At 42.1% G+C, this 239,740-nt stretch overlaps 6 protein-coding genes and 2 long non-coding RNA genes across 10 annotated transcripts; 7 read left to right on the forward strand and 1 right to left on the reverse strand.

Moving 5' to 3' along the window:
* Positions 1 to 2,049: 2,049 nt before the first annotated feature.
* Positions 2,050 to 84,544, forward strand: grik3 (glutamate ionotropic receptor kainate type subunit 3). Of its 2 annotated transcripts, none has more exons than XM_088307718.1 (16): positions 2,050 to 2,797; positions 39,822 to 39,995; positions 41,083 to 41,340; positions 41,484 to 41,665; positions 46,469 to 46,522; positions 51,530 to 51,700; positions 52,965 to 53,108; positions 57,882 to 57,989; positions 59,619 to 59,732; positions 63,760 to 63,963; positions 66,909 to 67,132; positions 70,374 to 70,492; positions 75,390 to 75,607; positions 78,115 to 78,340; positions 79,270 to 79,520; positions 80,536 to 84,544. In XM_088307718.1, the coding sequence occupies exons 1-16, from the start codon at positions 2,698 to 2,700 to the stop codon at positions 80,899 to 80,901; spliced, it is 2,913 nt and encodes a 970-aa protein (XP_088163844.1). In that variant the 5' UTR covers positions 2,050 to 2,697; the 3' UTR covers positions 80,902 to 84,544. The 2 variants fall into 2 exon arrangements, with proteins under 2 accessions (XP_088163844.1, XP_088163845.1); XM_088307719.1 differs by lacking the exon at positions 2,050 to 2,797 and adding an exon at positions 30,229 to 30,368.
* LOC148328612 (uncharacterized) lies at positions 35,094 to 111,728 on the reverse strand. The gene is made up of 3 exons (XR_015845705.1): positions 111,208 to 111,728; positions 55,329 to 55,437; positions 35,094 to 35,182 (listed from the first exon to the last, which is right to left on the reverse strand). It is a non-coding gene; the product is annotated as an uncharacterized LOC148328612 (long non-coding RNA).
* Positions 110,987 to 189,819, forward strand: LOC148328613 (uncharacterized). Its single transcript, XR_015845704.1, has 4 exons — positions 110,987 to 111,585; positions 172,817 to 172,861; positions 172,975 to 173,089; positions 189,769 to 189,819. It is a non-coding gene; the product is annotated as an uncharacterized LOC148328613 (long non-coding RNA).
* On the forward strand, positions 189,818 to 200,388 carry csf3r (colony stimulating factor 3 receptor). Its single transcript, XM_088307721.1, has 17 exons — positions 189,818 to 189,879; positions 192,626 to 192,687; positions 192,922 to 192,993; positions 193,423 to 193,707; positions 193,769 to 193,901; positions 193,977 to 194,143; positions 194,689 to 194,849; positions 194,981 to 195,128; positions 195,621 to 195,703; positions 195,790 to 195,997; positions 196,067 to 196,255; positions 196,635 to 196,736; positions 197,668 to 197,814; positions 197,895 to 198,035; positions 199,068 to 199,164; positions 199,234 to 199,312; positions 199,431 to 200,388. The coding sequence occupies exons 3-17, from the start codon at positions 192,933 to 192,935 to the stop codon at positions 199,875 to 199,877; spliced, it is 2,448 nt and encodes an 815-aa protein (XP_088163847.1). The 5' UTR covers positions 189,818 to 189,879; positions 192,626 to 192,687; positions 192,922 to 192,932; the 3' UTR covers positions 199,878 to 200,388.
* A 188-nt stretch (positions 200,389 to 200,576) lies between these two features.
* On the forward strand, positions 200,577 to 203,652 carry mrps15 (mitochondrial ribosomal protein S15). Of its 2 annotated transcripts, none has more exons than XM_088307005.1 (9): positions 200,577 to 200,836; positions 201,537 to 201,605; positions 201,692 to 201,767; positions 202,012 to 202,060; positions 202,182 to 202,266; positions 202,402 to 202,460; positions 202,699 to 202,890; positions 203,195 to 203,279; positions 203,367 to 203,652. In XM_088307005.1, the coding sequence occupies exons 1-9, from the start codon at positions 200,716 to 200,718 to the stop codon at positions 203,381 to 203,383; spliced, it is 753 nt and encodes a 250-aa protein (XP_088163131.1). In that variant the 5' UTR covers positions 200,577 to 200,715; the 3' UTR covers positions 203,384 to 203,652. The 2 variants fall into 2 exon arrangements, with proteins under 2 accessions (XP_088163131.1, XP_088163132.1); XM_088307006.1 differs by having other exon boundaries at positions 200,597 to 200,836; positions 201,664 to 201,767.
* A 2,201-nt stretch (positions 203,653 to 205,853) lies between these two features.
* On the forward strand, positions 205,854 to 207,336 carry ponzr11 (plac8 onzin related protein 11). Its single transcript, XM_088307053.1, has 3 exons — positions 205,854 to 205,991; positions 206,067 to 206,203; positions 206,977 to 207,336. The coding sequence occupies exons 1-3, from the start codon at positions 205,880 to 205,882 to the stop codon at positions 207,079 to 207,081; spliced, it is 354 nt and encodes a 117-aa protein (XP_088163179.1). The 5' UTR covers positions 205,854 to 205,879; the 3' UTR covers positions 207,082 to 207,336.
* A 166-nt stretch (positions 207,337 to 207,502) lies between these two features.
* On the forward strand, positions 207,503 to 212,530 carry oscp1b (organic solute carrier partner 1b). The gene is made up of 10 exons (XM_088306731.1): positions 207,503 to 207,735; positions 208,401 to 208,555; positions 208,655 to 208,822; positions 208,897 to 208,977; positions 209,255 to 209,358; positions 210,371 to 210,499; positions 210,627 to 210,696; positions 211,159 to 211,298; positions 211,377 to 211,440; positions 211,621 to 212,530. Exons 1-10 carry the CDS (start codon positions 207,624 to 207,626, stop codon positions 211,747 to 211,749), a joined length of 1,152 nt encoding a protein of 383 aa, XP_088162857.1. The 5' UTR covers positions 207,503 to 207,623; the 3' UTR covers positions 211,750 to 212,530.
* A 1,688-nt stretch (positions 212,531 to 214,218) lies between these two features.
* stk40 (serine/threonine kinase 40) lies at positions 214,219 to 232,156 on the forward strand. The gene is made up of 11 exons (XM_088307506.1): positions 214,219 to 214,444; positions 220,584 to 220,719; positions 221,401 to 221,486; positions 222,153 to 222,296; positions 223,238 to 223,462; positions 223,554 to 223,606; positions 226,274 to 226,389; positions 228,233 to 228,377; positions 228,531 to 228,650; positions 229,211 to 229,295; positions 229,377 to 232,156. Exons 2-11 carry the CDS (start codon positions 220,593 to 220,595, stop codon positions 229,590 to 229,592), a joined length of 1,317 nt encoding a protein of 438 aa, XP_088163632.1. The 5' UTR covers positions 214,219 to 214,444; positions 220,584 to 220,592; the 3' UTR covers positions 229,593 to 232,156.
* Positions 232,157 to 239,740: the final 7,584 nt, after the last annotated feature.

The following is a 239,740-nucleotide window of genomic DNA, read 5'->3' on the forward strand; positions in this document are numbered from 1 at the left end:
TTATTAACACATTGTTCCACAATATTACTGACTTAAAATGAGGCGTCAATATAAAAAAAGTGAAACCTTTACAATTAAAAATGAATTAAGAAAAACATTTCTAATTAAACAAGTTTTAGATCTCAAGCAAATGCTCATAATAATCATCATTTTCATGGAATCAAACATTTTTTCACATTTCATAAAAAATGGCATTTTACAAATAAATATACAATACACGGTTGATATAAAATATATGCCACACATTCTCATTTTTTGCTTATTAGCAATTTTATAATATTTGAATTTGAATAAAGTGTGTCAGAACAGCTTTGCTATTTTAATCTGATGATTTTAGCACGATCACTTTATTTATTATCAAACTAAAACGGCCCAACTTTTACTTTTTGAATTAGTCTTTAAATATTTTACTACCTTGCATGCGTTGACCTTCAATCCCCGACCCCGCCCTCGCGTTTCCGTCCATTTTTTTGTATGCGTCTTTTCAATCTTTTCATCATCATCATCGTCCGATATCAAACTTTCACTTCAACTGTGTGCGTCTTGTGTGAGAGAGCGTAGTCCGCCATCCCGCAGACATCGCCCCCCCCAAGAGAATGTCTGCTCCGCTCCAGCTGTGTACATTTTTGCGTCTGAAAGAGCAGCCAGTCAATGAATCTCGATAATGCGAGAGCCGGGCCACAAAACTCACCATGATAGTCCTTACATTGTGCCAAGCGGCAATAAATCTCTTCTGGGTGGGGGGGTGGGGGGGGGCATCAATATGCAACGGCAGTCACTCTGGCTTGTTCCCGCTTGCATGATGCACTTTTTGTCACCCCCCCCGTGCGCCCCTCCACCTTCCAAACAGGAATGAAGGCAATGAGGCGCAACGCTAACTCATCAAAGACGTTCTGCTAAGCGCCGAGATCGAATCGCGCCATTCTTATGTCAGACTGCGTGTCATAATCATCGGTTAAGAGGTCGTGGGTTCGATTCCGCCAGAGTTTGAATGTTCTCCCCGTGCCTGCGCGGGTTTTCTCCGGGTATTCCGGTTTCCTCCCACATTCCAAAAACATGCGTGCTAGGCTTATTGGACACTCGAAATTGTCCCTGGGTGTGAGTGTGAGCGCGGAAGGTTGTTCGTCTCTGTGGGCCCTGCGATTGGCTGGCGACCAGTTCAGGGTGTGACCCCGCCTGCTGCCCGAAGATAGCTGGGATAGGCTCCAGCGCCCCCCGCGACCCTCGTGAGGAGAAGCGGTAAAAGATAATGGATGGATGATTAGACCGAACAGACGCTAACAACAATAGCATGTTGTTTCTGTAGAGTATTGCGAATGACTCGTGTGAAAATTGTGTCGATTACGGCCGCCATTCCGTCTCCCTTGGAAGCAATTTATCGTACGTAACATCTTCATATCGACTAACATTTAACACATCTGAACGACAGCGGTCGAGAAACAGTCTAAAATCACCTTTAAGGCCATTTCCACTTTTCACAGCTAGATGGCGATGGCGAGCTTCACAACATGAAAGACCAGTCTGGCTGCAATCGAAGAGTTCTTAAAAAGAAAAAAGAAAAATAGAAGCCCAGTATGTAAATCATACATGACTTAAATTGTGTGAAAAATTATTAATCTTACGGCAACTTAGTTTGTATTATTTATGTACGTTTCATCCTGCCCCCTGGTGGCCAAGGTGCACACACCACAAGGAGGAGCACAACGGCCATTGAACTACACAGCAACAATTGTTTTCTATTTTTTTTAACAACACAATGCCGTCATATTTTTATTCATCCAACATTTTTTTGCCTGAGTTTTGGTGGGCTGAATCGGATTTGCGGTTTTTCAACTTCTTCCAACGGGGACAACATGCAAATAGTTGAGTACTTTAATTTTGAATAGTTCGTTTATTTAAAAAAAAAAAGAACAACGACGAGCAGCAACCAGTAGTGACACCCCTCCCTCACTCGCCACTTTACGCGAACATGACGCGCACCCACGGCTGAGTGGACTTCCCCGCGTCTCTCTCTCTCTTTCTCTCTCTCTCTCTGCGCCACTCGTCCTTCGCGCGCGCCATACCCACGCACGCGCACACGCTCGCCGGACCACCTGCAGCCAGCCTCACGGACGCGCATTGAAGGTCCGCGCGCGCAAACCCAAGCGAAGAGGAGGCGCTTTTTTTTTTTTTTTGCGTGTGTGTTTGCACGCGCGCGTGTGTGTGTGCGTGCGTGTCCACGTCCACCTGCGCGTCGCGCGGAACACCCGTTCAGACCTTGAGGAGCGCTGGACCTGGCTGGATCACTTACGCTCGCCCGGATACGCCGCTTTTGTGTCCGCGTGAGTGTGTGCGCGCGCGTGTGCGCGTGTGGTTAAGTTCCGCAAAGGGGCGCGAGTTCGCGCAAAGCAAGCAGGTCACAATTGTCGAAGTGGACGCGGACGCTGTGCACCACTTGGTGGAGTCGAGTCGGGATTTTGGGTTTCTTCTTCCTCATTCGAACCTTTTGGACAAGGGGGGAAAATAACAAAAAAAAAAAAAACACGCGCACACACACACGTCAAGATGCTGCAACAGCGAGTATGAGAGGAGACTTTGGTCACGATGCCACTTCGGTCCTGATGCGCAATCCTTAAGTGCTCCTTTTTTTGGGGGGGGGAGGATTTTTTTTTCCACACTTAAAAAAGAGGAAAAAGTGGATCGGGTGACGTTACAAGCATGCGGCACACTTGGCGCTTTGGGACTACTTTGGAATACTGGACGTGGTTGCTCATGTGGATTCAATACTCGTGCGGGATGCCGCACGTCATCCGGATCGGTGAGTTGGGCTTTTTTTTAATCATGTGCCATCTAATGGGAAGAATATTCAGTCGCATGTTGGTTCGAAAGCAACAGGATGTCCTTGCATCACTTAAGTGCCGCAATGTGAGAAGCATGCGGAAGTGTACACCCCCCCCCCTAATCACAAGAGTTCAGGTGCGGGAATGAAATCCCATTAAACGAAGCGCACATCTGGCCAACTCCAAACCTCCAACACGCGCGTCCCTAAAATCACTCAACGAGGCACACAGAGTGGCCATTGGTGTGAGAGCAGGCTTGTTTTCGGAGTTTCCCTCCGGTGCTAAAATCGCGGTTGATGTTTTTTTTGGGGGGGGGCAAGTGACAAATTGCATTTCCATCGCGAGAGTGAAAGCGTCACAATGCTTCTTTGTCGGTAATCGTGTCCCAGATGTCATTTTGTGCATCAACAAGCTGCATATGCATAAGAGGCATAATCAAGATTTGTTGTTTTTTTTAAAGGCGGGATTTTGTACTAGAAATGTTGGAAACATTACAAATTTTATGCAAAATATACTGAGTGAGTGATTGGATCCTTTGGTGAATCGTGACGCGAACAATTTCTCCATTTCGGATGGAGTCACAAATGTAAAATTGTGTGTCAATTCACGTCCGACTTTGATTTGAGTTTTGGTCAAATATGGATCAAAAAGTTGCGTCCGATTAAGCCACACTGGTCCATTTTTTTTTGTACCGTCTGTGAATATTTGATGAAAATGATCCAATACGGGGGGAAAAAAAAGTCCCAGTGAGCATCCTGTCGCTGTCACGCAGCACAAACACTTGCGAGATGATTGACTGCCGATCTCTGCAGAGAGCCTCGACTTCTCTGACATTGTCGTGTCTCGGCATCCCTTCAAGCTCAAATTTTTTTTTTTTTTTTTTGGGAGGGGGGGGGGGGGTGAAAAAAATGACTTGACAGGCGAGTTGTATTTCTTTGAAAAACAAAAGAACAATGTCAAGGTGCTGAGACGAATGTACCTTGAAGTGCCACAGTCACACGATTGCTTTTTATAGACTGCCATCATTGCGTCAGTGGAGTGTGTGTGTGTGTGTGTGTGTGTGTGTGTGTGAGACTGTGAGAAGGTTGCGGAATGTGCTCAATGTCAAATTTAGGTGTGAAAAAAAAAAAAAAGAACAGCAAAACAAAATGGATTCAGAGCGCACGGCTCGGCAACTCGCCGTGCTTCAAAACGTTTTTTTTTTTTTTTCCCATCCAGTCCCGACATTTTGTCGACAGAAACGATGCTCAAGATTCCGCCAAAGTGACGGTTGCGGAATATTGCGCTGAACCTGAAATTGCTTCCAACATTTCGTTTCTGTCGCACTAAAGCAGCAGAATATCAGAAAACGGCGTTTCCACGTTCCAATTAAAGTGGCGCCACCTGGAGCCAGCAGAGGGCGCTCTTCTGAGCCCGTGCACTCCTCCACCCCGGCGCCACCTCACCAAAGTGCCATCTGGGTAATGGTGGGCATCCAAGGTGGACTTGTCGCCATTGATTCCGACGCTTTTTACAGTACATTGATGGAAATGGAGGCCAGATGGCGGTTTGGTCTCGAAAAGGCCGAGTGGATTTCCCGGGGAGGAGAGCGAAAAGCTCACTCTTTTTGTTTGTCCTCTTTTACATGCTGCGCTTTTTTTTTTTTTTTGGTCGTTGTTCCTCCCCACACAGTTGTTTGTGCAATGCAACAAGCGGGATAAAAAAAAAAAAAAAAAGGTCCGAATTATGAAGCCTATTAAAGTGGTAGGCGGACGGTTTCCATTCATTTGCACCTCGTTCGCCGAGCGGCGCGATTTTGATCTGCGTCGATGAAAGCCGTTCATCACTTTGTTGTCACTCAAGACCAGGATTTATTGAAGGATCAATTTGCGTTATCAGCGCCGTACTGTAAAGCGCTTCATCAGTGTCGCTCGTTTCGTCATTTGCGCGGCGGGAACACGGCTCGTCTGTTTCGTGACTTGGCGTTTTTTTGCTAACGCGCACGTGCACGTGCACGTTGGCTTGACACGGCAGGTCAACGTGCTTGATTACAATTTAGTGACTACGACTTTATTACCTTTTGTAGATTTTCAACTTATAATGGGAGATTGATTTCCGTTTTGTAAAAATTAACATTGTTCAAGAATTTTTTTTTAAATCAGTGACGTAAGTAAACTTTTTTGGATTCCAAATCTGCCCTCGTTTGTTTTTTTTTTCCCAACACATCAGATTTTCATAATAATAATAATAATAATATATGTAAAATAGAAATATATTTAGTAATATTTATGAAATAATTAATAAATTCCAATGCATGGTCAAATGGAAACGTTCGTAATCTTAAAAAAAATTATATTGCAATTGTGATTTCAAATGCAATTATGCAATTTCAAGGTCTTCTTCAGATGTCGTTTTTAACAAATTCAAGCAATAAATGAATCTGTATTAAAATCAACAATATCAGATTTATTATTTGTAAATATTCCAAACTGGATCTATTCACCACTTACAACAACGCTTTGTGCAATTGTCAAGTCAAATCTAAAATGAAATTTACAATTTTGACATGAAGCCTTTTCGGGTGGTGGCTAATCGAATTCGATCAGTTTCAAAGGTTTTGTTTTTTTTTCAAGAAATTCTGTGTCGTTACTTTGTATTTTTGAAGTATGAAAGCAAACAGAATATTGAACATTTGACATTTTCTTAGGCCATATATTTTGTTCCATATTTTGTTAAGATTTAACCCGACGAGCGCTAAAAAGATGATGGAAGACTAACTTGAGATGGTTTTTGTTAATGTTGAACCCTCATGTCAAAAATTTCCTTGACATTTCAAATCTAAATTCCAAATCATGGGGGCATCACTCCTGCTAGCCAGAAGCTGAGCAGCACTGTTTTTGTTTCCCGAGTAGGTGTGGAGCTAGCTAGACTCGAGCATGAGGCACCAAAAAGTCCTGTGCCGTACCTAACACGTTCCATGTGTGGCAAAACTAAAACCTGAGAACAAATCAACGCACTGCTCCACGTTTCTAATTCCTTCCGCTAACTTGGCGAAGGAATCGCATCTCTTTGTGACACTCCAGCTGGTTCATTAAGGCGAACGCACTCCTCTCATCCAATCTAACAAACACGACGGGACCACCGTAGGCGCCCCTCTCGGCTTTTTAGGAATTTAACAAACGCCATAACTCCTCCCCCAAAAACAAACGACCCGTCTCGCCGGGGTTACTTGATCGCCGATTCAATCTCATTTTCCGTCTATTCATTACCTGGAGAAACCATAGATTGATTTTCAAGATGTCGGTCGGCGTCTGCTGTAATCATCTGTTGGCCAGCGCAAAATATAGCGCCGCATCCTTCTGACGTTTTATATCAGAAGAAACAGCGAGGCTTTTTTTTTTTTTTTTTTCCTACAATTAATCTAAGTCACAACGCCCAAGTTTCCGATCGCTTAAGCTAACGAGACTTAAGTGAAAGCGCAGGTGCTTCGCGGCTCGCTCACTCACACATAATGATGATTAGCCAATAATCCGAGCCACTGGGGGCTAATAGACAGGATCTAACCCAGCACTAAAATAATCCCAGGACGCAGCGGGGCCCTATCCGGCCCCCAGCTAGCATAGCCTAGCCGCTAGCTGGCGCACCAGATGGTGTTTTCATATCATAGCGCAAAGTGGCGGGCAAAACGGCTGCTGCGAGCATATGCCTCGTGAATTCCTCGCCACGCTGATTGGAAACGGTGCGACTTTGACTATTTTTCTTCATCACGAGAGTTGTGATGGAAGGATGAGTTGTGATATTGCCGTCGGTGTTCAGAAGAAGGGGCAAAGTGCGATTGTTAATCCTCCCCAATAGGAAATAAAATGATTAAAAGTCATTTCAGTAAGATGTAAAAATGGATATTGGCTAGCATGATGCAGTCGCACGGTCAAGATGAAATGAACTTATTAAGTCATTTTATTTTCAATTCTAAAACTGCAGAAAATGTTCACACCGTGCGTCGGCCTAGCGCAGTTAAGCTAGCATCAAAGGATTAATTCTGCCGAGATGAGAGTTGCCATCAGAGTTTAAGTTTCATGCCTAGCGGGCTAGCGAGCTAATCGTAATTAGCTTGTTTGGTTGATAAGAATGCTAGCATAAAATTGCTTGTGAGAATTTACTTATTTTGTGTTTAAACTGATGACTTTTTAACACTGGAACATTCCAATGAGGGGAAAAAAATTGTTTGGGAATCCAAACAAACTTTGTGTAATTTCAACTCTGTCACACAAGACATAAAAGACAAAAGTGGGCTATTCAAAAAGGTTCTTTCGAAAAAAAAACGGTCATTTGTGGTTGTTGTTTGTCGCTATTGCATTTTGGTCGTCGCCTGGCAGCAAATTGCAGTGATAGTGGTGGAAAAATCTCTCCTTGATTACTTCCTCCAGTCAGACGTGTGCGCAGCTGCCTTTGCTAGCTTTTCTATACGACGAAAAACAACTTTCACTTCTTCATGGCTCGTCAATGTTAGCCATTTTTCTCCCGCGACTGTTTCGACAATTTAATGCAATACATCCAATTTGTGGATATTATGTGCCCTTGTCGTTTGGACTCGAGCATGTCGGCCGCCTCAAAAACGAATCCAAAGACATTCGGAAAAGATTGTTGCTATGTTATGGTTGCTAAGGGAGAGGCTTGACGATTGTCGACGATTATGGGAAAATTAAATTGATCAATATATTAAATATGAGCATGTCCCTAACTCACAGGTGTCAAACTCAAGGCCCGGGGGTCCAGATCTGGCCCGGCACAGCATTTTATGTGGCCCGCGAAGGCAAATCATGCACGATTCTTGCTAAAAATTTTAAAATATGGCGAGCATTTTTTCTTGGTTACCAATTCCACTTTTAAGATTATAGTTAAACAAACAACATTTTCCTGGATTCTAATTTTAAAAAAAAATTCATCCATGGGTTCGGTATCATAATGGCCCGAAACCAAAACTATGATGTGGACCGCGAGAAAAAAGAGTTTGACACTCCTGTCCTAACTCCAGAAAGCAACAGTTTACGGAAAAAAAGTACTTCAAATGATTTTGGAAGAGTCATCTGGGCAATCTCGCCGTCATATGATTTTTATTTGAATTTTTGTTCACGGGAAGGCTTGAAAGCATCCAACTCTTCCCAAAACACGAAAGCTACAACGATGACGCCTAGCAACTCGTAGTTAGCCTGTTAATTAGCTCCAACCTTTTGATCTCAATTTGAAAACCCACCACGTCGCGTCGCCGCCGCCGCCTTTTGTGCGTTGCCTTCAAGCCCAGATAAAACCCGGCTTCACTTCCACCCGCCCTTCAAACACTCCCAATTCCTCCGAAGCAGCAGCGGCCCGAGCTGCGAATTTCCCTCCCCTCCCCTCCCACCTCCACGTTAGCGTTAGCGCCGTCCTCATCTATTCCCAGATGTTGCGCGTGAACTCCGATGTCTCGGCGCAAGGCAGCCGCAATTTGACAGCGGAGGTATCGCCTCCTAAGTCCTATTTAACTCTGGGCCGAGGACAAAAGAACAAAAGCGGCCTCTGTTTCCATCCCGCCCTTTTAATCAAGCCCTCTTTGTCGGAGGTGCGGCGCAAATGTCAGGTTGTGTGAATCCCGTGAAAATCGCATGTCTGCAGGGAGCCGCCTGTGTGCGGGAGTGGATGTTTGGGAGCTAAGTGGGGGGGGGGGGGGGGTGCGTGCATGACAAGGGGGATGTATAAGGGAAGCTGGCATAGAATCCCCGGAGGGTCGAGCCAGAGCGGGAGTTACTAATCAACTGTGAGAGAGTCGGCTCGAGAAGACTCGCCCTCTGTTTTCCCGCCCTGCGAGAGACAAAGAAAAGGAGCGGATAAGACAAGCCTCTTCAGGCCAGAAAAAGTCCAAAACCACAAACGGCACAGAGGGCAACCCAGATCTTTTTTCCTCCACGTTCACCCTGCCGCATTTTCTCGGCTCCGTTTTTCATCCCGACGGGAGCGAACGCGCCCGCAAGAAAGCTGCGGCCTCTCGGCTGACGGATAACCGCGGAGGTGAGAAGTCAATGTCAATTTGGAGCCAGAAGCTTCCACTCAATCCCAATTTCGGCCGCCGCCTCGCTTTGTGGAGGTCTTTGAGGGCTACCCACAGAAAATCCAGGGCGTCTGCTCGCGCTTAAAGCCACAGTGTTCCCGACGGAGCGCACGCACTTGGGAACGGCGGGGTCATAAGTAACCCAAATTGGGTTGAAATAGATAACCCAAAAGGGACCAAGCCAATGCTGGGTTATATGTGGGGATGGAAGAGTACCGATAATCGGTATTGGTGCAACACGGGCGTTATTTTAAGATATGATGTGGTGATAGTTGAGGCAAAAAATAAAAAATAAGTAAGTCCTCCTCAGCACTAGATGAAATTTGATACTTTAGCAAATCATCGTCAGAAATCAAGTCAGAATTAAGTGCTACAGGTATCGGTACACACCAAGTCTGTATCGTCTGAAAAAAAAGGAGGTATCCAACATCGCTAGTTATTTGTGCTCTTGAAAAACAAAAAAAACAAAAAAACGACCTAACTGGATTGTTTCCTACAAAACATTTTCGGGTTGTTTGGTGGCTTATTTATTTCACCTCACATTTTGAATTAAAAATGAATAACCCCCAAATATGGGCTGGGTCCCTTTATGACCCAATTTGGGTTATTTTTTACCTTGCTTTGTGTTATTTGTTTAACCCAAAAAGTTGGGTCAGATAAATTAAAAAAAACAAAATGTGGCTTTCATTTGACCCAACTTTTTGGGTTGAATATTGAAAACAAAATTGTTGGGTCGGCCCCTTTATGACCCAATTTTGGGTTGTTTTTGACCCAACGGTTTTACGTCACGACATTTTTATTTAAGGAAACTGCACAACGTTGCCCCGTCAGTGATGGCCACATCGAGCCGCTCGCATGATGCTGCATGTCTGGCACAGATTTGACACCAGATGCCCGTCCTCAAGCAGCCCACACATTTTCCACGGGCGGCCCATATCCCCTCGGAACCGCTCGCTACCGAGCCACCACCAAAATATCACGGAAAATAATTCGACTTTTAGAAAATGATTTCTTTGTTGTGAGGATTAAGATTTCAAAGTTGAGTTTTGTCTCGGGTTGAGTTTTCCATCCCGGTTAGGCTTTCAAATCATTCCCTTCACCCGACCGCGAATGTTTCAAACTTTTGTCGACGATTCAAGTGAATGTACGGCAAGTGAAAGTTGCCCAGGTGCGTCGCGACAAAAGAATTCCACTTTTGACTTCTGACGCGTCCCTTTTAAGCTCTCCTCGCGACTGCCGCTCATCCATTAAAGCCAAAGTGGCTGAGTTTTCCCGCGGAACAAGCGTCAATCCAGCTAATTGCTTTTCATTAAGAGCGCTGGCAAAGAATTTGCATGCGGCCGAATCGTCTGCAATCAGCGAGTATTATCCGCGGTGATGAAAAGGATCAATTGAAGCGACGGCGCCGTAATTGGATGCAAATTTAACGAGACATCTGCGGTATGTTAAGCGGGCGCGCAATGCTCGGCGCTAACGCAAACAATGCACGTGTGGCGCCGGCGCCTCGCCAATCAATGCGTCTTCAAAATGTTACAATATCGTTTAGAGGAGATCAGGAAGAAAAGCTCATTTCGGAGGCTTTCAGGACGGAGGTTCATTTCTACGAGAGGAATCTTTTTTTTTTCTTTTTATTTGAAATGTGCTGACTTGATGATCGGTGCATTGGTGAGTTAATGCGCCGTTAATGTCCCGCGTCGCCTCCTTGCATGCTGACCGCGTAAACCACGAGGCTAATTCCATCAAATGCATTTTTTTTTTTCACGCCTATAAAGAGGAAAATGCGTTACATTTTAGCCGTCGGGTGCAAGTAGCGGAGCAATTGGCGCGAGAGCTGCGTTTAGTCCGAATTTGGTGAAACTATTTTCGCAAATCGAAAATCGGACGAGTAAGCGAGCGCCACGGACGACTCGAGTTGGATTTTTTTGGGTTGACAGTAAGCGTTCATTGCCTCCATTAAATAGACGGTTCAATAAAATCCAAATTTGGTGTAATTAGACTAATTGGCATGAAAAAGAAATATTTTGCTGCGTGAATAAGAGAAGAAGAGGATAGGTTGGAATTGAAATGAGCAAATGCCAAACCAAAAATATTTGGCACTTTGGGAATATTTTCTCAAATGTTTGGGAAGTTGTTTACTCGCAGTTATTTTATTTTATAATTTTATGTTATATAAATATAAATTTTATTCAGTTGATTCTGAGGTTTGTCCGAGAAGCATTGAGAGTTTTAATTACTGTTTAAAGCCAAAAGTTGTGACTTCTTTGTTTTTTTTGTTGTTTTTTTCAAGAAGAAAATAATGTTAATATTAATTAATATTAATTATTAATTACATAAAAATAATTAATTAATTAAAAGACCAAATTATACCACATTTGGCGACAATCTAAGTTTTACAGATAATTCAGCTCTACCACTAAAGTTAAATTATTAATGAATACAATCAAATCAGAATTTGCTTCAGTTTTTGTGATCCCCCCCCTCCAAAAAAAAATTGAAAACGTAGGTCGTTATTATAGGAGGGTGATCATATTTCATTTGTCTAAATATGATGAAATTTTTTTGGGGTGGGGAAATTCTATTTTTGTAACAAAAAAAAATCAATATAATTTACGATTTTTTTTTCTTTTTTTTTTTTGTCAAATGACTTTGCACCGCGTAGCAGAAAGGTCTCACAAGGGTCCTGCATGGCCTTTTGTAGCATCTGCAACTCCTTCTGCTGCTAGCATTAAAAATCAAATATAAAGGACCCAAATGGCATTAAAAGAAAGATGCTTTTTTGTTCTCTATCGGGGGGGGGGGCTGAGGGGGTGCAATCAGTGTTTGCTGAGCGGACCCCGTCTCAAGCGCGGCGACATCAGAGACCCTCCGTTGTTTTCTATTCCTCGTTGGAGAGGACACGATGAGATGATGCTGGCTGGCGTGTGTGCTTTTGCAAGAGGAGCCCATTAGTGAGGGGCAGACTCTCCAGTCGCCGTCGTCGCACAGCGTGAGGGGGCGGCAGCCAGCGTGGCAGGCAGCGGCCATGGGGGGAAAAAAAAATAATCTAAAGCAGCGGTTCTCACACTTTTTTTTTTATATATATATTTTTTTTTTAACCACCTCAAAAAAAAAAAAAAATACATGGCTCTGCAAGTGCCACAGCATGACCAACATTAAAATTCAGGAGCAAAAGTGTTCATCCAACACTGGACTCAGGTTATATTCCTAAAAAAAAAAATAATAATAAAACTAAAAATAAAAATTATTTTATTGTTGTTTCATTCTGCAGAGTTGGAACATTAACACTGCGCGGAACTTAAACGATTTAATAAAAATGGCGGACACATAAAAGTGAACGTAAAAAAAATGTGAATAATGTGAAAAAAAATCCTGACTGTCAAAAGCATTTGTACGTGAAAAGTTAAACACATCTGAATTGTACGTAAAAAAATGTGAGCAACTGTGACATCATTGACAGTTTGAAGCGTTCATTCTGTGATTCTTTTGCAGACCACTAGGGGGAGACATTTCAACATGTATCGATTCGAGGACAGATTCAGTTCATGTACGAAAGCGCTCGCAGTTTTTAAATGAAAACCAACTTTCGTTTTTTTTTTTGCATCAGTCTAAGTCAGCTCCTTTCTCATCATCTAATTTTCGTTTTCAAGAGTCTTGCGTTTTATTCCTCCTCCTCCTGAGCGCGCTAAGCACTCCATTGTCCGCGTGACCTTTCCGAGACGGCACCCCTTCTGTCTTCCCGACAACGGCGAATTACAAGACGTCCGTCTTCATTTACAAGCCGAGGTTTGTAAGATCTGCCGGCAGCAGCTTAATGCAACGCCGACCCAACGCGGCCGTTCCTCCGCATCGCATTTTTTCCCGCCCCTGTCGTCGCACCTCATTTGATTGCACTCAACGGCAACCCGACTTCTGCCCAGCAGTATCCCCCCCCCCCCCGGCCATCTTTGCAACTTGATTTTGAGAGCGCAAGGTGGGTGCCGGGCGGGCTAAACGCGACATGGAAATGGGCTGGTGATTGCCTTCGTACTCCGGTGAGGTGATGAAGGGCGCGAGCGGTTGATTAGCCGTGCAACCCCGATGTTCCGGATCGGCACTTTGGCTCATCAGACCCGCATTCAGGCTGCAGGAGTTTCGGAGGGGATCGCAGTGATTGCGATGTGCGGCATAATTGCGTCTCGTGCTGCAGCTGAGTGTCCAACGTGTGCGACTAATCGCAGCTTGGCTCGCTTTTGTTTGTCATTTATATGAAGGTCTTCAACTACCGCAGTTGACTGCAATTAATGTCATGTTCGAGTCGACAATCTGTGACCGTTCGTTATCGTAATCACGAGGTTGTCGATCGACCGCCGCTCGTCTTCTTTTCATCGTCGGTGGAGATTGAATATTTTTACTGAACATTTAAGTTTTATTTTGAGAAATGCTGATCTCTGGGATGCACTACGGGAAAAGAATTACGTCCACAAGCGAGTAAAACTAAGAAAAAAAATATGATTGGAGATCTTAAAAAATAAAAAAAAAAATCTTAAAAAAAAATCTAAATAAAAAAGTTTACAAGATGTTTAGGTAGAGAACACTGTCAACCGCACAAAATGTGCAACGTCCCTTCAGATTTTCTTCAGCTGAAACAAACTCAAAATCGTGACTGTATTTTTTTTTCTTTATCTATGAATGGGGTCTCCTTCTGTATTGCATTCATTCTTGCCGTATATTTTTTTTTTCTAGATTTTGAACCATGTGGCTACTACAACGGTGCGGCTTTTCGGTGGATTTTTCTTTCACCACTAGGGGCGCTTTAGGGTTCAGAAAATAGGCTAAATAAATCTCGATTTTTTTTTTTGGGGTCTGTTCTGTTTTAATGAGCAAAGTTGTTGCCGTGTTAAAAGGCACGGTTTTGACAACCTTTCTGTGCATTCAGAGTACAAAATCGTTCTGTACATGCAGTAAACAACTCATTTTTTTTTCCAACATAAAAAACTGCGACTTGTTTTTTTTTTTTTTTTTAATAAGTTGCTGCGGCGTGTATGCAGGTGAGCCTTATAGTTCGGAAATGAGAGTAAAACAGCAATTGAAAAATGTGATTTGTTTTCAAGTGTTGCCAAATGCCACTCACTGCTGCCCCTAGAGGCAGTTAATAGCAAGTGGCAGTTTACAATCGGGATTTATGGTATTGTAACGTAACTGTACTCAGATTACTTCACTGATCAGTCGTTAGTGTAAAAAATAAATAAATAAAAATGTAAACATGAGAACATCGCGTTACTTTGTACGCCGGTCGCTCCACTTCTTCTCATTCAACCAAATCGTCCCAAAAAGGCCGACAGTGTTCAATCTGGGCTCCTTCGAAGTCATTTCACAGCAGCTCGATGCTTCAAATGCAGCCAGCCAGCACCTTAGCGATTTGTACAGTCACTTGCTTCCTGTTTGTCTGCAATTTCATTGAACATTTTATTTTATTTTTTATTTTTTTTGCTTTTATCTCCACTTCTAAAGGAAGACGACGACAGCTGCGGCTGCCCGCAGGCTTCCTCGCGTGGACTTTTTAACTCACTAAATAGTCGTTGTTGTCAAGCCGGCTATAAAAAAAAAAAAAACACACAAAAATCACTCTGGAAGGTTCTTTTCTTTCTGTCTGTCGCGCTGAAACATGATCTACGATGTTGCGATCTACGACATCGCTCCGATTTCTTTTGACCGAAATGAAGCCTATCCGCCCCTCTCTGGTGCGACCGCTCCTGAAGGGAAACAGATTTCATCGGCGGCCCGAGCTGCGAGGGTGCTGGGTTATTTATTTATTTTTTTATTTATTTTTTGTGTCGCAAACAAAATCGACATAAGTCAGGTCTTTGTGTGGGATGAGATCAGTCAAGTAAAGTGTCGTCAAAAAAAAAAAAGACTTTTTCTGCTTCTGCTTGGAAAGATAATGACGCTACAGTTAGCGATGCAAACATCTTGAGGAGTCACGTTCTCCATTTGATGTTTGTCACCCCTTCCTCTCATCAGCGTCTTTTTTTTTTTTTTTCCAACATCTGACGAGCGCCTTCTAATTGGCACCCGAAGATGTCACGAGCCACATTTTTTTTCTTTTTTTTTTTTTGAAAGTTTAGGCTCCACTAATGATTTTAGCGTGAATATTGTGACAGCAGAGTGCCTTTTTTACTCCGGCTGAGCAAACTGCAGCATTTTTTTTTTAGACTGAGGTTCATTATTAGGATTAGGCTTGGAAGAAAGAACAAAACAAAAAAAAAAATGACGAGTGTGTCAAGGCAACGGCTTTCATTAAAAGTGTTCCCGCTGGTGGATAAAATGCTTGGACTTGGCTGAGGAAATTGCTAATTAGGCAAGTAATGCATGTTAGGAGGGTCAGCATTTCCAAATGGACATTTCCAAAGAGACGTAGCTCTTGATTAACAACTAATTAATACGAGGGCACATTGGCGAAAAAAAAAAAAAAAAAAAAGATACAAAAATAAAGATTTTTTTTTCCCATGAGGGAAATTTATGGTATATTTTTGAGTGAAAAAGGAAATATGCAAAGGGAAATATGTCATTTTGGTGGAGGGGAGGGGGGGTTGTCATGTATGAAAGTCAAATTTAGTGTTTTGTGGCAAAAGTGTGAAATTTGAAGTCATTTTTGGAAGGTTGTAAAATTCACATTTTAGAGAAAAATTAATTTTTTGGGGTGGAAAAAAAAAGTTCATTTTGGGGGTTAAAGACAAAAAAAGTGCTTTTTTAGGGTTTTTTAAGTGTTTACCCAGCGAGATTTTAGGGGGGAAAAAATCCTATTTTGTGAGGAAGAATCTCATTTTTCTGGATTGAGGTCAAAAGAATTTTATTACTGTTAATATTTTCACTCGCGTTCCAAAAAAATATTTTGTTAGAATGCGTCATTTGTGAAAGTGCAATAGAAATTCAATTGAGTTGAGTCATAGTTTGCTGGCGATTCTTTGTTTCACTTTATAAAAACGTCTTTAAAAAAAAAAAAAAATCCCACATTTAATCTACAATATATTCATTTTGGGGGGTTAATTTGAGAGAAAAGTCATCCTCTGGCGTAAAATGTATTCTGGGCGAAAAAATGTCTTTCAAATATATTTGTGGCAAAAAAATTTAAATTTGTGTTTACAAAACGAAAATGTTTGGAGAGTGAGACCTGGGAAGTCATTTGGGCGCACAAAAGTCATATTTTGGGGGTAAAAGTAATTTTAAGGGAAATTCACATTTGGGTGGGTAAAAAAAAAAAAAAAAAGTGATTTGGTCGTGGACTCATACTTTTTTGTGGAAAAAATATTACTATGGAGTTGCATACAAGGTTGGAAAATATATTTTGGATGTCGTTCAATAAAGTACGAAAAAGTCACGAAAGCGCTCACAACATGCAAGAGTTATGCCTAAAGAAATAAAAAAAAAAAAAGTCGGCCATTTGTGTCTAATTAGACCGTAAAAAAACGCATCGTTAAACATGCTTGTAAAAGTGCTTATTAATGTACGCAACTAATCATGAAATGATTTCATTTCGACATGAAAGCAATCAGAACGACAACTCGTACTAGCAACACATTCGAAAAAAAAAAAAAAGGAGCCGAATTAAGCATGGGCGACTCGTTTCAAGTGAGGGATTTAAATAATAGAATGAAGAGCCACACACACAAAAAAATAAAATAAAAAAAGATGCATGTTGAAATGAGCATCTAAAGGTTTATGTTCCCTGCATTATTAATCGCATTATGACAGCACTTTTAATGTTCCCGCTGACTTTTTCCTCCAGGGGGGCCGATTGCAGATAAAAAGGCAATTTGGAAAATGTTCAACTTTCATTCATGAAACAAACGATAACAAATTCTGCAAAAAATTATCTCTTGTTTGCATACATGCTAGTTATTTGGCAAAAGCGCTAAATGGCAGCTTTCGGCAATTTCCGATTTTTCCAGCCGCGTTTCCCACGACAAGACGTCGTAATTACCAAGCGCACGAATCTTATCGTCACACTGAGAAGCAAAATTCCCTCCCCCTCGCCAGCGCAAACTTGCGCCCACTTGCTGTGCACGTGGTTTTAAAAGGCAAACAGAATTATGTTGCTAACCAAAACAGCAGCACCAAATTGAGCACATTGCAGACGAGTTGCATGTGGCGACGGCGCCGTTGCCGCTAGATTTTTACCGCTCAAACGTGACCTGCCGGTTGCCATGCTCGCCGACGGCGATAATTAACAATGACAATTGAACTCGGTGAAGCGGAGACCTCCGCCAAGGCTGAATAATGTCAAGATAGTGTTGGATTTCTCCCCCCGACTGCTTTTTTTTTTCATTCCGACTCACTCCTCTTTCTGGCATTTTCCTTCCACGCACAAACAAGAGCGAGTAAACAGTGGACAGATTTGAGCGCTACCCTCGTAATGGAGCAATCACCCATCGGGATTGAGCGGAAGGACGGCACACTGCTTGCTGCATACCAACCCTCAGATTTAGCAGAATCAAAAAGAATCCCAAAACAAGGCATCAAATTTTAATCACGAGCATCCGTTGGGCTCCAAAGTTGGTTTGAGCATTTCAATGCCAACTCCCCTCAACGTCTCGCATGAGGGAACGCGGGCACGGAAAGGCTCTCTGTGAGGTGCAGGGTCATCAGATTGTGCTTTGGATTTAACAAGTCGGCAGAACTTTGCTGGACGGAGAAAGAAAATGTCCGGTCTGCGGGTGTTGTTGCAGAGCAGCGCCCGTCGCGATCAACCGGTGGTGGGCGGTCAAGGCCATGAAGGCCGTCTCTGCTGGTTCAAGAAATCATGATCATAATCTTCACGTTGATGTCGTATTATATCCTAGTGTTGGATTTTTAGGTGAGAGTTTTTATCCAATCAGAATTCAGCTCGCTTGTGTTGCTAGGCAGATGTCATAACACGAGTCGCACGCACGATTCGTCCGAGGGCTTCAGATACAATCGCGCGGGCGTCGCTTCTGTGTCTCAAGGGGGCTTTTACAGTTGATAGACAGTTGCAATAGCCAATCAGAACCCGAGAAGATGACCCGCCCACATCTGGCAACCGACAGCGTACCCAAAATAATTCATAATTCACAGTTCCAACCGAGCAGCGTTTTATTTACATGGATCGTGCGGGGGGGGAATTTATCCACCAAATCTGAATTTTTGTTTTCTTTTACGGCTTCAAAGCGTAAGACGACAAAATTATACACGCCAGTCATGCTTCCTACAGTGTTACCATGGCAACCGAGGCTAGCTGAGTGTCTTACATCGCAGATAAAGGGCGGGAAAAAACTGCTAAAAGTACAGGCACACGCACACACAAATTCCGCACAACGAAGACCAGTTTATTTATAAAAAATGATTTTCGCAATTTATTCAAAGGTGAAAGACGGCTTTTCTTCAGCGGCTGGATGGACGTATATATATTTATAGACAGCGCACACACACCGTGTGCACGCGTGTGCGTTTACTGTATCGAGTTAATCCAGAAGCGGAGCGAGTCTAAGAAAGAAGCAATTGTCTCTCAGGGGCCGAATTTTGTTTTCAAATCAGTCGATTGAGCGTCGGCGGCGTCTCCGACGTGAAGCGATGAGGTTGTTAACCAAGCGACGGATTTCCATGCCAGTTTTCAGCGGGGAAATACACATGAATGGGAATCGCACGGTTTCACAGCTTGTGGCGGGCACTGTACGAGGAAAAAGAAAAAAAAAATCCAAATTGTTGGGTTTGATGGTATGTCGGCGAGAGAAAAAGCAATGAATACAAAAGAGGTGACGCGGTGGCACAATTGAAATCAGCCACGGATTCAATTTGTCGACGGCACGCTCGCGGGAAAGGCGGAAAAACGGCTTCCCGCGCGGAATGGCGCTAATTTGCATTCGTGCAACGCCGACGCGAACGGCCGATTTCGACCCCGTTGTTCCTCGATACATTTAAGTGCTTAATGCGTCAAATCACTTATTTTGATTCCTCGAAAATCGCGATTTGCTCGTAATTATGCGTCGAGCAGAAGCTCGCAAGATTGAACGATGCCTTTTTTTTTTTTTATCCTCCCAACCATCTCGACACTTTTCATTTTCATGATGTCTGCGCAACCTTGTGCCTTTTCCTCTTCTGAATACGAAAAGCGTCGTCTAAATGGCCTTCCTAATGACTCTCAGCAGGACCGCTCCCTGCCATCTTTTATGAAGCAGGAAGAAAGGCACGCATCATTATACGGCGCCCATCTGAAATCCACCGGCGGCGTGATGCTCGACAAAAAGAAAAAAAAAAAGCCCTCCCGGCAAATCGGGCGTAATGGGACACATTAGCGCGTCGTTAGCCTGTTAGCGTGCCTGGAGGTCAGACGCCGACTGCCAAATTCCCGCTGCTGTTCAAAAAGGAAAAGCTGGCTCAAGATAAGAAGACGCATGCAGACATTTCCATACGCTTTTTTTTTTAGCACTTTGGGGAGTTAAAACGCGGTTTGTGTTGAAAGAGCCACCCATCGGAAACCTTGTTGGAAAAGTCCACTTCGGGAAAGGATGTCGCGTTCCAAAGCGCCCGCGCCGTCCTCATTGATCACTCGGTGACAAGCTCCGAGACAGATGGAATGACGGCGCGGTGAAACTCGGAGTGACAGGCAGGGGGAGGGATATCGTCTGTTCCTCAATGTCAAAAAAAGCCCAAAACGATCCATCAAGCTAAAGTAGGCGACCGAAATGTGACGCAGGAGATTCAAACGGGCTCGGGTCGGAAAATCCAAACGGCCAGATGACAGACGGACAGACGGTCGGCCACAATTGAGCGACGTCCTTGAATGAAATGTTATTATCCTCTCGTCTTCATTTGCATCTTATTGTCAAACAGAAACGCTCGTCCTAATTCTGTAATTACTTAAGAGGAAAAAAATTTTTGTTGTAGGACATCAAACGGGAAAAAAGGAGCGGTTGTCCTGATTGAGTGACAGAAAAAGTCAGCAGGATCCTTTAGACATCTCGTCACGAATCTGAGGAAAGCCGTCGGACGTTAAACCAGATGACACAAAATCAAGGATGAAACGATTAATCGAATGAAAATCGAATCGAAGTTTTTGTCGCAGCATATTCTCGCATAATTTTGGGAGCAAAGCGGGTTTAAAGGACGAAATTAAAACAGAAGATAAAGCGAAATGTGTCAAATGCAAAACCCAATTAACGGACCACAATTGCGCATCTACCATCACCCGTACAAATTAGCGACGTTAGCTAATTTTTAACATAGCCTATCACCGCTTAGAACGAATTATGTCACATCGCGTGATCAAAGGTAAAAATCTTACACCGATTTATTCAACAAACAGTGACAAAATAAACTCATAAGAACATTAATAAATGACATTAACTGCTACGGCTACAAGCAACGTCCAGACACTTCACATGAAGACTGGCTAGCAATTAGCCGCTAACCCGACCTTACAACAGCCAACTCTCCACTCTCATTCGCCGGCCGACTCCCACGTCACTCACCATTTTTTTTTAAGTAATTAAAAAGATGACAAAAGGGTACCTGAGGTCAAATCAGACGATTGTTTTTCCCGGTCTCAAGGTCACTGCCATCGGAATTGTTTAATGGATATTAGTTCGTTGTTCGAACAAGGAGCTTGAATGAAATGACAGAAAATGGCACCCAATGTCAAATCGGTCCATCCTTGTCAGTGGCAACCTAGGTTGTTATTCAATTGTCATAAAATGCTCATGGCTTTATTACGGTGCTAAAGGGAAAAAAAATGATGAGCAATGATAAAGTGAAGGGGATACAGAGAATTGGATCGTATCACGCTTGGAACTTTCGATTCAGCGCTGGTCTTTGAGGAAAAGAAGCCTTTAGATTCTGAATGAAATGATACAAAACGTTATCCGGGGATATCACTCTTAAAACACTTTTTTTTTGTATTAATATATGAACCATATAAAATGTACTTATGACCAAGCAGATTTGGATTCCTGTAAATGTGCTGCATGTACAACACTAACTTTTCATTGTGAAACTTTTGTAAAGAACTCAAGTAAAAAAAAAAACAGTTCACAGGCTTCTCTGGATCTTTAAAATGTTATAAATAGAAGAAAAACGATTTATGTGCCGAACAGTGCAGAACGTTTAAAAGTTCCTTATATTTTGAAAGTACCCTGAACGCACCATGTTGCTTCCGTAGCATGTAGCGTACGTGATTCTAACCTCAACAAGCATCCTGTAAATTGTTTAATGACACCAGAGAATGAGATTACTGCGAAACTAAACACAATAAAGAGATTTACATACATTGTGAGTAAAAATAGAAAACATGCTGTGTTTTCAAAACGCCGCTTGCTGCTAATGCTAAAGTCAATGTAATATCCCATTGAAATGCTAACGAGGAATTAGCATCGAAGCGAGTGAGTTCATCTGCAACTTTCTTGTGTGTACGACATTCATGCACTGCACCACACTGCCCCCAAGAGGCCAAAACGTGCAATAACAGCCAGTATTCGTTTTCTTTTTTCCCCCAAATTGCTATTATGTTAGCAGATTCTTATTTTACGATCTTCTTCCTTGTCATTTAAGTTGGAGTTCAAGTTGGGTTTTCAAGGATTCAAGGAATTTCTATTTCTCAAAATTCCAGGATGTAAAGATTCAAGGACTTTTTTAGTTTGTTCGCATCAACATAACATTTCCACATATGAAAATACATCTTTGCTCAAAATAAAATCCCAGAGGTCCTCGATTAGCTTGGTAAATCTTAAGATTTGTGAAAATAACAAAATTAAATTAATATGATAAAAGACATAATACAGCTTGAATCCCACATGATATTTACAAGGTCATTTTGTACTCAACAAAAAGAACACAACGTTCAAGAATAAAGTGTTCAAAGAGCAGGGAAGAATAGGCACATGGTTATGATGAGAGCCTTGAGTAGTTGAATAAATACTGTCTTTTTTTAAAATCAATTAATCATTTTCTTATTTGCGATTTCAATCTCAATATAAATATAAAAAATATATTATTTTTTCCATTATCACCCGCAATTGATTGATAGCTGATATTTTTGGTGCACATTTTTTTTTTTGTCTTGTGCTGTGCTGATTATTTTCATAATTCAATAATTATTGAAAAACCAACCTGACAAATTGGAAATGCTTGGGAATATTTATTTAAATGTATTTTTTTTTTTTTTTTTTAAATCACACGAGTTGCGTGTGAAGGCGAACGTTCATTTCCAAAAAAGTGTGACTTCTAATGTACCGGATGACTTGACAGGAAAATGGACACATTGACCACTGGCAAAGATGATGTAGATAAGGGAGGGAGAGCGATCAATACTTGTGGTCAGGGAAGAGGTTAATATGGAGAAGTAGAATAAAAAAAAAAAAAAGTATTGAGGTCACCCAACGGAATGTGTCAGTCAGCATCATCTCATTTGACTCACCTTCAAAACAATTTTCGCCCATCCGACGCAACGCAAGGCCGCATTATGGACGAGGCGTTTACGGAAAAATGAATTGCTCCCGAGGGGGGGGGGGGGCTAAGTCGGAGACGCGACAATTGGCACAAACTGCCGAGAGACGCTTCCGTGCATCCATCAGCGCGCAATCTATTCACGGCTAAAAAGGTGCGGCAGGCTAACAAGTGCAAGGTCTCGTCAGCAAATAACGGCAAAGTCGTCTCTGAGAAATGGCCGTCGATTAACGCCACTTACGGCCCTAATGTTGAGCAAAGAGATCCTAATGAAGATTCGCCAAGGTTGGAATCACATCTCCGGAAGTCAAGTGGCGCATTTTAAGATTCCGGACCAATGCTAAAAGCTCACGCCACACCCCGCCGACCGGGCGCCGTCAAGGTCGTTTGAAAGGTGTAATCAACTCGACGACGAGCGGCTGGAAAAACGGAGAGTCGCTTAAAAGCAGTGACGAGGGCGGGGGGGGGGTGGATTTATGCGTGGCGGTACGGCAGGTGATTATGCTAATTAGTTACCTCTGTCTGCGAGGAGGCGTGCTAATCAGGCCAAATTAGCCGGCGTGGCGTTTGTTTGGGATGAGAACGCGCTCGAACGGAGCCTTCCCTCGTCACGATGTCTGATCAAATGAAATTGGACACGGTGAACCAGACAATTTGACGATTGCCTGCTTTTTCATCTCGATGTCACGCATCGCCCGGGCCAAATATCGGGTCGATATTTGGCATTTTGCCGATAATCGGCATTGGTCTTTTTTAATAACTTTCAAGGCCGATCCAATCTCAATCTCAATCTCAATCTCAATCTCTCTCTCTCTCTCTCTCTGTCTCTCTCTCTCTCTCTCTCTCTCTCTCTCTCGGAAGGGTGAGCGTTAAGCTTAAGTTGATCGCTTTCAAAACATGGGAACAATTCATAGTGAAAAATGAAAAACTGTCTTGGCCAAGCATTCAATGTAGAAGAATTTGGGCTTATTCTCTGGAGTTGAAATGTATTCTTATTATTCTGTTAAAGAAAAAAAAACACATATTTTTGGCGTAACGATCTCCACGGCGTTTAGGAATCCGCGCGTTATACCAGTAAACAGTAGCAAAGTGGTCGTGGAGCAAAAAACAGTAAGCGGGACTTGAAATCATGCAAATAGCTCCGAGCAGCGGCACGCCAAGCTTAGTAGCAACAGCGCGGCGGTGAGCAATGTTGATTAGACACGGTTTATTCATAGGCCTCAGCGAGCCGATGTTGCCGGGGCGGTCGGGGCCAATTGGGTCAAGGCATTTGCCCAATTAAAGGATCATCGCGCGTCTTTATTTTATTGGTTCTAATTCCACACGGTGAAGACGGTTGTCATAGCACCAAAGAGGGGCCTGAGCCACATTGTCGGCAAGTACGAGAGCAGAGAGGCTGGAAGAGGCCCCTTGACTGTCACGCAAGTCTTTGCCAATGGGTCGACTCAAGCGTGATCTGCGTGGAGCGGGATTATGCGGCTTGAAAATGCACACATTTGCGCTGCGGATTATTCAAAGTGGCGATCGTAAGAATGCTAATCCAACTTTCCTGGTGGACTGTATGCGAACGGCGTTCGGGAAACAATGGCGTTGTCGGGAGTTAAGACGATTAATGATAACTAGAGCTGCCGTAATGAGTCACAGAGTGTTGTTTGGGTAGTGTTGCTTTTCAAGTACTTTATTTATCTTCTTTAATAACGGCTTTTTATATTCATTATATCTGTAAATGTATATTTAGCCAACAACCAACAAAAGTGGATAATCACTCTTAATTCTGGCTTGGTTTAAAAAGATCGATATCTGGATTTGAATCGATTTTCCTTTTTCAAAGCCCGATATCGTGAGATCTTGTCATCATACCAAAACAAAATGGCGGACGCAGTGAAGTCAGGGCCAACAAGCATGAAGGCAGATGTATTTCGCGTTAAATAAAACGTACATTAATGGAACCGCATTGGCTTCGATTCAAAATCGAAGTGAATCGTGAATAGAATCGAATCGGGCCCTTGTGTATCGAGTCAAATCGATTTTGGAAAATTGGAATCGATACACAGCCGTGGTATTAATAATTTAAATAGTCAAGAAAAAAAAAGTTTGTACAGTGGGTCTAAAAAGTTTACACCCCCCTGTTTAAATGCAAGGTTTATGTGATATAAAAATTTCAAACCAGTTTCCACGATCGTGACCACGTGGTCAACTCAATAATTATTATTTTTTAAATCTTTCTGAGGTCTTTCATGAGATCCCAAAAAAAAAACTAGCACTTGAAATGATTTGCGCGTGATTATTTCTGAACACAGGAGAGGGTGTGCACACAACCACGGTTGTTTTGCCAACCTTTATGAAAATCAATCAATTTGAGTTTTTGTGGATTTTTGTCTTTTTAATGACGTTTTCACTTTTTATAGCGCACGCCATTTTATATCCGCCACGCGTTCAGGATGTTATTTGTGGCTTCACTCATCTCGGAAAAATGTGTTCATATTTCAACATGTTGCTCTCCGGGTCGCCAATATATTGTTGGCGAATTTATTTCTCCGAAAACTTTCAGCCTGGTTCAAAGAATTATAGCCGGGATGCAAAGGCTTTTGCTCTTCATTCGTTTCCATTTTTTTTTTTTTTATTTCCCTCGTGCAAAAAAGGCGTTCAAAAATCATTCATTTCACCATTGGCTATCCACAAACTTCCTTGAAGAAAAACTGGCACCGCTCCAGAATTCCATCAGTGCAACTTGTAGTCGCAACGTCTTCGTTTTTACTGTCGTGACCTCTTGCACACAAAAAGTCCGAAAAGCGGGAAAAAAAAAAGTTGATTTAACAACAAATTTCTCAGCCTTTGCTTTTGCACCATCGTTGTTGCAAGCGGAACGATCACTGTCGCGACACGCTGCACATGGTTGGCCACAAACATGGCATGATATTTATCTTTTATTCTATTCACCGCATTTTCCAGACCATAAGTTTCTACTTTTTTTCCTCGATTTTAAACCGTGCGGCTACTACAACGGTGCGGCTTTTCTGTGGATTTTTCTTTCACCACTAGGGGCGCTCTAGAGTTCAGAAAATACGCTAAATAAATCAAAAATGAAAGCCGATTGACTTTGACAGAACGGACGCCCGCACGATTATATCTGAAAGCCTCGGACGAATCGTGCGTGTTGGTATTATGAAATCTGCCTGGCAACACAAGCTAGCTGAATTCGGATTGGATAAAAACTCTCACCTAAAAATACAACACTAGGATATAATATGACATCAATGTGAAGAATATGCTCAGGATTTCTTGATTGTTCGGCCAGCGGAGAAGGCCTTGACCGCCCACCACTGCTTAAAACACGGCCGACATGTTGCGATACGCTCCACAAACGTAGTAAACCACTCCATTAAAAAATGTTAAATGTGGCAAAGAACAACTCCAGCATCATGGCAGATGGGTGTCAACACATCATAAACATGGCGGACATGTGGTTAAAAAAAACAAAACTAAAACAGACAAAATGTTCCTTTCCTGCTGTGAAACCCTCCAGAGCGCCCCCACCAGGACCCTCCCACACCTGCCGCAAGACTCCCCGCTTCCTTCACTCGCCTCACCCTCTTCCCGTTTCCCACCAGCAGCCGGGCAGCCGGTAATTAATTGCCGCATTTTAAGCGGAAGGCAAAACGTTGGCGTCCTGGGAACGACGCACATGCCACCAGCATGCTCTCTGGATTCGGGGGATTAGGCTAATTAGCCCCCGGAAGAGCGGTCCAACAGATGGAAAGAGGGGATGGTGGCACCCCTTGGTTGGGGGGGGGGGGGGGCACTCTTTTCTCCACAAGCTTACGGGAGAGGGAGAAAAAAAACAAAAAAACATGCGGTAAACAAATCGAAATGAGAAACTCGGAGAGCAAACAGATTGCCAAACGATTTTGCCTCAGGATAATCCATCTGATTTGTCTTTTTTTTTTTTTTTTTTTTTTTGCTGCCCCCGGTTTTGGCTTCAATTCTTACACATACAATTTATTTCGCTAACGCGGAGCTTGAGTAAACGCACTGCGACTGTTTATGCGCACAAAGTTCCCCCGGAAAAAAAAAAAAAAAAAGGGGCACCCAGCAGCTCTTGCAGCCTCCCTCCACCTTCAGTTGACGGAGAAAAAAAAAAAAAGTGTGGACTTGTCGCAGGTCAGCGGTGCCGAAAGGAGATTAACTCGACGGGGCCACTCTGGGCCAATATGATGCGCGAGGGATTGATGGCACGAGGATAACGGCCAAACATTCCACTCGATATTAGACGCGAGGCAGGAGGTTCGCTTTTCGGGTTTGACACTTTTTTTTTTTAATGACATTCTTATGTGGCGGCTCCAGTTTCTCGAGTTTTCTTTTCATGGCACGTCGGCAGCTTTCCAAGGACCACATGACGGATGCATGACGACGCACGACGACGCACGCCACAAATATGGCCGCCGTGACGAAAAACACTCCACAAACTTGCAACATGTTGCTTCGATATTTAAAAAAAAAAAAAATGGCCGACGCAAAAGTAAGAGGCGCTTTTATTTTGCTGCTCTTAGTGAGAACTTTTTATTTTATTATATACATTTCATATTAAAATACATTTTAACATTAACAGGAAATATTGTGTTGCCATTTTTTTTTTTTTTTACATATTAATTCCTTAATTTATATATTTTTTACCACTACAAGGTATTAGTACAACTCTATACAATGTGGATAATTTTTTTTTTCTTTTTTTTTTTTCCCAGCCGGACCCTTGTATGATATTTGCTCTAGATTTAGATGTTTATTTTTTTCAAATAAATTCCGTGTTATTCACGGGAAGAACAATCCACAAGTATGGCGGCCAAGCGACAACGGCATGCTGCAACAAACAACGACACGCGTCACAAATCTAGCGGACGGCATGCAAAACAAATTGGGCGTGCTGACTGAGTTTTTATTTTTCAAAATTTTGACACAATTTTAACACTTTTTTTTCACCCAATGAATATCGAGTTGAAATATCGGATATCGGCCTCCGTGAATCGGTCTCGGAAAAAAACGCATCTGGGTTTCTCACTAATTCCGAGTTGTAGTCATCCGTCAGCATCGTCACTTGACAACATTAAAGCGTGCGGACGCTTTAATGAGGGCGGGGGGGCAAGTGACAGTTAGCCGTGGAGAGTTGAGCGCGCTGCCGCAGTGTTTGTCTTAGGATGGCATCTGACAGACCGCAACATGCGGCCCTCCAGTCATGAGTAGTCTTGACTGGCAAAGTAAGCGTGGGGGGGTTGAGGGGGGGGGGGGGTCAGTATAACAGCTTTTGACAGTTAAACGTTAGACTCAAACGGACAGAGGTGGCCTGGAAGCGTCATTCGACCCTGCTAATTTGCATTTAACCTTTATTTGATTTTGGAACGTAAAAAATTTATTCGGAATCTGTGATTGGCAGAGCTCTGGTCACGTGACTTGACTTGAGTTGAACGTAAGGCAAACCGACACCACAAAGCAACGCAAGTGGACCATCGCAGGCTCCACATACAATATACCGGAGTGTATTTTTTTTAAAAAAAAAAGAAATTTTAATCGAAGCGCAAAAACATGGTGCGATTGTCAAGGAAGATGTCAAGATCCCGTTTGAGGACTTTTTTTATAAACAGACAACGATGGCAAACTTCGAGAAACGGCATCCAAATATTTTCATCCACTTGTAGATTTCGTGCAAGGTGCGCTCGCTGAAAGAAGGAATAATTACGTCCAAATTAGCCGGTAAGCAATCATTTAATTCTCCCTGTCACGTCGAATAAGGATTAATTTGCAGGCAAAATATTGCACAATGAATTATTGAATAACTCATTTCCCAAGCCAAATTAATCTTGAGGAGCGATGGTGTGCTTGGAACCTGCGATAAGGAGGAACATATTTCACGAGTCGTTGGTGGCGCTCCACGCCGTCGCGACGGATGGACTCGATCGCTTCAGAGACAAGCTGTGATGTCAAACTAAATTAAAATACAATTTGAATAATAAACAGCCTTTCTATTGACTTTTTTTGCGGGCGTGCGCCAGAGAGACGGGGGGGGTGCGCTACCTCTGTTATGCTCTGGCATGGCGCTAAAAAACTTTGCGACGAACTATTGAGGGTGTGGAAGGGGGTTCACCAACTCAATCTTTCAGAAAGACTTGAGATGTTCAAGATTTATTCGACTTCAGATTTTTTTTTTTTTTCTTAAGTATCGGTTTTTGGTAACAGCATCCTTTAAAAGTACTCGGTCATCCCGTAGAAAGACAATTAAGGGTGCGTGCAGGGGACAGGCAATGCATCAGCTCTGAACAGAATACTGAAAGGGGGGCGTGGCTTAACTCTGGGATAGACTTGTGAGGGTGCGTTGGTGCGCCAACTGTATCGATGTAAAGTTGCTAAATACTATTGAGTGTGTGACACGGCCCGACAGGGTGCAACAATCTGGATTTATAATTAGGGGATACGTAACTGAGAGGGGGTGCGCCAAAATGATTATGCTGAAGGGGGGTGCGTGGCAAACTATTGATGTTGTGTACAGATGAACGGGGGGGGGGGGCAAATCAGCTAGAATGATCATGAAGGTGAGTGGCTTAACTCTGGGAAAAACTTATGAGGGTGCGTTGGTGCGCCAACTGTACAGATGTAAAGTTGCTAAATATTTTTTAGTTTTATATTTCGGGGATATGTAACTGAGAGGGGGTGCGCCAAAATTATTATGCTAAAGGGGGCGCGTGGCAAATTATTGAGGCTGTGTTCAGGTGAACGGGGGGGGGGGGGGACGGCAGATCAGCCAGGATGATAAAGAAGGTGCGAGGCTTAAAACGTTTCAGACAGACGACGGCGGTGTGTGAGCGGAAGAGGGGGTGCGCCAACACAGCCGGGATACTGAAGGGTTTTGCTTGAGCAACTTGGGAAAGACTAGTCGTCGGCCAGCCGGGGTGATCAGATATCTCTAACGTTCAAGCATCCTGAAAATAAGCAAACAATCTTTTTTTTTTGGGGGGATGATTTTTCTATGTTGTAAATTTTACACATATACTAAAGGACAAAATATAAATTCCTACCTTGACTACATTGCTGTAAGCATGAAAGGACTGAAAAAAAAAAGTAAATGAAATAATTGATAATTAAGGTTAACTTTAGGGATCTTGAACGGGAGGAACAACTTTTGAAGGCATGTGCGAGGACGAGGGTGTCCGCTACAATGTTGAAAACGTTGCATGGCTCGAAAAGTTCGGGAAGGACGTGGTTTGCGCCAGTGCTTTCAGGATGAAGCTGGTGTGTGTGTGTGTGTGTGTGTGTCTTAAAAAGTACGTGCAAGCATTTACTTTCAAGTGAAATGCTGGAAAAAGTGAGCCTTGAGACTGAATTTCTCGGGGTATTAATTGGATTAACTGCGACAGAGGTGAAAAGTGGCCAGCTACGAAGCGTATCTCATCTCTGAATTCCTTCTAATCATCTTAAAGGCCTCGCATGTTGCCATCAAACTGCATTTTCGATCAACTGGCCACACTCAGACGGAGACTAAAGAAAAAAAATGTGCATTTTAAAAACAGAACCTTGATTTGACACACGGGCCACCCGGGCACTGCCGACCTGACGGGAAAAACACGGCGTGTGAAGGCATTTTTTTTTTAAGCACTTTATGAGTGAAATAAAAAAAAAAGTACACTTTGAAGAAAATGTGTTGGCCAGCTGGTGGGTGTGGATAATGAAGTCATCAGCTGTGGGCTTTTGCCGCGTTATTGTTCCATTCAGCAAATTGTTCCCCAACAGACTCCCGTTGTCGTGTTTTGGCAGCGGGAACACATTTTACTTCCTCCCGTCGGGCCCCGAGTGATGAAATTGCCACTCCATCAACATAAAATCCGCTCGCACGTTGCCTCGACTGTAGATTCTCGTAAACCTTGAGCGAGGGCATTTTCAGTCCTTTCGAGAGAGAAGACACTTTTTTTTTCGACTGGAAAAATTCTCATCGGCTTTGAGTTAAGTGAAGTGCGGCAATCCAGATATGACTGCCGAAGAGGAAAGTAGTCATCGGTGTCAAGGAGGTCTGTTGAAGTGATCCATCGAGACAGAGTCGAGGATCTTGGCGTGTTCGGGAGGAGGGACGTTTAGCCTGGGTCGTTACTTATTTCTGGTGCCTTCTTTTAGAATAAAAACACCTTTAAACCATTTTAAGGGTCACGTCAAGCAGAAATGATTACTTTGGGATCATAGTTTGTCGTACTTAAAGAATCAAACCAGTGGACAGGAAGTAATTGAAAAAAAATAAGTGAGTATTAATCACGTTTTTTCGCGACGGCGAAATGTGATGCAGAAAAAAAACAAAACAACAAAATAAACGACGTATTTTGTTGTTTTTTTGGGGGGGTGATATTTTTAGGAACGCACCAAGGTACAGAAAGCAGCTTGTACTAATTGCAGCATGGTTTTTTTTTTGTTTTTTTTTTCCGAATGCCTTCCAAACCAAAGTCAAATCGGTTCGGCGAGAAATCTTCGATTGAATCGAAAATCAGTCAAAGTCAATCGAGAATCGAATCGATTTTGGAAATGTGACTCAATACTCAGCCCTAGTGGATTGTAACCAACATTACACCTCTTAATGAAATCATTTTCAACCCTCGGAAGAATAGCCGCTCTTGAAATATTCATTCTTGATACGTAAACTTCGAGCGAGGAAGTTGAGCGCTAATGAACAAATAAAATGCATTTTTCGTATTTCACGTTGACCGTCTTTATGCACGAGAAACCACCCGGAAGCGTCGCGACGGCAAAATGCTCGAAAATTCACGCGAGCTTCGACGATTCCACGGCGAGTACACGATGCCATTTTTTAAAATTTTTTTTTGCTCGAGCGACTTTTTTTAAACGCCACTGATTTTTCCCGCCGTCTGCGAACGTCCATCTTTACTACCTTTAACGTCCAATTGCGTCGAGCGGGTGCAAGTTAATGTTCCTCGGCTGGCTGCTCCTTCCCTTCCAAGCGCTGCCGGCACTCTTGCTAATCCTCGTGAGTGCGCCGCACCGCGTCCCCGCCGCCGCCCCACCTCCGGGAGGCCCCCCCTCCAGGGGAATAATTCCCCCCCCCCCTCGTGCCACCAGAAAGTCGGAGGAAGAGATTGAGCGCCTTTGGCTTCAATTGGAACGCGCTAGGATTTTTTTTTTTTCCGTTTGAGCGCCTCCTGTCCCAGAAACTAGCCGGAGGTGTCCCGCATGGTCTGTCCGCCCGCCCCCCCCCCCCCTCATTTGTCTACGTTAATATGGTGTGTGGGGTCCATTGGAATAATAAGTAGGGCAGCTTTATATTTAGCAGCCCCTGCAATGACTTTGAAGAAGGGGAAAAAAAAAAAAAAAAGGTCGGTCCGCATCAGGCAATTTCTGTCCTTGTCCGTCCACCTTTATTTGTTTTGATACAAGAGAATTATGGGATGTTTGCAAGCAATGACATGCCTTTCATGGTAACCACCAGCGAGCACGTTCGAAATCCACTCAGCACTCAACGACCCCGAATGAGACCTTTGCACAACACAAATAAACCACGCTTGCAGACCTCCACCAAGGCCAAACTGGACTAACCGAGCTTTGTGAAAAAAAATACGCTGGCCCGCTCTGCCAACCAAATCCAGTTGGTTAAAGTCCCTCGTTGCTGCATCAAAGCAAGTTGAAATGGAAATGAAACGATGGCATCCGCAGATTTGTATGGAGCCTCCTCGGCAAAATTTTGTGGCTTGGCAAAAAGTTTTGATTAAAAGCCAACTATGAACGCAACAGTCATCAAAATTTAGGTGCTTAACACTTTGCGCATAGCCTGGAGGCGGGGTTTAAAAATAAAAATAAAAAAACGATATATCGATTTGAATCAATTCCGATATCGATTCATAAAAGCATATATCGATACTTTTGATAACGACTTTTTCCCCATAAATTGGCAGTGAATGAGGTCGCGTTCTTGACATTCAATCTTGAGGTGACACGAGAGAACGAATAGATTTGTCGAGAAAAACTCTAAATAGCGGATGTGGCGACGGTATCGATTTACGAAAAAACACAACAAATATCGACATCTGGGGTTTACAGTCACGTCCAACCCGACCCAAACGTGTCCGGCGTGCCTTCACTTGAACAAAAGTCTTTCTATTCTGTTACGGATGCAGGAAATCAATACCAATTACACGCCACGCTTTTTAAAAAAATTTATTTATTTTTTATTCAGTTAACCTAAGCTTGCGATTTCCACTTTGGAGCCCATACATCCAAAGTGCAGCGCTTCCACCCCGGGGATGAGTCTATCGGGCTTGTGACAGTAAAATTAAAAGGTCTTCCAAAGTGCGTGGGCCGAAAATTAAACCCCGCAGCCCCTCCCGAGTGACCCATCACCGAGAACGCCGACATAAAACTCGGGCTGAAAGCCTTGAGGTGGAAAGGCTATTACGCGGAGCCGCAGTTGAGTTCTCAGCCGAGGCATTCAAATGAATAAGCGGTGGACTTTGCTGTGTTGCGAACACACTTTTATGGCGGCGGCGGCGGCGGCGGCCACCTCGGGCCCGCTGAGATGACTCCATTTGACCTGGCCGCCAGATATTTGCTCGGCGGCTTCCACGTGCGAGCAAACTCCAAAGCGGATGTGTTTGACTTTGTTTTGAACTTTGAGGAAGGGCGAGGGTTTGCGGTCGGTGGCAGCTTCAAAAGAATAATCGTACGTTCATGAATAATATGGAGAGGAATTCTCTCGTCTTTTTAAATATGAAATAAAAGCTTCGCCGGCTCCGTAATCAAACCTTTCGCTCGGGTTGCGCCGTCTTTGTTTATCCTGAGCAGTTGCTTGGATTTGCACAGATTTCATCTCGTCGAGACGTCACAGCTGCCACCGTTTTCGAATGTTCGGAAGGCACTCGAGTGAATGCCGCGGCACTTTGAATCCGTGTTTCCCGGCTCATTTTAATGGAAAGGAATCATATTGCAATTTTTTTTTTTTTATCCGTGCACAAAACAGTCAAAAGCACATTTTTTCATAACAAGAATTTGAAAATGTGCAACTCTTGCATCATGAATTAAAAAAAAATTAATAAAAAAATCCATCCTGTTCAAAAATTAACAAAAGAAATGCAGCCGATCCAAATATACCAGCAACGTCCCATTGAAAATGTCGAATGAAAAGAGCCACTCTCCCTCTTTAAAAAAAAAAAAAAAAGGAAAAGAAAGAAAAGATCCTATTCAACCAAATAAATAAAAAGCATGCCCCCCCCTCAAGCTTTTTTACAAAACCTTTTCAGGCACGAAGCTCTTCGTATTGCTTTGTACTTGCGTTAAATGTGGGGGTTGGGTCTGAATTTGGGCTGCACGATTAATCGAAATCTAATCGACATCGAGGTTTGACGTAGTGCGATTATCTAATTGTTTTTTTTTCTCTCTCCTTCAACCTTTGGCGTTTGATTGACAGACGAATTAGCCAACCAGAATTGTCGATGCTCGGGTTTTCGTGGCGCTAGCCAATCAGTGTTGTTGGCGAAGACGTGACAGTCTTCGCTCGGGCGTCTACAGACAAAAACTACGCGTGAACGTCGGGTTTTTTCCGGTGATTGTCGATTTTTGGAAGTAGATTTTTTTTATTATGCTGATTTCTTTTTGCTGTCAATTTTTTTGATGAGTTTTAAATATTATTCATAAATTATGAAACCTCTGCCGTTAGATTCCCGTCACGCACGTACGCCGGAAGGGCACATAAAATACAATATAATTCAACTTTTTTTTTACATTTCGGAACAGCTGGAGCTGTCACAAAGCGCTTTCCAAATGGCGTAATATTAATTAGCGGGAAATTAGTACACAAATTAAAATTATAATTACAATAATAATTATAACAATAATGATTATAATAATTATAATCATAATAATTATAACAATAATATTAATAACAACAATAATAATAATAGTAATAATAATGTAAATAATAATAATAATGATGTAATAACAACAATAATAATAATAGTAATAATAATGTAAATAATAATAATAATGATGATTATTATTATTCAAATAAAATATATCAAATGTGGTGGATGGATGAAAACTATTTTTTATGATCTTTGCAAATATCAATGCAATTCTCCAATTGCCCATTGGTGTCCCTAATATAGTGTCCAGTGAGCGTCTCTACTGTACGCTCATTAAAATGGCAGACGGGAGAAGAGTTTTTCCATTCGTAACACGCCCGACACCTCTTCTCACGACCGGGGTGCCCTGCACGTTTTCCGAGCAGCGTCTCGAGTCCTGACCGATTATCCTGCGTGAATGTTTGGGAACGATAATGACATCCAAACACCTGAGTAAAATCGCAAGAGTGGGCGGAGACAGGAGAGGGAGCGGGCGGTACTCGGGTACTCGGGAGGGGGCTTGGCGGCTGAGCGATAGCCGCGATAAATTGCAGAAGCAGAAGCGCTTGAGCATAAAATTAGATTTTACAAACGTGTTGTTACCTGACAGGACTCTGACAGAGGAGCTCCGGCGACGTTATAGGCCGTCGCAATGAGCGCCACTAATCGTATCAAATAAATAAGAGCGCCTCTCCGCCCGTGATGCAAAGGCGACGTGGAACATAATTAAAATGGCTCGGCCCCGTGTTCCAATTTATATGATAATAAACGACCCTGCGTAAAAGCGGCCAGCATTCACGGTGCGCTTTTCCCACCTGATGTATCGCTTCGGACCATAAAAGAACATGCGCTTTAATAAGTTTCTTTCATTCCCAACGGTGATGGCTTCAAAGCCGATTTCAACTTGCGTCATCTATTAGCCTGCCGCTATCTCACCTTCCTGATGTGATCGTTTTCTCTCCGCCGGTGTTCATGGCCACTCTTCAGAACTGGAAAGAAACATTAAAAATAGAGTTGAGAGTTTTTGAGATATTTTCTTTTCTTTTTTTTTTTTAACTCATTTAATTCCAGCCATTTTCACTAGAGGAAAGCCCTCAATCCCAGCGTTTTTTTGGGGATTTGGACTGATTTTGAAAGGCCAACAGAATATTCTGTTCTAATGCAGTACAAACACGGAGCTAAAAAAAAGGCTAAGACGTATAAATACGTCTTTGGGAGGCAGGGACTACGTTTTTGAAAAGGTATATGTATGTTTTATGGATTAAAAAATGGCATATCTGTTTACTAGATTAAATGCTATATTGTTAATCATATTAATATTATTCTTAAAACCTAAAGGGCTTAAGAAAAAAAAAAAAAAAAAAAGATGGCCGATACCGTGCGTCCGATACTGCTCACCACAAAATCCGCACCGTCGTTTAATAATGATGGCGGCGGGTCGTTTGCGTGGACGATTATTTCCCTCAGTCGGCAGTGACAACACAAAGTTAAACACGCCATTAGCGGAAGAATGACGACGATAAAGAAGAAGACAAATGGAAGCAAGCCACAGGCGTTAACGACACATTCTTTACTTCCAATAACGACGTTGGTTTTTTTTTGGGTTTTTTTGACGCCCCAAGGTGGGCGAACGCGTCTCATGTTTAATTCATGGCTTGGAGTCGACGTACTCGGGGAAAGCCAGCAGGTCTTACAACAAATAATGAGCGTCATAATCTGTGGCAAAACATGCAAAGCCGCAGTTTAAGCTTTGAAAGTGATGAATATCACCTTGTATTACTTGTCAGCACACAAAGGAAACTTTTTTTTAATGTTTTTTTTTTTTATTTTTTAGGGCTTTACATAAAAATGGAAGGTCATTTTTATTTCTCAGTTTTTTTTTGGTTTTTTTTACATACTACAGCTGTTTTACTCAAAACACAATCCAAGGATATTTAACAAATTTATGAACTCTGTTGTAAGAGGCTATATATTTTTTATTCTGGAATATTATTTAAAAATTATCTAGATATTATTCTATGGAGCTACAATGTGAGGGAAGGCAATATCATAAGCAGTAAATCGTTCCTCACAAAAAAAAAAAAAAATTCTTCTTGCCTAATTACAGAAGGCACTTTTGAGGTCATTTGACTTAATTAACGACAGCGCAATATTAATTTGCAATCGAATAACGTTCGTATCATCATTTCAGCGCGCTCCATTTTCATGGCAGCTTTTTGAGTGCAGTTCATTTATTTGTAAAGGGGATTTGAACAGGCGTTGCTAAGACGTCGTTGGATTCGGTGAATAAATAAATACACTGTTGGTGAGTTTTTTTCGACATCGGAGCCGTCGCTCGTTTCATTATTTTTTTACGCTTAAACAAGCTGGATGCTAACACTCATCGCAAAAGGTAGGACTTCTGTCGTCGTGGTCTAGCCTCTCATGCTATGGATACTGGAACACAAACGGAGCGGCAACACACTTAGAGGAACAATATAACAATACTTGCGCCGTCTTTATCCTATTTGAAAAAAAAAAAATGGCCGCTTATTGAGCATTTGTGGCACAACGCACACGAAGACTCCATAACGCTTGACTGATTTCAAACTTATTTTACATTTGGAAATAAACGGTTTGCCGATTATTTGATAAGATGTCCATGCTGCAAATACTCGCTAACTTTGTAAAGAGAAAAGAATGAAAACCCACCAAGAAAAGAGCCACAATCTTGCTAATGCTAATAGTGATAGCATTAGCACGCTAACACGGTGGCTTTAAAGCTACATATCAGACAGACACGTGTTAGCATGTCGCTAAGAGCGAAAGCTCGTGGCCAGAATCGTTTGAGTTGATTAACAAGCTAGCAGTGTTTTTTTTTTTTTAATTTCCTTTCACGATAGCGATCGTTAATTCAGGCGAACAAAGTGACTCAGGCGAGGCTGTCGAGATTGTTATTGTGCAGTTACCAATAATTATGGACGACTGCATTCTTCCTGAAATCAGCAGTAAACATGAGGCCGGTGAGCGCTTTGTCTTTGTTTGTGCCGCTTTTTGTGAAAGGGAACATTGTCTGACTTGGGGGGGGGGGGGGGGGCGAAAAGCTTCGCCGGGGGAGTGTGGGAAACTCGAAACACACACAAAAAAAAAAAAACAAGCCTAATGAGGTCGTTTGCTCCAACAAGTTCAATGCATCCTGCACTCAGTGAGCGACTGTACGGAACCGACAATGGAACCGTGAGTAACTATGTTTTCTAAGAACGAGGCGACGTGCCCCCCCCCCTCCCCATTTTCTATTCATTTTTCAATCTGACCTTCGGCGGAAAAAACACTGGACATCCCTGACGTAAACACTGCTGGGAAAGAAAATTCTCATGAATGGCCTTTTGTGCATTTTGTTGAAGCCGATGTGACGAAAATGATTGGAAATGGACTGCAGGAGTTGCAAGCCTCTTTTTGTGTGTTTTTTTTTACTTCTTGTCAAATAGAAAAACACCCGTGGCGGACAGTTCATTTCATTTTAAATGAATAAAAAATAAATAAATAAATTTAAAAAAAAAATAAAATATATATATATATATATATATATAGTTTTTATCCAATCAGAATTCAGCTAGCTTGTGTTGCCAGGCAGATTTCATGGTATGCAGCAATAAAGTGTCTTTTGCGTGGAGGAAAATCTCCATCCGATATTTTTTCCTGTTCCCACCTACTTAAGTAAAATTACAGGATACAAAAGTTGTCGCGGTAAACATTATGAAAGGAAATCAGCAGGCAGCATGAAAGCGAAAAGCAAAAACACCCCGAGGCGTGGTTGCGTTTGGCACGCTGTCATTCTCTCTGTGAAGTCAGTCATCGCATGTTTAAAAATAAGCGTTTGTTCCATCGCTACCCGGCGCCGTCGAGAGCGAGCCGACTTAAGCTGGCTCGCAGGCACAACAGCGGCGCGCGTGCACGTGCACGTGCGCGTGTGCGTGCGCGTGTCTTCACTCAACACGTGGACCGGTTTGTCTCGTTGTTTATTTGCGACGCTATCTCGGGGCGGAAATGTCACTTTTTGACGTCGGGAGTCCCTTGAAGGCCGGCACACATCACTTCCTGTGTAGAAGAGAGTTTGGACCACGGTATACTGGCGTTGGCATTTTAGATTTAGTCTTAGTTTTAGTTATTTGGACAAAAATGCGCGATACTTTTTGTCACTCCTGTTGGTGATAGTTTTAGTCTAATTTTAGTAGACGAAAAAAACAAATATATATATTAGTACAAAGAGAGACACTCGCACACCGTTCTGATGGCCAACTCCCTAAAAGCGAATTAACCCGAGCGTCTTCCTTTTTGCGAGGAGCTGATCAAATTTGTTCAAGTGCTTCTGAGAAATGCGCATTCTGCCCTCTTTAACAGTCCAATTAGTGTATACTCCGGCAATTACCTAAAGTACTCGAATGAGATTTTGCCTCTCGTGCAAAATGGAAAGGATTCATTACTTTTAACGCGAAGCGTTCCAACGGGCCGCGTCAAGCTAGCTTAGTCGCGATGCTAAACGCAGCTCCGAAATATAAAGAAAAGCAGCAATCCACCATATTGTGCGGTATAAAAACAGATCGTAATATTACCGTCATTAAATAGAACGTAAACAAAGTGTTTTGTCCACCAGGTGGCAGTCAAATACATACGGTACATTCAAAATTTGACGATCAAACAAATGTTGCAATAAGATTACGCGTTCGAATAGGAGATGTTTTTTTCAAATGTTGATTGTTGAAGAATTGTTTTGTACTACAAAAATGCACCAAATCTAAGAGTTTTGTCATATTTTTCATGAACAAAAATACTATAAAAGAGCACCAATCATTTTTCAAATGTTATCATTTTCTTTGCCCAATTACGTTTTTCAGAAACTATTTTAAAAAGCATCAAATGATCTTGAAAATTTCAGTTTTTCTTAAAAATGTATCAAACAAAAAAAAATTACCCAAATGTATCTCCATATTTTCAAGTTCAAAAATCATGAAAAGCACAAATTGACCGAAAAGTTGATTTTGTTAAAAACCAAAATATATTATTTAAACAAATTATTGCCATTTTTTATTATTTATACTGGGAAGGGAGAAAACCTCGGAATGTTCCGAACTGTTCTCCATTCCTTCGGGAGGAGTCGTACCAAAACGCGGATGTTGCACGTCGCGAGTAGCTGACATCAGGCCGTGCTTCTTTCCGCAGCAAATTCGTTCAAAGCGAGTCAACAACACAACAACAAATATACATCAATCCTCATCCATCACATAACGGGCGATAGACGTCATTAGTTTGCCAAGAATTCGTCCGTCATGAATGCACTGCGGCGCATTTTCGATGATTCCAATATCGAATGCAGAAAGAAACGTGCACGTCGACGGGTTACTTTTCCTCTTTTTGTGTCGAAATAAAAGCTCCCGTTAATGAGAGAGGCGAGCCGCTAAGATGTTTTGCCCTCCTGATGGAGCACAACACGGCCCTTCAATCCATTACGGCGTCACACTTCAAAGATTGCGAGCGTATTTATCTGGACATTTTCACTCCATTTAGTCACACGAGGCCCGCCGTCTTTTTTTGAACATGATCAATGCTAATGTGTGGCATTTCTTTTTTTTTCAACGCGCTTTCATCCAGGCGGCATTTTCGAGCAAACCGACGGACCCGTCTCGCTGGTCAGCGCCGAGGAGCTGGCCTTCAAATTCGCCGTCAACAACATCAACAGAAACAGGACCTTACTGCCCAACACCACGTTGACCTACGACATACAGAGGATTAATATCTACGACAGCTTCGAGGCCTCGAGGAAAGGTCGGTCGGCGAGAGGAAATTTGGTTTGGTTCTGGATAAAGTGAGAAAAAAAAAAAAATGAAATATGTGAAAAATATCTGAATTTGAACAGAAAATATTCAAATGGAAATTGGAAACTTTGACACACGCACATAAATAGCTACGAAGAAAACTTTCAAAATGACCATAACAACTATTGCAATATTTGACCCAAAAATGCAAAAAAAATGGGGGGAAAAATTTGAAAATAATTGCAACGTAATGACAAAACCAAGTTTGACGAAATAAAAAGACAAAAACCTAAATTTGTCAAGACAAAAGTATAAAGTGGACATTTTGACCCCCCCCAACATATATTGACCAAAAAACACATTTTAATAAAATCCATGCCTAAGACTATGACAATATAAAAATAAATTCACCCCCTCAAAAAATGTTAAAAAAATATATAAGCACATCCAGAAACGCAACTTTCAAAATATGCCACAAAAGTCAAAATTCAATACCATAAATTTGACAAAACAATCGGCGACCATGCCCCCCCCAAAAAAATTATAAGAAGGTTGAAAACCTTCATTACAAAAAGCTATGAATTTTTGACAAAGCAAAAGAAAATTTGCCACCCAAAAAAACAAACTTCGAATTTAACCAGATAACAAAAAATGCCCCCCCCAAAAAATCACAATTTTAAAAATAAACCACAAAAATCTGAATTTAATTTTCCAACAATCAAAATTAAGAAAATAAATCAAGACTTGTACAACAAACATTTGACTAAAACCTCCAAATTTGACAAAAAAAAAAAACACCAAAATAATAAAAATGTTGACAAAAAGTGATCAAATGTGAAAACAAGAAATTATGCGATGACATTTTTAGAAAACTAGCAAAAAACCCACACACAAATTTCACCAGAAAAGAAAAAAATTGCCTTTGTCAAAAATTACAAGCAACTCTCAAAATGCCACCCCGCCCCCCCCTCCCCCCCAAAAAACAAATTAAAAAATAAATAAATCAAGATTTCCACCCACCCAAGTGACAACATTATATTCTACTGCCTTCCAAGTGTAAAAAGAATCTAACAAAGTGTTGTGTCTCTCTCCGGCAGCCTGCGACCAGCTGTCTCTGGGCGTGGTGGCCATATTCGGGCCGTCGCACAGCTCGTCGTCCAACGCCGTGCAGTCCATCTGCAACGCGCTGGAGGTGCCGCACGTGCAGGTGCGCTGGAAGCATCACCCCATGGACAACAGGGACACCTTCTACGCCAACTTGTACCCGGATTACTCGTCACTGAGCTACGCCATCCTGGACCTGGTGCAGTTCCTCAAATGGAAAACAGCCACCGTGGTCTATGATGACAGCACAGGTGAGGGCCAACCACGCACTTTTGGTACTCCAGATCCAATTTTTCTTTTTTTTTTAAATATAGACTTGTATATCTTGATGCCGATACTAGTCACTGATACTCAAAGGCCAAATCAAATCTGACGGTCACGGCGTGTGTTTCAGGCCTGATAAGACTACAGGAGCTTATCATGGCGCCGTCCAGATACAACATCCGGCTGAAGATCCGCCAGCTGCCCGTGGACACGCAGGACACCCGGCCCCTCCTCAAGGAGATGAAGAGGAGCCGCGAGTTCCGCATCATTTTCGACTGCAGCCATCACATGGCGGCGCAGATCCTCAAGCAGGTTGGCCGCAACGTCTGACCTCGTCCAGATCGAAATTGCAAACAAGATCGGTACCGTTTACGCCTTATTTTTGCCCAAATAGTTTTGTTAGTTTTTTTTTTTTTGAAGCAAGTACGGGAATTTCTGCTGAAGTACAGCATGTGAGTAGTTTGGCCACTTGTGCCGTTCGGTGTCGGAGGTTTGGCGTCGCCCATCATGACAGCTTTTGCCGTCACTTGACATTTTTCCCTCCCGCCGACGCGACCTCTGCTCCATAGCTCGAGCAAAACAAGCCGAGTGCGCCGCCCTGGCCTGTCCCTCCTCTTCATTTCCTTCAGCGATCTTGACGGACAGCAAAGCGATTGGCGCCGCAACGTTCAGAAGGTGAAATAAGACAACCATCGTGGCTTAAGATCAAGCTCGACCGCATCCGGCCGTCCAATTTTGGCAGAGAAGCCAAAGCACTCGAACCTTTAATATCAAGTCACGTTGACGTGTTTTATGATTTCTGTCGTACGATACGACCTTGCTAGAGATTCACATCACCAACACCACTAAAAAAAAAAAAGAAATCCCACAAACTCACAACTCGGAACACTTGTATGTCAAATCATCGGTCCCCATTGAAAGCAATTGAAATGTCATTAATCTGTTCCAGCCAGACAAAAGTTATTTTATTTATTTATATATATATATATATATATATATATATAATAAAATATAATATTAAAATATATTATATAATATATAAATATATATAATATAAATAAATATATATATATCTGTATATCTATATATATATTAAAACTAAGCAACTTAAATGGTATCACATTTCCAATGAAGCTTGATACGTACGAGAGCCGTTATTTGAAGCCAAGCCAAGTCCAAACGAAGTGTATCGGAAGTGGAGGCATGAATGAACGCAATCATGTAGCGAGTCTGTAGACATCCTCTTCCCCTCCTCCATTAAGTTTACTGTCACTTTGTGTTAATGTCTCACAAAACGCATCGTCTCCTCCCCAAGTTATTGGGATGAAAGTTGACGTAAATCCGCTTCTGGCCTTTCAAGAAAAAAAAAAAAGGAAGCGAGAGGAGGTTTTCAGGCACATTTCTCCTTCATGGCAAAACTGTCCGCGTGCCACCATCTTTGAAACGGACGGGAAGGGGAGAGTGGTTTTGAAGTTTTGCCCGTCACTGATGTTTAAATCCAAACTGGTTACAGCATTTTGATGATTTGAAATGTGATGAAAGGTTTTTGGAAGCAACGTGGAGAGCTCAAAAGGACTCGTGAGAAGAAAGTCCTTCAGACATATTTAGTGTCTCAACAAAACGAGTCGCGTCATTTCACGAGAAAAGGTTCAAAATTGCGCATATTTCAAAAAATGAAAAGAATTTTAGAAGAGACAAAAATCTGTGCGAGGGAAAAATATTTTATATTTTCTAAGTGAAGAAGAAAAAAATGAATTGAGTTGTAACTTTATGAGAATAAGTAGCAATGTTACGAGATTTGCGTGTGTGTGCGTGTGTGTGTTTGGGGGGGGGACTAAATACATTACACAAAAAATACACAAAATTGATTCTTAATATTATGATAATTTAGTTTCAAGGACAAGGTAATATTAAAAAAAGTATTTGCAGGCAAATACTAAAGTATTGGAATAATATTTTCTTTTTTACTTTGTAAATTTGGGCAGAAATGTCAAAATATTTTTAAATATAATTTTTGTTATATGATATGAGATAAGATTTTTACGAGAATAGTGTTACAGTATTAAGAGAAAAAAAGTTGTATGTGTGAAATAAGTTGCAATAAAAACATTTTTCAGGGAAAAAAATATTGCACTAAATTAAAATTGAAAGTTGTAATTTTACTTTACATTTAAGTTGTGTTAAGTTGAAGTAAGAAAATAAAAAATATATAATTTATAGTATGGCACAGGTCATTTATTGTTGTAATTTATAAGAACAGATTTGGAATATTCAAAAAAAAAAATTCAATTTAAGTTTTTTTTTTTTTTAGTTTAATTATAATTCTCGAACATACTCATTTTGCTTTTATAAAATTAAAACCAATGTATTTTTTGGACAATATTTTCAATGAGAAATATGCTACAATGCAGGGCATTTGTTTTTTTTTTTTTGGTTTTTTGGTTTGCAACTCATGACACGAACGGAAACTTCAGATACGCATAAAGCCTCGCTTGATGAAAGCCAAAGTGAAATGAATTTTCCTGCACTTCCATGTTGTCAACTGCAGCCAAATTTAAAGGTCGCCCTTATCTAAGACAACGAGTGCAACGCGGGACACTCGGTCCGTGTGTAATGGAACTTTGACAGCCACAACAGATGTGGGGGTGTGTGTGAGACAAAGTATTTCTGTTTCCATTATGTTGTAAACAGGCTTTCAACATCACAACACGAGCAGTACACACACACACACACACACGCTGTTTTTTTTTTTTTTGTCATGCCACAATGCCATCAAGTTGTCTGCACGCACTCACAACATGCATCTGTCAGCTCGCGTTCCGTCTGCCGCTTGGACAGGAGAAAATGGGAAAAGTGCGTCCACGGTCGTTTAAAAGCAAACAAAAACAAATACAACAAGATTACTGCCCTTTGTTGTCAAAAGCGGGCGACACGCCCACCGCCTCAAAGGGAAGTCAAATCAAAACTTCTCTTGACGATATGTTCGATGCAAAATATGTTTTTTTGATTACTATTGCATTTGTGGAATCTGAATTAAGCGGGAAAATACACACATTTTGTCACTATCGACTGAAAACGTGGCCACTGGCTCAACTTGTGAATGTCACATGACCAAACGCGGAAAACAGGCGAGCTCTGAAGCAGAGTCCTTGAGGCACGGTGATGTCATTTTCAGTCGACAGGAAGTGGCAGTAAAAGGCAAAATGGCCGCCCATTGGATGGCTTACAACTTTTGTTAGCTAGCTAGCAACGTTAGCATTAGCCATCCGTCTTTGCTCCGTGCTTCTGATTACGGCTAATTTGGGGGAATTCCCTCGCGTTAGCTTGAGAAAATGCACAAGATGGCCGCGTTGAACCAAAATGGCTGACTTCCTGTTCAATTTAAGGACGAGTTCATATTTTTTTATGAGACACGTCTCCTCAATTTTATGTTGATTGGTGAGACTGGTGCTAATTTGTTCAAACGTTTCAAGCGCCGCAGGCAAAAATGTTGACAATTTAGCTTTTTTTTGGGCGATCTGACACCAAACTGCCCACATTAAACAGTTGAGAGAGTTGACCCTTAAACGACTGCTTCAAAGCAAAACGGTGAGCTCCCTTTGGGTCACATTGAGACTTTTTGTGTCACGGTCATTTAAAAAAGGCGAATCGCTTGTCAGAATAATAATTTAAATTCATTGCTTCCGTTACGTCGTGGATATTGCAAAGAATCCACAAGACGTCTGAAAAAGCTCAAAGTTTGGGTTCATTCTGCTCGGTCGCAGCAGAAAGAAAGACGAAGGCGAGTCTTTGCCTTCATGTTGACTTTCCTTAAAGCGCGTAACCTTGACTTTTTCTTGAACAGCAGATGGAACAATTAAATGTGACGCACAGCCGCCATGGGACGGCGCCGTCTTTGAACGTCACTGGCGTAAAAACAAGTGGCAGTGATGGAGGAGTGCGGGCAAGGGGGGTGAAGAAATTTACTTTTGATTAAACATGAAACGTAACCTTGCTGTTATGCTTTGCGTTGGATCATGTTTACGGGAGATCTCATTTTGCTGGCGTATGATCTCAAGACACTTTTTTTTAAATAAAAAAAACACGCCGAAAAATATATGAGAAAAATGATTGCACTTTTCCAGAAATGGAGGAAAATTTATTTACCCTAAAATTGTACTTTTCCAGCGTACCATTTTTTTTTAGTCATATGTTATATTTTGCAGTTTCACACAAACTCTGCCACCTGAAAAATATTCCTTAATAAATTCTTTACAATTAGAGTGAGTTACATTTTATTGGAATAGCAGGTAGGGCTGCTCGATTATGATTAAAAAAAAAATTGCGATTATTTCAGTAATAATTGAAATCACGATTATTTAAACGATTATTTTTGGGGAGAACTAAACAATAAAATGTTTAAATGTTAACAATATTGAGACAAATCACATTTTTTAAAACATTATTATTATCGAAGTTCCTTTTGGAGTGGATTGTTTAGAAAACTAGTTATTTTAAAGTAAAAAAAAAAGTTGCAACTATGTTGGAATTGACTTGCTCTGCACTCTAAATTGCCGTGGAACTTTTGTAACATTTAAATAAACAATTTCAATCAAACGCCCACATTTTCAACTCAAGTATACTCATTGAAGTACATTAGAAATTGTAAAATGAGTCCACTTTGAACAAAGTTACATTAATTAATTAATTACGATTATGACAAAATCGTCGTGTAATAATTGTAATCGTAATTGAATTTCGATCAATTGCCGAGCCCGAATACCGGTTTAATTTTAGCGCTCTTCTAATCACAGTCGCAGATTTACAAATCAGTGCTCATGTCAGAGTTTTCGCCCGAGTACAAGCTAGCTGCGCTAGCTGCTATGCTAACCGGTGAAGAACACATTTAGCTTCATAACAAAACTCTTTTTTTCTGATAATGTGAGTGACAAGTTTGCATTTGTTTGAACGACGCACTCATTTTATGACTGAGAATTTGTACTCGGATTCGGACGACCAGCGCAATTATCTTGTATGATGTCACAGCTGCTGAGTCATAACGACCTCTTGGCGTGTTTAGTTTTTTTTTTTTTTTTTTTTAACAATTGACCATTTCTCTCCGTTCTCGTCCTCCAGGCGCAGACGATGGGCATGATGACGGAGTACTACCACTACATCTTCACCACTCTGGTAATGCAGCGCTCTCATTAATGCAAATTGTTCTCATCTTTTTTTGATGAATAGCGGCTAATTGCGCGCGGGCTTCGGCACGCGCTCTGTTACCGAGCTATTTTACTTTGACGACCTGCAAGGCATAATAGAGCGGCGTGAACACTCCTCTTTTATGTGCCAAGTCGAGGCGCGTTCTTTTGAGGTGGCACCATAAAACACATCAGCGGAAATTAAATGTGGCTTGCCGAGCTTGAAAAAGACAACATTGCGCTCTCCCGCGAGCCTTTATGGGCCAAATAATCCAGTAAATGTCTTGTGTAAAACAAAAGAATGCGCGCTAATGCCAGAGAGCAACAACGTAATGACAGCTTTGTGAAAAAAGGAACAAACGGTAAATTCAAACAATTTAGTTGTCATTTTCTGTTAAGAATGAATTGAAATTGTCGTCGTCGGCAAGTTATGGATGAATATTAACGTTACTGTTGGCCAACAAAAAGCATGCATATTTTTATTTTATAAACGACGCATGTATCTCAAGATTGTGATTAAAAAAAAATATTTTTAAATGTGATTTTTATTTTTAATAAAACGTACGCGTCTCCAAATGTTGGATTTTTTTTTTCTTGAACCAAAAAGCACCAAATTGAAATAATAAATAAATAATTTTAAAAATGTATCTTAGATTTTTCTTTTAACATTTGTCATACAATAAAGGACATCACTTCATATCGTCATTATTATTATTATTATTTATTTATTTTTTTTATTTTTTTTACAAAAATCACATCACAAATTTGATCATGTTTTGTTTTTTTTATTTGGTGATTTAAACATTTTTAGCCAGTCATACATCTCCATTTTATTTTATATTTGGAGATGCATGCTCTTTGTTTGACTCGGGCGGGTGGGGTGTCAAAAGGTTATTAGTGTAAACGAAAATTAAATGGCTACTGCTTTTAAAAAAAAATGACAAAAAAAACAACAACTGAAACTACATCTTCGGCTTATAAAGCTGACTATAAAGCAAACGTCCTTCATTTTCAGGGTTCATTTTAAATACATTTATTTCAATATCGCTGTCAGGCCAAACAGTAGTTTGAGAATTTTAGTGGACTTGAATTTATTAGATAACATTTAGTGACTCCCCCCCCCCCCCCCCCGTCCCAATCTTGCACGATTACAAATAGTCTACAAATTTATATTAAAACAAAAAATAAAAAGTAACACCAAAAACTAATAAAAAATTGCCGGAAACAAAGCATTAAAAACATAAATACAAACACAAACACAAAAAGACAAAAATGACGTACTAAAAAAAAAAAACTATCATGCAAAAAAAACCAAAACTAAACCACGTACTCTTCAATTTGAATTAATCGCCTATTTCGAAAATCTCAACACACGGAATCCATCCATTGTGCTCTTAAAATCAATACCACTCCGGCAACGACCTCTGTCCTCCAATTTCCACAACAAAAGTCAATTTAGCTTTAAACGTCACTTTTATCTCCGCGGCGTCCCCTTTTCCACATCTCCCTCGACGACGAGCGCGACCCCAGCAGGAAGCGATTGCTGCCCCTCGCCGCCATGTTGGTGAGAAACACGTTGACTGCAAATGAATAGCAGCATGTTCGAAGCTGTTGCTTGCGCCTTTTGTTACCGTCTCGTTCTCACACACACACACGCACGCACGCCCACACACACGCACGCACGCACACACACACACCCACACGCACACGCCCGCACACACACGGCCACAGTCTCTGCGGAGCCGGCCAGTCATTGGCGATAACGCGTTATGACACGGAGGCCCGGCCCTGATGTGTGTCATCTTTCATGCTCTCCAGCATGGCCGATATCATTGTTTTGACATGCCTCATGTCTTTGGAGCATCGCTACAGCTTTCATGGGCGGGAAACTCCTGTTTTAAAAAAAAAAAAAAAATGTTCCGCTTTTTGTTGCTCATCTTTAATTCACGAGTATCAACTGCAGGAACTGAGTCTTTGATCAGGTGAAGCTTCGACACCGTTTCACACTCCAGAATGTCGACGTACACGCTTAAAACTGCAGGTTGAAGTAGCGAATTCAGTGCTGGGTCCAAAACTAAACAAAATAATGCTGGTTATTTCTACTCGGCACATTGGATCGAGGATTTGACCCGTTTTGTTGGGTCAAGATTTTGATCTAACACGGGGTAAAAACCAAATGTGGGTAAAAGTAAACCCACAGCTACCAAGTGAGCGGGTTATGAAAGCAACCCAGCATTTTTTTTTTTTTTTTGGAGCGTTAAAACTTAAAAGTGTGAGAGGTGACGCCATTTATTTCCGCAACGTACCTGTCAAATGTTTGTGTTACGGGAAGGAGGGAAAATACAGTCCGGCCTGAAGCGACCCAACAGGGGTGCCACCACATCCCATTCTTCAGTTGCACCATAATAGGATTGAAGGAAGGGTTGTGCATTAAGTGCCCCAAAAAAAAAAGAATAAAAAAGGCAAATATTTTCATGCGGACTGAAGCAAAGGCTGATATATACGGACGTAAATTTGGTGTAAAAGTGAAAGGAAATGTAAGAAATTTGTTGCAAAATAATGTGTGAAATAATACTCAATCTGTAACCACCCAAAAATTATTTGTAAAAAAAAAAAAAAAAGATAAAAAATAAAAATTAATTTTGTAGCTGTAGAAATGATAACTTGTAAAAAAAAATAAAGAAAAATAAATTGTAGTGGAAATGAAGCCAAATTTATGATGTACTTGTGGGGAAATAATACCTGAATGAATGTCAACTTGTGGTGGAACACGTCGCCACTAGGAGTCACAAGTTTTTTTTTTGTTTTCTTTTTGTAGTACAGATACAAAATCATTTTCAAACACCTGCTTTTTGCTCCTACTGCAAATTTCTTAGATTTCCTTGCGACAAGTACAAGTTACTTTTTCACCAAATTTCCCTCCATAGATATATTCCCTTCTGAAATGGCTCGCACAATTTCCTTAAACGTAAAACCACGGTGGTTCGGTAAGTCCGTCAAAGGAAGAAACGTGAGACTCGCTGGCGAAAATGCCACTTGCCAAGACCGACCCGTTTGTGAGCTGTCCCTAATGAAGTGTCCACAGACTTGTCGGATGGCATGGATTGTCGCGCGCGACGTCGCCGGTTGAAAGGCACGGCTGCTGCCAATGTGAACTTATAATTGGAACAAGACGCTTTTTGTGACACCCTCAAAAGGCTCTAATAGAAGCGACGATGTCACAAGAAATGTATTGTACGTCTGCCAACATTTGTGTCCCACTTAGTTTGTATTCTTAGCTTCAAACGCTCGGAGAGCGACCCGATCTACTTTAGCGAGCGTTTCCGAATGTCACGCGGAACAATAGTGATCTACTTTGATCCGTGCTCATAAAAAAGTCGGTGCCGTACTGCGACGCCGGGAGATGGAGAGAGGAGGAGAAATAATTTAACGGCTGGTGGCGTTTTTTTTTTTTTTTTAGCCCGGCACTAACCCAACAGGGTGCTAATGAAATATCCATGTAGATCCAAATGTCTTTTTTTTTTCTTCCCGAGCCCCCCCCGGCCCATTACGCCGCGACATGTGTCAACATGTGACTTCGCACTTTGCCTACAATGGCTTCCCCCGAAACGACGCCATCTTAAATTGAATTGCTTTTGCCTGCCAAGGGAACGAGAGGAATGAATTATTAATGATACAACATTTTGGAGTGCGTTTTTTTTTTTTTTTAAATCGCAAACATGCAAACATACACAGCAACATTTTTGTTTTTCCACTCATTAGAAGGTTAATGTGATGATTTTTTTTTTTTCCACAAGCAAAGAATCTTTTTTTTATTTTTTTTTATATAATCTATTTATCATGCAAACACCTTCAAATGTGATCCTGTGCGTTGACGGCATTTTCTTCAGATTCAGGAACAGAAATGACGGTGGCTCTGCTTAGCAAAAAGTGAGCACACGAAGGCAGATCACTTTTTTGAGTACGGTTTTACAAACACGCAGCGCGCTGAAGCGACGACGATCAATACAGTAATCCTGTCGCACGAGGATGTGCGGAATTTGGAGTAAACATTTGCGAGATGCCGCTATAATATTTTGAGGTCTTCAATCCTGTTCCTCGAGGGTCGCTGTCCTGTCTGTTTCGAACCTCTTCCTGCTGCTTCAAGTGGTCACGATGTAGCTTCTGCAGACCTGGCTGATTATCTGATCATTTGAATCAGGTGTGTTGGGATGAATCAGATGGAAGACGGGGAACAGGATTGAGGAACTCTGGTTGAGGGAATTGATGGCAAGGGGTGAAGAAGCTATTTGAACATCTGCTGGTTTTGGTGTACGGAGTTTGATAGCGCCTACACGAAGGGGTGAGGGAGCGGGAAGAGGTGGTGACCAGGATGAGGAGGGTCCTAGAGGATTTGGCCTCCCCTCATTTGGGTTCTTACAAGTCGGGTGGAACTAACAGTTTTTTTTTTCAGCAGTCTGATCAATGCTGTCCTATTTCTGCCGTGTGGGGCAGCGGCGCCCCCCGGAGGTGCCAAGGAAATCCCATCAAGAACATGATTGCGAGATGCCATTTCTTAAAAATGGCAGCCAAGGCCTTAAAAGGGCGTCTTTGAATTCTGCCAATCCGAACACGCCATCGAATCTGAGCGATTGCGTTGAAATGAGAAATGACGCCATCTTAAATTGAATTCCTTTTTTGCTCGCCAAGGAAATTGCAATAATGAACCCACGATGCAACATTTCGGTCCCTTTGAGTTTTCCTCTAATCTGACTGTAGAAAAAAATTGTTCCAGGTAGAGAAACCTTTTTATAATGCATTTATCGGGCTAAAATATCCAGGCCCGGCATTGAAAAACGACTCCTTTGGTTTTATTTTGATCTTAAAATAGCATCTCTCTAATCATTTTTCTTTTTCATGTGAGGAGAAAAAGCAGGCGCTTGAAAGCTCGACGCTAAGCATGGCGGCATAAAAATCCGACTCTCCTTTTTTTTTTTTTTTACCCGTCTCTCCAAAGGATCTGATGGCCATCGATTTGGAGCCGTATCGTTTTTGTGGCGTCAACATGACCGGCTTCCGCATCCTCAACGTGGACAACCCGCTGGTCTCCTCCATTGTGGACAAGTGGTCCACAGAACGGCAGATATCACCCAAACCTGACTCGGGCCTCCTGGAGGGCATCATGACGGTATGTTTTAGTACTTCGACAGCGTCTGCCGATAAAATAAACTACGGTGAGAGCGTCTGGTATCAAATAAATTATTTGTTAGCAGCTTTGTGGTACATAAAACTGGGTTTTAAGGTCTCTCCACGCCAATCCGATGTTGGACATCGGAAAATCCGGCAACGGGAACAAGTACCGATGGGAACGGAAAAATTAAATTCTTAGGAATTGTTTGTTTGTTATAGTCAGTCGCGGTCCAAGTGCATCGAACTGAAAACTGTTGAGTCTCGCCACGGCCATGGCGACCTTCCCGCATTGTAAACAGTTGGCAAACAGGGGGGGAATTTCTTGCATGGGACACTGCTGCCCTCCGGTGGCAGTTTGGCTCATTACTACTCCTCAAGTTCTTGCGATTTAAAGGATAGTCTCATCAGAACCACATTCGACCCCACCCAATGAAAAACACGACATAACACGTCGATGGCATGGAATGTTTTGACTTCAAAATAATCTGACTTCCGGGGCAGCTGTGGACATTTAAAAATAATATTGCACGTCGTCCCTGAATAGGATCTGCCGATGTCCAAAGGCGCTTAAGTTTGAAATGAAATAGAAGTCGTGCGAGGGGGATGAAAATTGCCCGCTTCTTGAAAACGAGAATGGCGTGATTATCCGTTTTATCGCTAATTAAAATGCTGAACATAGCCTGACCATATCCTTCATAAACACCAGTGCACTTGAAGGGATTACTGATTTTTTTTTTTTTTTTGTGTTCGCCATGCAGACCTTGAGTGTAAAGCAAACAAATCCATATTCGGAGCATTTTGTTTTATTAGATTCAACGTTATCGTTTGGAAAAACACACGGCGCTCGTTTTTCTTATCTAATTTTGTAAAGTTGAGCATTTTGGAATTGCTGAGTCGGAGAAACTTGGCAAAGGAGATGATTAAAAACGAGCACAGCACATATTTTCTAAACTCTGGCGCGTGCGGGGGTCCACGTCAGTCCCCTCCACGGGGTGCGGAATATTTAAAGTATACTAGTGCGCAATATATGATGCACAATAAGATTTTTTTTTCAACATGGGTGAAGTGAATGGAGAAAAACTCTGCAATTTTTAGTCAAAGTTAGCGATAATTTAAACTGCAACTATAACACTATAAGTGGCAAAAACTTGAACTTCCACTAACGACCCAGGCTAAATTTAGCTGCACCATAAACGGACATCTTAATTGATTTTTTTTATTGGCAGGCATCAGTTGAAACAATGTTCACCCCATTATTCCAGACAGATGCGGCGCTGACCTACGACGCCGTCCACATCGTGTCCGTCTCGTACCAGCACGCGCCGCAGATGACCGTCAACTCGCTGCAGTGCCACCGCCACAAGCCCTGGCGCTTCGGCAGCCGCTTCATGAGCTTCATCAAAGAGGTAAAACCGTCGCAAGCTTTTTGCTGTTGAGATTCCAGCCGAGTGGCGAGGGAGGAGTGGCGTGGACTCGCATGTTTACCCGGCAAATCAATCACGAGCGCCAACAAAGAGACTTGATGGACACATTAAAGCGATGTTGTTGTCTGCTGCATAAAACTCCCCTCATACGGTATTTTATCTCGCGGATATTGCAACCTTTTCAAAGGACAATTTGTGAAACTTGCCTCGAGTTTATCAAACATGAGAGAGTGTGTTGTTGTTTGCCAAATAAAACATGAAGAGGCTGGCTGGAGATACTAATATTTATACCTGATATCATAACAAGATGCAGGGAATGACACTTTTGCTTTTCTCGTGCACACGCCATTTTGTTGAGCGATTGCCATGCTTTGGCGTTTTTAAGAACAGGTCTGCGACCAATTATTTTTTGTGCAGGGTTTGAACGATTCGTGATTCCGAGCAAAATGTGATGAAAGTCGAGTGAAAGTCAGAATCGAGCAGCGCGAATGGACTCGAGTCAGACCCGAGCAGCGCGGGTCAGACTCCAGTCAGACCAGGTCACACGAGTCGGGCCTGAGCGACACAAGCCACGCACGAGTCAAACCCGAGTCAGAACCGAATCACAGCAGTCAGACCCAAGCCAGACCGAACCACGCGAGTCAGACCATGAGCCACCCGAGCCAGACTCGAATCAGACTGAGCCACACCAATCAGACCTGAATCAGACCCGAGCCACTTCAGTCAGACTTGAGTCAGATTTGAGTCAGACCCAAACCACACGAGTCAAACCCGAGCCACTTCAGTCAGACTTGAGTCAGACCCGAGCCACTTCAGTCAGACTTGAGTCAGACCCGAGCCACACGAGCCAGACCTGAATCAGACCCGAGACACTTCAGTCAGACTTGAGTCAGACCCGAGCCACACGAGTCAGACCTGAATCAGACCCGAGCCACTTCAGTCAGACTTGAGTCAGACCAGAGCCACTTCAGTCAGATTTGAGTCAGACTTGAGTCAGATTTGAGTCAGACCCAAACCACACGAGTCAAACCCGAGCCACTTCAGTCAGACTTGAGTCAGACCCGAGCCACACGAGTCAGACCTGAATCAGACCCGAGCCACTTCAGTCAGACTTGAGTCAGATTTGAGTCAGACTCGAGTCAGACCCAAACCACACGAGTCAAACCCGAGCCACTTCAGTCAGACTTCAGTCAGACCCGAACCACACAAGTCAGACTCAAACCTCACGAACTGACTCGGGTCAGACTCGAGTCATGCAAGTTCAGCCCCTCCGACTGGATGTCCTCGTTTTAGTCCTTGTTCCAATCACATAACACAAAGTAATTCATTGTGTGCCACTTGTAACCCCGAAACTTTGTTTGCCGAGGCCGTCGTGAACGTCTTCCAAGCATATCAAACGGGTGACGTCAACCACTGACGGGCGCTCTTTGGTCAAGCAGATTTGTCATGGTAACATTTAAGCTCGTTAAGTAGCACAACTTCATTTCTAGCCCAGTGACCCGTGTGAATGGTCGCCAACCTCTTTTTCACGCCCTCGCAACCCGTCCACAGCCCGCAGTCCGCTTTTTCTTCAAAGTCAGCTGGGATCGGCTTCGGCTCCCAAACGATCTTGCGGTAGAAAATCGACGCTTGGATTCCGCTCCGAAAAATGTTTGTCAGCCACCGCGACAACGCCTTGAAATCCGTCTCAGTTAATCCCGTCCTTCGGGCGTCGTATTGTCAAACGTGCCTGCCGAACGTATTCCAGACGCACGATTGAGGTTTAGCTCGAGGTCACCGTGATGATAGCGGCACCCGTTCTCCGGCCGGGTATGATGTAACGCTTGGAAATAGGCCAGAAATAAGAGCCGGACTTAGTCCAAAGTATTAATGTGGGCAAATGAGGAGTCGGGATCACTCAAAGCACTCGCGTCTCTTCTGAGGTTCTCATTAGCATCCCTCAGAGGGGATCAGCTTCCATTTTAGCGCCAGGAACTCCCGGCGCACTTCTTTTTAAATCGCAATGAAGTGGAAGAATTTCCATTATTTGTTGTGGAAAAAAAAAATGGTGCGTTTTAGGTTTCTCACGTTCACTCTGGAGGTGTTCGGGACAATCGGGATTGTATTTACAGTGTGTCGCACAAAGACCGGCACGGAAGTGACAAGTTTGCGAGCCGCTATGGAGTCTCATCATGTTTTTTTTTTTGTCTTCTCTCATCTCACCTTCTGCTGAAGCGGCCTCGCTTGATCAATCTGCAGAGACAGCCAGCACATTGCGACGATCACAGTGGGCGATTCGCTTGTTGTGATTCGCTCCTCGAGATCACACAGGCTGGGTAAACAGAGTGGGATGTGTTGTTACGGTTAAAAAAAAAAAAGGAATATATGTTTTTAATAGCGACAAGCGCCAAAAGAGGTTATGTTCTCATTTGTTTTGCAAAAAAAAATGCTAAAACAAGCATTTTGCGAGAATGTTGGTGAGAGTGTGCCAAGGAAGGATGGAAGACACGTTTGGTGCGGATCCCAAAAAACGGCAAAATTGAAGTGTGGAATCCAAATGGGACCGATTCAGCCTCGGTTTGCGCCCGACCGAGTGCCATTTGCGTCTCGGCGCTAATTGTCAGGATTTTGCTCGTTTTTCTTTGTGTTGGTGCAAGATCAGACGCGTTTTATTTTTGGCAGCAAGTCATCCACTATTTTGTTGGCCAACATGCAGGAGGTGTTCCGTTTTGGAAACATCATTCTGATATCGTTTAAGGAATATTGTTTAATTTGGGGCTATGAAAATTGGGAGGCACGTGTAGCACCCCAAGAGTTCGGATTTTGATCCATCCGTTGTTCCGCAAGGTTTCATTTCGGGCCCACTGTTGTTTTGAAATCTCAGATTTTTATTTTATGCTCAGCACTTAGCATGCAACTACGGGTGTTTTTTTAAGTGCTCTATAAATAAAGTTGAGCACTCTAAGGCTGCCTTCCTCAACTAAAAAAATGGAATTAGGATAAGAATTCCTCCGTGTCGAGTTTACATGTTCGATCGTTGCTTGTGATTCATTTTCTTTGGGGACTCTGGCTTCCTCCCACGCCGCCAAAACATGCTTCTTAGGTTATGACTTGAAATTGTCCGCAAGCGTGAACGCTCGTTTGTCTCGATGGACTCTGTGATTGACTGGCAAGTCCAGAATCCCAAGACCGGAGCGACGGCAAGTGACTCTTAATTGCCGAATCGGTCAGCCTAAGCGATTGCAGTCAAAACGTAAAGATCGGATATACACCGTTGATGCAAGTCTGACGTCATAAAATGATGGATTTTCACCGCGGAATCGTAAACCAAAAATAAATAAATAAAAAAAAATGGGTATTCAATCAGACCTCTTCAGATCGGAATCAGGCCTCGTTCAAATGTGGCTAAAAATAGCAACGAATGCTAATTGGCTCTACCACGCCAATGACATCAAGCGAATCGAAAGGTTTGGATTATCTTAAAGATGGAATCGGCTCACGTGTTTGAATTCAAAGGACGGTGGCCTTGCGTCCTTCTTTGGAAACGATCGAAAGACTTTTCGGTCCGTCCTCCGCACGCCGCCGCAAACGTCACCTTCAAAATACTCGGGATTGTCTTTTTACGGTCTTCTAAACGGGAAGCAACGGCGACTGCCTCTGGTTATCAAGACGAAAGCTAATGAAATATTATTACATTGTTGTCCTTACGCCGGGCTCGCGTTTGAGGACAACACTGCGCCGTTCGCTTGTAAAAACACGTCCTCGGGTCTGATTTACGCTCGCTACAAAGTCAGACTTGTCGTCAAGGTCGAAATGGACCTTTGGATCGGGCGAAGTTTTCGAGGCCTGATGGGCTCCGATCGGAGGGTAGGAGCTCACAAAAATCACTTTTGAAGCATTCTGGCAGTTGCTTGTGATTTAAGTTGTCGGAAAAAAAAAGAAAAAAAGATGATTAAAATGCAACATCTGCAGGAGCGTGCGCCGCGACAAACAGCGGGCGCTCACGTCTTTTCAGGTTGCGATTATCCGAGGGGGGAAGTTGTCATAGAGGCCAGTTATGCATTTTCCCTCCTCGAGGGGGAATCAAGCAAAAGACGGTCGTTAATTAACTCAGCGGTCGTCTGGTGTTGGCGGTGGCGGATGTGAATAGTAATTAACAAAAAAAGACGGAAATGCAGCCTGAACGCTTTCCGCGTTTGGGTGAGAAACAAACGCGGCATGTGCTGATTGCACGCTTTGTTGCTACTTTCCGCCCTTAAATGTGCAATATTAAAACGAGGTTGTCAGTGGTAGCAATTTATTATGCGTATGTGTTTGTAAGATTACAAGACCTCATGAGGTGATACAAACCGGAACGGGGAATAAAAATTTGAGTTTATGTGATAAATTGTGATATTTTTTTGTCTCTTTGTTAGCATACGGTTGAAAGCTTCACCTCAAACCCTGACGCAGGTTTAATCTGAAACCCCGATTTACAACCTTAATCCGGAATGGAAACCCAAATTCGATATCCTAAACCTTGATCGAAATCCTTACCCAGGATACTGGATTGAAAACCTTACCCTACGAAAAACATGTGAAACCATATCTCATGCTTGAATCCCTGCTTTAAAACCTTACCCCTTGTTAACTCATTCACTACCAGCAGAGTTAAAAAAAAAACTGGATCTTTGACGTCTTTATCCGTCAATGGCAGTAAATGAGTTGAAAAAAAAAAACCCTCACATATGCTTGATTTGAATATGCTTCTAAGTGTCTATCAATGTTGTTTTTCAGTCCCACTGGGACGGACTGACCGGGAGACTCTCGTTCAACAAGACAACGGGATTGCGCACAGACTTTGACCTGGACATCATAAGTCTGAAGGAGGACGGACTGGAAAAAGTAAGGGACACCATGGTTCTTATAATTCTCCATCATCTCTCGTTTTATTTACATTTTGAATTTTTGCCATTTTGATTTCTGTAATGAAATTGTGGCAGGTATTCGTCATTCAAGTTAGTTGCCAATAGCAACAATGTCATGTCAACCAGTTACAATTTAAAGCCATCAGAAATGGGACATTTCGCACGTAAAATTGAAATCCATTAACGATACCGGACGAGAAGTTTTACTCGGCAAAATAATTGTTGATATCGCCATTTAGAGTTCATCCGCAGATAAATCACATCACGGATCTCTGACAACGAGAGTGCGGACATCAACGATGTCATTTTGATGCTGAAAGTCATTTAAACTGAGTCTAGTTTTGGAATTTTTATCTTTCAAGATTTTGACGCAGTTTTTCACCTTTTTTCAACAAATAAATATCGGTTTCAAATATCGGTTTATTGGCCTCCATAATCGGTATCGGTCCTGAAAAAAAGCATCATGAGTATCATGACACTTTGGTTCTGTTTTCATTTGAAAATGATGCGACTAGTCTCCTTTATTATTATTATTATTTTTTTTTTTTACAAAATATGAAGAAAAAAAAAAAAGCGCGTTTTCCCCGTTGGCGTGCAACAAATAACGCCAATCTGCCGAGTGTAATTCACCTCCCTAACAAGGAACCAAATTGTCGCTTCGTCGAAATGCGAGTGGATCATAAAGCAAATTGGATTCGGGCACGCGTTAGGGTGTTAATCGTCGTCTCTCTTAATGATAATTTGAGGTGATGCCCAAAATGCAGTTTGGTGCTAATGGACTGTATAAACACAAAATAAATGGAACCCACCCCCCCCAAAAAAAAGAAAATGTGTGTGTGGCTCGGGTGTGTGTGTGTGTGTGTGTGCGTTGAAGTAAAAGGTTGTTAATAGTCGACGTCTTCAAAGCACCCTCCGGACTGTAACAGCCTCTCACTACTCGAAGGGCTTTTATAAATTATGAATATATCAAATCGGGATAAGTCCCATTATGACTCGCTCAAGTCGTCCCTAAAGGCTCCAGATGATATAATAGCCGAAGCTTTTCATCTTGTAACCCTTCTGTTGGAGGACGGCGGCACGGGGGAGGTGGGGGGACGACGTCGGCTTTGAACCGATTCTTGTCGGCGTGAGGTCATCTGAATGGAAGCACGTGCCGTCATTATTTGATGGCGCATTAGCATCTCCGCCGGCGCGTTTTCAGATTCCCCTTCCATCTTACACATGCCGCAGAATCGGCTTTAGCCTGTTAGGGTGTGGACTTTTCTCGGCTAATCCCTTGTAATTGAATATTAGCCCGAGTTTGAGCCGGCGCCGGAATTGCGATCAGGTTCTTAGCGGCGGCGCCTCGTCATTTTCATTCAGGACCGGATTGTCGGGAACGGAGGGTGCAAGATAAATGTTGCTCGCGAGTTCTTGTCGCTCATCGCGCAAAAAAATGACTTGATTGCAATGGAGCGCAATTAGAAATCGTTTCCGTAAAGCCATTTGCATTTCTGCCCTCTTGACGACGTTCGCCATCGGTCGGGAGAATAACTTTTCACCGTTTTTGTTTGCTGAACTAGAAAGCGAGCGCTTCGTCCCGCTCACGGCTTTTCGTCTCTTGCAGGTCGGCAAGTGGAGTGCGTCCGGAGGTCTCAACATCACAGAAGTGCCCAAGCGAAAGGGGGTGAACATCACCGATTCGCTGGCCAACCGCTCGCTCGTCATCACCACCATCCTCGTAAGTCGAAAAACGTTTCATTTTTCTCTTCTTGGTCGTGTGCGCCGCCCTTTCATTTTGTAAAACGACACTCAGAGTGGGCGTTGCCTAAACTCAATAATTTCTATGACATCAAGTTCTGCTGTATAAACTAACTAAATGCTATTCTAATAAATCACAAAGCTGAAAATCGATATGATACGATATTTATTGCGATCTCAACACGCGACGAGACGCAGCCGCTAATATACGCCACGGTGGCCGAGTGACTATGTCAAGATTCCGGAAGTGACATCAGGATTTCCGGCTGGTCCAATCAGAGGACGGACAACCAAATTCACATGCAGTGCAGTGTTTAACCAGAAGATGGCTCCACTGAGCCGGCTTTTGCTACAAATTCAAGATTTCAACAAACAGGACATGAAGGCAGCATTAGTAGTCACCCGTTTATAGTTTATCAATAAAAAAAGAAATGAAAAAAATTGTGATTACCCCTTTAAGTGTGAATATTTTCCATTGTGTACATATTTCCACACTGTACTTTACTGGATTTTTAAAGTCATAAATATTCAATTGAAGACAAACTAGTGCTAGCTTCATTAGCTTAGCGCCGCTAACAAATATCATTGACGTATATTACAGAAAACTCAACCAACAGATTCACATTTTTTTGGGTGTGGCACATTTTACCGTCTTTACAGAAGCAACACATCTTAAGAAACCAATTGACAATCTGGATTTATTAAATATTAATAATCGACTATAATGTTAGACGAGATACTGCGAGCCTTGTCATTTTTTTTTTTTAAAGACTAAATTAACTAAGACTAAAATTAATGAACCATTAGTTAAAAACGACCAAATTATTTTGTTTAAAAAAAAAAAAAAAAGATTTGAAACGACTAAACTGAGATTCAAGCCAAAATAATGCATTTGAGTCGTTCATTTTGTTTGGACCGCGACAAGCAGCGAGAGTTAGCGGGTCTCCGTGTCATCTTTTTACGAATCCATAATATCGTGTTCTTGCGGAAAAGAACACGATGATCCTTCACCCGCCTTGGAGGTGCATGTTCATCTGCCCATCTTTTGTTGTGCTTTTTGGATGTTCGGGCCCAAATGGAGCTGCTGACACAGATGTTCCCGGTCACCCTCTTTAGGACGCCACTTAGCACGCTAAACACTGTCATCACGCTCCGCCCGAACACTGTAATCGCAACAAGCGGCAGGGTCAAGGCGCAATGGAATTAGCAACTATCAGCTGCCACGCGCAGGCCAATTGGCTTTTAAATGGATCAAAGTTGATTTATGATGATGCCGATGCGCCTCCCAAAAAGTGCTTTTTTTTTTTTTTTTAAACCAACAAGTCATGACTACAAGGTCGTAAAATCATCTCCTTTCCATTTGCAAAAAGCTTTAATATCAATCTTTCCCTCTTTGCATAATGACTCACAAAAAGGGTTCACATTTTATGATGTTGTCATTAAATGTATGCTTAGAATGTGTGTGGCGGGAAAAAAAAAAAGAGTGTTAGGCTGCACTCAAAAGATACAAAAAAAGTACAAATATGGGAAAAAGGTAATCTGTCACGAGAATATTTTTTATGAGAACGCACTCAAAACGGCACAAGGAAAAAAGTTGCATAAATGTATCATAAGAATTATTTTCATTGTTTTAGGGATTTTTTTTTTCGGCCACATTTCTTTGGATAAAGAAAAAGATATGAAGCAGAAAAGGTTTTGCTCTTGAATAATAATATTCTGTGTAAAAAAAAAAAAGTCAGAAGAAGAAATCCGAAACTTGCACGAATAATGAACGAGAATTTTTTTATTTTTTTTTTGCAGAATCAATATATTTATAAATAAAGTTGTATTTTATTGAGCAGCATTGGAATTGAAAAAGCATCAAATTAGGATGAAGACGATGCTTGGAAATTTGTTGTAAATCGCTCAAAATTGTTTTTCCAATTACGTTGTTGTGTCCAATCTTTTTCTTTAATATTCCAAAAAAAAAAGAAAGAAAAAGTCAACTTTGAAAAGTCATTGTAATAGTACACACAATTAAAAAAAAAAGGAATACACTCAAATGAAAAAAGTACAAAATTCCGACAAAAAAAATAAAAAATAAACAGGTCGAAGTTGGTTCATAATGAAGCGAATGTGTCCCCCTCCGCCCCCCCCCCTTTCCCAAAAAGTACATTTTCAATACTTCCAACAAGTCATTAGTTCAAGGTTATAAAACAATCTACTTTCAATTTAGGGGAGGAAAATCTTCGACTTTAATATCAATCTCCCCATCTTTGCATAATGACATTGCCGCAAACCGGCGCCGCTGATGCGTGAACGAGACGTCTGACAGCTTTATAGCGATAACTTTGTCGAGGAGATTAGGCAACTTAATGCGTTTTCTCCCCTTACATTAATTGTTTGCACTCCATTGCCTGTAATGTCTCCGCACGGGCCCGCCTCCCTCCTCTCGGCCGCGCTGCGACGGCTGCAGCGACGGCGACAAACTCTTTGATTGGACTCCAAACCGTGGGGGAATAACAAGAATCGGAAGGCTCCGAAACAGATGGTAATGACTTCCCTCAACGTGCAAAAAACTTTTTTTGATCAACTTAATTGGACAGCTTGAGCGAAGTTTACGACGAAAAGTGCCCACCGCCCGTTCTTTAAATGCATCGTCATCAAGTAGTCGGAAATTGTTTTAGAGCGCGGCCCTAATTGCAAATGCCCAAGCTGCTCTAGACTTCTATGGCTGGCGACAAAAAAAAAAACAAAAAAAAAAACCTTCTACTATCCCAGGGGTGTCAAACATGCGGCCCGTGGGCCGGATCAGGCCCGCAAGCTGGTTTAATCCGGCCAACGAGAATGGATTTGGTAAAGTATAAAAATTAGTACGGCCCAACGGAATAAACAGCCACCCCAAAATTCACTAAATGTTAGTTAGTACTGTAAATTTAATCCAATGGACTTTTACCGTAAACTCATCTACAAGCAATGCTCGGGTGAGTCGAGCAAGTTGAACAAGGGATTGGCCTTTGATGTCATTATTTAAAATGCAAACATAAGTCAGGATGTTATAGGGAAAAAAAGTAGGACGACATAAATGTGTTAAATATGACACATTCAACTACTGGAAACACCTGAACACCATGCAAATTGCGATAAACTGCGTAATATTTGTTTGAAGATCATCATTTTTACTGGTCCGGCCCACTCTGTCATAAATTTTCCTCCGTGTGGCCCCTGAGCTAAAATGAGATTGACGGCCATGTACTAGTCAGTAAGTTGCTGTAGTATTTTTTTTTTCCAAATGGGATGAAGACTATACACCTGCGAGTATTGTTATATTGTCTGTCTACATGCGTTGTTCCACCATTTGTGTTCAAACATCCATTTGCCTTTTTAAAAGTGAACGAGGATGACTCGCTTCTGAGCACGGTGTGTAAATTATTTACTTGAAGTCCCGCACAGTTTTAATGTCACAATTGAAGACAATCCGCTCCCTTTTGCAACTCCACCACACGCATTCGCAAAGAACTAAATCATGTCGTGTCATCACGTCCCTCCCCTTCGGCCCCCCGTCGTCGGCATGTTCCATGTAATTGCCGCGTCGCGTTCCTAATCAAGCTGTTCTTTCATAGCCCGATTTATGAGCAGCCAAGCAGGATATTACAGGCTAGTAAAGAGTGTTAGCTACCTGACCATAAAATGAACTAGCTATATAGACCGAGGCATAGCGGTGTGACAGAAGGCTTAGCGAGAAGTAAAAAAAAAAAAAGAAAGAAAGAAAAAAATCTCGTATGAAGAACACCGGTGGTGGATTTGCAATTCAAACAACTTGTATTCACGTTAGCTTTGAACGTCTTCTTTTGCTAATCCATCACCATTAAAAACGCCTGGACTCTTTTTTTTTTCGTATTCTAATAGCCGACTTTATTCTGCTGTCGCTAATGCAACAGATCCTTTGATGTCAACTCGCCAATCGCCATGGATTTTTTTTTTTTTTTTTTTTGGTCCTCTGATGTGTTTGGGGGTCCTTTTTGCAGGACGAGCCATACGTCATGCTTAAGAAGTCTGACAAGGCGCTCGTCGGCAACGACCGCTTCGAAGGCTTCTGCATCGACTTGCTGAAGGAGCTCTCCACCATGCTGGGATTCTCGTACGAGATCCGCCTGGTTCCCGACGGGAAGTACGGCTCCCAGGACGACAAGGGCCAGTGGAACGGCATGATCCGGGAACTCATTGAACATGTAAGCGGAACACCAAAAAAAAAAAAAAAATCAATAAAAATTCTGCTGGGGTGAAACGATTTTAACGTTTGTTTTTGAGAGTCCAAGTATGCCGAAATCGCCGTTTACTGCATGGCTCACTTTCCAGCCCACCCCGAAGATGTCATTATTGTTTAAATACATTTTGAAGTTTAATTTTTATCATTTATTTTGCACAATCAGTGAGTTTAGAAAAAAAAAAAAAAATCGAGATCGGTTAGAAGATGGACCATTCTGTGAAATGCATTTAACCAACTTGTTTATTTGCTGAGCGGAAAACAGAACCCGTCCTTCGAATAGCCCAAATGTGCGTATAATTGATGCCCAATGAAATGCACTGAGGCGAAAATAAGAAAACCTAAAAACTGTTGATCCGCTCCTCTAAAATTCTCATCACTTTCATTTGAACCCCAAAAAAATGAATAAAATTCATTTTTATCAGCAGTAAATTCAAGATGAACAAACAGCTTGTGAAACGCGTTTCCTCCATTTCTGTTCCGAACGTGATATTTGGAATGACATGAGAGCATCCATCATCTCGCTTCTGCAAAAAAAAAAGAAAAAAAAAAGCCGCCCATCCAAAGTGAAGGTGGCAAATCTTAACTGGCATTTCCTAAGTGTCTCCATCCAGGTTCCGTTTTTTTTTCATTTATTTTTTTGCCGCCGAGAAGCCCCGCCGGGTCAGTGCTGTACTCAGCTGAAAACTTGTAATAGCTTAAATGGCATTTAGTGCGGAGAATGGTGTGACAGGAGTCAATGGCTGAAAGGTTGGAGGAAAGGTGGGCTTACGCTGCAGCACTTTTCCTCCATGCGAGATTTTTTTTTTACACTCCCACGTTGATAACAATAACCTTGAGGGGGAACAAATGGATTACGAAAATGCCCGTAAATGTTGGCAAGGAGTGAAGTGGCCTGACATCATTTAACGGCGCACACGTTCTTTGCGTTTGTGCGTTTTTATGAATGAATAAATAAATATGTCCATATACAAAGAACTAAGCGGGAAAGACCTTTTAAATGAGATCATGAACACAAAGATAAGACATCATTGACATTATACATCATTTTGTCACCCTACAAAAAAATAATGACTCGAGTCATTTTGTCACTGATTTCAGAAAGCATGAAAAACTGAACCCAATACTGATTTATTTTTATACATATATATATATATATATATAAACTAATTTGCAACCAGCCCAGGCAAAATAAATGTATTTTTTGGGCGTCTATATCCGTCAATGGCAGTGAATGAGTTAATAAATTCATTTCAGCACATAGTTGATTTTTCCGCAGTGGTTGCAAGCATTCCTGAGACGTTCCGGGCAAAAAATATTTCTATTTCTGTCAAAAATTTGACAATTAATATTTCATTCCCTCACCCAATGACAACCGATAAAAGAATCGAGAAGGAATCGGATCAATAAGCAATAGATGGCTCATGGAATGGGACCGACTAAATTCTTAGCAATTCCCATCCCTAATTTGAGGTTGATTGAAGATTCTAATCCATCAACTTTCCAACAAAGTCAGATTGAACTGAACTTAAAAACTCCACGACTTGAGAGCCATTTGACTTTGGAGGTGAACAATTTGCCCTCAAAGCACACGTTGCTAAGCTTTGCTCGACATTTTTTCACATTTTGGCTCACGAGGTCACGCCGTTGCCGCCGGCGTCTCCATGCGTCACTTTGATCCTCATTGGAGGCGGCGGCAAGACGGGCTGACCTGCTGCCGGAGGGCGGCGGGTTCAAGCGCCGGACTGGCAAACACGAGTGTCCGGGCCAAGCCGAAGCCGCCCTTCACTAAATTACTGCCGCACCTCCACTCTGACACTCATTACGCTCCGTCATTAGCCCCGTGCGGCGCGCGGCCTCGTCGTCGTGTAGAAACAAATGTCACGCGTTGTGCATTCTTGTGCCAGTAAGACTCATCGGATGAATTAAACGTTAAGTGTACAGGCGGCGGATTAAAAATGCATGAATCACTGTAACTCCTTGATGGTGGAAGGGGGGAGGAGCTCCGCGGGGACAACACCGCTAAGCTCGCCATCTGCAATCTCGAATAACGCCAAGCCATGTGGCACGCGGCGGGACAGCATCAGGTTTTTTGGCTCGCGCTGGAGCCGAACAAGGACGTGGCGTCCGCGTGTGTTAGTCCATCGCCGTTGGGACGTCTGGACAGGGTCCGGTTCGCGGTCGGGTCGGATCCAAACTGCATTTTGGCAGATGGAGCCGGACGCCGTGAACAAATGGGAGTAGTTTAAGAGAGACAGCAGAAGCTCTGCAGGACCACGTTGCCGCCGGTCAAGCTTCTTGGTGTCGCCATGACGATGGCACACGCAAAAAATACAATACAAATACAAAAATTATACAAATTTGCCCGCAGTTGTACGAGACGAAATCCATACACGTTCAATTGGGCGACACGTTGACAGTGAATTGAAGATCTAAAAGTAGTGAATACACGCACAATGCGCAAATTAATTCAAGGGGACATACGGAATAATGTACATGACAAAAATTACTTTTTAATAGTTGGTTGAAAAATGTTTGCAGCGACCAACCCAACTTGCTCATTTCAACATTATCGATTTTTTTCCCTTTAAAAATTACCAAAAAATTCCCTTCAAAATAATTGGTTGAAAATCTCTACTTCCTGCTCACATTTTTGTACTTTTCTACTTATTACAGATTTTTTTTCCCCCCTTTAAAAATGCTGCTTATTATAAATTCATGCTTTACAGTGCACTGAAATAAATCCCACTGGATGTCCTGCAAAGTAAAAGTTGCTGTTCAACCATATAATCCGATTCCAGAAACTTAAAAGAGAAAAAAAAAAAAATGGCAACATAAAAAAAAAAAAGTGATTCGATTTTTGGGCGCGCAGATTGGAAACACAATTATTTTTTTTTTTGGGTGTTCCAGAGGGCCGACTTGGCGGTGGCTCCCCTCACCATCACCTACATGCGCGACAAAGTGGTGGACTTCACCAAGCCCTTCATGAGCATGGGCATCAGCATCCTGTACCGCAAGCCCAACACCACCAACAACGGCTTCTTCTCCTTCCTCAACCCCATGACGCCCGACATTTGGATCTACATCCTGCTGGCCTACCTGGGCGTCAGCTGCGTCCTTTTTGTCATTGCCAGGCAAGTGAGAAAGTCCCGAGCACGCTCGCTTCCCTCCCCTTCAAAACATCTCCATGAGGTCTTTTGGGGGGGGAGGGGCAGACAAAGCCATTTACTGCGTTATCGCTGCAGGCTGTGAAATCGAGTCCATTGGCCGGCCTCACATGCTGCGCTTGCCGCAGTGTGCGCTTTGGCGCCGGGGGGCGGTTAGACGCGCACGGCCCAGCGGTGGTCGGAGGAGCCGAGGAAAGAAAGCATCCTTAGAATTGGCAGCTTGCAGTGGGTGGGGGAAAAAAAAAAAAAAGGTTAAGAACTCAAGCTGGATGATTAAACGCACCACCTGATGATGAAATGAGCTCAATGACGACTATTTATAGCCATTGTCGGATTCAACTTTTCCGAGACAATCTCATTTGTGAATGTGATTTTTTTTTTCTGCAAAGTGAGGCTCATAAAAAAAATAAATAAATAAATAAAGCAGGCCATGCCATGAAGATGCTCAAGTGCAAACAGCTGCAGTCCCCAGCCGCTCTTTTTGTCGGCAATTGTGGAGGGGGGGGGGGGGGGGTGAGCGAGCACAGGGAGGAGTAAAAAAAAAAAAAAAGAAATAATCGCAAATTGTCATATCAGGTGGCTGGCCTAGATAGCTAAAAAGGTTGTCAAAGTGCATCGTGGGAGTCCATAAGAGGCCACGAGTGCACTTCGGCGACTTATTTATGAACTCTAAGGGGGATTCATCGAATGCAAGACAACACAAAACGGATCCTCGGCTGGCAAGTGATGAGCATCTGCATCACTGACGGTTTTGTGGTAAGAGGGGGGGAGAAAAAAAAAAAAAAAAAACAGCCAAGAATACGGCTTATGGACATATTGTTTGTTGTTCTCGTAACCATGGCAACCAAAGCAGTTCTTTGGAGCGTGTGCAAAGTATCTGCAATTTCCCGTGCTCTTTTGAGTCTTTGAATACAAAAATAGGTCAGAACTTTTATAATTCTAGTGCGCACCAAATGTTCCAAATTTTAATGTCTAGTAACGGTTTTGCCCAACCAAACCTGTCCAATACCAATCTGGCATTTTCAAATTGAACATTTGGTACATGAAATCTGGAAAATGCTCTTTCTCAGCGCTAAGATGAGGACGGTGGTACTTGTTTTTTTTTTTAAATGGATCACAGCATTTCGTACCCTCTAAAAGGCGGCGAGAGGGACATTAAACGACCCGACAGCAATACGTCAGGAACGCAAGAGGGAACTTGAATACAAGCCCATTTTATTGGGTCCTTATGAATAAATACGTCAAGAAACACAGTTGCAGAAGATAGGAAACGGGTCGCTCCGAAAATAGCCTCAAAAAATAAATAAATAAATAAATAATTTTCCACAAAAAGGGGGAAAATTAACATGTAAAACCCTCCAAAAATTAAAAAAATTGAAAAATAAATAAATAAATAAATAAGACCCAATTTATTTATTTATTTTCATTCCTTTTTAGTAAATTTGGTATCAACATTTTGTACCGGGCGCCAAAGCACACGTATCGATCCAGCAACAGCGCCATCATTGTTTTTCCTCGCCAACTCTTTTTGATAATTCAGCTCTCATTTTGTGCGAGATAGCGGCGCTATTCAATGCCATTCATTTAAAAAAAAAAAAAGAAGAAAAATAATGTGGCGATGCACAAAGCCCAATTTTCAAAGTCCTTATTTTAGGACCAACACAAAATAGATTTTCTTTTGTTCTTTTTTTATTTCATATCTTGGTTGCACTTTTTGTTCCAGCCAACTTTGCAACAACAAAAACGTTTTCGTACTCCGAAGGCCTTTGCATATGCGCAGGCTGGCTCACTAAGTGACCATCGGTGTCTGCGTGATTAAACGTTTTTTGCTGACATATTGGGCTGCGGGGCGTGTCATTAGATTGACATGCGGGTAACGGACTTTCTCACTCAGCGCCAGCTCTCCAACTGAGAATTGACGTGATCTGCTTGAGCGTTCGGCGTACCCGCCTTCATGCCGCGAAGCATGAGACGTATTATTTATCATAAGGACAAAGAGGGCATCCGCTACATTTTCAAGCCACGTCGAGCCATTCTTCAGATTTACCCAAACAACTTTCAAAAAGGGTCAAAAGCGCCACATTCGAAATGTTTTATCTCCGCGACTGTGGCGGAAAATGAGTCATGGAATAAAAAAATAAAAAAAAGATATATGTGAGCATTTTACATTGTTATTAAGAACAAGAAAACATTTTGTGATTCCGTTGCAGTGACAAAGTCCATTCTTTATTCTGAATGGAACACAAGAACTGTGTGAATTTTTTCTATCTTTATGGAAGTGGTGTAACGAGGATGATTTTTGTGAGCATTAGCGTAGCGTCATTTATTATTAGCCGCGGAAGTCGAAGGAGGAGCAGAATTATTCAGTAGTAATTATTTCATTCATTAAATTGTAGAACAATTTTAATCAAATGTAAGATTAACAGGCATTTGTACTACAAAGTACATTTATATTACGTCGTTAAATTTAATGAATTTTTACTTATTTCATTTTTTTTTTTTTTTCATTTAAACCTTTGCCGAAAAACATACCGCAGTTAAAAAAAAAAAAAAAAAAAAAAAATCTAATTTGAGCGGTTAGCTAGCGCTTTATCGACATCGACGATTTTGTCCAAAGCCTCATCCTCACTTTGATTTTTTCAAAACATACGCGAGTGTCAACTATCAAAATGTTTTCCAGTTGAGTTTAAATTAACTTACTTTAACCTCCTTTGTGCTTTCCTTTTGAACCAATTCCAAATTGTCGTCGCAGATGCTAGCTTGCGCGAAGCTAGCGACAAAGGCATTGATGCACTGTTTGTTGCATTGTTGCAACCTCCCGAAACTCCGTGGTTTCTTTTTGCAAAGGCTCGTGAGGGCGAAGGGAGAAAGTTCGCGTTCCTGTTTTGGGTGGTGACGCGTTCTGTTGCAGAATATAGTGCAGGTGTACCTAATGAAGTGACTCGCAAGTTTTTAAAAAAGTGGAGCGCCTTCCAAAAGTGATATGCTGCCAGTTTGCAAATGCAGCCGCTTTCACCTACTTTGACAGACTTCCCGTCGCAACAGATTCGTTACTCTTGTGTTGAAACTCGACATGACTCAACTACAAAACAGACCGTGATGTCTCAGAACACAACTCGAGGAGGAGTGATGTTTAAAAAAAAAAAAGAATGGGAACTAGTGTTCATTTTTTATTTATTTTTTTTAAATCCTACTGTTCCGACTTCAGGTTCAGCCCGTACGAATGGTACGACGCCCACCCCTGCAACCCGGGATCAGACGTGGTGGAGAACAACTTCACGCTGCTGAACAGCTTCTGGTTCGGAGTGGGCTCCTTGATGCAGCAAGGTACGGCATGGCGCGCAAAAAAAACAATCCCATCACGGCACGCTGCCGTCCCGCCCACTGGTAGCTTCCACTTCTGACGAGCCGCTCGCCGTTTTTCTCCCCGCGAAATGTTCACCCGTCAGGAACGAGCGGCGCGGCGCTCTATCTTACGTGACATAGCAGGGTGCTTGTCACCCACCTGCCGTTTCCAAAAAAAACAAAAAAACAGAAGGAAGCTTGTCAGACGTTGTCAGCCGAGGCTACATATTGTTGCTGCGTTTATTTCCCGCCACGAAGCCCGTCGATGACCCTGAGAGATCGTCTTCAGAGTGCCGGGGTTGAGAGAGGAGAGAAAAAAAAAAAAGAAAAAAAAAGGGGACGTTGAGGGACACGTTTGACAAATGCCGGCTGTCGGCCATGTTGCAACTGTGTTGGATTCAGAGAGGCTCAATTGCACTTAGAGTGACCCGTTGTACAATAAACGAATTTCTTGTCGTTCAAATATTTGTCAATGATCTGCTCGTCAGCCAGCTGGATAACAACCGTGATTATTTGAATCAGGTGTGGTAAAGCAGCGAGACAAAAAAAACCCAAAAAAAACATCGAGGACCGGCGCAGAGTGCGGTCTCGTGAACTCGCCAAGTACGGTCCTCCTGAGAATGGACACGAGAGCTCTCTGCTCAGTCCGATATAAACGATTACCGCATCTACCTTCCGTGACATTTTTAGTGGGTGGTGTGTCACGCAACTTTTTAAAATTCAAATATCTGCCCAGGTTCAATAAAGGGCAAGAAACAACAGTGAGGATACGTGGCGATAACTGGTTGTGGAATGAGCCCAAGATTATTTCGGTTACGGTAAGAAAATGGAGGGCTTGTGAAATCCGGACGCAAAAAAAAAAAAACGTCCAAGGAATGTTCAATCTCAGCGTAACGAGACAAATCAAGGAGGCTTTAGTTAGACCGGGCACTGGCGCTTTTCCCCGTCGGCAGTAAACGCATTCTGCTATTCATTAGGCATGTCTAGTCGGCGGTGGTGAAATGGCACGTGAGGGCGGGGTGGGGGTGGGGGGGTGTTCTTCCAATTTGCTGGCGCAGACTCCGGGAGAGCTTTGGAAGCACCGGCGAGGAGAATCGCGGCCAAATGAGCTAGTTAGACGCCGCTATTATTGAAGTGAGCATGTCGAAAGTCAGCACTACGATGTGCAGAGGAGGCGAAATGCCATGAATCTCGGACGGATAGTCCAGTCGTGACGAATGAGAGGTCGAGTTGACCTTTTCACCGGGACGTCGCACGTCCTTGCAGTAGCGCCGTTAGCAACGCTAGCTAACAAATTCTTTCATGTCATTTGTCCTAAAGAAGTGACGGAAATGGAACGCCAACCGTAAGTTCTGTTTCAACGAGTTAGCTAATTAATTGTGCAAAGATAACTTTGATTTTTAGTCACTAAAAAAAAATCAAATAAAATTCTGCCGGTCGCTTGTCGACGTCTCCTAAACAAGATTTTTCTTCACCACGCTCGTCTGCCAGCTTCGGTGACAGCGGCGGAGACGGAAGGCAGCCATTTCTCTTGACGCGTTTAAAATGCAAATGACGATGTTTAAGTGAAGGGAGAAGTTTAAAAAAGAAAAGTAGCAGCTTGTCTGTGGGAGTGAGGTGTAAGCGACAACACAAAGAACACAGAAGACGGCGAGGTGGCAAAGCAACAAAGCGCTCAAAATGCGGTCGGCGCTCGACAACAAACATACGTGTGATCATTTCCTGCTACCTTGACTCCGCCTTGGAAAATGCACTTCAAATTACGCTCCTTTTGCTCGTTATTTAAAGTAAATTCTTTGAAATTAAGATTCACAAAAAGTACCGAAAAGCAGCTCACGCGGACGGACTGTGCGAAAAAGTGACGTTCCCACCATTAAATTACGGTTAGCATTATTTTATTTTTTTATCATTAGCATTCCAAGACCACAGATGGCGCCTTCTTGGTGTCCTTTCAAACGGCGTCAACAACACTTGGGCGGAACAACAACGACCCAAATCGAGCGGTTTCCTTTTCTCAAACGAATTTTACACCTTTCTGAGAAAATCCACACTAATGACTGAGCTAATATCTCTTTTGGTTGCTATGCTAGCTTAATTTTCTCGCTAGCAAAACAGCGTGGCTAACAAATTTTTAACGCCACTGCAGTCTAGTTTCTAAACTAGACTCACCATTTAGATGTGGTGGATTACGACCTTTCCAAGACAATCCCTGCAATTTAATTAGCTAAAATTTGAAAATAATCAACGCTCAGCAGAAGAGTTGTGCGTTTCTCTTTTATTAACAAACTGCGTGCACATATTTAAAGGTTTGTGTTGGCCATTTTTTTTCTCGATTGTAGCTTTGGGTAAAGTGGTCCCACATTTCAGAAAATTAGCCTAGCTTAGCATAAACACAGATCACGCCTACAGTATTTTTTTTTAATAAAGACCAAGGATATAAAATTAGGTAAAGTTTATACATTCGCTTGATTTTCCTCTCCGCCATATATAGCTACCGTCACAATCTTTCAAAGACAATCCACATGGGTGACTCAACTAATCTCAGAAAAAATGTTTCCTAGCATAAACATTGAGCACTTCTCCTTTCTTGGAAGCAGGCGTTTGGTACCATCGCTTTGTTTTGTCAAATCGACGTTCCATCCCTGAACGTGTAGCAGTCCTCGCATATTGGACCTTCAACAGTTTCCTTCTTGTAAGAACAAACATTTTGACGTCTTTATAACCCTGCCAGCACATGACTGATCTACTTTTTTTGCATTTGTTCGAGAGTTCCGAGGCGCCTCTACACACGCTGTATACCTCAGACCCCCCAAAACCCCCCCGGGTGCTGACGGCAGCTTTTTATGGCATGGAATTTAATCCCGTCGCTTCTGGCGCTTTTCAGCACAAGTGCGTAAAAGCACGCCGCTCGTCCCTCCCTGCAGTCACAGTGAATTAAGGGATGGCACCGTCCCTCCCTTGTTTGTAAACACATCGATGCCTCCGTCAAGCCACAAAGGACGAATGCAATCAAATTTGGTGGGAGAGGTTAAAGAGCGCCGCACTCGCCCAATCCCCCCCACCTTCCTTCTCCAGCCCGCCTTCCTCCCTCTTACACGGGCTTGTTACTCTTCAGAATTGCTGTCATAAATCTTCTCGGGAAAGTAACACAGTGTGCACGGACCGCAAGGGTATTTTAAAGGTTGTCAGAGATGAGATATAAAGTAACTTTAGCATCAGTCAGTGGGCCATTGGTGAAGCTGAATTGCTCCGCGGAGGAGATGTCGGGCTTTACGGTCTACATGCTCGGGTCTTGGAAATGACTTGATAGATACAGTCCGGGAAGACAACTCACGCAAGGACGTAGAATCACACCTGAAGATATCTTATGTCATATGCAGATCATGTTTACACACATTAGTCCAAAAATAAATGACATGGAATTTACTGGAGAATATGAAAAGGGTTTTGAATATATTTGCGTATTTACTTGAAATATTCTTGTCCTCATTGGGGTCCCGGGTGACCTTAAAGGACGGTTCGCCCGTCATTCACAGAGTACATAAGACAAATAGTCGCAACAGATACGCCTCCGTCATCACTCCAATGCAACGTTTTGCATTAAGCGCAGAGACCGGCGCTAAAGTTAGCGTCGCGGTTCGTACGACGAGCAAGGCTGGTCTGTCTGAGTAAAAGCACAAGAAATTAAGTCTATTCAACTAAAATGAGATTAATTGCGCTTAATTAATGACATGTTCTTAAGAGCGTGGATGTTCGCTTCAGAGCTGGGCACTTGGCCCTTTTTTGTCGGTCAGTCCCTCGTCCCGTGGCCGCGACCTAGTTACCGTACTGACCTCGAGCCTCCGGCCTTATTCATAAAAATTGTCGGCCCCCCGGGGTGGTTAGAGCGGGTGGTTTAGGTCATCGGTGTCAAACTCTGGCCCGTGGGCCAAATTTGGCCCGCACTGTCATTATATTTGGTCCGTGATGCAATACCAAATGACGACTAAAACATTTTACATTCTATATGATAATAATCATTTTAAAAACTGAAAATGACGAATTTCTGAATTAATATTGTGATCAAAAAATTAAATGCTGGTCCGACGTTGTTCAAGTTTTACTTTTCGGCCCACTTTATATTTGAGTTTGACACCTCTGCTTTAGGTGGTCAAATCTTGGCTGCTTTTTCGTCTGATTTTGCTCACGACAACTTCAGTAGTGATTCACTTGCCTTCTTTAGTCGGATGTTCTGCGTTCAAATCTAAACTTGGGCTTTCCAATGTGGAGTTTGGTTGCTTGTTTTCCCCATCACACCCTCTCTCACCCCTCCCCCCCCACTCCCAAAAAAACGACCTTTTTGCATCATTGCAGACTCTAACTTGCCCGTCGGTTTGCTGATTGCGATTGTCTAGCGACTAAGTCAGCTGAGAAAGACTCCGGCTCACCTGGGAGACGGGAAAAGCAGGATAGAAATTTAATGAAGGAATGAATGGATATTAAAGAGCCATTGTTATAAGTCATAACACTCATTAAAAAAAAAAAAAAAAAAAAAAAAAAAAAAATCACAAAATGATTGAAGGTGAGAGACGCGTGAGCGTAGACGAAAGTCGACGCACCGGTCGACGAGGTGATCCACATTTATGACTGCCGTTTAATTTGACAGGATTCCCAGGAACTACATAAAGGCTTTTATTTCTCGCGTAAATCTCCGGATGCAATCCACTTTTAAAACCTTGACCCGCTTGTTCTGCCAAACGTTTCCCTGAGATTCTTTTTACCTGGAACGCCGCGCAATCCTTCCCGCCGGCTCATTAACAAAACACGGCGGCAATTGTCCTTGATCGGCCGAGTCGTTTTCGAGATTAAAAGGCTCGAACGGCGTCCGGCTTGTGCACAGGCTCCGAGCTGATGCCCAAGGCCTTGTCGACCAGGATCATCGGCGGCATCTGGTGGTTCTTCACGCTCATCATCATATCGTCCTACACGGCCAACCTGGCCGCGTTTCTCATCGTGGAGAGGATGGACTCGCCGATGGACTCGGCCGACGACATTGCCAAGCAGACGCGGATCGAGTACGGCGTCGTCCGCGACGGCGCTACGATGACTTTCTTCAAGGTACGTGATGTGATTAATTGTGGCTGTTATCAATCATTTCGTAGAGTATAAGTATTTTTTTTTTTTTATAATTGTTTTTTTTTTTTAACTGTTGCTTAGACACAAATGTGGATGTCGCACTGCGCTCCAAATGCCATTTTTAACATTAACAAACTTATTCTTCATGACTTTATTTTGGTGCCGATTCAAATATTATTGCGATTGTATGGTGACATAAATCCGATATCCTGGAAAGAATAAAGTTGTGGACTATTGCGAACAATATTACAAAAATAAAGTAATATTGTTTCCAGAAGAAATGATTTTTTTTCAGAATATCATATTTTTTAAATAATAAAAAATATTTTCTAGAATAAAATGCATAATAAAAGAATAAGGTTGTATTTTTTAAATGGACTGATTAAAATGGGGCCATCTTAATTTTTTACGTTCAAATATTCTGATGAGCTTGGGAATTTTTTTTTTCTTTGTTCTTGAAAAGATTTTTTTTTTTCTTGGGAAAAAAAGCTTAAGCTTACATGACATTAAACAATTTTTTCTCCCAAAATACGAATTTGTTATCATGACTTTTTTTTTTTCCCTTCTCCAAAATTTTTAATACCTCCGTCATTCCGGGGGAATTCCCTGTACGCAAAAAGTTTGACCACACTGCTGGCAGAAAGGATTTGATTACGTTTGCAAAATTGTGTCTTCATGGAAATTGGGTTAAAAAAAACAAAAAAAAGTTGTATCCGTGAGTTTTATGCCAACTCTGTGATCCTTGCAGATGCTGCTTTTTCCAAAGTTATTTATTTATTTTGTAATATTCTTCATTTTTTTAGTTGATACCAGTTGCATAGTAAATAAAATAAATAAAAAACATCGTGTATACGTTTCACAAAACAAACGACTCAAAGGCGACTGAATCGTACACTTGGAAAAAAAAACGGCGCGTTGTAATCACTCAACTTGATTTTGTCAAAATCATCTGGCAATGTTTTCTCCCCATTTTTCATCGGAGTCCTTTGTCCATCATTTGAAGTTTTACAGTGGATTTTCTCAAAAATCCCCAGCGATTGTTGCTGGCTCATCGCCCCACATGAAAGCAAGAACGCCGTTAGTTTTGAAAGGTTGCGTCGGAATAAACCGTCATTAATCCTTGTCACCTGTCTGTCAGCTCTCCCGTTTGCCAACCATTTCTTGGAGCGTTCAGGGACGACTGCCAGCGTCGCATTAAGTCGCTTGCTCTCTGCCAACTTTGTCTTTTCTCACGTCTCGGACGAACACGTACGATTAAAAACTCATTCAACTTTGCGCCTCGGCCGCCACTTGGCATCGCTCGCCGTATCTCCAAACTGTCACTTTTCCGTCCAAATATCAACATTGTCGCTTTAAGCAAACAGGACGGCGCCCATCGCTGGCAATTTGAAATGATTCTCTGTCGTTAAGACGGCAATTATGCCGGATTAGACACGGCATAAATGTGACCCTGGTATAAAACGGCATGAAATACTACGGGACGGCAGCCTGGCAGGATGCGAGACTAATGGAGCGGCGGCTTCTTCCTGCTCGAGTAGCACTTATGAGGATAAACGTGTGCGGTGCTTCAGCGCAATGTCCTCTATAATCCTGTGACAAAGCCAATAGAATCGTGTTCATTGGTGGCTGCAACGGATAAGGAACGCACTCTGCGGTGGTCGGAAAATACACTCCATGCAATTTTAGGCTTCGGGCAAAAGGCAGGCATGGTCATGGTTTTGGATTTTGGCCGATTCATTCAATTTAAGAGCAGAATTGTTATTTTTATAATTTTTTGAATGCTTTAGTTTTTTTTTTTTTAGTTTTAGCATTAGTTTTAGTTTTTTGGGGCGTATTTGCGGGGTGCAATTTTAAAATAATTATGTAATAAACTCCAATTCCCAAATGAGTGATTTGTAACGGAATATCGAAACAAAATAGAATTTTGCTTTATAAATAAATGTGAAATGCAGTTTCAGTTCAGTTAATTTCATTAAAAAAAATTGTGTTCAATTTTAGTTTGTAATTTTGTTATTTGTCCTTAACGATAATAACTGGTCACATATTGTACAGCGACATATAGAGGTAGGCAACCCCTTTATTTTCATATACCCATCGTTACCAAGAGGGACGTGAACTCAAACACTGAACATAAAACCGAAATCAGGCAGGCGAACCACTACGCTAGCGTTGAATCCAGCGAGGGGAACACGTGACATCAACTGTTGTTGTCAATGCAGAATTTTCGATCCATCCCTTAGCATTTTCGTGGCAAAACAAACACACCGGCGAGTTAATACTCGCTGCACACAATGGGCAAGGAGAGCGCCACTGCTAACTAGTGGAGTGGAGGTACAATTACACTTTATTGGAGTACGGTGGAAAAAGGGTCACACACGCCCCCCTCAGCATCACACCATGCCCCACAATTTGAGAAGCACTGGTCCACATTAAACACGACAATGTATCATTTTCTACAACGGGTCTGACGTCATTTCCGCTCCTGGCAGAAATCGAAAGTTTCCACTTTTGAGAAGATGTGGGCCTTCATGAGCAGCAAGCCAAGCACGTCGCTGGTCAAGTCCATCGAGGACGGCGTCCAGCGGGTGCTCAAGTCCGACTACGCCCTTATTATGGAGTCCACCACCATCGATTACATCACCAGGCACAACTGCAACCTGACGCAGGTGGGGGGCCTCATCGACAGCAAAGGCTACGGAATCGGCACCCCCCTCGGTAAGACACAAAAATGACCGGAGGATATTGTAGCTGTCTGGTGACAACCGTGAATGTAAATACTGCTACTCATAATAAAATACATGAACTCCTTCACTCCCATTGACGGAAATAGACGTCAAAAAGTACATTGATTTTACCTGGGCTGGCAACGAATGAGTTAATAACTCATTCACTCCCATTGACGGCGAAATACGTCAATGGGAGTGAATGACGTTCTCTGGTCGTGAATGAGTTAATCGGTCGCTCGTGGTGATGAGGGAGCTGAGCTGAGCTGGAATGCTCTTCCTACTCTGACTTACTCACTCAATGAAAGAATAAGATCCCGGATACAAGCGGTCGAAAGTGAGAAGCTCCGTCACCCGGGAGGGAATCAGAGTCGAGCCGTTGCCTCTCCGTATTGAGAGGAGCCAGATGAGGTGGCTCGGGCATCTTGTTAGGACGCCTCTCTGGTGAGGTTTTCGGAGCAGGAGGCCCAGAGGATGACCCAGGACACGCTGAAGAGACTAGAGTGGAGTATCTCGGGATCCTGCAGGAGGAGCGGGACAAAGTGGCTGGGGGAGAGGGAAGTCTAGAATTCCCTGCCCCCAGATAAGCGGTGGGCCGCAAAAAAAAAAATGGGAATTTACATGTCAAGATGCTAATTGTCTCGGTCGCGTTATGCTAATATAAAACACGCAAGCTAGCGAAATGTAACTAAGTTACTTTTTTAAGGTAACTGTGGCCACACTGGTTGCGGCCGTAAGAAGCTCAACATAAATAAACCAAGATGTTGTGGATGAAATATGAGGATGATGGACAGTTGCTTCGCGGCACCAGAGACTTATTTTTTTTTTTTTTTTTTGTGCACGAAGCTCATTATCTCGCAATCCAATCCAGCTGGCGCTCCTTGCAAAGAATTCAACGCGGCCTTGCGTGTTGCTTTGCAGGCTCGCCGTACAGGGACAAAATCTCCATCGCCATCCTCAACATCATGGAGGACGGCCGCCTCCACATGCTGAAGGAGAAGTGGTGGAGCGGCAACAGCTGCTCGGACGACGAGCGGCGAGAGACGGGCCCCATGGGAATCCACAACCTGGGCGGCATTTTCATCGTGCTGGCGTCCGGCCTGGTGCTGTCCGTCTTCGTGGCCATCGCCGAGTTCGTCTACAAACTGAGGAAGACGGCGGAGCGCGACCAGGTATGTGTCCCTTGTCAAGCCCGCCCACAAAGAAGCCGGCTCCAGTTCAGCGGCGCCTCTTTTTGAAAAAAATTTTTCCGAGGACGCGCGCGCATCGCCGAAAGCGGCGCGCTCGTCACGGCATTTAGTTCAAACATGATCTAAAAGGATTTGCATGCCGCCGGCTAATCTAATTCCTCCTTGGCCACAATATTTACTTCTTTTAATAGGCGTGAATGCAAATTGGAGCAAAGAGAATTAATCCATTACTCGATGCCGCAGATGACCCCTTCCTTTGTTGCGAGACGCTCACACGAGTTGAAGCCGAGCGAGCGGCGCACGCTCGAGTACACAACTCGTTCGCAGCGGCACTAATGACTTGTGGTGTCGCTTGACACGTCCTCGCACGCGCGCGCCGCCAACGCCATTGCACTTCTTTTATACGCATTAGCCGCCTGCTCCATATTTATGCGCCGCGTGCGGGCTTGCTAAGACACACACAAACGCATCTCGGGGGAAGTCACAAGAAGTATTCCGTTGGGATTTGAAAAGCATCAGTCTGCTTTTGGTGGATTTTGTTCGGGTCGTCTTTGAAGGAACGACATGGACATTTGGACTTCATATTGGGGGCAGACTGACGATCGGCCGGGCCAATTATTGGTATTTGTCTTTTTTTTGTTTTAAATCTGAAATCTACAGAAAAGAGGATTAGGTTGGAAGGATTCTGACATTCTAGCTAAATAATGCGTATTTCGTTTGTGGATCGCTGCAGCAATAAAAAAATAAAAATCAAATCGAATCGCGACGCTCGACACGATATTGTATGCAGCAAGTATACAAATGCAAGATGCATGATCCAGAGTCAGACCGCCTCCTCCGCCTCCTCCTCCTCCCACACAACATGAATGTGACATTTGACTGCATTTTGTGGACACCGTGTGCTGTCAGAACAAATTAAAGCTAAGGCCTTTACCCGCCCGGCCCTTCCCTCTCTCCCCATCTCCCCCTCGCGCTCCTCCTCCCTTTTTGCCCAGAGGTCTTTGTGCAGCGCCATGGTGGACGAGATCAGACTGTCGTTCACCTGCGACAGGCGGGTGAAACACAAGCCGCCGCCGCCGGCCGCGGCCAAGACGGATGCGGTGATCAACATGCACGTCTACAACGACCGCCGTCTCCCCGGAAAGGACAACCTGAGCTGCAGCGCTGGGATGACCCCCGTATTCCCGTGAGCCTTCGCTCGCCGCAGGGCAAGAGCCTCCTGAGCAACGTGTCGGGGGCGCTGCCCGAGAACAGAGACAACGGCATCGACGGGATCCTCCGCTTCACCGTCAACCACAGCGACGTAGGGACGCTGACCAAACACGGACAACTCAAAATGGCGGCGTCGGCCACGCAGGTATGACAACGCGGAACTGACCAACCCCCCCAATAAAAAAAAAAAAAAATTCATCCTGAAGAAAGTATCTTTTCAATCTGGTTCCTTGGAGAAGAAGTCATCGGGCCGACGTTGACGAGCGCAACGCCAAAACACGCGACACAACAGCTGAAAGACTGGACTGGAAAACAAAAAAAAAAAAAGGCAATAAATACCAGACGTACTATCAATGATGGTTGTTGTAACGTTACCTCAAGCAGACTGTGTTGAGTAACGAACCACAGGATGTTCCTCCTCACCCGCAGTTTAAAGTTTTTCATGACGACATTAAACCAGTGCTTCTCAAATAGTGTGTGGGGGGGGGTGATGTGATTCTGAGGGGGGCACGTGTGACCCTGGGGAACATGCTTTTTTTCCCCCCCGCTGTACTACAATAAAGTGTAATTGCACATCCAGTCCACTAGTTGGCAGTGGCGGTGCAGCGAGTACTCGACGGTGTCTGTTTGTTTTGCAACAAAAATGAGATTATTTATAATTGCGGCAGGGGTAGGGGTGAGAATTGTTTTCTTCTCGCTAGGGGGGTGTAACAGAAAATAATTGAGAAGCACTGCATTAGACGCAAGCAATTAAATCACCGCTGCGAGGTAAAACCACCTTAGCGGCGGCGGCAGGCAGGCGGGGATTTCCATGTTTTAGGCCTCACGCGAGCATGACTTCGTACACGAGTGGACTGTTCATCAGTTTAAAAAAAACTAACGAAAAAAAACCACATAGCGTTTCTTGCCAAAGATGTGACCTTTCAATAGACGACCGGCGCGCAATCGCGAGTTGGATGTCAAGGGATCGGGAACCCGCAGCTCATGCCGGCCAGAAACGGATCAAACGCAAAATTGAACCAAGACCGGAAACGTTTACATTTACACTGCAGCTCCAAGTGACCAATTTCAAGTTCATGCCCGCATCAGATCATTTTTATTATTTTGGACTATTTGTGACAGGCTTTGCTTATGGTTTACACTTAGCAACATGGAAAGTGGCGGGCATCTTTGTGGAATTTCCTAATTTATAGAAAGAAAAAAAAAGAATGAGCACTTCAAATGTCAAAAACTCGTACATGACCAATTTTAGTGTTCACGCAGCATGTCGTGAATAATTTGTGCAAGTATTTGCATTTGATAAAAAATGAAATTGAGTCACTAGACTCCTGCAGTGTAAATCCAGTTTAAAAATTCCTGTTGATTTTTTTTAGCTAAATTTTCAATGGGATGAAAATCTGCAAATCTGTTACGGACAGGTGAAGAATATTTGATGCTAAATTTTAAAAGTAGAGGTCTTTGTGTCATCTATCAAACCGCGGGCAATTTGTACAACACACGACCAAGTGACGTAAATATCAACTACCGTATTTTTCGGACTATACGGCACACGGGATAAGATGCAGTCGCAATGAGCAGGTAAATAACTTTGGACATTTCCACATATAAGGCGCACCCGGTTATAAGGCACATTACGGGAAACAAACCAGTACAGCAAATAAGTCAAACTTCATTTCACTTCCATTTGCCATCCGTACATAAGACGAACATAAGGCTCACTGTCGATTTTTTGGAAAAAGGATTTTCCGCCTTATAGTCCGAAAAATCCAGTAATCAATCATGCAGAACGGATCGTTTGATAGCAGACAAGGCAAAATGGAGTCCACGACTCGGTTGCAACCAGTTGAGGAGCTGCTGATTTGCTGTCACGTAGTTTGAATAATTGTAATAAATAAAAAAAGGCATCTCGGGCATATATAAAACAATCACATGAAAAACAGTACGTAGAGAGATAAGTGAGCGTGCCTACGGATTCTTAAGTATAGTTCAGAACTTCGAAACCTCGTATACGGGCGCCGTCCGAAACCAACGACCCCGTATACCGTTTTGTATCAAACTCGAAAGTTCCAGTCATCTCATCCAATCCATCCCGGCGTGTGTTCAAGTGGACCTAAGGACCGGGTGTTCTGCAAGTGTCGCCTGAACACGCGGGCGAACCTCTGTGAGGTTTGCAAAAAATACATGGATATGAAAATAAAAACATTTGAAAATTCTATCTTATGAGTGTGTAAACCTTAGCGTTGGTCGAGTTAGAGACCCGTTGTATAATTGTTTATCCGATCCCTTCTGCAAAGTAGAGTGTGTAGATAAGATGAGCAGGAAACAAATGTATTTTGCTAAAATTTATAATTGTTATAAAGGAACTCACAGTCAAAAGTGTCATAGATAATATTTATTTCAATAGAGAGCTCACGTCAAACCAACTTCCTCACTTTGTCCCACATCCACCGATGGTTATTATTTCAAAGAAATGCATTCTATTACGGTGATCGTATGGTTGGCCATCAGTCACATGGGGAAATTAGTCGATTTTTTTTTTTATTAGGCTGATGCCGATTCTGATATTTGGCAGAATCAATTTCCAATAACCGATTAATCGGCAAATTAATTATAAACATCTCATGAATGAAATTACTTGTTGTTTTTTTTTTTTATCCATTGAAGCGTAAAAATGTTAAGATATGATTTACAGGCAGAACATCTGACTGTTTTCCAATACTTTGTCATTTTGCGTTTAGTTAACTTTATAACAGAATTTTTTTTTTAATTTTTTTTTTAAATCAACAACTGTTGTTTTTTTTGGACAATTTTTCTTTGGAGCGTGATATTTGAACACCATTATCTTTTTCTATGTTGTAATACATTAATGTGTTGGCCACTTTTGCGGAGTTCATATCAGTCAATCGAATCGGCCAGACGATTAATCGGTGAGGACAAATCAATCGACTGATATATTTCCACTTGGTAAAATGTGAGCGTCCCTCTGAGGGAAGTGCGCATTACCCTGGACAACACAAATTACATTGCAGGTGATCAAAAGACTGTCAGAATAATTACCTCCACCAAGGAATAATTGTTTTACAATTTTGTTTTGTTTCAAAAAAATATATATATATATTTTTTTTTTTTTTTTTAAATAAAGATTCTGCGCCTAGCCTGAAGTCCTCTAGTGCCCCTACCCCCAAGAGAAGCCAACTTCACATTAAAAAAAAAAATAAATAAAAAACTATATGTGGACAAAATCCTGCCATATGATGCTGATGCTTAAATTGATTCCTTGGTGGAGGCAATTCATCATTTATTTGATTTATGTTTTTATTTATTTGAATGAGTTTCAATAATAATGTCATGCTACACAATACACAATATTTTTTTTTTGTGGCAGGGTTATGTGGGCTTACAGTCACAATGCCTTTCCTCTAAGTTGTGCTGCTTCTAACATTTGTCAGGAAAATAAATAAATAAAAATCGGAAGAAGAAAAAAAAAAAATGTCTCGAACATGTTGGTGCCAACCAGGGTTTTCTTTGTGGACATTGAGAATTTCTATGAATATAGTTTTTGTAAGGTTTTGTACAAATCAAATGAAACAAAAAGGATTTACTAGAAGGTGTATGTGTTAAGAAAAGATTCGAAGAAGAACCAACATGCGAGTTAAAGGCGGGGACTTTCAGCGACATAACATCAAAATAAAGAAGTGACTGAAATAATTTCTTTTTAACACACTGTGAATTATTCGATTGTACAGTTTACTGTATGGGTTATATGAAGTTTTAAATAAAAAAGAAATAACCAATTGTTTCTTTTTGTGGAAATTTTGTGTGTGTGTGTATGTGGGGGGGGGGGGTCAGCTGGGGTTAGCCGGGATCATATTCTAAAAATCAGGAAAATCCCCAGCTGTGCGGTGCGGTGTTAAGCAGCAGCAGCAGGCACATAATGAGCAATGATTTATTATCTCTTCACTCTCAATGAATCCCGTCGGACAGAGCGAGGCCAGCGGGAGTGCATCATCGCTGTGGACAAAAAAAAAAAAAGAAAAAAAGAAGCACGAGGCACGCTCGGCGCGGGAATAGCAAACGAGCGTTGGTGGGGAGAATCACAAAGCATCACCAGAAAGGAATCAAATTCGACCACGAGCGACTTTGCTTTTGTCATTATTTCACCTTTTGCGAAAATGAGTCAAAACATACAAAAAGGAAAATTTTAGAAAATGGCATCAGATTTGACCAAATGTCACCGATTCGAACTTGACGGCCTTAAAATATTTTTCATACATTTTTATGTCAAGTGTGAACAATCATGTGGGCAAATCTGACTTCATGTCTACCGATTTATTTATTTTTACAGCGCGACGGCTAAGCGGTTGGAGCATGTCCGCCTCGCTCCGATGAGCAGCTCATTGTTGTCCTACTCGGCCCGCTCGTGTTCGGAGCAACGCTCGTTTTGATGACCTTGACAGGGCCGTTGGGTGGTGATGTTGTAACGCTGCGCTTGCGGGTGACGTGCTGGAGCCTGAAGGCTGCGCTTCACTAGCTGCACCGGAGGGATTGGGGCGGGGGATGGGGGGGGGGCGTTTGGTTGTTATACTTAATGGCTAGATGGATGCTTTCCACACTTCTCCTAAAGCTGGAGAGACAACTCGCAGGTTTGGTTTGCCTCTTGATAAAAGTCAACATGCAGCTATAAAATCTTTTTTTTTCATTTTTAATTGTTTTGGCTAATACATTTAAATTCATTGACAAATTTTAAGAAAATGTATTTTGATACGTAAAATTTCCATTTAACACAATGGGAAAAAAAGACCTCTTTTTGATGCAGATGATTTGCCAATAAACTGATGCAATATAGCGCCAACGACTGGCAAGGAGTACCTGGCCCGCGAAAAGCAAAAATCCAGGAATTTTTTATGCCTAGTCAATTCCATTAAGTGCTCTACTTTATATATGTTTTTACATATTTATTTTTTGTATAGATTTTTTTGGTGACTCATGTACTAATGTTTTGGTCCTTCTGTCCATTTTAAAAATCAAATCATGTAATCATAGCTCATGAGCACACCGACGTGGGAAATTCAAGCCCGGCTAAAGATTTCCCATCATGAGTTGTTATTGAGCATTCGGGAATGACATTCGTTGGAATTTGAAGTGGCTAAAATATAATTTCCAATTCACAGCATACAACACATTTGGTACACATTTTGTTGACTTTAAAAAAAAAAAATTTTTTTTTCCTTTTTTAAATCAAATGTGCGCCGACGCATCCCCCGCAGGAAATGTTCGCCTTCCACCGTATTTGGACACGGGCGCTCAGCTCATGTTGGCGTGCACATGATCCGACAATTACGCATTGTTGACCTTTGCAAACAAACCGCGCACAGGACCGAACGCGTGACACTTGAGAATCGTGACTCCAAAGCATGCGAGGAACCCATCTCCATGTCACGAGAGCGCCGTCGCGCAGGTGAAAAGCAAAAAGTAAGCTTTGTGCCCTGGCTGTCGTTTGCGCAAGGGCATCGCTTTCAAACGAAGATCCAACCTTCCGGCACGCTGAAGCGCAATCATCCCTTTAGGTTCAAGAAGCTTAACGCTATATTGCGCTCACGGCCTGATGCGGTCGCTGACACTTGGGCTGACAAATCCCGGCTCTTGCTGCAGCATGTTGATGAGCCGCCGCGAGAGTCCAACAATGCACGATTCTGCCGGTTGATGCTATTTTTTTTAGTTTCCCAGCTAAAAGTGTCCACGTTGGAACCGATTCCCGCCAACGGGGTAGTTTTCGATAATAGCTTGGGAAATGCCGGAAAACATCAAAAGTGCATGCCCTACCACTTCAAAACCCGAGCGTCGTCACCACCTTCCAGAGACAACGCTTACGCAGCACAAACTCTGGGCCGCACCAGGACTGAAGATTGGGTTGCAATCTTTTACGCTAGGCTAACGTCATACAGCCAATTAGCGCGCTACCAAGCTAGGTAAACCCCCTAGGACACTAAGGCCAAGGACATACCAGGACAAACCGCCGGGCGTCCAGGAACCAGCCACCATCCGGAATTTGAATTTGAGCACCACTTGGCCAGGTTTCTCCCTGAGTCCAGATAGCACAGGACAGCGGTGCAGCTCCTGTACCACATCACTCACACTGGGGTTGGAGAAACAGGACCACCAAATACCCGCCACCAACTCCGCTTACTCCTGGAGATTACCAACAAAACCATCAGCACTACGTACCTCCCCAAGGAATGAAGGGCCATGCCTGCAATATGTGCCAAGACACAAAGCGAGGAACCGGAGCTACCCCAGGAAACATCTGCGCCACCATTGGCAATACCTCCAATTGTCCTGCATTTACTTCTCCGCATGAAACCGAAACCTTTCAGTGAAGAGATTCTACTCCAGGGCAGCTCGGAAGCCGGCCTCATACGGATGAGGTTTAGGTTTGAAATCTTGGCGCTAGCTTCTAAAGTGTAGATCAGGGGTCGACAATCCTGTTCCTCCAGGGCCGGTGTCCTGCCTGTTTTCCATTTGTCCTTGCGGCAAAACCACCAGATTCAGATCATCAGACAGGTCTGCAGAGGCTAGATAATGATCCGGACCATTTTGAATCAGGTGTGTTGCAGCAGGACGAGATGGAAAAGGGACAGGACACCAGTCCTCGAGGAACAGGATTGATGACCCCCGGTGTAGAGCTTGCCCATATGGCTTTAAAACCACATCAATTCAAAACTCATGTCTTGTGATAAGACAGTTGACCTCCTGCTGGAGTCATAAACGGAACCGTCAGTTTATTGTCATCGTCCATCGCTCGCAAATCGGCGCTAACACAAATACAGCGCAGCGCCATTTTTCTGTCCACTTTTGTTAAGAGTTTGGTCAGGGCCAAGGTCCGCACTTAAGTGGTTTTCTGATGACCGAGTGAAATCCAAAGTGCTTTTCATCTCCTAAAAAGGGAACCTCTCGTTGACCTTGGTGAAAATGTTTTGAACTCAAAAGGAGTTGTGGCCTGGTTCCAACGCTTATCACGTTGATGCGGCGATGTGATATATGATCAAGAGAGTTTGTCTTGAAAAGCACGCTAATGATATGCGCTTCCTGGCTTGTTTGAGCAGCTCTTTGTGGGATAGCTTCTTTGTGCGCGAGGGAACTTTCGGTTGCATTGGGGAATGGAAAAGGTTGACGTCAACCTCGTCTTTTTGTCGTCGGTCCAGATCGAAGCACTTTTGGATCGTACTTCCGATCTCGGTTCAGTTGGCGTTCGCACGTTCGCAGCACCTCAAGTTAGCATCCAAAAACTATTTGGAGAACTTTTTGGCGACATGTTACAGAGGGGTCAGTCTGTCAGTTTCACCCGAATTAGACGAAGCAAGAGAATGGATGGGGTGTTCCCAAAGTTTTTAATTGAGGTAAACGACAATAGTAATAGACCGATTATCGGCCGGGCCGATTATCTGGGCCAGAATCTGGCATTATTGTCTATTCTCCATAATCTAAACAAATTTGTCATTTTGTAAATCCCTAAAGTTGTTTAATAAACGTGTTTCAAGGCATTTAAACGAAATCCACTAAAATGTTGACACCATTTTATCCCTTTTTTCAACCAATGAATATCGGCTTCAAATATCGATTATCGGCCTCCATAACTACTACTACCAAATCGACCCTGAAAAAAAATCATATCGTTCCATCGCTAAACAACAATATTCTGAAAATATTGGCTAAAAATGGCTTTAAGTTTCTTTTATCTGGGCAAGGTGTGAACATTCATCATCCACAATAAACAAAAGCCGCACATTATTTAAACACTCGTTTACCTCGACTGACCTCCGGCGCAAAAATCTGCAACACCGCTGCTCAAATGTTAACGAGCGCAAATGTACGCCTCCTGTTCCGCATCGATCGTTTGCCAGCATTCACGAGGACGGCCGACTTGAAGTTGCTCGTAATGATGCCGCATGGCCGCTCAATAAGGCTTTGTGTGCGCGCGTCTAATGGCGCTACGTTTCCGCACGGTGCAAGCATGCTCCTATTTTGCATTGGTTGCTAAGCAACGGCGGCAGGATAGCCTGGTGGCTTTTCCTGCTGGTTTGGACGTTTTCTAGGTTGCAGTTTGGCAATAAAGATTTGTCATTTTTACGACGGAAAGCTCTTGTGTTACTTTTAATATGGAGGAGGAGAAAGGTCGTAAAGAAGGTGATGAGTGCGTCCGATCGTCATGGCGCGGGCACGATCTCTGGGAGTTTAGGCTCGTCCGGAAGATACAATACGTCTTTATTTATATGGCGCTTTCACAACGGCGGCCGCTATCGCACAGCGCTTTACAGAACGTATAAAAATATTAACGAGAATACAAGAGAAGGCGACATCAAACTTTTGACACTAAAACAACGAGTCCTGCGTACGCCTTCTTGGTTGAAGCGGTTCTAGATAATCAAGTTTTTTTTTTTTTTTCTTAAATCCACCCCTCGTATCAACGCTCCCCTCTCTTCATCCCAACTGTCACTTCACGTCTCTTGATGGATGTTTTATGTCGTGCCATCTGTAGAGTAGGGCGCTACCTCGATTTGAGTAAGCGACGGTTGGATTGAAAGATTTCTGGAAATCTTGACCGTGAGCAAGCGTCACTTGGCACGGGTTGACGGTTTGGAGCGTCGCATACGAGGAAGTGGTTCAAAAGGCAGGGCACTTGTTGGGGCTGGGGGGGCTGCATCCTAATGAGGTCATCAATAACCGCCGACCGCTGCCACGAGAAATAGAGCTCATCTGTTGAGCCGCGGTCTGCCGGTGGCTTCGCCTCTGACCGGAAAATAATGATGCAATTGTGCCTTAATGGTGCAAACTGCTGTGGGTGCGCACGCGGGAGCGAAACACTGTCGGGTTTCCCAATAGGAAACGAGACAAAATTGCCAAGAATTTAGCGTGTATTTGAGTTGTGATTAGTCAAAGTGCGGTGAAGTAATCAAGTACAAATACTCTAAATGTACTTTAATAGATTTTCTTTCAGCATCCGGTCTTTACTTCCGCGTATACCTTTCTGACCACTGTTGGAAAACTTTATCCTTGAACACGAAGCCGGCGACGATGTGAATAAAACGAGCGATAAGCCGGCTTTCTCTTTGTACCGCAGCCAAGACGGCCGAAACGCAGCGAGTATGCGAGGAAAGCTGGCCGAAGGATTATCGGGAGGTCGCAAGTGAGGCGACCGCTCCAAAAGGGGTTCCTTCCAGGACCGGGTCGAGCAGATGCTGCTGGAGCGTGGCCACGTCATCACACAGAGAGGAAAATGGAACCTTTTCCGGAAAAAAATATTTAGTTATTTTTTGGGGGCAGGGGGTGGTTTGATTAAATCAGTTTTTCCGGCAAGTTTTTCAAAGAACTTCCAAGTTGAGACGTTGCGTGCCAGATGAGACGGAAGCGAAAGGAACAGGCCGTCTGACCTCTCCTCGTCCTCACTGTTACTTCGCCAATACTTAACATCATATTGCCGCTATTTATGGCGCGCCATTAAATAAGGCAATATCTCACCATCGATTTTGCGGCCGCTCCGTCTCCCCTTTGGCAATTTCTTCCCTCGACATGTTGGATTTGATAACTCAAGACACATTGATTTTTCCATAAGGAAAAAAATTGTCTGCGCACGGGCATAAACCAAAAAATATTGACCCTGTCCACATGTTGACTTCGTTTAATGATGAATATTTGAAAGGTATTTTAGTTGGACCGGATTTTGTCATTCACATTCATGCATTACATAAATGACGACAGACAAATGCCGAATATAACCACACGTATAGGAATATTGTTTTCCCTTTCCCACTTGAATCGACAAAACTCCTATAGGCGGAACAATTTATTGGTCACTGGTTAGCATGCTAACATGCTAATGGGTACATTCAACTATAGGACAAGATTAGCAGCCGTTAAATATTTTAATCATCAGTTAACAACAATCTATAAAGTTGCTTAACAAATCAAAGAACAACTTCTGCAACATTTACGACAGTGATAACGATACACCAATACCGCACGATAATCGATACTATGTGTGTGAAAAAAAAAAACAGAACACAGCAGCTCACGTTGAATATCAGAAATGTTCAAAAGTGGAACCGAAAAATAGAAGATCAACCAACCAAGACGGAGTTTCTTTTTTTTTTTCGTTATTGTTGTTGAGGGAACACGAAATATTCCCCCGATCCGATTGCGATCTTGCTTCTTGAGCCGTGGAGGGAAAAGTGACAGAGACTAATGGGTTTGTGCGGCTGCTGTGATTAAGAAGCCGTGCTAAACCTGAGATAATGGGCCTGATATCCGCTGGGAGCCGCTTGATGCTGGCTGATGGCAATCAGGAGAAAAGCAAGCGTCACCTCTGCCACACGTCGGGGTACGACTGATGAAAGACACTCGTCTCTGCCGTTTCAACCGCCAATCGTTAAAAATCAACAGGCTCTGCAAACTTTGAAGACGAAAACGGGCACATTTTGAGAGAATTCAGCAGTGGAGGAAATTTACGCCCCATTTTCATGGAAAATACATACTGGAGGTTTAGTGGCATTTCTCAGATTTTTTTTTTTTTTATGTGTGTTTGATTAGGTTTTTGTTTCCTAATGCATTTTACAGAGCCACGAAGGTGACATGGAAGTAAAAAAATAGAATTAAATAGATAAAAAAACACTACATTCCCTCGCAGTTTGTGAGATAATGCAAAGTTTTTTTTTTGTTTTTTTTTTTAAATGCGCATTTATGTCCTTCTGGGTCATCTCAACAGTACGGCGGGGGCGGCAAGAATTTAGAACGCTTCTTGCGATCAAGGGACGTCCTCTTTTATTTAGCACTCGCTTCAGATGTCAGTTTAATTTTTCTAAGTTTTTTTTTTTTTTTTTTTTGTATTTCAAGTGAATTTCAAAGTAATTCAAATAAACTGAAGATGGCCCGAAAGTATATAAACTCGCATTTAGAAAAACATGAAAACATTTGCAAAAAAAAATAAAAAATTGTAAACTGTTATCTCGCAAAATTTGCGAGGGAATTCAATTTTTAGTTTTTTTTAAACTCCCTCCCTCCGTAGCATTTCAACGGGAGTCAATTATAAGCCTGGTTCCCCCCTCCCCACCACCACCCCCCAAAAAGCGATGGTCCACTGTCAGATTAAAATACATTTTGATATTGTATATTAAAACATTGTTGTTAGAAGAGATTGTATTTTTCATTTATTGATTTATTTTTAGGAACACCTTTTTTTTTTTTTTCAGTTTTCTACACCGTGAAGAAAGAGATCATGATGAAACAAAACAAGACGTGTTGCTGCAGTTTGAAAGCGAGAGAAGCAACGTGAAGTTTCTCCGAGTAAACATAAGCAACGGTGCATTAAATAATTGACGGCGGTCCCGGGCATCCTCCGGCCTGGCCTCACTCTCCTTTTAATTTGAATCAATGTTCTGCGGCCTAATGAGAACACGCGTTCTTACACGCTTGTCCACCTGCCAGATGAGGATGTACCAAATGTGATCAGAGCCTCATTAGCCAAGAGGCGGGACCGCGAGCACTCCAACGCCGTGGCGTAGCGGCCAACCCCCCCCTCCGCGCAGCGCTCACCGAGATGAGCCAGGATGTCACGTGACCAAAGCTGCAAAAGCCGCGAGTGGGCCTCCGGAGGGGCATCTGCGGAAACGCCACACCGGTCAATTCATTCCGAGACGTCGTTACGACTTCGACGGGTCCGACGGGAACGCGTTTACTGCGGAATAACATGCCGGTGTTTTGCAGACAGCATATGTGGCGAGGCCTCCCTTGGGGGCGATGCCTCCAGCTGTCGGCGTGGCTGTCAGTGATAGGCTGAAGCGAGCCGACAGCGACGCGTCGTATCTAGCGAGACGGATCGGGACGAGATAGCACGCTGTCGATAAATGCCAGGCTGATCGGCCTCCGTGTTAGCGTTGACGGAAGCGAACTCGGGATTGGAATATAATCCCACAATATCTGTTGGATGTCAAATGGACAGGAAAATGTAATGAGGTTTTCCTTTTCATGGAAAATCCTCTGCAAGAACATCAAAGTTGGATATCGCAAATCAGTATCACGCATCTGTTGTGGATGCTCGTTTCGGGGATCAAATTCCCGAGTAGGAGTGTGCCGTCCTCGTGACACATGCCTATGTGCGGCTAGATAGCCAGCGGACTAATGATATAATATTTAATGTCTATTCAAGACATGACAAGGAGGAAAGTACAAACGCTGGAATTCAACCAAATATAGTCGACTTCTCGTTCAACTTCAGGTAATGGTCCTTGAAAGTTTCTGGTGCATCTTCTTATCATTGATAATTATGTCAAAAAAAAAAAAATAAATCTCACGATAGTGACCGCCATTCTGAGAGATCTGATTGCAATACGTCATCATATGACATATGGATCGAATACACAAAATTCCTCCCGTCGCCGTGTCAGCCATTGCAGATGAGCGCCGTGGCGACTGACCTCCTACTTCGCCGCGATGTGTCACACGCGCGCTCGTGTTAACCCACCTCTCATTTCCGCCCATTCAACGGCGATTTGTATGCGTCGGCTGTTTAATAATCTCCTGATTAGACTCAATATTGCCACTGTCACCGCCGTTATTGGTGTCATACGTTACATTATACTGGCGGCTCGTCGGCACGGCAAATGTTTGAACGGGGCTGACCTCAATTTCCAGGGAACACTTCACTTGGATTGGGATGTGTGTTCCGAGGAGAATGTTTCGACTGGACCAAGATTTCCCGTCATTGAACCAAGGCACATATTTTAAATTAGAATGTTAAAAAAAAGTGCATACAGGTTAATTGTGTTTTTATTATCGATCTAGCGATTTTGAAAGTGTGGCACCGGCGCCCTCAAGTGGAATGCGAAACAATTGCACAATTAAATGTTGACACTGCACATAATGTTGCAAAAATCCATTAGATTCATCAATACATTAGAATTTAATTTTATACAACTGTTTGATTTCAAACATTTATTATCAGTCAAATTGACATTTTAATTGAATCGTTGTGTAATCGGTAAATGTCGGCAATTTCCCCCATGCCACCCACCTTGAGCGATGATCACCTGGAAAATGTCTAATTTTCTCAAGGCGGTAAACACAGGCGTGGGACTCGAGTCGCATGACATAATTTGAGTCAGATTTCAAGTGGATGGGACGCAAAAAAGATTTTAGGTGAGGCTACGAAAAAAATGCAGACATCTCGATATTTTCGTGACCGTGTGACACAGTGCCCTCTTAACGTCACTTGCCCAACCGGGTCGTCTTCAGACTCTGAAGAAAGCGAAGACAAGCTGTCAGCCAGTATTGGTCGCTTTTTTTTTATTGTTTTTTTTTTCCAGAGGAGAAAGGAAATTGAGCCAGAAGAAATTACTTTCAGGTGGTGGTGTTTGAATGATCAAGAGGACTTGTTAAGAAGACGGCAGTTGCACGTCGAAACTAGTAAAAAAAAAAGCGTTTCCGTTTGTCTGAGCATATAAAAAAAATCAACTATTTATGGTTATTTTCTTGTTTATTACGACATTAAATTTTGGAAAAATCGACTCCCATACACTTTAAAAGCTTCTACACACCAATCCGCTGTCGGACGTCGTGGTCAACTGTCGCGTCGGTCAAGAAGTCAGCACGTCGGACCAGAAAATGACCGAAGAACACGCCGCAAAAGCCGACAGAGACGCCAAAGACTCCGGACCTTCTGCGCGTGCGTGAGATGTAGTACCCCTCCTTGCCATAGGCGGCGATAGTCACCGCGTCGCCTTTGACAGTGATACAATTCGATTCAACACAACTTTATTTATAGTGCGCATTTCGTCAAATAACGGCGGTCTTTCGTCAATGAGAGTAATTACTTCGTCTTCGCGCTCTTCTGTCCAGACAGCCGTTATGTCCACCGAAGCCATGTGAAAATGAGCGAAGTTGATTAATTTCTTGAGAAACAGTTTCAATTTTTGCCGGGTTTTTTTCCCGCCTCCGTCACTTTCTCTTCTAGGCAACAGCCAATCACAATGCTCATATAACCCGCCAGCCTGAACCGATTGGACGTTGAATCGGCCGAACACGCCCACCAGACGCCACAACAACGGTCCTGACTTTACGATGCTCGCTCCACTAAACAGACAGCGTGGACCGACTTTGTAGAGGTCTTAAGTCACCAGTAGATTTGGGACCAGCTTGGTTCAAACCTAGAAAGACTCAACTCTACGTAAACCCAAACGGCATGACATGAAAAGTCTTACCTGTTTACATTTGAAAATAGTCCGTTTCAAAAATTATAAGCCATAAGAGCATCCATTTCCTTTTAATGCCCATCTTTATGCCAAGAGGGTAGTAAACTTACATAATCAGAAGTAAAGGAGCTCATAAAAACAGGCAGAAATAACCGTGCCAATATCGAACAGCACTTGAGAGAAGCCAGCCGTTTGTCTATGACACTCAAAGCAAAACTAGCTTTTAGCCACACGAGTCCTCCATATCCCCGATAAGTGCTCTCGGGGCCTCGCCTTCCCGCATGCTCGATCGTGGCATCTATTTATCTGCCGATGGCGTCTTAATTGAACGGGGCGCTTTGTAGTGTATTTAACTCCCGCGCTCAGACGACGTGAACATTTGCTTTTTGGGCGTAAATACGAGCAGACAGCAACACTTTGTCAAAGGTGACGTACGCGGTGGAGGATTGTGCAATCGTTTGCAGCAGTCACCAAAAACTAAAAAAAAAAAACAAGAAAACAAAGCAAATCCGAGCGGCAGCCGGTGCTTAATGGACGTCGTCACCGTATCAGTCAATGCTGGGCCCCCCCCCCCCCGCTCGGCAAGATTGAAGACGCCATATGTTCTCTTTCTCTTTAGATGTGCCAACCGTTTTGTTTTGTGTTGTTTTTTTGGGCGCAACTCATTTTTGACACCTTTAATGTTAAATCACTGCTTCCAGCCATGTTGTGAATATTATATAAAGTATACAGTTGTGCTTAGAAGGTGACAAACTCTGGCATAAATTGTGAAATATTGGCAATATTTTGAATGATATAATTGGCCATTTAAGCATAGTGCTTTGTTGTCCGTACACACGCGTGTTGAAATGCCTGTTAAGGGCTTTCCACAAAGCTAATTGTTTGATTGCATTTAGTGCTTGTGTATAAATGGCACATGTGTCGATGAGTTTTGAAGCTTGAGGGCTGCACTGACTTTGCCGGATACTGAGCTCGAGCAAAATTAAAGGAGTGGTCATAAAACCAGGCTGATTTAAATTGGGGGATTTTAATTATAGTCAGTTTGTGTTTTAGTTTTGAGTCGTGTTTTTAAATTTGGTTAGTTTTAATCCGTTTTCAGGGCGGCTATTTATTAGTTTTAGTTTTTTCAAAAACATTTAGTTTTAGTTTTCTTTTTTTAAAGAAATTGATGCAAGATTTTAAGAAAAACAATTATTGGGAAGTGCAAATTCAATAAAAATATTGTTTTAAAATATTTTGATCATGCAGAGAAGTTTAATAGCACACAGACTTTGAATTACAATAACTGCAGTGCAAAATGCAGCTTCTAAAGATGCATGCACGTCGTCGTTACATAAAGCGAGGATGCCTTGTTTGCTAATTCAGTAGCAGACTTCTAAAGTGGATTTGTGCTTGAATTCTTCCAGCAAAGTATTTTTCAAAATCATTTTTATTTTGTTCCGTTAACAAAAATGCTAATACTAGCTGAACTTTGTTCAAACTCGGACAAAATTCGTGGAAAAGGAGTGCTTGTCTTCATACCAAGCCAACAAAGTACAAAAAGTCTACAAGTTCGGGTTGATTTCTGCATCCGATCTTGGGTGATGCTTTCAAACTGCTTCAATCATCGCCAATCATACGCGGCACATTTCTGCATCGCTGCTAAACTTGCAATGATTGTCCCTTGTCGAGCCTCAGCGGTTCCCTCTCGGCCATTTTTTAGCACCGGTAATTTCCTCGGCGGCGGGTTTGGTCAGGGATGAAGACTTCTATTAAGCGGAATGTCGTGCACGGAAGGAACTGCGCAGCCGTAAAGCACCATCTTGTCCGTCTCCCAGGTGAGCTGTACCATGAAGAGCACAAGGCCTCAAGTCCTCCCAGCAGATTTTGCACCAAAAGTTTTGCAGCCTGCGGAGGAAGCCAACGACTTCCGTTGGGCGGAGGGGGGCTTCAATTTAAGCACCACTTCCTCAGTCTTCCAAAATTTGAAAAAAAAATAAATATACTCAGGAGTAATTAGCAGACTCTTTTTTAAAATCATTCATACTATTACTTCAATGGGAGAAAATGTTGGAAATGTGAATGGGGTAAAAAATTATTTAAAAAAAAACTAAATATTTTGTATATTTTTTTTAATCATTTGGAATAGGCTAGAAAATGCAGGAATGTTGATTAAAAAAATGGGGAAATTTGGGGTGAAATTGTAGCAAAGGGGAACATTTTTAGTTTATGATGGAAATGAAAAGTGGCTGAGGGGAAATTATGGTACAGTAATTGGGAAACAATTGCAAAAAAAAATGTGAACATAGTCAAAGATGCAGAAGAAAAATTGCATGAATTAAGAAATGGGTGAAAATTGGAGTAAATGGGGGGAAATACAAGTCAAGAATGGAAAATTGTTGAGGGAAAATGTCATAGTGGTCGAAAAAAGCAGGAAAAAAATGGAAAAGCAACTGTAAAAAATTTGAAGACATGGTAATAATGGGAAATAATTGTAGTAAAATGCTAAATAATAACAAATGGTGGTCATAAGCAGCAGTAAAAAGAGAAAGTAGTCATAGATTTTATTCTCAAAAGACAAAATTTGGTCCCAGTAAAGAGAACCAAATTTGAGAGTAAAATATCCAGAGGTAAAATTGACTCTTAGAATTTCACGCTGAATATTTTATTCTTTGTTGGGATCAAATTTAGTCTTTTGAGGGTAAAATGTTCTCCGTAGTAGTCGTGACATGGCATCTGATTGGTCAGAGATTGCACATTCCCAGCTACAAATTTCAGGTTGAACTGAAAATATTTGCAATAAGAGACAAAGTGAATTTCCCTTTTAATCCGCCCAAACAACTTCAATAATTCTTTTGCTTCATCTCAACAAATTCATGAGATCGGGTTGCATCGAGTAAAAGCTAAAATATCGGATATGAGACGTATTTATTTTTTAACAATTTCACTCCATTTCTTTTTTCAGCATAACTGGACTATCTTGTTTATATAAGTGTGCCTAAGTGTCTTGCTTTTTTTTTTTTTTGGACCTAATCGCATTAGTATTAAACCCCATTTGCTCTTGAGGTGAAGTCTCAGAATCATGCGAATGTATATTACATTACAGAGGCGAGGCATCATATTGATTTTCACTCCGACTCCCTCGCGATAAATGCAAAGCCGTATTCATGTCAATATAGCGAACTAAACCACATGAATGTTCTTCATTGGGAAAAAAAAAATGAGCCGCACGGAGATGCAAAAGCCATTCCGCCCACGTAACGGCGTCGGCTGCCATCATTTGCTGGATAACCTCTCGTGCCGCACTCACAGTTAGAACATCCCCGCTACGAATTGTAAACAACGCTGATTAAAGGCCGTTATCTCGCCTGCCGTTTGACACCCGGATCGCTGAGCCCGAGCTTAAAGAAGACGAGAGATGTCGGCCAATAAATCTCGGTCGTTCATCGAGGTGTTTACATTTTGATTCTCAGCTATCTGCTTTTGCGAAAGATGTCAAACTTGATGTCAAAATCCCCCCCCGTCTGACTCCTGCTGGGATTTGGCGGATTGACTGTCAACACAACCCCTCAGGCACCATCCGTTGCATGATTCAACGCAGGTTTATATTCCTTCTAAAAAATGATTTCATCGTCCTGTCAAGTTGAAAATGAACACATTCCAAAAATCTTTCAAATTTACAGCAAATTAAATTTTCTTCATGAAATATTTTCGTACCGTAAAACATAGACTAACTTAAAACATACGGTAGCACGCAGGTGCGCTAAAACATGCGCTAGCATACTTGCTAGCGCATGTTTTTACAAAGGCAAGCGAGAGCAAAAAAAAAATGAGTCCACTTGTACTTTTTGGAGAAAATTTAAGACTTTTAAGTACGCCGTATGGTTGTGAGAATACGATACTCTGAGAATTTGATGACAAACGGCTAAAACCGGAGCGCTAACAGAGACTGAGCTGCGCTGTGTTTGTATACAGCGTAGACGTGTACTCCCAACTTGAGTCCGATATCTGCTTCTGCGAAATTTCTAAATAAATATTTCAACTTCCAAAAACTTTGTCTTGGCTGTAATCCATTTGATCTTTTTACTGCTGTGACATAAATCATTCAAATCCCAGATACATTTCCGCCTTCAAAATGGAATGTTCCAACACTGAGACCGCGAGAGCGTGAAAGAGAAACCTCGACTCACTCGATGGCCTGTAATAAATTGAGCTACCGTCCCGTTTAATTTCAGCGTATTCCGACGATATTGTACACGGGTTGCTTGTCACGTTGTTTTAAACTCGCCGTCGAACACCCTCTCCCTTCCGCCGCCCGGCATGTGTTCGCTCCGGAGATGCCGCCGTCGTATTAATCAATCCAAAACTCCAGCGGCATTGATTCACTACCAGGAAACGACTTCAATTCATCACCGGCTCCAAGGACCGAGGACCCCCCACGGACCGCCGACACTCACGCATTGAGATGTCCTCGTAAAGCTGCTGGAGTGTGAGCTTGTTCAACTGCCTTCCGTAATGGAAAACCAGAGAACGCCACGCAAGCGCCGGAGTTGAACATCACAGCTGAATAGAAATACAAGTATTGATTGTTGCGTTCTCCCACCGGTGGAATCCGTTAGCACGGCCACGGGAGGGAAACGCGCGGTGACCCGCGGCTGTTTTTTTTTTGCGCCGCGGGTCAACACGGGAGTCAGGATGAAAGGAGAACCTCGAGAGACGGGACCGTGTGGTTGGGCGACGCTTCTCCTGATGCATTTCTACCCTGGGATTTGTCAGCTTGTCAACATTTTTGGGCCTTGACATTATTTGGCGGATAGAATCGGAGAAACGTCTACTTTCATCAGCTCCGTTTGACTTAATGGAGAATATTTGCTTCTTTGCGTTGGCGATGATGCTGCGACGGTTGTCGAGATGCTCAGGACCGTTCGGACCGGGGCTTGCTGTCTTTGCTACGACGTCACAAAATTCGAACAAGCGAGTGTGCCGCAATTTGCATCAATCGGTAAATCATAGTCATAGGTCGACGGTCTTTAAGCTCTAAACTCATCTTGGCAGTATATAAATAAATATACATATATAAGCAGAGAGATTTTTTTTTTTAATTGCATCCGTTAAAATTTGAAAATTGCTTTTCCCCATTTTGCAAAGTCAACTGGAATGCGCTTAATTGTTCAGCCCTCCAATTGACAAAAGTGAGACGTGACACTCGGCTGGTGAGGCGAGCTGAGCGTTAAGTCAGAGCTTCTCAAATAGTGGGGCGCGCCCCCCTCAGAATCGCACTGGGGAACATGCTTTTTTTTTTTTTGCCATACTACAATAAAGTGTAATTGCACCTCCACTCCACTAGTTGGCAGTGGCGCTCTCCATGCCCATTGTGCGTAGCAAGTATTAACTCTACATTGTCGTTTTGTTTTGCCACAAAAATGCTATTATTTATAGTTGCGGCGGAGAGTGGGCGGTGGGGGGGGCGCAAATTATTTTCTTCAAACTAAAAAAAGTGTACACCAGACCTTTTTGTCAGCTGACATGATGATGGAGGCAGTCCAGATGGGACCTTCCAAAGCTGTGAGTCTCCTTGGCCACATGCGAGTAACTTAACTATCTTACTCAAAATGGTCAATTTTGAGGTAACTCCCGCCTTAGCATTCCTAAAATGAAATATAATAAAATACTACTTCCAGCGTCTGTGGACCCTTAATTGCTCCTGGGGGCCCCCTAGTGGTCACAGAGCCCTAAGCCGTGTGTAATTTGCTCTCACGCTTTTGGCTGACGACATCGGGCTCACCAAAAGAGAAAGTCAAGTGTCGGGTACGAGAGAGCCAAAGTCAACAGCGTTGTTTGGAGTCGATGTTCCAGGCAAACAAAACACTCACAACCGAGATAAGCGACAAGGATGGAGTGCACGATAATCCCGACCTTTTGTGTCGGGGGTCCGCGGCCGGATTGGCCGCAGTATGTCAACAACGTGTCCGCTTTCGCGCCGCTGTATTGCTTGTCGCGGGCGTCTTCGACCATCTGTTTACTTGGCATGCTCGCATGGAAGACGACTTCTCACTTGAGAGTACTTTAAATGGCTCGTACGGGAAGTGGCGACAACAGCTGTTAGCGGATGACACGGTTCTGTCATCGTCAAAAAAAAAAAAAAAGCGCACTCCGAGATATCTTCATTTTTTTGTGTTTAGATATAGAATTAGATAGCAATTCCGTGCCATTAACAAATTAATTAAACAAGTTTCCGCGTTTACACAACGTACGGCTTCCTCTCTTCAAATATCTTCTTCGAAATAAGAACATCTTGATAGGCATGTTTACTCACGTTCTAGATGGAGCTTATTAGGTGCAATTAAGTGCTTACTTGATCAGGGGGGTATAAAAAAAAAAAAATGAAAAAAAAGATTATGTGAAGTCACATTTAAAAGCGAAAGGAGATTATCAAAAACTGGCAGGCCGGCACGCCGCCTTTGGAGTCGGACCTGCTCTGATCTAATATCTGCGAGCTGGTTATTTGTTAGAACAAGCGTCGATTTATGGGCTTAAGGATGCACTGAGATAAAGCGGAAATGACCGCAAGAATTTGGGAGGTGCAACTTGAGATGGAATAATAAATGTCGGAAAGTCCACTTATCTTAACGCTAACGCATATTGGGAAATGCCATAGAAAGGCTAAGGAACGGCCTCAGGGTCGCGGTGTTATAACGCAACAAATATTTGAACACAAACGGTGGAGCAACACAGATAATACAACAATGCTCACAAGCATATATTCTTTATCCTCTAAGAAGAATGACTCATTTTACTGTGGCAGGGAGCAGCACAATCTCTATTGAGATGAAGCAAAAAAAAAAATGTTTTATTCATTACGTTCATTACTGTATGCTTTTATGAAGTACAATATTATAGAAAGCTAATTTTCTCATATAAAAATCTAATTGAAATGTTCAGTGTGTTCTGAGTTCCAAGTGTGGCCATGGAATGCATTAAACTCTTATCTCAAGGCACAACGGTGTACATGAATATACTTAAATAATAATAATAATGCTGACTAAAATATGACAAGTCAACAACAATAATACAAAAAAAGGAATGAATCAATAAATAAAATATAACCATAAAAAAGGAAAGATAGGAACGCGATGCATCAGTTTCAATTTTGGCTGCAATATTATTAATGCAACAAGAATGGATTTGCATCATTTCCTAGTCCGACGACATTACTGTACATTTCAATTGTCTTTCTCCATGTGCCGGGAGAACAAGAACACATTTGCCAGATATCCATTTCCAGCGGCATCAGCATAGCCCCCCCCCACACACACACACACACACTTTGACACAATGCAATGTTTGCACGCTCGCGCTAACACAAACACACACGCACTAGTGAGTAAACCACACCAGGCCGTAAAAACTCTCTGCATGCGGAGGGGAAATAATTCAGCTCGTATTTGAATACGTGTACATCAGCGCAAAGCTGTCGTGTTGGTGCGATTACAAACACGCAGCCAATCCACATCGAGGCCGAAAGCGTTTACTGAGGCTCACACTTCGGACTGGCCTCCCGCTAAATTCTGCTGTTAGTGCATTTTTTTTCTCTTTCACAGAGGACAACAAACCCCGGAGAATTTTGAGCCCATCTCAGCAAATGTGAAACTCGACATCAGCGGGGTAATGAAGTGGCTGAAATAGGAGTGCAGTACAGACGCGATGATGCTTTTATGATGCGTTATCTTGCGCGGGATGCTTTTTTTTTTTTTATTTTGTCTCATAATTTTCATGCGTTTCATTAAGTCGTGACACAACGTGTTTAACGCTGCCGCCGATGTTTCTCGCTCCGGTGGACGTGAAAGGCAGCGTGTGACACACTTGAACAAATGCCACTGAACCAAGACGTGGAGGACAATTTATTTTTTGTGGGTGTGACGGCCCATCGGTCTCGCTCATGTGACTTCATTCAAGCGAGTAAATGTTTATTTTGGGCGGATATTTAGTGCTGCCTTGATTTGTGCATCATCTGAGTTATAAAAGTTTAGAAATTTTTATTATATATATATTGATTTTGTTCTGAATTTTGTTTTTGTTCATCTTTAATGCTTCAAATTTGTTTTAGCGTGTTTTTTTTTTTTTTTTAATACAGGGTATTTTGTGTGCAAGATTAAAAAAAAGCGTCAGTTAAAGAGTTTTGCAATAAAAACTCAATAAAAGACATCATTTAAAAAAAGGGAAAAAAACAATGTCCATTAAAGAATTAATTTATGAAAAAATAATAAAAATAAAAAAGTGGGTCAGAATAATCAGCGCCATGACCCGGATACATAAAAGGGCTAGTCTGGACAGTAGTGATTCCTTCAAGTACCACAAGAGGGAGCCTCCTTTGAGAATCACGATTGTAGAAAATTCGTGACAGAAACACTTCCATGTTAGAAAAAAAAATGTATCACATTTTGATTTTCATTCTGAAACATCGAATTTTGACTAGTAAATGGGCAGTCAACTATTAAAAAAAAAAAGAAAATAGAAAATAAGCACGCTTTACAGTCCCTAAATCAATAAATATGTCATTTAAAAGCCTATTATGGTCTTCCACGTGGCTGCGTGGCAGGATTACGCAGCATTAAGTGTGCAGCGCTGCAGGGATACATGTCACGTTAGGTTAGGCGCGAATGGCAAGTGCGTGGCTCGAGGTTGTCAGGCCCTGGCAAACATTTCATGAATTCTTTGCATGCGCGGCTGTGGCAGAAGCAGGAGGGTAAAACTCAAGAGAGCACGCTGCCCTTCCAACTAAGCCCCCCCCCACCCCACTATCCTCCATGAACCCCCCCCAAGGCCCACCCACTGTCACTGTCACTCAGGATGCAACGCCGGTGCTCCGCTTTGACGTTGGCGCTCTTTTAAGCAGACTTCTCGGAAAATGGAGCATCACAGGCAATATCGTGATTGGCTGATTGCAGTAGAAAATGTATAGTATAATTTGGAAGGATGATTTCCTCATCTTATATGATAGTACATGAGAGTATTTTATAATACTTGCATAAATAACTAATGATTAAAAAATATTCTAAAATTGTAAATCAATACAATAGATCGTTGTTCATTTCTTATTAAATAATAATAGTTGAAGTAATAATGGAAAAAAACTGTCAATTCAGTGCGTTACATCAAACAATTCAGTTAAAGCCATTCATAATTTTAAATACAATTTTGGAAACGCATTTAAAAGAAAGTAGCCAACTGAAAATTATATTTAAAAAAAAAAAAATAAATAAATAAATCAGAATTTTGCATGAACAAATTGCCCACTGACTATCGTGGGGGGTGAAAAAAAATAAACAAAATTCTTTTTGGACATATTTTCTCATTCGTTTGTGTGACTTTCATAGAAACCTGCTCAAATTAAAAAAGAAAAACAAACAGAAAAAAGGAGGCGGGTGCCATCATCAGATTCCACCACGATCAAGCATCTCGCCTACTGGTTGCCGTGGCGACCGAGGAGTCCTACCAAGCGGAACAACAATGTCACTCTAAATTACCAAAAAGAGGCTGATTAAGAATCAAGGTGCTCGCGCGAGAGGAAGCAGCAGAGAGGCTGTCGGAACCCTGTTGGGCCGGGTGGGCGGTCCTCAATCAAATCCTCTGATTGCCCCCCCCCCTTCCCATACCTCCTCACTTTTGAGCTCAGTCATGTTTGCAGATAAAATTCAAATTCAGGTGCAAACAAAATACATTTTGAGGTTTTCGACCAACAAAAACATTTCTCTGCGGGGCTCAAGAAAACAGGAAAATGGATGATGGGAGATGGATTTTTCCTTTTTCTTGTTTTCCGGAAAACATCCAACAAAACAGAATCGTATTTTCGCACACTGGGCTTCAATTGATCGTCTTTATTTTGGTCCTTCTGGTGTGGCAAGATTGGCCACATGGGGGCAGTATATTAGACATACGGATTCACATTGAGACAGCTGAGACAAACCTTCAGCAGGACTAGCCTTTCTTCACAGAGGATAAAGAATACATGCCTGAGTAATAATGAAAGAAACGCTACGATCTATAGCCTTTCCCAAATGTTAGCATTAGTATGAAGCTAGTGGATTGAAAGGCATAGTTATGCGCTTGTTGTATTTTTTTTTTTATTTTACGACAACTTTGGAATTTGGAACAGATTAGTCAGACTCTCAGAGTGTTCCAAAACCGACGTGACGTCCAGTCAGCTCGGCTCTTTTAAGATCGTTCGAAGACCCGTCTATCCTTTTGCGGCCAGTGATGAGCGTCGACAACTAGTGGGGCTCTTTCACGAACCCTGCCGTCCCCTTTATGGGCGCCCACCTAACGACACCTGACACCTGACACGGAGCATGAGGTTCCAGCGGCGGACTGCGAGCGTCGCGGTGCTCAGCGGCGTCCTCGAGGGCCCTCCGACTGAAGAACTCGACATAATCCCGGCGAGATGAGGTGTCGTGGCCGACTAGCACTTGTCCGAGACAAAAGCCTCCGGAGCTTCTGTGTCACATCCGCCCACCTGATGTCCGGCTGAGTAGAAATGGCAGAGGGAGTGTGGTGACACTGCACATGTCAGTCAGAGTCTCGGTCAGCGACTAAGACGCTGCAACTTTTTCTGAGTTATGCTAGGTTCAGACCCAACAGCTAACGGCTAACTCATTGGGGTTGCTTCGAGCGGAGAAGAAGTGATGCCAAATAACCAAATGATACACATTTCTAAAAAATACAGCAGATGATGGACGGTCATCCAAAGATTCATTGCATAGTCACAACGCAGTCGGATAGGGTAAATATTCGTGATAGACCGATATGCTTTTTTCAGTGCCGATACCGATACCGATTAGTAGTTGTCATGGAGGCCGATAACCGATATGTGAAGCCAATATTCATTTGTTGTAAAAAAGGGTTAAAATGGTGTCAAAATTTTGAAAACTAAAAACTCGACTTAAATGTCTTTTGGCACATGTTTATTAAACAACTGATTATCAACATTTGAAAGCTTTTTTGGATAGTAAAGATTTTTAGAAAATAGACAAGTTAGTTTTAAAAGTCTAACAAAAAGTGCACGGAGCTTCCAGGCTCAGCTGCATGTCTTATAGTTCAATGAAAACAAACATCCCTTTAAAGTTTACTAGGGCAAATAGTTTTCTATTCGTGAGTAGTAGACTGATTTATAAAAATTTTGGCAAAGTCTGTTTCCTTTCCTTCCTTCCGTAGTGCGTGAGACTCGAGGTGAAAAAGCAAACAGGCAGCTGACTGCTGATTGGCTGCTAAAGGAACCAATCAGATAGTGCTGTGGACGGGACAATCTGCTTCTGCAGGCAGGGCCACGAGCACAGCAGAGAGAGAGAGAGAGAGCGAGAGAGAGCGAGAGAATTTTACTGCAGCGAGCCAAAATGATCCAGCATTTAATTTATCAGCCTTGAAAGTTTTAAAAAAAGGCCGATGCCGATAATCTGCAAAATGCCAAATATCAGCCCCCAATAATCGGTCTGGCCGATAATCGGTTTACTGCGATTAAATCTTGTGCTACAACAAAAACTCAAGTATTCCAGAACATTCATTTTTTCCCCTCAGTGAATGTCATGAAATGAAAGATCCAAACAAATAAAACAGATGAAGCCCAAACGAAGACTGTCGGATGAAGCCACTTTATACGAGTCCCATTCATCATTTCATGCGCGGCGCGGAGAGGTTAAAGTGACCTGACGATATCACTGCGTGACGCTCTCATGACTCCCGCCGCCAGTCGCACCATGTCACTGAAACCGATGGAGAAAGAAAGAGACGGGTGACTTTGTTCTTCAGCTTGTGATTGGCGACAGGCGGCAGTGAGATAAAGTGAATTGAGTGATGATAAAAGTGAGTGTTTTCTTTTTATTATTATTAATATTATTCACAGGTTTGGGAATGGACAAGGTCACTTTGCTCTTGAGCGCAATGGGAATTCCTGCTCTGCACTTGTACTACGAATGTTCAGAATTATGCGCACACTGCGATGATTGATCTGCCTGTTTTTGTTTTTTTTTTCTTAATGAGCTGCATAGGAATAACATTGAAGCTGGAAATTGAAATTAATTGACCCCAAACAAAATGGTGGTGGGCGGTAAAGGCCTTCCCTGCTGGCCCAACATAATCAAGAAATCATGAGTATATTCTTCCCATTGATGTCTCATTATATCCTAGTGTTGAGAGTTTTTATCCAATCAGAATTCAGCTAGCTCGTGTTACCAGGCAGATTTCACAATACCAGTAGCACGCACTATTCGTCCGAGGCCTTCAGACACAATCGTGCGGGCGTCTGTTCTGTGTCTCACGGGGGCTTTTACCGTTGATAGACAGTTGCGATAGCCAATCAGATCACGAGTTGGTTGGTGATGCTCTTGTGATTGGATACTCACTCGTGAGGGGGCAGCGCTATGCGGAGTCAACACACCCGGAAGTCGTCACTGGCGACCATTCGAAAATCTTAAATTTATTTTTGCTTTTTTGAACCACAATGGCCAAAGGAGGAAAAAGTGTGGATTTAATTGCAGATACACTTGCGAGGCCATTTTCAAGACTTTAAGAGAAGCTCGGTCGTCCAACACTCACCTAGTACAATGTTTTTCGGTATATTATTTGTCCAGCCGTGGCGTCATAAATGATGTTATTATTCGAGTCGGACTAAGTCGAACTTCACCGAAGGCCTTCGTTTGAAATGCACGGCCCGCCACCGAGTCCACAGGAATAACACGCCATCCACTTTTTCGCCAAACAAAATCCAAAGCTATTCATTTTTTAGCAGTCTCCGTTTTTGTTGTCTCTATCCATCCATGTCCAGAACTTTTTCGACATTGCAAGTCATCCTTCTGCAAGCTAATTGGTTCTGGCCGCCGCCCCCCCTTCCCACATTCACCTTGCAGCTGCGCACGTCGTCACTTTATGAGGTAGCCCATAAATTGTGTGTCCGTATGCGAGTTTGCGTCAGCAGGGTTGCCTTTTTTTTTCCGAGGTGTGCTCGCGCTGTCCACCTGCTCCGTCCGTGTGGCGGTCCATTCATCTGAGCCACTTTAGGCAGGCGAGCTGCGGGGAACCATGAAGCTAATGCATCCTCATCAAGGCCACGCTCGCCAAGCCAAAAACATTGTTTGTTAATTATGGTAACTTTTGACCGGCCTGCTCATTTATCATTACTTCCTGCTGTAAAGACCATAAGGTCTGAAGTTAGATAGTGTACGATACACCAACCTTCTCCGTCTGTTATTCAAAGACAAAAGTCTGTAGTGTCCCAAGTCGTTAGTTCTAAAAAGATATTAAATATATTAATATTGCCGTAGGAGCAATATCAGCCGCACCAAAGTTTTATTCAAGAGGAGACTGAGGGCAGCCAGAAAATGAAGCACTGCAGCCAAGTGTGGGGGTTTGAGCTAAGCGACAGCATAGCTAGCATTAGCATTTGTGTTTATTTTGGACAGTTGAAGTTCTGCTCCATCAAATTCTACAATAACAAAAAGTTTTATTTCAGGGGAGACTGTGGGCAGGCGAAAAAACGGAGCGCGGCAGCCAAGTGGACATCGTAGAGTCGAATACAGCCATATCCATATCTACGGCACAGCTAAGCTAATGTTAGCGTGTGTGTTCATCCACATATTTTACAATGAAAAATCTGCTTGACCATTTCGACAAGAGGAGATTGAGGGCACTGCAACCAAATGGAGACTGTGGACTATAATCTGGCGCTAAGGCACAACTAAGCTAATGTTAGCATGTGTATTTAGCCTAAATTTTTACAAAGGCAGCTCTTTACAATCAAATGACCATAAAAGGAGACTTTGGGGTATAACAACTTAGCATCTGAAGCTAAAGTACAACTCATCTTACATTAGCATGTGTGTGTTTCCCCTCCCCTGCAACAAAGTGGAGAAGAAGGCATAAAGCATCCGCAGCTCAGCCGCAACAACGCTAAGGTTAGCATACGTCAGTTCTCGCAATGTCTTTGAGCGGATACATTGCTACTATTTAGCATCTAAAGCTAAGGCACGACGCAGCCAACATTAGCATGCGTGTGTGTCCTCAAATGTTATAATGATGAATCAAAGTTTGACTCAAGAAGAGACTGAGGGCATCCAGGAATCTGCAACAAAGTGACGACGACATAAAGCATCCGCAGCTCAGCCGCAACAGCGCTAAAGTTAGCATCTGTCACTTCTCGCAATGTCTTTGAGCGCATACATTATCAAATGAATAATGAATGAATAAAAATGATGTATAGTGTGATTATTTTGGTGATTGTAGGCAAAATAAATTGACACATATAATGCTGACACACAACATTAATCTGCTCTCTGTTCTGCAGAGACAAAAGGCGACACGACGGGAGGCGGGGAGTTAAGCTACACAATATCCTGACAAGTTTCTTAGTCAACGAGAGTGTTCCGAATAAATTAACATAAACATTTCCCTCGAGGACCGTTCTAATCAGAGTATACTATCATTTTCGGCTCCTGCTTAATGAATCATAGGAATTATAGTTGTATTATAAATGGAAAGTATTTGCAGGGCTATTAGTTTGTTTCTTTAGGGGTCTAATGGAAGACATGCTTCATTTGGGGTCGGGGGGGGGGGGGCGCGGGGGGTTTGTCTGGTGGGCCCCGCCGCGTCCCCGCAGCAACACGAAAATGAATTACATTATTTCCAACAGCTGCCATTTTGCGATGATCTTATCAGCAGCGCAGCAACGACATAATGTGGCGGAGGAAGTTATTATTCCCCGCCAGCCACCCCCCCCCCCTCATAATAAGATTCATCGTTCCGAGCAGGTCGCCCGCCCGTTCGCCCGCCCGCTTTCTCCTCCCGCTATTTTCTTCGCACATTCCTTGGTAATTACAAAAGATGGATTCCATCAGTAGATACATTCCTCGGTCGAGATTTATATTCAACAAGAGTTGCCCTTTAACTTTCATTTGAACGTCCGTGCTTTGTGCTTCATGAACTCCCTCCGCCCTGCCGGCGAGTCAATGGGGTTGGTTTGGAAGTGAGGCCGACTTGAAAATAACCGCCTCATTCAGCGTGCTGATTAAATTTAGGGGCGCATCTAAAAGAGGTGTCTAGGGAGATTTGGGGACAAACATTATTCACGCCTCCGGGGCTTACTCGCACTTATAACGGCACCGTCATTCAGGCTGATGGAGAAGAAAACAAGATGCCTTCAAGAGCAACTTTACCGCTGGGCATCGCGGCGTCCGAATCAGGGTTGCACTGCAGACCCCACTTTGGCTTTCTGGCTTGTTTGTGGAAACGTCTCCACTTCTCAGCAGTCAAATCGACTGGGAAATTTTTTGAGGGAAACTCCCCCCCCCCCAAAAGAAATACAGTGGGGCCTTGACTTTCAAGTCCAATTCGTTGCATTGAAATGAATGGCAATGCTAAACCAAGAGAAATATTTGGAATGTAAAAGAAAAAAAAAAATAGCGCTCAACAAAGAGCAAAAAAATAATAATTCAACAGAACGTAAAGAAGTCAAAATGAACTCTCTCATTTCGTTTGCGGATCAAAGCAGCCACTTGTGACAAGTGTGCGAGGTCATTACGCCCTGATTAGTTTAATAAAACATGAGGAATTCAAATGAACATCTTCCCAAAAGTGGCACGTCACCCATGCGTGTAGCACTAAAAGCGCTGATTAAAGTTGGCCCGTTTGGCATTTGAATAATGAACAAACACGGCACAGAAATGTCAGCCATTAACCTTTTAGCCCATCGCCCCTTATTCTAAAGCCTTTGCCGATTTCTTATTTTCCACTTCATTAGCCCAACAAACACCATTCCAATAAGAGTCTTGGGCCAGGTATGTCATGGAAATTCAAATCTGACTATTTTTGCTCTAAGGCTCCCCCTGCTGTCGTGGAGTGCAATTGATTTTCAACGCGCTGTGGACAATGATAGACACAAAAACAGTGGACCAAAAGTTTAAAAAAAGGGGTGAAATAACTAAATAACCAGAGCCTAGGGTTGAGGATTCGAGTCAGCATGTTGGGTCAACATGCCACACGGGATATAGGAGAAATGGACGTCTATCATTTCCTGGTCACTTCCGGGTTGCCACACGAGTTCGTTGGAGACAACGAACGGACTTTATTCTTCCCATCAAACACGTAATACACGTGTATTCCGCTTTATTCTATTTTTTATATTTCTTTATCTGATCTTAACGACGAACAGAAAAAAAGTCGCTGGAAAAAAAGTAAATAAAACAATCTCTTACCTGAGAGAGGATATCTGTCGTCTGTCCGACGAGAGAAAAAAAAAAGTCCATCAGCTCCTGCTTCACGGCCAGTCTCCCCGAACTATCTGCTGTCATCATGGATGGGCACTCCAGCGGGATCATGACAACCACGAAGTTGACTGAGGCTCCCCTGACGGACACGATGAGATAGGATCCAGCAACCTGCCCGGGGCCATCCTGCTCAACACCGCTACGTGGTAGTACGTGGGTCAAGAAGGGCTGCGAACCATCCACCCGCACCTGGCCCGACAAATCCATCCCGGCAGGTGATTCTTCCGTTCTCATTACGGCGCCCTCGCGTTTGCTGTTGGACCCCCGTCGCTCACAGCATGACCTCTGCCTTGAATTCCGGAGTGGGTAAGTCCACCCGTGGTCCGGTAGGCCGCTTACGCGCAAGACTGCTCAACAATGTAATGTCCCGGTACACGAGTGGGCCACTTCGTCGACGCCGTCCTCAGTCGTCACGCGCCCTCTGAACCGCCATTTTGCACCACCGGGGACAGAAAACTCAAAACTTGTAAGCTGTCAGTCTGGAGAGCAATATTGTTTCTTATATTGACAATTTTAACTTATTCTGGAATCGTCTCTTTTTTTTACCAGCCAGTAGGTTTTTCAACCAAACTTTGGGGGGCCTGTGTGGGCTCAAGTTTGGTTTTCACGGACATACAACAGCAAGATCCCGCATGTGGTGCGATGAGAATATTTGTTGCGACATACCATTTTAACGCGCTTGCTAAGAATAACACACTAAAAGGCCGACAAATTACGCTCTTGGGTAGACAACAGAAGGCTTGAAGGCAAACCGTCAGATCTAGTGCAAGCGTTCAACATATGGTCGCTGCGAGAAAAATAAACAAAATATTTTTGAAGAAAAAAAAAAAATAAGCCTGCGACGCTCCAACGTGGCGAAGTGTAAACTCTCACTGAACAACGAGGAAAAAAAAAAAAGGCTGCCATCTGCGGGATATATAATCGCATCAATGATGATGAAATTAGTCGCTCTCGTTCAAGGTTCATCCTCTCGTGTTATTAGTCTTCCTCCAGCAAAAATCAGAGCAAGAATCAAAGAGCAAGTTGGCGGGGGAAAGTTTGAGCAACTACTGCGACTACGGTTCTGAGGGGCATGTTTTATGTCAAAAATAATTGGGATATTGCCCTGCAAAATGCTGCGCCCATTGTGTGGTTAGAAAGCAGTGAAGCCGACTGCTCTGTGGCTTCTTCTGAGACAGGCGGTGAGAAAACTGCCCCCAAACCACACTGACTTTTGCGAGACGGTGAAAAAAACCTCAATGTGCCTCGTTCATTTGAAATGTATTCTGTTATTCCAAACCTCATCATAGAAAGCAGACCCTGTTTCTCGCGCTTTGCAGTTGTGTTCATCACTTGGCTGTGAGACAATTCAGTGGGGGTGCAGCAATCGAATCATTTGGTATTCGGATAAGCGACTGAAAATTCAAATCGAATACTGGGGTATACCGATAAAAAATATTATTTGTTAAAGATACAGAAGACCAAAAAAAATTTCCTTTTCAAAATAAGCAGCCAACAGCTTTTCCTTTTTAGTAGCGTTAGACCGATTATTGTCCGGGCCGATGATCGGTGCCAATATTCGGCATTTCGCCGATTATCGCCATCGGCCTGTTTGTAAATTTAAAGGCGGATAATGTAAAAGCTGGCATCAGAACACAAAGCAATGGGATTGTCGTCTCAAACGACATGCTGAGATGTAGCTTGTGATCAATAACGTCGCGGATGAGCTGCAGTAGATGTGCATGCTAAGAGCGCCAGAGCTATATTTACCGACTCGTGTTTGACTTTAGAGCGCCGTAATCCGATTGATGTTTGCACTCAAAGGTGAGTCACACTAGCATCTACCCCCCCCCAGCATGCACAAATTGACTGAAAGGAAATCTAGGTTGCTGTTTCATTTTCCATGGTTGTGGAATCGTGAACCTCAAATTGGCGCAATGAACTGAGGCGGGTATTTTAAAGCAGGGGAGATTTTGAACGTAGGAATAATTCGTTTGGAGAAATGTGGTCAGAGATTTGAAAGTGTAAAGATTGCTTGGCGTTAAATAAAACATGGGCGGATTTGACCTCTTCTACTTTGAACGACGTTGAAAATCAGTACGATTGTTGCTTCGACAACGAAATACCTGACGGAGCGCCGAATTGAAATCATATGCGGATATTTCAGATATCATTCTAAATCCATTATGTTCCTGCTTTGACCCCCAAAAAAATAAAAAAGGTCAGTCGAAAGCTTTTGGTGCTTGTGCGCTAAATAAATAAAAACGTGCTGGTCTGACCTCTGACATCATTTAAAATAATTTTGGCTAACCTTTTGACCAAGAACAAAAACCCCACAAGTCAATAATCGGCTGCTCAAGAATCGAATAGAAATACGACTTAATTTGGACATCATTCAAACTATTCCGTTACTCTCTGTTCTTCGTTTTTTTTTTTTTTAAAGCTCTGTCATGATTAAGAGGTCAACTTGTAAACTGTTTCATTACAACCCAAACCAGCTCGAGTTCTGAACAGAACGACTTGATCGGATCTTGATTTATTTATTTTCTCAAACATACATAAAATACACGTTATCACTGATTCTTCTTTTTTATTGCATAGTGTGTTTGAGTTCTATCTTGCTACGGCAAAAGAAACTTGCTAATCGCGGGTCGTACTCGACACTGCAAGGAAAGCCGGAGGTGATTTCTATTTTCATTTCAATCATTTTTCTAATTTTGATGGCGCCGGTCCTTTGAGGATTTAATTGCTATGAATATTAATGCGGATTAGCGGCTGCGGCTTTGCTTAAAAAGCAGCAGTTCTGGCTGTTGTTCTTAGATAAAGAAAATAGTTAATGAAGCGACGGAGGGAGGGGGCGGCCGTATGTTTTATTATGGGGAAAATGAAAGTGTCAAATGAACGAGGGGGGGGGGACTTTGTGCCGTTACTGCAGGGCAGCTCTGGGAAACAACAGATAAAACTCACATTCTGACAGATAGGCCTGCTGGTTCGATGTCTTCATTGTTGGCGACAAAGAAGTTAATTGTTTTGAGAAAATGTGGCGGAGAACTAAAAACACACAGCTGCATTTATTTGTTTCTTTTTTTTATGACTCATCACTTAACAGCTGCATCGAAGTATTTGCAGGCTTCAGTCATAATTTTTTCCATTCTTTATTTTTTTTCTCTAAAACTTTTTTCCCTCCATATTTTTTGTAAGATTTGGTTTATTTAAATTTATTGTTTGAGGGGAAGTTCCCCGAATAAATTGATTCATTTCATTCTTTTAAAATATTTTTTTCCAGTTAGGTTCCCACATATTTTTTTTTTTCTTGGTAAAGTAGTAATTTTTTTTGTAAAATTGTATTTGTTTTCCTCAAAGAGAGTTTATTTCTGGTTAAAAGTCAAATTATTTTTTTTCTCATGAAATTATTCTTGTAAGATTTATATTTTTTTCTGGCAAAAATATGAGGTTGTTTTAAAATTGTTGACTACGTTTTTAGAAAAAAAAAAAAAAACGTTTTTTCCCTCCTGAAGTGACCAACTTTGGATAACGACATAAATAGTTATAATATTAAAAATTCATTTTTCCAAAATTCAGGTAAAATTGTGACTTTCTTCAAATATAAAAATGTTATTTTCTGGAAATTATAACTTTACTAGTCAGTTCTGCAAAATAAAATTTTTTCTAATTAAAATCATCACTTTGTCTCGCCTTTTTTCTTGCACTATACAATTTTTTTTTCATAAAATAACACCATTGTCCTTATATTTCAATTCGATCCATATTGTCATTTTTTGTTGCGTTAAATTTGTGTGTGTTGACCTCTGTAGGAATGAACGCGTGATATATTTTTGTGAAACTTGACAACGTACCTTTTCATTCCCTCAGTCGGCGTTTATAATTTTTTATGATATTGGACTCAAAGGACATTAAACATAACCAAGCAAACGTCTTTCACTTTTCCTTTAACTGCCCGAATAGAGCGAGCGGCTCGGGTTTATCCTCGCGCGGACTCCAATTGAGGTGTGGAGGTCAAACGATCGTCTGCGTCCGTAGCTCCATCGTTGGCGTGATGAAGTCTCCAATACACACACGGAGAAGAAGTCCTCTAACATTATAAAAGATGATCGACTCGGCTCTTCTCCGGCCGGCCGTTGTTTCACGACGTGCGCTCGTAAATGATCCCCAACCAATAAAAACCATCATTACCGCAAAGAACATTGGGCGCCGAATTCTTTTAGAGGAGGACTTTATCGAAAACGCGGCGGAGCGGAACGGCGAGAAAGAGGGATGCATGTGAAGTCGGGTCTGCGGCCTTAATGGAAACTATTACAAGAGGAGCCGTAAATGTCAAATCAAAGTTGGGTGACTTACTCACAGAGCATTTGCGCTCGCTTTAAACTCCACAAAACTCCTCATTTTGTTTGCGGTGACGAACTGCACACGATAGATCCATATTGCAAAATCTTTCAACAAACCAACAAAACTTTTTTTCAAAAACCTGACCAGTCACTATGATAATATCGTATCAAAAAGTTTGTAAGTACTCTTTCCAATCACAACACTGTCAATAAATGGACAAACTTGTTTCTTTGTTGAAATTAACAAAGTGTCGACAATCGTGACTGATTATCGGGGGCCGATATTTGGCATTATGACGATTTTCGACATCTGCCATTTTTTTAACTTTCGAGGCCGATAAATTAAAAGATGGATTATTTTGGCTTGCTTATACTTGGCTATACTTTTCTCTCTCTCTCTCTCTCTCTCTCTTTATCTCTCCTTCCACCCTTCTGGTGCTGGTGGCCCTGCCTGCAGAAGCAGATTGGCCTGCCCACAGCACCATTTGATTGGTTCTTTGTAGCAGCCAATCAGCACTAAGCTGCCTGTTTGCTTTTTTCCCCTCCAATCACAAGGCAACAGGCTTTGCCGAAATTGGAATAAATGTCAAGTCACAACAAATAGAAAACTATTTGCCGTAGTAAACTTTAAAGAGATGTTTGTTTTCATTGGACTATAAGAAATGCAGATGAGCCTGGGAGACCATTGCAGTCTTTGTTGGACTTTTAAAACTAAGTTGTCTTTTTTCTAAGATCTAAAAAAGCTTTGACATGTCGGAAATCACTTTTTTTTTTGGTTTATTTTTTTAATAAACTTTTGCTTAAAGTCATTTAAACTAAGTCCAGTTTCTGAGTTTTTATTTGTCAAAAAATTTGACATCATTTTACCCCTTTTTTTTTCAACCAATGAATATCGACTTGAGATATCGATTATCGGCCTCCATCACGACTCATAATCGGTATCGGCCCTGAAAAAAATTACCGGTTGAGAACCTAAAAAAAAAAAAGTGTTTTCAAACCCGAAATTTCTCTACATTCATCGCAACGGCTTCAAGATGTCGTGACTAAAAAGTAAAGTTGTATTTTCACCGAACCTGCGGCTCGAGTCTTCTTTCTTTTCAAATATCCCACAATTGCTAATAGAACGCTCGTTCTATTACTGTTGCATTGTTATAGCGCAAATGACTCCATGATTGCCACCCCGAGTGCACAACAGGGGATGAACGTTCATCTCCGGGCTGTTTTTAAATTTTTTTCCCCTTTGTGTCAGCATCTCTGCACACTACACAGAGAAGCCGCCAACTGTTCCCCAGATGCTGAGTCAGTGCGAGCTCCTAATTGGACGCTAGCTCATCCTCCCCGCAAACGGCCGGCGTCGGTGCTTCAAGTGTTGCCGTGTGGCTTTGTTGACGAGCTTATCAGTGGAAGCGTTCCTTTCAAACGCGGCTCTCATCTGTGACTTTTTGGGTTTATTTGTAGTACGCCACTTTTGAAATCAGCAGATATCCGCGTGAAGTCCCGGGAAGAAGTGTGTGGAAAGTTGCAGGTTTCAAGCTAACGGCAGCGCAGTCTTTTGTTGCACTGCGACAAAGCAATTTCCTCAATCTGTGGACTCATCATTGCGCTCATTCAGGCGCCGCTTTTAAGCAGCGGCGCAACACGTCGGAGGCTGATATTTCTTATCGAAATAAATCAATAGTTGCAATTGTCAAATTTCTCACCTGCCCGGCGACAAATGAAGAGCGATCACAATACGGAGCCGAGTTGTTGTTTGGCCGAGCAAAATTGAAAGGTTCCATTAATTTGCGGGCGCCTCGTCGGGTCTGAATGATAATGACATTTTGGGGAGGCTTTCTCATGTGAAAGTCTCAGCTCTGTCTCTGCTGAAATTGAATTTGCTTCATTTCCTTTTTAGACATCCGATTCTTTTGTTGCCGAATCTTGACTTTCACTCATGAACGGTGTGTGTGTGTGTGTGTGTGTGGCCTGACACGTTTTGTGGAAACTTTAAATGGAATTGGACCCCTTCAAAGTGGACTGAGATGCATGTGGCCATGTCTGCAGTCGATGCAATTCATATCTTTTCGCGTGTCAAAGGAAAGTGCTTAGCGTGGCATCTGTAAAGCTGAATTCTAATGAGAACGTGCTTTGCGAAAGCCAATAGCGAAGAAAGTGTTCTCAAAACTAAAGTGTAGATATCAGCTTTACCGATACCACGTCAGGCACGTACGCTTTAAACTCCACGCGGTACAGATTCCCTCTCGCTTCAACTCCAACATAAAACGTCAGCTTTACAGATGCCACGTCAGTTCTGCAAGAGGTGCGTTCAGTCGAAGCTTTGTGGCGCCAGATTTTTGTTTTGAATCCAAAAATAAATGCGGGCTCAATTTATTTGCGCAAGCGGACTTCCCACTTGAAAGTTTAGTACGAGTCGGGCTCGCCGATTGTATTTTTGCAGAGCCCGGCATTTGCCATCTGATTAGTACTGTCAATAACCATCTCGGCGCGCATCCGAGATGATCCCGCCAAGTCTTTAGTAGCACTTTGTTTTACATCTCTCCGAGGAGGCCCACGATCCATACTTGGAAAGAAGTACAGGCTCGCAGCTTCTTGTGGATATACAGTCAATTGATTCCGAGCTATACTGCTCATTGACTTACTGTTTAAGGCACGGATGGGAAAAGAACGGCTTTGCCCCTTTAATCTGGACCAACAGGAACTCATTTCGTTGCTTTTGCCATTTTTATTTATTGACCGTCATATTTTCAACTGATTTATTTCAATAAATATTTTTTCAGTTGATTCATGGAAAATAATATACAAAAAAAATCTCCATATATTTAGTAGAATAAATGATTTGATATTTTATTAAGTAACTGCTTCTGCGAGAGATTTTAAAATGAACATTTATTATTTGCAAATCTATTAGTAAGTACACACTTTCCAAATTCATGTTTGATCAAATAATTGACTATTAGAAATTATATAAACTCTCATAAATGCATACATTTATGAAAATAATTAAAAATATAGTTGGCGTTACCAAAATATTAGAAAAATGGTTGACTAAGTATGAATAAAAAAAATAATTTGCAATTTCATTAGAAATTGGATGAAAAATGAATGAAAAATTGATGCATTAAGAATAATGTTGAATGATACTGAATAATAACTACGTGGAATGGGAATGAACGGGGAATATTTTGTGACGTTTTGGCATGTGGCAAATCGTTCCCATGGCGAATTAATTATGCAGATTTCTTTTCAATTTGAAATGGCAACAATTCAGTGAATGTGTTTTGTTGAATGTGTCATTGAGAATGAAAATCTAAAATTGTTCTCAAGGTGACTCTAATGAGCTGAATGCTTTGAATTTAGAATTTTTGTTTGAAAATGTTAACATTTTGCAAAAACTGCGAATTCTTGGAATGAGATAAATAATAGTCTGCAAGGCATGATTTTTTTGGGAATATTTTATTTTATTTATCATCCCTCCATCCATTATCTGATCCACTTCTCCTCACGAGGGTCGCGGGTGTGCTGCAGCCTAGCCTAGCTATTTTACACCCTGGACAGGTCGCCAGCCAATTGCTCATTTATCATTTTTTTTATTCATTCCGTTTATCTTGATTATTCTTTCCCAAAGATGAATTAGACCGCTAGCTTTAGCCTCTAGTTGCTAGCTAACTAGCTGTCAACCAGCTGGCTGCTAAAGGTACAGTCTTGTACGTTTTACGAAGTTCTACACTCCCACTCCAAACACTTATTTGGAAGACGGACTACACAATCAAGGGCGCAGCCCTAAAGTATGGAATCAGCAGGAGGTTTGAGAGCGCTTCACCCACGCGCTGAAAGAATTGAGTCTTTTCTTTTCGGGACTCCCTCAGAACTCTGACGGACCACCTGCTGTCAAATGTGATTTAGCGCAGGGGGAAATATTTCCTCCCCAGGACCCCTGGCTTCAGTTTAGAAGGCCGGCCTACGTTTTGTGAAACGAAGTAGGCTGCCAATCTAAACGGGTTGTCATTTGCCCATGCGGCGTAGCTATTGATTTACTGCTGTTGGGTTCTTGGAGGGGGGGCTGTCAGCTCAAGAAAAAAAAAAATAACTACAAAAGAAAATCTGAAAGAGAAAATGTCCCCGAGCCAAACCTCCAGGAGACTCCACCGCTCAATATTGACACCAACAGGAGTGAGATAAAGGACTAACCGTAATAAAATGACCATGTAGCGATTTTTCTATTAGGATTTTGTGAATAATCTGTCAAATGATGGGAAACTAAATATTTAACATGTTAGCATTTGAGCAATTATCTTTGAAGAAAACCGCTTATGAATTATCTGTAACGAGTTAGGAAATATGCTTTTTTTTTTTATGTTTCAGGCCATATTTCTCATTAACTGGGTTTACATGGAGCCATGCGTTCCAATTTTAAAGGGTCCCAATCGCCAAATCCTCTCTATAAACACCTCATTCGGAATAAAAAGGCTGAATTCAAATGTTATTTTATTCAGATTGATAGGAGTGGTATATTCCTTTTGCTATTCCGAACGAGCGTCATCCAAGTAGTTCAATCGGAATTGCCAAACTTCGTCCGGTCTGCGCATGCGCCGTTTTGACGTAAATGCGTAGTGACGTGGGCGTCGACGCACTTTAAAATGGCCGCTTCTTAGCAGAGCTCGTCTGCGACACGAGAACTTGTTTTACAGTACTGATAACTCGTTTTTAATAATGGTGCTGCGTTAATAAAAGTGTTAAAACAATCGCGAATACCGTGCTAAATAGATGCAGGGACTCCATCTTGATCACGTGATGATTACGTCGATCTCCGCGTGTCACACGGCGGATCTGAAATTCTCGTCACATATAAACAGATGGCCAGAGATCTTCATTCGGAATGATTTCAATCAGAATGACAAAAAAAAGTCTCCATGTAAACCCAGCTCGTCCCCCCCCCTTAACTTCTCTTGGACTCGTAACAGTTCAGTGAATTGTGTTGCTCTATATTCACGAACATGTGCAATGAAAATAAATTTGATTCCATGCCATATATTATTTGGCCTCATCAGCTATACATTAAGACAACTAAATTAACTCAATACAAATTCAAATTAAGGTGCATCAACTGGACTTAATGGCATTTTGTACAAATCTTAGATTTTCGTGTGAGGGAAGACTTGTTAGGAAATTAGAGATGCTTTTTTTTCCCTTTCTTTCTTGTATTTCTCTGTCACTTTGGTAATAACCGGCTTTATTACTGAAAATCATGCTGGATTCCTTTGCATTATTTATTTATTTATTTTTTAATATATCAATAAATTGCAGTTCATTATGACTCGCAACAGAAGCCTGACTAACATTTCTTGATCGGTGCTAATTAATCAACGCAAGGGATTTAATAACCGGCTTCTTAATTCATTAGGCGTCTGCACAAAATCATTTGTAGCAGTCTCATTTTCTAAATAATCTATAACGCGTTAAATCTTTTTCTTTTTTTTTTTTTTTGCATCGTATCGTATTGTAAAACCGAAAATAGAATGCGGCCCGCCGAGACGCGACGAAGGTGCATCACGTTCATTCATTTACTCGCCTCCAATTAGTGCCAAGGCGGCGGCATCATCATCAATTCATGCGCTAATTGTCCTGCGAGGCTCACGTACATGTACTCGCCATCTGTGCACATCTTCCGACTCGGGAGCCGCGGTTCTATTTAAAAGCTACAGTCAAAGTGCTAACAGTGTCTTTAAAACACGACAGGTCGTTATTGACGAAAAAGTAAACAAACTTGAATGAGTGTCCTCTTAAAAGCAATGAGGTAAAGCCTTTTATTTGATTTTTTTTTTTAAAGGAATTCTATCAGATGGATAAATATCCTTTGTTACTTTGAAAATTTTATCTCAGACTGAATTTCTTTCCTTTAAAAATCTGTAGAGGGGGAAAAGACTGTCAGTTCTCGAAGCTATCGTCTGAATGAAAGTTTGTCTTCTGTTTTGAATGAGAAAAGTCCCTCTTGGGATTTTTTTTTTTCAATTTTGTTTAAATTGTGTTTATGTGACAAACTTTGAGAATTGTCTGTTAGCTATAATATTTTTGAAAATATTTTTTAATACAAAATATTATATCTGATTTTTTTTTCTATTGCATGTCTTTTCCAGGATGTCACATTCCAGTCGAATCACAGGCCGGCCAATCCCTTCGCTATGAAACGATCTTTTCATGTCTTTCATTCGCATCCATCCCGGGTCAGTCGACCCCATTTCAGGTTGTCCCCTCTTCAATCTTTACGGAAAATGTCCTCCCTTGCAAAAAAAAAGAAAAGCTCTCTCAAAAGAGAATAAATCCCTTGAATGTGTTGATTTGTGACAAAGAGGATTAAGGATAATAATGACGAGGATTTTCTCGGACTTGTATCGTCGTTCCGAACCTTCACTTTCCGACTCAATGGGAAGCGAAAGGTGCAATGGAGATAGTGTGCTATTGTTCACGTTCGTTTGTTGGTTGGTCCGTCTTGCAGGGTGACGCAAAATTGACACAAACTGCAGGATGCCCCTGAAATGCGAACAGTAGAGTTCGATTCTTGTAATTTTGTCATCATTCTCCGAGAACCAAAAACGAGCCTGCAAACTAAAATTAGCCATACTTGAATTTGTATGTTTTTTAATCTTTTTTACCCTTCCATGAAAAATGATCCAACCAGTTGCGTAGTAAAATACTAATACTAAATATAAATAAGGCCTTTTAGGATTTTTGTTTTCAAGTCTTACTTTGTGTTTTCGCCATTTATGCTTTATGATACAAACATTTGCGTTGAGTTTTTGGAAGGCGGACATAAATGACCTTAAATGCCAACCCACCCCCTACTGATTTTATTTTTTTGTACAGTTCATAATGATTATTAATAACTATCGTTGTACTAACTTTCATTTGTATTGTGTGTGATTCCACTATCGACCACTAGTGGGTGGCATACTTATTTAGTTTGAGATGTAAATTTGAAGGCGTTTTGTACAGCCCAGTTTTTGTAGAAAATTACATCATCCTGCTTTTTATGCCTACAGAAAAATTTATTTTACATCTTTGGTCTTGATTGTTTGTGAGATGATAATTTTGTTCGTTTCGAAAGAAAAATAGGATTTGTTTACTGTAAATCGGTATCTGTACAATGTACAATAATTTTGTCTTTTCTATTGTTCTTGCGATATACTTGTGTTTAAATGTGTTTGTATTATTTTAAGTGTGTTCAGAGGCCTTGAAAAAATAGGTGCCATATTTGCTATAAAAAGGGGGAGAGGGGTTACTTTAATGTCATTCCCATTCATTTCAATGGCAGAGATTTTTTGGGTTTCTCAGGCAGCTATTGCATACTGTATATATTGTGTATTTGTTTTTATGTAAACTTGTGTTGTAATAGCAACATAATATGTTGCCCCCATTTCCTGCCTTGTTCCCATCAGAATGCCCGCTGCTGATTCTGGAAACATTGCCGTTGAACAAGCAAACAAAACCACAGTCTAATTTTTGTTCAAACTTGGGAGAGGTCTCTAATCTAATCCACTCTCCGGCAGATAACAGTGGGCTATGAGCGCGTGATGCATTATTAAGTACTTTAAAAGATGCGGCCTGTGAGTTTGAACTCGTGGAACGTTAGCGAGAGGCGACGGCTGATAAAAGCCGACATTAAAAAATCCTCCTCCCGCTCGGATTCCGGTGACAAGCATTAGAGCAATAAGCAGCAACGTCTAAAGGATAATTCTCGCATTAGGACTTGATTCATTCACTGTCCCTATTCATAGCTTCGGGCCATAAACGAGGCTATCACTGGTCCGTATTACGTTCGCCCCGGCGGAAAGCCTTTCTGCGGCACACGCGGCATACATCACCAAAGAAAAAGAAGCCCTGATTATCATTATCCTTTGCATCCAATCACGGAGATTGGTTGCCTAATACAGATGGTGTGCTATTAACCTCGGGACTCGCATGAATCATTTCCAAAGTGTTGGACTTATTAAAAAAAAAAATAAAGAAGCAACAATAGAACAGGAACGACATCAAGTGACCGAGGGGCTTGTCTTGGATCGATTTGCTCGCGGTGAACGTGCGGCCCAGAGACAACGAACGGCCGAGCCGCAGACGCACTCAAAGGCAATTATGGGCGCGAACTTAAGGGTGGCAGAGGCTAATCCTTTTACCAGCCTCCCTCTGGGTCCTGACGCAGGGATATTGACTCCCGCTACTCTCGCCTGGCCCCAAAATTACCTATTGATTTGGCCTTTTGACAGTTGTTTGTTGGAAACTTAATCACAGCGACCCGCGTTGCCATATGGAATACAGTCTTGTTCAGTGCTATTTGCACGTTACGTTGTTTCCAGATAAAAAAACGCTGAACGTAGACGGTTAACTTTTATCGTCATCTTAACGAAACAAAAAGCATACCATTTGTCATGATCGGTATTCATTACATTTATTTTGGGTGTTATGTCACAATCAAGCACTAGAGGGCGGCATACTTATTTATTTGTAAATTTATATAATGCAATACAATACTTTATTTGTGTAGCGCATGTCACAGTGGCTTTTTAAAATTTTTAATTTATTTATTTATTTATATTATATAAAAGAACAAAAAGAAAACAGTACAGAAGTACTGCAATCCTGCTTTTTATGCCAACATCAAGGTTAATTTTATAATGTAGATCTTTGGGCACCATGAATATTGTGAGACGACAACACTGCTTCAGTTTTTCCTGACCTACTCGGCGTGTAAAATAACCAAGACAACTTCTGTTGTGAAATGGCACCACCACAAGCTCTCCTTTCATGGCATTTCGAGCACAAAAGAGAGAAATCTCCACAGGGGCAGGCTAGACCAAATGTTGGTATCTTTGCAGATGCTTGGGGTACTTAAAAATGGGCATTTTGCACCGTTGTGGGTGTGAACGCAGCCGACTTGAACCGCCGCCATTTGAAGCTCATTCCCTTTAAAGTTGGCGCGTGACTGACGCATGGTCCTTAAAGCGCCGCAGGACGAAAGTGATTTGCTGGAGTCCATGGTGGAGGTCAAAGCACAAAAAGTACTGCAAGAAGACGTCCACGGGCGGAATTTAGCAATCACAGAGTGGGCACACAGTGGGTAGCCGTTCAATCTGACGTCCTGTGCTCCGATCAAATCCCTAAATCCCGTCCTGACATTCTGGATTTTCTCTGGAGACTAACACCGTTGTCATTGCTGGCCATTTCTGAAAAAAAAAACCCTCAAACGTGCCCATCTCTAATGGTAGAAACTGCTGCCTACTCAAAGTTTGTAACTTGGCATGTCATGTTCAAGTATTCCGGCTCGGCGCCAAAATAACTTTGACTTTTTGACTTTTGTTGGCGCGGCAGCAGCTGCCAGGCACAGCGGCTCCAATTCCCTCCCAAATAGGAAAGAATCGAACGGGAGCGTCTGCAATAACTCGCAATGGGGCAGGTGCGCACTGCTGGAATATTCATGTTTCCAACTTTATCAACTTTGTTGTACAAAACTGGAAAAGTCGAACGAAAACTCGCACGAGGTCATGTTTGGGTTTTTCAATGAGCTGTCGGAACCACAGCGGCGGCGTCTGCTTTGCAAGACGACTCGATGACGCTTGTGTAATTGACATCGTCAAAAATAGGCCTTTGATTGGAGTGACGCAGGTCTTCCCGATCATCAAACGTGATTATTAAGTGCAATCAGCGCCCCCCCTTGCTCATCAATGACATTAGCATCCAAGCGTGGCACTGACGAACACCTCCCACCTGCTCGAGGGCGCGCGTCGACTGCGCCGGGGAATAATTTTTATTGATCAACCCATCGGGTGGATCCTCTCCTTCAAAAAGTACGCAAAGTCCTTGACTGCTGCTTCGCGAAGAAGGAAGGCGTGAGAGATCTGTCATAAAGATTACCTCCACCGATTAAAGCTTTTTTTTTTTTTTTAAATCGACCATAAAATGTCAATAATTCCTTCTGAGAAGACACCTTCGTTTCTTTAAAAAAAATAAAATAAAATCTTAGGGAAAACCAAATATGAATACATAATTTGGAGAATCGCTCACTGAGCATAGTTTGTTTGATAAAGTGGGCCAACAAAGTTTAATAGTAATATTTTGTTTTCTTATATATATATATGTATATGTATTATATATATATTATATATATAATATATATATATATATATATGAGTTATTCCTCTTCGATTAAATACTATTTGAAAAAATACAGTGGACAACTGATATTCATGACGGAGCCTGATTGTGAATAATTGTCACTGCCATGAAAAAACAAACAAACCATCAAATAACGTCAAATGCAAATTGGGGGGCATTATCGGCGAATAACCCCAAAAATTACGCCAATTGGTGAATTTGTTCTGCAATGCTATCGTTATGTGACTAAAGCGAATAAGTGGCACATGCTTAATTTGGGCCTATTCTAACTTCTTAAATTCAGTTAAAAAGGTTCTGATCACTCCCCGGAGGACTCGTTTCTTTCTATATACAGACGGGGGGTGCGCGTGGTGTAATGAAAAGCCAGTTCGGAGATGATATCTGTCCATTTCCAACCGTGGAGATTACAGCCATGACAGGTGTTGTGGCGAAAGGGCTTAAAGCACCTGCAGCGAGATGGCAGAGAGGATAAAATAAAGAACCTGCCCGGCAGCTGACAGCGCAAGGAACATTATTTTTTATCGCTTTTTGGGTTGAGGCTAAAACTGACAGAGATTAAGAGGGATTGCGTTCTCCATTTAATCACAATAACAATTTAGCTTTAGCTTTATCTTTGTTGTCCACTCGTAAGTTTAAATTCTGCCAGTGTTTTTTTATTTTTTTATTTCCCCGCATAGCGTTAAATGGGCCGTTTGCCTCAGTTGACCTCGCAAACCCGCAAAAATAGGAAAAAAAAAAATACGGCTCAAAGGCCATTTTTACGCCATTCGCTATTTAAGGCTGGGAGAGGAAAGTTGGAAAAATCGACCACAAGATTAGGTCGACACTCAATTTTTGCCTCAAAGCTCCGCCGGCGCCATGTTACACCATCGGCACAGACACAATTTACTTGAGGGGTGCTCATGCACTCCCAAAAATGGTCCTGGACACACCAATGCTTACCGTTAGGCAAACAGGCAGGTGACCGGTGCCCTGAGATTTGAAGTGACGTGAACGTCCTGTGCTCAAGACTGCCGTGCGACGTCATGATTTTTTTTTTTTTCTTCGTAGACACCAAAAAAAAAAAAAAAAAATCCCTTCACCATGCTGCTCTTTGCATGCAATGTGTCTTTGGTCCTAGCTTTAAAGAAAAAAAAAGACTTATCAGTGTTCTGCAGGTCCTCCACCTTTACTGGAGCAACTCTCTTTGGGGTGTGGGAGGGGGGGAGGCAAAAACCGGACACCAAAAGGAAAATCAACATTGGATGCGAAGCGCCAGATAATATGCAAGTTGAAAATAGAGCGGCGCTGTAATTCTTTGATTGTGTGAATGACATCCGTATCTGCATCAGCAGCGTGTGGGATGTTTCATGCGGTGGGGGTATTAAGGGGCCACCCGCCATGCGAGCTCATTGTCATTCATGACGCTCGGCGGAGCTTGCACATACGCGACAGAAGGCTGGCATCCAGCGCGCCGCCCGCGTCTTGCCAGTCGCTCAACTGAACATTTGTATCATTAACCGAAATGGCGTGCCGGCTAATTGCGTTGCTGTCATGTGTCGGCTGCCTTTGCAACGATGCACATTTGGGGCTGAAATGGGAATTTGGTCACACGCGTGTGGAGGGAATGGATGAAGAAGAATGAAGGGCTTTGTTGTTGTGCGATACAAGAGGCGCATTGCCGCTGGATGCTTCCCAAAACAATTGAATGAGATGCTGTGCAAAAAAAAAAAAAAAAAAATGCAATGGAATTAAAGTCGTAACTGAGTTGAATCTTTACCCAAAATTGAATTTACTGGGATATAATCAATTTTCAAGATGTCAATTAATAAATTGCAATGCCACTAATCCATCATAGCACACACACAAAAATAAAAAAAATCATAAATATTTAGAATTTTAAACCAGATTTTATTTAATCGAATAAGTACTGATGCTTGTTAAAAATAGTTTAAAATATTTCATAAACCTTAATTTTTGGTATTCGTTAACTTACTGTTAATATTTATTATAACATCTTAATCTCAATTTCTAAGATTAAATTGCCAGTTGTCAATTTTCAAATGGATATTTAAAAAACAATGTGCAAATGTTTTTTTTCTCTAAAATGTTTTTCAACATTTTTATAAATAGTAAATATGATCTAAAATCTTAATTATTCACACTTTTTAAACTTGGTTACATTTTATTTAAAGAATATAATGACTCTTCTTAAGTATTTCTTATTCACTGTTAATATAAAATGAAATTGAAAACACTAAAGAGTGGCATTTCAATGTAACCATGTGGGGAAAAAAAAAATACTTTCCTAAATATTGTCATTCAGTTTGTTTTGAGAATTCTATTCTTATGCTGCCCTGTAAAATAGCAAAAATAGAGCAAAGTAAACCAGTAAAAAAAATTATATAAACACTCAGAGGGAGAATGCTTTATTTAAATATGTCAAAATAAAAACTGGATTTTTTTGTTTGCATTAACTGAAGCAGCAAACGAAGGCGAACCACTTCCCAACTGCACTGATGTGACAATTATAACGCAAGGTATAATGGAACATCAGAACGCCCGGCGGTGTTTTTGCCTGAATCAAAAAGATAATATGGGTCGCTGTTGGTGCGTTCTAAATCCTACGCCTCTCGGGGCGCAAATTACCAAGCGCACTCCCACAACGCCGAGACGTTCTACTTCAACATGAAAACAATATTGAGTTGGTGTCTTAAAAGTTCTCAAAGTACGTGCCGTTTGCGGAGATAGTCGTCGCATGGTGGGATTCAATATAGTGAAGTGTTAGTTGAGCAAATCAGGTCCTCATTAGGGCAAAATGTTGGTGTGTGTGTGCGCACAATTGAGATCTTGCTTTCATCATCATCAAGTCAAAGTACATTATGTTCTCGAAGATAAAGTTTTTGGGAACTTGGATTGCCTTCTGTGCTTTTAATACATCCTATTTGGACCGTACGTTAATGGTTTGCTCCCGTGATGGTTCGCCGGCACCCTCTAGTGCAGGTGTGGGCAAACTACGGCCCGTGGGCCACATGCGGCCCGTGAAATGTTTTAATCCGGCCCAACGAACTTGAAAAAAAAATAAATGAATAAACCTTGGTAATGTTTTATTTTCTAAATACTGTGGTGCATCAAAGACAGATATTTTGTTGTCATGCTTTTGTTCATTTTCATTTATTTCATTTTTTTCATCTGCTCCTGGTCCGGCCCCTCTGTCAAATTTTAGAACCCATTGTGGCCCGCCAATCAGAAAGTTTGCCCACCCCGGCTCAATACCTTCGTACTGAAGTCTTTGTACTTTGTTACCTCCCACCACTGGCAAGAAGTCCAGCTTGCCTCAATTATTTTTTATTTGTTTCCCTTTTGTGACTTTTTCGGTGTAATATGAGCCGTGTGACAACATTGCGATCAGGCGGACACCTTCTTTGTGCCATACGGTTAATTTATCAGAGCAGCTCATGCCTGCCTATAAGACCCCCCCCGGCCCCCCTTCGCCCCCCTCCCACTCAACAAAGGCTCAACGGATGGATCGCCGAAGCTTAATTTAACACCGCAAACAATGGCGAACGGCGACAAATAATGGCGGCCGTCGCGCGAGCTTATCGGCCTGTGCGCGGATTACAAGGGAAATGAATCATTAACACTATTGCCACTCCAATGCGACTAAAGCATGACTGGCAGTTTGGGGGCTTTTGGGGAAGGGCACGAGGGAAGGGGCGGAGCTGGGAAGTGGGGCCTGATGGGCGGCGGTATCGATGCCGCCGTATCCGATAAGAGCTTTTCAAACACTGTGAGCGAAAGAAATAAAGGTCGGACGCACTTCCAAGGGTACGTTTTAAGGAAAAATTACTTTTTAATTGGTTGTACAATAATCCACCATTATTCAGTGATGCTCCACCAATTTTTGAAAATGATTTCTTATGTTTAGTTGAAACCGTAAATATGACAAACTATGACGTCATAACATTTTAATATCATTTTAGACAATCCTTAAAAACAAAAACTAACTTGTTCCTTTTCTGAGCTTATTTTATTCTTTTACCTTTACAAGATTCTAGCATGGCGGCGTAAAAACTGACAGGTTTATGATTCTGCGAAAACTGGTGATAGACGGGCCGATATTTGGCATTTTGCCGATAATCGGTATTGGCCTTTTTTTTTTTCTTTTTTTTTTTAAATCACGAAAGTTGTTTAATAAACGTACTTAAAAGCATTTAAACAAAGTCAAGTCCTGGAGTTTTTATTTTTCAAAATTTTGACACCATTTCCCCCTTTTTTTCTGCCAATGAATATCGGCTTGATGTATCGATTATCGGCCTCCATGACTACTAATAATCGGTATCGGCCCTGGGAAAAAAAATCATATCGGTGTATCGCTAGCCGAAACTAGTGCAAATATGGTGGCTCCACAGACAGTTCTTGGGACTGTTTCCAGCTCTGTTCTGCAATTGCGAAAACATTGCATGTCTCCTTTTAAAATGTTTGCTTCATGAACTGCCTCTGAAAACTCCTTGCAGTTTACTTTTGGATTTTCGAAATGAACACAACGACGTGACGACATTGCACCCCGCGACCCGTGTTGCCCTCTCCTAGTATGACATCAGGTCGATTTTAATGGCTTCATGGAAAATACTGCAAATGCACGCCGGTGAAGGGAGGGGATTGCGGGTCACGGAGGGATTTGTTAAGTTATTACGGCGTCTGGAGCAAGGCCCTTATCGGCACCTGCCACGTCTTTGGCGGACCCGGTGGGATTGCGTTGACCCTGGTGGAAGTAATGGATATTAGAAAATCTTCCCTGTGTGAAGGTGGAAGGCAAGGGGAGGAGGGAGAGATGGGCGGCGGAGCACGGCGAAAGCAGCGAGGCGGGAGAAATGGATAGAAGCTCAAGGACACAAAGCTACATTGAGGCGCCACTCGATGCTGGGCAAAGATCCCGAGCACGGCGAAAAATAGAAGAGGCCGGAGTCTGACCTCGTGTGTAATTCTACATTATCAGACTGTAGGGTGCGCAATTTTAGGTTGTTTCATTCAAATTTGAAACACTGCATACAAAAGTTGCCCGAGTATTCTGTGGAGTCACATGGACATTTTGGGAAGAAAATAACTAAAAAAAAATATCAGTCGCCAACAGCAGTTTCGCCAATTCATGTGAAATTTCTAGAAATTAATATCTGCTTCAAATATTGGTTTTCGGCCTCCATGACTACTAATAATCGGTATCGACCCTGAAAAAATCTATTTATGGTTAAGCATCAGGTGGGTCCAAACACGTCACCCCTTGAACATTAATAATTGGATGTTGGTGACAGGAACATAAAATGTTTCTTTTCAAATTAAGAGGAAATTAATTGGAAAATGAAAGACTTTGGTGGACTCCTCCCCATTTTTGTTCATTGGAAATTCTAACTTGGCCCCAGTCGCCACAAATATTCCTGTACGTAGAATGTATACTTCCATTTGATGTCAATGTTGCACAAAAAAATCCTGTAAGAGGACGCAGAAAGTCTAAAAGACTCGTGCCTGGAATTGAAGTCGAAGTCAACCCTTCTGCTTTGAACGAGCTATTTTGAGTCTGTTGTCCTGCACCAGCTGTGTCCACCCAAGCGACGGTCCAGACTTAATGAAGATGGAACGTTTTGGCATCTTCAATTCATGCGCTCGCAGAAGGTGCTGACTTTTTATTTTTTGGACAAATGCTTTATTACCACCCGTCGGCCTTCACAAGGTCAAAGCCACAAACATCCCAGCTCATTTTCTCACGAATGCACTTCGGTCATCTGCCCGCGCTCTTTTCTTTTTTCCTACATTCCCACGCAGAACAAATCAAAAGCAAACCTAATTGTTGCACAGGGTGTCGCTCCCCCCCCCCGTGAAGAGTTGCGAGTTTTTTAGGTTTCGTGCTGATGGTGAAGGCAAACTCGCCGTGACATCCCAGCGTAAGAAACGTCCGGGATGGAAGCAAGTCTTGGCTAAAATAGAGCGAGGAGATGCGAATTTCTTGATGGAGATGTTGCTCCTGTCATCACGCATCCCCGCCTGTGAGGTTCGGACATGAGATACTACAGCAACCAATCCACGTCGCCACACCTCGCGTGTTACAACAGCCATGCTAGCATCGCAACGATCACTTTGTGACGTCACGCCGCAGTTGAGGCTCGGGTACAAGGTGGGAAGCTCGACGTTTTGTGGATAACGGAGAGAATAACAATTAGCCAACAGTAAATAGATAAGTTTGATAAAGTTCCCGCAGAATAAGCCTTATCGCTCGCTCTCAATTTGAAACAGACGTGGAAGAAATAGGCCACTTGCCACTTTGAGTTTTAATTAAAAATCCTTGGCTGCGTGTTGAATAAAGAAATTGGTCACGGTTAATTTTGGGCATGTTTTAACAATTATTTTAAGAATATCAGCTTTTTTTTTTTTAGTTCAAATTTAATTTTGAGTATTTTGTAAAAAAAAAAAAAACATAAATAAAATAATTGGCATTTTATTTAAAAGATGCATGTATATATTTGTCCAGAATTATCTCTATTCAAAATAATGTCATTTAGAATGACAATGATTTTTTTTTTTGATAAAACTGGATGAAAACTTTAGCTTAAATTTTATCAACTATTTTTTTGCACATAATTTTTGGCACATAAAGATTAAAAAGAATGAAACTTAATTATCTTTTTTTTTGTAAAAAAAAATAAATAAAAAAAATGTAAATGCAAAAAGGTATTTAACAATAAAAACGTCAATGAAGTAAATATTTCTTTCTTTCTTTAAAAAAAAAACGTGTTTTTTATTTCCAAATAGCTTTAATGAAACTTAAATATTGTTGGAATTTAATAAAATGACTGAAATTTGTATTTTTTTTAATTCTCTTTCCTTATAACTATTTTAATTGCGCATATATCATCCACACAATAATTTACGAAAAGGACTGTGGCTTATTATTCGGATTTGCAAATAAATAAAATCTATGACAAACGCAATATGTACTTATTTTATCAACATTATGCCGCTTTTTAAAACGCATAATAAATAAATACCACAGAACATATTCACAATGAATTATGGAGAGACCCTGTTGGTGTATTTTCTTTTCTTTCCCCTTTTTTTTTTTTTTTCTTTTAACCCGTGTGTTTGCACTCATCGTGAAGGTTTCACGGGTGAGTGTGCAAGTGAGATGGAGACAGAGAGGGAAACGACACGACCTGGCGTCTATTCATCAGCGCGGGAGCCCCGGCTCGCGTCGGGCCCGAGCAGATAAGGCCGCCTGCTGTCACACCGCTGGAAGTAATGACCGAGGGAGCTCTCCCTCTCTTGTCGGATCGCGCCTCGTCCCAGGCGCCGCGAGAAACAGAGAGGTGCTGTCAGGTCGCTGAGTGATAATGGCTTGAGTGAGGACCAAATATTGACTCGGGCCATCTAGTGCTTATCTCGGAAAGTTAGTCGCGGCATTGGAAAACAAGTACAAATGTTCACTTGAACGCGGCTGCCGTTAGTGGAACAGAACAGGGTTGATCTATTACACGCTGTCGAACGTTAAAAAGTATCGACGTTGGTATCGGGACCGAAACGAAAATGTTGACACTCCCATTCAAATTTTTGGGGTCAGTTAAAAATGTCAGCAATTTTTGTTCCAAAATACATTAACATTAAATCTGAAATATAGTCCAGAAATTGTTAGTGGTTTAAGAAAGAAAGAATGAAAGGTAGAAACCGTCAAACTGTATTTTCTTGGAAAAACAAGAAATTGTCTGATTGGCGCACACATTTTAAACTGTCCCAATTTCACCCCAACTCATCCCATGAGTCCATTAAGAAAAAAAAAATAATTCTTGTGACACAAAGCAACAAGCAACTAACCACAAGCCGTCAACGAGAGCCGAATCTTCTCCCATTCAAGCAAACACAACGAACACAATAGCCGCAAAAAATGAGCGACAATCACACGCGAGAGAATTTCAACAACCTGAGCCAACATCGTGGAAAAAAAAACCCACTCAAGCAACATATAAGAGCGCGATGGCAGCATAGAAAGCCGTTTTATTTGACAATGAGGCCAAGAAAAGCGTCAAGCACAATGGGAGCTGCAAACAATGATGGCAGCAACGACTCGGCGGCCATTCAAAATCCCTTCGCTAGACGACAGCCAAGACTTGACTCAACTATTGTTCGTGCCTTTCTCAGCCGAGGCGACTTGCGAATGTGTGTCATCGGTAAGGCCTCAAACGCAGACAGATTCAATGTCCTGGTCCAGGAAGTGTTGTACTAAAAAAAAAATGTGTCAGAGAAAGCAAAAGCAATCACACTTTACAGTTTGTGATTTAAAAAAATAAATAAATACATCCTGTTCTTTTTTGTCAGATTTATTAACACTGTGCACTCCTATGGAGACCTAAGGCGAGAGAAAACCTACCTCGGTTAGCTAGCATTGAGGATTCCCGAGCAACAAAGTTGTTCGACCGAAAGTTTATCACCACTTTCGATTTTCAGTTGGAAAAAATAGTAAAACTATTTATGATATTATAACATTTGTTTTAGTAACACTCCATTTTGAATGTCATGCTACCAATACAGCAGTTGTGGCTAACGTTGTCTTGTTTACAGTGCGCTTGCTAGCAAAATATTATGGCACTGGAATTTTCTTACAACTTCTTCATATACTTTTTGTGTCCTCTGCAACCATCTCCGCACTTTTATAATGAGGTTTGTGGCTTTGGTCAAAGTGTAGTGACGTGCCGCTACATTCCAATCTTGCTAGCAGTTTTAACTCCAAATATAGCGCCTTTAGTGACTGTTAAAAAAAACAAATTCAGATTAAGTACAAAAATAATTGCCTGTTATTTATCAGAGTTTGATAACTTGGCTCAACCTGCAGTCTGAGAAGAAATAAAATAATTAGCAATAGCGCAGGCTTTTATGCTATCAAACCAAAAAATCTTACCTGTAGGTGTTTTTTTTCCCAGATTAAATAAATATCATTTTTTTAATTAATGGAATTTAGGCGGGCAACGTAACTAAATTTGCCATGAATCATCACGTCAAACTGTTCTCTTAAATAATATGTTGCTCTCTGAATCTGATGGGTTTTTTTTTTTTTTAAATCTTTATATGAAACAATCAAATCAAAATCAATTCAAACAAAATATCGGTCGCGATTGCCTTTACATCACCTTACTGACGCAATTTCTTGTTATTTGTTGAAGTTGAAAAAAAGAATCTGTCCTGTTATGGCAAAGGGACAAATATCTTCAAATGTAGGGATTAAAAGTAAACAAATTGCCGTAAAAATAAATACCTGAAAAAATCTACTTAGGAACAAAAGAATGACGTTTTCAAATTCAGTATATTCATTTTTGTGTTGCATATTAAATGTCAAGCTTGTCAAAATTGACCCGAGTAATCTGGAAAGCCACCGAGAACTTGTGTTTAAATTGTGACAAATTTGCGTCATATGTCTTCTTTGATCAGTTTTATCAAGAGGTCCCCGAAAATCAGAAAGCGCCGACTTATTGGACAGCGTCTTCAAAGCCATTTTTTTCTGGTCTTTGTCTCACGTTTATCTCGGTACGATATGAACAAACAGCTCCAACAGGAGCACATCGCTTGTGCATTCTAAGCCGTCCAGGTCGAATTCCCTCGCCAGCGATCGTATCACTTCCAGATTGAATTGGCTTCCCGTTTATAATGCGCGCCTGGAGGAGGGGCGGAGGGGGGCACGGACCCCGAGCCAAATCACATCAAGTCCTTTAGCGTCTTGTGTTCTCGGGGAAAACAGAATATCACATCTCGTCCAACAAACAAATCTTCCGAAGCCATCAAGCCCACCCCAAAAATAATAACAGTGAACAAACTGCAGCGCTAACGTCAATTTAAAAAAAAAATAATGCTTAGTCCCGTCAGTGTAGTTTTGCACACTGGAATGAATCGTCTCCCATCTGTCCCGAATTGTTTGGATTGATGAGCTTGGCTGTAATAGACTCCAATGTTCATTTGTTTAGTCTTGCAAAGTGCTTATTGTGTTTGTGCAGCTCTCAGGCGAGCCGCCACGCTAATCCACGCCGCCTGGCAGACGAGCACCTCGGGACCTGTTTTTTGTGCGAGTGTTCGTATGATCATCGTAAGATTTAATGAAGTGCGCTGACCATCAGCACACACTTTCCATCGCGCCGTAATTAATCGACATCGCCTTCGCTCGCTCACTTTGCCGGAGTAGTTTTAGCGTTGCGTGTGTCTATTGGCCAAATGGGATTTTCTTGTCAGGGAAAGATTTGAATGGACGCCACGCTTGAATTTTGATGCATTGGAGGGGGTGGTGCTTGATGTTAAAAAAAGTAAATAAAAATTATAGACACAAGGACGGTGAAATTCACAACCCTAAACTTATTATGTAAACAAAATGCCAAAGACTGAAATGGATTCCATGAATGAATATTACATGTTGGAAAAAAAACTGTTAAAAAAAAATAATGAAGTGAAAGAGGTACATGAAAATGGTTACGGCGCGGGCCAAATGAGATTCAAGCCCATTTCATATCCCGCACGTTTGCGCGGACAAAATCAATAAAAAAAAATTACACATTAATAGCTTTTCAACCAGGGGAAAAAGAATAACAGCACTCATTAATTCAAACTGACATGTCGCTGAGGGGTGTCGTTCCTTTTCATTCACCGATAACCTCCCGCTAGAAATGTTGCGCGGCGACAAAGAAACACAAGGCAAGTCGTAGCAAATCCTCCGAGCACAAATCCTGGAATTCAGCCAAAATTCCAAATTTCAAGCCAAAATGGCAGATTTTCCACTTTCAGGTATTCCGAGTCGATACGTAAAACCGGTATCGGACGATCATTTTTCAAACATTCTGAAAAATTGTCGAGATTATTCTCACAAAAATGTTTTGCAATTTTGTGTCATTCATCTTTCTTGGGTACCGGCTTCCGATTTGGGGTTCGTTTCCGTGAATTTGCCCAAAATGGCTGCCACAAATCAAACTAGTCGTCTAGGTGAGTAGTCGTCAGATACTTGCACTTGAATCAAGCCGCATGAGATTCCGATGTCAGTCCACAAGGACGTCCAATGTTCCGTTGACCTCTGCGCAACCAATATCCCAAATGCACCCTTTAATCTCAGCGTGAAGAAATAGGGGGTTCGGGAAGCAATCCCCCTCATTATCTGCGTGGAGAGCGCTGCTGAGCAAGCAGGCAAGGTTGCCGGCGCGGCGGGGTGACAGGTCGCTGGCGCGGCGGGCCGATAGGCTCTCTTCCGCCTGCTTGCACCTTGCAGTCGACCTTGTCAAAGTCAAGTGCTGAGTGGCTCCCAGCAAGGGCAGCGCTCAGGGTCGCCGAGTCGCTACGTGAAGCTTACCGCTAATTGCCCAAACTTGGCTGCCACTTCCAGCTGCCAATTCTCACTCCAGCTTTTATTTTATTTATTTTTTTGCAGTGTTGTTGGCTTCAACCCAGGATCATCCAAATTTTGTCAGAATCATTTTTTATCCTCACCAAAAGACCCTGAGCTCGAAGCTAAACGTTAACGTTTGAATACCGTTTGACCCATTTCAACATTTGACTGCAACAGAAATTAGTTGTCCCTAAAATTTGATGACTTTTTCGAAAATAAACCAAAAAGACACAAAAATATTAACATTTTAATTGTTTTGTACATATGCTACAAATATAGAGGCTGTCTTTTTGATCGTATCACTCATTTACTGCTTTTCTGCAAAGCTAACACATTGCTAGCTACAGCCTCATTCAAAAATATATTTTTGGTGTTAGTTTGGCTCGCTGTAACCTAATTGGTTTGAATATTTCTAACAGCCGTGTCTCCCAGTTTCTTTTAAACAATAAATTAAGTTTGAGAGTTGGGAGACTCATTTACAGCGTTTCAGCAATGCTAACTGATAGCTAGCTGTTGTTGAAGGGTTATCCTCAATTACATTTTTGCGGAAAAGCTAAATGCTCAATATGGTATTTTTTTTTTTATATATATATTTTTAGTCGTCAAGCTATGCTCTTGCTATCAAACAGGGACTATGAATTTATTTAAATGTTTTTGATAACTTCTCATACCAAAATGTTTTTGCATGGTTTGCTAGCAAACATGTTTTTGCTAGTTGTGGCTACCCTGAGTCTTGATTTAGCGATCAAAGAATATTCTCGATTCACAGTTTTTGAGAAAGTTAAATGATGGCTAACTGTAGCATTTACATCGTTTAAATGTAGACTTTTTTTAGACATACATATTTATGAAATTATTTTTATTTCTTAATTTATATTTGCACTTCATGTTAGTGTACGCCTCCTAATCAAGCAGGTTTGAAAGGATATTCCCAAACTATTCGTTAGTGGACAAAGCTAACTGCTAGCTAGCTGTCGTCATTTGAAAATGTAAATTTTAAACATTTATGCTACTCTTTTGCCAACAGTTTATTTAAACGATAACACTTAAGGTACCTTGTTTAATTTTTTAAAAAGTCTCATACCGTTTCGTAAAAATGTTTTCAGTGTGCAATCAGTCTCTAGATTGTTTGTGACATCAAAAGTCATTCCTTCATTACATTCTGGTCATTTCTCATCTTATCCACATTTTAAATTCCATTTGTTTTTTTGTTCCCTTCCTGCATTTTACCAAAACATTATACATGCAGAATTCCGTGCGGTGCTCAGGCCCCATAAACCTCTCTGACGGATCGCATGCCGAATCATCGCTGTCGTGAGTCACGTACAGGAGAAACAAAAGTGGGTGCTTGGATGCCGTGCGGGTTTTCAGGTTTATTTTCGTTTTGGTCCTATCTAAGGCTCAAATATTGGCATTTTAATCTTCATGCAAAACATTTTTTTTTTTTTTTTTTTTCCAGAAAAACCCAATGAAGTTAAATCAGTTTTTTTTTTATGTGTTAAAGAAATCCCAAGCAATGTGATATTAAAATTCAACAGAAGCAGAGCCCACTGCGCTGTCTGGCTGTCATTCTTGCACATAAATAGACAACATTGGTGATTTAATGCGACTTTCTGTTCAAAGTGGGGGCCCCCCCACGGGGTTGGGTTGGGGCGCCTTTCCTCAGTGTAAAAACTCCGGCTGGAGGAGGGCGCTCGGAGACGTTCGATGTTGTTTATCGGAGGGTGTTTTCCAACTCCCAGCGTGCGCAGCAGGACTTCGCTTGCTGCCATTGTGAGTGCGTTCCTTTAATGTCGGTAAATCTGCAAAAGAAAAACATCTTAAAAAGCCTCCTCTACCCGTGCTGATGACTTCTTTTTCTATTTATTTCCACCCTATTAGATTTCCATATTCATCTGCTTGAAGCTTCACAACTTTGTGACTAGAAAGTATCGGTTTAAAAGAGCTCAAAGCTAAACTGTTTTTCAAGCGCGTTTAGCCTCAAGGGCTGCACGCTACCAAAATGCCAATTTAATTTTGTCATATTTTTGCGCGATGGTTTTTAAATGAATTTTTTTTTAGTATACCTGAAAGTCTGAATTGAGAGTCACACACCTTTAGTGTCGTATCACGTTGCGCTACAACATGCTGAAATCTCGATAAGCGTAAGAAGAGCAGAGCGCTGCTATTAGCTAAACGTGCTAATGAAAATAGCTTAAAATGCGTTTACTTCAAATCTAAAAAAAATATGACCCAAAAATGTATTTCTTCCACATTTTGGGGAAAGCGGTAGAATTGAGTGGCCTATGTTTGAAACATTTCTTTACGTTACGATTGTAGAGCAGGAAGCTAGCCTGGAAGAGACGTGTTGATGCACCGAGTTGTTCTTATTTGATAGGTCGCACAAGGCACTGCTTGTTTTCGTGGAGTCCAACTGGCAACACAAGCTAGCTGATCTCTGATTGGATCAAAACTCTTGCCAAAAAATACTAAATAATATGACATGAATGTGAATAATAATTTTATATCAGAAATATGATCATGATTTCTTGATTATGTAATGCTAGCAAAGAGTTATCAATGCTCGCAACAAAGTTCCAAATACAAACTTGTACCCTTTTTTTTTTCTTTTTCCTTTATCCAAATCTCAAAGTTTTGCCTTCTGAAGTCTTTTTCCCGGCGCTATCTCGCTTAATACTTTCATTCCCCGCTAACCCGAAAAAATCCGAGTTGACATTTGAAACCGTCGAAGGGAGCTTTGAAAATATTTAGCAAAGTAATTCTTTGAGAATAACGGGGATTCGAATATATGTGCGCGCGTGTGCGCGTGTAGTCCCCATCCTCCCCCCCCACACTCTCTACCGCCGTTTGAAAGTCGCAATAAGATGTGACAGTCGATCAAACCTCGGTGAGGGTTTTTGATGCCACCCATCTATGGCGCAGTTATCTGCTTGGCATTTTGCTGCCGATGTAACAGAGAATCAATTATGAGTCGACAAATATGTGAACGATTTACTTGTCTAAGGACGCTCCCCTGACGGTCTGATGATATGACAACACTGAATAAGGCTGAAAATCGGAACCCACTTGCAAGGTGACGCCATACATGCCAAGAGAGTAAATACAGAATTTAAAAAAAAATGGTTGTAAAAATTATTACAACACAATAGCCGCAGGGCAAATTGTGCATCTTGTCGCCGTTGTGTTTTGCTCTCAACAAGGACACAAAGCAGCACAGCACCCCCCCTGGTAAAGGCGCTCCCCTCCGCTCGCGTCCACGCTGGTGGTGACAAATGGGAAAGGACACGCATTAGGCCCTCCACGAAGTTCACGCGGCTTCCGAGACGCTTAATGGATTCACCTCCGTGCCATCATCACCTTCGATTAGGAGCGGGACAGAATCAATAGTTCGCCAAATGCAGCGGAATCGTTCATCATAAGAGGCCTCTGCGCCCGTGTGAATCTCATCTATAGTCCACTAGCTTGGCCGGCTCCTTCCACAATTTGGAGCCAGACCAAAATAGACAGCATGACATTGGTGTGGCTTTTAGGGAGTCCGCTGTTAAATAAGCGCACTGAGTTTTTGGGATTGTTTTTCTTTAGACCGTCCAATCGAAGATGGCCTGTAAATAGTTACATTTATTGTGAAAATTAATTATAGTTTAATAGCGTCTGAAGATTCATCAAAGAATTGTATCCGAACCAAGAGAGGTTGGCGGTAAGGGTGCGTTAGTTTGCTGCCTAAACGGGATGTGGCATCCAAAGAGTAATCTATGGTAGCAATTGCCGGCATCACGATCACATTATTTTGCAGTTATGATTTAAAGGAATGGAAGTCGTGCTTTCAATACTGGGCTAGGCCCAACGAGCTTGCCGCCTAAACGGTTTGTGGCATCAGAAAGTGGACAACAATTGTAGACGTTGGAAGTATGTTAGCCGAAACTCGGTAAGATCCAAAACAGGGTGACTTTAATTTGTTTCCAACTGGTTGGCCGCCTGAACGGGTTGCATCAAAAAAGTGAGGTCAAAGCTTGTAGTCAATGAAGTGATGTTAGATAGTTTCGATATCTTGAACCAAAGGAGGAAAACAAAGGCTTCCAATTGTATAGTTTGAGTCCAACTCGTTTGCAGCCTAGATGGGCTGTGGTATCCCAAGATATTCTAACAGTTGCAGTAAATGAAATATTCGGAATATCATTAAGCAATGGACTCATATTACAGTCACTTCTGTGCAACGCCCAAAAGAGGGTGGCTGGAGCAAACGATTTCCCTGCCTTGACGGGCTGTGGCATCTGAACAATAATCGAAAAATTGCAGTCAATGATAAATTGCATAGTCGCCACCTCTTGAGGAAATTGAGGCCTATTACATTCCAAACTTCTTTCAGCTTTTGCCAGCTAAACGGGCTGCTGCATCAAAAAAAAAAGAATCCGGCCCAATTGTGCTTTTGTGTTGATTTGGGTGCAGTGCAGTCATCTGTGCAGAATGCAATACAAAACATGTACTGTGTAGCTGTATTATTTGATGAGAATGATGTCACCCCATAAATCAGCAGCACTGTGTGTTTTAAATATAACTCTTGTCATATTTCTGATGGATGACTGAGTATGGCATCAAGCGGCTGTCAAATGAAGTGAAAGAGTATGCTCTAATTCTTACACTGGAGGGAGCGGCGTGATGTGCCTTCACGTTCGGCCTTTATTCTGCCAGCGTTCTTGGGAGAGGCCGGGCACTGGCTGCTCAGACGTGATTAATTGCCGCAATAAAGCTCATTATGAAGATTAAGTAGGAGTTACAGGAGCATTATTGATCACTGTCCTTTAAATAACCTCAAAGTTGCTTGTTTGTGCATGATGGTAGGGCGCCGGTCAATGCAGAGGGCAACACGGGAGCAATGAAATGTGGCTGCGAGACGTTTTGGGTATGACATAAAATCGCTCCCGTTTGGCCATTTGCGGCGTGTTTGCGACATAAATCGGCAATGTCTCATCATTGTTGTTGGACGATGGCACAAAAGATTCTAAAAGTTAAGTGACACTCCCACGATGATCCTTCTTTTCGATTCACGTCAAGCTACATTTCTCTTGTCGGGCAGAACAATTACCGCCTAAATAGGTTGTGGCTTTTAGTGATATAAACATTGAGATTGGTCTTTGAAGAAATGAAAGAATGCTAGGCCAAAGTAGGGCGCGGCCTTAATGGGTTGCGACAATTTGACCTCACACGTTTTGTATAGTTGGTATGTCTTAACACAAAAAAATTCAATTTTTGTCAACAGTAACAGCTACTTAATTAGACTAAACAGGCACCGTTGGTCTGTAAGCAACCGAGACATATTGGATTTTATTAGTTCTCTTAAAATCTTACCGAGGTTGCAATTAAATTAGGTCCAACTTGCATGCCGCCTAAATGGGCTGTGGCATTCAAAAATGTACCTCACAACCTATGAAGGGGCTTGCGTTGCGCTGTCGCTATATCTCAAAGAAATTGAGGTACTTCTGAAGTCGCTTATTTAGTCTAAATTCCGCCTAAATGGGCTGCGGCATTGGGAAAACGCTCTACAGTATTTTACGAATGAGATTATGTTCTATAGTCTTTGTGTTGAAGAAGTGGCCTTACTGGATTCCGTACTCGGCAACATCTAACACGTGAACTAACTTGTGTGCTGCCTCAACGGGCAGCGTCGTGAAAGATTTATCTGTTAATTATATCAGTGATCACTAAGCCTTTTTGATGTCACGCAATGCTAATATTCCACAGAACAAAATGTGAATAGTCAAACACGACTTGCTATTCTCTCTGCATCTTTTGTCAGCTAAATCCCTTCTTGTAAAACGTCTTATCCCCAACGCCGTATGTTCACAAAAGTATCTCAAAGGAACACTTTTGTATTTTTTGACCCCAAAATTAATTTCCTCCACCACAAACCGACTACATTCGACAACGGGCATGATTCTGCTCTTGAATGCTGCGTGAGGCTGAGGAAACATTCAAGTGAGCTGTTATATGCAAGGTGGTTTTGAAGGTCACCACTTGGTTGAGGCTTAAACACTCATTAATGCCGGGGGGGGGGGCGGGGATTTGTGGAAAATTCCAAGCTTTTTGCAGTCAGACTCGTGGAAGTCGCACACCTGGTTGCTTGCCTCTCTATTACAAGTCAAACTACTCCTCCGTTTATTTGTCAAGAGTCTGGCCAAGGACGAGTGCGGCCAGCTTTGAGCAGATGACGTTCGAGGAGGTGTTGTGTTGGATAATGTGGTCGAACTATCCAGTTGACTGTAATATCATTGTACTTGTCCAATTTTATTTGAATAAATGAAATGAAGCTTTTGGACTACAATCCTTTAAATGATGTTGCCTTGTTGGGGAGGCCATGGAACACTCCAATGCAAAGCAACATCTGGCTAATGTTTGCCGCCTAAATGGGCAGCAGCTTGTAAATTAGTGAGATTATTCCACATTGATGTAAAAATTTGTTTTCAAAACTAGGCAGTGCCATAGTCCTTTTTATCCAATGACTTTGCTGCCTAAACGGGGTGCGGAATCCACAGCTTATTTTGCATTGTCACTTTCTTAAATAATTTTTGTTTTCAGTACTAGGCTATATCCCCCAAAGCAATACAACCATTTTAATACCAGCTAATTTTTTTCCCGCCTTAACGGGCTGCGACATCCACATTTTTTTTTTCTCAAAATTGTGTCACTGATATTATGGTGCATAGTCACAATATCTTCAAGGTTATTTGTTGTCAATAATAGGCAACATCCAGTCGACGGCTCAAACCATTTCGGCACAATTTATGACTTTCCTGCTTAAACAGGCTGTGGCATTCGAAGAATTTGTATCCAAAACCAATCGAAGCATTTTACACTTCAATACGCAACATACATCCGAGGCCACCAGTCGTTGAGTCCCACAAGTCAGCCGCCACACAAATGAAACGTAAAACCGATGAAATACCGTCCATGCCAATGACACCGATTGGCGCGAAGGTTCTCCTGGCAGTTAACATTTTGTTGTAAATGTGATGAAGGAGCGACCGGAAAGAGATGAAACATGACGGATGAAATGAAACAATCCAGGAGATGGTATGTGTCAACTTGTCACTTGGCTCTGCTCTTCGCCGCTGGCCTCACGATCCCCACGTCAGGCCTAAGGCGCAACCCCGTCATTTGGAGTTCAGTTTTCCCGAGCTGCAATAAAAGGACCTCTCGCTATCGGGCTAATAATGCCACGTTGGGTTCTGGCACGGGGAGACGGCGAGGCGGTTGTTGTTGGGAGCATGTCGGAAAGATAAGGGACTAGCAAGGTGCATGTTTGCATACCTTATCGGGCCATTCCAGAAGAGCATTTAGCCTCCTCCTCAACGTCGCCCAATTTGGATGTGATGCAGGTTTGCCAGAATGGAGAGAGTGCGAGAATGTTAAAAACGTCGAGTGCATATTCAATCATGCGGTGGGAAATAAAGTGTTGTTTTTGTTTAGAAATTGTCCTGTACTGGATTTATATATTGGACTTTTATGCACTCATTTTTTTTAAGATAGTTTGCTGCCTAAACAGGCTGCGGTTTCCAAAGATTGACTTGACAATTGTAGTCAGTCATATTATATTTCCGAGTTGCTATTTCATGAAGCTACTTCATTCAAAAGTGGACGACTTTGTCGACCAGCAGTCGACCTATTTTGTTGCCTAAATGGGTTGCGGCATCCGAAGATGAAGTTAGTCAGTTCGATTATGTTTCATAGTTGCAATATCTTGGAGCAATGGAAAATCCAGCTGATTGTGGCTGTCGCTCAGGCCTAACCAGTTTGCTGCCCGAAAGGGTAGCGGAATCCATCGACTGTATGTTTCACCGTTGCTCCGTCTTGAAATTACTAAACCATATTGGACTGCAACACCAGACGAGATCCTCCAGAATATCACAAGTCAGTAAGATTCAACTCATATCTGCATAAACGGGGCTGTATTATTTTCAACCGTGATCTATAACATTTGTATCAAACGACGCCGCATTGTTGCTACATCGTCAAGCGGTTAACGCAAACTGGATTTCATCCCTACGAAACATCCGGCGGACTTTACCATCTAACTCTTGATGCATCAGGGACGAGATTAGTCGGGGTGGAAGCGCATGCGGTACTGTATGTGTTTCCTGCGATAAGTTAAGAGCAACTTATTTCTGTGGCGCTCGGACTCACTCTGTCTAATCTACAGGTGAGCGAGCAGGAGCTGCTGCGGCGGACGTTTGCGGCAGATAAGCGCATTCATTGATGTGGGACACGTTGGCATCATTTCAGTCCCACTTCTATTAAAGCGTATTGATCTCTGATCTGCGCTTGCTCTCCAAGTCCCAAATAAGGCAGACGCTCTGCCTCCCCACAGCAACATCAGGCCCCGCCCCCTCCGCGCTCACCCCTTCCTCCCCTCACCATCAGAGCAAACTTCTTCGAGGTTTTGGTAATTAAACTCCCCTCTGTGCTTATTAAATCAACGTTTGATCACCCCCGTGGCTGCAAATTGGGGAGTGGGCGGCAAATTGAGCCCCCCGGATGGAGATTAAACATTCAGTAGTACAAAAAAAAAAAAAAGGATACACCAAGGAATTTCATTCAAGTTTTGCTATTCCAACAAAACACATGCTTGACCGATAAGAAAAAAAAACAATGATTGTGTACTCAACGTAAAAAGTGTCCGTCATTTTGGAACACTCGCAAACGCTACACCAAAAGTGCGTCTTGCGTGAAATTAAAACAATGGGGCCGTGCACACTTGAACAACTATTAAATGGAGGGTGGGGGGGGGGCGGGAAGGTAATTGCCGCATGAGAAGCGCTTTGTCATCAGGAGACAACCACAACACGAGAGCAGTCGCCGACGTGGCGGAATAATAGAATATTCCGAGATGATTTCAAGGGAAACAACAAATCACGACATGTTGGGGAATGCAGTTATGGGAAACGAGAGGTGGCAAAGTACTCGCTGTGTACTTAAGTAGAAGTACATATACGTGCTCATGCGTGTGTGTGCGCTGATTTAATTGTAACACACCAGATAAAATGCCAGAGAAAGCTACAAAGCTATTTTACACTGCCCCCTTGTGGCCATTGCGGTATTATGCAAATTTTATCTCGGTGCTATGTGAATGTTCAAACTGTGCATCATTTTTCAGTATTTTTTGTCTACTATGCTCCTGTATTTTAATTGTGGTCATTATGGTGTTACTTGGAGCGCTCCGAATTTTTTAGGTGGTACTTCGTGTAAAAATATTTCCAAACACCATTTTAAGACGATTTCTCCATCAAATGTTTCTCCTTTGTGTCTCCCTTTCCCGCTAAAATCCCCCAAAAAGGAAGCCGATGATGCGTGAATGCGACAGAGTCCGCATGCGTGGATTTACACAATTTGCTGCTTCCGTTTTATCTGCTTATCGTTTTTTTTTTATTATTATTATTTTTTTTTTTTATGATTTGTGGTATTTGAACATTGCAGAAGTGTGCGCTTGTCTTGTCATGCTATGGTTGAGCACTGCCGCCGAAGGATTGTCTGTAATCGGATTCCCGTCATGCAGGCGGCCCGAGAAGAAGGAAGGCAGGCAAGACTTGATCCTGCTTTTCTTTTGCCTCTGCAGATTGAAATGCAATCGGGTGACATTTCAAGTTCATTCTTGACATTAAGCTTTTTGGGGACGTTGCGGAATCAACGCAATCGTAAGACGCTCGCCCTCGCCACGTCGTCAATTACTCGCACCAATGTGACATAGAAGGCAAATTTATTTCGGACAAACCGGGAAACGATTAGCATTCATCTCGCTTTTATCGCATACAAAGCTCAAAAATGCCTCGTCTCTCCGGCCAACTCTCTGACGTGGACTTGAGCGCCACTTTCATCCTCAAGGCCGTTTTAAGTATCCGCAACCGTTTGGCTTTCCAGGGCCGCCGTCGGCTTGTGACTTATCCATCGCTTGCACTCGGCAGCTGCATGTCGAGAAGCTCTTGCAGATTTGCGCCGACACCGGTAGAAGGCTCTCATTGAAGTCCACATTTAAATTGTTAGCTTTGCTTCTGCATACTGAATTTGTTCAAATAAGCGCCTCGCTGGCGGCTGGCGTTCATTTCAAGCAAGGTAACTCGGTGAAAGAAGGACATTATTTGTGTAAATATTTGTGGAAGGGCGATTTTCGCAGTCATATCAAAGTCACAGCAGACAAATTCAAGTTTGCGCTTGCTGCTCGGCTGATGCAATATTTCGTTTGTTTTATTAATTAATTCATTCATTTCAAAACTAGGCAGTGCCATAGTCCTTTTTATCCAATGACTTTGCCGCCTAATAATTATTAATTAAAAATTTCTGCATGCATTTTGCAGTTATACTTTTTTAACGTGAAGTTTATTCGCGGGGTTTGCACTCGTTGCACGGCTTTGAGACTATGCTGATGTGTGTTTTGCTTCTGAAATTCCGTGGTCGACCACCAGGGTGTGCATCAGTTTCCATGTATACATTTGGCAGGTCTACAGGTTAATATGAAACCAATTCATGCTTCACGGCTGTGAGACCATGCTGATGTGTATGTTTTGTATTTTATTGAGTTATCCGCCACCAGGAAAAAATTGTATACAATTGCTGTGTCTGTCATGTGATGTATGCTAATTCATTGTGAATCCTTAATTTTTGGTCTTTGTAGTTGCTGCACGGCTGTGAGACCATGTTGATGTGCATTTTATTTCTTTTAAACTTTTGGTGAACTTTTCCTGCAGGTGACGAATCCATTTTTTGTACATTTAGCGAGTCTACTTTGTGATTTAACCAGTTTAATGTAAGCACTTGCAGCATGGCTGTGAGACGATGCCAAAGTGTCTTTAGCTGCAAATGTGCAGTCTTCAAAAATTTGGAGTTTCTTGCAGCGTGCGAGTGAAAACAAAAAAAAAAAAAAAGTGATTTTAGTGGCTGGCCGGGCAAACTGAGGTGTGCTGTCACCGCCATCGGCACATTCCTTGTCAGACTAACCAAATTATGAGTGAAATAATTGGAAAGTAACTCATTTAAAAGCTGTTAGGATGAAATTACGGGCAAAACTTGTCAAGTGACACATAATTATTCGCGATGAAAGATGAGGCGTAAGTGTCAGAAAGTCGTATCGCCGTGGCGCACGGGTGGCCTAATGGGGGGCAAAGCCACTCCAACTGACATAATCTCCGCCGTAAACACTTATCTCGCATCCGCCATTGATTGGCACGTCGCGCGCTCATCAATCATCAGTCATAGTCTCACAGCCTCGCCGCATGTTGATAATTATGACGTCCCAGTCAGGAGTGTTGATTAGAGGGAGGCGAGGACTTGATGATGGCGGGCGGCGAAGTGTGACGGAACCCGCTGATGTTTCTATTATGGCTTGCTCCATTACCTGTTTGTACAGCAATGCTCTCAGGATGCCGACTGAAAGACAATCGTTTTTGCAGACAGATGAGATTTAATAAAACTGAAAATATTTGTCTGAAACTCAAGCGTAATTGGGATTTCAATTTCCGCATAATAGACGCGCCCGTCCGAGGAAAGCAAAGCAAACAAGCTCAGGTGTGACAATTTGAGTTTTGCGCTTACCGCAAGGCCGTGAGACCGTGCTGATGTGCATTTTGTATATCGTTCCATTTATTTAGTCAAACCGGCAGAAATGTACGATATATTTTTACCAAGTCTATAATATCATTTGAACAATGTTGATGTGAAATTGTGGAATTTGCACTTACTGCACAGCCGTGAGAACGTGCTGATGCGCATTTTTTCGTATTTTTGATGAAGTGATTTGTCCTAAAGGCCAAAATGAAATAGTTCTACATCGGAAAATCGTTTTGGATTTTAAGGATGTCAGTGCATGGGACATTACCAAATCGAATCATTACGTTTGAAAATGTATCAAAATGCGTATGGAATAACCTTTCATTGGAGAAATATAAATCCCGCATTTACAAGTTCATTAACATGTAAAAGGCGACGAGAAACTCATAGCATGAAACCCTCTGGAAGTGAGCTTTACCATATCGATTCCACAGAGTTAATACGAATCGTTCCATTTTAAAAGAAATCGTTCTTGAATCGTTTCGAGATGCAATATTGGAAGCCGTGCGCACCCATTCATATTTCTGTGCAGACTGGTTTCATTTTGTGGAGCCTGCCCAGAGTTCAAAGCAAACATGGTGACGCAGCATTTAGCTGTTATGCTGCAGGCAAACCAAAGTGAAAATGATTTGAAGACCAGGTTCAAATTGCCCTCACATCATACCTGTGATTGAGCTCGTTTCAAAAAAATTATTTTTAGTAATCTTCCTTTCCTTGTTTAATGTCTGCCGCTTTCTGTTGTCTCTGCTATTTTTTTTTCTTTTCGATAGTCTATCCCTTTTCTCAAAGTGCACTTATGTGGCAAATATTAAAAATAAATGACGGGCCATTCAGAGGTAAGTGCTTCCATAAGCGCAATTGATGACACCGTAGAGTATCGTGAAGAGTGCCGACCTCACCGTGAGGGTTCTAGCTACTTAATGATGCCACGTGGCGCCCCTTCATTCTTTTCTAGGAATTTTTTTTGGGGGAAAAAGATAATCAGGTGCCTCCAGCCAATACTATCTTTTCCAGGTGTGCCTCGTTGTCTTGTCAATTTTATTCTGCTTTCACTCTGTGTTGGATCATCAAAGTCCCATCGGGTGTTCACTACCAATAATAAATTGGTTTATATGTTCTAGAGCTCGGTAGGCAAAGATCCAAATTTAATTATCGCAATTTCTTCACTCTGGAATAATACAATTTAATTTGAAAAGCAATTTTTTTTTTAATTTATGAACGTCTCAATGACCCACAAGAAACTATTTTCAAAATAATCATCTTATTAAAGTTTGCTCTTGTTTTGGCTCCGAATGGTCGAGATGGGATTTGGTCGCTGCTCAGTGCAGGGGTGCATCTAGTCACGTGGAATACAGGGCCGAGGCCACCCCAAAATCTTGAAAATCATATCGTTGTCGTTTATGCAGCCCTTTTGGTTTAAATAACTAGAAAATTGCTTGCTTGATTAACTAGCGTGTGTTTAATAAATTCAAATAAAAAAAAAATTGAAAGGGGCCATTCAATCCTCACATTTTTCTGTAAGCGGCCCTCAAATGAAAAAGTTTTTCCACCCGTTTTAAATTCCGACTCTAATTAATGCGAACCAGCTATTGTTCACGGCGCCGGCCTTGTGGATTTACTGTCCGACATTATCCCGGCTAAAAGGCTAGCCGCTAACCTCAATGTGTGTTTATCCACAAATTAGCCCCGTGGCCTGATAGAAGATTCTCGCTTACCACGTAAAAGAAGATTTGTGCGTGCGTCCTACAGTATCTCCTCTGGTGTAATTAGAAAACAGCTTACCCAGGTGCTGATAATGGCCAGCTCATCTGTAATTATCAAGCAGACAAAGTGTGCTGCCCTCGCGCCCCAAAAGCAATTAGTTTGACCAAAACCCAACCCCCTCCCCCCCAAAAAAAAATAAAAACACATGCATTTGCTTCACATTGATTTTATTCTTTTGTGTGAATATCAAGCCCTCCATTTCCCTCCTCACGCGAGCGTGTATTCGTCAGGGTCGCTGTTCCGTGTAGATAAACAGTATTTTGCTGTTGTTGTTGTTTTGTTTTGCTTTTTTTCTTTTCTTTTTTTTTTTTTTGTTTGTGGCAATTATTGCCTGAGGATGGTTCCCAATGTGACTCGACTGTCAATGAGGAGGAGAGCAGGAGGGAGGAAGGTAAGGGAGGATGTGGAATCAACTGGCGTGCATTGTGCCGCAGCCCCAGGGAGCGTCTGCTTCGCATACAAGCCATGCATTTGTTATCTTGTTATTATCATACAATATCAGCTTATTGTTTCACATTTTTTGAAGGGTGGCTTAACCGCACAGTTTAAATGTCACCATCTGCAGTGGTTATTTCGGAACGAGATTACGCGCTGGAATAGTACTCGATACGGACCGTTGCGGGATAATTTCATTCATCGGTTCAAACATCTCGTCAAATAATTGGTTTGAATGTTATAACAAAAGCAAAAGTTTGGTTTTGCTTCGCGCTCGATGCAGCTGTTAATAATAATCGACTGTGACAATTCTTATTCGATGCCGAAAGATGGCTTATATCTTTTGGGATATTTTCAGTTCAGTTGGGTTAGCGTGTTGTTTCAATTCATGTGCTAGCTAATATTGATGAGCAAACCCCGTTTCGGGGATGGCGATGGATTTTTTTTGCACTCGGTGGTCGGGCTTGCTTCCATTTTATTGGCTCGTTAGCAGCACCATGTGGGCATTAGTGGTAGTGCGCTAGAGCGGTTTGGATCCCATTCAGCAGACAGGACTTTTTGAGTTAGTCCCACTTTGCCCCGCTGTCGTTTGGTGTTCCACAGGGTTCGAGTTTGGGGCCCCTGCTGTTTTCATTGTTTTTGTTGCTCCGGTGTTCATTTCACCGCAATGTGATTTTGCCTGCTAAGGGAAATAACGTTGCTTTAATGCAACCAAACATTTTGACTGTGTATTGCGATTGATTCCGAATAAACACAGCAGTCATTTTCTACATTACATTTATTTGGTTTTAATTTTAATATGCAGCACATCCTCGTAAAGCGGGACCTCTTTTTTTTTTTTTTGGCGACGACATTACATGAGACAGTTGCCCTCGCTTACGTCACATGGTTATTTTTACTAAATGTGTAGCGCGCGCGTGAGGCTCGCATGCCAGCATTGGTGACCTTGTCAAGGTCGTATGAGAAAGACTTTGCCTGCAGTCAGAGCCGCACAGCCGCTTGTATTTGCATGCATTAACTTCAGCATGTGAGCAAGCTGTCTGTTTTTTTTTTTTTTTTTTTTTTTTAAAGAGTAATGGACTGACTGACAATTGCATAATGACACTTTGACTTGTCAGTCTTCCAATTTATGTGATTTTCTACTTCTTTTTTTTTGCTTTGTGTTGCCAGCAAAAAATTTGACTTAAGTGTGAACTTTTTGCTAATCTTGGGTCAAAAAGAAAGTGAGTGCTGAGAAGAAGAAGCGGACGCCGTCTTTTCCGCACATCCTTTGTGTGCAGTTTGGCAGAATTGAAAATAGTTCACCAAAGAAGAAGCTGAGTGTGCTTGCTTCAAACTGTTGCTCCACTCCTGTTTGAAGTCCGATTTAAACTGTTTAAAAAAAAGGAAATAAATCAAAATTATTCACAGCATTTCCTATCCCATATCATTCAGTTGGGTCTCAAAGTTGTTTAAAGATACAAATGATCGGAATCAAGCATGGTCAAAGAATGTACTAAAGTTTTAAGTCCTGCAACCAGAGGAGTGACTTTTTTTCCGTAAATGCAATTCGTTGGCCTACTCCCGCTTCTTTGTATCTTTCTCCGTTAATTGGACTTGCGCAGGTCGTTCATCACCTGGATCGAATGACGCTGGGCTCTCAGCAGATGCATGCTGCTTTCTTTTGTGCACTTTGTTCACCAAAGTGGATCGCGGCGCTTTGCTCCTTTCAAAAGACACAAAAGAGTTGCTGGCTGGAAGAGAGCGAAAACCGATACCATCAAAATAAAGCTGGAGAGTGACAAGAATAACATTGAAATGATGTCACAACAACGTTGGGATATCTTACGGATGGTTTATTTATTTCTTTGAATACGATTCCGATACCTCGCTGAGCAGTTTGGCAGATAGCTGCCAGTGCTTTTAAAAGTGTTGCCTCAAATTACGGAAAAACTAACTGAAGAGAATTAATTATTATTGTATATTTTATTGTAGGAAAGTCTGTTAGCATAAAGCTAACACGTGAAACAAAACGCCATGGACAGGCTAATAAAATTAGCATAAACCTTTCAAAAATCCATAAAGATGTTATAACAATACAATAATAATATATTTATTCCACCCCAACATCATCGTTGTGCCTGCATCAATTTCGGCATTAACAGCATGCCTGCTCCACACTGCTCCCTGGAGGCCAAATCATTTGATGACACTTATTTCATGTTCAATGCCAATTTGTGTTTTTGAACAATAATTAAAATGAAAGACCTTTTCATCACAATTGAAAGACATAATAACGATTTGTGATAGAATGATTATCAGCCGGGCCGATTATCGGGGCCGATATTTGGCATTTTGCAGATTGTTTCTTTTTTTTTTTTTTTTTTTTTTTAACTTTTAAGGCCGATACATTAAAAGCTGTTTTATTTTGGCTCGCAGCAACGCTCTCTCTCCTTTCTCTCTCTTTCTTTGTGCTGGTGGCCCTGCCTGCAGAAGCAGATTGGCCCGACCACAGCACCATCGGAATGGTTCCTGGATTGCAGCCATTTTCCACGCTCTAAAAAAAATCTTTCACATGTTGCAAATCACTAAAGTTGTTTGATAGACACGTGCTTAAGGGTATATAATCTCAGTATAGTTTTGGAGTTTATATCTTTCAAGATCGTGACGCCAACCGAATAAATCCGCAAAAAGGAGATTTTTTTTTTTTAGCTATTAAACCAAGCACAACACGACCACAAGAGATTCCGCGTGTCATACAATAACCTGTAAGACCATTTAGAGGTACAAAATATCGGTCCAAGTGAGCCCTTTAAGGAAGTACATCTCCACATGCGAGTTTTCACTTCAAGCGGGAGCCAGGAGAGCTCTTTACATGAGCAAAGGAAATGACTTTTTTATTTTTACCCACGCGGGCTCATTCCGCCGAGCCACAGGGGCTTGTTTGTCTCCACCTCGGGGACAAGGGAGGGTTTGCATTACGCCATGCTTTTCACTTTACTTGTTTGCAGAAGTGAGAGAGAGAGAGCGAAACATGAGCGTCTTGTCAATCGTTGCGGTGTCTTTTGGAACAAAGCACAGCAGGGGAGGCTGCAGAGTGCACTTCATCACCCGGTGGGGAGAGAATCACTTAGCGGGGGCTTTTCGAGATGCGATAAAGCCAAGGGGTTGCCAAGGAAGGACGGGGAGGGGTTCATGATACTAAAGCGGGGTACAAACATAGCGATTTTTAACAACTGATTTTTTTCTTCTTTTTTTTTTTAACGTGAGAACGAATACCCACACGTGACACAGTGAAAAGAATTTTGACCAGGTTTACCATCGACGATTGTCAGCCCCATCGGTTATCCAAGCAGATCGTTCTCAACACACCCCCACCCTACAGGATAATCACTCCAGATCATTTTTTTAAAGGGAAGTCTAAATTTGATTGTGTTCACACTTTATGATTGTCAGCCCCGACTGGAAAAATCACTCCTAACACACCCGACATCACATGATAATCGCTCAAAATATAATCGGGCTTTTGCAGAATTTGATCGCAAGGAAACTGCTCCAATTCTTCCTGACTATCGTGTGTATCACGCTAGACGAAGATAATCACTCAGGATCATTTTTCAAAGACATCCGAGAGGGTAAAGGCTCCAATTGTGGTCGATCGTCATCGACACGATAATCGTCAAAGCAAATTTTCTAACAATTTCGCGACAATAAATCACTGGTATGGTACCCCACACAACTGGATAATCGCTCACGATAATCGGCAAATTCAAACTTCATTGACTTTAATTGCAAAAGAGAAAAATTGTTCAGATTCAGCCTGATTTTCGTCATGTGGGTATTTAAATCACTCATCAATACTGTAATCGCCGTATCTTTTGCAGCGAAAAGGTACAAATGACATCATCTCCATCGGGAAGAAGCAACAAAGCACTTTTTCCCTTCCTTTCAAGAAGAGAGGACAAATTCCGGGAAAAGCATTTAGCAATTAGACATCCAGCGCCCGTCAGGCTTTGTAATTATTGCCAATGCGCGTGATTAGCGTAAGAGGTTCAATAAATTACACTAACATACTTTTCCAATCGCCGAGGAAACCGTCGAGCAGGACCCTAAAAGCGGCGGAATGCAACGATCGATTTCCCTTCTTGTCCGCCACGGAAATTTATTTGGTGGCTCTTGAGCAATGAGGCCCGCGGCAAACTGCCCGCCGGGCCTTTTTCTTGACATTTTGCTCTGGGGAAAACAAAAATCACGGATTTTTTTTTTTTTTGATATCATTAAAAACAACTGTCTAAAAGATAGCAGATGGCGCGAAGAGAGACCCAAGCGCTAACTTTTGTATGCCGCGTAAAAACGGCCACTTTATTTGCGTGCATGGCAGCGCCTGAATCGCAGCTGTTGGCTTTCATCGACTTTTGGGAACAAGGGAAGATTTTCCCAGTCCCCGGGACACACGCCTTCAAATCGGCTCTGAAGGTTCGTTGGCCGGCGTGGAAAAGCGGGGGGGGGCGCCGTCGTCGTCGTCGTCGTCTCCGCGGTCAAAAAATGCCACCTTTCAAGCTCCGTCTGCTGGACGGCAAAAAGGTGTTGGCGCACCTTGAGAAGAAACGGATTGCGCAGGACGGCGGCCCTGGAAGCTGTCCACACCTTTTTCCCTTGAGCGGGCTTAGAGGAGCACATCGCTTGTCGCGGATTCTTGCTGGAAGCGCACAAGCAAGGTTTTTTTTTTTTGTTTTGTTTGTTTCTCCTCCAGTTTCTCTTGCAAACTTCTCTGCATTGCAAACGTTCAACGCATGACAAGAAATGAAACGATTAGAACAACATTCATTCACGTAAACCGTAACGTAATTTTAGTTTGCTGTACGAGATCGTTATTGCACCTGCTGGCCGTGTATGATTATTTTTTTTTTTTAATCAATATCATAAAATCCTCTGATCACACCTTTTTTAATGACTTAACATAATCACGTCAATAAATCCCGTGACATGTCAAACTGAGCCTATTTTGTGTTTTTAGCTCTCAGTAATGTGTTGACATTTGAGCAATAAAATCTGATCCATATTGTCTTTTTGTTTGCGACGTAAATTCTGTCCCATCAGAACCGCACTTAAAAATAATCCATGCGGTCCGATTTGAAACTTCAGTCGGGTTTAGGTTAGAACAGCAGAAAGAATTGTCGAATATGGAACGATAAACATTGGTCGGGTTGCGTAAATAGCATGATAACGTCGGAACGCTTAAAAACGTAAAACTGGACTTGCATACGAACAATTAAACTCAGTCAAGTTTCGGTTGCTACGGTAGAATTTTGAACGATAGGCCGTGATCTGGACTGTTTTTTTTTTTTTCTCACGATAAATTTGGATGTCGGCGACGTAAATAGCATAACATCATAGCAGTGCGCCAAAAAAAAAAAAGACAGACAGACGACTAATTTAAGTCACAGTCCAATTATCTGTGAAATCTCTCTCCTGTTTTTGCGATATCCGATCGTAGCCACACTTAAAAAAAAAATTTTAAAAACGCAAAACTGAGTCGACTTGGTCTGATTTTCTTCTTAGTTGTAGAAAGCATTTGTAGTAATTGTGTAATAACCTGAAACGATAGCAACAAATAAAAATATAAAACCGAGCCTTCACTCTAAAGCATTACGATGATAAAAGGTCATTCTGCTCTTCTTTTTACAAACGTTCGAACTGTCGCCGGCTATCAAACGCGTCAAACGACAACTTTTCAAATGATCTGTCGATTCTCAACTCTGCTGCTCACGACAAAGCTAACCGTTGTGAAACGTCCTCCTTGAGAACTCCCCAAACATATTTCTCCGTCAGAGGCCAGGAGACGCCTGTTGACAATTAGATGGAACACAAGACATGAAATCACCTCCTTCCCCTTCCATTCGTCAAACTGTCACGGAGCAGCGTGGGCCGTCAAACCGCTTGCATAATGTAGACGTCGCGCGCTCGCAGGAGCTAAAATTGCGCAAATTAGTCTTTGGTTTTTACCTGCAGCGCAGGACACTTGCACACTTGCAATCCAAAAACAAATCTGCCTTCAGACGGATAATGACGCTCTGCTTTGATCGTTATCGCAAGTGCTGAAAAATTGCTCTGTGGCATACCGAGCAAAAATGTGGAAGCTAAGTTTTAGAAATGCCTTTCTGTGGATAGATTGTTGCCGTTCTCAAGTCACCGCTGTGCATTTGAGCTGAAAGAGTGTCGAAACAATGACTCCATTTCATGATTTTTTTTTTTCGATTTTCGATTTTTGACTGACTTGCAGCTCGAGTTACCTCCACCTGTGCCCACCTCTGGCAGGCAGCCCAGCCCGCCAGTCACGAGGATGCTTTGCGGGGCTTTGAATAAGAAGCTACTGGTGCTACTGGTTGCAACGACAAGTAAAAAAAAAAAAAATCTGGTGTGGCTTACAGAATTCTGTGAGTGGCTCGAGGAGCGGGGGGCGGGGCTGGGGGGGGGCAAAAAGCTGGCATGAAAAATCCATCACTTCACGCTTTGCAAGGCATGTCATGCAGAAATTGCTTGAGGTCAGGAAATTGTGGGTTGCATCTCCATCTTCTCCTTTTCGGCTGCCTCATTCTGTTTCGCTCCTGCTTTCTTCTTTTTCCTCGTTCTTCTTCACCAATATTCTCAAAGGACAGATTTTTCAAAAGTTTTTTTCAACATGAATGTGACGCGAAAACCTGTACAACTCAAGTGGGAAAAAAAAACATGCTTTTGAGAGGCTAATGGGGTTGCATAAGTGTGCACACCTCCGCATCATGGGATGTGAAGGTGTTCGGAATTGACCAATCACACTCAAACCTGTCTAAAGAATGAACCAAATCCTCAAAATTTCAACTTTGCCACTGTAAATAATCTCCAATTTATGTCGTCCTCCATGAAAAGCAGACTGATTAGATTTAAGATCTTTTTTTAAAATTAAGACATTAAAAACCATTCGCAAACATCCGCTTTTATTTCAGAAAACTGTCACTTTCTGGTAGAATTTATGGAGCAAACCTGTAAATGAATCATCATTAATTCCCATTGAAAATAAAGTACAGTTTTTTTTTTTTTTTAAAAAAGGGAAAAAAAAAATATATTTTTAAATCAGATTTATCGATTAATCGATTCTTTCAATAATCATTAGTTGCAGCCCTCATAAACTGATCGTCAATTTCATGTGTTGCAATGCTTCGCGATTTCGTACCGTCCCGTGCAAGGTCACGCCGACCCACAAACAAAGTCTCCCGTATCCTCCATGATCGGAGTATTCCTCCGGCGAGCGAAGAAGCACAATGGCAATTCTTTGCTTTCAACACTTCACCGCCAAAGATGAGGCGGATTCGGCACCACTGAGCTGCCTTGATTGCATCAGCGGAGAGGCGATGAAATCCAATCAGAGCAGTCAGTGAAGGGAGAGGAGTCGCGACGTCGGCCCGTTTGGAAGGCGTGCCGAGACTCAACGGGAACGGGCTCACAAAGAGACAATTGGGAGAAGGGGGAGTGATTGGGGGCAGGAAGTAGACGGCGAAAGGTCACCTGACCAATCTTGAACCGTTATTCGTCCGGGCGTCAGTGTCCGATCTTATTAGGGACGGAAAGTTAGATTGAACAAACGCACTCGTCCTTCTATTGCGCCTGGTAAGACGTTCGCTCCATTGGGTAGACCTAATGAGATCTATTACAGGAGCACCCGGTAGAGCCGAGACTCAGTCAGCCAATCGGAAATCTGAACTTGGAGGGCTCCAACAACAATTCATGTAAGTCAGTGCATTGCATTATTGCGAAAAAAAAATAAATAAATTAAACACGCTCGCTCCTGTTGGATTTCTTTTTTTAATTGTGCTATTAGACTACCAATACATAAAGTGGTGGAAATAAAAAAACACTATAAACACCAAAAGAAAATATTTATAATATTCCCCATTGAAATTCACTGTTTTATTATTATTATTATTATTATTATTATTAGTGTGGGCGGCCTTACATAATCAAGAACTCCTGTTCATGTTCTTTAAATTTATGTCATATTATATCCTCGTGTTGAATTTTTTGGTGAGAGTTTTTATCCAATCAGAATTCAGCTCGCTCGTGTTGCCAGGCAGATTTCACAATACCAGTGGCTCGCACTATTCATCCGAGGCCTTGAGATACAATCGTGCGGGCGTCTCTTCTGTGTCTCAAGGGGGCTTTTCCCGTTGATAGACGGTTGCGAGAGCCAATCAGATTACGAGTTGGTGACAGTCAGCCTTCTCGCTGGCCTTACATTGAAGGTGATGAACGCGTTTTATGATTGGATACTCGCTCGTGAGGGGGCAGCGCTAAGCGGAATGAACACACCCGAAAGTCGTCACTGGCGACCCTTTGAAAATGGAAAATATATTCTTGCATTTTTAACCCACAATGGCCGAAGGAGGGAAAAGTATGGATTTAATTGCAGATACACTTGCGAGGCCATTTGCAAGTCTGACTTTTCAAGAGAAGCTAAGTCGTCCGACACTCACTCAGTCGTGCATAAGTGCAATTATGTTCATTATTTCCCCAGCCGTGGCGTCATAAATTATATTAATGAGGGGGATTCATTCAAGTGCGACTAAGTAGGACTTGGTGTGAAATGCACGACTTGACACCGAGTGTGAATGCATCATCCAACAAAAGAACCATTAAATGCTGATGCAGATCAAGGAATTGATTCTAAATGATTGCTGTTACAGTCCACTTGCATCAGGGCTAAGTGTCGCGGTGACTCAGCAGATCCAACAGCTGGTTAACTCATTCACTACCAGTCGAGTAAAAAAAAATAAATGGATCTTTGACGTGTTTAGCCGTCAATGGCAGTAAACGAGTTTTAAAAAAAAACTCCACTTTGTAATGTGCATTGCTTCCACCTACAAATGTGGAGTGGAACGGTACCCGGCACCTTGCGGTTTTTGCATCCATTTGGTGCATCCCCAATGCTTTACAATTTGTTTATTTGCACCGCAGCCCGATGAGTCACCAAGCGTCCCCGCCGTGTTTTCCGAAGCCATTTGCTTCACCGCATGGCTTTATCTCGGCGCTCTGCTCTGCAAACACAACGGCCGCATTGGCAGAACACCGCATGAGCTGAAATAATGACCCTCTTGCCGCGAACACTTTTAAAAATTCATGTTTGTGATCTAATATTCACGTCCAAACAGAGGATTTAATCCACATTACTGGCGAAGGGGACCAAAATGAAGCTCGGCGTGTGTGATTCCGGTCGTTAAGCCGAGGCTGCTCGTTTTTGTGCCTCACATGTTCCCGGTCGCGGCATGCTGACATCGACGCCGGCGTTGTTCAAATGTGACAATATTAGCTTTGGGAGTATATGCGGACTTTTTTAAATTTATTTATTTATTTTTTCATCAGGTTTGTTTTTCGTCGTATAGCAGAGGGAGAGCAAACAAAATTGCTGTGATTTTTCTTTTTTTTACGTCATATTAACAACCGGCATCTAAACTTTTTTTTTGCAATTCCGATGGTTGATATAAAATATATTTTTATTTTTAATGATGTTTTAGTATTTCTTTCTTTATTCAAATCGAGTCACATAAACAATTGTGGTTTTGGGAGTGGCTGGGACGGATTAATGACATTTCAATTCATTTCAATGGACAAAATTTATTTGATTGACATCCTGCACTTTAATCCGAAACGTTGCCTTGTTTGCTCGGTAATTGCATTAGACTTCTCTGTAAATGCGCGGTGACAAGACTCCCGATGGAATTCGATTAGACAATCAATTCGGCACCTGTGGACAAGACGTCAAACGTCGATATCCGCGTCTGCAGATGAACGGGCCGTTTTTCTCGGCGCGCCGCCTCCTGCGAGGACGACCAAACAAGCCCACCTTGTCTTTTTTTTTTTTTTTTTTTTACCGCCACGGGAGGTCGATGGGAAAAAAAACAGCATGTGAATCTACGCCGTGGGGGGGGGGGCATTCTTTTCATAACCCCCCCCCCTGACTTTTTGTATGCGTGATTGTGTGACAGTCCACATAATGACTCATGCTTTCCTTCTGCACTCCTTTTACCTCACCCGCCGTCTGATGGAACATCTCAAAGGCAGCGAAGAGAGCAAAATCAATAATCTATTCTGCTTCGTGGGCTGCGTTGTCGGAATGGATGCGGAGCGAGCAGGTGGACTTGCGGCTATGCTTTGGAACAAGGTGGGGAAAATATGGCATCTCAAAATTCAGTGAATGAATTATGACGAGGTGACGTCTCGAAGGGACAGATGAGGAGATGACGAGTTGGGATAATTTATTGACCAAAGTTGAATGTTTCAGAACGGAGCACATTCAGGCTTTTCTTTGCGTCCACCCATCAATGAACCCAAAAAAAACTAGCCCAAAATGTCTGCTTCAAAGCAAAATGGCCGACTTGTTTTTCTATTGCGGGGTTGGTTGTTGTTGAGATTGTTTCAATGGTCATCGGATACTGACGTGAGGCAAAGAATGTTGCAGGCTCGCTTGTTCTGATTGGGGCAAAGAATGAGAAGGCCCAGGGCTGCTCCATTATTAAAAGAAATAATAAAATATTAATCACCATAATTTTAGTCATAATTGAAATCACAAAAACAAAAAACTGAGTGGCTACTCTGACATCACAAGATTTGGGATGGGCCCCTAACCAATTATTTATTTTTTTATTTTTTATTAACTATCTAAGTGCTGCAAGTTTGGAGCGTCTTGCTTTCGGTACGTGTAAAATTGCTCAATTTCCGCCACTCACTTGCAAAAGTGCCTTGGCGGTGTCCTACTTGCTTTTCATTGGCCAAGAGGGAACATTGTAGTTGAATTGGCCGGTTATTTAGTTAAGTTTGACGAACAACACGAGCGTTCCCCGTAGTGTGCATGAAAGTCTTTTCAGCTTTGATGCCAGTCAACCGGCCCTTCAGTCCTTCCCTACTCGGCTTTTTCCACCCACACGTCTCGCTATCGACTCCTAAATTAATCTCTGTGATTAAGCCGTGCGGGAAAGCTTGACAGTTATGTCGCTTGTAGTACAAACACAAAGATTTAGCCTCTCCGTGTGTGTGTGTGTGTGTGTGTGTGTGTGTGTGTGTGTGGATATTTACATCACTCGAACTTGGCAAGCGACATTTTGCCTATTTAGCTCGCTAGTGTCGGAAAACGTCTCGTGCATACAAATGTCAGCAGCCTTTTAATTGATGCAGTGTGACACGAGGTCTAATTGACACACGGTTAAGTGTTCTTTCCAAGGCGACGACAAATCAGGTGAGGAGGGGAATTTATTATTTAGTATTTAGTATTATTTAATTTAAATTATGTAATTAAAAAAAGGAATAATTCTAAAAAGTAAAAATATTCATTATAAAAATTTGAAAATAAAAAAATATATATATATAATTCTGCTACAGTGGAAGTGTAAAATGTAATCGCCGACGGGGGGTGACCTGCAGCCGTTACACGCTTTGACCGGCCGTTCGGGACAATCCGCACATTTTCCCGAAACTCCCGGTGGCCGCCACTCACCTGTGTGATCCCATTTTTTTTTTCAATTGTTTACGTCATTAAGTGTTTCCCAGGTTACATAAACAAAAAGTAATTGTACATTTTGTATTTTGTTCCCTTCCTTGTACCTGACTGGAGCCGAGCAGTATTATCCAAGCCATTGGATGCACCGTTCCACCACGCCGTGATAAATTTGCATGCATTCTAAAATGAAGAAGTGTTCAATTACCGTCTCGTGCATTCACATACGTAAAATGCTAAACACTACATCCAGTACGACCCCAGCGGAAAATGAAATTGCGCCCGTGGCTGATGCAAATATTTTAAACGAAACTATTCAGCGATGTCTGTCATGCATGGCGAGCTCGTCAGAATATTCCGACCACCACATTGCGATTCACGTCCAGACGTCACCTGGTACAGGATGTGTCGCCATAGATGGAGCAGGGCAGATAGGCCGGGGGGGAAGACACAGGTCGAATGAGGAGTAGGCCGCTGCTTGTGAATGCAGAAGTAGAATTTAAAAAAAAAAAAAAAAAAAAAAATTAAAGCAGTCTTTTTTTTTCACGATTTAAACACGTTTTTGAATAAGATGTCTGTGACATGCTTTCATCAAAATACTGACTACTTTTAATTTATAAATATATTATAAATATTTTACGTATTACAAAATGTGCAATGTCAGATATATTACTATAATTTTTTTTTTCTTAAAAAAAAATCTGTTCCATTCTGCTTATTCACAGTATTGCTCAAAAAGTCCTTTTTAGATATTTTGCTCTCTTCCTTCTAATCTCCGGAAACTTCATTTTCTGCCTTCGTGTGAATTTTAGTTTGTAGGAGTAGTTCATGCGATGTAAAATATAAATTTCTGTCAAAATGCCAACTTGCCATCAATGTAATCTCCGAGTAAACAAAATCAAGATCAGCAAATATGAAAAGTATTGAAATATGCTCCACTTCAAAGTACGAAATATATTCATTTATTTTCGTAGAAATAAAAAAGGGGAAGAATCCCATTTCCATCATTCTTTCTAGCTAACATTTCAAGCTTGCTTCAAATCACCGCCTAAGTCGGATTTTTATCTTTTTTTTTTGTGCGGTTTTGTAACAATCTCTGTCTTGTTTTTGATGAACGCTTACGCTCAAGAAAAAGTTTTCTTTTGTTGTTGTTGTTGATCTCTTTTGGTGGGACAACCTTACATCACGACGATACCGATGGATCCCTCCAAACGTTTGTCATAGCAGATGGAATCGGTGCGGTTGTCATGGCGTTTCCATGACGACGCAACGCACTCCTTCCATCTGCCGATGTTTTTGTCACGGTGGCATCCACGTTTAGCGGCGAGGAAACAAGTAAAGGATGTGTGTGCACCGTACGCGAGGGGGGGGGGCGGACTCCGTTTCCCATAATCCTCCTCACCTGCCCGCCACTTTTTAACCTCAAAGGGTTAACTTTCAATTCAATAGATTTTTTTTTAACTTAATAATGTTTATTACTTGTACATAATGTTTTTTTAACACTTTTATTGTTTTAGGGCTAATATAATGTTTTTTGTTACAATATGATTAAAGCAAGAAACTAAAATTTTTTTTATATATTCAGTAATATTTATTATTATTAATTATTATTTGTGTATCTATTATATTCATATCATAATTAATTCTAATTACTTTTTTTATTTTTATTATATGATTCTACCAAACCACAAACTTTTCTTTTGTTTAAAACTTTGGAAGTATTTTTGAGTTGTTTTTTTTCTTTTTCTAGTTTCATCAAATGAGTTCGATTTTCGAGATTATAATTGAAAGTAAAACAAAAACCTACTGTTTTTAATACAATCTATATTTTTATTTGATATTCATGATTATTATTTGTTAGTACTTTTATATATATTATTTTATTTACTTTTTATTTAATTATTTATATTATCAAATTATAGCTATGGATTGCTCATTTCAAAAGTCCGTTTAATTAATACAATTACTAGTAAAGACTCCATCTGAAACAAAAAGTAATCCTTTTTCTTGGACATCTTTTTTGGACATTTTCTTTTTTTTTTTTGTACAATAACTATGTTCATTTTTTTTTTTTTTTCTCCGTTCAAGTGTTGCTCCACTTGACGGGTTGCGCTCGCTATTTCCTTTTCCACTCCAACGTGCGCGCCATTTATTGTGGTTCATCGTAATGCATGGAATCATCGGCAGAGGCGAAAGCTTAAGCTGTCATCATTTGACGACGACACACTCTCCTTCCCGATCGGCTGCAGTCCTTCAGGTCTCCTCTCCTCCTCTCTTGGGGTGACAACGAGCTATTATACGCCACATAATTGCACTTGGTCACGCTGCACATTGCCCCAGTCGGGAGGATTGCCGTTATTACCAAGGTGGATAGAACATCCAGTCAAATAAATCCATCTTTCTCGACAAGTAGTAATACGACGAATATATTTGAGAGCTATTTATTTTTCAGCTGCTATACTGGGGAAAGCGTCGTCTCCGAGGGAGGCTAATTAGCTGCAAAACTCGTTATAAGCTGAAGATACCGTAAACGAGCCGTGTGGACTGATGAGCGGTGGTCCCTTGGCCTCGCGCCACCAAAGTGGGGGGGGGTCTCAGCAAGGTCCCCCCTCCGAGGTCATGTTTTGCAATTTAACTGTCTGATTGCTAATCAGTGAAGTTGCTTTTCTGATTAACTTTGCCAACGATGGCGTCGCGGTCACTGCGGTGCAAAATCCTTCGGAAATCACCGCGTAAGTTTCAGGGCGTCCAAAAATCTCATCTTGCCTGTGTTGAAATTCTCAAAATCATGTCCAATTGCAAATTTAATATGCAAAAAAAAAATGTTAAATAAAAATCACTTTTTTAAAAAAAAATACAAATAAAAAAATATATAAATACAAATCCCTTTTTATTTTTTATTTTTTTACTCTGCCGTTGAGGTCAAACCTCATCAAAGTCTGTGCTCAGAAAAGGCCATTAGTACAATACATTATTCAGGCAGTAAATGAAAATAATAATAATAATTTAAAAAAAAAACATCTTGAGGCGACCGAATGCCTCACGGCTCCCGTTTTAAGTGGCCGGCCTCGTTACTGTCGTTGTGCCCATTGTTCTCTCTCCAGCTACGCTCTGTGCATCTCTTCTGTCTCGCTCCATCTCACCGCAACCGGCTGAGGCAGAAGGTCACCCTCAGATTCAAACCGACAACCTTACCCCTGTGAGACGGACGTGCTAACCGCCGTAGACGTCAAAGCGCAGTCCTTCAAACATACTTCCTGACTTCCTTGCCCTCCGTTTGACTTTATTGTTACTCCTCTTTGTATTTTTTTTTTTTTTTTTTAAACATTTTTTTTTTGTCTCCTCTGCTTAAGTGACATTTACAAATGAGGGTAAAATCAGGAAGGCAGGGGATCTGAAATTGGAAAAAAGCACCGGAGTGAAGATAATGCCACGGGCTGCTGCATGATATCACACCAAAACGATATGAAATGTCAAAAGATGTGACGTCTTGGCGCCGATGAATTTGATGCGCCCGCCTTCATCAAAGGAACTTTCGCTTTTAAATCCCCCGGAGGACTCGTGATCAAATTTACAAGGCAGTTCATTTGAGGCCGAACAGGCGAGTTTAATTGTAACGTTCCTCGGTGGGGTTTTTTTTTTCAGGAAAATGATGGGAGGATTTGCTTTGGATCGGTCCAAAATCGATCTCAAAAGTCATACTGATCACGAGATTGTACTTGGTACTACGACAGAAGCCCCTGTAGTGGTCGTAGTACCAAGACTGACCTCTGAGAGGCAGCGTGGTGCCACAAGCCGGAGGAATAGTTGTAGAAAAAAAACGGTCTAAACTGTTTTTTACATTTCATAATTTAGTTTTAAATCATGTCGATCCGATTTGCGTTTGCAAATATTGAACAGGTTTAACATTGACGATTGTCAGCCCGAAACTTTTCAAAAATTAACTCTGAACATAAGGCACATCGTCGCATAATCCAGGTAGTAAATGTTTATTTCAATTTTTGGCTCCGGCATTTTCTGAGCCGATCCTGATCACAGCCAACATAATAATTATTTATTTTTATTAGTTATTTAATCATTTCTCAAAATAATCTGTGAAATTTTTCCAAGAATTTAGTGTTTGCGGACTTTGATGGGAAAGGCGTAAAAATTCTCCAAATTCGTCTGACTTCGCTGCTCAACAGCCAATTTTAATCAGAGATGGCTTCATGTGTGTCTAATTGATTTTTTTATACTTTAATGTCTTGACATCTGGTTTTTAAGTTATTTTCATTATTTTGTTTTTTACATTTGACTTACAAAATCTTGCGTTCTACGGATTTACCCATGCGTTTCAGATGTTTTACAATAAAATTCCACTTGATGTTGAATTTATTAACTCCTAAATATACTGTATTACATTATTTTTTAATTATTATTATAATTATGAAAATCCAAGGGCAGATTCTGAAATCAGAGCAAAGAAAATCATCTAAAAAAGTTTACTTGAATGAAAAATTATAAAAATATGTGCACCCCTTTTATGAATTATTCCACTTTTTTTTTTTTTTTTTTTTAATGCCCTCTCAATTGCAGCCTTGTCATCGGCGGTTCGCCGAGGTCGGCAGCAGCACTTAATTTGCAGTAATTTGTGAGACTGGGGGGGGGGGGCAGGATGAAGTCATTGTTTAACGCAAGCAGTCAATTACGCCGGTTCTAATGAGATCAAAGTGATGGAGGCCATCAGGATGGAACATAAAGCCTCATCAGTCGCACAGATTAATAGAGTCGGGCCGGCGCCTTCCGGATCCTTGACTTTAAATGAAGTTTGAGCTCCGGCAAACAATCCACGGGTCAATCTATTAACCCTCTGAATCGCGCCGTGGATTAATGACGCGTAATCCGTTCAGGAACTCTGAAAGGGAACAGTGTACAGACTTAAAGATGATTAAAACTTGATTCCAACATGGATTATTATTTATTTATTTAATTTTATCTTTGTTGTGCCCTGAACCTGTAAATCCGCCGTGACTGACTGACATTTCCTCGACGTTCGGACTTTGTCGGCTTTTCATGTAAAACAGTCAAACGTGCTCAAAGATGTCTGCACGAAGTGCAATGGTGCCTTTTCTTACTCCGTGTCTTGCATATCTTTTGGAAATGTGCAGCTTTGGCGTTCTGAAAAGAATCCGGCCGTGTATTCGTACTGTTCGTGTGACCCCGAGGCAAACGAGCAGATGCTTCCCTTACCGTCTGCGGGTCATATGTGCAAATAAAAACATGATCCTCATGAAAAAGGAACAGAACCAGGGAGGTTACTTCACTTACTTGACCTGACGTCTGATTTTTTTTTTTTTTTTGTCTTGAGAATGAAATGTTGGAAACATTTTTTATTTTTTACTTCCGCTTAGTTGAAATCGTTTTCTTTTTTTTTTTTAAATCATCAAATCTTCATGTGGTGTGACAATGTATTCTACCGCCCCCTGGTGGTTGTATCATGCACACGAGAACGTAATTCATAATTCACTTGATGTTGAAACAGGAAGTCAAGTCAAAAATGTTCTTAAAAATAATACGTTCTATACGGTCCCACTAGACTAAAAATGGCATTCTGAGTGATATTGCGCTTGTGGGATAAGAATCATGTCGCAAAATCCACCCAGGGTGGCAATTATTCACGCTTTCTGTCAACTGAAAATAAAAGCGCCGCCTGCCAACGTCACATGACCAAACCCAGACAAGAGGTGAGACGTTTTCTGTTGACAGTGACAGGCAATATACAAAATGGCCGCCCCCTGAGATGGGGGGGGACAAAGAAAAAAAAAATCAATGACTAGAATTCAATGCAGTGCCTCATTAAAAACATCAATAAAAATGTGTAGTGTTCTTTTTTTTTTTTTTTAACCGAGAAATCCTTCTCCAGGAAAGAAGAAAAAAAAAATCACTGGCACCATATTCTCAATGTTACAAAATTAAAAAAAAAAAAGATGTGACCAAGTCCAACAGAACCCCCGCTGATCGCTGACAGGGCGATTGAGCCATTTTAATCCCTTTGCGTTTGTCCTTCGAACCCAAAAGTCCAAAGAGATGACAATCCCAAAGGTGCGCAGCAGGACTTTGGAGAGACCAGATGGAAGATTATAAAAAAAAAAAACATCACTTTTTCATCCTGATACGGCACATGAGCGGACGAGGATGGCGTGATGAATGGGATGCGGCCGAAACATTTTGACAGCCGAGCGGCTATTAACGATGGCAGAAGTCCAAACATTAAAAAAAATCAGGTGTTTGCTGTTGATTTTTCTCATCCTCCTCCTGATTTTTTATTTTTTTTTGAAGGTGCAATGTCAGCTCATCTTTCGGTCTTTTTATTTCTTATCTTTTTTGCTTACAGCGCCAGAAAGGTCGGGTCAGTCAGCAGGGGTTGTGGCTAATGCGAAGATTGGTGTCGGGTTGCGTAGCGACAGCTTTCAATGTCATTCTGGAGCTGCTTTTTTTTTTTTTTTTAACTTGTAAACAAGGCTCTCCAGTCATGGCACAGAGGCGGGAAAGCAAATCTTGTAACGCTACGTTGTGAACTTTGAACCCTGACACTCGAGCCGCTCATGTTAACTGTGTTGCTTTTTTTTTTAAATGATTTTAGGTTGTGTAAGGGTATTATTGGAACACCTGACCAACACGCGTGTGAGATAAATGGAAGAAAATCCGAAAACCCACAATTCAACACACAAGTCACGCTAGCGGTTAGCATGTTCACAATTTCAGGGCTCAAATCTGTGCTGATGGCAATCCGGCTTTGTATTTTTTTTTTGTGTCCTCTCAATTCTGAATCTTGTATCAAATCAGAGTGATTTTTTCAATTCGAATACAACTGACGTTCAAAAGGACCATCTTTAAGGTTGCCACTTAATCGAGTGAAGTTAATCTTCCGAACAGGCAATGTGGCAATTATTCATTTATTCATTTATGGATTTAAAAAAAAAAAAAAAGACCAAAGCCTGATTGGCTGCAGCTGCTCCAAAACAATAATTACCACCTTTATCATTAAAGACGCATATTTATGAGAAAACTCTCTAATTGACGTGACAAATACTAACCTGCGGGAGCTCAAACCAGCCGCTCGTGCTTATTTTTGTTGTTTTGTTTTTTTTTGCCTTTACAATTATGCTGAGACAACAGCTATTACGACCTGTTGTTCCTTATGATTGTTTTTTTCCCCAATACGCTGCCACTTGTTAATAACTGTGCCGAGGGCGTAGGAAGGACACCTGCTCACTCCCATCAGCTTCACTGTCAATGAATGTCGGTCCCCACGGCCACGAGAGGAAGGGGGGGGGTTGGAAATAGTTCACCGTGCCGCAAAGGACGGCAGGTAGCTGGGACATAAATTGTGGGGAAGGACGGGGGTCTTTAAATAGCAAACGTGGGTCATTCCATACTTGGAGCACAATTTGGCACCAACAGTTTGGAAAAAGGGAAAATTCATTTGGATATCTTGACTTCCTTCACGACTATTAAATGCTATTTTATTTACACGTTAGCATTGCTAGCTGTTGTGCTAACTGGTCAAGAACTTACATAGCTATATACTAGTGTGTGTGTGTGTGTGTGTGCGCGCGCGCGTGTGTGTATATATATATATATATATAATTAAAAAAGCTTGAAATATTTGGTCTGCATTAAACTAAAATAAAATCTCCCAACGACCGTTCCTAGTCGTCCACGCTACACAAAGAAGCCCATCTTATCCATGGCTAACTACTCATTCCTGTGTTTCCCTTCACATTGGCGGTGAACTCCGGGCAACGACAGGCGGGTGAGGGGAAAAAAAAAAAAAGTCCCCGCGCTGCTTTTGAGCCTCAAGCTTGACAGTTTATTGATCCCCCTCTCGTCTAATCAGTAGCCTTGTCACATTATAACAAAGGGGAGCCGGGGCCAAAATGAAAGCAATTTATTTCAGCTCAGCCAAGATTGCAGGAATGGCTTGGCCGCGTTCGTTTTCCAGGGCCTTTTCGTCGACAATCTGAGAGGGGGTAGCAGACTGGCTGGAATCAAAACAACAGCGCGGCTTATTCCGACCGACGCCGGGGGCAAACAAACACTCCGAACGACTCGCCTGTATGACTGCTCTCATTCTCGCTGCCCAGATGAACGCTGAATCAATAACGAAAGAAACTAAATGTGCCTTTACAAGTAGACAAACAATGAAGTACTCGGCCAGGTATGCCAGGTGACTTGGTGGCGGATGTAACAGTTATTCTGTATCTGCTGCAAACATAAATAAGGCTCGCCATTACCATTTAGATTGCGGTGGGCGGCCCGCGGGCTCGACAAGCTTAATAGAATGAACACTTTGCACTGTATAGGAGAAAACCTGCTCGCAAACACTCGACACCTCCAATTTCTGCTCGCTGTCAGATGTGGCCAAACCCTCAATTAAGTCCCGCGGGTTCCCGAGACCCTCTGGTTTTACCGCCACAGGCACGGTGCGAATGGTACGATGGGCAAAAGACGCACCTTGTCGGCTGATAGCTTGATTTGTTGCTCGCTCGGTTGCTTGATGGTTGCGGTGGATGCTTATATGTTAGTTTTTTGGATCAGTCGTCCAGATGGTTGGTTGCTTGAGGTCAGGGGTACTCAATCCTGTTCCTCGAGGGCCGGTGTCCTGCCTCTTTTCTAGCTCACCCTGCTGCATCACACCTGTTTCAAATGATCAGATAATCAGCAAGGTATGCAGAAGCTTGATAACGATCCTGATCATTTGAATCAGGTGTGTTGCAACAGGGAAGGATTGAAAACAAACAGGACACAGGACCCTGGAGGCACAGGTTTGAAGACCCCCGGGTTTAGTGGTTAACCGTACAGGAGGAGAAAAGCTGCTTGCAAACCACTCGGCTGCTCCAATTTCTGCTCACGGTCAGACGTGGCGAAACCTTCAATTAAGTGCCACTGGTGCCAGAGACGCTTTGGTTTACCGCTGAAGGCACTGTACAAATGTTACGTAAGATAAACCTCCATCAATCCATCCGTTGTCTTCCGCTTATTTGGGGTCAGGTCGCACCGGTAGCCCAGACCTCCCTCTCCCTAGCCACTTCGTCCTGGGGGACCCAGAGGCGTTCCCAATCTCCTGTCTCGTCCTCAGGACCTCCTCCCAGTGGGGCATACCCAGAACACCTCACCAGGGACCGGATCCGGGACCTTATTCTTTTCGATCACGAGCCACGGGATGAGGCTAGGAATGTGGATTGACCGGTAAATTGAGAGTCTTGCCTTCCGGCTCGGCTCCTTCTTCACCAAAACGGACCGATACGGAGTCCGCATCACTGTAGCCCAGGGGTCTTCAATCCTGTTCCTCGAGGGCCGGTGTCCTGCCCGTTTTCCACCTCTCCCTGGTGCAACACACCTAAGCGATCGTTATCTAGCTTCTGCAGACCTTGCTGATTATCTGATCATTTGAATCAGCTGTGTTGCAGCAGGGAGAGACGGAAAACCTGCAGGACATCGGCCCTCGAGGAACAGGATTGAGGACCCCTGCTGTAGACGTTGCGCCGATCCACCTGGACACACCTGGTTGTTTGATTTCCTGATTGTTGGATTGGTTGGTTTGAAGGTTGGATAGTATGTTACGTGGTTCAATCGGTCATTGAGTTGGTTGGTTGGTCGGTTGGTAGGTTCAAAGTTAAACTGTATCGGAGGACAGAGCTTCGAGCTAACGTGATAACTGCTTGTGAGCTTTCAGCAGCTCCAATTTCTGCAAACTATCAGATGTTGCATGTTCTCCCTGTGCCTGCTTGGGTTTTCTCGGGGTACGCCGGTTTCCTCCCACATTCCAAAAACATACATGGCAGGTCGATTGGACACTCTAAATTGGTACGAGTGTGAGAGCGAATGGTTGTTCGTCTTTGTGAACCCTGCGATTGGCTGGCAACCCGTTCAGGGTGTACCCTCGACATCTCACAGCTGACCCGAGAATAACTCCTTTTCTATTGACTGGAACTGGAAGAGGGAAATCTGGGCATCCCCGCTCAGACTGCCTGCCCCCACATTCTCTGAAAGGACGGATCTAAAGTCTAGCTTCTGTGTTGACTTAAGAAGATGATGAAGGATGGGGATCCCTCGCAAGACTGCTTCTGAGGATGGAAGGGATACAGCTTTTCTTGTGCATGTGGTGCCGATCCTTTTGGCTCTTTTTCCGCAAAGACAAAACACGAAACGCCAGACAGACGTCATTCGAAATCCCAAACATTTTCTCATCTGTCGGGCCTGACGGATCGTGGGATGTTCTCCTTTTCTGTATTAACGGAATTATCGGCGGACTTACAGTCACAAATTGCTGTAATCGTTTAAAAAGTGTTTTGTTTATGATTTGTTTGTTTTTTGGTTTTTTTGCCCGCCGTACAGCAAGTCGGGAACGGCGGTGAACAAGGACTGTGGCGCCGCGATAAGGTAAAGAGTCTCTTTGGCAGTCTTATCTGTTTCCTCCGCCGTCTTAGTGCCGCCACCGCTCCATCGGGAACTAACAATAAAAAGCAATTCTTTTTTTTTTTTTCCGTCTACAGATGGATTTGCGGGATGTTGAAGTGTGAAAGCCGCTGCCAAGTCTCGCTATTGAACGCTAGCCCGCCTCATTTAGTTCGCGAGAACTCCGAGGGATGCCTTCGCTCATCTTTACAGGTGCTGTTGACACCGACGCACTGCCGGGACCTCGACTAGTTCAATTAGCCTCCACTTATATAAATAATAAATATTCATATATATATTAATATATACATTAATATATAAATATTAATATATAAATATATATATATATATTAATATATAAATATATATTTTTTTTTATGATCTCTATTCCAACTGTCATGTAAAAAGCAACCACAATTCACTCACAATGTGACCTCAACGTTCACGTCGGGCCATTTTTGTTCCTTTTTTTGCTTTTGACCTGGTGACCGGGCCATTCCTTAAACGTGATTGGCCGGAGAAATAAGGAGGGTGAGGGGTGATGAGGGATCCACAACCCCCCCCCCCACACTCCCCCTCAACTGTAACGCTCGCTGCATGAGTTACGCCCCCCCCCAAACGGCTGCGCAGTGCCATCTAGAGGGGCCTTGTGATTCTGAAATTGAGGAGGAATTTCTGTAGGTGTGCATTGCTGATATCAAATAATCCGATTTTGTTTGCCCTTCACAAAAAGGGCAAAAAACAAACACTTACTTTGTCCGTCTTTTTTTCTTTTTTTTTTTTTTCTTGCTCACTGAACTCAATCTGTTCATGTTTTTCGATGCAAACTTGTCAGGAAAGTCAAACGGCACTTGTTTTGGTAAAAAGAAAAGAAAAAGTGAACGCTGTGAACGTTTCAAACCACCGTAAGCTTTATTGTTAAAATGCCCGTTTCAGAACAGTCATTTTGAAGTCATGTAACTTTCTAGATTTAGAGTTAAAGATTTAAAGCTCCCAAAATACAAAAGGAAAAAAAAATCACAATTTAATTAAAATAAAGCATAAATAAGTGACTAAAATAAATTCAATGTAAAGAAATAAACTAAAATTGGGGACAGTTACACAAAGGCAGATGCTATTTAGGTGAACATTAAATCTTTGGAGAATACAGTTTTATTTTAATGAGGAAAAATACAAAGAATTAAAAAAAAAAATTAAAGCTGATTTTGGAGCAGTTTGGAATTTTTTTTTCTAATTATGTTGTCATAGTAATTTCAATTTGAAATGGCGTCAATAACTTATTTATTTTCCAAAATTCATAAAATCTTTTAAATCAGACCTTGACGCCATGCTCCGCCCACATCTGCCCTCATAGAAAAAAAAATAAATAAAATTTAACGTCACCTGCCATCTCACATGACTCCTTCCAAGTGGAGCATTTTCCAGAATATTCTCTAGGGGGGTCACCAAGTTGGAGTGTTGCAATTCTCCCAAAATGTCTGTCAAATCAGAATCCTCGACTTCTTCTTCAGTTTGTGGCGTGGCATCTAATGATGTCCGCCCAATTTCTTGTGAGTGAAACTCGTGTCGTTGGCCAATATTTTCTAACTTTTGCGCTGAAATGCGTTTTGCGTCAAGTTGTGCTCGACACGCTTCAATACTGTCCGTTGATTCTCAGCCGATTTACCAGGTGGGTGCGTTGCAAATGTCGTGAGTCGTGTCTCAATGCAAATGAATTGGTGGCAACTTTCGAGCGAACCTCAATTTCAGCGCTCCATCGTGACCGAGGTCATCAGGAACTCCTGCAGCTCTTGTCCTTGCTTCTCATCTCAAGTAGAAGAAACGTTCCTTCCGGGTTTATTTGGACTTTTTCGCAAAGTCGCCGTTCAATTCAGATTTTCCCTCCGCCGTTTTGTCTGACCTGAAATAATTACCCCCACGCTCCCGAAAAGTTTTTAAACCGCTTTGATCTGGTCGACTCGGATCATTATTAACAGGACAGTGGTGCCTTGTGGTACCGTACTCAAGGACGGGAAGTCAGATTTGATTCTTGGGTTATTTTTGTCACATATTATTAAGACAATTGGGAACTGTTATGAAAAAAAAAGTATACTTTCCATCTCGATTCATACCTATAAATTTTTTGTCTCATACATTAATATCGATCGGGCGGCACGGTGACGACTGGTTGGTATTTTGGCCTCACAGTGCAGACGCCGTGGCTTCGATTCCGGCTCTGGCCTTCCTGTGTGGAGTTTGCATTCGTGATTATCGACCAGGCCGATTTTCGGGGCTGATATTTGACATTTTGCCCATTATCAGCATCCGCCTTTTAAAAAAAAAAAAAATTATAACTTTCAAGTCCGATAATTTAAAAGCTGGTTTATTTTGGTTTGCTGCAGCACACAATATTTTCTCTCTCTCTTTTCTGTGCTGGTGGCCCTGCCCGCAGAAGCAGATTGGCCCGCCCACAGCACCATCTGATTGGTTTGTTGTGCAGTGAGTAGCAGCCAATCAGCAATAAGATGCCTGTTTGCTTTTTCACCTCGAGTCACACGCACTACAGGAAGCAACAGACTGCCACATTTTTAATGTCAGTCTCCTTCAACTCACAACAAATAGAAAACTATTTGCCGTCGTAAACTTTAAAGACATGCTTTTTTTGAGTGCACTTTTTGTTTGACATTTTTTTCTATTTTCTAAGACCTGAAAAATCTTTAACATGAACACAAGTTATTGAATAAACGTGCTTAAAGCCACAAATGAACCGGGTAACGTTAATTTTCTGCTGTGTTTGCACGTGTAGACATCGATACGCTGAGTCGATTACGATATACGGCCCCGCTTCATAAGTAACATGAGTGAAGTTCGCTGACAGAACGCCGCGGGCCATTCCTGAAGGGATGAAACCACCTTGTTCTCCATCTCCCGTGTGGACGTTTCCGGCGTCATATCGTTCCGCCTTTCCCGCCAATCCCCCCGTGCGGCATCTTCCCCCTCGGCAGTGGCAGATGTTGCTCGCTCGCAGCATGTTAATCTTGTCAGGTAGAAGGAAAACTACAACCGCTCCTGTGAAACGGGACTGTTTTCTGCTGGGGATGGGCTGAAAAATCACCAGGCGCAATTTTGTCTTGTTGGGGATTTTGTCAAGCCGCCGTTGGTGTGTTGGTGTGTTGGGTTGTTGGCGTGCCGTGAAGCGTGCCGTGGGACGGGGTTGCTGACTAAAACGGGAAAAAATGGAGCATGCGCAGAACACAAACGTCCCTTTCGATAAAGGTATTCCAATCGTGTTGAGATGACCAAACATTCGGATTAAAAAAGGCGTACCCCAGGGATCTTATTCGAGTTTTTTAAGATTCAGATATGAGCATATTTTTTGCACGTCTTTTCATGGCATTTCAAAATTGACTGCATTGAGAGGACGTTGTTGTATCGCTTCACTCGGGTATAAATTCTGAATTTCATTTATCTTAAACGCAAAAATTGTCGCAACTGAACTGTGCTGCCCACAGATTTATTCTGAAAAAGCCGAGTTCTGTCCTCGGTTTTCACAAAAGTGATGCTAAACTCTTGATATTGACTCATATTATGCTGCACGCCACGTTGCTAGGTAAAAAAAACAAAAAAAAAAACCACCCTGGGCAGTTCTCCGCGTTGAGGGGATTTGTTTGAAATATGTGGAGGGAGAAGCGAGACCGAGGATACGCCAGATGTTTCCTCGGGAGGTGCCGGCATCGCCCCACCCCGCGGCACGACAACAAAGACACGAGGAGAAGAAGGAGTTCACTGAATCATGAAGTTGTCTCCTCTCCCACGGCGTGTGCGTGTGTGTGTGGGTGTGTGTGTGCGTGGGGGGGTGTGTGCGTGTGTGTGTCGCTGCAATGCATTTCGATGAGCAATCAAAATCAATCCGTTCTGCAAAGCTGGTTGACTTCCAAGTTGTTCTCATTTTTAAAATATTTAAAATAACGTGAAGAGTTTGTTCTTAACTCGTTTGCTGCCATTGACGGCTAAAGACGTCAAATCAATTTTTTTTTTTTTTTTTTACTCTGCTGGTTTAATGAACATGCACCAACAGCATGCAAAGGTTATCTCGCATTTTAAGACGGCCCGTTTTTCACGAACAAGCTCTTCAAGCTAAATGTTCGAAATCGAACCGGTCGGGGTTCGTGTGCGCATTCTTGCTCTTGTCCGCTTCCGCCCGTGTAAGTGGAGAAGCGATCGTCAGCATGGTATTTTTGATTTTGTGGAGGGGATCACATGAGCTCCAAAAATCTCATCACAAATTTTTCATTTTCATTTTTGCACGCAAACCGATTATACGACTGCCAATTGAATGTCAATCAAGCGTCCCTTCAAGTTTCACCCGAAAGTTTTTGTGAGTCACGCTTTTGTGAAAGGGCCCTCAGTAGGACTCCGTTTGAGACACTTTCTGTACCTTTTGTGCAATCAGCCTCTATACAGGCCCGGCATCAAAAGATGGTAGCTGTGTGGAAAAGAAGCACCTGAAACCTCAGAGTTGCCGGCTGAATAGGAGCTGATGAGTGGGGGGTGTCATTTAAGCGACACCAGATGTTACCACTCCCGCTGTTGCTCTTTCAGTCCACATTGGCGTTCCGAACCTAACACTCTTGTTAACCTCGCTCTCCCACTGGCCTTGTTTTTTCTTCTCCCCCCCTACCTTTGCTATACAGCTTTTTGCAACATGTGTCATGTGAAGTCACCGGCTTGTCACATGGTAGGCTGTACATAATAGAAATTATTAGGATTTTTTAAGCCATTCCAATATTTGTCCAAATAAAATTCAGAAAAACAAAAAAATAAATAAATTATAATATTATAATAATAATAAATTATTTATATATTAATATATATATATATATTAATATTTTTTTATATTGATTATTATATTATATTGATTACCATAAAACCATTTAGTTTTTGTAGTCTTTGGGCTTAGCCAAATCAGAATAATTTCTTTTGCCTTCATCCCTTGCTGTAAATCACATCTATCCTCCTTTGACAGTTTTATTCGTCCCATGAAAAAAAAAAAAAAAAAAACAGGCGACAAACACGCCCGACCAGTAAAGGCTGCACGGCCAAGATGACCACGGCGGGACAATTCGCGACGAGATATGATAGGACAGGACAATCTGGGAAGTGAGCGGGAAGTTTTATGTGCTTGTTTACTCAGGATGACGAGAGCGGACGCTGACGGTCGACAATAGGTCAGGGGTCAGGATGCACGCCTCTCGTCATGAGCTTTGCTACGTGATATTGTGCTCTGACGGCGCTAATTAACATCAGATATTAGCGTGTATGCTAATCGATGCAGAAATAAGCGCCACACCTCAAAGAGAAGTGATCTTGGTTGGCTGAAGTTGGCATATGTAAAAAAAAAAAAAAAAAAAGTTTGTTTCGTTTGTGATGAAAAAAAGTTTGATGTCGAAATCTAAACATAATGTTGAATCCAATTAGAATTCCATCAGCACGTCGCCGTCAACGATTCTCCGAGAGGCTTTTTCAAGAGGACCACAATTGTTCTTCATCTCTTGTCACCGGCTGCTGTTGCGCATTCGAGCGAGCCGCTGCCCGATAAACACGTTGATGAAGAGCCCGGCCTGTTACCTATCACCAAAAAAAAAAAAAAAACGGGTGGAGGAGGAATGAGTTTCTCTGCCGATGAATAACCATCTCAGGGTCAATTAACGCCGCTGGTAATAATTAACTCCCAAAAGAGGTGCAGATGAATGCGCGGTGATGATGCAATCAGTCGCTTTAGCGGTTGCCAAATGGAATTTTAAACTTCTTCATGGCAGAGACGTCAGTCATACTCCGCCTAGAAGAGACGACAAACATATCAGTACCATATTCCTTTTGTGCAGCCAAACTGCGGCTCGGGGGCCACATGTGGCCCATTAAACGTTTTAACTCGGCCCGCCAAACCTGATAAAATGAAACGAAGAAACCTTGTTAATGTTTTATTTTAGTTTCCCGTACTCGAGATTGATTACTTTGAACATATCTCGCGAGTAAAGCAATGAAATATTTGTCAGATTGAATTTTTCTTTCCTTAAATCCACGTGGATGCTTTGAGGTGTTTCTGAGGCGACGGCTGCAGACGCGTAACGCGCGGTGACAGAGGCCTTGATTAAAACATGCGCTGGGTAATGAAATATGAAGCGACGTCGAGTTCGCAAAGCAGGCGGGGGGGTGTCGGGGGGTTCTGTACTGGTGACACAATAAAAGCGCCGTGTTGTTTCCCGCCCGCTCGAGCGCCCGATCTCAAAGTCCCGGTCTGCCCACCTGCTCGCCACGCGCTCTCCGGAGAAAGGCTTGCCGTCGCACGCACCTCCATGATTTATGAGCCATCTGTCGCGTCTGATGTTCCTCTAGCCCAAGACAGGATGTTCCCGGCTGGCGCCGCGCGCCGCCCCGGCATTGGCCTTGCCGGGGCATGCCAAGGTCCACGCTAATTAAATTAGATCAGTGATTGTTAAAGTGGCGTACAGGTAGGCCTGCTCCCTCTAGTGGTACGCAAAGGAATCGCTGTCAAAGGATGATTTTTTTATTTTTTATTTGTTTGTATCCGATTTTTCTTCATTGAAGAACAGAAGTTGGGTTGGGGCGCCTACATTTTTATTCATATTTTAGTATTTGTTTATGTAAATTATTGCCTTTTATTGTTCATTTCAAATATAGTTTTAGTTCATTATTTTTTAATTGATTTTATTGTAATTAATTCTGTTGTTGTTTTGCGATTAATTTTTTTATTTTGTTTCGTTCATTGTTTAATTTTTTTTCTTGAGCTTAGTTTTTGTGATTGATTATCAAGAACATTATTTTAATTATTAGTTATATTTGATATTCTTTTCCATTTTTATTATAATTTAACTTTTTTTTTTTTTTTACAACTTTGATATCATTTCATGTAGTTGTTTTATATTCAATACATTTATGTCCATGCAAAAATTTTTACAGGAAACCGCTCGTGTGTATAAATAAAAAACAAAAACAAAATGTAACGCCAAACTAGACTGGGGATTGTAAATAAATAATATTCAAGAGCCGCTGGCAACAAACCAGCATCTATATTGCCATCATTTGTATTCCATCAGCCGATAAGTACGCTGATTGCACCTTTAAGTAAACGCCTCGTGAATATGTATGAAGCGCCGCATGTTAATTATCACTGGGTCAAACAGCATTTGCATCTCATTTGTGTGTGTGTGTGTGTTTTGTATTTTTTTTTTTTGTTATTTAAACTTGCACCGAATGCAAACTGATTTTTAAACGCTCACTTTCTTTTCCGACTCCACTAAATTGTCATGACGCAAAGAGTACATTCAAACAGTTAGATAATATTTGTAAAGCATACCAGAGGGTGTCAAATGAGCGTTGTTATTGTTTTTTTTTGTATTTTCTATTTTATTTCTTCTCGTCAAAAATAAATAAAAAGAATAGGTGCTCATCATGAACAAATGCTGGTTGATTTAAAAAATAATAATAATAATAAAAACTCCAGCCGGCAGTAAACTAGGAGTTACTCAGTTTCATAAATTCTGTCCAAATCTAATGCAAGAATTCCAGCATTGCGTTGGATGTGTGCTCCCAACTTGGCGACTGAATATTGCGGATTTGCGGGCCGGCGGGTCTCACTGCAGAGCGGCCGGCCAATTACGAGGCCCAAAATGTGTTATTCAGCAAAATCAAATTGGTGCTGACTGCTGTGAGGCAGCACGCACGGAGCCACGGCGCAAAAAAAATAAATAAAAAATTGAGAAAAGCTCAGAGAACGTGTAGGCCTTTTATTTAGGATTTATTTATTTTATGTGGGGGGGGGGAGACACATTCAGCGACTGTAGCAGGAGAACTTCTGCATTCTTGCGCTGACGCAAGTTGGGAAATTTTAGGATTAATTTAGCTTTTTGGTTAATGCCTCCGAGGGCAATACGCAATTGATGAAAACAAAATCAAATAAACAAAATGTTTTTCTTTTTACGAGCACTTATTGGTGCATCATTTTGGGGCTTTTTGTCACTGATTAATCCAATTGCATTCACTCCATTAAACTTTCTGAAGTGATGCCACCTCATTTCGATGCCACGAGAGCCTTGAGGCATTGTGTTGCCTCAAAATTTCATTTCATTTTTTTTCAGACCCATATGAGTGAGAATGATTTGGTTAGATCCATTTATAAGTCGACCTGCTTTGTTAATAATGAGAGGCTGGAATGCTCCGTCAATCATCAAGTGAAGTTTGCATGCCGATTCATTTCTGCCATAAACACTGTACATCGTCAACATTAAGATTAGATTTTATTGGTAGGTTGATAATGTACGGAGAAGTCAAGGGGTTCTAATGTTGACCCCTGAGGGACGCCTTTATGCTAAGACCACCAGAACAATTGTCTTCAGATAAGACTTTAATATTTAACAAAACCTAGTGTTAATTGTCTTCTAAAACATCCAAAAGAGTCCAGTTGCGATCGATTTTTTTGCCCAGAAAATGAAATGGCATAAATTAATGACAATATTCAAAATATATATTTTTTTCTACCGTCCCAACATAGTCATGGGAAATCTGGCGCAACCCAACGCTGTTGTTGAGTGACGTGTTTGTCATCACAGCGCCATCAGCTGGACATGACGAGTCGCTGCCCAATTTGAATGTGACATCGCCGTCATTATGCGTCCTTCAACCATCGCTTTTCGAATCGAGTTCAAACTCACACACGCGCACACAGTGAAAGTCCAGCCGTTTTAAAACGTAAATAAAGAAGCTGTCTAGTTTGCTATTTAAGTAAAATACGGTGCCGCAGCCGGAGCAGGTGGGTGCTGACGGGTGGCAAGAAGCCAAGGCCTTGCCGTGTATGCGGGCGGCCTCCACAAGCCCCCGCGCCTCCCAAAGGACATCAACATATGGTGCATATGTTGAAAAGTCACCTCGATCCGCCAGCCATCGCAAACAGGATGCCGAATATCAGCCGTGCTCACATTACGCACATCGTACACTCAAAGACGTGAGTTTCGTTTGCTGATGTGCAAAAAATAAATCTTGAAACTGGGATGCATGTTGCTTTCGGCTCAATCAATATCACAGCGGTGTGCGCGTCCCCCGCCCGCCATTTTAATGAGGCGAAGACCAATCAGCATCATCCTCCACACCTTCTTTAGCCACAAAGCCAAAGGGAGAACAACGGGAGGCGTGACCTTCATTGTCCTCGCTTTTTGTCAGCCCGGAATTTTGCCTGCAACATCGAATGAGATCAATTTGCAAAATGTGTTTTATTCTAGTTGGAAGTCAAATGTTTTGTTTTTTTTGCTAAACAACTCGAGATGTACTTGTATCATCTTGTTTTCGAGGGGGGGGGGTATTTTTTATTTATTTATTTTTTTATGTAATTTTTTTCTCAATCTTACCTTACTCGTCATTACAAGTTAAAAGTCAAACTCAAAAAGAATTTGATTTTTGAAATCCGATTCTGACTTAAAATATATTTTTTGCACTGCAGGAACAAAATATTGTTGGCAGGTTAAGATTTTTGGAGTCCTAAAGTTGACCTCTGGGGCACACCTCTATTTTGATTTTTTTTGCTGTTAGGGGCAAAGAAATCAACCCAGGCTATTACATAATTTGTTAGTCTTTAAATGATTATTATTTACTGATTTACTTTCCTCACGAATATTTTTTCTTCTCTTCCTTTGTTCTCGAGCGTTCCCGCCCCTGCCGCTCCATCTGCAGGACACGTCCAGATGTGCGGCATGATTTGCCAGGCACCTGCAGATTCGAGCCAGCTTCTTCACAGCCGGACTTCTTTTTTTTGGCACGTCCTTTCCTGAGCATGCAAAGCCAATGCAGGTCCACAAAAATTCTCTCGCTAATCCTTCAATCTCATCTCAATTCAAAGCAGCGTGATTATTGCGATAAGGATTGGAGGAGGCGTTACTCTGCAGCTCGCAAACTTGGTTATTGTCATTTTTCACGGGAAAAGTTTTTGTGACTAACAGGAATGATTTTAGCGGCAGAATTGGTGCCGGGGTTCAACATGTCACGAGAAGTACGATGGTAGATTTTGCTTATGCTGCAAAAAAAAACAACACATTTTTTGCCGCCATAATTGCGGATTCATCATTACATTATTTTCAACTTAGCTCTGAGTCTACGCGAAAGTAGCTAATTACTGCGCACGGGGAGACATTCGAGACAGCCGTGACAAATGGAACCCGCCAACGTCGGAACGAGGCCTGACAGGTGCCCGCATCCCCGTCGCAATCTGCCGCTAGCGACCGCTTGGGCCGTCCGCTTGGCGCGTCACAAACAATATTTGCTGACTTCTCTTCTCTCTAATTGGTGTGCAATTTTTTTTTTTAAAAAAAGGGAAGATCGTGGCGGTGGCATTGTAAATTAGACTGCAGGGCGCTTTTCGTTTGCTTCTCAAAGTGCCGGGAGGGAGTCACAAACACGAGTGTGTTCGTTAAATGACGACAAAGACAGGCTCCAAATTAATTGTTTGTCCCAAACTGCCGGCTCAGCGTGATATGCGCTTGCAAAGCGATTATGTCGACTGCGGCATGAGCGCGAGAGTTGCTAATTGTGGAACGACACGCTATCGTTCTTCTTTTTCTTTCGAAAGAAAAAAAAAAAAGTTGTTTTCTGAAGTTCTTGCAAAGTTTTCTCATCTTATTCATCCTCTCTCAGCATTTGGACGCCCCTCGACAAATTGTTCACATGGAAATAATGGATGGTGTCAAACATACGGCTCGTGGGCCAAATCAGGCCCGCAAGCGGGTTTAATTTGGCCCGTGAGAAGTTTTGTTAAAGTGTAAAAATGAGTACAGTACAACTGAACAAAGAGCCATCCCATAATTCACCAAATTGCACACGTCTGGAAACCTAATTCAAAGGATTTTGACCAAGAAGATCTTTTAATTCGAATAAAAAAAATTCAATCTGGCAGTCAATCTGTAAACCTTTTGTTCAAAGTTTTTTTTTTTTTTTTTTGTTTTTTCAGAAAAAGAGTTGCTGCGGCTTCTATAAAAAGTGTGCCTTATAGTCCGGGAAATACGTTCGATAATTCAAATATTGCAGGTTGTGGAGTTATCGCGCAGTGTAAACGCAACACAAACTATCATCATAACAACACGTAAAACATATTTTTTTTCCCATGAATATTCCAACATTTCCTTGAAAAAACAAATGGCATCCGGAAGAAATGTCGCGGAAGCGTTAGCTTAGCTTAGCTTTTTGTTATAAAGCTTTAAAATACATGCACTGCAAATAAAAAGAAATAAATATATGGTCGCTTCTTTGTAAATTTTGTCTATCGTGCGAGTTTGTAAAAAAATATATTTTAATATTTTTTTCATATTTTTGACGTCTTTAGCCGTCAATGGCAGTCAATGAGTTAAGGTCAGAATGTTGTGTGCAGTCTGTCTTTGCTCTCCATACCAATTTATTTCATTTTAATATCCACTCATAATTGTAAGATTCCTGACAAGCAGTTTCGGAAATAAACACCCCCCTGGCGACTTTTTTTTAAAGAAACTCAAAATATTTTTTGGGGGGGCGTCTTTTTGCATAACAAGCAAATTTACAAGGAAGTCAAATGTTTCCCCCAAAAAATGCAACACAAAATGGCACGAAGATGCAAGGCTGCGCATATCCTAATCAGAAATGAGAAAGAAACGGAAAAAAAAAAAAAAAGAAGCAAACACGGAGCAAGACACAAATGTTTACTGATACGCTGTTTGGTTTTAAGGGCGCTTAAACAGCCTTAATTGCGTTGTGTGCTCACACGATTTTTTTTTTTTTTTTTTGCGGCGCTCCGAGGATGTTGAATAATTTGCACTAATTGATTCCGATTCACATTTGCAACAAGCATGCACCGTAAATTTGAGCTTGACAAAATCCGAAAGGCAAGCAGCGCTCCTCTTCTTGTGGTCCTTTTCGATCATTGCTCGGAAGAGCGCAACGCGGGGTCAAAGTTCAACGTGGACCCTCCTGCTCGTGGCAAATGAGCCCCCACGGGAAGCTCGTGCGCTCGAGCGGACCTTTAGGTTGAAAGGTGGCCATGCCCGGAGGCGGTCGCCCACCCCCAAGTGAGTCAAAGCGTTCCGACTCGCAAATGTGCAATTCCGAAATGATTCGCGGAGCCTCTCGAGGGTTCATATTCGTTGACTTTGAAGAGAATGACTCAGATGACATCAAGTCTTCTAGTTAAGCCTTCTAATCCCAAGGACGACTTCTCGCCAAAATGGCCGACTTCCCCGCATGGACCTCTCCGCGGACCCTCTTATGACAAAAACTAAAAACTAGTGCTTAGGGGCTGATTTTGTTTCCGACTTGTAAGACACCCAGAGGCCATCAATTCACTTCACTTCACTTCCGTTCAATATTTCAAACGTACACGCTAATGCACTCTCGTAGAGGCGACACTCAAGCTTGAAGGTCACGAGCAGCCAGCGAGCTAAGAAACGCATGACGCAGAAAATGGAGGCATTTTTGTGTGGCTGTTCCTCAACTTTATTTATTTATTTTTTTGGCGTGCGTGAATCTGATTTTGCAGTTGGCTTCACCTGTGGAGCCCAAAACGCACAAATGGTCATCATTGGCATGGTTGTCACTTGTGTTTGTGATCCTGATGGAGGCTTTTGTGTCAAGTGAATGCGCGTGGTACGAGAGTGCCATCTGTTGGCTCCAATGACGGCATGTTGCTTTTTCTCTTCTCTTCTGATTTTTTTTTTTGGCTCACGGTGTTGATCACAGGTGCTGTTTGACAGAAGGTCAAACATTGGACAAATCCCGGAATCTGGTCACAAGCTGTTGTTTGCTGCTGCTACTGCTAGCATTCATGCTAATCTCCTCCCTTTTAACCTTTTGAACTGTGGCGTGTGTTTGGAGGATTTATTCCAATTCATGAATTGCATTTGAAACGTAAATGATGACATGAATTCAAGGGTCATGTGGTAATATCGCACATGCAGAACCCAAAGAACAAAACCTGATAATGATCTTCTGACAAAAAATGGCACCAAAATGTTCTAAGTATGTTTATTGCCAAACTTGCGGCTTCACTGTTTGTGTTCAAACCGTTCTGTAAAGCCTTATAGCTCCCAAAAATAAATGCAATACGTTAGCCTGTGTTGTGTTAGCATTAAGCTAGCAGATTTAAAGGCAAATATGTTCTTTTTAATTATATTAGCTGAAATTCAAAGAATAAAAAGTCATCTTCAGAAACATGAAAGTAAAAGTAAAAAAAAAAAAAACAATTGGATGGTTTTTGTTTCATTAAATTTCTGAAAAATTGAGAACTTAATCAGATATTGTTACTGGCAACTAAAATACGAATATATCTAGTTTCCTTTTATTGAAACACTCTTTTTGTTTGAAAAGAAAGACCAAATGCGTTCTTTTTAATTGACAAAAAATGGATAAAAACATTATAAATTGCCGTGGCCTTTTTAGACTTTTTTTATTTTAATTAAAAAAAACTGGATTTATGTTTTAGGTTAACAACATTGTGTGAAATAAATATCAAATAGTGAGGCGAGCTCATGCTGAGGGGGGGGGGGCACATGTGACCCTGGGGAACATGCTTCTTTTCCGCTGTACTACAATAAGGTGTAATTGCACATCCTCTCCACTAGTTGGCAGTGGCGCTCTCATTCACCATTATGCACAGCGAGTATTAACTAAACGGTGTCGTTTTGTTTTTTTCTAACGAATATCATTCATGGTTGCGGCGGAGAGTGGGTGGTGGGGGGGGTGCAAATTATTTTCTTCTCACTAGGGAGGGGGGGCGTAGTTCAAACAACCCAGACTTAGACATCAAAATAGACCTCGGATGCCTCTAATAATGCATCTTGTCTGTTCAATGTTGCAAGAATGTTCCTTTATTTAAAAAAAAATAAAATATGCACAGTGAGAAATAAAGCAGTGTCCCAATAGAGTGCACCGATTGTTAGTTTGTGACTCAACTGGCATATTAAAAACATAATACATGTCGTGATTTCCATGACTGCCGACTTGCATTTTCAACAAATGCTGCAAATGCTGAACATGATATTTCGGACAGTTCTGGAACACGGTGAGCACTTTGCATTGTGCACGAGGTTATCCAAGTCCTCCTGACGAACTCGCCCGGAAACGACTCACATTGGTGGTCTGGAACGAGACGAGCCAACAATGGCTATTCAGGGAAAGAAAGAGGCTTATAAAACAATGATCGCGGAGAATAATGGCACTCTGCTGGCTGTTTACCGCGGCTACGTGGCGCAACAATGAGCAGGCGGCGGCGGCGGCAAATGATGATGGGCAGTGCAATGCGAGACTCGCTTGCGGACTTTTTTTTTTTTTTTTATGTTTAACATGCTGCGCGGGATTCCCTATTTGAAAACGTGTAATTACGTCAGTGCGTAGAAAGCGACCGAAAATAATCCCACGTTGCCTCGGCGCTAATTTCTTGGACATAATTGTCAACAAAACCATTTTTAAAATAATGGTTAGAGTTGTTTTTTTTTTTTTTTTGTGAATTCAAATACTTTAGAGCAGGTGTGAGCAAACTACGGCCCGGGGGCCATATGCGGCCTGTTAAACGTTTTAATCCGGCCTGCAGAACACCGGATTGTTCATAGGTGACCACAAAGTGAGAAGTCGGCTTCAAAATGGCCGCCAACCGTCCAAACCTTGCTTGTGTTCTTTCCCTTCTTCTTCTTCTTCGTCTTCTTGCGCAATGTTGCAAGACTTGAAGCAACGCTCCTCCCTGAGCATGCGGTTAACAACAAAGTGCAAATGCGCATGTTGCCATGGCCGCGTGTTTCCCTCCCTCAACGCCTTTTTTTTTTTTTTTGGGGCCACAAGTGACCCGCGCCTTGCGTGCTGGAAATCAATATTCAATTTCATTTTGACATGTAGCCGATAGGAGTGGATCGGGTGCACGTCAGGAGCACGCGTGCGACTCCGAGTTTGACTGACCTCCTCCGAGCCGCCTTTTGTCGCTTTTTCGCGTGGAGCGAAGCGCTTCTTCAAGTTTGAACGTTGAATGTGACGGATAATTAAACTCGAGGCGCCAGACCAGCGTGTCAAAACATGTCCTTCATTGACATATTTTGGTTGACGCTGCCAATTATTTCAACTTTGGATGCTCACTGAGTCGCGGGAAATTTGCAGACTGATCATTCACGGGTGAACTGAACTCAAAATGACTTTTGGGACGATTTTTCTGAATTAGTATAAATGACACAATCACTTAGATTAGAGAACTAACTAAACTATGTTTTTGTCATTTAAATGAATAAAATAAATCAGTTTATTTCAGTTAAATCAACATTTTTTAAGTCATTTATTTAGTCATTTTTATTTAAAGGCTGATAAAGTAAAATATCTCTCTCTCTCTCTCTCTCCTGTGCTCGTGGCCTTGCCTGCAGAAGCAGATTGCCCCGCCCACAGATTGGTTACTTGTGCAACCAATCAGCAGTAAGCTGCCTGTTTTGTCTGTCACCAACCGCTACCCATTTAGGCAGCAAATGAAATGACGCGTTCCCTCTGGTACATGTTTTTATAAAGTTTATCAAATGTGTGCCGATTACAAACCATGTTGTTGTAAAATAAATCACATTTGACATAAAGGACTGAATTACTAGTTTTTAATCATCACCACGATGTAGAATGTGTCAAAAAAAATCCCAAATAAATCCACGTGAATTAACACTGATTCCAAATGTCCTTCGAGACGGTTTGTTTGCATGTGTCCACGCATGCTAATAATAACACACGAGAGGAGAAGAGGAACAGAAAGTCATTGGCATGCACCGAGCGCATTGCCACATTTCGGCGCATATGCTTGCTCCATCTGCGACTTGAAGCGCATCTGCATTTTAACAGTAGGCGACTTGTCACTTTGCAGACAACGTACAAATTTGATGTTTAATGCAAGCAGGTGGACACCAACATGGGCACGCGACAGCCGGATGAACGGGTAGTAAACAAGTCGCAGCCGTACACCAAAAGAATAAGAAAAAAAAATGGCTGATGGCGGGAAACAGTAGCTATTTATAACAGAAAGTAAAACAAAATAGAAAAGAAAAATTCAGCCCTGTTTTTCATGTTCAAAGGAGCAACAAGTACAAATTTTGTATCTAGTCTGTCCACTATACATTTTTGGCTCATCATTTGAGTGCAAAAGTACGTTATTCATCCCAGAAAAGGGAAAACGCGCTTCTCTACTGTAATATTTGTTTCCAGATAATCTCATGCTTGTGTATTTGTTTCCCAATGTTCACTGATTTAGCTATGTTTGTTAAACAATTAATCTCCCGATTATTTTTTAGATCAATCCATTAATCAAATTTAAAAAAAATAAATTAAAAAATCTGTTTGATTCCTTCATTCAAAAAGTTAGGCGCAAACATAAATTCCTGGTTTGGTCGGTAACATGTCAGAAAATTGCTAACAATTTCAACTAATAGTTTTAACTAAACTAAACTGTTGAGGACATGACATTCTGAGCTTTTGGACAATTTGAGATTTCTTGAGGTCACTAAAAGGATTCTAAATAATTATCGGTTCATTTTCTAATCTATTTGCCAATTAATTGTCGCACCTCTAATGATGATTTTTATTGAATTTCCTTTACCAGATGTTAGAAAACTGCTAAATTATTGGTTGATTTGTCATCTCCCCATCAATTTATCTTCGGTTGTCTTGACTCATTATTGTCACTTTTGTGTACATTAAATGTGTTCTTATGACTCCCATGATCAGATCACATGACCAGCGACACAAAACCCAAACTTTTTCTTACAACTGTTTGTTTTGTCCACGTTGAACAACCTCCCTTGTTTTGTTTTGTTTCTTCCTCACACACCCCCCCCTCCTATGCCCCCCCCCCCCCCCCTCCTCCGCCCCAACAGTCCATCATTCAAGGGCCCCTTCCTGGAAAGTTGCGCTCCACTCTCAAAACACGTCCACACGTGAAGCGAGCGTTGCCACTCGGAGACTCGGCTGATCCTGCCGTGTGTGGTGTGAGTAGTCTGAATGTGTGAATATGTGTGTGGGCTGTCAAACGATTACAATTTTTTATTGTAATATTTTTTTATTCTGCATGAATATGGTTATGGTATGTAAATATTGAAGATTTCAAAGTTTGGGAAAATAGTGTTGCTCAGGTGACATTTTTCCATCATGTGAAAAAAATTAAATTCTCAATGTGGTGTAATTTTAGTTTCCACTTCCTTAAGGGATTTTTTTTTTTTTAATGTGCTCTGATTTGAAACTGATTTCCCAATTGCATGACCAGTGATTAGAGATTTTTCTGTGCCAATTTTGGGAATTTTGGTCACAGTATCACATTTGCACTTTTCCCGTCCATTTATAAATAAAAGCGGGTGTGAAAAAACAAAATTAAACTAATTAAAGCGTTATTAAAGATTCCAAGTGATAAAAATTGTTTTTTAATTATTTTGGAATTTGTGGATGTTTTCCTCAAAACAATGTTGCTGTTTAAAAAAGGGGATATGAAACCAACTTTTTTTTGTTTTTTGTTGCTGCTCATTAGTGGAATTTTTCATATCTTGAAATGTAAATGTAAAAAAAAAAGATCTCATGTTTCCTTGATGTTAGCATTTGGGAATGTTTTCCACATCATATTTACTCTCTTTCCATCCATTTATTAAAAAAAAAAGATGTGGAACATTAATTCATTTACTGCCATTGACGGCTAAAGACGTCCAAGATTGTTTTTTTTTTTTTTTTTTAACTCTGGTTGTTGTGAATGAGTTAAACATGTAGGACTAAATTCATTGATAAGCAAAACTATTGTTACACATTCCGAGGTGAAAGCATTTTTTTTTTTGTTAGCATTTGGGAATGTTTTCCTCACTGTACGGTTGTAGCATTTGTGAGCGATCCCCACTTGCCAACCATCGAATAAGAGGACGTGAAGCAGCCAGCGTACAAAAGAAGTGAGCTTTTCATGACGGCTGACTTAAAGGTCAATTGGCCTCAAAGATTCAAGCACCTCGTTGTATTCTTATCTAATCATTCCCTTTTCAGAGTGGCCTTGTTGTGAGAAATAAGTCCAGAAAATGGGGAAGTGGCGTTGAGTGTGTAATTGTACTGCGTGTCAAGGATGTTGCTAAATGGTGAAAGTGTTGCAATAAACCTCCTCCGCATGCTCGTCGTCGGCGGCCGCGGCCTCCAACATCAGCAGCGGCAAAGGAAACATATGTCGGCTGTAGTACAATCATTGCGACACAGTTGCGTGCGCGTTTGCGCCGCTTACTGCCATGTGCAGATGCCACCTAGTGAGTGTCGGGAGGGATCAAAAAAAAAAACTGTATCCTACAAAAAGAAAAATTTGCATAATTTATGACCCAAAAAAATTTAAATAAATAAATACACCATAAGATGTTAAATTAACATTGTCATTAATTAATGAAATGTTTAATTTAGTTTTTAAATATTGTATTAAATAAATAAATGTCATTAATTAAATTACCAATGTATATGTAAAAAAAATAATTAAATACATCCATGATTAAATACATTAAATAAATGTGTCCTTAATTGATTAAATTACCAATGAATATAAGTAAATAATTAATTAAATACATAAGTAATTATATATTTTACATATAATTTAATTTAAAATGACACATTTATTTATTTAATTACTCATGTAATTAATATATGAAAAATGTCATGAATTAATGACAGTTTTAATCTATTTATTGAATGTTGGCGCTTTCAGTCCTCTATACTGCTGTTTTGGTTTGAAGAGTTTGTAAAATGAGCAAATTTTTTTCCCCCAGAGAAAAAAAATAGTTGAAGAATTAAAAATATGAAAGATTGTACTGGTCGCAAAGAAATTATGAATATTATCAACAACAACATCAGCCGGAAGGAAACAAATCCGTTCATGTGCGTGCTATGTGCAAATGAAACCGACTAAGTGTCCGTCTTCATCAAATTTGCCTGCTCGCCAGACCAAAAAGACTTTTTTCGAGCCTCCGGCGAACCACCTGCTGAGACTAATCAGGCAGTCTCAAATGGAAAAAAAAAAAAAAAAACGAATTTGGATTTATTTATGTGAGCGCCTGATAAGAAATGAAAATGATTCTCACCTCTTCAACAAAGAAGAGCGAAAATGGCTTCGTTATTCTTCACAAGCTGCCCGAGTGCGATTGGACGATTCCAAAAGGATCGCTTTGGCATCTTGGAGCCGAGGATTTACGTTGACGTGAGTTGAGGGGGCTTCGTGTCGACAAAAGTAGTGCTTTGACATCATATTGTTGCACCTAAAGGCGGATGTTAAATCTTTCTATTTTCATGAACCAGCATGACGACCGGGCTTGACTCACTGGTGCTGCTGCTTTCGAGCGCCTCGTTGTCACAGAGTGGAAAAGTCATGCCATTTTTTTCTTTTCTCGTGTCTCAACCTTGCGGACGTCGAGCCAGTCATGAAATTTCTAGTCTCAGTGATGTTATTTGATTGGCAGTTGAACAAGGTGTGGCTTCAGTGCTTTCATTGCTTGATTTCACCCCCATTTTGAAGCCTCATTTTATGTACGTGGCAATTTTTTTTTTTTTTTTAATTGTTCAAACTTGGCAGGGTCATGAACAACCTTCTTCTCTGTGGTCTTTCACATTTCGAGAAGATTAAAAATGTTTTATTTAGACTTGAATATTATTTTATTTTGATTTTTTTTAGAAGAAGGAACATGACTTGTACTCAGTAAGTAATTCCATTGTTGTGCGTTTTCTTTTCAGCCTCACTGCAGTGCAGACCATCAAAATCACGACTTCAGTGACGATTTCATGTGTGTGGAATGGTGAGTCGTTCAAAGAGACCTTGTCGTTTTTTCATTTTTCACTCAAAAGAAACAAACTACTTGATGACGTGACAATACAGCTGCAACTTTGTGGCGAATCACTCCTATCTACATTTTTTTTTTTCATTCTTCGTCTGTCTTGTGCAATTTAACGCAATAACCGATCATTTCCGAATAAATGTCACTTTTTTGGAATTGTGACAGCCCCGTGTTTCTTTTTGGGCTGCCTGGCAGGTTTTGCCGTCATGGCGGCCGCGTGGATGTCGGTGCTTGTCATGCTGGCGGCCGTGAACGCGGCGGCATACGGTAAGTGTCAGAAGTGACAAAATAAGATGGCTAAAAATGGGTGGATTTTACTGCTTTGCTCCTATTCCGCAAACGCCACATTAATCGGAATGACATATTTCGACTAGTGAAGGTGCATGAGACATTTTATTGCGAAGAATTTTTTGGGGTTGACTTCCCCTTTAATATGTAGAAATTGAAGTTTCAATGTTTTTTCAATACAAAAAAATTATCGATATCAAGTATCGGTATCAGGACGATACCGGCATTATTTTTCGCCTATCAGGTATCGATACCAGTCACCGACACTTGAGGCAAAAAAATTAAAAATCGAAAAATCAAAAGTTTTTGTCATTGTATTCAATTATTTTCAACAATACAATTTATTTATTTATTTTATTTTTGTGGCTTGCACTCTCTTGGAATTTGTATTCTCTCTCCCCTAATTAGTCGATGCCAGGCGACCATGCGCCAGCGTCCACGCGTCCAGTCCGGTGGTGACCGTGGGCTCGCCCGTGACGGCCACCTGCGTCATCGACGACGACTGCCCCGCAAATGAAGTCCAATTGCGACTCGGTGACCGCGTCCTTCCCGCCGTGGTTCCCGTGGCCAATGCGAGCGGCAGAGCCTACCGCGTGGTGATCCCCGCTTTCAACCACAGCCGGGCCACCCTCACCTGCTGCCTCCGGTCGGCGCCGAATGACATCATCGCGGGGGTGGAAATACGAGCTGGATGTAAGGAAATGGGGCTTGTTTTTCGTTTTGTTTCGCGATTAATTGTATGCGTGGACTTTAGATCCGCCTCCAGTGCCGCAGAACCTGAGCTGTCAGACCAACCTGTCGACCCACGAAAGCCTGACCTGTACGTGGGAAGCGAGCCTGCCGGACCCCCACCTACCCACAAAGTATACCCTCCACACTCACATTGGGTAAATATGCCAACGTCACGCTGGAAAGATGAAAAAATGAAACGTTTCAAGCTTTCCTTGGGTTGTTCATTGGAGGGATTTGAAGTGGAATCACATCTACGAGGTTCCGCCGGGGGTCCGCAGCTACACCATCCCTCGCTCCGGCTTCGTCTTCTTCTCCGAAATGGAAATATACGTGAAGGCTGTGAATCCGCTCGGAGAGACGAGATCGGCGCGGCTGCTTTTGGAACCTGTCAGTTCAGGTAGTCATTGTGGGGGAACGCGGATGCTTGCCTCAATTTAATTTTGGTGGATTTTCACGACGTGGATAACCGAGGTTCGACACAACTTTAAAGATAAGAACACAGTTTGTTTGTTTTTTCATATTGTTACAGTAAGTAATAAATGACGTCGCAATTAGGTTAATGAAATGCAGATAAATTCTTCTGAGTTTGGGGTTAATCATGACTTTGAATATGAATTGTTAATTCCGAAAACAACCACATGCCAAGTTATAAGGGGGTGTGTGCACTTATGCAACCACATTATAGCCGCTACTTTTAATTACCCTCTTGATAAAAATTTCAAAAATGAAATCTTTTTGCGTTGCACAGGATGTCAGTCACATTAAAGGTGGAAAAAGTTTTGAAATTTTTTTTCTTTGCTCTTGTTTTTTTTTCAATATCAGGGAACTGCATTTGAACAGGGGTGTGAAGACTTTTGTTTGATGGGCAAAAAAAAATCACGAGACAAACCAATTTTTGTGATTGTAATTAACTTGTCGGATTGACTGTTTTTTTTTTTCCAGCAAAATTTGACCCGCCAAAGATTATGAAGCTGCAAGCGTGGCGTCTCGGCTGCCTCAGGCTAATCTGGGACTTTTCCCAGTACCAAGACTGGATGAAAGACTTTGTCAGTCTTGAAGTCCGACTCAAAACGGAGGAGAGCAGCTTGTGGACCGAGCGACCAGTAAGGACGCCGTGCGACTCGTCTTTTGCTCCGTGACCAAGCTTGCACATCCATAAAATAATTAGAAGTGCTGTTAACCTGTGTCATCACATTTTTGGTTTGCTTTCGTTTGACCGTGACTGACGTTTCAGATCGTGGACCAGGCGATGCCCAAGAGGCACGTGTACCGGTGTGGTCTGCTGCACGGGTCGAAGTACGTCGCCCAGATCCGAGTCAGATACCAGCAAAGCCCGTGGAGTGACTGGAGCAGCAGCCAGTCTGCGGGCACTCTGGAGACCGGTAGGCCTTAGAAAGATTCTGTGGTACCGTCGGGTTGGGTGGGGCGGCGGGGTTGAAGTTGGGCAAGAGACGATTCGGTCCTTTTGGATCAAGGAAAGCCTTGATCAGGCTGTAAGGTTTTGGATAAAATGCGTCACCTTGGCTTGGTTTGTTGGCGCGTCTCGTTCGGGGTGATTAGGATTCGTCGTAACAGTGGTGGGCGGTCAAGGCCTTCAAAGTCCTTCTATGCTGGCCTAAGAGAATCCCCCCCCCAAAAAAAAGATCATATTCTTCACAATGATGTCATATTATATCCTCGTGTTGAATTTTTAGATGAGAGTTTTTATCCAATCAGAATTCAGCTAGCTGGTGTTGCCAGGCAGATTTCGGAATACCAGAAGCGCGCACGACTCGTCCGAGGCCTACGTGTGAAATTCACGGCCCGCCACTGGATTCTCACGATAGCGCTTTCGGAGTATTTATTCCTGTGATGTTCCTGTTTCCTTTTTCCAGCTCCCACCGGATCCCTCCACACTTGGATGAGATTTACCGGGAATCTCGTGAACAACCAACTGGAAATGCTCCTCTTTTGGAAGGTACACGCTTGTCGCCTGCACTCAATCTCGAACGAGTTTCGAGTCGCTGCCCTTACTAGTACCATTTTTTTTTGGTTTTGTTCCAGCCGTCCGAACGATTCCGAGCCAACGGCCGGAACGTGTCTTATGTGGTCTCGGCGCTGAACACGTTGACTAAGAAGGCGAAGTTGTGCGCCACGGCCAGCAATCATTGCACCTTCCGTGTTCCCAGAAAAGCCCGGAAAGTCTATCTTGTCGCTGTGAACGCGGCCGGCAAGTCCACGCCGACGTCGGTCCGAATCTACCTCCCCAAAGGTACAACTGGAAAACGCTTTGCTTCCGGAAGTGCTTCGTTTATGACGATGTCCGTTCTGTCCCCCGCAGCCGGCGAAGCGATATCGGACGTTCGCGCCGCTGCCGTCGGGAACGCGTCCGTGCTGGTCCGATGGGAAAACTCGCCGTCGCCCACTCTCATCGATTACGTAGTGGAATGGAGACCCTTGTTAAACAACGACCGGGCCCTCGTTCACTTTGAGACTGCCGGACGGAATCTATCGAGTCTTGTTTTAACAGGTATCTTTCTGTGTCTTCATTTGCGGCGCGATTTGGGTCTGGGTCACGGTCGCGATATTGCATGAGGTCAAATGTATCGTATCTGACTTGGACTGAAACGTCTCGCATCATTATCGGAGTGAATCATATCGCATTGTAATTGGAATGAAAACGGGATCTCGTAATTGGGGTGAATTGCATCGTAAACGGACCGTTATACACCCCGCGCAGGATGTGCGATGTAGATCCACTTTTTCACTTCAACATCCCAGCCGTCGTTGCGTTCCTCCCCACTGGGCGCTCATCTCACTCCCCAAGAATTCCCTCGCCCGTGACCTTCCTTTTACACCCTGTTAGGAGCTTACGGATACACTGCAACCTCCCTCGCTCTCACCCACAGGCAGCTTTGAGCCGTACAAGCCCTACGGGATTTCCGTGTATCCCAGATTTAAGGACGGCATCGGCCCGCCTCGGACTGTTAATGCCTACTCGCTGCAAAAGGGTGAGTAACGAAAGCTGGAGGAGGTGGAAACAAAAGGGGGAGGACATGCAGACATTAGTTGGAGGAGTGATGTAACAGTGCCCTCCTGTGGCTGCAAAAGGTACTGTTGGCCTTAGTTAAGTCCAGAAAATAGATCATTTAAAAATGTGTATTATTTTTTTTCAGATAATGTTTCATGGGAAAATGTAATACATTATTTCACTTTTTACTTTTTAGTGCCCAACATATGAATTGAACTCATTTAGAAATATATTCAAATTAGTTGTTTCAGACTGTATTTCACAATTTAATTCATTTATATATTCATTAAAAATGAGCTAAATATTTTTTCACATTCTTAAAAAAAAATATTTCCTGCTGTAGTCATTATTTAAATTTAATCGGTTTCATGTTTCCCGACACAAATAAATAATTCATGCATAGATTACATTTCATTAATTATTAGTGTTTTTTTTTTTTTTTTTATTTATTTTCACAAGTTATCACATTTACAAAAAATATTTCTAATTGAAATTATTAATTACTAAAATGATTTATACGATTGCTTTGTTCTTTGCTTTTCGACACCTACTTAAGTACATTGGTCATGCAATAAATAATAAATAGATTTGACTTAATTGTTTTTGATTGTATTTCACATTTTCAGTCATCGTTTAACAAAATAATGCATTCAACATTTAATGACTTGTTGAACACTTAATAATTTTCCCAGATTTTTATACATTATTTTAGATTTTGGTTATTTATTTAAAAACAGAAATTCCCATGCGAATAATAGGCATCATTTGTTCAATTTTGGTTCAAATTTAAATACATTATAATTAGGCGAGTAATCGTGAGATTTTAAATGTTGTTTCCTTACAAAAAAAAAAAAAAGCTTCAGTATGTTTCAAGGACTCTCATGATCACCGATTCTGATCTATTTTTTAAGCTCCATCTGAAGTTCCGAAGATAAGAATTAAAAAGAACTGGCAGTACCACGTGGAACTGACCTGGGATGAAATCCCTTTGGACCAGCGGAATGGGATCATTCAGAGCTACAAATTGTTTTACTGGGACGAGACAAAAAGGGTTCACGGTCGGCAAACTTTTATTTCAAATGAATATTTTGTGTATTTAATTCCGATGTCATGGACGGATGCATCACTGTCATTTCAGTGGCGGCAGGAGACCTGGAAGAGCGAAAAGTGGTCCTGACGGGCCTCAACTCTTTGTCGGTTTACGATGCCGTGTTGATGGTTAGCACGCTTGGCGGAAGTCGGAACGGCTCCATGGTTCACTTTGACATCAAAGAAATGGGTTGGTATTAGTTTGCTCTTGTTTAGACGTGGAACTAATCACGTTTGGAACAAGAACTTGCGCTGCTTGATATACTTCAAAACGTATATGGTTTTTTTTTTTTTGGTTTTTTTTTGTTTTTTTTTTCAATTTACTTTAAAAAATTCAAAATTTATTTCGCTGACCAATGAGGAAAAAAAAATCATAACAATGCATAAATATTGCTTGGATGTATATGAGACATTTCTAAATGAATGGGCCGGGAACCAAAGCGCTGTTATTTTTGTGCGTTTCTGCATTTTCTCACAGGTAGAAATAAAATGTTTGGTTGGGTATTCTTTGAGTAATTTAGCAAAACATATTGGCAAGCCAATATAATACTGATACTGTACGTCTGTAGTAATGCTTAATTCTTGTATTCAAATGACTTTTTCTTTGACTCTCATGCTGGCTGTGAAATCAATTAGCGGCATTTTGCAAATAATTATTTCAAAAGAGGCTTCAAGCTATTCAGGGATAATCCCATTTGGATGTTGACTGTCAAACTACACTTAAAACCGAGAGAATTGCACCTTGGGTATTTAAAAGAAACACCTGGTTTATCGTTTAGCGTGCTAGCTTAGTGCTAATGCTAGCACAAAATGGGATTGCTAGCTAACAAGAACAGTCAATTAAACATAAAACTGGGAGAATTGCACCTTGGGTATTTAAAACAAACATGGTTTATTGTTTAGCCTGCTAGCTTAGTGCTAATGCTAAACCAAAATGGGATTAATTATCCAGTCCGCCAACGATCATGTGAATTTCTATCTGAATTTCCACCACATCTATTTTTTAACCAACTCACCGGTTCCGTATTCCTTCTAAGCAATTCATAATCTCTGACTTGGTCAAATGACTTCTTTTTTTTTTGTTAGTTTTTTTTGGGCTAGGGCAGTGTTGCAATTCATGATTTTTGTCACCCATATGTCACAGAAAAAAGTTTAGTAACTCTGTAATTTAGAGTATAACGAGCAACTCGAATGTTCTGTTTGTGTTTTTTTGTCATCTCAGATCCTGTCTCTTCCGTGATAATTGCGGTGGCCGCTTGTGCTTGTTTGTGTCTGGTCATCATCTTTTTAGTCAAGTCTTGTTCCTCCAAACATAATCGGTACGTAAAATGGAAGTTGCGCCGTTCGGGTTGCGACCGCGTTTTATGTCATTCGGTGTCTTTTCACAGGCTGAAGGTGCGTTTTTGGCCCGATGTTCCTGATCCTGCCAACAGCAGCATCAAAAGTTGGACCTCAGAATCCACACAGGTGACACGTCGGCATGTGCAAACGATCACATCGCAGTACCGCGCACATCTCAAACATACCTTGTGGGTTGTGCTGCATCCAACCTTGCTCTAATGACTAAAGGTCCACTTTTTTGCAGGATGTCCGATCTTCGTGGGACTTTATGGAGCCAAATCCGATTTATCTGTCCCACCTGAGCTTCCTGGAAATACCCCAGAAGCCCAATAAGGAAAAAGACGTCACCGCTTGGTTGAACAACGCGGAGGACACCAGCGACCTGGGCGAGTCCATCTGCGGCTCCCCTTTCCTCCCCGGTTTTACGTCGTCCAACAGCGACTCCGTGCCCTACGCCACCGTCATCTTCCCCGCCTCGCATCCTCACGAGTACCTGCGCTCCGAGTCCACGCAGCCACTCCTGGAGTCGGACGAGTTACAAAGCCCCAAGTGTTACCAAAACGTGGACGCGTCCGAAGACTCGCGATGCTTTTTTGGACCATGCGGGGTGGAAGAGGAGGCCAACGCAGCCACCATCCAGTGGGAGGACTTTCCTTTTCTCAGAGCATTAGCCATCAATGACACTCAGTGAATTCACATTTTTGATTTGACTTGTACAGTAAGTTGAAATACAGCGCTGTCTTGACTTGCGACTTTAATTCGTAACCACTATCAGCACTCAGAAAACTTGTATCTCAAATCATCTTTTCCTCTTTGAATGAAATGAAAATGTCGTTAATCTGGATGGAATTCAGGCTTGTGTGCTGCTGCCACTTGTTACCACCAGGGGGCAATGTAATGCAGACAGACATAAAGAGATTTGAAAATGACACAGAACACCCTTGCAACTAAACTGTAGTAATATTTGTCGTGTTGTTGTTGTTTTTCAGAAGATAATGAATATATTCCCGAAAGTATTGTTGTATGCTTTCTGCGTGTGTTTCTACTGGTTATGTTCAAAGTTGTTATAAAGTACAATAACACGGATGCAAATTCCCCTTGCCTGTCTATGGAGTTTTTAAATCTTGTGAAAATGTTACAATTAGATTGATGTACATGTCTTATCTTACTTTTTTTTAAAGGAATAAAGTTTTGAAAACATGCTCATGTTTTTCCATACTAAAAATGTTTAACCATAAATTCAATTACATTTTCCATAATAATTATCAAAATGTACATTAACACAATATCATACAAATGAATTATATATTATGTCTACGATGAGTAAAACTAATTGATTGGATATTTGAAATAACAGTTTGAACGATCGATGCGTTCTGGGTTCGTTTAATATTCCTCGATCGAGGAGCGACGACTGCTTACGCCTAGCAAATATGGCGCAGCGCATCTAGCGGTCGAGTGTCTTTTTCTCTTGACTGTGTCGTTTCGGCCGCGTTTGATCTGCGAGTTTGTGAAGTCAAAGCAAAGTCATGCTGTCGAATATTGCTCTGAGGACCGTTCTAAGGTCTTCGGTGGGCGTTTTGAGGGAAAGCGCCGCACCTCCGCGGACGTGCTGCTCGGCGTTGCTGTCGGGACACAAAGCCAGCGGCGGTAAGAAGACAACTCGGAGGCGGTGTTAAAAATGGAGGGTGGACGTTTATATTGCGTGCTATTCAAGTCATCGAAACGTCTCTGTTAGTGAGGTTAATACGGCATTAACGATTAGCATCGTTAGCTCATAGCTAAATGACAAGAGCTAGTTGCGACGAACTGCGCATGCGCGGGCGGCACACCATCGCTGGACAGTCCATTAGGTACACTTACAGTTTGGAAATTGAAATGTACGTTCTCTGTAATTTAAACTATATTTGTCATCGTAATATAACATTTTATCCTAAACGTTAGTTGGTCAACATTAGTCTCAACTCTCAGTACGACAAACCACAGAAGTTTGTAATTTTTAATTATTAAATCAAACCTTCTCCGACAGTGATTTGGATGCGAGTCTCCTCTTAAAATACGTAAAAATGCAGAATATTACTTGTTTCAATTTTAAATTCTTGTATGACTATGGTTATTTTATGTTCTGAAAAAAAATGCTAAAATTGATGTTGAAATAAACTGTCGCATTATTGTTATTATAAAAACAGGTCATTTGTGATGCCTTTAAAACCCTTATTTCTAATAATGTTTCAGTTGTTTTATTTACTGAAAATTAAAATAATTTATTAAACAATTTTTTTTTAAAAATCCAAGGTTGTTTTAGGCTTTAAAATGAATGTAATAATGATTATTTATTGTCTCTCTTCAGCATCAGGAAGCTTTGGCCTTCCGGCAGCAGTCCGACATTATGCTCGCGCTACAAAGAAAAAGGTGGCAGGTATGTCATTGTAAATTACGTACGTACAGCTCTGAATAAAAGGCTCACTTTCCACCAGTTGCTCTTCTGTTTCGCCTGCCTTTCAGTTCCTGAGAGCCAACTCAGCGACCTCCCTCCGACCATGCTGAAGTTGGATTACTCCGCTGTACCGCTCGCTCAAACGTAAACACGACGCTCGATGCTACCTATACACAAGTCGTCAATTTTGCGTGTGGGTCTTGAACCTAGATACAGAATAGTTGTAAAAAATTGATATTCGGATTCATCCTGACTAAACCAACCAGATTTCATGCAAGTACAGTCGCATGGTGTATTTTATTTATCTTTTTTTTTTCCTCTTTGTTTTGCGAGTCAAAAATTGAAATCTAAGCAAAACTTCAACTCGTGCGTGTGTTTGTCGATGCAGGACGGACGATGTTGTCAAAAGACTTCTTTCGCTGGAGTTGGCGAGTCATGTAAGTTATTTAAATGGCCTCTAATGACAACATCACGTCATCAACGGATTGGTTCATCGTGCGTGTGTTTGTCCCGTTTCTGCGTGTGTGTGTGTGTGTGTGTGAATGTTTATGTCCTCAGAGTGACAAGCTGGCGCTGAGAAAAGAGCAGCTGATTGCCAAGGTGCAGCGGGACGAAAGCGACCGCAACTCAGTGGAAGTTCAAGGCGAGTTTGTCTTCACTCTCTCTCTTTCTCTCACACGCACGCACACACACGCACACACACACACATACGCACTTGCATGATTTTCATGAGTCAAGTGTGTGCCCTTGAGTGAGCCTTCATCTGTGTGTGTTGCAGTGGCCATTTTGACGGCGAGGATACGCAACTTTCAGGAGCACTTGCTCAAACATCACAAGGTGAGCCGCTAGAATTCATGACGTGGTAAAAGGTTCTTCAGAACTTTAAAGCGTCAACACGTTTCCTTCCTGTCGCTTCAGACACATACACACGTACCACAGGATATCCTGTGTCAATCATGCCGCGCACAAGATGGTCGTGGTCGGAAAATTTCCACTTTTTCAACACAATCAGGCTGTCGTTTCCTCTGCCTTCAAATTCTTCTTTCACCAGCGTGCCCTCATTTGTGTCTTCCAGGACAAGGCCAACAAGAGACGCATGCTCATGGCCATCGACAAGAGGAAGAAGTTGCTGAAGAACCTGCGGCTGGAGCGCTACGACGCCTTTGAGAATGTGTGCGAGCAGCTGGGCATCACCTACACCTTCCCGCCAGAGTACTACAGGAGGGCCACGCGACGCTGGCTGGCCAAGAAGGCCTTCTGCATCAAGGTAGCAAACGCGAGGCGCCCAAGATCGCCCTGCGTCACCAAAGTCCATCACGGATGACTTCCTTTCATCAAATGTGGCAAAACAATCAGCAGTTACATTGGAATGTTAGATTTCATTTCAGCACCCTCCTAAAATAATTTTTCATTTCTGTATTTCCAGACAACATGAAAAAGGGAACCACATTCTGATTGAATTCCATTTATTAATCATTTAATTTCGAAAGTGACAAAATGGCCGCCCCCTGAGATGTCTAAAAAACGGGTTGTCTTCTCCTCTTTTGACGCCCGTGTGGTCGCCTCCGCAGGTCTTCAAGGAGGTGCAGAAGCAGAAAGCCGAGCAGAAGCTGAAAATGAAGCAAAGCGCAGAAGCAGCCGCGACGCCAGCTGCCAGTAAGTCGCTGCCGTCACTCGCCGCCTTTTTGCGCTGATGGTACAAAAGACGACATTATTCGACCTTTTTTTTTTTTTTGCTTCCAGGTCACCCGTCTGTGTAACATGTGGGTGTCCAAACTGCAGCCCTGGGGCCATTTGTGGCCCACTGTCCATTTTATAGCAGTCCACACCAGAAAGCGCTGAAAGTCTCAAGTGGATAAATGTCGAATCCACCGTCACAGGTCTGATGCAAACATTTTGCAGACTCTATGTGGAAGAATAGTGAGATCTGTCAACATCAATACTAAGTTTTTTTTTTTTTTTCATCATTTTCTATACCGCTCCTTTACTCAGCAAGATAATAAATTGAGTAATTTGGAGGAAAAAAAAATTACGTGAGTGCCGTCTTGTTTTTTGGTAACTTTACATTTTTACGTTGCGGTACATTTTTTCACACAGGTCTCACATCGTTAACCTAATAGCATAATTGTCCTATTTGAAAAAAAAAAAAAGTACATTTGCTTCAATTGAACCTTTGCGCATTGTCATGACCTGGATCACGATCTGCAGTGACGTCTGGAAAATAAAATAGCAAGCACAGTGGTATTTTTTTTTTTATTGACCTGAGATTAATTTAAGATTTCCAAGAATTATTTTATTTGAGTAATAACATTATGCCTTTTTCCCCACAATTTAAAACAGTTCCTAGTTGTCCACGTAACAAGTTTGTGATACGCTTTCGTCAAAGTATTACAAGGATCAAGAATTACAGCACCCTTAGCACACCCTGGTTCTTGTCTTGCTGAAATTGGCCAATTTCTCAGTGGCCTTTCCAGACGAGAATGACTTCAGAGCCCACTCGGGGTGGGGGGGACAGAAATAAATCCAGCGCCCATAAAGACAAACACATTTTCAACTCATGGAGGCTGCACTTCATGCACTACACTTTGTGTATGCGGCGCTTCTGGACAGTGGACACATGACCATGCACAAATGGCCGCCACCGCCATCTTCTCATTGTCATCTTTCCAGAGTAAGCGATTACGTTGCGCTTCTGAAAAACTAACGCTAATCTCTAAATCTAACAAAACTCAATGCAGCTCTGCTTACCCTTTAGGTTTAGCATGGGCGTTGCCCGTATGAGCAATGTGGGTGTTTCTGCACGGTAGCGTTTCCGACTAGCTGGCCGTCACTTGAAAGTGGCTCTGGAGCTTCACCCAGCCAAGCTGAACAAGTCATGATCAGAGAAACTGCGCATGTGGTGGCAGTACGTTAAATTAGCCGACAACGTCAAAAAAAAAAACAAAAGCGTGTGCTTGCAAGCTCGTTCAAAAGTCAAGTTTCCATAATATGTCCTCTCTTTAAATGTACGAGTGGACTCTGCTCATGATGCAAGCGAGAGAGAGGAAAAAAAACCAACAAAAAAAAAAGTTTGGCCTGAGACTCACCGCAGCGATCTCGCCATCCTTCTCAGCCGTTTAGTTTCACCAATAAACGTTTGTCAACTTGAACCCCAAACTTCCTGTGTGGTGTCAAGCTCGGCAGTTTGATCGGGACCAGCGCATACGCACTCACGCCTTCTGGTAAGTCACATTCTGTTTTTACGATCACGCCAAACGTCAAATGATTGAATGCTAAAATTGAACAAGAATGCATGTCAAATTTGTTGTTTAGCATACTTGACATATTTTATTTATTTATTTATTTTTTTGCCCATAGATTGAATTGGCTAAGTTTTTAGATCATCTTAATACCTTACATTAAAGTCGTTCCATTTAGGACCATCCAAATCTTAGCGTTATTAATACATAAATTTGCGTACTTTCTATGATTGGTGTTTTGTTTTGTTTTTTAACAAAATAACCCCAAAAATGTTGAAACATACACTTGTGTATTATGATTTTAAATGTATTACAAGTTATGTTGACTGTAAAGAAATATTAAACATGACCAGCAATTATTTTATTATTTTTTCTTTTTCATATATTTCAATCGAAATGTTTCTTTTTAAACAATAAAATAAACAGGGTGTTATCGATCATAAATAGTGATGTGATATTTTCATTTTTCAAAATGTATCGTGAATTATCTTGAAGGTGTCAAAATGTAATTAAAGTCGTTAAATTGTTTTATTTTGTTGTTAAAAATGTTTCTTTTTATTTTCACTAAATATTTTAAAATATTTTTGAAGTACTTTATTCAAAGATATTCTGTGGTATGAATAATTGTCACATTTTAGTATTCAAAATAGGTTTGACAAACGTGTTTAATTTGTTCTAAGTTTTTTTGGGATTGCAATTATTTTATGGGAAAATTATAAACGGATCATACATTTGTGAGCTAAAGTTGAGTGCTCGTCTGTTGGCTGCACAAACAACACCAGGCTTCATCTTTTAGGCGTATTACTCACCCTGTAAAGTGGAAATAACACGCAGAGCACAACAACAACAAAATGTGGCGGGATTCAGAATCAGGTCTTTGTTTTCTCATGCAAAAAAAAAATGTAGTGAAGATACTACAATCTTTTCTCACATGATGCATATATCTTTATATATATATATATTTATTTATTTTTTTTTTTTCTATTTTTTTTTCAATGTGTCAGAACTGCAGCCGCCATGTCAAACCCAGCGGTAACCAGTCAACCGGGCGCTGGCGGCTACGGAACCAACGTCCAAACGGGACAGTGGAGCACGGGCCTCTGCGCCTGCCACAGTGATTTGTTGATTTGTGAGAATGAAGATTTTATTTTATTTTTTGTAGAATTCAATAAGCCAAAATAATATTCAATCTTTCATCCACCAGGTGCTTTCGGCTGCTTCTGCCCGTTCGTCCTGGCCTGTTACACGGCGGACAAATATGGCGAACACTGCTGCTTGGGCTGCTTGCCGGGCGGTTTGACGGCTATGAGGACCCATATGAGGCTCACGTACGGCATTCAGGTATTTGGAAGTAAAGAAGAAGAAGAAGAAGAAGTGCTTTGATTTCACTGTCAGATTGCACCAGGAAGGAAATGTTTATTGCGTTGGAATTGAGAAAGTCGATCACACTTAAGTAATTTGTGCAAGTCACAAGTCTTGAAGCGGAAGTCAAGTCCAAATTTTTGTGGTCATAAACTCTGTGCTTCCACTTGTGTAAACATGTTATTTTGTTTATTATTGCGTTTGTGGAATTAGAATTAATCTTATATTGCCACCCGTTTTCATTCGTCCAAAGAGGGGGACGTTTTCTGCAACAGCACCCCCTGCTGTTGACTGAAATTGACGACGAAGTGCCCGTAGGCTCCCATTACGAACGTCACGTGACCCCGACTTCAATTTCAGTTGACAGCGGAGGGGGCGGTGCTACATAGGATGGTAGCAAAATGTCATGCGGTTCAAGGCGAAATCCAGTCGAGTCTCATAATTAGCAAATCAAAGTCAAGTTCTGTTTTTCGGAAGTGTTGCCAAGCAAATCCCAATTCCTAAAATTGTTAACTTCAATTTGACTTGCATCAAGTCACGTGACTCGAGCATTTTATCCATTTGAGGATTTTTTTAACAATTTAAGTCTGTTCCTAAATACCAAGTCCGTCACTCGTAGGGCTATAAGTAATGATTTACAAAAAACAATGCCCAATAGACGGCAGCATTTGGTCTCGATTCATTCACTGTTTTCTGTAGACGCAATTAAAAAGTCACTTTTCCATAATATGTGCCCTTTCATCTATTCGCAGGGGACAATTTGCAACGACGCACTCCTGTCGTTTTTCTGCGGCGTCTGTGAGGTGTGCAGAATGGCCAGAGAGATCCGCATCCGGAATGGAGAAACGTCACTGTAATAGCAACAATCAATCTAAGGAGTGGTCATCACCCATAGAAAGGATGCATTAAAGATGTTTTTTTTTTTTGGAGACATCATCATATGGCACGCGGGGTGTGGGTTCCTACCCTAAACATTGTCCTTTTTTTTCATTCAAGCAAACTGGGTCTCCTATTGAATAAAGAAGATACATGTAACTGATGCGTTTGCCCTGAACTTTAACATTGCACATTGTCATCATGACCATAATAAAGACTATTTTGTGTGCTAGTAATCTTCAAACAAATTTTTACTGAGAAAAAATATTTAGGGACCTCTTTTTATTTTTTAATAATGTAAACTGTCTTCGTGTTCCGCAATCTCGCTCAATTTCCTGTTTTGATGACGTATTTCGTTCTGATTGGCTACATTCTCCGTGGCCTGGCAACCAGTGGAGGAGGCATTAGCAACCAATCTTCTCGTCAGGAGTCGTGAGCTAGCCACGACTGCTAGCTGCTAGCTCTCTGTCTTCTTTTTTCCCCTCGAACGGGTTGTGTTGTTCAACATTTCCCAGGTTCCAACATGTCGTCGAGAACTCTCCCGCTGCTCTTCATCAATCTCGGCGGAGAAATGCTTTATATTCTGGACCAGCGGCTACGAGCTCAAAATATCCCCGCTGACAAGGCGAAGAAAGGTGGTTAGCTTTTGACTACACGACAACAAATAAGCGCTAAAAGACAAAAAAATTTTATTTTATTTATTAATTATATTTTCACTGTCGCTGGCCAGGGAGACGATGACAGAATGTATTGGAAAAATATATGGCTGGTAGTTGACTGGTATTTTCAATATGCTTAAACAAGAGGAATTCTGAATGAGACTCTGGCCATCGCTTCAAAGTGACTCTGGCTCGTCATCCAGCCTACTTAATCAAGTTATGGACAGAGAAACTCGGCGGGGTATATACCATTCAAATGGTATGAGGCTTGAAATGTTGATTGGCCAATACTAAATCTCGGAAAAAACAAAACAGTTTTGCAGACGCCACGTTTGCTTAACAGTGTATGATGTCAGCCGTGAATTGTGATGTAAGATAGCAAAAGAGTCACTTATTTTGTGTTCTCAAGGTGTTTAAATTACAGAGACTACTATTTGAGGAAATGTGGTGTTATTCGTAACGACTGATGTGCTATAAATAAGGTTCAAAAGGGGTAAAAAAAAAATTCCGGAATTTTGCCACCCCCGCTTTAAATTGCTTTAAATAGCTGCAAAACTTACCCTGTCGGGTTGTCAGTCATCAGTATGGCATCGTGTATCCTACCTTAACTCTTCCTGCTCTTTCCCTTCATCCCCGACTAGTCATGAATGACATCATCACCACCATGTTTAACAAGAAGTTTCTGGAGGAACTTTTCAAGCCACAGGAGCTGTATTCCAAGAAGGCGCTGCGTACCGTCTTCGACAGGTTGGCCCACGCCTCCATCATGAGGCTCAATCAAGCGAGCATGGACAAGGTTAGCGTGATCGCAGCGTGTCGTGCAGCGAAAACGTTGCTCGTTCGTTTTAACCCCTCTTGCTCACGCATCGTCAATTTCATTGCTTTCACATTACAGCTGTACGACTTGATGACCATGGCCTTCAAGTACCAGGTTCTCCTGTGTCCTCGGCCCCGGGACCTCCTCCTGGTCTCCTTCAACCACATGGACGCCATCAAGGAGTTTGTCAAGGACACCGCTTGCATTTTGGCTCAGGTGGACGAGACGTACCAGCAGCTCATCGAGGTGCGCCAACACTTGCTACGGTGGGAATTTAGGTTGGCATAAAAAGGAAGGTAATATAAATGTTTCCCCTCCAGATGTACACTTCATTACCGAGCGGCGAATTCCAGCTGATTCGCCAAACTCTTCTTATCTTCTTTCAGGACATGCACATAAGGGTAAGTCTAGATGCCACAAGATGGCGACAATGCACTCTTTTTTTCCAAATCAGTGCTACTCAAAAGTGTTGTTTGTGTACTACTAGTTGTACACAGACGTTCGAAAGTGTCGCACAAAAGAATCGCTGAATTTGATGTGACAGTTCAGATCAACATTTGGGCCTACGACAATATTAATACTAATGCTACGAATTTGTTTTGATGTAGTACTTAAAACAATTGCAAGAGTCGAGTTTACGTACAGTAATTGTCATTGTTTTGCTATCTTGTATGCCAGGTCTCCATTTTCCTCAAGGACAAAGTGCAGAACTCCAATGGTCGATTTGTGCTGCCCATCAGCGGTCCTGTGCCCCACGGGACACAAATTCCAAGCTTGATAAGGTGACACCTACACAAGCTTAATGGATCCGTTGATTGAAAGTGGCTCTGCATCTTGGCCCAGCCAAGCTGATGAGTCGTTGCTGGAGAAATTCTGTATTATGTAAATTAGTTTGTTATGGCACAATTTAAAGATGCAATTAGAAAATCGGCAGCTCAAAAAAAAAAAGTTTAACTGGATGTTTCATTTCACTTTTGATGATTGGGCAAAAAAAACATATTTTGTATATATATATATATATATATGCCATTTAAAAATAAATATGTAATCTGTCGATTTTACGAGTGGTGAGGATGAAGATCCTGCACTTGCGTTTGTCTTCCATTTTCTTTGTTGCGATTCTACCTTCATGCTGTAGCGTCAAGCTTAAGTAGGCCCTCGTGCGGCTAATTGCATTATGCTTCTTTCTTGGCCTCTGCATTCTAACTTTAGAATACTTGTGTGTTTTGATTGTGTCGCTCAAGTGTTGTGCACATGGTAGCAGGAATCAAAACCAAGCTCAAGAACTACTAGCAGTAGAGTGGATAGGCCAAATAAAAAATAAAGAAAGAAAATTGCAAATAATTAGTTCATAGAAACTAAATTATTTTTCTGATTTGCTGTCACGTTATCCTGGTAGAATGCACTACAGCACATATAGTGTTGGATTGTATTTCATTTTATTGTATTGTGTGTAAATATCCATAAAGTAGCTTTGTAAAATAAATCATTTTTACAAGGCTTTTCTATAACTGAAAGCATATTGTTTTAATTTTATGAAAATAAATACACTGCAATTTTGTGTCACAAATAGCAAAAATTTGTGATTTCTTTTTTTTTTTAAAACTCAACCCACCAAAAAAGATTTATTATTGTCTATGGATACCACAAGAGGGCGACAAATCTCTAATTTACCGTCGTCTAGCCGAAACTGCCCAACTTGCTTGAGCATTGTTCCTTGGCACCAAAGTACAATATTAAATAAAATCTTAAATAATAATATACTTTTTAACAACACAAACGTGGCTCTTCCAGGATGTATAGCTGCGCTGGCGAGGAGACGAGCAGGCTGCAGTTCAATAATGGCGGAAACTATGTCGCTGCACTCTGCGAAGGATCCTTTGAGCTTTTCGGCGACAGGGTCACCAAACTGGGCACTAACATGTAAGACTTTCGCAACACAACGCACACAAAAAGGGAAAACAAATACCATACAGGGATACCTTGATAAGTCATGATGGTATGATCAGTCACATATTTACTGTAACTTTCCTCTGGTATGGCCTCACAGGTACAGCGTGTGCCGTCCTGTGGAAACTCACATGTCGGGAACCTCCAAGAACTCAACTCAGCACACTAAGGTAAAATAAATAAATAAATCGTTTATTTACTATAATTTTAGTGAAAATGTATTTTGTTTTTTGTTTTTGTCAATGAATACTGTACATGAGCTTTCGGCATGCTTTTTAAATGTTTTATTTTTTATTATTCATAATAAAAAATAATTTATTATTTTTATTTTTTTTTTAATTTCAGTAATGCGGTACATTGGTAGCTGTTTGTGAATTGTATTTACTTCCTTACACAATTTTTAGTCAGTTGTTTTTTTATCTTGCACTCGACAAATACTCCATAGCTTTAAAAAAAAAAAAACACAAAAACTAATAAAAACTAAAATGAGTCATTTTCAAAAATTAAAAAAACATTCTCTAAAAACAAAATCAAATTAAATTAATTCAATGCAACAAAAGTCAAAACGAAATAGAAACTAACTATAACGACAAATCCCAAAGTATGTGAACTAACTTTTGTGTTGTCGACAGGTCAACCTGGCACCGAACCCTCTGGCTAAAGAAGAGCTCAACCTCTTAGCCAAACTAATGGGAGGCTTGGAAATACAGAAGGCCGGGAATGCAGACAGTGGCTTCCGGGTGAACCTGTTTGCAACCGACGAGGAGGAAGAGTGGGTACCTTCTCCTGAAATCTGAGTTATTGTATTTCAAATTTAACATTTGGGATTTTTCTTTTTCTGTTTCCACAGAGAGGCGTTAATGTCCAGACCGGATGAGCTTTCATATGGATTTATAAACATTCAAGCTACAAAGGTACTGCTTTTCTTATTATGGCACCCACGTCACTCACCAGACTAGGGCTTCCGCTTTTTAAATCCAAATCCCCTCAAAGTCGCAGATACTACAGTAGAATGTGAGGATGGCGACCCGAAGTGGGCGCAAACATCTTTTTGTGTTATTAAACATTTCTCCCGGGGCAACTTTGCCCCACAGGACCAAACTGCCAACGCCGAGCTGGCCAAGATCATGGGTGAGTTCAGCGAGTCTCGGGAGTCGCCCCATCAATCCCCAAGTGCCAGCAGCAAAGGAGACGACCTCCTGGCCATGATGGACGGTCTGTGACATCGTCGGAAAAAAAGACCCCGAGCCCCAAAATGTGTGATGGACCGCAATACGTTGTCTGCACCAGCAAAACGAATGCTGCGACATGTACACAGAAAACCTTCAGGTGCTTTTTCCTCCCTGCGATTTGGGGTACGTTCAGGAAAATGACCCACAGCAAATACACGACCGAGGTTTCCAAACCTAATAAGCCGGCCATTTCAGAATTGAGGGAGAATTTAGGCACCAAAATTGACAAATGACTTTTTATTTGATCATTTAAAAAAAATATATATATATATTGATCAATAAATTATTCACAATTAAATAAAGCGTAATGCTCTTTGAATAATAATTTAAATGTAATAACGCTGTAATTACAGTAAAAATGTTCCAAATCAATGACAATGATCATATATGTATCATTTTTTTTCTTCAGGTCCCCCATAAATTTCATATTCAAGATGCAATGTCAATAGCGAAATTGCTTACCTTTTGTGTATTTGAAAGGAGGCGGTGCGGGCAACCTGCAAAAACCCAAGTGCTCTTTTCAAACCCGATTGTAATCCGATTTAGATGCTGTGATTCTGAAGTCAACATTACGATACTCGCTCAGGAGTGAAGTATGTCATTTTAAATGATCATGTGAAAGATTATGAAGATGCAGGCCAGAAATGAAGGAGGCTGACTGTCAAAACGTGTAAATATGTATATTTATTGGATTTATGTACTGTTTTCTGTGATGTGAACATTTTTTGCAATTTAGCAGTTCCAAAAAATAAATAAGTTACATTTTACAATTGTGGTTTGAGATTTTGTTGTTGTTGTTTATGGGGTTGGTTTGTGTTCAGGGATTATGTTTGATTTTGGAATTCTTGTGTATTTCCCCATTTTTTTCACAACATTTAAAGGACCGTATCTCCATTTCATCCACAATTGAGGGCACTCTCAAGGACACCCGTAATTTGAGGGTGTTAATCAGCATGCAAAGGAAGATTCCAAGACATGAAATGCATTACCTTGGAAAGGAAAACAAGCCTGGACAATTCCCAGATTGGATCTTGGACGTAAACGCCCACCTCATCCTTGTGACTTTGGCATAGACGAAGAAAAATGACAACCCAGTCTAAAAGACAATTGAAGTGTCAAACTTGAGACCGGTGGACCTGGTCTGGCCCGCAAGAACCTGGAAATAATGTGTTTTAGCTCATGCAAATTGTTTCATGAATTCATTATTTCTGCTTTGAAAAAAAAATATGCATGACTCTCGACATCTTAAATGTGGCCTGGGACGTGACTTAAATGAGCGCTCTGTCATTTAGGCTGCCCTTTAGTTGGTGTTTGCGGTTGGAATCGACACTTTGATAAGCTTTTTTAATTTATAATGGCTTTTAGTCACTATTTTTCAAACCTGAGTCATTGAGTAACTAAAATGACTTTTTTTATACAGAGAATTTAAGTGCAACCTGTATGACCCTGTCAAAATAGAAATAGATATAAATGTTTTTTTGTATTGTGCTGGGATTGGGACAAAACTTTGAATCTCCAAAATAGTCACTTTGGATAGACACACCCAAAACGGCATGTTTGCTCATTCACGAGAGTAAGCCATTTTCAGCTCTGTAGATGAATCAATAATTTGTAAAACAAAAAATAACACTCATACCTGTGGAGTGACCAATAGTATAGAATTTTGAAAAAAAAATATTAAATTTACCAAATTGCAAGTCCGACCCCGGCGAAGTATTCATTATGTTTAGGAGATATTACAATGAAACACTGCATTGCAAAATTGGCAACAAACTAAACATTATATTAACACAATATGTGATTTATATAGCTAATTACAATTTCCCAAAAATGTGATTCATAATAATTATTTATATTTATCAGTTCCACTCAACAGGGACTAAAAGGGGGCTGTGAATCTAATTTTGAAATATATTATAGAACATAAAATAAAATGCTGGAGCGTCTTAACTGAGACTACACATTTTTCTGGCAATTTCCTCGGCGAAGCAACCATATCTAATATTTATTACAATTAAATGCAATCAAATATTTTAGCAAGTGGATATTATTATGATTTGCAATTCGATTTAAAAACGTGGGAAAAAAGGTAAATTTGCTGGATTGACTGCGGCCCCCGCCTTTAACATAACAAGGAAAAAAGTTATTAATCAGCAGTATTACAGTATTATAACAGTATTATTATAATAAATAAAATATTATAGCGAGTGTATTCAAAAACATCTCTGTGTGAAACACTGCTTTGTCCACACAATGGCAACTCCAGCCTCCAAAGCAAACCCCCGTGACCCCCCCACCACCACCAGTTTGTAATCGTTTTACGCGATGATGTAATCCCATCCTGTTCCATTACGCAAATTGAAAAAAATGTCATCATCGGCGAGCAACCCGCCTCTGATTGGCCGAGCCGGGCTGTCAATCTTGTCATAGGCGTGTGCGTCACTTCCGTTGTCAGGTGGCGCTGTCGCTGTGGAAAGATGCGATCAGCGGCGAGCGAGCAGGCTTTTCTTCCCTAATCGCTGCTTTTTCGGAGGCTTCAAGCGGCCACCCGACCCGCGGCGGTCCGTCCGGAGCCGTCGACAAGCAGAGAAATCGCCCCGGCGAGAAATGTCGACGTTGTGAGGGCGGTGGACGACGCCAAGACTTTTTTTTTTTTTTTTTTTTAACCCGGCGGTTTCGGCTTGAGGTGAGCTAGCGAGTTAGCTTCGTGCTATCCAGCTGTAACATTTCCTACTTTGTTTAAATGGCCTCTCCCCTGCTATTGACGCTCGTTCCTCGAACCTGTACCAACCCTGAAAAATGAAATGAATGTTCTAAATGATCTCATGTTTTACGCCAACTAAGTAGTTTACACGGACAACTTGGTAGTGTAGCGTGCACTCTTTGTGTGTGTCTACGCGTTTGCCTGCCCCTTTTGGAGTCTCCAAGCTAAGGAATTCTTAACTTTTTTTATTCCGCACGAATTTAGTCAAATCTAACATACGCCTTTTTATTTTACTGTAACTCCAACCAGCAGCTGTGGTAGTAGACTGCATGTGGAGGGATTTTAGTGCCTAGTAAACTAAAACGATTCGCTATCGATTGCTGCTGGTTAAACATTCGTGGGACACTTCATTAGGTACAGCTGTTTCGTCTTAAATCTATAAACCACTACAGCTCATAAAATCATAGCCTTGTTGTGTTTATATTGTGTATACGTGAGTGTTGCTCCCTTTATCGAGTGAAAGAGTGCAACAGAGGTGTTTAGAAAAGCCCAACACTTAATTTGGAGGAAAATGATGCGATTTAAAAGTAAAACGTATCCCTCCGACTAATTGCTTCAGTACCCGGTGTCTGAGGTTCTTTTTTAAATAAAATGGAGCATGAAGATCAAATACACAAAAATATAAAATAGGCATGTACAATTTAAAGTAAAACAAATACGCTAAAATGTAAATTAGGAACATGCGATTGAAAGTAAAACTGATAACTCAAATAACATGCAAATGCAGTCATAGGAAGTGGTCCCTAATTACTGTTTTTCGTGTACAATTGTGAAACTGTAACAAGTTTTCTGAAGTTCAAATTGAAGTATTGGTAGGCAGGAATGTGACAATTTTCAGTTATTTGTTATTTTTTTGTAATTTATCCTTCTCCTGACTTTGTATGCTGTGAAGGAGCTAAGTATAGCCTGGGTTGTTAGCGGAAATTACTTTGAGTCCTCGCTTCAAACACATTATTTTTTTAAAATTAAAATGATCTCTTAGTCTTTTATTTTAATCAAGAGTTTGCGGAACAGTCGGGTGCATTAATATTCAGACATTGCGGCAGTTCTCATCTTTTGGGTATGAATCACCGTCCCAATGGATTTGGAATGAAATGAACAAGATGTGCTTTAACTGCAGACTTTCATCTTTAATATGAGGGTATTTAAATCCGACTCATATGACCAGTGTTGAGATTACAACAGTTTGTAAATGCGCCTCCTACTTTTGAAGGGACCAAAAGTAATGGGACAATTGGCTGCTCAGCTTTTCCATGTCCAGGAGGTTCGACTGTATTTATTGATGACGTGACTCCTGACAAAAGTAATGGGATGAATTTGCAAGTTTTTCCGGCAACATTATCTGCTCGTATTCAACCAAGTGATTCAGAAATCACCAAATGGTGCTAGACGGTACAGCTGGCCAATGACCCAAGCATAGCGCAAAAGCTCCCATGGAGGTTTTCTTTTGTTTGTTTTTTTAAACCAAAGAAGTGAGATGTTATGCAATGACCAAATCACTCTCCTGGCCTGACTCAGATTGAGCATGCATTGTACGTGGCAGACATCGATGAAAACTTGTCAATACCCTCAAATTAAAGCCGAAAAGTCTGCATTTCGAGTACATCCCTTTCGTTTGATCTCAAGTGTGTCGATTTCCCAATATTTTTGTAGCTGAATGTATATCCATGCGTGAAACTACTATGTGAATCTAAAAATAAATTTGTAACATTTCATTCAGCCGGAAGTCTTTTTTTTTTTTTTTTTAAATCAACAATGCATATCAAAATAAAAAAAAAAATAAAAAACTTTCGGCTGAATTAAGTGACGAATAATTTGACAAACTGGTTTGGAATTGCTGCCTGACAACGACTTGGGCTGATGCTGGTGTACATAATATTGTGCGTGAACTGCGGATTAGTTGTTGGAAAGTAGCAGCCGGGCTAAATTTAACCGTTGGTAAGGTGACGCCGTGCCAGTGCACCGGGAAATGTGACGCTCCACGTGCGATTGTTATTATGAGACACTTTCACGTGGGACATTTGATATGGATTTAGAAGATGTCGGTGTAAAATGACGCCCGCACCGTGATGATTGCGTTCGATGCAACAAGTCGGGAGACGTGCTGTGCTTCTCGTCTGTTTTTTGCAGAATTTTCTTGTACACGTTTATAATCCTGACCTTGTTTGGGCGATGATTCGTCCCAGATCAGCTTTGGTACGCTTTTATTTTGAAGTTGTTTATGGCGGCCGACTTGACTCGTCTTCCCGACTCTATAAACTTGCTAGTTGGAGGCCGAGTATAAAATGAGGATGCTTTTAAAAAATAAAAAAAATAAAACGTAATTACGGCAACATTTTCTCCAGTGGCTGTTGCGAGAGTTGGCGGCTCACAGCTGGCCACTAAGCAAGTTTTGACAAAGCAGGCTCGCTCTGATGTGCCGTTTTAACCGTCAAAATCGTAACCAACATTCTCCACCCCCCATTTTGTCCGTGCAAAATGGAATGAAGTCGAACAATTTCATTTTTTTACAAGCTGTGACCTTGCAACTCTGCCTCCGTGGCCAATCAAGGACATCGCCAATTTCTGCAGATGTCGGCCTTCATTTTCTTTTCAGCTCCAACAAGTTTGCGTCCTTTCTTTCGTTCATTCATTATTACCTTGGTGATTTATTTATTTATTTTTTCTTCGTCCAGCATGTTCTTGCACGAAGACGTCCCGTGGGCGGATCTAGTCGAACACCTTATGTGCTTGATTCGATTCTATTTAAGGGAGCCTGCGTGTCCCGTGGGCACTGGCATGGCGCCTCTCTTTTTCTTTCCCTTCCCCTCCCCGCCAAGCTCCTGTTTTCGCTGCAACGTGATCTCCGAGACTTGTTTTGTGTTGTATGTGAGAAAAGAGATGGCCGCATGCCGTCACCGCGCTGATGTCATCTAGGTCGTCGTGCATTCGGCGGCGTTGCTGACCTTTGCTTTTTACATGTTGTCTGGTGTTTCGGATCTAGCTCCATGTGCTGCCCTGAGGAGCTGATTGCCTTGTTGTTATGTTAGCTAGCTCCTCCCAGTGAATCATTTACATCGCCCCAAGGTGCACGGATGATAAAATTGCTCAAGTTTTGTTGTTTGGCGGACTCCTGCCTGTTCGTTGTCTTCGAATCACAAAGGCACTTTTTTTTTTCTTAACGCCACGAGTACCTGACCTTTTAAATAAGGTCGGTATTGGTCCAATACCGATACCTGCTTACCCTAAAATTATACCTCACAGCCAATGGTAACGTTTTCCACGACCGCCCTCGGTTTACAGCGCTTTTGGGTTATGTCGCTACCAAACAAACGAAAGTCCACCGTAAACTGAGAAGCGCGGTATTATTTCTAGGACCTGGGCCGTCGGTGTTCCCGGCGTTCGTAACCCACTGCTGGTCACTCATTTACCAAGGCGGATTTTTTTTTTTTTTTTGTAACGTTTTGCTTGAAATGTGACGAGCTAATTTTACTCCGTTTATGATTGCGTTGCGTTCCAAAGTTGCCAATGTAACTCACATTCATTTTGAGCTAAAACGTAATGCAAAGTAGTCGAGCACTATTTCTTTAATGCAACTTGTTTTTTGTTATTTCCCAGCCAAAAAGATTACCTTTATTGCTTTTCGTGTGACTCGTTGCATTTGCACAAACTCAACAATGAACATGTTCGGTTAAAAGCTCTCAAACAACTGAGAATTAGTGTCATAGGTGTACAACTTTACAGGAAATAGCCTAATCTAATAGATTTTGCTCTTCTACTTATTGGAGTTGTATGATTTCCTTTTTTTTTTGCACGCTCAAGTAGACGTGATGGTCTCTTTGTCAGCGTGACTTTGTGTCACGGGCGGTTTGCGCCATCCAGGCTGTCTGTCAGGAAGCCTCGCCTCATCAGACTCGCTGGGCGATGACTCGCGGGGATGGGGACAGATGGGCGAGAGACACGACGATGACACGGTCTGTTGTCTGGGATCACCAAAAAAAAAAAAGCCTCACGGAAGTGCGAATTCACAGCGGCTGCCAACTGTCCTGCCTTCGCTCTGGCTCAAAAGTGCCAACTGGCGAGTGGCGCACGATTCTTTCTTTCCAAATGACAATCTTGCATGATTAGAAAACCAGCAAGTTACTTTGTCTCGTTTTGCCTCACAAAAATTCCCCGCAAGCTGTTGAATCTTTTTTTTTAATTATTATTACGATCCTTGGATTCTGCTTTTGTGAGTCACTCTTCCTCGATGGCTTCAATGTGCTCCGAATTACTGTCTAGTGAAGTGAACCCACATTTGAGAGATCACATGAAAACTTTTTTTTAAAAATAACTTGCCAGTGTAAAATGTACAGAAAATGCCGTACATATTGTCGCGTATGCGTACTGTGCATGCATGTGCCTACAAGAGGCGGGGCCTTCCCATTTCTTTTCAAGCGGCGGCCTCAGCTCGATTAGAATTAGACAGCGTACCGCATTTTAGTGCAAACTCAGATTTGTTTGAACACAATTCTTTAATTGTAGTGTAGATTAAACTTTTATTAGCCTTGCAATCATGATTTATTTATTTTAATTTGCAGTAGCAACATGGAGTGTAGCAGTTCACGAGATTATTATTGACAAAGAATTAAACAACATTTGGCAACGGCACCGGAGCTGGATTTACACTGCTTGCTTCAAGTAACTCGATTCAGATTAGTTTTTTGTTTGCTCTCAAGTGTCACATTTGGGGAAATGCGTCACGTCGGCTTTAGGTAATTGTGGAGCTTATCCTCATTTTAGAGTAAGTGGAGGCCAATTGTTTATGTAATGTTGTTTTGTCGTGTTGTCACAGCGCTTTGTTGACACTCAAGTCGTTAATTACATTCAATTTGGGCATCACTTGAAATTAACTTGGAAGCCGACAAAAAAAAAAAAGATTGGGATGGATGCATTAAATCGGAATTGAACACTTCAACATTGCGCTTAAATCCATCCTCGATTGCTTCCAAATTTGAAGAATACTGGACAGGTGTTTCCCGACCTTTTTGGGTCAGGCAAATGGTGGTCCCGCTACCGACTGACTGGTTTTCTCACCCAGCAATGCAAATCTAGCCCGACGAGAATCAGATCAGACGATTCCAGACGGGAATGGCTAAAATCTTCATAGATTCTACCGATACGAAAGCAACAACACCAAGCGATAGAACGATTTTCTCCGTCTCGGTCATTGGTTCCCTCCCTAATTTCCTCACACGCTTTCACCTTTTGTCGTGCTTTAAACCTTCCAGAGCGAGTTTGACACACGCGTCACCCGCTCGCGGGTGCATTTCGTCCTCTTTTGGTCTCGTCACCTGAGCATTTAAACGCATATCTCCGTCCGACGACGCTGGAAGTCGAAAGCGGTGAGTCATTGCTCTCCTCCAGCTCTAAGCAGTACTTACTTCCCTGTTACGGGAAGCCGGCGTAGTTTCGCCGCTCAGGAACGCACTAAACAAAGCATACCTCTCCATGCATGGCGGCTGCAGGTTGGCGTCGGTTTTGTGTTGTCACACTACCGCAGGCTTTTTTTTTGTTTTTTTTCTTCTCCCCCGGCATAGTCGAGTGCATTGTCAGCGTTGTCGCTACACGCATGACATGGCAGATTCTCAGATAAAATGCACAGATTAAGAATGGAAGGATCAAGAAAGCTCTGATGAGATTTAAAAAAATAAGAAAAACTAGGCGGCGGTGGGCGGGGAATCCCTGCGTGCGTGTTGTCCATGTGAATTGTGAGATTGATTGTCAGCGTGTGTCGAAGCCAGCGCGTCATCCTCGACACCGGCAGCCCTTATTGTGAATGGGGCCGTAATGGTCTCACATTGGCACCGAGGTGTTGGTAAACGTGTGGGAGGGACATTCTAAATAGGTCGGGAGGAGTTGCCCCGTGTTTTACCTCCTTTCACTTGTCGCCACGCGCCTCGGCCAAGCAGGACTGGCTCCCTCTCGGCCGCGTCTCATCTTCACCAAAGCCATGGCAATATTTTTTTGGGGTATTTAGAGCGCGGTGTGCTGGTGCGCATCCTAATGCAATTTTTTTTTTCTTTCTATTCTTCTCCCGCAGAGCTCCAGTATGTCCAAGCGGCGTGCGTCGGAGCGAGGGGCCGGAGAGACCTCAGGCAGGGCCGGCAAGCTGCAGTGTCCAGTGTACAGCGGGATATCTGGCAGCAACGCCAAGCGAGCTGGGCCGTTCATCCTGGGTAAGGAAGTGAGCGTGCCAACGCAGATAGAAAAATCGGAATTTTCCATGTCGGGAATTTTACAAGTGGTTCCGGTTTATCGCTGTCAATGTCATCAGAACTGCGCTTCTGATGCAGTTACCAAAGAGCAGACACTTGAAGGTCATTCTTAATATGCTAATATTCGCTTGATTGTTATTTATTTATTTTTGTATTATTTATTTATTTATTAAGTTTTTGCCTGACTTTTTTTCCGCCCAACTTTGGTTGAACTTGAGCTTGGATCGCAAGTCATTTGTTCTGCTGTCGGAGTGCCAGGGACGTGTCTGTCTGTGTTTGTGCGTGCGTATCAAAGAGTCGCGAGGTGTTCGTGTGTGTGTGCGCGCGTCAGAGACAAGAATGCAAAGAATTTTGCTGATCGTCATGACACAGACCGGAGAGGTCTGCGTTGACGCAAGCACATGGAAGATGTCCTTTCTTCTCTCTCTCTCTCGAGGCCCTCCTGACACGTCTCGTTTACTCTATGAGCCATCTGCAAAGCGCCAAACTAAACATTGCGCCGTAGGTGCTAATGGCCATGAGCAGCTTTTTTTTTTTTTGTTTTCTCCTAATGAACACACACGCTAGGATGTTGCCGACCTTTTGGTCAAGCAGCTGTTCTGTTTATTTATTTATTTATTTGTTTGCGTTTTTTTTTTGCAGGGCCTCGTCTTGGTAACTCACCGGTGCCAAGCATCGTGCAGTGTCTGGCCAGGAAAGACGGCAGCGACGATTTCTACCAGCTCAAAGTAAGCCACGTGCAACTTGGTGATCAAATGTCAGCCAGTGGGCATGTGAACTTTTCACCTTCCTTTTTGTTGATGTTCACTTTATGGCCTGGCATGAACAAACCAGTCTGTGGGCTCTTCTTTTTTTTTTTTATTGGGGGTGGTTGTTATGTTACACAAGCGAGGGGGCATACAAAAAGGGCGGCGGGGGAGGTAGCAGCCCCCTGGAATGTACACGGGTAATCCCCTCATCCGGAGCCGCCATATTGCGAGTCAAAGCCCTGAATTAGTCGTCGTCCAATAGCAGGGCATACATTGACAAGTATAAGTAGCTTTGGACAATTTATTCTTCCAATTAACCTAGCTGGTGGAATCTAGAGTAGCTGGGAAAAAAATCAACCAAAATACATGACCATGACAATAATATTATGGGCAAGATTTTTTTGTGCTTGACTTCCCTTTTTAAAGAAAACTAAGTATGAGATGGCAACATAGAGCCGTGTTGCCTCGATGACCAGCTTCAGGCGACTGTCTGGCTTCTCGGGTCAACCGGCTTAGGTTTGAGTGTCAAGTCCTCGGATAGTCTTCGACTGGCAGTAAACTGTCAAAGCTGCCCCCGCAATCTGACCCCAAAAACCTCCTCTGATGTTTCCCCTCCCCCTCCCCGCCCGCCTCTGTTTTCCGCAGATCCTGACGCTGGAGGAGCGAGTGGACTCTGCCGGTGAGACGCAGGAGGAGAGGCAGGGGAAGATGCTGCTGCACACGGAGTATTCCCTCCTGTCTCTGCTGCACAACCAGGACGGCGTGGTCCACCATCACGGCCTCTTCCAGGTAGACTCAACTCAACTGAATTTGGACAAAAAAACAAAAAATTAAACGCCTAATAACGTTGAACAGCCTCCACACTGAAATTCATTGGATAGTTTTACATGTTTCGGTCAAACTGGCTCACTGCCTGTATGTCAACAAAAGTGCTAAGCGGTTACTACCTGTTCTCGTTTTCCTGATGGGAATCGGTAGGCGTCCATTTGAAGTTGTTTTTTAATTGTAAGTGAGTGACACACCCAGTGACTCGTAATAGTGGCATGGAATCTATCTCGGAGACGCCCACTATTTGACGAAAGACAATAGAATTGATAGACATCGGCACTAAGCTTTCTGTTGATTCCTTCAAAGCGTTTTTTTCTTCAATAGCAGAGCGCCCAACGTGAAGAGCCTTATTTATCCGCCGTCATTCACTCTTCATTGCCTCATCCATTCACACGATTCCCCTCGCCCCCTCCCTCACCTGCCCTTCCCGTCGGCCTCCCTCTTAACTTTGTTATTGTTCCATCTTGCCGTCTCCTCACAACAACAACGGCGGCGGCGGCAGCCGCCCGACCCGCGTCCTGATTCATTTTCGTCTGCCGTATTGATCGGATTACGGTTGCATCCACGCCGGGGGATCAAAATGATAGAAGCTTTCAGAAGCACCGGCTAGAGCTAAAAAAAAACCTACAGACGTGATACAGAAATCAATGAGAGCTCCGCTTTTAGAGAAGCTGAAACTTTAAACTAGACGCAATTTATTTATTTCTTTTTTTAAACACACACACAAAGGAAAACTCATCACACTTCCCCCAGATAACAGCATACCACACACGGCTGATGTCATCTAATTATGCGGTTGCGAGATGATGCGTTGCTGTGCCTTTGCCTCTTTGCTGGCTTCTGTGCCAGAAGCTAAGGTGGCGAAATGCCGCGCCTTCCGCTAAGGCTCCTCCTCGTTGCAGGACCGGGCCTACGAAATCGTGGAAGACCCGGAGGCCAACAAGTTGCGCAAGATGAAGAAACGCATCTGCCTGGTGCTGGACTGCCTGTGCGCGCACGACTTCAGCGACAAGACGGCCGACCTCATCAACCTGCAGCACTACGTCATCAAGGAGAAGAGGCTGGGCGAGCGCGAGGCCATCATCATCTTCTACGACGTGGTGCGCGTGGTGGAGGCCCTGCACAAGGTGAGGTTGCTTTCCCACATGACAAATGTTCTATTATTACACACACCACGTACCGACAACCCTTTCCCTTCTGTGTCTTTCCTGTCTGCAGAAGAACATCGTGCACCGAGACCTCAAGCTGGGAAACATGGTGCTGAACAAACGGTAAGACTTAAAAATAAGCTGCAGCCTGGCTGCTTCTCCGGTTGGTGCCGAGCCGCACGTGTCGCGCGCAGTCGACTCGACACCCGAGCGGAGGGCCGCGTTCTTATCCTGACGACGCCGTCGGTCATAGGAAGGCTCATTGGCCGGCTTCCTGTCTGCGAGTTGAGAAACTGAGCTGTTTGCTTTGCTCTGTTCGGCGCGCCACTGCTTAGGTCTGCAAGACGTGGGAGAATTTACGACGTTACAAAAATAAAAAGGTGGAACATTTACATATTGGAAACGTGCAATGGGAATTGCGGGGTTGTTTAAGGCAAATGCGTCATATTCAATCAAGTATGTCGTCGCTGTCCCGTGAAAATCACATGTCCGTTTTTGTCATTTTCTAAAAAAAAAAAAAAAAAATTTACATTAATGGCATGTCGGAAATGCAGACACCCCATTAATGTATTAAAAAAAAAAAAAAGAAGACCAAAATGGACAAATGTTTTTCTTCTGGCATTTTATATTTATTTTATTTATTAATCATAAGCAGGCATCCATTCACTCAAAAAAAAAAAAAAAAAAAAACAATCCAACATGTATGGACAACAAACCAATTTGAACTGCATGCAAATTGTCTGCCTCCCACGTCACTCACCAGACTAGTCCCCACTTCAGCCACACGCGCACACACACTCAAAATCACAAGTGTGCTTGCTGACGGCAAATGGACAACAATGATGACGATGTTTAAATACCTGCGTTATTTGGGTTTGTTCGTGAGTTCTCATTTATTTCTGTGGAAAGTGCCCGACTTTGAAAACAAAATGATGGAATTTTGCAAGTCTGGCATCGAGCAGCAATTTGTATCGCAGACATCCGACCCCGTTGACCCCAGTTGCCCGTGACGATCAAACAGCGGAGCGCTTTAGTCAGGAGGGTGGCGCGATGGAACACCGCGTCCCCGCTGGAGACAAAGAAGAGGCCCGCCAAAAGGGCCCATAGCTCACAGCTGACTCACACGGCAATGCACGTACACGCGCGCGCACACTGTCATTATTTATTCCCCCTCCCCTCCTCCTGCTCCCCTCTTTTCCTGCTTCTATTGTCCATGCGATTTGTCTCCTTTTGTCATATCCTTTTTCACTTTTCCCGTCATGTCCGCACTGTCCCTCCGCCACAATTCGATATCCTCCCTCCTCTCGCTTTTCGTTGCAATCCATCCACAAGCTCAGCCGTTGGCGCACAAACGACGGCATTTCCTGACACGGCCGTCATTCAAGCAGGATACCGTGAATCCACCCCCCCCCCCCCTTACGTGTCCGATGACGCTTGTGATTGACTTTGTGCATTTTAAATGGCGTCTTGAATGTCTGCGGCCATTCATAGATGGACACTCTGCATGAATGGAGGTTCTGTTACTCACTGGTTTGCATGAGCAGTATTATTTTGTCTGACAGGTGCTCTCAAATGAAATACAGAAATAGTCGGCCCACGAGTAGTCTCTGTGCAGTTCGGCGACATTGACGAAACGTGTGATATAATTGGCACTTTCCCTGCTACCCATTACCGGCACCGCTCGCACGACCGCAGTCGTTAAGGACCCTCGCCCCTTCGCTCATGAGGCAAACATGCAATTTTACCAAGAACGGCAAAGTCGTGATGCACGAGGACAAAAGAGCACAGCCCGGCACAAAGGATGCGTTTATGTCGAGGGTCTCCTTGAAGCGATGCGTCGTGTTCCTTTTGGACCTCCGTGTGGGCACATCACAAGGCCGCTCTAAGATCTGAATTGAACATCCGTTGAAGGGCTGAACTGCGAAATGGGCGGACAGGAATTGTGGTGTGAAAGTGAGAATGAAGAGGGGGAAGGTGCTGCTTTTTTTGTTTTTTGTTTTTTTTTGTTAAAGAAATCACGTGTCTAGAGAAAGGTTTCACATATGTGGCGTGGGTACACGAGATAGTTGCGTGTCTGTGTCAATTTTTTGCATGTTTCTCAGCTTTCTAAATACAAATCCGCCTGCCAGCTCATCGACCTGCAGGCTTGGTATCAACAATCCTCCTCGGCCACAAGTTGACTCATATGTTTGTCCGGAGTGTTCTGTTTTTTTTTTTCTTCCCTTTCTTTCTTTCGTTCTTCCTCCCCCAACAAAGCCCCAATCCCTCCTGTTTCTCTAGCGTGTCATTTGCACTCTTTCGTTTTATCTCACGATGGTAAATGCCACATTTCTTCAATATTGCCATACCTGCATTTTCTTGTTTGAAATTGGAAAAAAAAAGCCTACTGGCTCACGATTTGGCACAAGATGGTACACGTCACATTCTCGCCACGTTGTGACATCACCGACCGCCTGCACAGTGGACATGGCGAACGTAAAGACGGAGTTTGGGGAATGTGTATGCAGATATTGAGATTAAGAAACTGGAATAAAATGCAATATGATTAAAACATGCATTTTTATAGAAAAAAAAAAAACCCAAATCAATAATACAGCCTCTCTATCACGATTTTTCCCCAAATGACGTTAAGCCCTCGCCGGTTGAGTGAATAAAGGCATCGCCATACGGTACATGATGATATATCGCTCCTAATTTTACTTTGCTGTCGTTCAGTATGATTGATGACGACAATAACACGTTTTATTCTTTGTCAGACTTAATTAATTAGCTGTTTGTGTGTTCATGCAGGACGCACCGAATCACCATCACCAACTTCTGCTTAGGGAAGCACCTGGTGAGCGAGGACGACCTGCTCAAGGACCAACGAGGAAGCCCCGCCTACATCAGCCCCGATGTGCTAAGCGGTGAGTTAAATGACATTTTAATTGTTCTCCGCGTCAAATCTTGCATTAACGGCCATTCGTCGAAAGCCGATCAGTCGTTCTTGGCTCCTGGGAACAAGGTTGTTTTGAAGAAAAGATGATTTCGTGTTTTCTCATCAATGCGTGCGAAGAGGAAGCTGCTGTCTCTTCCGTGAGAACTTTTTTTTTTTTTCAGTTTTCTATGAAAAGAAGAAGCCAGCGTACAATGGCTCGCCTTTACAATGGGAAAGTAAATGTTGACAGCTCATCTCCGATGCTCGACTGACGTTGTGCGCGAACAAAATGCGCGAAAAGCTGCACATAAACGTGCGCGCGCGTGTGCCTGCGTGTTTGTATGTGTTAACATAACGTGACTGGCATGCAATTAAAAGCAAGCGTCAGTGACTCACGCTCTGATGACTCACTGGAGGGAAACTACTCCCATATACCCCCGTGCGTGTGCTTGCGTGAGTATTTGTGTGTTGGTGTGAGTCTTTGTGTGCATTTGTGCATGCGTCTTTCGTGTGTGTTTACCAAGTTGCCTGCTGCTGCTGCTGCCGCTTAGTTGGCTGAAAAATTGTCCGTATATGGAGTGACCCCCCCAAAAAAAACCAAGATCCCCACAACACACACACACCCTTCCGACCCTTCCACTCACTAGCGTCATCTGATTGGACGACTCTGTGGCTTAATTCTAGCGGCTTGCCGTTAATGTGGAAATTTTGCGGAACTGTAAACGCACACGGGGCTGGACTTGTTTGCCTTTACTCATCCAGTTAATCATTACACTCACCGCCTTGACAGGAACTTGCTTATCACCCTGAGTCATCGAGGGTCAAAGTTGTGCTTGTCCGAAGCAAAAATGTTGAGCTTCATGTTCGTGTTGGCAGTACGTTCGCTTTTGTTGGTCGTCTCCCTTAAAGCGTCCAGCGCCAGACACAGGTTGAATCCTTCCCAGAATTTTTAGAAATGACAAACTCTTATCTTCTGATCTTGTCTTATCTCAACAAATTCAGTCTCTGCGTGTTGGGTGAGAATTTGTAATATCGAGAAAGTGTTATTCTAATCCTGGCGTGGGCAAACTACGGCCCGGGGGCCACATCCGGCTCGCCGAACTTGAAAGAAATTAATTGAATAAACCTTGTTAATGTTTTATTTTTTTAAATACTGTGGTGTGTCAAAGACGGATATTTTTGTTGTAATGCTTTCATTTAAAATATATATTTTTTCTCCGATGAGGTGAGGTTACCAAAACACTTGACTTGTTTTCCAGATTCTGTTTGGGGCCGTTTGCTGTCACAAACTCTTGCTACCGATTTCAACAACACCCAAGACATCCTGAAATAACATTTGATGGCCAAATTGAGGTCGCTTAAAAAAAAAAAAAAAAAAAAAAATGACTGCGCAAGCTATAGGCTGGCAAGTGCAATTGGATTCCAAATGTCGAAGGCGGTAGATGGAAATGACGATGTACGCTTTGATGCTGACAGTCTGATTCAGTTGCTGTTCCATCTGATCACTTTTAACAAACCGGGCAGGCTTACTCAAATGCGCAGTTTAGAAAATCGCTCCTCTGGTTCTGACCGCATTTTGTCTCATCGACCTCAATTTATGGGGAGAGATTACCCGTTTCAAGAGAGGGAAATGGCTTAAGTCTAAAATGTTGATTTATGGAAAAATGAGAAACGCTTGCATGTCCGTTATTGCAGTCAGTGATTTTTTTTTTTTTTATGTCTTTGGTTTTCATAACCAAGAAAAAAAAAATTGTCCAAATACCAAAATATTCGATCGCTACGGTCCTAGATTTTTATAGTAGTTGTCATTTTTCCCTTGTGTGCTTTTCCAGGTCGCCCGTACCGCGGCAAGCCCAGCGACATGTGGGCTCTCGGCGTGGTGCTGTTCACCATGCTGTACGGCCAGTTCCCCTTCTACGACAGCATACCTCAAGAGCTCTTCCGCAAAATCAAGGCCGCCGAGTACTCCATCCCAGAGTAAGTCGCTGTCCTCTTGCAAAAAATAAAATAGTTGGTAAGAAGTTTGGCTTTCGGGAGGAATTCCAGAATGATCGTACTGAAATATTGCGACTAAGAAGTCTTAGCAAGCGTTCCAAGGAGTTGTCTCACGTGAACCAATGTGCCCCGCAGAGATGGCCGCGTGTCGGAGAACACCGTGTGTCTGATCCGAAAACTGTTGGTGCTCGACCCTCAGCAGAGGCTGACGGCTGGCGAGGTGCTGGAGTCGCTTGGTGACATCATCGCCTCTTGGTAAGCGAGACGCCCAATTGCATCTTTCCCCTGTTCCGGGAGGGGGGCCTTGGATTACGAACTGTACCAACTTGTTTTGGGCTGGGACGATACACTTTTGTCACGATCCGATACTTGGGTGTCGATTCGATACATATTGCCATACTTAAATGTTATTAAGCGTTAACCTTAAAATATGTATTGAGTGCCAATTGACATTTTTTCAAATCTCACAATTTAAAAGTGCATAAACCGTTCCCGTAACTGTTCCTGACACACAGGAGTGCAAGATCGGGGGAGGAAAAAAAAACCCGCCAATCACAGAACTCGACGTGTTATCGAAAGTATTGATACTCCTTCAATGTATCGGCGCAAAAAGCATCGCAATATCTTGCAAAATGATATTTTTTCCTAGCCCCACTGTTTATTAACCAATTATTGTTTGTTCAGTGATTAAAAAAAAAATAATCACTCTGCTTTCATGAAGGTCTAGCATGTAGCCTATTTTAAAAGAAGCAATGTTGTCAATAAATTTGATAATCGATTAGTTGTGAACTAATTTCGACGCTTTTACGTTACAGGCAGTCCGTTTCGTCGCTGACCGGCCCGCTGCAGGTGGTTCCGGATATTGACGATCAAGTCAACCACCCGGAGCATCTACAAGAGGTAAAAGGAGCACAAGGCAGGCTTGACACGACATGACTCAAGTTAAAAAAAAAAATGTCATGATTTAAATGTTTGTTCCAGGCTAAAGTGACTGAGGAGTCGTCGCAGTACGAGTTTGAGAACTACATGCGTCAGCAGCTGTTGCTGGCCGAGGAGAAGAACACGTTCCACGAGGCCAAAAGCTTCCTCAAGCGTCACTTCAACAGCCAGCCGCCCGTGCGACGGCTGGGCCACGACGCCCAGCCCGTCAGCCCGCTGGACGCCGCCATCCTGGCGCAGCGCTTCCTCCGCAAGTAGGACCCCGAAGCCAACTCAACCGAACTCGCAACCATGTGTAAGGTAGGCTTTGGGCCGTGCCGGGTGAAACAAAACGGGGAAGAACTGCTCAAGACAGACCCCGGCGTCACCTTCTCGTCACTGTGCAAGCCTCCATTTGCATTCTCGGCGTGTTTTCTGGCGCTCCTGAGCAATACAGGAGCGCCATCATGTAGCAACACCTCCACCTTCCCATCATGCCTCCTTCCTTCTACTGTCGTCCCGTTTTGGAAAACCTTCAAATCAATCTACCTCTCTGTCTCTTCTTCTGTGTTGGTAAGCCACGCTCACTGTTCTGCGACGCCGCCGGCGACGTTCATGCTTTTCCCGTCACGCTACGGGGAAAGGGACAACAAACTCTCTCAAGTGGTTATTTGCGAGGGAGGGGGGGGAATACGGAATAAGCTTTTTTTTTTTTTTCCTTTTTTTTTAATCATGATGATCTTGGAGTAGCATTTTTAATATCCTATTGAAGACGGACATTAAGGAAGCACGCTTGGGTACTGGTCGTCTCGCCCCTTTCCTAGCCTCAGGCAGCTGGCGTGCGGAAAGCCTGGAAGTTGCAACGCCAAGACCCCCAATGAGGCCCGGATGTTGGACGCCGCCTCGTTATCCTCCCTGGTGCCACAGCCACAAAAAAAAAAAAATCGCAACAACAAAAAACCTTTGGAAACGCCACGGAATTGGTAACCAGCGCCTCATTCGGAATTAAAATGGCTTCCAGGTAGTCCGATGGACGACGAATGAAAAGTGTGTTTTTTTTTTCGTTTTCCAGTATGAATGTGAATGACACTTTGACATGTTTGCATAGCCATGAGTGCACGCGTGTGCGCGCGTGTGTCTCAAGCCAGGGCTCGCCGAGTCGACCACCTCGGCAGCCATCTTTAAGCTATCCTCCAATCTTTTGACGCTTTTCCACAGCGCGGTACTGGCTCGGCTCTTGGAAAACGTGCAACGTCCACGCAGCGAGACAAATTGAATTCAAGCAAACAGGGCACTGCAGCCAAGGAGAGATTATGGTACAGCTAAACTAACAGGTTTTTTTTTTTTTTTTTTAATTCCGAGCAATGTGTAGATTAATGGGTCACGTCCAAGAAAGCCAAGTCAAGACATTTTAATTTTCTGGCGTTTTTAGCAGAGCCTGAGGAGAATAACCCGAGCTTTATGGCATTGACGCTAACGTTAGCATTTTTCTGTTCACCATTTTTAGCGGTGCATCTTCAAACCGTGATGTCTGTATGTGCGAAGGTGCATTAGTATACTCCACAATCTCCACTTGGCTGCATTGCCCTGTTTTCCTATTGCCCTTAGTCTCCTCTTGGAAAAAAAATCTGCTTTCTTGCCGTGGTTGTTGATGCATTTTTTTTTTTTTTTCGTAGCTTTCTTGCACACGGATTAGATCCAGCGCTAAGCTAACATTAGCATGTCAATATTGCTTTTGTCATTTTCTAGCTTGTCGACTTGCGGTCCACGTCATCCGTATGATGCTTGAACCCTCCCCCGCCGACCACAAATAGTACCTCCTGGTGCAAATGGCGAGTAGAGCCGAGTGGGTACCATACGGTGCAAAAGCGTCCAAATAGTGTTTATTATCTGGCACACTGTGAAAAGCAGAGCGACACCGAGCTAGCCCCTGCTTGTGTATTAGCAGCCCCCCTCATGTTCATGCGTGTATTATTCCACTTTGTAGGTGCTTGGTGATCCATACTGTAATATTTTTGTTATTTTGTAATTTCACTTACTTTTTTTCTGGTTGCTTTGGATTGCGGTGACCGTTTACTTAATCATGGTTATTTTTTATCATTTTCGGTGAAGCAATGCTCCAGCGACTGGGCTCTTTCGACTTCCAACTATTTATGTTTGCATCCCAACCTCATTCACTTGTAATTTCAAGGTGGGTTTATTTATTGTTCTCTTAGAAAACGGCTACACTATTGAGAAAGTAGCTCCCCACAACCCCCCACCTTCCGGTACCCCGAACGCAACTAAAATACATCATGTACTTGCCATCAACCGCATTTCTTGCCATGTCGCCACCATTTAAGCTACTCTGACTTGTGCTTAGTTATATTTTTTTTTTACTAAACTCATTTACTGCTATTGATGGCTAAAGACGTCCAAGATAAAAAAAATTTCACTTCGCTCGTAATAGTTCCCCAGAATCATTGAGTTCATTAAAAAAGGTCCCCATTGGGAAAATGAGGGGATTCCGTAACACTATTGTCGTTGTACACAAAATGCTGAACACAAGTGATAATGTCCCACAAGAAGGTCATTTATGAGGTCGGATATACTCACTAAATGTAAATGTTATTGCACCCCCCCATCTTTTTCTAGAGTTGCCACGTTTGATTCTCACTTGCAGTTGTGTTTCTACGATGGTTTTAAAAGGCATGAAATGAATGCAATGTGGAACTGAAATGCATGACGTTGCCACTCATATCATAGCAAGACTATTTTTTTTTTCCTTCTGTTGCTTCCCCCTAATTTTATTTGATAGCAAAATTTATCACGATATTTTCCAACAAGTATTTTTTTTTTCTATTCCCACTGGCTTCCTTCCACCAATTGAATAGCAAAAGTTCTGTATTTTTACAAAAAGAGTAACGCATTTTAATTTATATGTATGATGGATGGATGGATTGTTTTGTAGAAAATGGCATTATTTTTCAAGAAAATTCTGTCGTCTTGAAATATTCCCTCGGTGTCTCTTAATTTCATAGCGTTTAAAATCTTGAAATATTCTTAGTTAAATTACCTCCCCTGGTTTCATTGATTAACAAAGAAAAAGAACAAAATTGTGCCAATATTTCCCTTTTTCCCCTCCCACTAATTTAATAGAGGGATGAATATATTTTCCCCAAAATATGTAACAAAAGGATTCCTTTGATTTGATTTAAATTTGTCGTACGTTATGTTTCCCCCCTGGAAATATTTCTTCTGCGTTTAGTTTAATGGCAAAAATGTATCCCCTTGGTTCAAGCATTTGTTTTTTTCACCGGCAAAAATATATTTTCCCTGAATTATTGTACAAAATGGTTTCCTCTCTATGGTTCAACCACATTTTGTCTACCGGTATTTTTGTTTTTTATTTTGTAGCAAAATCCAAAATATTTGCCACTTGGTTTTCATCCACTACACTGGTTTAAAAATGTTCTATATAAAAAAAAACAACAACAATTTGTATTTATTTTCTCATCTCTGCCTGCACCCCCGGAATTTTTTCCCTCACTGATTGCGTAGTTAAATTCAATTATTTGAGGGTTGGGGGGGGGGTGTAATTCATGATCAAAACTGCATTCATAGGTTTCCACAATGCAAATGTTGTCCTCCTCCCAAGAACATTTCACCTTTTTCTCTGCCGATTTCGTAGCAAAACTTAATTGACTTTTCCCCCGATTTTTTTCTTTTTCTTTTATAAACAAAATATCCCCACCCGCTTTGAAATGTAGTTGGGTATATTTTGGACGTATTGCTGATGTGCTACAAGCGATCATTGACCTGTCATCTTACAAAGATGCTTGTTCATCTTTGGGGCATCTTCGAGACACATTAATGACATTATTGTACAGTTGGAAAAAAAAAATCACCTTTGTATAAAAAAAAAAAAAAAAAAACAGCAACATATTTTTCTACTTCATCAGAAACTCTACATGCATGTCAGCAATAAACTTTGATATGGAAAATGTGTCATGTGTTTTGTGATTGCAAAGTTTGCTTTTGGCCAGCAGATGGCGGAGTTTCTCAAATTATGAATGAAGCCAATAGTGGGGCGTTCTGAAATTCGAATTTAACAACGGATTATAGCGTCAATATATTATTGTATTTGATGATTAAATTAAAATAATGATTTAATTATAATTATTTTAATGTTATGTTTTAGTCTTGTTATTTGAAGAAATATACACCACAGCTGTGTGAGTGAAAAATTAAGCTAATGACAGCTGGATCTTTTATATATTTTTTTTATATATAGATATATGAATAGACGGATGTATTTTTTTCCCCCCTCCTCGAGTCCGCTGCAGGTCATCAGAGCATCCTAAACGACCGTGAGTGACGCTTGAGCGAGAGAGCTCAACAGCAAAACAAAGGCTTAGTCGAGTAATCAATCGGATAATCGACTCAACAAAAATTTGTTTGTGTCATCCCTCGCCTGAACTGAGGTAATTTTTCTTAAAAATGTTTTTCACTATGACCGTAGTTGGGCAGTAATTTCAATTTCCCCCAAATGTTCCCACGGTGCTCCTCCTGATGTGATTGGTGACGTTAACGTCGAGCAGCTGCGCCTTGAGGACAACCAGCCTTGGATCCAACGTGCAACTCCGGTACGTCACACATCTGCAATGTTGTTGCCTAATTCCTCGGGAGAGATTTTTTTTTTTTTTTTTGGTGCATTCTGGTGACAGACATCCAGCTGGATAACAAAAAAAAAAAAAAAAAACAAGATCATGAAGGCCAAACAAGGAGGTCCAAAGTTGTCGCGCCGTGCCACAATTTCCGTGAATCCATCCTCACATGTTCTCAAAGCGTTTGTCCTCATTTGGGTCACGAGTGAGCTGGAGTTTGGACTAGTCGCCTCAATCGCAAAGTCATGTCCTTTTAAATTTCAATTCCTCGGTGGCCACAGAAATGAACGTCTTAGGTTTCAAACAATAATTTAGCAATTTATGAGTTAAATAAGAATTTTCACTGCCTTCATAATGGCATAAACAGAATTGTGCAGCGCTGACATGTAATATCCATTAGAATTCCAATCCTTTGTGGCCAAAGAGAAGTCACTCCAAAATCTTTTCAAAAAGTCAGCGAAAAAAAAAAAATCCCTACATTTGTTGTTTATATGCTAAGAATGAATTATTGTTGCCCGGGTCCTCAAAGATGAGATTCGCAGCATTGCGGGTTGCATTCGAAAACGTTCTGGTGGCATGTCGGAGTGCGTTCCGAGTCAACTTACAAGGAGAAAAGCAGCTGTTGTGATGATGAGGACGATTCGGGATTTATTTTGGATTAGTTGGGCCTTCATTTTTTTGCTTGCTAATATTAGCATTGACAAAGAAAGTGGTTGTGAAAAGCACCAACTTTTTGGTAATAAGTTAATCACATAAGTTTTTGCACTTCTAGGAAATCAAGCAAATGGTAAAGTTCTAATTAATTTAAATTTAAATATAGTTAAAAAAAAAAAAAACAGGAGTGGGATGGAGATTTTTTTGTGAGCCTGGATTTTAAATTTTTGGTCCTTTGAGAATGGATTTTTTTTTGTGGGGCTGGACACAAACACTGGATTTTTAAAAATATATTTATTTATTTTTTATGGGGGCGTTTTGGACCCCGAATAATGTAGTTATGTGTTCGAAGCATAGACAACAGATGTTTGAATTTTTTATTTTTTGGTGGTGGTTTAGCTCCTTTGAGAATATTTTTTTTAAGGGGCGGGGGGCCCTGAAGAATGAATGGTGGATTCATTTTGTGGAGCCCTGGCAAATTGTGTTATGTCGGTATGGAGGGAGTCACTCCATTTTTTTTTAATTCCTTCTTCCCTCGCTCTCTGTCAATCAGGAGCAAAATAAGAAAATCCCGCCCCACCCAAAAAAAAAAAAACCCATCAGGATGAGTGTGCCCGCTAACCTTGAACATCTGCTCCTGCAACGAGGAGGCCGACCCGGTCCAATTTGTCAATGGGAGCTCTTGTTTGGCGTGTTAGCGACCCGTTGCAAGGTGAACAAGGAGACGTGTGTGCGTGTGCGTCACCGACCAGTCTTCCAACCGATCCGGACCGATGATTGGCAGGCGTACGCGTGATAGAGCCGCTGATGTTTTTCTTCAGTCTGCCGTCCCGGGAAACAGAGCGGCTGTGTTGTCTCTCAAAATGGGATTTTGATTTCATGTACTTTTGATTGCAAATCTTCTCCAGTTATTAGAAACGTCGGCGCCGGAGTGCCGTTCACTTGAACTTTCATTCAAAATCGAAATGATGTGACCGTATTTTTTTGTAAGCACAAAACTGTATGTCCTTCTCGACAGGGTGTTCCAAAAGTAACTTCCATTTTCGATTTCGCTTCAGGTTTGTAGAGCAGGCGTGGGCAAAGTACGGCTTGGGGGACCCTGTTAAACGTTTTCATCAGGCCCGCCGAATATGAAAAAAAATTAAATAAGTCAACCTTGTTCATGTTTTATTTTCCCTGCAATTCTGATGTGTCCCCACTAGGAGGCGCACTCTAAGACAGATATTTTGTTGTAATGTTCATTTTCATTTAAAATTAAAGCATATATTTTCTCTATATGCTATGTGCATTTTTTTTTTTTTTTTTCTCCGACGAGGTGAAGTCACCAAAACACTCCATCCATCTGCTCCTGGAACACAAAGGTGCCATGGCGGCACTGCCGGTCACATGTCTTGAATTTTGCGAGCACCTTAATCAGCAAAAATAAATAAATAACTCAAAGGAAAGTCTCGCACCTGATCATTGGCAACAATATTTGAGCTCAGTCCACTTGGATGGTTTCGAAGCTGACGTCGCCGCTACGGGGGAGGTTTTTTTTCCACGAGGGGATGTGTTGGAAATCAACTCTGAGCATGTTGAAGCTCTTCCAAAGCTGATTGGCAGCGGATTGCTGCCGTCTTCGTGTCCAGAAAAGGTTGCAGTGCTTGTTCTGGAGATTGGATTATTGTTTTTTTGTTGTCTTTGCACCAGAAGCAACTATTTTTTTGTGTGACTTTAAAACAAGGATCTTTTGAGTGACGGGGCCCAAGGAAACCGTTTTTTCCGGTTTCATGTGTGCCCTTAAATGCCAACGATCTGTGATTCTCACGATGCGGCACTCCCTCTAGTGGTACGTGAAACAATCGCAATAAATCCTAACCGTTCGATTGTATTGAACTTTTTAGTGCATTCAAATCTTATTTTGATATCATTTTTATTTGATGTGCAATACATCTTAATGAGCAGGGGCAGACTTGTTTTGGGGGAAATTGTGGTCAAATATTGAATCACGCTATCTTCTAGCCTTCAACTTCCAAGGTTTCATCTGGATAAAAGGACCAGTACAGAAAACTGAATTAAAACCTAAGACGGTCTGTGATGTGGGAAAACCCCGCGTCAATCTTTAGGGAGATCCCAGAAAAGAAAAAAAAAAAAAAAAAAAGTCTATCCTTGGGGGCGGAATGGTTTGCGGAAGAAACGCGCAAGTATAATCTTGCGGTTCGTTGCGATAAATGTCATCTTTGAACTCAGCTGACAAGACGAATGTTGTAGGCGCCGAGAAGCAACCTGATATTTTTGCTTCATGTCGCTCAACGTTTCAGTGGGACAGTTTGGCATTTGTCGTTCGTTTTAGTTTTTATTTCAAATTTATTTTTTATTAGTTTTAATGTGAGTTTTAGTTTTTATAATATGACGTATTTGGCATGCATGGCAATAAAAAAAAAAAAGGACAATAAGAATTGTGTTGTGAATATTGGACACTTGAGTAGTGATGGCTAAAAAAAAAAGGTCTATTTATTTATTTATTTTCTTTGGGCCAGTGAGTCTTGAATGTTCGTGGTCCGTTTGCGCTCTCTAGTGGTGTTGGAAAGAATGACTGAATTAAATGTTCATGTGGCTCACCCTCATATTAAAACAAACTTTTTAAGATGAAAAACATCCGTCTTGTTTTTGTTTGGAACATTTTGTCCGGTTTTAGTGGGAGTTGCTGTTCAAATGTTTGAGAACCACCTCGTGCGCTTCAGTTGTGTGCCGCTAACTTTGTTACGCAACGGATGAACGACTTCCACTTCCATAAATCAACTGATTGGCCTTGACGTTTATTTTTTGCGCCGCTAAATCAGCGCAAACAATACGGGCGCCTCTGCTGGGTGCAGCGTCGGCGGATGGCAAACGGCCATCAACTGCTCTTTTGTGTGTGGGCGACCTGCCCTCGTAAATATTTCCCCTCATCAGAGCGCGTTTCCGCATCCGTTCCCATCTCAGATTGCCTCGAGCGACGCGTGCGACGTCTCCCTTCCGATTACCTGCGACTCCCGGGAAAGACTTTGAAGCGGCCAAGCGCCAGCGACGTTGAAACGGCTGTTTACGCTTTTTGTGCAATAATAACAACACGAGTGAAAGACGAGAAGCCGCAACAAGCGCCAACCTGCAATCCAGACGGCAATTTCTATTTTTCGCAGTCCGCCCGCGGCCAGGATGCACTTGAGACGCGGTCATTAAAAGCTTCCCGAGCCGATCCTGGCGACGGTCCGGTCGGAATGCGGCTGGTACGCGCAAGGGCGAGAAAGGCCCCGCGGCGGGTGTCATTTTTGTGGTTTGGCAAGGGTGTGGTGCCACTTAACCGTACTTGGAGGCAACCGTGGCGGCTCCAGTGGTGCCAAGAATCTCCACGTCTGGACCAAACTACTGGTTAACGTGAATTCCTCTGGGCTCGGGTTTGAGCGACGTCCCGTTTGGGTTTCTGGTTTGGTTAGCTGCTTCATATTTGTGTGTGGGGGGGCTTTGGGAAGGAAAGCATATTGGAAGTCTGCTGTCAGGATGTATTCTGCTCCAGTTTGGAGGCGCTGTTGTTGTCGGGCTGTTTTCTTCTGCGTGCATTCCAGTGGCGGGCCGTGGACTTCGCGTGTAGGCCGTCAGTCAAGTCCGACTTGAATAAATCCCCCTCATAATACAATCATTTATGACACCACGGCTGGACAAATCATTGACAAAAAGATACTTACAGAGTCCTGAGTGAGTGCTGGACGACCTCGCTTCTCTCGAAAAGTCCATCTTGAAAATGGCGGCGCAAGTGAATCTGCAATTAAATCCACACTTTTCCCTCCTTCGGCCATTGTGGTTTAAAAAAAAAAAAAAAAAGTGAGAATATATTGAAGATTTTCGAACGGTCGCCAGTTACGACTTTCAGGTGCGTGCTACTGCTATTGCGAAATCTGCCTGGCAACACGAGCTAGCTGAATTCTGATTGGATAAAAACTCTAACCTAAAAATTCAACACTAGGATGCAATATGACATCGATGTGATTTCTTGATTTTTGTTAGGCCAGCAGGGAAGCCCTTCATGGCCTTGACCGCCCGCCACTGGTTGCATTCATGCTCAAAAAGGCAGCACATGGCTCACATTGTGAAGGTGGCTGGAAAACTCATCGGCGTCACACAGACTCGTCTGGAGGCTATCTTCGAAAATCGGGTTCTTACAAAGGCCAAAAAAACAATTGGTCTGGCACGGTCCCTCGCTTCGTGTCTTTAATGTTCTGTCTTTTGAACGTCTGCAAGACGACTTTGACTTTCAGTTTCATATTTTCCTTGACTTGAAAGCATCGATTCCCCGAATGTGTCACTCTCCCTCAGGCGTCACCAACGTGGGGACCACGTCGGCCCCGAGAACCACATGAGTAGCCTCCGGGCCTGTTCTAAAAATAGCTCACCGGTGTTGGGACATTGCGATTTCCCAAGACTGTTGTCGAAGTCACCCCTGCTCTGAAAGAATAAAACTTGCGTCCCGTTTTTGCTGTACTTTAATGTCATGATGCCGCTACTTGACGAGCTCAAATTTTTTTTTTTTTTCCGATGTTACTTGATTTGTGAGAACTGCTGGTCTCATACCAAGAATCCAGTCGGAGCTGATAGGCTAAGCTAATAGATATTGCGCGCATACTTGGGCTTCCTCAGATACGCTTTGTTTACGTTTCGCAGCTGCTCCATTAAATGGGCCGCCTGCGTTCACGCTCGCTATCAGTCTTTTGCGCTCGTGCTGACAACATTTTCGAAGAAGCAATGTGGCGCATAAAAGATTCGGCTTTGACAGTGATGCTTTCCAGCGCGTACCAAGTTTGAACTCTGCCTTTGTACGTTCACACGGCCGCCGCCTCCTCAAGGCAGCGGAGGCGGGATGCCTGACAGCCTAGCATTTTCCTCCAGATAATGATTGGGGGCGGGGTGACTAAAAAAAAAAAAGAAAGTACTGTATATATAATTTTATTTTCCCTGGAAGTGACGCACGACGTTGTGTGCTGAAACAACATAGATTAAAAAAAAAAAAAAAGTCTGAATATTTCGCAGATAGCATCTCTTCCTGTCTTAATTGAGTTCAGACACCAAAGAGCTGTTTGGACCTAAAAAAAAAAGAACGTCCAACTTGAGGCA

Source organism: Idiotropiscis lumnitzeri, chromosome 10, assembly GCF_059441095.1.
Source record: "Idiotropiscis lumnitzeri isolate Australia: NSW breed Sydney's pygmy pipehorse chromosome 10, RoL_Ilum_1.0, whole genome shotgun sequence".
Taxonomy (NCBI): Eukaryota; Metazoa; Chordata; class Actinopteri; order Syngnathiformes; family Syngnathidae; genus Idiotropiscis; species Idiotropiscis lumnitzeri.

Excerpts from the sequence above, each read along its gene's own strand:
- stk40 (XM_088307506.1), top strand. The coding sequence starts at position 220,593 with ATGTCCAAGCGGCGTGCGTCGGAGCGAGGGGCCGGAGAGACCTCAGGC. Across the intron at positions 221,487-222,152 it reads ACGATTTCTACCAGCTCAAA|ATCCTGACGCTGGAGGAGCG; the intron begins GTAAGCCACGTG and ends TGTTTTCCGCAG. Across the intron at positions 229,296-229,376 it reads ACCCGGAGCATCTACAAGAG|GCTAAAGTGACTGAGGAGTC; the intron begins GTAAAAGGAGCA and ends TGTTTGTTCCAG.
- mrps15 (XM_088307005.1), top strand. The coding sequence starts at position 200,716 with ATGCTGTCGAATATTGCTCTGAGGACCGTTCTAAGGTCTTCGGTGGGC. Across the intron at positions 200,837-201,536 it reads GGGACACAAAGCCAGCGGCG|CATCAGGAAGCTTTGGCCTT; the intron begins GTAAGAAGACAA and ends GTCTCTCTTCAG. Across the intron at positions 202,891-203,194 it reads AGAAGGCCTTCTGCATCAAG|GTCTTCAAGGAGGTGCAGAA; the intron begins GTAGCAAACGCG and ends TCGCCTCCGCAG.
- csf3r (XM_088307721.1), top strand. The coding sequence starts at position 192,933 with ATGGCGGCCGCGTGGATGTCGGTGCTTGTCATGCTGGCGGCCGTGAAC. Across the intron at positions 194,144-194,688 it reads TTTGGAACCTGTCAGTTCAG|CAAAATTTGACCCGCCAAAG; the intron begins GTAGTCATTGTG and ends TTTTTTTTCCAG. Across the intron at positions 196,256-196,634 it reads ATCGAGTCTTGTTTTAACAG|GCAGCTTTGAGCCGTACAAG; the intron begins GTATCTTTCTGT and ends TCTCACCCACAG.
- ponzr11 (XM_088307053.1), top strand. The coding sequence starts at position 205,880 with ATGTCAAACCCAGCGGTAACCAGTCAACCGGGCGCTGGCGGCTACGGA. Across the intron at positions 205,992-206,066 it reads CCACAGTGATTTGTTGATTT|GTGCTTTCGGCTGCTTCTGC; the intron begins GTGAGAATGAAG and ends TTCATCCACCAG. Across the intron at positions 206,204-206,976 it reads GGCTCACGTACGGCATTCAG|GGGACAATTTGCAACGACGC; the intron begins GTATTTGGAAGT and ends ATCTATTCGCAG.
- grik3 (XM_088307718.1), top strand. The coding sequence starts at position 2,698 with ATGCGGCACACTTGGCGCTTTGGGACTACTTTGGAATACTGGACGTGG. Across the intron at positions 41,666-46,468 it reads CGGCGCAGATCCTCAAGCAG|GCGCAGACGATGGGCATGAT; the intron begins GTTGGCCGCAAC and ends CTCGTCCTCCAG. Across the intron at positions 59,733-63,759 it reads TCGTCATCACCACCATCCTC|GACGAGCCATACGTCATGCT; the intron begins GTAAGTCGAAAA and ends TCCTTTTTGCAG.
- oscp1b (XM_088306731.1), top strand. The coding sequence starts at position 207,624 with ATGTCGTCGAGAACTCTCCCGCTGCTCTTCATCAATCTCGGCGGAGAA. Across the intron at positions 207,736-208,400 it reads CGCTGACAAGGCGAAGAAAG|TCATGAATGACATCATCACC; the intron begins GTGGTTAGCTTT and ends ATCCCCGACTAG. Across the intron at positions 211,299-211,376 it reads GCAACCGACGAGGAGGAAGA|AGAGGCGTTAATGTCCAGAC; the intron begins GTGGGTACCTTC and ends CTGTTTCCACAG.